The sequence below is a fragment of the Spinacia oleracea genome, chromosome 2 (assembly GCF_020520425.1).
Source record: "Spinacia oleracea cultivar Varoflay chromosome 2, BTI_SOV_V1, whole genome shotgun sequence".
NCBI classification, from domain to species: Eukaryota; Viridiplantae; Streptophyta; class Magnoliopsida; order Caryophyllales; family Amaranthaceae; genus Spinacia; species Spinacia oleracea.
Window position 1 is genome coordinate 113,397,173 of NC_079488.1, and position 248,625 is coordinate 113,645,797.

The window sequence follows — 248,625 nt, forward strand, 5'->3', positions numbered from 1 at the left end:
AATTACAACAACTAGTGCAAAGTAATCGAAAAAACAGAGGGAAAAAATATCTATTTATTGACGATCGAGGGCTACGATTTAATCGACAATTGGGTGGAAATTGAAAGGAGAAGATGGTTAAGCAGGATGCGGGCAATGAAATTGTAGATGATGAAGATCAAATGAGCCCACCAGTGGCGGCGGCGGAGGTGCGGGGTTGATTGGTGGTAGCAGCGATGATGCTCGGCAATGTAAGAAATTCATCCTTGAATTCCGACGACGATAGTTAAAGCTCCAAATTGTAAAAAAAAAAAAAAATTGATCGAATTTAAACAAGAAATACTCAGATTCATGTGCAATGCGAATAAAATTACTCAACATTTTCCTGAAATTATTTGAACAGGAATCCGAAATTTTTCCCCTAATTTGATTTCTTGGGACTTTTGTAAATCTGGTGTTGGCTTGTGCGAATATGGGCTTCGAGTATTTGAAAAAATGATGACAATTCGAAACCCGAAGGTGGAGAATGACATGGATGATTGACGAAGTGGTGAAAATTCATGTGGGGAAGAGTGAAGACAAAGGAAAGAGACAGAGAAATGAGAGAGATAGAGAAACAAGAGGGGAGGAGTAAATTATTTATTTTTAAAAATAAATAATAATTTTGTATTTCCTAAAGTTTATTTTAGTTCTTTTTAAATGCTTTTTTTAATAAAAATAAGAGGTGACCTTATTAGCAAGTAAACGGTCATATGGGTGTAATAAAAGTTAATGGGGTACAAATGTTGGATTATTAGATAATAATCAAAAGGTTGGATTATTAATGGAAAATCGTCGAAAGATTGGATTATTTAAAGTAATTTTTCCAAAAATAAAATGGTGGAGTATCATCTATACATGTATGTATAAATCCATGATTTACTTACATCTTCTTCCTCTTCACAATCTCAATTAATAATTCCACATCCATGAAGAAACGTTTTTCTTCTTCTTTTTCTTCTTCTCTAAAAGTAGCCATGATTCCATGGCTAGCCATGGGACACTTAATACCCTTCTTAGAACTCTCAAAATGCTTAGCCAAGAAGGGTATTACTGTCTTTTACATAACAACTCCTAAAAACATAGCTAGACTTCCCAGAATTCCTGCAAATCTATCATCTTCTATAAACTTGATTAGCATCCATCTTCCTCATCTTGATGGGGTGCCTGATGATGCAGAATCCTCCATGGATGTTGTTAGCACTATGCAACCCCTTTTGAAAAGCAAGTTTGATTTGTTGGAAGATCCGATTTCTGTTTTGTTGGAGGAGGTAAGATTACTTAATTAATTGTTTTTTATGATTGACTTTTGGGATGAAGTTTGATCATTAATTTGGTGCAAAAAATGTACTCCCTCTGTTTGTTATCATGGGTGTGTTCCCTTCGTCCGGTATGGTATGATCTTTCTAGTTTCTGACTTTCTGATATATATGGTCTAATCTGGTCTTACCGTCTTAATGCTTTTAAGTATTTTTCTGGTATAATTTGATCTGATCTGGCCTGGTCTATCCTGATTTTTCTAATTAAGGATAAGGCAAAAAGAACAAAGTCTATTTTTCATGTTTCCTAATTGGGTATCCACAAAAGTACTCGTATTATGTTTTACTTTTATTTCTATTTAAATCATATAATTCTTTCTACTTTTCCAGAAACTTGCCAAAAACACACACTTGCCTTTTTCACCCACCATGGGGACATCAATTTTCTTTTGTTCTTGTTCATTAAACAACCATTAAATTTTACACATTCCCAATACAAGTACATAATAATGATTGATTTTTCTTACACACGCTTGCTTTTTTCTTTATACTCGTGTTTTTCACCAAAGAGAATACGTAATAAGAAACACATAGTATCTATTTTTGTAAAGATAGATACACTTGTTAGATTCCTATGTTAAAAGTACTTTCAAACAAATTATGATTAGCCCCCGAAGATTTCACTGTCGTTCCTGATTGGATTCCTTTTGAATCAGACATTGCTTATCGGCTTCATGAGGTGATGAAGTTCATGCATTCGGTTGATGCAGAAATCGCGTCACAAGATACAATACGCTTTGGTTCCTCTATTGCAGGATGTGATGTTGTGGGTATCAGAACCTCCCCTGAGTTTGAGCCTACATGGCTTAAGCTCCTTGGTAAGCTCTATGAGAAAACTATCCTCCCTATTAGACCTGGTTATTGGACTGGGTAGTCCAATGGATATAGGGTTAGGGTCAAGTTAATAGGGCTTTTATTGGGCAGGGCTCTTATTGGACAGGGCCTTTATTGGACAGGGTCATTATAGGGTCAAACTTATACTACAATTATTTTGAAAATTAAAATAGTAATGATACAAAAAATTACGTGTATAGCTTCGTATTTACTTGTACTTGCACATGGCTCTTTTGTTTTTCATTTTTCATTCCTCGTTTATTGACCCGCCCACTAATGACCCGCTATTGACCCACGACTCGCTTTTGACCCGCCCATTATCGACCCGCTAAAAATGATCCTTTCAATACCCGACCCTCTTTTGACCCGCACCGACCCTGACCCGCCCCGCCCGATTACCAGGTCTAGTTTCCTCTTTCCGGATTATGACGAAGACTTTGACAACGAAGAATGGATAATGATTAAAATATGGTTAGACCGACAAAAAACAGACTCCGTGTTGTATGTTGCACTTGGGAGTGAGTCGATACTAAGTCAGGAAGAACTCGAGGAATTGGCTTTTGGTTTGGAGCTTTCTGGGTTGCCTTTTCTCTTAGTCCTCCGAAACCAACCCGGACTGACTAGAAATGTGGTGGAGTCATAGACCTGTCAAACGGGTCGGTCGGGTCGGGTTGTAAAAAATTATTTTCGGATTCGGGTTGAATCGGGTCGGTCATTTTCGGATTCGGGTTTACAAATGCTTGTTCATGACCCAGAACTTTCGGGTTCGGGTCGACCCAACGGGTTGAGAGATTTTAAAACGCGCATTATATTTTCATTAATTTAGGTGATAAATATACAAAGTATTAGCAGAAATTAACAAATTTTCCTACACAAGTTTATATTTAGTCAAATTCAACTATAAAATGACGTATAAGTATTAAATAAAATCATATTACACACAACAATAGTAAAAACAACGTGCTTATTATGCTTAAATTTTCTCATAATCTCATTTTTTTTAGTATAAATACAATGATTTTCAATCGGTCGGGTCCAAAACGGGTTCGATCAGGTTTTGACCCATTACTTTTCGGGTTGCTCGGGTTCGGATAAAATCGGGTTACGGGTCACAAAATCTTGTTCAGGACCCAGTATTTTCGGCTCGGGTTCGGGTCGGTTTTCGGGCCGGGTCGATTTTTGACAGGTCTAGGTGGAGATGCTTCCAAAAGGGTTTCAAAATCGAACATCTGATCGAGGATTAGTCCACCTAGGCTGGGCCCCGCAAATGAAGATATTAGGCCATTCCTCAACTCGCGGGTTTTTGACTCACTGTGGGTGGAACTCAGTGGTTGAGGGTCTTGGACACGGGTGTGTAATGGTTCTTTTTCCTATTATGGTTCTTTTGAGGGAATACCTTTATAATCATTAATAACGTACAACTTAACTTATAACTCTTTAAAATATTTATCCATATAAAAAAGTTACTTCATTCATTTCTTTTTATTTGCAACATTTAATTTACACGTTTGTCAATGTATAACTTGAACAGTTAATATATTTAATTATAGGTAAGTACAATTATGAAAATTTGGAAAATATATAGTATACCTGATCAAAAGACGGGTCGGGTCGGGTCGGGTCGAGGACATAAAAATCTGCCATTGTGTCGGATCGGGCCATCTTCGGGCCAATTTTGTGTGCCCAAAACCCGCTATTTGTTATTTCAATTTCTTTAAACATTCCCTAATCCCAATCCTAATCACATAATTATAATAGTCCTACACCAATTAAATTAATTAAAATAATCGCCCATATATAAAAAAGGTAAAATAAACCTTCAAATGAAATAAATCAAATAACCCACTTTCTCTCTCCTACTTTTCTATCTCCAGTTGTTTTGTAGCAGAGAGAGTCCACCCAGGTACCCACTGTTGCATTCGCCTTTGCGCCCTCTTCTTCAACAATCAGCACACACAAACTCAGGTACCAATGTTGCTTCACTTTCTCTCTCCTCTTTTTTCTGGGTTCTTCCAAATTTCTCAAAACAATGTATGATTATACTTTTAAGTTTAACAACAATCCTACTAGAAATCAAACTCCCGATATTCTTCCCCTTTTATTGGGTATAGTAATGTCTTGAGTGTTTGTTGATGATTAAACTTCAATGCTGTGTTTTTGGGGGTTTAAGTTTAGGTTTCTCTGTTTTCTTTTTAGAAGCTTGAGGATTTAGTAAGGTGGGTTTTAATGGCGTTTTTAAGCTTTTCTGTGGCTTTACATAAACATACCCTTGGATAATTTCCGAACTTATAGCGTTCTTTTTTGTTCTCGAAATTCTTCTTATTCTTTCGCCATAATTTCCCCCTGTTTTTATTGTTTTTCTTTGCTGCTGGTGGCGGCGACGGAGGTGGCGGTGGTTTCGACGGAGGAGGGGGTGGGGGGAGGGGGGGAGGGTGACAAAAGCTTCATCTGCGTAGATGGGGTTGATTTTGTATTGTGCAAAATTCTTCAGATTTTTCTTTATTTTATTTGAGTGTTTTTGTTTCTTCTTCAACAAAATCCATCAGATTATTTTATTTATTTATTTAATTATTATTATCTGGTTTTTTTTTTAATCATTTGTCACTATAACCCAGGATTATCTTGTCTTAATCATCTTAAAAAGGGATAATCTGTCACAATCCACTTTTTTTTTTTTTTTTTTTTAATAAAAAGATTTTGATTTTTCAATTTTAATTTTTTGGGGGTTTTACAGGTTGAAAAGGATGTGCACAAGACAGAGTATCCTGGGAGCAGTAGGAGTTGAAGCAATCAGAAGTCCCCTGCCCACCTCTACCAAAAGTACTATTTACTACCATTGTTCTTTTCTGGGCCACCTTTTTGTTCTTTTCTTTTATGCTGATGTTTATTTGTGATTTGTGATTTGTATTTTAACTAATTATCATAATTTAACCCATAGGGGAACCTGCTGAGGTTATTATGGAAGGTTCATTTTACGAGATTGATCATTCGAAGCTACCTCCTAGAACCCCGCCCATGCTTCATTGTGTTCGAGCTGTTATGGTAACGAAAAGCTCAAACCCCGGGTTTAAATTTTGTTTCTTTACTGTGATCATTCTGTGGAATGCAGAAAACCATTGGATTTTGATGTGTATTTATGTTTGAGATTTTGTTGAATAGTTTGTGGAAGAAGTTGTGGTCAATTTATACTGGTTTTCACTGTCTTAAACTGTTGTCATGGGTTTTCTGTGGGTATGAACTTATGATTTACCAAAAGAAAGTTTGTTTGCTGTGAAATAATGTGGTTTGGAAGGTTCATTTTATGAGATTGATCATTTGAAGCTACCTCCTAGAACCCCGACCATGCTTCAATGTGTTTGAGTTGTTATGGTAACGAAAAGCTCAACCCCCGGGTTTAAATTTTGTTTCTTTACTGTGATCATTCATGGTTTTGTGGAATAGAAAAAACCGTTGGATTTTGATATGTATTGATTCTTGGGATTTTGTTGTGGAAAAAAAAAGTTGTGATAATTTTATACTGGTTTTCACTTTCTTAAACTGCTGTCATGGATTTTCTTAGGTTCTGAACTTATGATTTGCCAAAAGAAAGTTTGTTTGCTATGAAACAAATTTGTTTGCTGTGAAACAAATGTGGTAATGGATGCAGTTGGTTTTGTGTTTGTTCATTGATGTGCATTTGTTTTTGAGATTTTGTTGTGGAAAAAAAGTTGTGATCAATTTATACTGTTTTCCACTGTCTTAAACTGCTGTCATGGATTTTCTGTGGTTCTGAACTTATGATATGCCAAAAGAAAGTTTGTTTGCTGTGAAACAAATGTGGTAATGTATACAATTGGCTTTGTTGTTTGTTCATTGATCTTTTAAGGTAACTGCGAAAGCTGAGCTGAATGTGACTGTAAGATATCCTAGCGCTCAATCTATAGACGCGTATTTTGGGAATTCAGACCATATAGCTAGTAGATCAGAACTTTACCCTGCATTGGATGAAGAGTTTATAATGGGGCCAACTCTTGCTGTAAAAGTTCTAAGGCGACAAATCCCATCTCAAGGATTCGAGATGCTTAGACACTCCAAATCCTTTTGGTTAATCAAGCCATTGTTGGTAAAAAGTGAATTTGAGGCTAAACATGGTCCATGCTTTCACAAGCTTCAAGCTAGCAGAATACAAGGATGGGGAGTAAAGAAGTTCGCTGCCTATGCTCCAAACCCCACAGAGGTGAATGACCTTGTTGAGGTAAAGAGTTCAACTTTTGAAGAGGAAGAAAAAAGTGCGAAAGAAGTGGCATTCATTGAAGTACCTAAGGCACAAGAAATCATTCAGTACAGCAGGAAGAGAAAGCATGGTAGACCTCCAACTTCTCAAAGCAAGAAGAGTAGACAGATTCCGAAGCAAAAAGCTATTGAGGTTGTTAAGTCTATCAAGGGAAACAACAACAGTAATAAAGAGTTTGTTGATAGATGGCCATTAAAAAGGTAAAATTTGCAAGCACTTGGTTTTAGTCTTAGGCTTTTTTGATCTCTTTGATATTGATATGATGTATGATGTGATGGCATTATTGTGATTGTACTTAAACTTGCGAATAATTTGATCTTAAGATTGTTACTCTTAGATTCTTGAGGAAGGATAAAAATGTTGATGTTTATTGAAGTTGTGATCTTAAGATTGTTACTCTTAGGGTTGGCAGTTAATTTCAGTTGAATGCTTGGGAGGAATTAGGAAATCCGAACTTGAGCTATTAATTTGATCTCGAGTTTTTAGCTATTAGATGCTTGAGGAAGGCAAAAGGTTTATAGTTCTACACTTGTGAAATTTGATCTTAAGATTATTACGCATGCTTGAGAAGGATTAAAATGTTGATGTTTACTGATAATTGTGGTTGTAGGGTGGACTAATCAGGGACAGGGAGGTTTAAGCGGTTAATTTCGTTGAATGCTTTTGAGGAATTAGGAAATATGAACTTATCAAAACTTATTTTAATTATAAATTGTACTTGGCCCTCCCTTATTTTTCCCGAACTTTTCTTATCTGAACTTATCTATATTTAACTTATCTTAACTTCACTTCACTGAACTTATATGAACTTATTTTTCCCGAAATAACTGGAAATAAGGTGACAGAACAGAGACTAAGTTGAAGCTAAATTTGCAGGTACGAGGCAGCTGCAACGGAATTGGTGGAGGTTCTGAAGAAATACGGAGCTGGTTACAGCAACCCAATTTCTCGTTTACAGCTAAGGACAGAAGCCCGGAAAAGAATAGGTGATACCGGTCTGTTGGACCATATGCTCAAGCACCTTGCTGGTCAAGTGGTCCCACATGATGGGAATGATCGCCTTCGTAGGAGGTGTGACTCTGAAGGTAAGATGGAGTACTGGCTTGAGAGTGCTGATCTGGTTGACATAAGGAAGGAGGCTGGGGTTAAAGATCCTTACTGGATACCACCTCCTGGATGGAAGCTTGGAGATAGCACTAGTGATCCTAAGTGTTTGTGTCGTCAAGAAGTCAAGATGCTTAAAGAAGAACTTAGCATCATGAGAAGGTAATTAGTTATTAATTAGTGATTCAAGTTTCTGAATCCTTGAATTTAGAATTGGATAATGAAAAAGATAAGTGATGTTCTTTAAAGAAGAACTTAGCATCATGAGAAGGTAATTAGTGATTAATTGGTGATGATTCAAGTTTCTGAATCCTTGATTGATTTAGAATTGGATAATTAAAAAGATAAGTGCATGATGTTCTTTTTATTTCAATCAAGACTTCCTTTTCTTGGATAATCAGACATATGGCAGAGCTGAAAACTAGTGATTAATTAGTGATTCAAGTTTCTGAATCCTTGATTGATTTAGAATTGGATAATTAATAAGATAAGTTGTGTTCTTTTATCTCAATCAAGACTTCCTTTTTTGGATAATCAGACATATGGCAGAGCTGAAAACTGAAAACAATGACGAACAGCCAATAACAATGGTGATGCCAGTCAGTACCACATCTTCTAGGAGGGTCAGTATGAATTTTGCTATATAGTAATCAAAGTTCTTTCTCCTTTTTTTTGAGAGATAAACTAACATGCTTTTTCTGCATGAAGGAAACCTATGAGGTGCTGATGAAGAAGAAATGTCTTATGGAGGTGCAACTACGTCAGATTTCAAAAGCTTTGATGGAACTGGAGGTATGCGATGTTTGCATTAATTTCTACGATGTTCAATCAAGTGAAAGCTGATATATATGGCATTGATTTGAACATTGGATTCATGTTCAAGCCTATACAATTGCATCACATGTGTTTCTTTACCATGTTTGTATGCGAATATTGATATTTCATAGAGACCTGATCATCATTGGCCCGGCCCAGAAAATAGCGGGCCTGGGCAGAAATTTCAGGCATGTTTTCTGGCCCGGTCCGATTTTAAAATTTTAGGTAAGTTTTTGGCAACTCAAAATTGAAAATTTAGTTATAAATTTATCTAGGCCCGAAATGGTCCAAAAGCCGTCATTTTTGGCCCGACATAGCGGATTTGGGGCAGAGAAATTTTGGCCCGGCCCCACATAATGGGAAGAATATTAAGGCGCCTGAACCCGCCCTGACCCGGTCTGATTTAAAAAAAATTTAGGTGGGTTTTTATTTTAGTTATAACTTTGCCCAGGTCCGAAATGGCCCAAAAGGGCGTCATTTCTGGGCAGAAAATTCGACCCGGCCCGGCCTAATGGCCAGAATATTAAGGTGTGGGCCGACCCGAACCCTCCACGACCTGCATTTTGATTATGTCTAGTATTTCATACAGCATATTGGTTCTTCCTGTGCTTTTGTGCCTTGAATGATATGCTTATTTAGTATTTACCCTTGCATTTATTCTGTTATACATAAATCTACCATCCATATTATGATCATTGTATCAGCACACAAATTCTGCTCAAATATGTTCCATGGCATAGATTTATGCTACTGGTCATTGTATCAGAGCACAAATTCTGCTTGAATATGTTCCATGGCATAGATTTTAAGACGTGGCCCGGCCCGACCTGTATATTTTATCAGGTCTAATATTATTTCATACTTCATATATATTCTGTTATACATAAATATATCTCCATACTATGATCATTGTATCAGAAAACACAAATTCTGCTTGAATATGTTCCACGGCATAGATTTATGCAGTAGCATCATTTCAACATATGCATTGATTTGAACATATGTTCAAGTCACCTTTTGGCTTATGTATCCATACAATTGAATCACATGTTTTCTTTACCATGATTTTACGCGAATATTGATACACAAAAGGCTTATTTACCACTGCATATATGATGATATACATAAATCTATCATCCATTCATCCATACTATGTGATCATTGAATCAGAACACAAATTCTGCATGAATATGTTCCATTCCACTGCATAGATTTATGCAGTAGCATCATTTCATGCAGGAAGACAGTAAACTGCAAGATAACAAATCTGAAGCAGCAGCAGCAAGTCTGCAACTAATCCCATTTCCCTACCAGAGTTTACCAGCAGAAGAAGACACCAAAGAAGACACCAAAGAAGACTTGGAAGAAGAAAGTCAAGGTGAAGAAGCAGAGGAAGAAAGCCGAGCAGCAAGAAGACTGATTGTAAAACTGAAACCATGCAGACGACTTGATGACATCAGCAGCAACACGTTTTTGTCTCGAGAAGCGGATCACTCAGGCTCTCCTCTCTCTTCCACCACTTCATAAACTTATAATATGAACATAATCTTAGTTAGTTAGTTAGTTAGTTATCCCTAATGTAAATGTGGTAACAGGCAGTAAATTCTTGCAAGTTTTGGCCTTAATTAGCTGATTTAGCTAGCATTGTGAATGTCCTTTAACAACTTAACAAGCTTATGTTTGATATAAGTAGGTTAGTAAGGTTGATTAACAGAGTTAAGGGAATTTTGTAAGGTATTCATGACCAGCAGAACTGCAGAAGATATGTTTGTATATATTAGTTGTTTGCCATTGTTGCAATGAATGCCATATAGTAACAGACTCACTTGTTTGACATCAATTTCATGTTACAACTTTATGAAAGTTATATTATTATTACTCCGTACTATGTGACCTTAACGTTTAGTTTAGGTCAAGTATTTGTGTCAAATTCTCGACACTCTGATATGGGTACGTATGAGTTTTTTCGGACAAAAACCCCGGAATTCTTTGAAGAAGAAGGTGAGCCTAACTTTGTTGGTTGCTTCCTCATCTTATAATGTTGATTTATGATCAACTATATACCTTTGTCGGTTTTTGTCTTTGAAAAAATCTGGGATGGTCTCATTAGGCCCGACCCTAAACATGTCCAATGTGGGACACGGGTTTTGTTTCAGATCCAAAAGCCCCCCATCCCCAAGATATAGTAATGCATAAGAGAGTGAAAATTTCAATTCTAGGTTTGTCCATTACTTCTATCAATCTTAAATCCTTACCGTGCTATTCGGATATACATATAGATCACAAATACACATTAACATAATCAATACTCCGGACTTGGTTAATTGCTGTATAGCATCTACTTCGCACATGCTTACTAAATCTACAATAATCCTAATTTTTCATTTTATTGTTTAATTTTGCAGTATCGAGTGTTATTTCAGGTAAAATTTTCTACTACATTACCACACCAATGATTTGACCATGTTAAAAAACCCCATTTCTCCCCTACATTTTTACTCCAACAAGTAGTAAATTCAATTTTGAAACTCCAACCTTTTCCTAGGGTTTTTAGAAGCATACAGTAAAACCCCCATTTCTTCTTCTTCCCATCACTCTCTTCAACACCCCTCTTCAAAAACCGCCCACCTGAAAATGGAGGAAGATCACACCTCCACCACTTAAACCACTCACAACCACCGCCACTATCACCATGGAACCCGAACCCGAATCCGAAAACCCTCCTCAATCTCTCTCCTCGCTGCCCCCTCCTCCACCACCACCACCACCACCTGAACTCCCCGAACAACAACAACCCCCTCTCAAAAAACCCAAAATGTCCTCCACCACCGCAACCTCCGACGAAGAAACAGCCAGAAAACCACCCCGACTCAAACTCCGCAAAGTCGCCATCTTCTTCGCGTATTGCGGCGTAGGATACCAAGGTATGCAGAAAAACCCAGGTGCTAAAACCATCGAAGGCGACCTCGAGGAAGCCCTCTTCTTCGCCGGTGCAGTTTCCGAGGCTGACCGTGGGATATCCAAGCGATTTGACTGGGCCCGTTCTGCTCGCACTGATAAAGGGGTCAGCGCCGTCGGTCAGGTTGTTTCCGGCAGATTCTACGTCGACCCACCTGGGTTTGTTCAACGATTGAACTCCAATCTCCCTCCCCAGATCAGGATTTTCGGGTATAAAAGGGTAACTCCTTCGTTTAATGCTAAAAAGTTTTGTGATAGGCGTAGATATGTGTATTTGTTGCCTGTTTTTGCGCTTGATCCTAGTTGCCATCGTGATAGGGAGAGTGTTCTTGCTAGTTTAGGGTCTGGAAATGAGCTTGTTAAGTGTTTTGGGTGTTCTGAGAGGGGTAGGAAAGTTATAGGTTTGATGGGTAATAAGAGGGATTGGGAGAATACTGGGTTGATTCAGTCAGGCATTTCATCGAACACTGGAGATGCATTGTTGAATTCCGGTGAGAAAGAGGGGATTGAAGGTGATGTTGTATTGGGAAATTGTGATGCTGGTGTTGTAGATTGTGATGTTTTGGTTCAGTCAGGCATTTTGTCGAATACTGGAGATGCATCTTTGGTTAGTGATGAGAAAGAGAAGAATGTGAAAGAAGATTGTAATGTTTCATTAGAGAATACAAATGGTGTTGATGTGAGTATGATGGCTTCGGATAGTGAAGTAAATGCCAGTGAGTTTAAGTATGGGGAAGAAGAAAGAAAGAGGTTTAATAGAATACTGAAGTATTATGAAGGAACCCATAATTTCCACAACTTTACTACCAGAACAAAGGCTGAAGATCCGTCTGCAAAACGATACATTGTGTCATTTGAAGCAAACACTACTCTAACAATTGAAGGGATCGAGTTTGTGAAGTGTGAGGTTGTTGGTCAGAGCTTCATGCTTCATCAGATACGGAAATTGATCGGGATGGCCGTGTCTGTTATGAGGGATTTTGTTCCTGAATCGATCTATGAGAGAGCCTTTGACCAGTAAGAATCCAGAATTGATGAATTCTTTGGCCTTATATTTATCTTTTGATTGAGAAAATTTACGTTCTTTGTGAAATTTCAGGGATTTTCGGATTAATGTGCCTACAGCACCAGAGGTGGGGTTGTACTTGGATGAGTGTTTTTTCACCTCGTATAACAATAAGTGGAACAGCACTCATGAGGAGGTATCAATGAAAGCTTATGCTGAAGAAGCTGAGGAGTTCAAACTGAAGTACATATACTCCCATATAGCCAATACTGAACATAAGGAAGGATCTGTTGCTGTTTGGTTACACTCCCTAAATCACCGTAACTATCCTGATTTCCGCCCTTCTAATGGTGAAGTGGAGAAAGTTGGGAATGATGAAGTGCAGAGAGTTGGGGATGATGAAGTGCAGAAAGTGGGAAATGATGAAGTGCAGAAAGTTGGGGATGATGAAGTGCAGAAAGTTGGGGATGATGTAGTGGAGAAAGTTGGGAATGATGAAGTGCAGAAAGTTGGGGATGGTGAAGTGCTGAAAGTTGGGAATGATGAATTGCAGAAAGTGGGGGATGATGAAGTGAAGGTAGCTGTTGATGCTGAAGTGCCGAGAGCTGCTGGTGATGAAGTGAAGGTGGCTGCTGATGCTGAAGTGTCGAGAGTAGCTGATGATGAAGTGAAGAGAACGGCTGAGGGAGAGACAATGGATGTTCTTCCCTGATTTTGTTTTGAAGGGATATTCTTACTACAGTTTCTGATGTGGTATGAGTAACATTTTCGATTTTTCGGTTCCTATATTGTTTTCTTATATTACAAGATTCCGTATTAGCCTAGTAGGAACGGTTGAAATTGGGGTGGGGGGAGTGTTTTGATCCCCCTCTATTAATCAACCCCACATTATAGATGGAATTGTAACTTTGAGATGATCATGATACTTGTGAGAGTGAATTGTTTTCTGTTCCAGCAAATGAAATGAAGTAGGAGCAGATTCAAGAGGCTATTTTATCATTTTCTCTTATTAAGCTGTCATTGATTATTGCTGTTAAGTGATAGGTGGAGTTTGCTACAAAAAAAATGTGTTGAAGAATATGCAGGTTGAATTTGTGCCATTTCTGTGTCTAATAGGTATGGAATTAACCATCATCTTTTTAGTTGAATTGGAAGTGTTACCGTGACAACTAGATACAGACTGAGTTTGTATTAGTTTCTGGCATATCTATGTCAGTTTTTAAGCACTCTGACTCTGACGTCACGTGGTTCAATTGGAAATTCAATAAGACAGAAGATACATGGTGCCGTACGCTCAAGTGAAGACAAGATTGTCACTTACATGAGATATTTGTAGCCCTCAGTCCCGTTCTTAAGTAAAAGAAGTTGCAGGTTTGAAAACAAGGCTTGTGCAGGTTGTTCTGGCTTAAAGGAATTTGCAGAATCACTGAAGAGATGAACCCTGAAGCTTTAGAGTATGAGTTCTGAGGAGTTTTTTCATGTTCAAACTGCTGAAGGGATGGTGAGTAGAAGGATGCAGTTCAAGAAAGAAAGAAAAGTTATGCTATGTGAAAATCAAATGCTGCATTATTCTTCATTTTTGGGATTGTAGCCCGGGACTCTTCATTTTACCTCAAAAACCCGTGTCGAATCCTTGATATTCGGACATGGGTATGGAGTATGGACACTTGGACAATTCATTTTGATTTTTGGACCAAAACCATGCCATTTTTTCACAAAATATCTGCGTCGGACACTTGGACACGTACCCGTGCCCAATATGGGTATCTGAGTCCACGTAACATAGGCTTGAATTATGTTTACTCCAAAGAAAAACTTAGCTGGAAAGTTAACCAGTCTTACATTTCTGGAGGAAATTCCACAGTTTGTAGAACTTTAAATTCATTAAGGAATTCTGTATTGGAGAACACCAATTAACCACATGAAGTTGATGGGAAAGCTGAAACTCTGAAACTGTTGACAGATACCAGTTTGGTTTCTGAGACTTGTTGAAAATATAGGCTATGGACTATGGTTACAGATACCAGTTTGGTTTCTGAAAAGTATATTCTGAAATTTTTAACCTTCTTCTTTGTTATTTTCACAATTGTTTCTCCTTCTGGTTGTATATCGAAGCAGTGAACTGGACCCGCTCTCATCTTCAATGAACTACAATCGAGGTTTTCTTCAGAAAAGACGGCGAAAGATCTTGGAAGCCTGATAGTTACAGCAAAAGTATGATCCTGATGTATTCAGGTAACACCCATAGTTGATGTTAAACAGTTCGATTTGGCAAAACTCCTATCCTTATTTTTTCTTAAGAAGCATCCAAGAAGAGGATGTTTGATTCCATTTGGTTGGACTCTGTTCTCTTTGCCTTATTCTTATTGTTTATCAGATGAGACTAGAGAAAGCAAAAAATACTCATAGAATAGTCCAGATCATAAACTAGAAAAATCAGACCAGACTAGGTGAAGAGAAGAAAGCCCTTGATTGTCTTTAGCTTTAGTTATTCTCCCTTTGGTATATAGTTGTGTGATTCTATTTCATTATGTGCTTTCAACATATACATATAAAATTGGCTTGTAAATTGTGATCATTGAAATTTGTATTAAGGATACATAGCTAGGTTAAAGACTTATTGAGTATGAGTATGTAATACCTCATAATTTGAGCATGCTCATCTTTATCAATTATCAATGACCCAATTGCTACAATGATCATTGTATATGCACCACATCTTGTGATTTAGTTGATTAGATAGGATTTGCAACGATTTATCAGTTTGGTATTTTTAGAGATGGTCAATGTGCTCCAAAGTCCGAACCAGTTTGGATAAGTATGGGAGAATCACTGTCCGTTAGAGAATCTTTAAGATTTGCAATGATTTATCAATTTGATATTTTTAGAGATGGTCAATATACTCCAAAGTCCGAGCCAGTTTTGACAAGTAAGGGAGAATCACTGTCCGTTAGAGAATCTTCACATTTCACGAAATTGAATCTGATTGATAAAAAAAAAAACTCGATTAAATAAGGAACTATCACTAGACCGAGCAAATTAGGCTTGGAATTCGTCCGATTAACGTTCCAAATTTATCTCAAATTCAAGACAGTTCATTCATTCTAAACCTACTTAAATCAACTCAAACTCGATACACTCTCGCACCCTTACGTTTTTGTTTTTGTAAAGGAAAAATACGCAAAAATTAAGATAATAACTTATATAATTCCGTTGACGTCACCAACTCACCACCACCATCACCACCACAGAAAACCTCATCATCAGAAATGGATATGAATCATATGATCATCTCACCACATGATGGATAATTAGCACACGTAGGGGGCCTAAATCTATAATACATTCACCATTATTAAAAATAAAAATAAAAACAAAATAAAATAAGCGGTCTAAAATCTCCCACGTAAGACTAACAACAAAATCAACCATAATAACTACTACAACGACTACGCATAATATAATCCATACATAAATAATTTTATACATCGTAATTAGCTTTTCCATCTAATCAAAATGCTATCCGCTATCTTTAATTCTTTAGTTAAATATCGCGTTTTTTGTTTCTTTAGTTCACACAGTTTGACTGTCGACGCTATTTATATAATCTATTTTGATTATCAGTTGCGGCTTATACTTAAGAAAAAAAAATAGTTATGCGATGTCTTGTTAATACCATCTCATTGTATAGATTTATAATATCTTCTTTTTATATTTTTTACATATTAATTAGGCTTCATTCGGTTCGATTTATTTTGTCTGCATTTATGTTATCTAAATTTATCCGTACTTGTCTTAACTTATCTTAATTTATCTTAACTTATTTTATCTGAAAGAGATTTATTTTGTTAGAAATAAATGTACTTGTGAGTGAAAATATATGGAAAAAGTTTATTTTACTGAACTTATCTAAACTTATTGAACATAGCCTTAGTATGTCATCAAAAAAAGAACGGAAGAATTCCCTCGTAAAATATAAAAAAGTCGACGAATAAGTTAAACGGAACAGAGGGCGTGTTCGGCGGTAGAGTTTGAGGTGGCGGGTATCGTTTTGTAAGTGTTTGGTAAAGTAGCGATTTAGGTAGCGGTTAAGGTAGCGGTTGGGTAGCTTTTGTCAAACGTTAAAATTAGTAGCGTTTAAAGTAGTGGGTAGCGTTTGACAAATTTATAATAAAATTTTAAATAATATTCTTGCTTTTATTTTATTTTATAATATCAACCGCTACTTTTACCGAACATTTATATTAGTTTCCCGCTACTTTGACAGCTAACCGTTACCCGCTACTATTCATTGGTTACTCGCTACTTTAAGCGCTGACCGCTACTCAACCGCTGACCGCTACCCGCTATCGCTAATTTTACCGAACAGGGCCACAACCTTGATGTGTCAAATATAAAAAAAAAGAAAAAAGGATGAATAGTTAAATACGCCCAAATACAAAAACGTAAATTAAAAAAATCGTAACATTTACCATAACATCCCACTATTCCACCATCACCATCATTATCAACGTGTACTCATTTTCGTTTTCTTTTCTCCATTATTTATTTCATTTATTTATTTATTTAATTAATTGCATTCTTTGTTTTCAGTGTTAACTCACTTAAATTTATGCTATTTTTGAGGTTACCTTTTTCGCAGAATTCTTTTTGTCCTTCCCAAAATATATAAAAATTGTCTGAAATTTTCAATTTTGGATAAACCAATAATCCAATTTCAGGAATAAATGGCGGCGAATCCGAAACCGTTGCAATCGCGGCCGTACGAAGGGGAGGAGGTTCCGATTCCGGTTGACGGAGAAGATTCCGGCGAATCAGACGGCGATGATTCGATGGATGACGACGGCGTTGATGAAGATCAGACGAGGATAGAGAGTGGAGGTGTGGGTCCCAGTAGTAGTAGGAGGACTAACGAGCTCACCTTGTCTTTCGAAGGGGAGGTCTTTGTGTTCCCTGCTATCACCCCTGAAAAGGTCAGTACAGTACACTTCCCAATTTATTTATTTTTTTAAGTATAATTTTATATAGTTTTTGTTATTTATGATTTTAGTATAAAAAAGCATCATATAGTTATATTGCTGTAAAATTTATTAAAAATTTTGATAATCTTAGTAGTTCGAGCAATTATAATTTCACATTTTAAGTGTTTGGAAGTTGAAATCAAAGGTTGATGACAAGACATTGATTTGGTACAATGTGAGGTTTTTGTGGTGGTTTTTAGCTAATTGACGAAGTTTGTTTAAAGTGATTAGGGATAATTTTTGAGGTTAATGATTTTGCTCATTTTTAGCATTTCATTTATACAATGTTTAAAAGGGTTGATACAATTTACCAAAAAAGAAAGAAAAATGATAAAGGGTTGATACAATTTACCAAAGAAGAAAGAAAAATGAAAAAGGGTTGATACAATTTACCAAAGAAGAAAGAAAAATGAAAAAGGGTTGATACAATTTACCAAAAAAGAAAGAAAAATGACAAAGGGTTGATACAAATGCTAAATTTTGGAGTGCTAAAATTTCCTCTGTTTTGTACTACTATAATGTAGAAATTACTCTATGATTTGAGGCACCCTAAGTGTTAGTACGAACTACAGTACCAAATATTTTAATATAGCTAGGTATTATGAAATGTAAACTTCATTTGTACTTTATGGTGCAATGGTTTGTTTTGTTTAGTTAAGTTTGTCTTGTGTGATTTTTGCAATTATGTACGACTCTTCAGATATTAAGAGGTCATTTTGTATGTGGTGCGAAATGTTGGAACTTGTTAATTGTTGAAATTGTGCGCGTACAATGTATGTTTGGTGGAATGTGAATCTGTATGTATAATTATCCTTGATAAGCAATAATTAATATACAAACAATGTGTTGTTGACTTGCAAAATATTAGTATATATTGAGGGATTCCTTTCTTTCTCGTTTTCTATATGTGTTCAGTGTGATGAGTGATATACAGTGCCCAAGTAGTTCTTAGAAATCCTTGTTATTGTTCGGTAGTGATTTTAACATAATCAATGTTATTGTTGTTACTGATTTCAATATGTGCTAGTATGTGTTATCGACTCTCATTCTTATTGATGTTACTTGCATATGGTATGCTGTATTTAAAATATTTTTGATATTAAGTTTGTGTGAGACAGAAGCATGTCTTATTGGAGTTTCAAACTACAGGTTCAAGCAGTGCTCTTACTCCTTGGGGAACGTGATTTTCACGCTGGAGTTCCAACAGCCGAGGTTTCTTGTGGGCAAGATAATCGGGTAATAGTTGCAAAATAAACAAAATAAATATATTTGTATATGTTGCCTTTATGGATGTTTTGAGCTGATTCTGTAATTAATTTGTAGGTCACTGGAAGCCCTGCAAGGAAATCCATTATTTCCCACCGGGTAGCTTCCTTAGTTAGGTTTCGGGAGAAAAGAAAAGAGAGATGTTTTGATAACAAAATCAGGTATACAATACGAAAGGAGGTTGCTGAAAGGTGATTTTTTTTCTTCTAAGTTCCTTTTCCATTCTCATATTTTGATGATTCTATCAGTCAGTTTCCCAGATTGTTACGGCTACTTGTTGCTATAGAGGTTCTATTTTTCTCTGTGCTATTGTGCTGTAGAGGCTGTAGGCAAAAGCTTATGAACTCATTAGTAGTTTTCACACCCTTAAAAACATATATTAGCTTGTACTTTTGGCATAGGGAACTTAGGATTTGAAGTGCAGCAAATAGTTTGAATGGGTGTGTTTGGGTGATCCTACCCTTGATGCTTTAGGCAATTTTTAGCCAACATAACACCAGAAGTACATGCAAAATCATATTCTTTATGTGAAGAAATAAGGCAAAGACATAGGCTGTTGGCTACTTCCTCAAAAGATCTATCTGTTTTTCTTTAGCGGTTATCTCATGAGACTTTAGAGGGAACTACAGTATCTCTGAATCTCTGATATTGTAATAAATGCTATCAGATTCACAGTAAGAACTAGTACAGTCTTGCTTCTGTTTTAGTGATGCAAAATTGGATGAGAAATAAGGGTAAAATCAGAGGAAATGATTACTTGAATGTTTGATACGAAGTATAAGCTTACAGAAGCCCTATATTAGAATTGAACCCGAACTTTAATATCACTTACAAGTGCTTTGTGTAAATGCACCCATGAGAAATCTTGAAACCAGTATTCTGCTATTAAATTTTTATCCTGCTCTGAGCTGCTTACTTTTATCAACTCAAGAGATTGCTTTTTAAAACTAGGGGTTCTTTGCTTTTTTTTTTCCTAGGATGCACCGGAAGAATGGCCAATTCGCATCGTTGAGAGAAGATTCAGCATCATCCAATTTGGAAGCTAAGAAGAATTTACTGGTTGGTGCTGCTTTGGGGCCGGAAACTGTGTGAGTCCATGTTAATTTGATGGTAGCTAAGTATCTGAATTCCTGTCTTTTTCCTTTCTAATTTCCTCGATGATTTTTCAGTTTACACAAGTGCCAGCATTGTGGTGTTAGTGAAAATGATACACCAGCAATGCGACGTGGACCATCTGGTCCAAGGACCTTATGTAATGCTTGCGGACTGATGTGGGCCAACAAGGTGTGAACTCATAGTATAGTATTCAAAATTTTAATGAATTAAACTACATGTTTATTGCTTTAATATGATCATATGTGCATTAAGTTTTGCGTTATGGTTTATAATTGTGCTCATGTAAGAAAGAAGAAATTCATCTGTGTTATGCCTGTGTATAATGGTACCAGCAAGTTTTTCATGCCAAGTTTTTGTTTAGGGTAATACTCTGAAGTACAATATTTTTTTTGCTCTTAGTTTTACTGAATGACACGAAAACGCGTGTTCATAAGGCATTGAAGATCATGGAAGTTATAGTGTATTAGTGTTGCAGAAGTTCATAATTTTTTTATGCTGCTTACTGGACATTGTCAAGAATAACATACAATGATGAAGGATTACCTTTCTGATTAGGTACGACCACAGGATGTATTGCAGATTTGTAGCTGACAATGTAGATAAAACTGGAGGAAAATTGTATTAATTAATAAAACCAAATTCATTAAGATAGCAGTGATGTCGAGCACTTGCATTAAGGTTCTGAGCTATATATAGAGATGACCCTGCAAGTTTATTTTTGTAAATCTTAATACACAACTTTGCCTCTACTGGGGTTATGAGCTGAATTCTGCTGTTCCTGGTCAGACAATATGTGAATTTTGTATGACATACTCTCCTCACATCAAGGACTTATTGGTACTTCAGAGTTGACAATCCATCGAGAGCTTAGACATAGCAAATACTTCGTATATGTTAGTTGAGGATAATTTCTTACTTGTATATTCTTGTTGAAGTGTGGGTTTCTTGCTCATTTAGCTGCTAATATGTGTAGGGAACACTGAGAAATTTAAGTAAAGGAAGAAGAAATTTCATATTGGATCAAGCTGAACCTGTAAGTACCCTTGAGCTATCTTGCATTTCGGACAAATGAATTAGACCTCTTTTTCTAACCATTTTCTCCGTTTGCCACGCATGCCCTAATGAGCCCATGTTAAAAATTCTTCTTGTCGTGACTTCAAATCATTTTGCCTTTATTCTCCTTTTAGTGGACAGATTAGAGATTATTTTTCAACTTTCCTCTACTATTATTTCTTGTTAAGTAGTTGTAATTCATTGGTCCTGCAATCAGGATTCAAGAGTCTCTAAAAGAAACAGCCTTTCTGCAAACACAAGAATTTCATTGCTGTCGTGTTTATTTGCTCATAAATCCTTCTAGGTGGTAGCCATCTTGGTTGAACTGCATTAGATACATACATGCGAAAGGGCACAACATAATGTGTTCTACATGATTAATTTATATTTAATAAAAGTATATATTACTACATATTTGAATTTTCTGTTATCTTGTATTATTTTTCCAATTTTTGTATTGTTCACTATTTTAAATAAAGTTTGATGTAATCCAATCAAAATGTAATACTTGTATACTGGTGATGAGGAGAGGGTTATACTAATTTCTAAGGAGGATTAAGTCCTATGATGATAAAAATAAACCTTTTGTTTTACTTTTGTTAATTGTTCGGGTCGTTGATGACCTATTTGGCTATTTTCCCTCTTTTCCCTGATTTTACAAATTTTTTGTCGAAATTCTGGTCTTTGTTACAAAGTCCTAGAGGCAACATGATGCTTTTAACAGAGACTTCGTTTCACCTTTACGAACTGAACTTTGTTGAACATACTAATACCTTATCTGAACTTAATTGAAGTCAACTTATTGTGTTCCTTCTAAATTGTGACTTGAGCTTAGTTTCCTTTCTGTATTTACGTGAACTCACTAGCAATGAAATCATGAAACAGCTTATTTTTTGAAGGTTAAAAGAACAAGATCTAAGTGTCTAATTAGCTTCACTTTTAACTGCAGGGAACCCCGGTTGATAGTAAACCTTCCATTGTTGAAGAAAATTCACTTGCCAACCCGAGTAAGCTTGTATGTTTCTCTATGCGACTTGTACAGGATGGATAATGGTTTCTTTCCTTATGTGACTCATTTTTACATGTAGAGAACGCCAAAAGGTGATTCCGGTGCTGTAACCATAGCCTATATCAATTCCTTAGTCAAACCCCATAAGGAGGTAATTGATCCCTATGAATTAATCTACATTTGTGCGTGCTTATTGCTTTATATCTGTCCAATTTGCCTCAATCTGTTTGCATACAATCATGCGATGCATTACTTTGGATATTGCGCTAATTTATAGCTTGACATCATCCAGAATTCTCATGGAATAGAAGACGATACTAGCATGCTAACGGAGATAGCTGTGGATTCGTCAGGAAACTTTGACAAAGATGTACTGTATAACTGTATCCTTCAATATCCTTTTAGCTCGAGCAATTCTGGATTTTAACTTTGGCATTCTTGAGTAACTTGCACTTGGTGATTATTTGTTACCAACATAAGTTGGTGGAGAATTCACCTTGTGACTTAGAGGTCACAGGGTCGAGCTCCATTAGCTGCAAAAATGCTTGGGAGTTGGGAGTGGCTCAAGCTGAAGATGGCCGTGGGTCGGGCCGGCACGAGCACAAAGTTGTGGGCTGGGCCTGGGCCGCATTTTTTGGAAAAAGCACGACACGACAAAACACCCTAAATTTAGTAAAAAATAGACTTAGACACGACAGTCTGTGGGCCTGACCCTGTTTTGAACTTTTCTGCCCGGCCCGGTCCGGTCCGATGGAGAGTGGGTCTGGCATGGTCCCGCCCCGAAGCCAATCTGGCCCGACCCACAACCATCTTTAGCTCAAGCTTGACCTGTGTAGCTGAGCTAGCTAACATGTGATAGGTTCAGTAGGGTCTTTCTTCTTACCTAATTATATAAAAACTTAATGATTGTTTACTCATATTTTAAGCGAACATCTGCAGGATACTCTGGCTGAGCTTGATAATAGTTCCGAGACAGACGTGGATATTCCCACCAACAGTGATTAGTAGACATGCATCAAATACTCGTAAAACAGTAGGTAGTCGTAATTGATTATAGTTTGGAGTGATAGAAATCTTTGTAGACCCGATGAGCATGATTTATCTCGATTGACACGTGATTATATTTGTGTTCTTAACAGGTACACATTATTATTACCTCAAAAAATGAGAATGAACTTGAAATCTAGTGTGGAACATCAGGGATTCAAGGGCATCTGCTGATGCTACTTGCAATGTCAATCGACTAGCCTCGATTTTTTAATGTTTGGTTAGCATTAGCTTATTGGAGTGATTGCTTCTATATATATCTGAACTACAGGTCTCCTGAATTACAGGAGTTGTAACTTTATATTGTAGATAATGTTTGTATTATGAGATCAGAAAACCAGTAACGCAGTTTGTATTGTGCTCGGTTTTCTGGAAATACTGGTATATGATAATAATAATAGTAATAATTTTAAGGTTAAATTTCAGAGTGGGATTTCCTTATATGCAGATTGTGTGTTCTTAGATTCCCTTGCAATATGTTGCCTGATGAAGCTTGCAGTGTTTTTCAGATCCAAAATCAGACAGAATCGACTGTTAAGAATTACCAAAATTTATCAGAATTAGTGGCACTTTGTGGTATCCTCCACAGTCCGTCCCAATCCCGGATGAAGGAGGAGGATCGCGGTAGGTCTGTGGCGGCCAGAGTAAAACATAGTCACGTCTTAGGGACATGAACCGAAATTTGAACGGTTCATGTAGGCGACCCAAATCATTCTGGAACTAAGGCTTGGAAGAAGAAGAAGGAGGTTGTGTTTCGTAAGCACTTGCATTTTCGGCTAATCTCAGTAAGCATTCAACTACCTATACTTTTGAGTACTTATCCCCTGTTCTTTAGAGCTGAGCTGAACTGAACTGTCAGATAAGTCCTGAAACTGCAATGAAGCCAAAAGAAATATGGCATAATTTTCACTAGTTCTATATGCAGAGGATGCGTGTAAAAAGTAATACATCATAACCCCTAATACAATCTAATTCGAGTACTTTATTTTAACTAGTTCTATATACAGAGGATTCGTGTGAAAACTGAAAAGTAATACATTATAACCTCGAATCCAATCGAAGAAAGTGATACATTTACATATCTTTCTGACAAATCTGAAGCATGAACAACACAACTGTTATTTGTTATACCTTTAAACCCAGGACTGAAATTCACAGATAAATTCCTAAGAATATGATCATTCTCAAACAAAATTCTTGGGATTTCTTGGAGAAACCTCGGTTTCTTCATTCGCAAAATCTCCTCTTTCGAGCACCCAATCTTCGATCATGACCTGAGAATTCACAGGCTGATCAGTAGGCACAAAATGTCCTGCACCCAAAACTACAGCAAGAGTCAAACTCCCCCATTTCTGCACATAACCAGCAACTTCCCCTTTAACTTTCCACACTTTCCTTTCTTGATCCTCAAACTTGTCAATCCCTTCCCACTTAAGCTTCTTCATCCAAGCTTCAACCGAAACCACCCCGTCTCTGAGGTCCCTTTGCCCCTGATATAATAATAACAATAACAGTATTTATACAAACGATGACAATATATATAGCAGCACTTTTACCTATTCATTTCAGTGGTCCCTTACTTTTTTTTTCCATTTCATTTCATTTTTTTTTTCACTGGTCGACAACGATTAATCATACCTGATATAACAACACTTTGCTCTTCTTCTGCAACAAAAATTCCACCATAAACTTAACACTCTTCATCACATCTTCGTGTAAAACCTCGCTCACTGCATCGCTACATTCCTCCCAAATGATTGTTCTATTCACTTTTAACACTGCTTTCACCTCTGGATTACTCAAGAATCTCTCTACTAAGTAGGACTCATAGGGTGTTTTCCTTGTCATGTCATACAAAGTAGCCAAACCTGTCATTTTTTTAGCTCATTCAGTACTGCATTCCTAGAACACAAATTCTTATTTACAAGTGTTGTACAATAAATGTTGTACACTGGAGTAAAAGTTAACTCAAAATGCTTAAAAGTTACACTTTTATTTCCTCAGTTTCTTAAATTTTACACCATGTTGACTTTACGCGTACCAATACACCATGTTGACTCGTTATTTCTTGAATTATGCATAAGTAAAAATTATAAAAATTTAATATCGATATGAATCTAATAAGATCCTACTCCCTCCGTCCCGGAATACTTGACCTGTTTTCCTTATCGGGCCGTCCCTTAATACTTGACCTGTTTCTAAAAATGGAAAGATTCTAACAATATTATATCATTTCTCACTCCACCCCTATTAACCCACCTACCCCCTACTCCATACAAAAAATAATTAAAAATTCAACCCCTACTCTCCCCCAACCCCACCCCTTTACACATTTTCCACTAACTACATTAAAATAATACCCCACTATCAACTACTACCTATTAAATTAAATAAGTCAATTCAAGTCCCTTAAACTCTGTGCCGGTCAAACCGGGTCGAGTATTCCGGGACAGAGGGAGTACATGATTACATATTTTTTTACATATATATTAGAAAAGATGGTCAAAGATATAACGTGAAAAGTGTAAAAGTCAACATGTTTCGATATTTGTGGAACGGAGGAAGTATATGTAAAAATTATCTATTTTTTGTGATAATTTTTTTTTAATAAAATTATTTATTCAAAAACCACCAATAATTTATAAAATTAATCATTTAACTCTTTTAAATGTTTATCTATCAATTTTATGTTTTATAGTAGTAATATAAAAGTTAATAAAAATGTATTAAAAGTTACAAATATCAGGTAAAAGTTACAATATCTGGATAGAAGTTACAAAGTAGCCAAATGTATTAATTTTTTTTTTTTTACATATATTAGAAAAGATGGTCAAATATACAACATGAATAGTGTAAAAGCCAACATAGTTCGATATTTGTGGAACGGAGGAAGTATATGTAAAAATTGTCTATTATTTTATGATAAAATTTTTCTTTTAATAAAATTATTTATTCAAAATCATCAATAATTTATAAAATTAATCATTTAACTCTTTCAATGTTTATCTATCGTCAATAATTTATTAAGATTTAGGTAAAAGTTAAAAAAAACTGAGTAAAAGTTACAAAGTACCCAAACCTGTCATCTTTTGTAGCTCATTCAGTAGTGCATTCCTAGAATCAGTTGCCTCACTCCACTTCTCCTCCTTAACTAACTTAACTACCTCCCTTTGAGCTTCCTCCAACTTCCTTCTCTGTTTTTCATTCACTAACCCACTATAGTAAGCATTCAACCCATGGGTCATCACTTGGGTTATCGGGTCAGTTAACCCATTCCCAATTGCAACCCCACCTAAATTAACCCGATCAGATTCTTGGACCTCACTGTTTCTCCTTATTATGTAATACCCAATTGCTGGACCATACTTCCCTGCATAACTTTCACCCGTGATGTAAACGGGTCGGGTTCCAAATAGAGCTGGCAATGGGTTGGGTTGGGTCGAAATCAGGTCGACCCATTTATAAACGGGTTGAGATTTTCCCAACCCAACCCGACCTGTTTAATTAAACGGGTTGAGATTTTCAACCCAACCCAACCCAACTATAAACGGGTTGACCTGAAGTTGACCCGCTTAATTTTTTTTCCCACTTTTAAGTGTAAATTGATTTGACTATAGAATTGCGAGGTGATTTTGTTATGGCATATCTCATAGCAAAAAGTAATACTCCAATATGTATTTGACATGAATCAAAACGTCAAATAATTATTCAATGTTGAAGAGAAAATGAGAAATAAAATCTTTCAAATCACATTCTACAGATCTATATTACATACTTGCTTGAACTTAAACGGGTTAGGCGGGTTGTTTTCGGGTTGAAAATTTCAACCTGACCCAACCCATTTAATTAAACGGGTTGGGTTGGGTTGACCCATTTAATTAAACGGGTTGAAAATCTTGACCCAACCTTTTATTATTGGGTTGGGTTCGGGTTGGGTTGGTGGGTTGGGTCAAATTTTGCCAGCTCTAGTTCCAAACAATGGTTTATCCAATGCAATAAATGACTTAATGGCCAAGAAAAGGTGTTTGGCTACACCATGTTGATCTCTTGGAATCTCATTTTGTGAAGCAGCAATGCTGAACCCGGTTCCAATTGGATTATCCAAAAACAAAAGCCCGAAAACCCGGTTCCATGATCCATGGTTTTTCTCTAGCTCAAGTTTATGGTTAACCCGGTACGGGCCGAGTTCGTAGAAGTTACCCACCATGGAAGAACATCCAGGACCTCCTTGGAGCCATATTAGAAGTGGGGTTTTTGAGAGGGGTGAAATAATGGGTTGTTGGGCTTCATAGTAAGTGTAGTAAATTGAGGATTTGGAAGTTGAGTTTACAATCAAGTAACCCGATTTAGTGGGTCTTGATTCGGGTGGAAATGGAGTTGATGATGAAATGATTGTAGGAGTGAGGTTGAGGAGAAGGATACATAATGAGAAGATGAGTGTTTTCATTGAGTTGTATTGGAGATGATATGGTTGTATGATTGGTGATGATTTGAGGATAATGATAGTATAAAGTACTAAAGCATCTTCAAAAGGTTATTGCCCCCACAATTTATTATACACTAGCATAACTTTTATCCAGCTTTTTATAACTTTTTTCTGATTTTGTAATTTTTAATATGCTTTTCTTACTTTTTACTTCCTCTGTTCTTATTTACATGACACAATTGGGTTTTTGAAACTATTCATACAAGCTCGTTTGACTTCGTTTTGTGATTTATATAAATAAGAAAAATATAGTCATGAGGGGTTTTATTAGATTCGTCTCAATAAATATTTTTTAAATATCAACTTTTTATAATTTTTTCCTATCCATAATAGAAGATATTAATGTTTGAAATCGTGTATCGATAAACATGCCTAAATAATTGTGTCATTTAAAAAAGAACAGATGAAGTATATTAAGGGAAAAAGTTGATGGATAAATATTTTAAAGGGTTAAATAGTTACCTTTATACATTAGTTGTGAGTTTGAAAAAAATAATTTTTATTAAAATGAAAAGTTTATCACAAAAAATAGATAACGAGTAACTTTTATTCCCTGGTGTAGAGTGAGCTTCAAAGAGTCAAAGGGGTAAGAGCACTAATGGTGTAGACAAGATTCAATCCCAAATGTTGGGTACCACGCCTTTAAGATTCTACCAACTAAACTAGTTGACATCCACGACTTTCAGCGTTATGAACTATTGAAAAGTCTGTAAAAAAACAATATTGTTGAAGTACATGCTTCCGGGTGCACTGCTTAATTATTTGTGTTACGCTCGCCTTCATTTACGATTATTTAGTTGGATACAGAGTATAGAAAGTTATACGGGGTATTTTTCGTGAATTTACAAAAGTCTATAGTTGAATATGGTTTAAAATTCACTTGGCATGCATTCTAGTCACCTTAAATTAATAACTTTAAAGGAGATAAGTTCATGGTCAATATGATAAGATGAATGCAACTCAGGTGAACCAAACATTACCTTAATTGACACTAATACACAATTTTATGTTTGTCAAATGACTTTCTAATAATGGGAGGAGAAATTTGAACATGCAACATATCGTACGCAAATCATCACTCTTAACCGCTAGGCCAAGACATCATTGACATCCTAAGGAATTGTAGTTACTAAGTACTTCTATATTACTAGTGGCTAGCTGCCTAAGTATTCAATTTCTCATTTAGTTTAAATATAATGGCTCAATAACGAAAGAAATATGATTGATGACAAGGTTTAACTATAGTGGCGATAGTTACTTAGTGGAATTCAACAAAGAGCACCTTTGAGAAAATAAATATTGCAAAGTGTAGTATCACAAGAAATTCCTAATTTGTTCAATTTGTACTCCTTTCAATTCTGATAATGTTTTGAGGACTCAACTTTAATAATATGGTGGGCCAGTTTAAGTTTGTCAAAATTGCTAATTTCATTTTAAAATTACTTGCAAGTCCACAACCAAACTCTTCAACAAGGAAGAAGGACGAGATTGTAACATCCACCATCAATAACTAAATTCAAGTCCACAACCAAACTCTTCAACAAGGAAGAAGGACGAGACTGTAACATTCACCATCTGTAACGAAATGCCACAAGTCCACAACTAAACTCTTGAAAAAGGAAGAAGGACGAGATTGTGACATTCACCATCTGAAACTAAATACCATAAGTCCACAACCAAACTCTTCAACAAGGAAGAAGGACGAGATTGTAACATTCACCATCTGTAACAAAATGCCATAAGTCTACAACAAAACTCTTGAAAAAGGAAGAAGGACGAGATTGTGACATTCACCATCTGAAACTAAATGCCATAAGTCCAAAACCAAACTCTTCAACAAGGAAGAAGGACGAGATTGTAACATTTACCATCTGTAACTAAATGCCATAAGTCCACAACCAACCTCTCCAAAGAGGAAGAGAGACGAGACTGTAACATTCACCATCTGAATGGGAGCTACATCATCTTTCTCATCAATAATTTACTTTACATAGCAGTAAAAGCTAAACTAGAAATACCAAGTATAAAATCTGAGGGAAAAAGTGGTGCCAAATTTTCTTTCTATACAATTTCTCACTACTCTTTCCCTCAATGTGATGAGTGTAGTCTACCAGTTGTTTGTAAAAATTTACAGGAGAACAACAGGTGACTTCAAAATTGTACCTACAAAATTATGGTGCCGCTCGTGGCTTCGAAACTGCTGAACGCAGAATGTTGAAAAGTAGATTTGAGGGCTCGGCAAACAAGACCCTAGTCGGATGTGCGAATCTGAATGCGTTGGTAATTGTGCCACATAATACTAATAATAATAAAATGGTGGGCATCAGGTGAAGTTGTGTAATCAGGCTTGAATGAATTTTCCTCAATCTGCCTCTTTCTTCAGGTTTATACCAAACCTAAATGCAGTTACTCTTCATAGTCGCGGAAATCTTCATAAGGCGAGGTTTCACTTGAAGAATCACTTTCATATATTGCGGTCTCCATAGGAGAAGAAGGAAGTGAATCTTTTTGTTGAATAGAACCTGTCAGAAGACAATAGTTAGTAATGACAACAATGTATTTTTATCATGTATGCTCAGCAGAATGATGTGCTGCAGTTAATTTTAGCAAGACCGGGAATTTAATTTAAAGGCCTATTAGTGTATAACTGTCATTAGCAGTTCTGTAGGTTCTCCACTTTTGTCAGTCTCTCACCATTTACCATAATATGCGAAATATGAAGAGTTGGAAAATAAATAACTAAATACTATATGCTTTCATAACAAATCCATTTTATTTTGACAGTGGTAAAACAATTAAATAAATATATATATATATATATATATATATATATATATATATATATATATATATATATATATATATATATATATATATATATATATGCTCATAATGAAGTATATTATGGCGCGTTCTATTCAACTGATTTTCACTTATTTTTCCTGAACTTATCTTATCTGAGCTTATCTAAACTTATTAGAACTTATCAAAACTTATTTTAGTTATAAATTGTACTTGGTCAACCATTATTTTTCCTGAACTTTTCTTATCAGAACTTAAGTGAACTTATTTTTCCTGAAATTAGTGGAAATAAGGTGAACAGAACAAAGCCTTAGCTTGAAATGAAGTGTTTTTATTCTCAAGGTTCTAAAAATAGATTGTATGAAATGAAAAGAATAAGCCTCAAGCATGTAACAATTCTCCACATATGAGGGTGCATAGCTTTAGAGATGAGTGGACCAACCTTTTCTTGAGCGGAACTTCTTAGTATGTCGCCTAATCAGCTTCTTAGCTTTTGTTATTGTTAGTTGCCTTGCAAAAGGCGAGAACTCTGTATCACTTTCACTCCATTCTCCATTATATTCGTTATCTGCATCGCCCCTCATGGTGCGTAGCACAAATTTTGTTGCTTTCCGACGCTGAGTATTAAATAAGCCCTTTATAGAGGTAACAAAACCATCACCTGCTCCATCTGCAGGAAGCTTCGGAAAGGCCACTGGATACTGGTCAGATTTACCTGTCTGACCACCATCACTGTCACTGAGGTTAAGATCATCAGGGATGCTAGGTCCAGCAATTTCCCTGTGGCTTTGTGCCTTGTCTTTGAACTTTTTTCCCTGCAAAGTGGAGAAACATTAAAATCAATCGTGGCAAAGACAAAGCCCAACTATTTCAAGTTTACAAGTCAGTAGGTTAGCCAGTCAGAAAAGCACCTAGAAATGGGCAATCTTTGAGGGCTGCTCAAGAAGATAGGTTGTACTTCCTCTGTGTCATTAAAACTATTACGGTTTCCTTTTTCTGTTTTTAGACAGATGACCCACATTCCAATACAATACATTACTCCCTCCGTTTTATAATACTTGTAACAGTTGAATGGGAACGTTGTTTTAGGAGGAGAATTGAATATACAAGGCCATGTAACTAAAGATGCAGGTATTGCTGGTGTCTTTCGAGATAATGCAAGCAACTGGATTCTACTACGTAGGTTATAAGAGAAAGAAGAAGGCTGAGAGTGTGTTGATGAGTGAGATTATGGACGGTCTTCAGGTCATTGTTGACAAAGGGTGGCAGAGCATCAATGTGCATTCTGATTCACAGTTGGCGGTACAACAAATCCTTGTAGAACCGCAGGTAAGAGATGCTAATTTCTTACTGCACTTACAATGCAAGGGGCTCATGTCGAAGGTTACTAACATTCAGGTTCAATTCTGCCCGAGAAGCACCAATCTAGTTGCGGACTATATTGTGAAGACCTGTAGGGCGAAGGATATCTACTGTAATAGCTTATTTGTGAACCCTCTAGATTTTATTTTGAGTCCAGATGCAACTGTGTTTGAGTTGATTCAGGAGGATAAACCTCCCTGACTTGTGCTATTCGTTTTTAAAAAGAAAATAGACAGTGGGTCCTTTACTTTTGCTGGTGTGAGGGAGGTGTTCGGGTGGTAGCATTTTTTTTTTAATTATTGTTGCACAATTTACCAATATCTGTGGGGGCCATTGATGAGGGAGAAATAATAAAAATAACTATGGTCCGTTACAAAAAGTAGAAGTGTTGCAACTTGCAGGTATTCAGGAACAGCCGAAAAAAGCAAGTGTTGCAAGTATTTTGGAACGGAGGGAGTATTATTCTTTGCTTACTACATTCCAGTATTCCACTACTTATATTACTTTATTATTTATTCCTAAAACATTCTACTAATTATTTTATTAATTATTTCTTAGAATATTGCACTCTTCTCTCTTACTTTCCAGTCATTATCTAGGTTCTTGTGAAAAGGAAAAGTGTAACCATTAAATTGAAACGGAGGTAGTACGTTTCGTTTAAGCCCGCTAAACATAGAGCAGGCTGAGATGAGTTTCAAAATCATCCTCATGAAGCACGGTAGGACAAGCCCTTATTAGTAGCATGTAAAGCTTGTATAATCCCACATGTTTAGAGGACAACCAGTGACATATATGATGCGACCATTACCAAGAGGGGTTAGAGGGCTTATAACTAAGAAATGGACACAAGCTATATGAGTCTGATGTTACCTGCATTCCAGTCACTGACTTCAAAACTCCCCAAATGATATGTTTCTTTACTCTTGAAAAGAGTCTCCTCCAAGTTCCAGTGAATTCAACACGGTGAAATTGATCCATGAGTAATCTTAAATCACTCACAGCAAATCTTGACCCCTCATAAGTGACCAGTAGCTCAACCTACACATAAATTACGATGCGTCTACTCAGGAGACCTGCAAAATTTTCTTAAGAAAAGTCCCCAAAAAATAAACCAACTGACCTGACTTATCTTTATATTGTGAAATTCCATCAATTTTCGGGGCCTGGATCTTTTATCATCATTACCAGACTTCCCTACCTTCTTTTCTTCATGAGATGCACGACCCTGTTTAATTTGTTTTGGGTCTTTTGCTTTACCTTTAGAAGAGTCATCTTGTTGCTCGCTTACAGCTAGAGAACCACTTTTGGAGTTAGATGTGCTTGAAGAATGAAGTTGTAATATGAGCTCATCAGCAACAGATTCTGCAATGTTTTCTTCCCACGTTTTGTCGAAAGAAGAGGTTCTCCTCAGCTCTGATTTGTTCTGTTTTGATGTCTGTGTATAAAGCCAAGAAATGCCAGTATTTGATTAAACTTGCCATATGTTAAAACACTCGTGAATGTTCTTCCAAGATTAACTTCACCAAGGAATACAAATAAAAATATTTCTCATTACAGAAAATGGACATTTAGATCCAATAACAAGAACTTACCAGGGAGGTGTCAGTATGAGTGCTTCCAGATGTTGAGGGTACTCCAGAGGCACTTATCCTAGAGGAACTTTCAGACTCCTTAGACACAGAAGATACAGAACCTTCCTGTGCAGAGGAACCCTTTTTCACTCGTTTTAAACCAGCAGTAGTCGAAACCTTCCAAACTTCCTGCATGGCATAATCCGATAAGTTGCAATCAGAATGATCTCATCAATATCCAGAGACGGAGACATAATTTTTTATCTTTCCCTCCTTCTGTGCAATAAGTAACACCCATTCTTGTCTAGAAAATATTCCTACATCATTTGTCATATTTCTACAAACTGGTGGATCTACACTGTAACCCGGGGAGTACATTCTAACCGCAAAAATAAAATGAAAATTGTATTGGTAAAGAATTTGGTAACAAATAACATTCGTAGTTATAGTATCACAGACACAAGGGTGCCACTATGAAAAGGGGATTAAAATGAAAAGCTTGCAGGCATTGCGCAGGAGATTAGTGTCCATATAGGCATATACTACTTCAAGCGATTATTTTCACTAACCTATTTTTGGCTTTTTTCAAGAATCAATTATTGTCCTTTGTTTTAATATTATTATTTTAACAAATCAGTTTTTCACTTCAATTGTACTACACCTTTAAAATAAAGTGTCAATCATACTAAGGAAATATAAGTTCCTTCAATTTGGTCAAAGAAAAAAAAAACATCTTTACTTTCACCAAATATGTTTTTTTTTTTGTTAACTGTCATGGTAAATTAAATGCAAAGTATAAAATAAAATATTTACTTACTACTACTTTGTGCTGTCTACAACCAACATAGGATCAAGACCAAAGAGGGAATGTCTTCACCGAAAATCTGAACTTATGTGCCATCAATAACCCAAATTAATTTCCCCTTACTAATCTTGTATGTTTTGAAGGGTTATAAGTGTACATAAAGTGTTGTTTACTACTTTGCTATCGTTTGTAGATGTCTACGTGCTACCCCTAACTTGAAATTACGGGTCCGCCTGAGTGCATATAGACAAATCTTTTAAGAGGGTGTTTGGTGGATGGTATTCAAGTCTCCATCAGCATGAGAGCATTACAGGAGTACAGGAACATAAGTGCTGTAGACTAACCTGCCGCCGCTGTGAATCTTGCTCTTCTTCTGGGAAAAGATACTCCCACATCATTCTGTACATTGTCTCTGTCAAATGTATTTTTAGGGGATAAATCTCTACCTACAACACATAGAACAAGTAAGGTCAGTATTAGAAGGTAAGCACTGTACGGTCAAATATGAAGAATTTGAGATGGATGAAAGTAGCTCTCTCAATAGTAGAAGCATAACATCGGGGATAATATAATGTTAAATATATATATAAGAACACTCGTTTGAAAGCTCAATCAGGCCAGCCAACCTTATACAGGGTTCAAAGATTAAACAGTTTGCTAGCACCACTCTACTGAAAATTGCTGTAGTCCACTTGAACATAAAGGTGATAAAAAGTAGGTCTCTATCTAATGTCCTAAACAAGTCTTCATCTGCCTATATTTACGAATATTTTATCATATATGTATCCTCAGGTCAACCAAGGATGATGCATTAATAGAACATTAAGCCATTATAGTGAATGACAACAGAATGGCAGCAGTTAAGTAGTATTTTGTGTAGATTCCGAGATAACAGTTAATTGGTATTCTGTTAGTGATTCTCTAAAATAAATAGTGCAGTAGTCAAGGCAATACCATGCACAATGTAACAAAAACAATACATGAATTAACGGTACTGGTCGTCAGAGTAATTACTATTAGCTAGATCTGATTGTTCAATGTCATTGGCAACACTTTGCAGCCAAAATAACTACACTTTACAGCCTGAACAAGTTTTTCCAAGTCTACCTTACTTCTTTTATCCCTCAAACCCCCCCTATTCTTGTTCACTTCCAGCTATAATTTATAATTCAGTGCTAGTAGGTACTAGGTATAGATTCAATTTTCTTGTAGACCCCACTGTAATTTTTAACTTCTAGCTCATATCCGTGCCAAGGATATATGGGAATGCAACTAAGCGCTAGGTCCAAAAATCACAAGCAACCAAACGAGGTTGTGGCAATAATGTGTATTAGCCAAGATAATGTTTATCAAAAGTCATAGATATGCCCCTGGGACACTATTCATGCAATGTTTTACATGTAAGAAACACAAAATAAATACTGTACTTCTCTGACAAACCCAGAAAGAACTTAAGAGAACTGTCAAAAGAAGAGAGGATACATTTAAGTACCTGAAAAAGTTGAAGTGTAGAGTTTCCATCCTTGGGAGACCCTTGCTTAGCATCTACTCGAAGCATAACTTTTCTGCAGCATCAACAATAAACAAGTATGCAAAATGTCAATAGACTAGAAACTAGCGATGAGCAAATAAAATCAGCGCCAAAAAAATCCTCCAAAAGAAGATGTGTGAAAAGAGTACATCCAACTGCACTCCATCCTCAGAGAAATAAGAAACTAGAAAAAACAGAACGTCTTGAGTTGCAAAACCCTCAGATTGCAGCATAATTAGCTGAACTTAGTTTTAAGGCCCAACCGCCCAAAAGCCCGAAGGCAAAGAGCTCCGTCTAACTCTAATAAAAGAGGACCAAGAGGTTCAGTAAAATATTTGCTACAAGCTTACATGCATACCCTGATGAAGGACAATGAAGTGCCCACTTGGAGCTTTATGAATTATGATACATCAGATACACACTCAATCAAATCGGTGGTGAATAGTAAGCAACAGAAAATTTTCCATTCTAATCTACTATCAAAACACTGGTTCTTGAACAAGCATCCCTTACTTCCTTAATCTCTTGGGTCATCCAGAACTTAAAATTGATCTTATCCAAAATCATCTAACTTGAACCGAACACGGCAAATCTGTTTGACAAGTCTATTTATAACCATTCAAACCTTTTTCTTGCAAAACAAGCCATTGGTTTAAAACATTGTAGCTTACGGTTGTTAATTCCAATCCTATGGAGGCAGAATCCAGACTCCAAAAGGTTAGGGAAATACTGCTTAGCTCGTAAGCACGATCTTCTGATTTTTTTAATGATCTCAAAAGGTTTATTTTAATAACTTTTTTAGTACCAGTTCATAAGTTCTTTTCTTTATTACCTTTTTATAACTGTTAGGAAAGGGGGGAGTGGTGGATGGGGTTCTTACTACAAGTATCAGGGAAAGAGAAGCTGTAGAAACTTGTGCATCAGAAAATTTGACAGGAACTCAGAGGGTGCAGGTGTTTTATTAAAGGAAGGAAAAACAAAGGAACTTTTAAAAGTTAAGGCTGCAGACAGTATGGTTTGTGAGTGTTGTTTATACTCAGCGAGATTTTTGCACTTAGTCTCAGACTATATTCGTAAAAAAAAAATCAAATGGGTACAGAAAAATGATCTCGTAAATGGTCGATGCTTGAAAATAAGAAATCTTCAAGGCACACGAACCTAGGGTCAACTATAGCAGTACTATCAGGCGCAGAATTATTGACATGGATGGAGCTATAAGTCTTGATCACCTTTTCATGCAATCTAAAGTCAGTTCATTACTAATTCTTTTGCCCTGATTTTGTACTGGTTCACTCAATCACAAGGTTTAAAATCAAAAGAAACAGGCTTGGATGAATATGCGTGAGAAATCTTCACCGGATATTGTACAGAATAATAATTGCAGCAAAGTTGCTTTTAGGGTATTTTGGTATTTACTACCTTAAAAATACACCACTTTTATATTAACTACCTTATGAAAAGTTTATTGTAATTTACAACTTAAAGTATGTTTTTGTTTGGAATCACTACCCTTTACGTTTTGTTCATTTTAAAATTAAGATACTTCTTTCGTTTTTTAATCGTTTTAAGTGATTCAAAACTCATTCTTTTCCTTTTTCTGTAAGGATTTCATAGAAAACGACATTTCAAAACAACCTTTTTGATACTTCACAATTATTTTAAAAGTTCACAATTATTTTTTTAATTCGTTTGATCATTTACAAAATTTCAAAAGCACGATTTCTATGGAATTATTACACATAAAGGTGGATAATGGGCTTTGAATCACTTAAAGCGATTAACAAACTAAAGTGATATTTTAAAATGAAAAACCGTAAAGTGGTAGTGATTTCAAAACAAAAATATACTTTAAGGTGGTAAATAATAATAATATTTTCATAAGGTAGTTACTACAAAAGTGGTGTATTTTTAAGGTAATAAATACCAAAACATCCTTACTTTTATAAAAGGAGTAAAAAATAATTAAATCTGCATGCTTCGTTAGGGAAATCATTCAACCACTTTGCTGCTGAAGGAGTGAAAAAGGACCATAACATTCAGAAATTTGCAGGTCAAGCTAGGTTTGTCTGCTAGCTACAAAAATTTTCTTAAACCTTTTTCTAGTTATATCTCATTTTGTGGTTTGTATAAGGTCTTGATGACCAATAGACCCATCAATTTAACACAACTGATGCAACCCCTCATCAATTTCAGCAGTATCTAAAAAATAGAAATGTCAGACACAGAATGATAGTAAATGTAAGCAAAAATAGACATGGTCCTACGAAGATGCTTACTTTCCCCACTCGGGAGGAGGATTCCAAGCTGATAAAAGCATATCAGACTTTGCATTAGGCAAGCAGTTTTTTACAACTAAATACTTTGTTGTAAATCTAGCCACGCCAACATCTTTGTAGTCCCTGTAAAAGTCATATTTCTGCAAGCAGAAGTAAGAAATTCATCAGAAAGCCTCCAATGACGTTCATGGCGGAACATGTGTGACATACCCCTTCCAACCAGATGCATGCAAAAACATGCCTGGAGATTAGGGAAATCCAGGGCCTGGATTTAAAAGCCGTTTCTTACTTACTATACAAAAGTATTTACTCACCATTTCGTTTATCCCCGCTTCAGCAAATACTTTACCATCAACTAACATGCTCCAAACTACTTCCTTAATTTCCACAAAGATGCCCATGGCATAAGAGGGACTTTTATTCTTCTCCTTTTCCATCAATCTTAACTCAGCTGCTTTTTGCAAGGCAACCCTTAATGATGCTGATGCATCTTTTCTTAACTTGCGCACATTCCCAAGCTCGTTCTTCAGCCTTTGAACCTAGCCAGGAAACCAGACATAATTGAAAAGAAAATAAGTACAGTTAAGAATCATTTGACTATTTCTTACAAGCATATCTTTTGAAATTATATGCTACCACAAAATAGAATAAATCAGTTGGATAGACCGAGAGGTAGACTCTGTAATATTCCATATACTATGAAGGTATAGAGGAAAAAGAGAAAGAGACACATTCCTCCTAGGTTAGGTACCAACATGGCTATTCTTACAGAAAACAAAGACTTAATTCATTTTTGCTGTTCCATTCTTTTTTACTGTTGGGGGGTCAACGAAAGACATGCTTGAAATTATACATCATAACTAAAACAGAAGCATCAATTCAGGAAAAGCTGTTCATTTTATCGTTATCTCTTTTGCAGATAAAATCATGTATGTCAATACAAAGAGTCTTGGCATCAACCAAGTGAATCCTAAATCAAGGAAATGATCCATTAAAATATTCATTTATTCTTTCTTATTCGAACTAGCATTTCAATAATCATCATTCATCCAAGCACCTGAAGTTGTATGTCCGAAAAGTTGGTTTTATAAAAAAAATATAAACCTACAGACCAGGCAAGCACCAACCTTAAACCCGAATCCACGCGGTCTAAAGAACTTTCTATATTTCATTTCAAAGGCCCCTATTTCATTTTCTTCCCCATTCATATATATCCATTACATATAGCATCAATCAATGTCCATCATCTCTACCAAAAAAATTATTGTGAGGAGCACTGCTCCAACCATAATGTTCAGCAGGGGCAGTAGACTTTAATACGAAGTAATAGAAGTATAGGAAATGACAAGATAGGGATAGAAGATATGGGAGTAGAGAAAAGGAGACCATTGAAAGACATCTTCTTGGTCAAATTCACAAGTCACTTAACATTTGAGCACATGACATGGAATGAAATAGGATAGTGGTACAAAATGAGAGAAAGGGAAATCTATTTCTCCATAAAGAGCACACCTAAATGGAGTTGATTATGTTTTACTGAGACTTCTTCGTCATAAGATAAATTAAATACAAAGCTAAATCCAGGGGGTTAAATTTTCAGATTTACTGCATACTTCAACCTAGAATTTTCTCCAAGAAATAAATTTTTACTATCTGGAACTATATTGGTCTCAACTTCAATACAACTGATAACATAAAGGCATTCAACCACTTTCACCCACATTAAGAATTCAGCTGAAATTACATAGTTGTTAATTGATATTTAATGTTGATGTGGTAGCACAAAATAACCAACAATCTAACAATAATATTATTGAGTGCTCCCTCCGTTCCACATTAGGTTATATACTTCTCATCATAGATATCCGAAATGCTTATTAAATTTTTGTTCAAATAAACTCTCTTATCCTTTCTCTCCAACCCCACACTTTTTCTTACTATTTCTCCAGCCAACAATTTTACTTACTTTTTCCCTCTCCAACCCCCATACCTTCTCTAACATATCTCTCTCGAATCCCACATTTTCTCTTAATTTTCTGTCTTTCCGCTAATCTTTATGCCAAATCCAACTACGCAATTTAATAGGACGTAAGAAGTAACATTTAATGTTTATTGGTTTCACTACTTATATTTTGAAACAAAGAAGCTTTAGCTAAAATGCTTTGTATTTTAAACATGGAATAGGTGATGTGCATAGGGGAAGAATTCCTTATTGCACTAAGAAACAGAACATCTAGGTAGCATCAGTAAATAACTTAATATTATAGTAGAGCTAGTTGAAGGTATTTGGTAACGCACCAAAGTGGATTTTCCACCAGATATCATCCACAACTCGCCTTCTTTTTCTGGAACAAGTTTTCCAGAAGTATCATTACCAAGTGATAATTTCACTATGTCATCAAGAAGCATCTTTTGGTCACGCTCTTTATGTTCAAGCTTGATTCTAGCAAGCTCTACTTCTTCAACGCCATCTGGGACCACTTCATCTGCCTCTTCTTCAACATCATCGTCATCTTCAGAAGGAAACGTTAGACTACTCTTCCTGGGCCTGTATCAGAGTAAACCTTATCTAGCAACATTTACAAAGGACATATGTGCGTAAAAATAACACTCTTCACAGATATAAAAAGGTTTGATACATTTTCCATTCTTTCTGCAGACAACCAGATATCCAGGAGTTTCTCCCTGGAGCAACAAACAGTAATCCAAGAAACAAGAAACCATCTAAACAAAGAAACAGCAAACAGTACAGAAAGTAGTTTTTACTGCAGCCATTAGGTCTGTGATGTGAACCCAAATATGGACCAATCTCAACCAGGATTGATAAATAAATAATTAAAGTCAACACAGTAATATATCAAGCCCGCGTATTCTCAAAATTGTTCTCTCTATGTAATCTTTTGACAGATTAAATCAAACAATACCTCATAAGAATTCTCCTCGGTTAAAGGTTTGGGACAAAAGAAATGTGGATCTCCAAAGTCTAACTAATAGAGTGGGTACAGAAAAAGGTGATTTTGGCTGCTGATGAGTGGCCATTGGTTTCTCAAGTATCTGCCTGCAACAACTGGCAACCAGGAGTGGCCATCATTAAATAAATATTTTATTTCCATTTTTTCTGTTAGTATTTCTAAATTTCATTGTATCATGTCAATTGGAAGACACTTAATATTTTGTATTCCTTTCCATTTCCTTCTTCCAAAGACCTGTAACTTAAGGACAACATTTATAGTATGGCCTTGGACCTCGGAAATATGTTAAAATCTAATCCTATCTACCCCAAAAATTCTCCACATCAAACATGCAATCTGAATTTACATATAAGTGATCTGTGTCCCACATAAGAACCAGATTCCCTGTATAATGACATCATCTTCTCAAACCTGCACCATAACCCAGTTAACCAATGGTGAGAGTCGAAACTCAGATACTTCCACAGAGGAGAGAGATAAACATAAGACAAACCCAGATCTTCCAAAGGGCCAACAACCTCATCCGTTCTGCCTTGCTCAACATTGTCGCGGCATTGAAGAAACAAACTACTACAATATCATTTCTCCATAAAATTTTACTTCCCGGGAAGTACGTGATTTAACTTTTGACAAATGCCTCATAACCTATTATTGACTTGTTACTTGTTACAAAGCAAAGGGCCAGTTTCCTTTTAAATCAAGGATCTATTAGAAACAACCTCTTTGGTATTGTAGGGTAGGGCCAACAGAGACGCCTTGCAATGACCTCCTATTTTGTACTCTTCCCAAGCCCCGAGGGAGGCCTTATAATCCATGGGGTAACTGTTCGGTCCTCTTTTAGTAGCATCACAATTTAGAAAAAAATTGCTGGGAAGTCCTTACGTTACCTTTTGAATCAAGAATCTACTTGGAAATAGCCTCTTTGCCCTAGCCCCAGGGGAAACTCTGTAATTAATGGGGTAACTATATGGTATTCTCTTTTAGTAACATCACAATTTTAAATAATTGGTTGGGAAGTCCCAACGTTTACTGGAAAGGTGGGATAAGCACGGATATGCAGCAACTTTCTAATGCAAAGGGATGAAAAGGTGATTTTTCACTTTTTTAAAAAAAGAGATTATTTAGGGCATTTGGACTGATTAATTTGAAAAAAAAGAGAAAATAGTGCCAATTTGGACTGATTAATTTGAAAAATAATTTTCAAGCAACAAGTAGGAAACTATTGCATACTTGGGAGGTCTTGCGAAGAGAAGGTTGGTCAGCACATCTAACATGACTTGGAACTGCCGAGAAGTCATAGTTGCTTTAATGCTTTGTGAATTGAAACTCAGTTCTTTAAGAGGCTTCACCTGCAATAACACCATAGAGAGAGAATGTAAAGCAATCATATGTCTGCATCTTGCCAAGACAGCTGAAATCACATCATAATACTTCCATGTCAACGACAAAGTAGAATAGTTTGGAATACATATGATGTTTTTCATCCAGAAAAAGCATGTACCTTTCCACCTTTTTGCCTAGTATAACGGAAATACATGTTACAGGGCATAAATACTCTTTCCAGTAAAGCACCAGTACGTTTGACTTCAGGAGACCTTCCACGGATTTTTGGAAGCCACTGCAGCCCTGCTCCAGGATCAACATCAGTTGGGGCAACATGAGCCTGTACATGATCCAACAGTGCAGACAACTCCGTACGTTTCCTTGTCATTTCAGGTCCAGACTCGGACATTGGTATGCTTTCTGAACCAAGTGCTTGTTCAATAATCTCAGTATCAACTTCATGGAATGAACGTGCTATGACACGGCCAGCTTTAGCAGCAAGCAGAAATCTACCCTGGTAGAACATAAGGACAAATATCAAAAGGCAATAGCAGAATCCATACCCAACTCCGAGTGTCGAAGATCTTACACGGGTACTTGAGGTAAAATGAAAGTCTAAGTAACAAAGCTGCCAATTGTCATCATAGACTACAATCAAAAGATTTGCTCCAAACTAAATGCAATCAAGAAAACTGACACCTCATCTTTTGTTGGTTACACTGCTATCATGACCTATTAAGATGAAAACAATTTTATTTGGAGAGTTCTCTGCAACCCTCTTCTTTTCTTCACAATCACCCACAGGGCCACAGGCAGCATAATTATACTTTAAATAACAAACCCGCTACGAAACAACGACACCTTAACCCCAATAGGATAGGGTTTGCTGCATGAACCAAATATGTGGACACCAACAAAGATCCTCTTCCTGCATTAACTTCTACCAAGTGCCATATACTCGTGTAAGTGCAGTAAACCCAATTTCTATATATCATTCTTAACTCCCTCCTTCCAAGTCAACTTTCCCCTCCTTCGGCTTCTCCTGAAATCCAAATAATCCCAAATTGCCAACTCTGAACTCTCCACTTTCCTTGCAACAAAACCGGCCCTCCCTACGGCATATTTAAACCAATCACTTGAAAAGAATTGTTGTCACTCTTATTAACAAGAAATCCTTACAGCATATTTAAACCAATCACTTGAAAAGAATTGTTGTCACACTTATTAACAAGAAATCCTTACAGCATATTAAACCAATCACTTGAAAAAAGAAATGTAATACTCCAGGAGCCTGCATTAGCTCAATTAAATAATTGACAATAATTTCTCCAGGAAAATATATCAATAGACCTGATAATCATGTTAGGCATTCCTGTTCCTGTAATTTATGTTTAAGCATCACTGTCATCAACACCAATTCACTTCCTTCGGGGTCAATGAAAAAAAGGGGAAACATGCATGGATTTCTATTGAAGTTACTAGACCTAATTCACATTCAAGCCCCCACTTTAGAATTCAGGAGGTGATATATTATATGATTGTGGCAAAATCACAAACTACTTCTAATTATAAAAAAGGAATTTTTGGTATTTACTACCTTAAAAATACACCACTTTTGTATTTACTATCTTATGAAATTTATATTTTAAATTACTACCTTAAAGTTCCAATTTTTTTGTATTTACTACCACTTTACAGTTTTCTCATTTTAAAATTGAGATATCTCTTTTGTCTCTTACAATGTATAAAAAGCTCAAGGCGCAACAAGGCGATTTGGGGTTCCCAGCGCCTTAGGCGCGCCTCATTGAAGTGAGGCGCCCTAATAAAAAGTAAAAAAAAAAGTGAAAAAATGGTGTGTGCCTTGGTAGGTGCGCCTTTTTTGCACCTTTTTGCGCCTCAAAGTGCGTCTTTTTGCGCCTTAGGTGCGCCTCATCGAAATCGCCTCGCCTAGACAATAAAAGGCGCTGGCTCCAATCGCCTTGCGCCTCAGAGCCTAGGCGCGCCTTAAGCGCGCCTTTTTATACACTGGTCTCTTAATCATTTTAAGTGATTCAAAACTCATTCTTCCCATTTATGTGTAAGGATTCCATAGAGATATTGCTTTTAACATTTTGTAAAAGGTAAAACGTATTAAATATTATTTGTAAAATTTTAAAATATTTATGAATTATCAAACGAATTGTTTTGAAATGTCGTTCTCAATGAAATCCCTATAGAAAAAGGAAAATAATGAACTTTGAATCACTTTAAACAATTAAGAAACGAAAGAGATATCTTAATTTTAAAATGAGAAAATTGTAAAGTGGTAGTAAATAAATAAAAGAATTGGAATTTTAAGGTAGTAATTTAAAATAAAATTTCATAAGTTAGTAAATACAAAAGTGGTGTATTTTTAAGGTAGTAAATACCAAAATTTCCTTATGAAAATAAACTATCTGTAAGCTAAAAAAAATAGAGGGGAGGGGGGAAGCAAAAACTTGAATCTCCTCAGATAGATAAACTTCATGAGCAACTCAAGTGCTTAACCTATCTAACACTAAATACAAGAAAAAAATCAGTCATCACTCGCTAAATAAGAAATATAAAATTACTCCACAGAGGAGGCGTGATACACCGTTGGGGGACAGCGGATTTTCGTCCCCATACCCACCAAAAAAAAAAGTAAAAGAAAAGAAATTGGAAATGATGGCCCACCCCTTAAATGAATGGGTAAAAGTGTTGCTAACTTGCTATATACTGTCATCGGTTATATAAGTATTGCCATTGTTGTATTAAAGTCTGTCATAATCACCCAAAAGAAGGAAATGAAATGAAATAGAAAAAGTAAAGGAACCACTTAAATGAATGGGTAAAAGTGTTACATGTATATTGTCATCGTTTGTATAAATATTGTCATTGTTGTATTAAAATACTGTCATTGTTGTATTAATTACTGTCATTGTTGCCGATACTTAGTACTTTGTTTGACTTTTCAACACATTGAGCGAAAAAACTATTTTACCCCTGGGTATGGGCGAAAATTCCGTTGTCCTGTCCCCCAGCGGTGTATCACGCCTCCTCCACAGACTTTGAAACACATAAAAAGTTTAGAAATGAAGCTTCTTTAGTATTCAATATTATTGTATGTAGCACAAAATTTTAGGTCACAACAACACAGGAATTTAGTGCTAAAAATCTGAAACTTCCACTCAGATTGTTAAGATGCTGAAGGACAGGTTTAGCAATATGGCTCTTCTGAACCATAAAGAGCCACAAAAGCTGGGGTTCCATTATTAAGTATTCAGCATGTTTTGATTTAGTGGGTAATTTAGCTTGTGTTGCCATTTTTCCGAAGCCTGCTCTAGTTGGTCATTTTTTTTTTGTCAGGTTAAGATGGAGTCAAGATGGAAGATGGCCATCAGGGTCCCTCATATCCTGAAGCCTATGCGCATTTCAGCTTTAAAAAATGACAATTCACTCTGGTGATCGCAGAGCTGTATTCAGTTACTTATGGGGTAATGAGATTATTTCAACACCCCCCCTCCCCCAACACACACACACACACAAGAGAAGAAAAATCCACCAACTGCAGTCAATTATCTGAGGAGTAGAGGGAACAAACACTAGCCAACAAAAACAAAATGACACAGACTATGACCAGAAAATCCAAAAATTTGAGACACCTACAATCCATGTGAAAACAAGGTAACAAGCCGACAGGTTGATCTACTAAAATAGCAGTGAAATGTAACACACACACATGTCAGGGAAAGCTGCCTACAAAAGGCTTTACATGCATTGAACCAATGTCTGAAAATGCTCAAGAACTTACATTGGCTTCTTCTGAATGAAGATTAAACTGTGGCTCAACAACATTGATCATAAAATCAATGGTACCCCCCTCTTTTGAGTCAGTTATATTTATACTGTTTCCTGGTGACAAAAAAAAGGAGTATTTGTTATTAAACAAATAAAATGATAAATGGAATAGTCACAAGAGAGGTATATAGCTTTCTTTAATCCTTTCTTTTATGAGCCTTATCGGAAAGGATACATATAAGATATTGCTCAAAATCAGTGCAATTACTATAATTTATTTCGATTGAAAAAATTTAGCTGCATCCAAAAACAGATCAATGGTTACCAAACTAAGAACTGAAAGTAAAGCTACCAACCAATAGATGTAGCGGAAACACGCTCTGTTTTAGCAGAATGAGATGGAGAAGAAAGTGATGCTGAATTTTCCTGCTTTGGGGAGGAGGAATTTCCTCCACCACCAGTAGAAGAGGGATTCAAGGCGTTATCTTGTGGCTTATCCATCTCAGCAAGTCTTTGCTTCTCTTCAAGTAGTTTTCTCTGAGTATATTGTCGAGACGGAGAAGACTTAGACGGGGCAAATGCTTTAGACAGTCCACCAACCCAGGACCAAACAGCATCCCGATTCTCAATATTCCAAAGAAGCTTAAGGCCATAGATAAAGACCCTCTGACAATTATCAGCTATTACCACATTAAAACCATCATCATCAAACTCTGCATGCTCATCACTGTCACTGCTATTTTCAAACTCGGACCTCACATATGTCATCTCAAGATCTTTCCTTCCACCTTCTTGCCAAGCCAGCAAACTCACGGGATCTGCCTTTGGAGATTGTTTTCTTATTGTAAAATAATCAGATGATAAAAGAAAACCATCATCACGAGGCCTTTCCATACAAGCACCCGTGTTGTTGCTTTTTTCATTGACTCCTTTATCCATAGAAGCAGATTGTGAGTTTTTTCTGGTCATCTGAACTACTTTGGAAACACTAGTACAATCTTCTCGATCCAAATATACCTTAGGGACATGCAAATCCAACCCTTGATAAACAAGATCAAGAGGCTCACGCTTACTTTCAAAAGTATACTTTTGTTTCCCCCGACTATTACACATTTCAAATTTTAACTTTGACATCTTAAAAGTGAGTCCCTTGGCAGGATCATCACCATCTAATGGCATGTGCTTTATACAAGTCGGAGTTGCATCAACTCGGAGCATAAACTCTGTCATTACCCTGTCTAGTGACAGATTTCCAGACCTTGGAATTCTTGGCACACCATATCGAGGCCACCTAGAAAAGGTACGCAGTTTATACGGAGGAATATAATTCAAATTCCAGAACTTAACAATCCATGCCAAATCATGAGCACCGAGTTTTATGATCGGATAACCACCTTCCGCCACATAGATTGAGGCACTGGTAGAACTGCCTGGGGTTAGACTGTCCCCAACACTAGATGATTGTGATGGTTTCTCAGAAGGATGTGGTCTCAAAGAGAAATTCCACCGCAGAGAAAGAGAGGTGGATCTAAAGGGATCAAAAACTTTATCGCGAAGTTTCCCTTCATTGGGGAGTGCAAAAAGATAATGATTAAGTGGAGTTCCAGAATCACACTCCCAATCCATAGTAACTTCCAAAGAGAAAGTTGGGGTTTCAATAACAGGAACAGATACACCAGCTGGAAGTTTTAAGCCACGACTTTTCACCAAATTCTCCAGGCTGCTGGTCAAAATCTTGAAGTCCTTAGCAGAAGTACAAATACGACCATCCGACTGATGGATCTCCATGTAACCCGTGAGAATTTCGAGCTTGTCATACTTTTCATAAGGGTCAGTAGTTGCAAGGGCAATCCAACGGGTTTCAGAAAAAAATAGAGACACTTGTCCATGCATATAGTTTCTCACTTCATCCCACCAAGGCAAGCTTTTTTCTTTTTTTGGTGGTGCAGGAGAAGGATTAGGATTCCTAATGCTCAAATTAGCCCTGCGAAGAGCCACTGTAAAGGCATAGCTTATATCAGTAAAGACAGGCTCATGACCTACTCCAAATGAAACATCCCCATTCTGGAAGTGAAGGGGAAGATCTAGATATGTTTTCATTGGTGGTGTCGTCCCACTTGCTGAACGAAGTAAGTCCACTTTTCTCCACTTTCCAACGTACACATCTTGGCGCATCTGAGGCTGAAACGGAGTTGCCTGCAATAAAAAACGGGAGAGCAGATTTACCATGTAATAGAGAAACAAAGCAGTGACTAATTTTCAAACCCCAACCAGAATTTTTTTTCCATAGTACATTATACACAAAAATTGGGGGGGGGGGGGGGGGGGGGGGGGGGGGGGGGGGGGAATGAAAGCCAAAGCACTCAAACATCTATAGTGATTCCCACATAAATACTTTCAGACAAACATTCGTAATCCTCAAATAATCAGGCTAGAAGAAAAGGGATGAGAAGTTCTTCCAACTAATCTGTGATCAACACTCAACGAAATAAACTTAAGATAGACCTTCACCATCCAATGAAATTACAAATACAGAACTCCGTACTGTCGTCACTTCAAAGCTGACAGATGCCTACCAATAACATTATTGTAAGTACAAAAAAGAATTATTTTTCTTGCATTCGTATTATCACTCGGGAAAAAGAAAAGAAAAAGAAAAAAAAAAGCTATATGCATATTCAGTAATTCATACAACCACCCATCCATCCATCTCTCCAAACACTTCCACTAATATGAGACTTAAGACATGAAGCATAATTCAAACAAGAGAAGACTTTTAAAATTTACATGATCTTTATGCATATTAAAACTGAGAGTTAATGATGTCTAACAGCAAGTGAGAGGGGACTTTAAAATGGCCCATGATAGACCCAGCTAAACTCTTTCGAACAGTGATGCACATCATAAAGCTTTTATGGCTTAGATGTAGGAAGTTGCTGTCTTGCTACATCTTGTTAGACAGTAAACGGACACCTGAAGAGGCTAAGACAAGGGGACTCTTTCTCCACTTTCTCGTTTCACTTAGAAAGGACATAATATTAAAGGTTTTCGTCTGCGAATGAGGTTATTGTCTCACACTACTCTAACTTGCAACTTGATCATGACAGTATTTTTTTTCCTTCTCTGCTACGGAAACATCTATTCTCTAATTTTCTTCTTTGCCATTATTGAGTTTAACCATTACCGTTTTCCCTCCCCCCATCCCCCCTTTTCCCGGACAGCCAGCTAACTTCACATTCTTGAATGACAATCAAAAAGTGTTAGGTTAAGACTCTTAAGAGGGAATAAGTTTCGTAAGATATTAGATATAAATCTTGAGAGAAAGAAATTCTTTATTCTTACCTGCTGCGCTAGCACCAAACAACCTTCACATTTGCCGGAAGTTGCAGCAAAAATGGGAAATGTATAATTTCTTATCTGAACAATAAGTGTACCAGTCCTTAAGATCATATTGCTTCCATACAGTCTCGAAAACGGTATATCCTGCTCTTTTGCAACAGGATCAAGTCTCTTGACAACTTCTATCATTCCAGCTTCACCACCATCGATTTTTAACAAGGTAAGATCCAAGTCTGTGGCAGTAATGGAGAGAATAGAAGATCTAGACCTGCTGGGCCTGAAACCTGCCTGGAAGCCTTCCCTGCAGGCTCCAGAGCCCTCAGAGGGCACAAGTCTCTGGCATGCCTTGTAATATGACTGGAATGACTGCTTATAGATATCTTCCTCTAACTTGCGTATGGCACAAGAATCTTGCAAATCAATATCAGCCCCGTTGTAGTTTAACCTTTTTACTAAGGTGGGATCACTAGAATCAGCAGCAGAAGTGCAATGCTCACCATCGGAGATAAGATCTTCTAGAAATTTTAATCGAACAGCTAATTCACAGGCCTCATTCTTCAGAAGCTGGTAATGCTCATCAAGCCAGCCCTGCATTGGCTCCTCTTCAATATCAGCTGTCAACTTACGTATGCAAAACTTGACACTTCCAAATTTTGAAGAACCAGATTTTTTAGCTTTAGAGCTCTCTTTCTTGAACGGAAAAATGTGTTTCTTTTTAGCAGCCATTATAAGTTTCAATGCCCGCAACTGATCCTCAACAGAATCATCAATAGCACGTAATTCCAACCTGTATGGCAAACAAATGTGTACATCAAGGCCTTGAATTACCCAGTCCCAAGTGGTGACTAAGGTTGCATCAGGGCCGTTTGAAGTCTTAGGAATGCGAGAGATTTGCATCCGACTACTTCTGAAGATTCTACAATTGTTAAAACTGAGCATTAGCCCCTCAAGGAGCACTCCAATGCGAGCATTCTCAGAAAAAATTGACTGGACTTTTACCATTGCTTCAACACCATCTCCAGCCTCCGCTGATATACTGAGCATTTCAACATCAACAGCAAAGACAGATTCCTTTTTCTTATGCTGTTTGTCTGCATGCCCAGATTCTGCAAGAACTTCCTTTGCTTGTTCAGATTGGGTCATAACAGGGGGGCCTTCAGAGTGATCATCAGCGGCTTCTTTAAGTTTTTGGTTATGTACTAGTAATTGCAAGTATAACATAAGCTCAAAAAGTGATATGTGCACATCTGGCTCCCATCGAACTGCAATGTCAGTAGCACTGAACAGAGAGCAAATGGCTATCTCCTTAAGACCCGCAGTACGACGTACAAATTTCGCATTTTGCATATCAAGCAATAGTACTTTTGACCCGAGTATATTATCATCTGGGTGTTCCTGGTAGATTGATCTAGCTCTTTCAAGTTCCATTTGTGCAGACTGTTTGTCCTTGTTCAAACACACACTTAGATGTAATATCTCAAGCGATACAGAATACTTTAACTTCTTGCATTTCTCTGAAGCCGTGGAAAAAATATTTGCAGTTCTCTTGGTACCATCATCTGAAACAGTGACCACAAACCGGCCTCCTTGCGATCCATAATTTGCACGTTTTGGGTCTTCTACAATCGTATTTTCCAAGCCAACATCAGTACAAAAATTTACAGAACATCGTTCAAGAGTAAGTTTCAAAAAGCGGGTCCCTTTTCCTGATGATTTTGATGAATGTTTACCCCGGACTTGATTTTTCTTTCCAGCACCAGACAATTTTTTGAAAAGAGCTAACAAGGACAGAGAAGTTACTATAAGTGACTCCACGCGTCTCATGGTGAAATAAATACCCATACCAGTCACATCAACAGTAAGAGCTGATATAAACTTAGAACCGCCTTCTGGAAGTTTATCAATATCTTGTTTGCCCCAGTCTAGACTGACTTTTGCCACATGTACTAAACATCCTGAGTTAGTTTCGACATCAAAAAGACATTCCTTCAAACACTCTTGATACTCATCAGCCAAATGCAAATTTAATTCACCAAGTTCGGCATGTACTGCAGTTCCCTTGCTAGAAATATTATTTGCAAAAACATGTGAAGACTGCGAGCAACCCTATTACAATCATAGAATGAAGTAAAAGCAGTTAGATGATTGGAAATTTCAAGGGAGAGGAACTTGACAAGTCAAAAAATAAAAATAAAAATAAAAATAAAAAACGGAGAGAAAAATACTCAAATGTAAGAGGCAGAGGAGATTTTCTACATATGAAACAGGAAAATAATATACAATACATCAATCTGGCAGTACAAATGAAACATCACACATGCAGGAAGGTTCTTAAGAAAATTGAAAACAAAGACTTAAAAGAAAACAAGTGGTAAACTGTAGAACGGTTGCTCAACTTGGTGTACAAGCTTGTGTAGTTTCAACCTTTGAAAAGTCCGAATAATGCACTGGGAGGGGCAAAAATTAGAGTGGGGCTTTATAAATGAAATATCTGGGTTATAAAAATCAAATAAGCTGGTGTTCATTAAAGTTAGAGAAGAAGACACACATGGATCGAAGATATCCTCAATTTATTCGCGTACTTTTCAAGTAATCATCTATTTCCGGTTATTTTACAAATAAAGCAAAAACATTTAAACTATAATCAATAAAAGAAAAAGAAAAGTGCAAAATAATTTTTAAGACATTGCAGCAGATAGGACAGGCATGTCAAACAAAAGATCCAACATCCAGTTTCACCTGTTATCGAGATTACTAGAAGCGTTAAAATTAAAAAGGAAGAGACATAATAAGTACTTTTTTACATGGTACAGAGACATGGTCTAATTTCTAAAAGAGAAAGCTCATATCAAGTGCTGCTTACATGGTACAGAGGCAAACCACTCATATTATAGAGGATGATGGTCATCTCGGGAGCAGAAACTGTACAAGTCCACATGATACCCTTGGATTCTTTTGACTTTGGTTTATCAACTGATATAGCTTCTTCTTTAAGCACCATCTTTTTCTTCTTGGCAAAGTGCAGGCGGATCCACGGTTCCAATCGACTCAATATCATGTTGCACTGAGTACCCCCGAGCTTCACGTCAATCTCAGCCCTGACAGCTGAAACTGGCTGAAAAAGTGAAACCATTCATTGACATTATTTAAGATAAGCACACAAATATATGAGAGATAAAGCAGCGCAACAGCTTCCCCTAAAATGAAGACAAAACAACAGCTGAAACGAGAGCGCCACTATAATGCTATCTAAAAGAACACACACAAGACAATAAAAGTTCTCATTCTTATTTCTATTTATCATATAAGTGAAACAAAGAGTTTATAAGTGAACTCAAAGCAAATAAAACAGAAAAAGGTAGGCTTTCCACTTCAAAACACCCTCACATAGTCTAAGCCTCCTCTCATAAACATGAAACCCTTAATTGCTTCTCCTCAATCGTCCCATAATCCCATGCACTCATAACTTCTATCAAGCAAAACAGAAGGATAGTCTCAGCAGTAACAAAACTCTGTCACTCAACATATAACTCCTCACTTGCAGTAGCACTAAAATCAAAGACTCGTGTAACAATCGTGAGCTTTCAAATTTGATAATCTATAGTCAATAGGATTCCTTTTTCAATGATATAAAGTTACAAATCATTACATTAGAAAGACACCAAGGGGCTGTAACCCATATGCAAACGAGGGACAAATACAAATATTCTCCACACCATTCGCTCTTTTATAGTATTAAAAAAATACATACAAGTGCAACATACGTTTCATAAAATGTATTCAGTATCTCCTTAAAACAGCAACTTCGATTACTCTGCAGGTTGGCAGGTATCATTTGTTATTTTTCTTTTTCTTTCTGATCTTAGACAAGCTAATGGGATTGGATGATATCAAATAAGGAGGACAAATCTGTAACCCATCTTGGTTTGACAAGGAAAACAACCATAAACTAGGTGAAAGTTATACCAGCCTGTCAGAATTACCTGTAGGGGAATATACACAGAAGAACCAACATTGACCCGCAGTATTTCCAATATAGAAGTACCACTATCTCTCAAAAGCTGAAGTGTCCAAGAAAACAAAGGGAAACAAGAAACGAACTATCAGTACATACCGAGTAGCATTTAATGGCAATTAGTCATGCATGGAAACCTTAACACATTATACCATACATGAATTTCACTGAAATCCAACTGAATATCGAGGCGTGTACTCTCCCCACCATCTTCAACAGACCTTGATTTGACGCTTTTTAATTGAATGCCTTTAATATGATTCTCCAGCGAAAGACCTTGTCCTTGATGTTCAAATCTCACACCCAATTTAGGCAGACTGAAGGATGCCTGAAAAGTACCATATTCTCAACAACATGATATTCAAGTTTATAATATAATACAGAGTAGTGGGTAAAGGAAAACATTTTTGTGGAAATATGATACTATTCAAAGAGGATGGAAATAGAAGAAATTCAAAGAATGATATGGTGAAGAAACATAAAACAGAGGGATCTACAAGGCAAATATACTTCTGAAAGAATAAGAATTAAATGACTATCCACACAAATCGAAATCAGAAAAGGATAAAAGATTATTGGAAGAACTCAAGCTCCAAGAGCATACAGGACCATTAACAATTCAAGCAATATAAAAGAAAAATGACAGCATTCATAAAAAGGTTATTATCTTCTTGTAGGAAGCCTAGAATCTAGAATTTCTAGAATCCCAGTTCAAACAGGAAATGACCAAAAGAATCCAAATAAAATGATTAACAGATAGATTAGTAGATGTTTCCAAACCAAAACCTACCCAGTCCCCATAGTCCAAACTCTAAAGCCCATCTCATATCTCACTTTTACTCAAAAAAAGAATCAGCCACTTCTGGAGCGCGTCTAAGTAGCTCTATTATCTCATTGCAGATCTCGTCCGTTGACCAACACCTTTGACACTCAACCCACAACTTTGTGCTCACTATCAATTCCCAATTACACTAGCAAGGCCACTTTCTGCTGTTGTGAAGTCCTATACAACACTCCAGATAAAAGTTTCTCCTAGAAGTACCTTTATTCTATTATTTACTCAACCGTACGAGGTCTGATAATTCATAATATCATTTGATTCTACGGTGTGAAGGAAAATAAAGTAACAAGCTAAACTATCCACTCCACCATACCTGTTTTTCTTCTTTGATCTATATAACATTATTACCTTCTTCCTGCAATGAACAGGAAAAATAATGAGGCCATTAGGAGACATCCTTTTGCTAGTTAAGGGTAAACCTGATTATCCCTTGACCACCCCAATACTCAGTCTTCGTCGTCATTGTTGTTGTTGCTGATGGAAAATTATATGAACATTGGTGCCTTGACCATTATTATCTTTTCTTTTTTTTATAATGTAAATTGTTAGTCTTGCAAAAATTTACAAACAGAGACCATGCAAGCTGTCTGAAAAATTATAATAGCGTATGACATATCTAATAGAAAAATCAAAAGAATCCAGAAGATATCAACTTTCAATAAGAAATGTTACCATTTGAAGGAGTTCTATACAAGTCTAACATGGAAGTTCTAAAAAAAACATAAGTAGACAAGAGAAATGAAAAGTAAGAGTCTTCCATAAGAGTCGCCATAATCAGATAAGTAAGAACTATGAGATCCAATAATACATTCAGTGCTTGAACTAAAGTTTGAATACTCTTGATCAATAATATGTATTCATTTCAAGAGCCTAAGGATGCATAGATTACCAACAGCTAATATGTAATCTGCTTTTTGCTGCTATGAGGACTGCTTTTCCTCCGTTCTTGTACTTTTCTACTTGATAATTTTTTAAAAAGCAAACTTTATCAAAAACAAGATAATTAACAGCTACCACTGTGTAAAATGTCAGTCACCGACTCAATCAATAAATAAACTTTATCCAAAACAAGATAATTAACGCTACCACTTATGTAAAATGTCAGTCACCAACTCCATCAAAAACAAGATAATCTAAACTACAAGTTAGCCCAATTCCTTTCTATATCTCCAATGGAGTAATTTGGGAAAGCCCCGCCGCGTTAGCTCATAAAGAAGCTAATAAAGTTACTTTATCCCGCAATATGTGGAACCACCATCCTATTCTATTTCCTTGTCTTCTCGGCATAACTTCTTTATCATTTCCTCCTCCCAATGTGATTCGTCGGCTACAGATTGTTCATTAATGACAAAAACTCAACCATCGGAGTCTCTCTTCAATTACCGAAATCCCCAATACCTCTTCCACGTCAATTATGCTATGAATTTTCAGATCCCAGTTTTGAACACACAACCCTATGGCCTATGTCTCAAAATTTATCAACACTAAATAGGTAATTCTACAATTCAAGAGAATGGTTTTTACTCACCCTCTCGGGTACGACTCTAACTCCACAACGGCCAATCACGGCAACCATGTCGTCGGGAACTACATATGGCCTTATTGGGGACCCTTATGCACAATACCACCCCAGGAATTTCCCACATCATAACAATAGAAGTACCTTTCATATGACAGTGGGGGACTCTCAACCACAATCTGTATCCTAGAAATTGGCCTGCAAAAGAAGATTAAACATGGGCTTAGCTTCTAGGTAAACAAAACTCAGTTTTTGAGGTGGGGGAATCCTCTTCAAACCCTAACCCTAGGGTTTTATAGATAACCCTCAACCTCCCACTGGTGGTGTATTCGTCGGCAACGCACCAACTCTCTCCACTTGTTCCTTTGTTGTTATTGTTCCGGCATGGAGGGAGAGGCGGCCACTATTGCTGAGAGATAGTGTTTTTACTCCCATCCCCAACCAACCATTTGGGTTTCTGGGAAGTGCAAGGGTACAGCAACACTTAGTCAATTGTTTTGGCAGTTTTTCTCTCTCAACACTCAGGCACAGAGCCACAACTCACCACATTCCTCTGCCACTTATCATCCCAACTGTGTCAAACACAGTCATGTCACCAGTGAACACAGGCTGACCCACTAACACCGGAATTCTCCCCATCTCAAATTGCGAGTTCGCAGAGTACCTTGCAGATCATTTTACCATCGCCCTGGCCAAGGGGCATGGTCTCGGAGAGAGTTGCTTCTGCTGACGCGCCAGGGACACTTCGTTTCTGTGATACTGATGCTGAGAATGGAAATGTGGGAGATGAAAGGGGGGTACAATCTATGGGTAAAGGAAAAAGGCAAGAAGAAGTTGCGTTGGCCTGACCCTAGCTAGGGATATGGGCGTTGAAGTAGGAGGTGAAGTAACTTCAGGTCCGAGTCCGAATGATGGAGAAGATAATGGAAATGACAACAAAAAAGGCAAGAAACAACTCTCACCAACAGAATGCAAGAGATGTAAAGGCTCCAACTACGACGGGTCTAGTTCTGAGGATGGTTCCAGTGGGTATGGTATGGAGATGCAATTTTCTTCGACGCTGAGCTTGGGAGGAACCCAGGAGGCGGGGGCAGGGCCCTCAGCTTTGAAATAAAGATCATCACCTGGAACTGTAGGGGTATCAACGACCCGGACTCACCAAAAATACCATATGTGTGCTGGTTAATTTCGTTGCATCGTCCTACTTTTTTGTTTTTGCAAGAAACTAAAACATATGTTGACAATGTAGTTGGTTTGCTATGAGTTTGTTTCAGTTTAGTAGCCCCTTTTTTTGTGGACTTGATGCTATAGGGGCTGGTGGTAGGTTACTGGTTTTCGGTTGGAGTTCTTTTGATGTAGAATGTGTGTATAAATCTCCTAATGCAATCCTATGTTATGTCCTAGAGCCTCAAGCTAATGAAATATCAGCAATATTTTTCTATGGGTCGCCTATTGTAGAAAATAGATCCTTAGTTTGGGATGAGCTTGTAAGTGTCCTAAACTACAACCAGAAATGCTTAATTCTTGGGGACCTAAATCAAGTTGAGCATAACTCGGATAAACTAGGGGGATCAGATGTCATTAGGGGGTGGGAAGCTTTTACAAATTGGCGCATTCATGCAAATGTCCTAGATGTTCCTTTTACGGGACCAAGAAATACATGGTCTAATAAACGGGAAGGGAATAGACTAATCCTAGAACGCCTAGACTGAGGTTATATGTCTCATGCTTGGTTTATGGCATACCCAAATAATCGTATTGTTCCAATTTTAGCCTCAAACCACGTTGCTACTCTTTTTGGGTAATTCACCTCATTCCCTTCGTAAATTTAGACAGTAACAAATAGAGAATTGGTGTCTTAAATTTCGGAGATTTCTAATATGATCCAGTCGAATTGGAGGGGGATTATCCTTGGATCCTCTATGTTTACCATGTCTAGAAAACTTGTTACCCTCCGTAACAAGATTAGGAAAGTCGTGTTTGAAAAACAAACAATGATGGGGTATTAAATGGCATGAGTTAAATGACACCCTTACTGCCCATGGTTCAACGTGGAAAATACAGTCCTAGCTGGGAACTATATGGGGAAGGTAGATGATGCATTTCAAGAGGCCACAATTAAGGTTGTTTTTTGGAGACAAAGGATGAAAAAGCATTGGATTGCAACGGGTGATCTTCCTACTACACTATTGTACTCAAGAGTGAAGGTGCGCCAAAATAGGAATGAAGTTCTTGCTCTTAAAAACCAACATGGGGATTGGGAGGAGGGCCAAAATAAGATGCAAGAGTTCATTGTTAACTCTCTAAAACCGGCCTTTAATCCTGCTATTCATAATAATAATAGTTTTGAGACGGATACAGACCTAGTATCGAGGGAAATGCACCTTCCTCAACTGTCCGAAAGAGATTTAGCTCACCTAGCTCGGCCATTTTTGGACAATGATATACGTTCTGCGCTGTTTTCAATTGATAATACCAAATCACCAGGACCACCTGGTTATTTGTCGGCTTTCTTTAAAGAACATTGGGATACAGTAGGGTCATCTGTGTGTGAAGCGGTTCGCAGTTTTCTGACAACGGGGTTCCTTCTAAAAGAATGAAACTACTCGCTACTTTTCATGATCCCGAAGAATGAAATACCGGAAGAGGTAGGACACTTGCGCCCTATTAGCCTCTATAATACATACAGTTTATAAATGTGCTTCGAAGTGGGAAAAAGAATGAAGAAGGTATTTCCTTCCTTTATTTCCCCTTCCACGTATCGGGGAGATTCATGACAGACAATGTTCTTCTCTACCCCGAGCTGATTGACAAGGTCAACAGTAGGAAAAAGGGGAGTACCTCTTTGGCTTCGATTAAAATTGATATGAGCAAGGCTTATGATAGAGTGTATTGGGATTCCCTTCTACGAGTTCTCCGAACGTATGGCTTTCTAGTTTCTAGCCATTGGGTCCACCAGTGCATCTCAACAATATTGTACAGGGTACTCATTAATGGTCAAACTTCGGAACAGATCAAGCCAAATTGTGGCATTCGACAAGGGGATCCCTTATCCCCCTATCTTTTTCTCTTTTGTATGGATATTTTGTCACGTATGCTTCAATTAGGTTCTGACATCGGACAATTTTTCGGGAATTCATCTAACAAGGGGGAGCCCGTACTTTTCACATCTTTTCTTCGAGGGTGCAACTGGAAGGTGGGAAATGGAGTTAAAATTGTTGTCGGCAAGGATCGATGGGTTAAAGGTGACGTATCGGAGTTTAGATCAAACATCACCCTCCAAGAGGCTCGAACTTGGAGGGTTTACCACTTCATTCACCCTAATGGAAGCGGTTGGAATCACGAAAGGATTAAAGCTTGCTTTGAGTTTAAGGATGCCCAGCGGTGCGGGATTGGAACTTCCTAGTTCCTACTGAGGGAGGAGAAGACTTTCTTCACGGGAAGTTTCATAGGTCACGTAAGGGTTACGGTCAAGACAGCCTACGCCATGCTTGTAGATGAAGAGAGGAGTTGAGACCAAGGTATTTGTACTCGATCTTTCTACCCTACATTATGGTCCCTTAACATTTCCCCTGAATGGAAATTTTTCTTATGGAAGCTCTTAAATAATAGTATTGCTACAAAGTTTAATTTAAATCGAAGGGGCTTGCAAGTGTCTTCTACTTGTGACCTATGTGGGGATGGCGATGAGGATCTCCAACATTTATTTCGTTTTGTGATACAGCAAAGCAAACTTGGATGGGTGGGAACTTAGGTATCCACTCAGAAATCGACGACAATATTCTCTTTATGGAATGGATGCTAATTTATATCCAACTTTTCAATAGTCATGATGGAAGCACAACCTTAGGAGTACTTACTTCATAAGTACCTTATGGGGTTTGTGGCCAGGAATAACTACATTTTCCGGGGAAAGGACATTATTGTGGCTTCGATACATAGTTTCATCAAGGGAGGTATGGACCAGCATGGCATTGCCTTCGACCCAAATGCAGGTATCATAAAAACACCCCCTGACTCGGACCCGTAAGTACTGCCGCAACCTTGACAAAAAAAGGGCTAAGAGGGGCATCGGCAATGTTGCAAATAGATAGCTCGTGGAAGAAAACTACAATTGGAGCGGGAATGGGATGGTTTTTGGAAGGTATGCATGAAGGGGATGAAGATGCAAATTACGGAGGGGCTACGTTTGGGCATGCGGAGTCGGCACTACAAGCGGAGGCTACAGCGTGCATTAAAGGAATGCAATGGGCAGCCCATAGGATCATCACTTCACTTACGATTCTTTCGGACTCATACCTTCTTGTGGATATGCTGCGTGAGGAAGACAGGGTGGTTGTTGTGGTAGACGATACAAGAGATTCACTCCAGAGGCAATGAGTTTGATTACCGCGTTGTCACCAAGGTGGAAAGGGCGCGAGTTCATCGGCTCACTTGCTAGCCACTAAGGCGTCGGCTACTCTTACTTTGTTTTCTAATGTTTTTTTAGTTTCTTGTTCCTTAAGCTGATGTCAACAACAACAACAAAAAAAGGTTATCAACTCTATGTATTTATCTTGTATTTTTACATAAATTTGTTTCACTGAATTTACATTGGAAAAGCAAATATGAGACCGAATTCCCAGTTTACAAGCAGTTTCCCAATTATTTTTAATTTCAAAACGTTATTTTTTCTGCCGAATCATTTTGGCAGAGTCACCAGGTTTTGGCTTCAGAAATGTTTCAAAACAGAAACTATGGCCCTAGACAGCTTTTCCGCGCAACATATTGAGTCCTATAGTCCTAGTAACTAATTTTTTTATGGAATTTGACCAGTATCACCAGCATGGCAGCATGCAATACCAAATGATTGATCAGTTTAAACAGTCAGCATTGAAGGCAAGAAACACAAGAATGGGGAGAGAAAATCAAAGGCCCATGAATTAACTTACAAAAGGAAGCTGCACATCATCCAAAAATTCTAACCTTTTCAGGAAATAAAGTTGAGAATTTGGTAATTGACGAATGTGCTTCTTTCTCGGGTGGGCTCTTCACAAGCCTGTTATCATTGGTTGACTCAGTAGCTGTATCAGAAGTGGCAGCAGAAGTTTTATGTTTCTGAAGCAGCTCCTCGTTAAGATTCATTAAGATTTCTCCACATGATACATCCACATCCTTCACAACAATACCAAATTCTCTGTTGCACAAGCACCAAGGAAGCAAAGACCACAAATAAATTTCACAAATTCTTATTTACAATGGGTGTACAATAAATATTGTACACCGAAGTAAAAGTTAACACAAAATGCTTAAAAGTTAAGCTTATATATGTAAAAGTTATCTATTTTTAAGTAATAAATTTTTTCATTTTAGTAAAACTTATTTCTTCAATAATGTATAAAATCAATCATTTAACCTTTCAAAATATTTATCTATTAATTTTTTTTACTAATATAAAAGTTAATCAAAATTAGGTTAAAGTTATAAAAAAAAAGGTTAAAGTTATCTTGGTGTACAATAAATTTATTGTACACCTTGTGCGCGCAAGACCTATTGAATAAATTTTCTAAAAAAGAGTATACAATCACAACAGCAACAAAAAAAATAGTTACAGACAAACACTAAATCCAAGAAGGCCAACGTTTTTCATGTGTGAGAATATTAAGCTACCTACATGATCGACGCTTTAAACTCAAGAGAAAAAAAACGAGTAGGGATTACCAATAGAAACGGCCAGCTACCCACCTAGGGTAGCAACTAAATCTAACCCACATAGATCATCCAGGTCAATGACACAGCAAACTTATATAGGTCATCAAGTTTCATGGTCAAACTCAGCTAAAGGTTTTTAAACTAGACCACGTCCCTATATTGTCAGTGGTTATCTTACCGTCCTTATTGGTCAAAATATTGAAAATAACATCAATAAAACAAGAGCAAAAGGCAAACTTCAACCTTTTAGTTCATGACTACATAAAAAAGCAATAATAAATATCAGGAAATAGTAATTAAACAATCATCGGTGCAACTTCTAGATGGGTGCAACTGTGCAAGTATAAGCAGGATGCAACCGGAGGAGGCGGCCACAAGAAATGAACACCGCCAGAAATGCAATAAGAAAAATTAGAAGATGGAAAAGAGACAAAGCTACCTACCTGCTGTGACCAAATTCACAAGACAGAGACAGCTCTTCGCAGTTAAAGGAAGAAAAAGGCTGCTCCGCCAATGGAATGGATGCCTGACTCGCAACCATATACCCCTCATCAACATGACTTGATATTTCATCATTACTAAACCGTGGTTCTCCCACTTGAGCAATAATAGGTGAAAGGAGCAATTTAATGAAGAGACTTGGCTTAGCGTTGCCCTTTTTAGATATATCCACTCTCAGATCCTTAACTTCCAAGGTTGCCTTGGGTGTCTGCATGTCATGACCACCAATTAAAACAAAATTACAGAATCTCAAGAGTCAAGAAAAAAATCGGTCATACATAAACAAACAGAGACAACAGAATGCAACCATTAGAAACCAGGAAAAAGCAGTGACAAAAATGTTTTTCCAATCAGATAAAGGACGGTCAGTTGTCAGTTGAAGAACTGCTTGTGAACAAAATTTAAACAGGACATGTTTCCTATTTTCCTAATAATGTTCATGGACAGAGACTCTATTAAAGCACCTGCACCTCATAAAGTTTCTATAAGCTAGTAACTGTAGCCTCTAGGAAACCCCTTCTAAATAGCATTTTGTTAAAGAACAATATCAGCACAGAGGTTACACCAAGGGAGCACGTTTTCATAATCAAGTAGCTTGCTGCACCCCTCAGTCACACCAATTCAAAACATTCTGTCAAGGAGACGCATTAGAAGCTGAAAGGCAATTCAATAAAACAATTCTTGCTAACATGCTATGTAAGTCAAACTACCATTCTAAAAGGAAATGCCAGCAGAAGGCTGTCAACAAAAGATTCTGGAACGCCTCATTGCAATGCTTAGAAGAATCAAAATAAGAAATGGCTACCTTTAAAGCCAAATCCGTCACAGAGACTGAGAGAAATCTGGCAATGTTAGCTATAACCATCCATTTTCCCCTGCCAGCAGAACGGGGTTTACGGGTCTTAGTCTTTTGTGTACCCTTAGTTGTCCCTTTGTTTGACTTAGTTTTCCTCGTCACGACTTCTAAGTCACATATCAAAACTTGCAGCTTTGGATCCCTTGACAGAAAACCAACCCCGAGTTTCACCAAGGACTGACGCAAGCTGAGTCTGATTTCACCAATGGACACCGATTCAACAGGACCCTGTAGGTTACAGAATTCATAAGAACTTGAAGAAAAAGAAGAAAAAGAGGTTGCTAATTGGTAACAATAAGAATGGTTCCATATAACTCTAGCCTAAGAAAAAAATAATGCATTGGAATTAAATTTATATTAAGAACTCAGTCACTAATGTGTAATGCAATGTTTCCTATGACATAAAGCAATAATATTGATGGATATCCATGTACAGTAAATGCATCCAACTCCTGAGAGCAACAACAGTTGGATATTACATTCCATGCTCACCTACTATATCATCACAAAGAGCAAAATCAACACAAAATAATATGGAAAGTACCTTTTTAAATTTCACCACCACATCCCTTAAACATTTCCATCCACCCACTCGAAATCTTACAGATGCCCCCACAACACGACTCAAGGCCCAAGCTAACAACCTCGCCACGAATCTAAAAGGCACAAAAGAAAAGTTAGTTGACAAATAAATCCCCTTTTGGGTGTTAAAAAAGTGCATACACATATTCGTATTTAGTTTAACAAGTGAAAATTTCCCTAGTAAGAAATCTATGGAGGCTTTGTCTTGTTCATAAAACAACTTCCACAAAAGTACATGCATAAAGAACACCTTACCCGACTAATATATAACAAATGCTAATTGGTGTGCAAAAGGTGTTTTTTTATTAAAGTTGAACATGGGAAGTTGAACTTACAAAACCCCGTCATAACTTCTTATGCATAAAGGGAACTTGGTTCCTTGGACAACTTGGAGTCCCATGGAAGTTCGGAAACAAAAAATATACTCCGTATATGATTTGGTATCCACGGAGTGTGAAGTTCTCATGTCTGCTTGTATCAAGCAAACAACACCAAGAAAAAATTCATAGGATTCCAATTTTCCATTAGTTTTCTTTTAACACTGTTAGATTCAACGAAATTCTTTCTTTATATTGTTCAAGGTGTGTAAGTGTGTTGCTGATGGAGTATTGTTGACGTACAAAATGAACTATGAACAAAAGTAAGACACCCTCGACACAAAAAGAATCTTATATTATTTTGTCTTCGATAACAAGAACATTGGCTTTATAAAAACATTGTGAAGCAAGAAAAGGGGAATCGGAGACTTTCCTTTTTTGCTTCACGTTTATAGATAGGTATATGGCTTTGGATAGGACAGAGTGGAGGGAGAAAATATACATTGATGACTTCATTTGACTTATACAGCTTTCATGTTTCTGTTTCTTTCTATTTTTTATTTTATTTTTTATTCTTATTTTTATTGTTTATTTTATTTTTAAAATTCTTTTAAATTTTTTTTTTAATTTTCCATGCTATTTTGAAATTTACTTATTTTACTTATTCATTTATTTTAAACTTTACTTATTTTTTATTCTTACAATATTTCTTCTATAATGTATATACATTTTTTCTCTTATCTTACTTTCATTAATTCCACTTTCTCTTCCCTGTTTTTTTTTTTTTTTCCTTTTCACTTCATGCTCCTTTCTGGTTTGATTGGTGACAATGACGATCTCCTACGACGATTCATGTTAGCCGACCCTAAATCATTTTGGGACTAAGGCTTTGTTGTTGTTGTTGTTGTTGTTGTTGTTGTTTATAGATAGGTTATACTCATTTACTTAACAATTCTTGGTCTTGTGTTTACAACAAATAATGAAAAACCCATTAAATTTTAATCTTTAGAACAAATTATTAGGCAAGTATTTTGCAATGCCAAGGTAAGATACATAAATATTTATAAAATAAACTTTTACAAGAAGGTCGCGCAGATAGCAATTATGATTAGAGATCTCCATACGGGAAAAAAAATTATCATATTTCCCAAATTTGATTTCTAAAACACAATTGGACACTGAACTGTGATTATTACAGAGCATTATAATCAATGTATATCACAACTCACAAGTATCATCAATATTCTAATAGAACTAACATTTGTTAACAAGACACTACTTCGTATGCTCCCTTTTGTTTGTCACATTTAGAATCCTCCACTCGAAGAGAGAGAAACTTTAACCATGAGTAATCATCGACTTATAATAAATAAACAAAAAAACATACTCATGTTGTTACTAGTTAGATTCCTCTAGATGTGAAGTTTCAAATAACTAAATTTTATAATTTTTTTATACTTCGTAATATATAGTTGAAATTAGTAATGCTCAAATGTGAGCACCGAAAACAATGTGAAAGGAAAAATGGGACAAATCAAAAGGAACCTGTGGGTATTAACAGATTTCATGGTAATACAACGGTACAACAAGAAATCACTAGAGCCCAACCCAAGGGTAAGATTGAGAATTTCCTAACTAATAGTAACTTATTATCGGGGAGCAATATGATGCTAACAATAAAGTCTAATTTGAACTTCCATAGAATTGAAACATGGAAAAAAAAAATAAGAAGAAAAAGATATCATATAACTAAGCAATTTAGAATCTTATAGAATATGAGTTCCCACCAAATAATAACTTTTCTCCAATCCAATATAACTCATATTGTATTAAAACTTTTTGAAAGTATTATTATGAAAAAAACAAGTTACTACTTAAAAGTTCACTAGGATTAGAAAATCCTTACTTTGATTTGCATGCCGAGGTTGAATATTTCCTAGTAGTAACTCTAGGGAAAATATGATTCAAATATCTTATGGTGTTGGGGGTTACCTTAAATGCACTACCTTAAATACAAGTATTTTACACTATTCCGGATATGATTAAATCCCAATATGTGAGAAACCTTTAAAGCTATGTGAAGGGTCTTGGCGTTAAGAAAATACATCTCTCTCACGGTGTTACAAGTGGTTTCGTGAATCTCTCCCGAAATCTCATGAAGTCAATATAGTGATTTAACGTACGTCACAAGTGAGTATCTCCTTTTTGTGGTGTAGTATTTTCCAAGTAGTGATTAATAGCAAAGGTGGTTTTCTACCCCTTATAGAGTATAGTGCTTGTGTTGGGCTACCATAATTCTTGAGGATAACCTAAACAACATGAAGTTAAATTCCCTTCTCCTTCTAACTTAGAGCATAAACACAACTCCAAAAGGGGAGCAAATGGGAAGGCCACTTATAAACCTGTCAATGAGTTGATCATTGCCGGCCTTTCGGCTTTCGGAAACAACCTCCCTCCAATTCTTATTAGTAAAGGTAAGAAATGCCTACATTCAGCAACTTAAAAGTGATTTGCACCAGGTAATTCTGCCAATTGTTCAAACAAACTCATTGAAGTACATAAACATGCTAACCCAAATCACAAAAACATTCGAATTCTAGCTCGAATGCTGCAAACTAAACCTTAACAAAACCACCCATAAAACAAAAATCAACCAAAATTCCCAACAATAACACACACAAAAAATGATCACTTGCAATTAAAAAGATGGGAAGTTAACTTACATAAAAATAACCCACAAAATGATGGAAACGAACAAAAATCGGAAGAGAAACTTCGCCGGAGAAGTAGACATTGCCGCCGACGGTGCAACAAATAAATCAAATCAAATCAAACCCCATTTTAAATTGTAAAGCAATCAACAAAATGGGAAGAACAATCAAAAGAGGGAAACGGGAAAAAAGTATGGATCAATTGCATCATTGGGTGAGTAAATTGGGGGGAATTGTCCAAAAATTTGATGAAGAAATCGTTGAAAAGCGCGGAGATCGATCGAAAGGGGTTAGTTATAGGAAGAAGAAGAAGAGGGTCTTAATTATGACATTCTGATCCGTGATGTGGGGGAAGGTGATGAAAAATGTTAATTAATTAATTAATTAATATAATTAGGGTGTGGGTGTCTTTTTACTTTCTCTTTTGTGTTCTTTTTGTGTGTATTTGGAATTGTTTAGGCTCTTTTTGAGTTTTGAGATGTTGGGTTTTGAAAGTGCATGATGTGTCTCTTTTTATGAGTTAGAAATTTTAAGAGTTATCTTGATGAACGTGTTTTTAGCAAAATTTTAACGGAGTATATATTTGGTGGTACATGTATTTATGTAGGTGGATTAGGAGGCGGATAGACAATTATTTAGTAATAAAGGAAATTATGCTTTTGACATCATACTGTATGTTACAAAATTTTACTTAATTGTCGCCGTATTTGGTACAAGTACACTTAGTGGAAACGTGGAATGCGAGTGTAAATGTTTCGTGACTATGGTTAAAACACAACTTTATATTTTAGTTACATCGTTATGATAGTTGTATGTGTATGTAAAAAAAACAGGAGGAAAGAAAACCTAGATGGTACTTACATGAGAAACACTAACTTAAATAATCTGATAAGATGATTACAAACTTTGGAGAACTATAATAAAATAAGAAAAGATAGCACGATGAAATCCTAAAAATAGCTCCGTCGTGGCAATATACATCTCCCAATGCCCAAACAAAGAAAACTCCATGTAACCTCTTCACAAGGGGGCAAGACAAACCACGATGTAGGAGAGAAGGCTTCCAAAATATTCTCATGAAACCCAATATTTCAAACCCTCAAACCGAGGGAGGCTACATCGCTGGTAACCAGCGGCACAATTACTCCATACCGGGGGTAAAATGGTAATTTCATCTCATGAGTTGAAAAGTCAAACAAAGTACTACATATGAGCAAAAATGACAGTAATTAGTACAACAATGACAGTATTTTAATACAACAATGACAGTATTTATGCAAACGATGACAAAACTTATATAACACTTGTATACATACTTTTACCCATTCATTTAATATGCAACACTTTTATCCATTCATTTAAATGGTCTCTTTACTTTTTATATTTCATTACAGTTGTATACATAATTTCCTTTTTTTGGGTGATTGTGACAGTATTTTAATACAACAATGACAGTATATATACAACAATGACAATATTTATATTAGAAATGACAGTATATAACAAGTTCACAACACTTTTACACATTTATTTGAAGGTGGACCATGTTTCCATTTTTTTTTATTTTTTAAAGTGGGTATGGGGTGCTTATTTCGCTGGTTACCAGCGATGTAGACAACCTCCCCTCAAACCCCATAGAAAGATATTACAATACATCTAAACTACCAACAAAAAAAAATTAAAAACAAAATGAAACAAATAGAAACTATATACAACTAGTTTTTGGGCTCGAGCGATGCAACGGTTTACCACATTAATAGCATTTGCATTTACTTGTTTTTTCTCAATGATAACATGAAACATGTCATGCCTTTGTGGTAAATGCTTTATTATCTAAACTTGAGGTTGGAGGTTCAAACCTTATGCAAACTATATTTGATACATGGAATGAATGAAACATAAGTAGAGTGTCACATATCACATAAACTTTCTTAGAAACGTCTAAAGATCACTACCTACGATAGAAAACCTCATACAAAGCTGACTAAGGAAGCAAAAAATCGATGCTGGTTAAGGCTCTACTATGGTTGGAAGAAAAATTTTAACTTTAGAAATTAGCTAAATGAAACATCCCTTCATTCACAAAGGAGGAGTTTGACTTAATATGATTGCTAGATAAGAGTTTGTCTAAATTTGATCGCCATATCTGAAATCACATGAGTTATTTGACTTTTTAGTGTCCCATGTGAAATAACTATTATACTTTTACTAATGTGTTAAATTTGTTTAAACATAAAAATTATAATTCATCATATAATTTTTTTTAAAAAGATCATTTTAAACCAAAATATATATATTCCGTACGTAAAATATTTTCATTTGTTTAAGCAATCACGTAGAAGTACACACTTCTAGGCATACATGATCAACTTGAGCCCAACCCGTTAACCCCATCCAACCCGGAAATATCTAGTTTTGGTCCTTTTGGACATATATTTAGGCCCGTTTTCAGACCCAACTCGGTCCAATTTCCAAACTTTTTGGGTGGGGCTTCGGGCAACGTAAAATGATCTGGCCCGAAAGCCCGCTAAATTTAACCCAAACAAAATCGGCCCAAAATTTTGGCCTATCCGGGCCCAATATAATAGACTGATTTTAGGTCCCGACCCGGTCCGAATTTTCTCTCTCCTCAAACTCCAAACCTGTGCTCTGCATCTCCTTCTTCCTCCTCCCGCATTTTCCCCCTCTTAAAACCCTAACAGAAGCAGAGTCTCGTAACTGTAGTTGTATCTATAGTCGCCGCCGCCGCCACCGCCGCCGCCATACGTTGCAGAATTTTTGAAACTCTTCTTGCGATTTCAGCTATGGAGGAGAGAGTGAACAATGGCGCAATTCCTCTTGAGAAAGTTCACAAGTGAGTTTCCGAATATTTTTCTAATAAATTTCCACGAATTTTCTTTATTTTTCATCTGTATGAACTTATAATTATGAGGACTATGAATGAAAAATTACACACTCCGTATTTTGTTTAATTATCTGAAATTTCTGGTCTTGAATTTGAGTATTTTTTGCCGTTTGTGTTGCTTGAATTTGCCAGAGAAGTGCCTCAGCTGATTGCTGTATTGAAAGAAATGAAGGAAGGTTTAGATATAGTTACAAGCAAAATTCAAGCGTTGACAGTTAAGGTGAGTGATTGTTTATATACTCCTCCATCCCTAAATGATTCCCCCCAATGCTTTTATTCACTTAATTAATAATTGTGTATACATATAACCAAGTAAGGTTTGGGACGAACAAATAGAGACATACATTTATGGTATACGGGTCAATCTTTTAGGTAGGCTGATAGATAGGCTTGTTTTGTTTGATATATTTGTTAGTTTTAGCAAATGTTTTAAGTTGTTTGAAGAGCTAAACACACTGCATTTCTTGTAGTTCCATCAATTGTAGCAAACATCTTTCAATTGTGTGTTGAGAAACAAAGCACATTATGCTTCACACGAATCACACCCTTGATTTTATTTAGTTATTTAGAGAGATGAGGATGGACATATATTAATAGAATTTTTCAGTAGGAGATGAAATTACACGATGCCTTCATTCGTTGTAAAGAAAGTTGCCCATAAATGTATTTTAAAATCTCCATACAAGGCGTCAAGGTTATCGTCTCTGATATCTTGGTTTCAATGTATTAGGTAAAGGCAAAACAATATCCCACTGCAGATGGGGTAAGCTATCTTGAGGCAAAGCATCTGCTGCTTGTAAATTATTGTCAATCACTTGTCTATTATCTTCTCCACAAGGCAAAGGGATTATCAATAGATGGGCATCCAGTTGTCCGGAGTCTCGTAGAGATACGATTATTTCTGGAGAAGGTATATCTGCTTATATATTTTTCCTGGTCTTGAGGGTTAAGTGACTCCACTGGAGCAAATCATGAATTTTGTTTGTAAAATTTCTACAGATACGCCCCATAGACAAGAAATGTGGCTATCGATTTGACAGGCTACTAACATCTGCCTCAACCAATGCTGTGAAAGTAGACGTGACTGAAAATGTAGCAGATGCCACTCAGAAATCTGAGGATTTGTTAAAATGCCGTCCTAATCCAGACATGCTTGTTAGCAAAGTTCCTGATATGGACAATGGGGTAAGTACATATATTGCCACCAGCAAGTAGCCTATATTAATTATATGAAAATGAATAGGATGGGATAATTAAGTTTGAACTTTCAGGATCACGATGGTATCTACCGGCCTCTCAAAATTGCTCCTGTTACGATGGAGGCAGACAAGAAGTCTAAACAGGAGAGAGATGCTGAGAGAAAAACGAAGAACGATCTACGAAGAGTTAGGCAAAATGAATATGTTAGAAGTTTAGTGGATGATCTAGAGGGGAGACCTGAAGAGGTCAGTTTTCGTTCGATCGCTTGGTGTGGTTTGTTGGTGTACATTGGGTACTTTTGTGCTGAACTTGCTTTCTTTGTTTTCTGTCACACAACCACAGGTGAGAGAGAGGGTTGGAGCTGAAAGTAAAGATTATTCTAATTTCGCGGCGAAGTGGGCGAAACGTGAACAGCAAGAAGAGGAGATCTTTAATCGTGCTCCCATTACGAAGGCCGAGAAAAAGAAAATGAAACAAATAATGAGATCCAACGGGTATCTTTATTCTATTTAAAAATACTATTCTCAGTAGAGTTATTGCTTCATTGATATATAATGTGTGCTATTATTGAACTTGCTTTCTCTGAATTGTAGGCTACAAGGTTTGACTGATGATTTCCATGATGAGATTAAAGGCTTTGCAATGGAAGATGATGTTGATGAACGAAAGGAAACAGGTTTTGGTACTGCCAGCAGCATGGAAAGAAAACACAAAAAGCGAAAGGCATGTATTTAGTATTCGTATATTTTTAAAGTTAATAGTTTTTTTAGACTCCTTGACACCCTACGTGGCTAAAAGTCCTTATTACTTCTAATTGCAGCTGAAATATGATGCTTGATACCTTCATCTTACATAACATAATTGGTTGTTTAGTTCATAAGGAAAAATATAAGTAGACACACAAATTTGGAAAGCTGTTTGTTCAACAAAAACTCTAGGACAGATCAAATTCCCGCAAAATTTGGAGAAATGGCTTGCATAACTTCACAAGGTGAGTGGATCTGGGTCTACAAACTATAGTTCACCAACCATTTTAGGTACTCGCTACGAAATGCAACTTCTCGAGAAAGAAAGTTTTAGGAAGACACCCATTTAAACTACCACATAAAAGAAAGACAATTTCATCCTAAAAAGTTGTGCACTTCTGTACATTTGAGCAAAACTGTCTCCATGAGGAGACATTAATATAGGTTCAGCTGTTAAGTCTGCTGTTAGGAGAGCAACATGCCTTTTCAAACACAACACCTTCCTACCGTTACCTCTCTTATGGATATTATCTTCTTCTTGGAGCACTATTCCTCACAATTTTTGACATGTATTTGCAAAACTCAGCAAACACCAGCATTTTCCAACTAGAAGATGAAGACTGTGAATACTAAATGACCAACATTACATGTTGGAGTGGAAAGTGAGACCTACATGTGTTTTAAGTGTAAAGTGAGACCACGCAAGTCCATATAACAAACCATAGATGTGCTGCCAGTCGGCACCATGAATGACAGGGAGGAAACCAGGAACAAACACCTACCTATCTACCATCTCATACTTTGGGCTGAGTGCTGTTTTAGAGATGATTAAATTAAATGTTATGCCTTTAGTGTTTGCTGCTTTTTAGTTAGGAACTTCTGGCCTTCAGGAAATTTGTATTCAAATTGAAGAGATACTAGATGGACTTTGCTTTTTCTCTCTTTTATCCCCCAATTACCAATAAATTAAGAGGTGCTCAAGTATAGAATAGATGGGGGAGAGTTATAGATGGAAAGATGTACAGATTTGATGATGGGACAGAGAGATTGGACTGTGGATGATTAGTGAGTTAGCCTACCTTTTGAGAACTGGAGAGAGTGGAGGGTTCAACCTATTTTTGGAAAAATGAGGTTGGAAACAGAGAGTAGATCAGTGGTGACTAAGTTAAGAAGATGGGCAATTGAGTGGTTCTAGAGAGTATTACAGAAGTATGTGATACTGTGACCCTCCAAGGCATCAGGTTTCCTGAACAGAAAATTTGGTTCTGATTCCACTTTGATAGAAATCATAGAACTGAAGCATTTAAAATTTGGTGTTATACCTAAATGGCCGGTTATATGGACTTGTGTGGTAGTAGAAGAGTCTAAACAGGTGCTGTGCCTTTTCTTCTTCTTGTTCACAAAAACGCCAAGGAGCATCCGTTGAACTCCGCTTCTCATCAGATTTACTTTGACTACTATAATGGCATGCCAAAATATACCATAGGAATATCTACCATTCTGCAAGATGTTTAGACCCCGTCTGCATTTTGATCATTTCCGCTCTTGCTAAAGGATTTACCTGAAAGAAAAGTTTACCCAATTTCTAGTGTAAAAATATTCAAATAGAGAATGTCATCTTTGGGTTCTTCTGGGAGTTCCTTACATAAATTTGCAGTTGTATCCTTTTTTTGAGATTACTTTCTAATTAGGATTCCAACTAGGTTTGTTCCTCCCGAGCATACTCTTTATCCACATCTTTTTATCAATTGGATTATTGGACTTCTGCACTTTGTATTCCTTTCATTCCTCAAGAGAAGCCTCTTGTTGATATGATAACACTTCGCTGTTCTGTGTTCACTGTTCAGCAGACACTGCAGTTTTGAGTGGAAACTCGAGATAGTAGCAATTGATGATTCGAATTGATTCGCTAGTCTGCTCATAATCAAAGCGTAGTTGATATTGCTATGCACTTTGAATTCCCAGTCCTAGTTTCTTAAGCACATGTATAATCTCTGTTTGTGACTAGTACATTCTACCTGTAATACTACCAAAACTTTGACTTGATTTAAGTCTATTTTGTTGACATGGAAAGTGATGTAGTAAGAGTAGCCATCATACATGATGCCATATTGCCATGGTATCCAATCAATTTAGAAGGAAAAATAATCAACTTCAGCTACCTTTTATACAAGATTGCCAGAAAATTACTATCCTGGAAGTCTAGAACCACCAATGTTTGGCATACAAGTGTTTACTAAACTTGGAATGGATTGTTTAGATTTATAACCTTGTCATAAACTACAAAATCAAGAAATGATAGATAAGGTGGAAAGATAAAGATGGTATTGTCTGTGAGAAAGTTTGGGGCTTTTTGAGAAACTCACACTGTTAAGATTTCATATCTTCCGCCGTGAGCATAATTTTGGATATAGTACGGTAGCCATGCGAATAGAGGAAAAAAATGGGGTTTCAAGGGGATAACCTTAAAGTCCCCATTCGGGTGGGAAATGATATAATGCTCATCTGTAGTTCCACTTATCAATACCATGAATGACACTGCTAAAATGCTTTGATTTACTAGTTGAACGAACATTGAGATGAAATAACCAGTTGACATGATCACAGACTTTGTTTGTGTCGATCTGATTGTTGGTAAAGAAGTTTTTCCTTTTCTTCTCTGTTTGTTCACCAGTTGACATGATGGTTGGTAAGAAGTTTTTCCTTTTCTTCTTTGTTTGTTCACTGCACATTAGTAACCCACTTGCAAATGGTGTTGCACGAGCTAATTAGGCATAATTGGCTCACTTCTCTGGATATTTTGTCTTTGGAATCAACACTGTCAGTGTTTGATCTGATAAGATTATAAGATACCAAAGCATGGATAATCCTTGCACTTGATCACTGATTGACCAACAAAACCCCCCTGTGTACCCTCGAGAGCTATGAAGTAGAGCCATCAGCTCCGGGTAATTTTGAACTGTGTATGCTAAAGGAGGTGATTTTTGTAACATTTTTTCAGCTGCATTCAAGGGTGACAAATATAATTCTCTAAACACTAAAGAGCAATATGTTACACATAGAGATCGGCAATAAGAAACATACCAGAGTAGTTGTGGTTTTGTTTAACTGATGCATGTTGGTCACTTTTGCACTATGGCCATGCTGGCGAATATCAATTGTAGCTTAAAGAGTAGTACTCCATCACTTCCTAAATAAGTGTCCATAATTCTAAATTGGGCGTTCCCTAATAATAAGTGTCCACTTTTGGACATACACTTTTCCCACTTTTCCATAAATCATGATTGTTTTTTCTTACGCATTCTACATTTTTCCTACTTTTTCTTCCCCACATCCACTTTTATTTGAACTTTATCAATCCTTTGCCCAAAAAAACACTTTCAATCATTGTTTTTCTTACACACTTTTCATTATTTCCCTCAATATGGACACTTATTTAGGAACGGAGAGAGTAGTAAACAATCGTGGCATTCCTATTGTTAAGAAAATTGTTTAAAGACAGCATTTAAAAGTGTGCATGTTCAAATATCAGTACATGAGTATTTTTTTGTTGGCCTGGTCTTTGCGCGCTTCTATATTCTTTGATCTATGATGGAGTTGGATCAAACTGAACTCAGATACTTTCTCCAGGTTTCAGTCTAACATTTCCCTATTTCTTGCAGAAGCTGTTTTGATAAATGACTTTTTACTTGCTGGAGAATGAGACTGATGCAACGGGGGTGTATTAAATGAAGTATCTTTCTGTGTCTCGTTGTCTTGCTATTTATCAATGACCAGTTTGTTGCGTCCGTGAAATTTGTGAGCTTCTTCCCCAATGACGGAAAGGTCTGGAACTTGACTTTAACACAAATCACTGATGGTGAAGCTGATAGGAAATGCTCTTGTTCAGCAGAGAAACATATGATATAAGTTTAGGAAAAGTTTTGCACACTTCTTATGTTTATTTTATACCAGTATGTTGTTAAGCTGTTTTAGGCTTCTTTTGGTGATCCCTACAAATATGTAATCGGATGAAGGTTTTTATGAATGAATTCGGGCATGATCAATTGATTTTTTTTTTCTGTATGTATACATCAAATTAGCCTGATTCTGTTTAATGTTCACCTATGCCTTGTGGGATTGGACCAGTTCCATAGCAAATCGTAAAGAAACACTTGTAAATAGATTTTGGAAAAAGAGGTCAAATTGATTAATGAGGACGATGGTTGTTTTAAATATAGAAAGGTCAATTGTAAAGACTACACAAATCCTTGTGTTCAAGCACTTGGAAGCAATCAATCATGAAAAATACCAGAGTACCTTACTTTGTAAATCCTATGTTCTTATTTACACGATACAATTTTGGACATTATTTACACAAGCTCAGTCGACTTTATTTTGTTGATATATATACTTAAGAAAAAACAAAGTCGTGTGTAATCTTATTGGATCCGCCTCAAAATATCTTTTAAATATCAATTTTGTTAATAATTAAAGATGTTAGTGTTTAAAATCGTGTATTGGCAAGTGTGCCTAAATAATTATTATGTCATTTAAAAAAGAATGAGATAAAGTATTTGTTAAACCACAGATTTACATCATTTACGATTGACATAATGTCCTTTGTGTTGTCCAAAAAACACAATTGTGACGTAAATGATAGATAAAACTACGAAAACTAGGTGTGGCTTTCGGGTCTTTTCTTGTTCTTAATTTCCACGGAGTAGGTCACACGTTGAAGGACACTATTAAAAATGGTTGTGGGCTAGGTTGACTTCGGGTCATGTGTTTGAACAGGTAGGGCCCATGCAAAATCCACTTGTCTCGGACCGGGTCGTATAAGGCCAAAAATTCAAAATGTGACCGGAACCACGTGATCTCATAATATGTCGGCTGTCATGCCTAAATCAAAGTTTACTAAATTAATAAATATATGGTTCTTTATCATGTCTGATCGGGCCTCTAATTGGCCCAGCCCACAGCCTCTTTCGATACTATTCCGCTTAATTTTGGGGTTTGCATTGTTATTTAGTAAAGGTGTGTGTCGGATTGAGGTTAGATCAAGACCCAATTCATTTGGATATGGTCATGTTCGAGTGAAAAGTATTTCATATTATGGAAATAAATCAATTTTCAATTACTTGCATATTTATTTTGGTCAAGCGGATTTCTAATCGTGTCACAAGTATGAATCGAATTTAGGTAAGACGTCTATATTTACTAGTCATATTTATGATTAGGGCCACAAGATTAGACTAATGACTACGATTACTATCTTGCTTTTTGCAACATTCTGTTTTTAATCAGTTACGCAAATTGTGAATAGGACCAGACCATGTGGTCAATAGTTTCCCACCAAATAGCAACTAGCAAGTAGCAACCAAGTTGGCCCAAAAGATTCCATGTTTTGGCAATTTGGCTTGACGATTGTGACAAGTATCTTGAATAATTCCAACCAAAAACAAAATTGTTTCGTTTTTTCCATGGAACTAATGATTTGACAGCAGGTTTACTTTTCAGAAATGTCAAAAGTTCCATGAACTATTGCAAACAATAACAAAAATTAACCATAAAAAAGTTGAGAATAGACACAAATTTTCCAATTTAGCTGCTAAATATCGTAATTGATTCATGGCGATAGTATTTGTGGCGCCTTTTTACTGGAATACACTACAAACTTCGAAATGACGAAATCTTAAAAGAGGAAAATTAAAATTAAAGCAACATTGATAACTAGAGAACTTATGAATTTACGCTAACAATTTGAAGTAACAGTCAGCAAATTCCGATAATAATAATCATCGAAATCGAAATCGAAATACCTAATTTGACGACGACGTCGATTTACCTTTGGTCATCATCTTACGAAACTCCTCGTAGCTAACATTACCATCGCCATCAGCATCAACAGACTGAATCATCTTCGAGCAATCTTCAACAGAGCAACCCTCACCGAGTCGACTCAGAACGAGATGTAGCTCAGCAGCAGAGATCAAGCCATTTTCATCCTGGTCATACATCTTGAACGCGTCATGAAGCTCCTGCGACCCGGATTCATCACCTTCAACTTTGCGAGAGCAGAAATCGGCGAATTCCTCGAGGTTAATGAAGCCATCGCGATCGGTATCCATCTCCTCCATCATCTGCGCAACTTCTTCCGGTGAGGTTTCCGATCCGAGCGCCTTCATAACGCCGATGAGTTCTTCAGCGGAGATTTTTCCGTCGCCGTTGACGTCGAATCGGTCGAAGACTTTCTTGACCTCCGCTGTGTCAGAGAGGTAAACGGAGGAGAGAGAGTGTGATGAGGATTTGTTGCTGTTTTCTTCAGTAGTGGTGGTCGCCATTGTTGAATGCTTGAGGTTGCTGTTTCCTTTCTGGAGATTGAGAGATGTAGAAGGAAGATGAAGAGTTGAGGGAAGTGTATAAATAGGGAGAGAAAAAAAGGGGAAGGAAGTGCGTAAGAGAGAAGCACGAGTTTGCGGTTTAAGGAAGACGCGTGGTATTTAATACGCGCTTTACGCGGTTTCACTTCGTAATTTTAAAGCTGACTTTTTTTATCATTTCTTTTTTTAAAGGAGACTTTTACCTTTTTTTTTGGACCATTTTTAAAAATAAAATAATTCATTAGAGATAGTTCGTACTAAAGATGGCTGTGGCCCGCCTCGGCCCGAGGCCCGACTCGAACCGACACGAAAAAAGTCCGGTCCAGCATAGGCACGAAGTTGTGGACCGTGGGGCTGTGTCGTATTTTTTTTTTTGGAAAAAGTACGATACGACAAAGCAACCGACACGACAAAGCACTAAAGATGGCCCACATCCATCCTTTTTATTATTTTCTTTTTTAAAAGTCACATTACCTTTTATTTTACCATTTTGTAAAACTAATTCATCAGTTCGTACTAAAGATGGTTGTGGGCCAGTCCGACTTGACGCCAGACTTGAACCGACATGAAAAAAAGTTCGGATCGGCCCGGGCACGAAGTCGTGGGCCAAAGGTCGGGCATGGGTCGCATTTTTTTTGGAAAAATCACGACACGACTCGACCCGACACGACAAAGCATGTTAAATTTATTAAAGTTAGGCTTAGGCACGATGAACTGACACGACAAACTATGAGCTTGGGCCTCGTTTTGAACTTTTTAGCCTGGCGCGACACAATGCATAGTGGGCTTGGCTTGGGCCTGACCTGTTTAGGCCCATGGGCTTGGCACGAAGGCCGACCCAGCTCAGCCCATAGGCAACTTTAGTTCGTACGCAAGAAACACTAACCTAAAGATCCAAACGGATGAATTACAAGTTCAGGACTAGGGATGGCAATTCAATCCGACTCCGATCCGAATCCGACCCGATTTGAAGAAAAAACTCCGCTCCGAATCCGAAATAAAATAATCCGATTCCGAATCCGAAAAAATAACTCCGAGTCCGAATGGGAGTCGGATCGGATATGGATCCTGCGTGGCATCCGACCCGACTCCGACCCGACTCCGACCCGCTAGCTTTAACAGTAATAATTTATTTTCCCTTGTAATATATAAAAGCAAACCCTAATTTCCAACTCCCTCATCCTGTCATCCACCGCCTAATCTAACTCTCTCTCCTTCCCACTTCTACAGCCCCCCTCAGAAATTAGAAACTACGGAGTATCAAAGATTCAAAGTAGCCCCTGCTCCATCTCCATAGAAATCATCCAGCATCTCGACCTCCACTAAAAACTCTTTCAAAGGACTCTCTCTCTCTTCTCTACTCCATCTTTCTTATAAATTCGACCACCATCGCCGCCTTCCACCATCGCCGCCTTCCACTAGGAGTTGCGGTTTTCGATTTCAATCGGTCTTCTTGTGATGATTTATGGTTTGAATTAATTGTTAAAGGTATGGTCGATTTAGTTATATATTGGGCTAGATTTATAGGTGTATGGTTACTTCATTAATTCGTTATATGAATCTTTTAATTATTGATTTCTTGTACTCTCTTAATTAGAATTCCAGGATATAGATTTGTAGTTGTTCATTTTTGTAATCAATTTAAGTGTAATTTATTTAACCGATGGGAATAATATATGCAATCAACTTGGATTATTTCTAGTTTTATTTTATATGAGCAAGGTTTAAATTTAAAAATCATATGTACTATGTATTTGTTCATCGTCTTTAACGCATTTCTTTTTTGTTGGAAAATTTTAAGAAAAATGTTGCAGAAGCGTTCAAATTGATTAGGATGGATTCAGATCTCGTCGGAGGTCCGACTGATCGGGTCGGATTCGGACCTTCAAAATGAGTATTCGGATCGGACTCGGGTTTCGGAGTTTCGGACTCGGATTCGGATTCGGATCCATTTTTAGCATCCGATTAGTAAATGGATCGGATTCGGATCTTGCTGCATCCGACCCGAGTCCGATCCATTGCCATCCCTATTCAGGACAAACTAAATAGAGAAAAGAGAGCGTAATGAACGAACACCTATTACTAGCTCTGCCGCGACAACTCACGCGATCTTCTCAGGCCAAACCGAAGAACTTTCATGTAACCCTTGATGAGGGGCAAGCCAAATTGCACCGTAATATAATACACTCTCGGGTCTACTAGATAAAATCGCATACACCTGAAGTCAAGCGTTAACCTAGGTAGTTGAACACTTGAACTGGTTAACGTGGGATAGGTGTTGATTTAGTCGGATTCCTTTTTCTTACCTAATAAATAAATACGTAGTAAATAATAATAAAAGAGACCACCTAACAACCTAAAACTACAAATCCTAAAGGGCTAAAACAAATTAACAAAATAAACTAATTTGGACCATTTTTAATGATATTGACATATTGTACAGTATGATTTTGTATTATTATGGAAAAGTACTTTAAAACAAAAATGCATATAAAGGACTAAAAAAAATTAACAAAATAAACTATATACTCCGTATTTTTTTTGACGGACAAAATAAACTAATTTGGACCATTTTAATGATATTGTACATTATGATTTTGTATTATTATGGAAAAAAATACTTTAAAACAAAAATATTTATTATGGAAAATTTACTTCAAAGATATTTTTTGTACATCAAGTTACACTGTCTTTGTCCCTTTTTATTTGCCGTATTTTCCGTTTTATTCAGTCTCTAAGAGATAGTCCCATTACCATTAAAATTAATGGGACCATAATTTTACTCTCACACAAAATACAATTGTTCCATCATTTTGTCTCTTCTCAATTCCACACAACCAATTCTTAACAAAGCATTATTAATACAAGAGGCAAACAATTAAGAACAAAGGGAGTACTAATAGTAATATTTTAAGTGAGAATATTTTTTTTTTAGAGTCGGGGACAGTTCAGTTGGTAAAAGCTTTCCTCCCGATTTCAGATCATTCTGGGATCGATTCTCATCCTCGCCAGTATGGCTCATTTGCAACAAAAAAATATTAGTGAGTATTTTGGGAATCTTTATACCTAATTCTTACCTAAAAGTAGATTGTTATTGACTTCTAGTATGATATTTTCTACAAGTGTATCCTATTATAATATTCTATAAAGAATACGGAATATGGGGTACGGAGAATCTTACACCAAATGTTTCGACATTGGTATTTTACTATTTTACCATGTATAATTTGATATCAAATGTGGAGTACAACTAAATAGTCTAACAAGTAATAATCAACTAGTATGGGTACGGGATTTCTATAAAATTAAGAGGTAATAAAATATTATATTAGATTTAAATATTTACTCTGTACATTATAATGGTTAATATAAAAGAGAGTAGTTATGAAATTAATAAATCAGGGATATATATATGTATCTACGTCTATATATAAGAGATACTTTTTTTTTAAATGATGCCATACAATTGAAATGTTGGTAGATATATGGCTAAGATAAAATGTAATATTCTAATAGCATAAGTTGTAAATTGTATGGTTTAAGTAACTATTTATTATTATTATTAAATTGATTAAATATATATATATATATATATATATATATATATATATATATATATATATATATATATATATATATATATATATCAAATGCATAACTAAAAAATGACGTTTTCTATATTTGTTAGATTGATTAAAATTTATTTTCAATTTATTTCATAATTTTTGAAGATTTATTTTGAAATAGCCCGTCATTATATATATGTTATTCAAATTTTCATGCTAAAGATATACAACCTTTTTTTTTAGTTTCCTTATTTATTTGTATTCCTATTTCATTCATTTTTCCCTCAAAGAAAATATTCCATTCATTTAATACAAAATTTGCTATTTCCTTGTTTTTTTAAATCGTTATATTTCATTTTATTGCTAGTTCGAATTCTCCTTTTTTTTTTTTTGTCTTGCTTGATTAGTGCTTGATTGAAATTGTACGTGCATTGATTACTTGCTTTTGAGTGTATATAATATTATGATGTGGCAATTGATGTGGCATAGGTGAGAAGTGAGTACTGGGGGTTTGCTCACCTCTCATTAACCATCATTTTGCTTTAATTATATAGATCAGATTTTGATCTAATGGTTAAAATTGAGTGTGTATAATTTTATTGATTGTGAACGATAAGTCTCATATTTAAATCTTCGGTGTTTTATTTGTACTCCCTCCGTCCCGGAATACTTGACCTGTTTTCCTTATTGGGTCGTCCCTTAATACTTGACCTGTTTCTAAAAATGGAAATATTCTAACAATATTATATTATTTCTCACTCCACCCCTATTAACCCACCTACCCCCTACTCCATACAAAAAATAATTAAAAATTCAACCCCTACTCTCCCTCAACCCCACCTCTTAACCCACCTCCCACTAACTATATTAAAATAATACCCACTATCAACTACTACCTATTAAATTAAATAAGTCAATTCAAGTCCCTTAAACTCTGTGCCGGTCAAACCGGGTCGAGTATTCCGGGACGGAGGGAGTAACGTATATTGTCTTGATAACTCAGTCTAATACTTTTACGTGGTCTAATTATGTTAAATTTAAGTGTTATAATAAACCTTTTGTAGTTATGCTTTTGGTGACTTATGTGATTGCGTCACCCATGAAAATGGCTATCGGCATGAAGTCATGAACTACTACTAGTGGAGTAGTGGGTTACTTTATTCGTTTCTCTGTATTTCTTTAACCGGGTCTCCCAAGTTAGATAAATCGATAGGTTAATTAGTTATGAATTAATTAGTGCACTTATTGAAGGCGGTGGGAATTCCTCATGATAGAACCAAGAAATAAATATGCGTAGGTATATTAGTGGTATTTTTTTATTAAGAAGTACTCCCTCCGAACCTAAATGTTATTCCCGTTTAAGGAAAAAGAAACATTATAAGATTAACTATTATTAATGTAGTTTTATGGGGAATTGTTGCTTTTTGATTCCATTTTCACAAGAAAACAAAATAGTTGAACCAATAGAATTTAAGGAATAAAAATGTCAACTCATTAATCCATCCAAACTTAAACCAACCAATGAGACTACAAGGTTTTTTATTGATAAACTAATAGAATTACAAAGTTAAAATTACAACGAAGAGATTAAAGGGGAAATAAAAGAAATGGAAAGATTATTTTGGGACACTAAAAAAGGAAACGGGAATAATATTTAGATTCGGAGGGAGTATTGTGCATGCTTATTTCTCTGTTACAATTTGCTATAACGTATTTGAATACTATGTATTTGAATACTATGTTCTTATCTGGATCATCTGAAGAAAAGCTTTGAGAACTTAATACCTAATTATGGGCACAATATTCCAACTTTGACAAAAAAAAAGAAAGACTAATCATGTACCACATCAAGCTTTGACAAACGCAATAATTTTAAATCAAAAGGTTAATTAGTTATCGGTTGGGTTTTTATCTAATATACATTTGTTGTAGTAGCTTAATTTTTAGATAATTTTTGAATGCTCTGGGCACAAACCTGTTAAAAATCGACTCGATCCAAAAATCGTCTTTGACCCAACCCTAACATACTAGGTCTTGAAAAAGATTTTTTGACCCGTAATCCAATTTTATCCGAATATGATTTTAATTTGAATTATACGCCATTTTATTGTTGAATTTGACTAAATATAAACTTGTGTGGAAAAAATTTGTTAATTTGTGCCCATATTTTGTATATGTATTACCTAAATCAATGAAAGTATAGTACGCGTTTTAAAATCTCTCAGCCCGAACCTAAAAGTGTTATGTCTTGAACAAGAATTTTTATAAACCTGAACCCGAAAATAACCGAACCAGAAATAATTTTTTTACAACCCGATCGACCCGTTTGTCATGTCAAATTATATCATAGAATTTCTGAGTACAGAAAACATCATCCACCTCCACATAGTTTAACTCTTCATTTTGATTTTGACTAATGGTTCAAAAATTTGTTTGGAATAACCCTTCTAAAAAGAGAAAAATACAACGAAAATGAACTGATGATCATATCAGCAAAGAAGATATAAAAACAATACACGTAAACCATTGTTTAACATTTCATGATCCTTCTGCGAAATATAATGAAAAATCATAAATTATTATTTTCTATTTATAAATTATTATTTACGAGTAATTAATAATATTCCGTAAACAAATTTAAATCTCATATGTGCATTGCACGGGTCTCAATAATTAATATAGTTATAGTTGAGAAACTGATTAAGGCTTGAAACAAAGCAATAATGTGATTTAGTTTCAATAACAATAGTCAACAAGTTTTTAGCATCCTCGTTTTTTATAGTTTTCTGCAAGTTCTATCTATATGCAACTCATATTGTATGCATTTGAAATTGTGTAAAAAAAAAAAACAAATACGACAAACAAGATGGAACGGAACTAGTGCTATAACACATTGCCAATTTGAGCTGCCCGCGGTCTTTATTGTGTGAAGCCAATTCAGAGCATACCTGATCCAATAGATAGATTTGAAGGGGTCGTCAAAGTCATTAATTGTGGGATTAGGAGCTGGATCTAGGATAATGGTAATTTTTTTTTATTACTCCGTATATTGATATATGAAATAAATTTACAAATGTACATGACTAAAAGAGAAGAAAGTGTTGAACAAATGTGGACAGAAGTTGCTATGTTTAAGGGACGTGTCTGGGCCGCATATTTTTTCAAAATGCACAAGGCACGACAGTACTAAACTCGGCACGAAAAAGCAAGCTAAATTTAGTAAAATTAGCTTTAGGCACGACGACCGACCAAGCCTGGAACTGTAGGGGAATACAGTTAAATACATATTAAGATGTGCTGAACAATTCCCAAAGCCAGGAAACATGTATAAAGCACAGATTAAGCAAACTTACATTCGAAGCGTGTTTTCCCTAGTTTATCGATTCACGAACACGAACAAAGAACTCCAATTGTCGTTCCTCTATTTGGTTCACCGACACGTTCAGATCCGTCTTGAGATTCGTAGCTTAGACAATGCTCAAGAGTTTGTAGCTTTTGGGAAGAACGATTATGAACGGAGGCTGTAATCCCACGTAATTTTATAAATTTTATTAATATATTTTAACGTATATATATTTATTTATATTTTAATAGAATTTACGAAATTTTGTAATAAATACATAATTAACGTATATTTATTTTATTTAATTACATTTTAAATACTTTAACGGTTTATGAAATCAAAAATAATTTTAGAAATTTTATGTTGAAAAGAATTCGAATTACGAAAACACGTTCGATTGAATTTAGAAAACAATCCTAACTGTTTTGGGATTCAACAAACTTAATTCTAATCCTACCCCAAATTGGTGAAGCCCAAGATTGTTATTCGGATGGAACACTACAAGAGGGGGGTGAATTGTAGTATGGAACTTGCTAGCAATTTTGCGGAATTATAAAGAAACTTTAAGCAAGTAGAGAAACAATGCAAGAGAGATTTTACGAGGAAACTTTCTAGGCCCAACTAGAAAGAAAACCTCGACCCACTAAGGATTTCAACTTAAACTCTTTTCACTATAGGGCAACAACTCAGTTACAAACCTATAAGGAACTCGGGCATTACTTGAGTTCCTCTACGAACTCAAGTTCCCAATAGTTGTACCTCAAACAACTACGCTCTCACTGACTTCCCTAGAAGTCTCTCTTGACTCTTTTGCTTCACTCAAAGCCTCTCCGCTTCTCTCTCATAGACTTCACTCTAAGCCTACCCAAATACAACAGGAACTCACTCAAGTTCCTACCCCATACACATCAGGAACTCACTCAAGTTCCTTTCCAAAACTTATACAAGAATTCACTCAAACCCTTGACAAATTACCCATTACAAGAGCCCACTCAACCCTTGAACAACTCTTAAAATATAGACATCTGATAATTGATTAAACTCTAATATGTAGAAAGTGAATAACTGTAAAGGAACTCGGAACTGCTGGAACTGACTGAAAAACGTGGATGACAAGCTTAAGTCGTATCACCTAATCAAAGATAAACCTAAAATCACTAGCTAGGTAGCAAGGGAAGTCAGGATCGAATCCACGGGGAAACAGTGTTCTTTCTATTACTAAGAATAAAATCTAGACTATTGCGAACAAGAGTTTGGTTGATTTGGATATTAAAACTACGACAATAATTAAACAAGAGAATTCAGATATTAAAAGGTCTAGGGCATAGGTTCACCAATTAACAACAATCTATGATGATAAACAATCGACAATAATCAATAAAACAATTAATTAGACTAGCATGCTCTCTCGAATCGCTACTAATCATAGACTTAGAATTAACGGGCTCTCGCTACATATTAATCCCAATTCTACCTATTGACACAAACCTAAACATCAAATTGCATCTCTCGAATCTTAACTTAATATTGCTTGACTAATACAATTAACCTGCGCAAATCTAATTGCATAGTAAATGAAACCAATCAATAGGAATTAATCGCTGGTTGGATTTCGGCGGCCGATAGGTGTTTTTCCGGCTGTCGAGAGAGAGAGAAACAAAGTTGGGCTGCTGGGGAACGAAAGAGAGAGAGAGAGAGAGAGAGAGAGAGAGAGAGAGAGTAACTGCTGTGAGGAAAAAAAGAAACAAAGATTTAGGGTTTTCATTTTACTCTTTATTTTTATATTTTAATTTTTTTTTTAAAAACGGGTAAACGGATCCGGATCCGGGTAATGACTTAGGACTCGATCCAGATCCGTTTTTAAGCCAAGGATCCAAATCATACCCGGATCCGTCTGGTCCAAAAATTGAGGATCCTGATCCTCTGAAAACGGATCAGGATCCACGAATCCGGGTCGGATCCATTACCCACTGCCATCCCTAGTTGCAAGTATTACAAAACGGAGGAAGTATTACAGAAACATGTTCTGAACAATATGCATACTAATATCTTGTTTGTGTTCAATCAAGAAGGCATAGTATACTATATTTGTTTATGTAATACTCCATCCGTTTCATTTTGTTTGTTACGTTTGGACTTTTGCACGTTTATTAATATATAATAAAGATTTTTTTTTTATAAGAAAAAAATAAACCCAAGCAAAATCTCAATCCACTAATCATTACAGCAACCAATAAGATTGTTTTATTTATCAAAATGAACCAATAATGGAAAAAGACAAAGATTGCTAACATAATATACTTGGAAAATTGTAAAGAAATTTAATGATTTGAAAAAATTGGATCAATTAAAATCAAAAGCTGGCACAAAAAATGGCACTATAATAAGTTTATAAAATGAAAGATTCTCTCACGTAACAAACATTATGAAACACGTTAAAAAGAATACGTAACAAACAAAAAGAAACGGAGTAATTGATTATCATCAGATAATAATATCTCTGGTTCTCTTACCTGATGATAATCTGCACTTGGAATGTAAAAGAACTCAACATATTCAAGAACTTCTGAAAGCCAACAATATGGGAAAGAACTGGACTACTCACTACTACTGAGGAGAGTATTTTGCAACAGAAATCCAGAATGCAACGGATTAAGCTCGTTGATTCAAATATACATTTCTTCTTCACTTCACTACATTGAAAGAAATTAGGGCTGAAAATAGTATCAGAGTCCTAAAATCATACTTCTGATTGTTAAACTAAGTCCTTGTTCCATTCTGATCCAACCTTTCACAGTGAAGGAAATTGATATTTCTCTTCAAGATATCTATCTATACCTAGTATTTAAAAAGGAAAACCATACATGATTAGATGACACGTGTCATCCCCGACTTTCATCAATAAATTTGTTTTTTTTCCTATCAAATTTTCTTTTGTTGTTTGCTATACGAAGTATTTTACCGCTTCAACACCTCTTCATCTCCCGTAATTAACATCATTTTTTCTTTTCATGGCCTTCAAAGGTCGCTAGGATTCCTCATTATTGTCAAGAGCTTTGCTAGAAAACTGAGGCGAGTTGTATAAAACGAGTCCTAACATCAAAATTGCACTTCCAAGGACAAAGTACGCTCCCAGGCTTGAACTTTCAGGGAGATACGGCAATGGGAGGGAAAGAACATAAATGGAAACTGGCACTGCAAATAAAAAAAACAAGCAAAATTTTAGCTCAAGTACTAGAATAGATCTCCTGCACGGATAAACTATAATTATTTGAATAAAAAAAAATTCTCCCTAAAGTTACTACATAATTATTAAATCTTGAACTTACTCATTTAATCATCTAATACGTAGTATGCAATTTTCGCCCTACTACATACGTAGTATTACATAATGTTAAATGCTTGATATGCTAATTTGACCAAAATATTTGACATATTAATATGCTGATTTGAACTAAATAGTGAATAGAAATTTTGCACCTGTCAGTTGTCACTCCCCACGTCTGTAAATAGATTGTGTGAATTGCAGATTTGAATTTGTAAACGGAGAAGAGAAAGAACACGAGAAAGATAGAAGACAACCTGAGACCATAGTAACAAGAGAAGACACAACCGCACTGGAAATTTTCAGTAGATTGAGGACTGATATGTTGAATGCTATGTTGCTGGCCACATATAGAAGGGGAAGCAGCGGAGCTCCGTCACACCCTAAAGCAAGCATCCATAAAGTAGGACAAAATAATGACTTAATTCAGACAAAATAAGTTTTCAGTTAAACTCAGATAAGTTCAGGAAAAACTAGTTAGGTACGCTTAGATAAGTTAAGTTAATATAAGTTCAGACAAAATAAGTCATGGAGCAATAATCCAATGATATAAAAACACTGCAGCAATGGGCATACACGTGAGATTGAGGTGGTGGACTAGTGGTATCGCTTCCCACCTCATATCCCTGTGGTCTAGGGATCAAATCTCATGGGACTCATTTGATTAACCCCCCTCCCCCCCCCCCCCCCCCGAGGTGGGTCCTCTTCATCTTACCTTAAAAAAATAAAAATAAAAATGGGCATACACGTATTAGTTACTGAATTTTGAATCCCCTTCACAATTAAGTTGGCTTTTGTGCCTTGACAGACCCAAAAATAAGAAGGACGAGGTCATTGGTGGATGAAATGTTAATTAATTGTTGATTATGGATATATTACAAGATTAATCAGACATAATTGCAAAAAACAGAGATTATTCTACAACAGATAAATACACTAATTTGAAATTTTGCATAAAATTTTTCATCTTTAGTCAATTGGATACTTTTATCAGGTCATATATTCGATTTTTCCATGAATCGGGGTTGGAGCAGTGCGCTCACAGCCCAGCTGCTTTACCCCGGTGGGCATCAATACCTTACCCAGAGGTTGGAGCCCGCTTTAAAAATAATAATAATAAAAAAAGAAGTAGATAAAGATAATTCCTTACTTCCTTATGTGGATTCATACAAGGAATAGCACATTACAGTTTCAGGATAAAGTGACTGCTGATTACTGACTAGATAGGTCAAGAATCTTGATGAATAAGGGAAGAATTTTTCCAGATAAATGAGAAATGGTCACATTACATCACATCTTTTCTTTTAGCAACTATTTCTAGTTTTTCTTTCCTTCTACTTTCACTAATCTTTACTACTACCTCCCATATGCAGTAACTAATTATATAACCAGCAAAATAAGGCTAAACCAGACGGGTATGATGCATGTGAATTTCAGTGGTTCAGTCAAGAGAACTTGCCTGCGTTATTGGCTCCAATGTTCAGAAAGCAACCGGCTCCACTTTTTAGATACTGAGGCAGTTGATCAAATGGTATACCTTTCAAATTTGATAATAATGGGAGCAAAACAAGGACAAAAAGAGCCTAGGATCCCCAAGAAATAAAATTGTCAATTTCTAAATTTTAACAAACGATTAGGGCAAGGCACTTGAAATTCGTCCAAATAAGTAAGCAATTTGTAACAGAATTACCTGACAGCCAGATCCAAAGGAGTTGACTACGAATATGTCAAGAGACTTTCCCTGCACGCATATAGAATTAGATTTGTGTTTATAAACCAAGAAAAGAACAATTACCGCCCGTTTGGTAGCCGGTAATAAATGGTGGGAATGAGAATAAATCTTAGTGTTATTTGGCAAGAAAATAACATCATGTCCATAGTAATGAAATTTGTCTCAAACTTGGTGTTTTTCTTCATAAATTTGCATTCACCTAATACCACTCCCCCAATGGTAATGGATGGAAATGTAAATTTACAAAGAAAAAGAGATAATTTTGAGTGAACAAGCATTAACACGGGATGGATATTGATTATCCTTACAAATTTACATACAAATTCATTCCCATTAACGCCATTTATGGCTGGCTACCAAACGGGCCGTAAGGGGAAAGGGGGAGAAGAGCATCTAGAAGTGTTCTTTTATCATAAGAACGACGCAGGACAGGAACAGTGTATGAATGGTAACTATACCTTGAGACGCGTTGCAGCATCAACAAATATAAACTCCTGTTCATAAATAAACACTGTGATTTAGTTTGAAGCACAATATTTGCCACATATCTTGTGCAGTAAAAATAACAAAAGAAAAGAAAAGAAAGAAATAATATGACCTTCAAGATAGATGCTGCAGCATGGAAAGCACCTGAAGCAATCATGAGAGCTGGCCACACAAATGCAATCCCAGAAAGGACTTGGTGACCGTCAGACCCGCTACAGCAAAAAAAAAAAAGTGAAAGTACAGGGTTAAGTGACTCAGAAAGTTCCAAATGGTAAAAATATATAGTCCTTTTGAATGCCTGAACACATATAGAAGACTTTAGAATTTCTTTATCACAGACATGAATTCTGTAGTCGTTTAGCATAAGAGAATTCATCAGTGGTTTTCATGGTTCCAATGCCCCCATCTCCACCCCAGGAAAAGTAATAAAAAAGGAAACAGAGAAAATAAAAAAAGAAACAGAGAAAAAGTTCTGGTGTTGAGAATGACATATAGTTAACAACCACGAAAATTTCACATTCCTCTATGAGACACCTTAGCTATTCGCTTACTGTCTTTCCAAACTAAACAACCTCCCCAAATCAAAGGATCAAAAACATCTGTATAACTGGCAAATTGCTTTTTATAGTCAAAATTTCTTGGCGCACAGAATACAGGACGTTACTACATTCAATTTCACTAAGGAAGGTGTGGGCGGTGAGTACTTTTGGGGATCACATGATAGTTTTTTAAACTCTCTTGAGGTGTTGCAGGTCTTGTATGAGAAGTACAGAGTCATGGACCAAAAAGAAGTTAAGCCTGCTCAATTAAAGTACTCTACAAACTATTGTAACTCCAATATCTTCAATATCTTGGGAAGAAAACAATAGTGGTGCAACAAATCAATTAGTTTATGAACTGGAAATATAGTTGAGAGCTTGAACATGCCTAGAAACTGCAACGACGACACCAGCAGCTACAAGTAAGCAGCCAACTATTTGCATAAATGAATAGCGCCTTCCCAAAATGATATAAGAGAGAGACAGTTGCCACACCAGAAAAGTCTGTGAGAGGGCACAACAGAAGGTGATATCAGAGATCAAATCCAGCTGAGATCAAGGTCTTCTGTTTCTTAATACATTCTCAATGATTATTAGGTAAAACTTTGCATTACATATTAATGCCTCTGTTTCAAAGCATTGTCATATCAAATACGTAGTACTTCGTATAATCTAACTCCTAGCAACACGATAATATTTACATATATCACATTTCGTTGACATTGAAATACAAATTTTGCAGCAAGGGGTGGGCATCCAACAATGAAGTTATAGTGCACAACTTCCATAGAGTCATGGCTGATAACTTGAGTTGTATAACTTCATCAGTTGTGCCCAAACAAGGTTCCATTGTGACCTATGTTACGGTGTTACCCAGACTCGGATACCCATATCCGATACGGGTACGTGTCCAAGTGTCCGACACGGCTATTTTGTGAAAAAAATGTATGATTTTGGTCTAAAATGATGTGTCCAAGTGTTGATACCCATGCTCGAGTGTTAAGGATCCGACACGGGTATTGGAGGTAAAATGAAGAGTCCATGTAACATAGATTGTGACAAAAAGAAAAACAGAATAGAGCCAAAGGAAGCAGGAGCGGACTACATTCTTATGCTGGCAGATTTAAGGCACAACTTTTGCAAGACTTAAAGAAATTCTTTCACCACTCACCGGTTGCACCCAAAAGGCTAGTCAGACCATATCTCAATAACATATAGATAGAATATTTAGAAGGTATGCCCTACAAGGCTACAAGATGTGCCATGATTAATATTGCATTTTCCTCTAATGAAACCATTCCATTTCTACAGCTCTAAAAGAACATAATTAAAGGTAAGGGTGAGGGAGACTTGTCATATTAATAAATTTCTCCACTTAGTAAACCAGAAAAGTTTTAGTTTGTATAGTGACTAAACCATACTTAAAAGGTTTAAATAGGTAGATTAACAAGAAAGGGACCGAAGAGACCTCAACCATGTGGTGTCCATGTCCACAGTAAAGTTTTGAATCTGTAATTAAGCATGAAGCGTAAACTACAGATCCTTGGTGTCTTCCAGGGAAATCTATATGTTCGTACGAGCACAAATAAGTAGGCAGTTTCTAGCAGAAACAGTATTCAGTTCTACCTCTCTACTGTCTATAGTCTATACAAATGTCTTTCACTGATAACAGCTCGGAGATGCAGATGCACCTCCTTTTCCCAGCAGATTTCATGATCATTTTATAAAAATTGAAAATCCTTTGCGTAAAATTTCATTGATGAAAACAGTTAAGCTTGATGGGTCATAGGAAAATAAACCAGTACGAGAATGAAGCCATAACATCAATCAAAACCAGATAAAGCGATAAATTATATTAGCACCATCACGAAATTGAACATCTTACAGTATTTAACTTGCAACCTACTCATATACCTGATGCAATATTGGTATCACTGGGCCAGGGATCATAGCTGCAGGAAAAGAAAAAGAAAGGTACTAGTGTAAGTAAAATGGTGTCAAATGTAAGATCCTGAACAAATAAACTAGCCTTGTGTACACAAATACACAGACAAATCTTGAGTCCAGAGACCGAAAGGGAGGAATGCCCATGTCGTTTTCTTTTTTACCATATTACAATACTAAGGAGTGACCAACTTTCTAGATCACATTTCTGAATAGACATAGTGAGAATGGGATGAATATGGTGTAAAAATACTAAAACTCTTAAACAATATTGATATATTTTACTTACTAACCTATTGTCACAATGCTTCTATAGAAGTTTCCACCTGCGGCCAGGTGAAGAGCAAAGGGCTCGAAGTATGCAGCCTTACCCTGATTGTAACGTTCTAGTTTCAAAATTAGAGCTTTGATGTGGAAGACAATTGATTGGGTAAGTTCCACACTTAATTTGAAGTTAGAGGTTATGTAAATGAGAGTATGAGACATGTGATTCACTCCATCTTAATCTAAAAAAGAAATCTTCTGTCTTAAGCAAATGAAGGGGGAAGAAGCCTTCAAATGAAACATAAAATTATAAACATCTCTATTCAATTTTCAAATAAAGGTTTAAAAACTTGTATTGCCACAACTCTACAAGCCTACAAGTAGTTAACTGGTTAGTGAGTCAACCATACCTGCAGATGCCATGCCACCAGCAAGACCAAGTGCTTCAAGAAAACCAATTAGCACAAAACGCCATTTCGGAATAGCCAGCATTTCATTAGTCACTATCCCTGCACGGTGTCGTACGAACAATATAGCAAAGTAAATAGCCACATACCTGTGTTGCATAAATCAGAAACTCAGAACCTATTATAACTCCTAGCTACCGATCAAAGCAAGCAATGCAAGGGTTGCAAGGCTAACAAGGGCATTCGATCAAAATGCAGTTATTGACTAGGGTTTAGGTGTAACATAAAGTAATCAAACTAAAATAACAAGAATCAGAAAAATGCATAAAACCAATAATACTTCAAATTGGGTGGATGCCAACTCCTATTCCATATTAGCTTAGAGTATGTTATATTCACCTGATTTGCACTTATTTTTTTCTTAACTTATCTTATCTGAATTTAACTGAATTTATCTGAACTTATTAAAACTTATCAAGGGCTTATTTAGTTACAATTGTACTACATATTTTTCCTCTGAACTGGAAATAAGGTGAACAGATTAACAGAACATAGCTTTATTTAGTTAAAATCATCGAAGTGGTATAGTTGCCCAAAACCAAAGAGTAAGAAATCTAGCCTACATCGTTGCCTTTGTGCCCTCTCTATGGACCCACAAAAACACAACAACAAAATTTCCAAACAAGCAATCACTACCATCGATGGTCAATTAAATTACATGGGTCATTGAAATCACTCTAAAACTAACCATTAAGCCTTAGTTCTATCATTATTCAAAGTCAATGATTGAAAGTTCACCATAATTAGTCAGTAAAATTGACAATTAAGTGACACAAAATAGCTACGACCCATAAATCCATAATCCAAGATAATACTTGTATGAAATAAGGCAAAAAGAGTAAAAGGAAAGATGAAAAATAGTTACCCAAAAGTGATGAATTGAGCCAAGAAGAAGGGATAATTAATCCTTAATTCTATCATTATTCAAAGTTAATGATTGAAAGTTTGCCATAATTAATCAGTAAAATTGAAAATTAAGTGACACAAAATAGCTACGACCCATGATCCAAAAAATAATCTGAAAACGCAAAAGAGAGTAAAAGGGGAGATGAAAAATAGTTACCCAAAAGTGATGAACTGAGCCAAGAAGAAGGGGTAATTCTGAAGAGGAACGAGAGCAAGCTTGTAAAAAACCCGGTTCGCAACCGCTAAAATGGCGGTAACAGTTGACCAAAACACAATCGATTTCGTGCTGCTAGTTTTTGACGAAACAGGTACAGGTTCATGTTCAGGTTTACCAGAGGCATTGACTCTGAATTTAAACTGGGAATTTGAGCGAGGTTGCGAAAATGGGGGTTTGATTATGGGGCGATTTCTGGGACGATGGTGGTGATTGTGGCGGAGGAGGGGAGAGGAAGTGGGCATTTTAATGGTGATTGTGGAGAGGGAAATTGGGGTTCTACGAGGTGTGGAAATGGAGGGGAGTTTGGAGTGATGGAGTAAGTTTAATTGAAGCGCCATTGAAATGGGGAAATAAGTTTCTGGGTTTGAGAAAGGTTGGAGCTTGGAGGGAAGAGCGGAGGAAGTTGTTTTCAGTTTGAGGTGAGCGACAGAGGTGATCAAAATTCGGGCTGGGTCGGGATTTACCATAAAAAATACATTTGGTGTGGGTTTTGTGGGTTGAAAATGGATTTTGTTGGGTCGGGTTCGGATTTTGGTCTAAAAGTGCATATGTTAAGCTATTCAAGCTCGCACTTTTTTTGACTGGGTCGGGTCGAGGTCAACGGGTCGGGCTACACTGGATCTTGTCAGGTGTGTAACTTTTCTACGTGTCCATTCGATATCATTATCAGTTTTCAGTTTTTTTTTTGTTACGATTTTTTATCTTTGATTTTGAAAATATATACGGAGTATGATTTAGATTGAATCATGAACCAAAATATAACCCTACCTATGATGATATTGATTATGAAAACTGACAATCTAAAAATTGTTACTTTTGTGGTTTTCATATTTTAGTTTTTAGTTTTATAAGAAAACAGAAAATTGAAACAAAACACGATGTTGAGTGGCTTAATATTTTGGGTTATATTATGGAAATGTCACTTGAATGACCAATTTTTTCAATCACCGAGATCGATTGACAATCACTTCATTTGACAGTGACATATCGGATTGTTTAGGGTGACCTTGTTTCTCATAAGGTTAATATAATTAACGTAAAGATGCGTCCACTTAAAGATTAAGATGAATAAAATATTTGCATATGCCAGAGATATTTCGAGAACGAGAATATATTTTGGAAATTTTTGATAACTTTATAGGGGTATTGGGAGTTTGGGGGAATACATTTGTATTAAACCACACTTGACTTTGTATACGTGGTTAGACTTAAACTGTACTCTACGTAAATCGAATTCAATATGACTTGACTAAGCGCAAACTCTTTTAGACTTTTAAAATCTTAGACACACTTGATCTTTAAAGTCTTGACGTATATACCTTTATTTGAAACTCAAAACACTATTCCACGTCCGAATATAAGATAGATGTTGTAAACCAATACTTCGTATAAACTTCAAAAATCCGTATTGACCGATAAGGTTTTAACAAAATGACTTTCTGGCCCGAAAAAAGCCTGGCCCGACCACGAAGTCGCGGCCCGGGTGTAAGCCATACTTTTTTGGGGAAAAAAACACGACAAGACACGCTAGGTATTATGGCCTGATCCTGCCCTACACGAGAGCACATGGGCCTGTTTGAGTTTTAGCCCCGGCTCAGCTCGTTACAACTTAGGGTGAGTTTATCCCCAGACTCACCTCCAATCTTCAGACTCTGTCACATCAGCTTTCTACTAACTTTTTCATTATCTAGACTCACACAAAACTCACCCTATTTTTTACACATTATCCCCAGACTCACCTCAAACTCACCTAACTCCTAAACAATATTTTATGTATATATTTTTTTTGGGTACATTTTCCAAATAATATTGAAATTATGTTTTCTTATATACAAACAAAGTAATTTATAATTCGAGAAAAAAATGAAAAAATAAAATAGAAAATGTTAATTTCGAAATTGACATATATTCCGTACTAATTAGAAACAATAATACAACATATTAAATTAAAAAGATCTAGAACATAAATTTAAAGGCAAATGAAACAAAATAATACATAAATTATCTATAATTTAGTTAGCCGCTCCTCCAAAACGTGACCAAATATGTTCCATCAAGTCATGTTGAAGTTGATGACATTGAGTACGATTACGAATTCGGATATGATTTGCAAAGTATTGTTCCCGGTTTGCATAACCGTTTAAAGTTGCAGAAAAATGAATTAAAAATATAATTAACTTTTTTTTTGGGTGAAATAAAATAAATTAAGTTTGATAATGTGGCATGATTTGATTGGAGGGAGAAAAAAGTGGAGTCTTAAGTGAGTCTTGGATTTTCAAACTCACTTCAAGACTCGAGGTAGTCTTTTATCACATTATCCCAAGACTTAAGCTTGAGACTCATCTTGAGACTCATCTCGAGACTCATCTTAAGACTAGGGATAAACACACCCTTACAAGGGGACTTAGTATGGGCCCGAAGACTGACCCGGCCCACAACCGTGTCGTATTGTGTAGTCTTGTAGCACAAGCGATCTTCAAGCTTCATCTTATTCCTACTCCAAATTTCCCGTACAATTTCGCCCTCAACTCTCTCTTCCTAGTCAGATTCACCAAAAATGGGTCGCGGTGGTGGTGGTCGCGGTGGTGGCGGTGGATCCAGAGGCGGAGGCGGTGGTAGTTTTTCTTCTCTCTCACTCAATTGCCGTCACAGTTCTTTGCTCTTCCTCGTTACAACAATTTTTTGAAAATATGTGTTCAATTTTGAACGTTCATGTGGGAAAATATGATATTGGAGATAATATGTGCGAATTATTTGCATTCTTAATCCTTTTTAAGGTTTTGAGTAGAAATTATCTGTGATTTGATGTATATTGATTTTTTTGGGTTATTTTGATGTTTTATTTTGTTTTCTGTCAGAATCTAGGGTTTTGTTTTTCTGAAAGATATACTGATTTTTGTTCTGCTCTCTCATTTTCTTGATAATTTCTCTGTCCTCTTTGCTGTGTCCTCAATATTGCTACTTGGGTTCAGAACATGATGATTGATGAGTTACAATTGAGAATTGTCATGCATTGTACTCGAATGCTCTGTTTTTTCATCAGTTTTGAACAATTGAAGTCCTACCATCGTTGTCTTGCTAATACTGTGATTTTTACTACTCACTGTATAATATTGTAGAGATAATCTGTCGTTTCTACTGATCTGAATTAATTATGCTATTTGTTCCGGTATCGGAATCTTGGAATGTTGCCAAGCCTAGTAAAGGAGTCAAGCTAGTCCCCTCTGTCTTTCCCTATTATTAATGGGTATTTATAGTGGTTTGTGGAGTATTAGACTATTAGGTAATTTGACCATGAGTGGTTCTCATGGATTTGGGCCTTGGGACTTGGGCCTTTTGTAGTTTGAGCCATGATTCTAGAGTATTCTAGTATTAAGTTGAGCCAAGGGAGCATCGCGTACACTATTACTCGTATTTTTTTGGTGCGATTTGACGAGGGAAATGGGAATAGTGTTTTGTTCACAAGATTAGTTTAGGCTCTTTTAAATCCTATAAGAGAATTGATGTAGCAACATTGATCTTATGATGGTTGATTGCCTGATTTGCATTTGTGTTTGCTACCCCGAGCTACAATTATCTATATATGTGTTAGATTTTATACTATGTACGGAGTAGTTGTTTGGAACATGTAATACAGTCACTTTAAAGAGTGTGTGTCACAAATAAGTTGCCAATTTCCCATGCTACTCAGACTCGATTAGTGGTTCAACCATTAGCCCGTGTCAAGGTTTGAGTGTTTTAACTGTGATGTAAACTTTTGATAAGTGTTCATACTCCTAATTCCATGCTCATGTCAGAGTTAGGGAGTGGATGTGGCACGGGTATTTGAGGGGAAATGATAAGTCTGAGCAAAATAATATAATTGAAATGGATCAACGTTTAGGTTTATGAGCATGACTGCAAACTTCACAGTCATGTGTATGGGTTTGTTTTAAACAATGGGGCACATCCATTTTTCTATGTGAAGGAGGAGTCAGTGAGGTATCAATAGGTGATTATTGGTATGCTTTTGGGGGCTTCATTTTTTGTGCATTTCTCTATTGTTGATTCTTCCTGCTATGATTAATGTTTGATTTGGTATTCTGATTGTGATCAGGTTTCTTTTCTAAAGGCACCTCTTCCAGCAAGTCTTCCAAGTCAGGTAGTAGGATATCTGTCATTTAAAAGCATGCATTTTGTATTAATCGGCCTTGTATATTGGAAAAAATGGATCTTGAGAATGAAAGATTGAAGGATATACATGTCATGTTCATTCTAAAGAGTGCATCACTAACAAATTTAAACGGATCGACGTTATGGTTTGTGTTTTTAGCATGACTGCCCGTAATTGCGTATGTTTTACAGTCATGGCTCATAGGCATGGGTTTGTATCAAAGAAATTTGTGCATCTATTTTTTGTCCATGGTAGTGATAGGTGAAAATTGGTATAAATTGATATTTTGTGCTTTTATTTATCACTGATTCTCCCTGCTTTGCTTAATATTCAATTTGCTATTCTGTTTGTTCTCAGGTTTGTTTTCTAAAAGCAACACTCGTTCAAGCAGGTCTTCTAAGCCAGGTAGGTTACATATCATAGCTTGTTACTTGGACTAGGCAATTCATTTCGGCGTCATGTTATTCCTTTTGCAGTACTTGCCCTTCTGGTTGAATTTGGAAATGAGATATGATCTTGAGGTTGAAAGAGCTAAGGGTTCTCAAAAAACTTGAATGGAAATTAGTTGTTACCCTTGTTGAATATGCTCTGTTTTTTCATTATTTGGTCTTTTTGTTGTTGAAAGTTTCACACATCATTTGGTTCATCATCAATGATTTGTGTCCATCAAAAAATATTTTGTTTATTCTGTGAAATAATTGGACAGATTCGTACAGTTTAGTTCAGAATTGGACTTCGACCATCAATTTCATGTATTAAAGGGCAATAGCAATAAGAGGTTTTTCATGAGGTTTGTTTCATGTTTTTGAGGTTTGTATACAAACCTTACTATTGCTAGCCTAAGCTATTTCAAGAGAGGTTATTAAAAACAAACCTCATTGCATCTAAAAAAGTAAAAGATATAAAAATATATATTTTATTATTATGTGAGTTGAATGATATATGGGTGAGCCCCCATACATGAATTTTTAAATAGGTTTGTCTATTGTTAGTACAAGGTTTGTTAAAAATGGAGTTTGTAAAATAATGATGTTGCATAGAAATAAACCTTGATGAGGTTTGCACTAATGCTATTGCCCTTACTTTTGACTGTTCCATACAAAGTAATACTTAGCCACTCTTTATAAAGAACAACAGTTTGTGATGTGAATTGGTGCCTGATGTTTAGTTTGCTTTGATAATAACGAGTTCCATTTGTCAAGACTTTGCTCAACTGCTTCTAGGGGTGAGGATTTGCTTGATGATTAAAACAGGAGAAAAAGCATTGTGTCATGCATAAGCATAACTAAAACAGTCATAGTTGGTCAGTTGTTGCTTTAGTTATGTGGTGGTAGCAAGATACTCCTATATCAATACTTTTGAATATTGGGTGATTTTCTTTACTGTCAAACTTTCATGTCTTCTATAGAAAAGCTATGATGGAATGAATTTATTATGGTGTACTAATATCATATACCCTTTGGTATGTAATTATGTATGTGTTGCTTGGTTTGATGTAGCTGCAAAAGCCCCGACTCCTGCTACTACTCCTGCTCCTGCCCCTGTACCAGCTGCAAAGGATTCTACAACTGGACTAGGAGCAGCCGTTGCCGATGGTGAGTTAACTAGTCAATTCCCTAGATGGATGTTCTCGTAGTACACGTTTCTTACTCTCTCCGTCCCTATTTGTTTGCCCCATATACTATTTTAGTCTGTCCCTTAAAGATTGCTCCATTTCCTTATATAGAACATGTCCCCACTATTTACTCCACTTGCATACACTCATAAAAGTGTAAAAGACAACGATACCCTTACTTCCTTACAAAATTTTGCCCAAAATCTTAATAAAGCACATTTTGCCAACAGAACAAAGGGAGTACTTGATAAATCAAAGACTGTCAAATTATTCCTGTCGTTTTCTTGAGCAGTGCTGGATAAGATGTAATTTTGCTTAGTTTTTGTGCAGGATTTGGCTGGGGTTTTGGAAGTTCCATGGGCCGTAGGATTAGTGATTTTGTAATGGGTCCCCGGGAATCTGTAGCATATGAAGCTCCAACCGTATATGCTCAAAGTGAGAATACCCTTGGAGGTTCTGACGTCTGCTATGACTCCATGAAGACCTTCAAGGATGTAAGTAACTCACTATCTCTTATAGAGCTTTGGTGGTATACATTTTGCGACAGACCTTATCAACACGAGCCCAGCCGCTTGCCTGACCCGCCCCAAGATTTAGAGGGTTTTGGCAGAAATTTCAGGCCCGTTTTCCAGACCCGGTCTGATTTTTTTTTTTTTTTTACGGGGTTTGGACAACATAAAACTACACGTTATGCTATAAATCTGGATTGGCCCAAAAAGCCCGATAGTTTTAGCCCGAAATAGTGGTTTTGGGCCAAAACCACTATTTCGGGTACCCGTTAACAAGAAATTCTGACCCGTACCTGACCTGTATACCCGTAATTTTAAACGGGTCAGGTACCCGACCCGCGAATTACAGTTTTTTCTTAAAAAAACATCCGGCTAATTTGAAGCGGGTCGGGTATTTTTGTTCACACCCATAGTTTTGGCACACGAATTTGGCCCGGGTTTGGCCCGGCCCGATATAACGGGCTGATTTTTAGGCTGTAGTCCTGCCCGACTTGCCTTTCTATCAGGTCTATTTTGCGCGTATTGCTTTGGAAAGTAAACACTCAACGCTTCCAGGGCGGCTGCGTTAATCTATGTTCTTTTTTCCATCAGCAAATCTTTGTTTCTCTGATTACATCTAAATTTTCTACTTTCAGTGCCTGAACAGCAATGTAAATGACATCAGCAAGTGCCAGTTCTACATGGATATGCTTTATAAGTGTCGTGGGAACTCAGACTCCGCTGCACTCTGAACTCAGAGGACAATGCTGATAAAACCATCAATGATATCTTCGAGTTGGATTGATTTCTGTTAGTATGATCTATTCTAGTTATCCTGCAGCAAACATTATGTTTAAGTGTTTAACCCTATGTCCTTGAATAGTAGGTTGATCTTTTGACTTGAACAATTACTCTAGTGATTTTCTGTAGGTTGAAATATCAGTATAGGAGTACTAACTTTCTAAGCAGCAAGTTGAGCAAATGCTGTCTATTTTGGCTGAGGAGTATTCTTTTCCCTAGTAAAACTTCCTTTAGTTATTTTCTTGTTTTTACTAAGTCATTATTCTCTTCACCTAGTTTTATCTGATTTTGCCTTATTTAATAAGCAATAAGAATAAGGGTAGATAATATCAAAAGTCAATATGTGTCAAAAAATAAAAAACGGAGGACGTATAACTTCAGTTGTGTTATCAACTTGTGACAACTAAGTGCCAGCTTGAATGCACTCACTATCCCTATACATACATATATATGTAAATATGTAAAAAAAAAAAGCATTTTTCTTCGTTGTTATAACCCTTTTTATTGCAACTTATTGCTTTAATCAATGCAGTAACTTATGTTCATAAATATTTTAAAAATTACTCTAAATAAAGTATTAAAAAAAAGTTCAATGCTTATCGAATACACAAAAACTTATATATGATGGTTTTACGTATAAGCCCAACTTCTTGTAAAGTAGGTATACTAATCAAATAATTACTCATTTTGATCAAATACTACTAATTATGTTTAATATCTAGTCAAATAGTTATCCTTTCTCATCAAATAGTTACACATTGTGATCAAATAGTTATATTTCATAATCAAATAATTACACTTTGTAATTGTATAAATAAATTTTAAATTATATAACATCAACGATTTTATGTGTATATCGATCTTACGGAAGACTTTCTCTATACAAAATTGATTCTTTTTTTCTTTTGTTGTTCAAATAGGAGTATACAAAATTGAAAATGACTCGATGGGAATATGGGAATGAGATGATATCAACAGGTTGCGACTTCCAAGACTCATACACGGATCGCAATCCGTGTGCTCCCTCCCAAATACAATATCAACCGTTCAATTTTCACACATCCAACGCTTCAAAATCAACCCATCTCAAAAATTTCAATCTCCCGCCTTGGCGCCTTCTCTCTCGTGTGTATATATAGCTACCCTTATTTTTCATCACAATTCAAACATTCCAAAACATAAACTCCCTCCAAAACTCTTCTCCATTCTCTCTCCTCTGAAAAACCTTCAAAATCCTCCATTAATGGCTCGTACAAAGCAAACAGCCCGTAAATCAACCGGTGGAAAAGCACCAAGGAAGCAGCTAGCAACAAAAGCTGCCCGGAAATCAGCTCCGGCGACCGGAGGAGTGAAGAAGCCTCACCGATTCCGGCCCGGAACTGTGGCGTTGAGGGAGATCAGGAAGTACCAGAAGAGCACTGAGCTTTTGATCCGAAAGCTTCCATTTCAGAGACTGGTGAGAGAAATAGCTCAGGATTTCAAAACCGATCTTCGCTTCCAAAGCTCCGCCGTCGCCGCTCTTCAGGAGGCGGCTGAGGCTTATTTGGTAGGTCTGTTTGAGGATACTAACCTCTGCGCTATTCATGCTAAGAGGGTTACTATTATGCCTAAGGATATCCAGCTTGCGAGGAGGATTCGTGGTGAAAGAGCTTAGTTTTGGTTTTGATTTTGGAATTTGGGGGATTAGGGTTTTGATGAAGATGTGTAGTTAAATTGGATCTTCAGATGTTTGTTTGATGGTCAATTATTATCAATGGAATTACGGATTTCTAAATGTTATGTGAATCTTGTCATCTGTTTTGTTGTTTTGATCATGCGAAATTCAAGAATGGTTTTGATGGTACAAATTTATCTTGAATTTGAGTAAATTGTAGCTTAAAAAATTGAGATTTGTTGGTCTTGAGCTGATGGTTTAATTTCCAAACTAATGGCACATAGCATAACTCGGATTTTTTAGATGTTTTGTTTGTTCTATACGTATATTTTCAATTATTGTCATGCTGGATGATTCGTGGTGAAAGAGCTTAGTTTTGATTTTGGAATTTGGGGGATTAGGGTTTTGTAATGAAGACGTGTAGTTAAATTGGAATTTTCAGATGTTTGTTCTAAGGTCAATTATTATCAATGGGAATTACGGATTTCTAAATGTTGTGTGAATCTTCTCAAACTTTGTCTTTGTCACCTGTTTTGTTGTTTTGATCATGTGAAATTAAAGAACAAGGTTTTGATTGGTATGAATTGATCTTGAATTTGAGTAAATTGTAGCTACAAAGTTGAGATTTGTTGGTCTTGAGCTCATGGTTTAAGTTTCAAACTAATGGCACATAGCATCACTTACAGTTTATGAGGTTTGATTTCTGTAGGAACTTGATCACAAATCACAATGATTAATTACAGTGGACCATAGCAGGAGCCCATTTTGGTTAGAGATCACTTAAATTAGGGAAATAAAACAAATGTATGAACTTTAAAGTGAAACTAAGTGATTATAGACGATATTGTGTTGTTACTTGTTATCTTCTAGCTATGAAAGTGTTGGTTGGTCGTTTATTTAGCGTAGCGGGAATAAAGTCGCTCATACATTGGCTCGCTTTCAAAACCATGGGTGTTTGGCCAAAGGCTATGGGAAGATGATATTCCTCCATGTATTTCAGATATTTTGATTTTGATTTATCAATATAATGAGCTACTCCATAAATGCTTCCCTCAAAAAAAAGAAAAAAAAATGTATGAACTTTAGAGTACGTGTGATTGATTTTTACTAGCGTGACTGTGTGAGGTGATAATTAGATACTTTTATATAAATTATTAATTGTATTAGAGAAACCTTATAGAAAGGAAAAACTATTTCGGGTAGCTCTCAAGTCTCAAGCATTTTTTTTTAAAAGTTCTATGTCACACACTTTGATTTCTACATGTTCATTTGATGATTTCCCATTCGCTGGTGGAGATGATGATGAACCAAGGGTTAGTTGATGTCCACTTGATCTGGATTATTGCAGAGATAAAACTTCTTGGTAAAATATTTCAGTGGTACAGTATACTGTATACACAAGGGCGATCGGTTAAGAGTGTAAAGAGCGCATGAGCTCGCCAAGGAAGCAACTTCATCCTTATTGTTTTTTAATAAGTTTGCTTAATGTTTCTATGTGTTTTTCTTTAAGCTCATGTTTTAAAAAAATAAAAAAAATTAAAGACAATGGATTAAAGTTAAGTTAAAATTTTCAACCTATTTAGTTAAATCCATCAGTTTGACATCCGTTTGGCGTACTTATATATTACAAAAAATCCTCCCTCTGTCTCAAAATGTTTGCCACATTGCATTTATACGAGGTAAACTTTTAAAAGTTTGACCATTAATTCTCATTAACATATAAGAAATATATAGTCATGTAGGACCTTATTAGACTCGGTCTAATAACTTTAGAATATCAACTTTTTAGAAATTCAACACGTTCCGTTCTAGTTGACTTATTTTGTCTGAACTTATATTATCTCAATTTATCTGAACTTAATTGAAAAGAACTTACTTAAGTTTATTTTGACTGAAAATAAGTCAAAATAAGTTGGGTTCGAGAGTTCAAGTCAAGTTGACCCACTTAACCCGATCAAATTGGGCTGTAAACCAGAAGTATTGCCCATGGGCCTTTTCCCATCTTGTATCTATAGTTCCATACTCCATAGAGTTCAAGAAATGTCGAAATTCCTAAAAGTCTAAAAAACCCTAGATTAAGGAATTGGGAAATTCCTCTTCTCTTCCGTTCAATTCATCACTCCGTTCGACAACACTCATTGAATCTTGGTATGATTTTGTTGTTTAATTCATCAATTGATTCGTCTTCTTCTTGCTTTAGCTTAATCTTTAATTCTGTTCTTCATCAATTAATTATTTCTTAGAAATTGTTAATTTGCCCGTCGATTAACGCGAATTCATCTTATTTTTATTTATTTATTTGGATTATGTAATTAATCGAAATCAATCATGCTGCTAATTTCTTTGAGATTCAGTGATTAGTGTTTCATGCATGAATTAGCTTCAAACTTTAGATAATGGCTAGAATTGATGCAGTTCAAAAAAATTGATGATGTGAAGTTTGGTTGTAGATTGTTGTTTTGCATGATTGTTTGGTCCACAATCTGTCGCTGCTGCCACCAGAACCGTTGAAAGATGCCGCCAAAACAGTCGAAAGCCGATATTGCGAAGAAGCAGAAGTTAGTTGAGGATAAGACATTTGGTCTTAAGAACAAGAGCAAGAGTAAGAGTGTCCAGAAATATGTTCACAGCCTCCAATCATCCGTCCAACCTAAAATTGACCCTAAAAAGACTGAAGCTAAGGTCTTTATCTCCTTCATTAGCATTGGATTATAATCTAATGGTCGTTTTGCTAAGATTTTCTCTTTGATTATATTAATTTTGAGTATTTTTCATACCGGTGTCACTGTAAAGTATCGGTTTTTACGTGCTGTTTGTTTGAAACTATAATGTATAGCATACTCTTTCGAGGTGGAATTTGTTGTCACATTGTGTTGACCAGCTATGACTTAACTTTACAAATATTATACCATTAGGGTTTTTCATCTTCTTCCCATTGCTTAATTTAAGCAGTAGCTTATTGGGAATCTTATCATTAACTCTTTTTTTTCTTTTTTTTCTGACATTGATGTATAGAACATGTGGAGTGATAATTGTGGATGAAGGTTCTTTTTTTGAATTCCTGGGACTACAATTTATTGATGGTACTTATGTATATTTTGTGTTGGCATTGAAGATTTATGAGTGATTGAATGTCATACAAAGTCTTAGCTTGACATGGTATTGAATTTTGTGCACTCGTATAGTCATGCTTGTGCTGATTAGTTCATTTGGTGGTTGTCTGATTTGCAGAAAAAGAAGGAAGAAGAGAAGGCTAGGGAGAAAGAGCTGAACGATTTGTTTAAGATTGCTGTTACCCAGCCCAAAGTTCCAGTTGGTAATGACCTTTAATTTTTTAGCTGATGATGGATTTTTACTCTTCAATTAAATTTTCTTAGTTATTATAATTTTGAAGAGGTATTTACCTTGTTAGCTTTTGTGCTTGATCAGGTGTTGATCCAAAGTCTATACTGTGCGAATTTTTTAAGGCAGGGCAGTGTTCAAAAGGTTTTAAATGCAAATTTTCACATGATTTAAATGTGCAGAGGAAAGGAGAGAAGATTGACGTGTACACAGATAAGCGTGGTGATGGTGAGTGATTAAATTTGTTGTTAATTTTTAGCTTTAGTTATGTTTTGAACTAAGCAGGTTATTGTCTCTTGTTTGTTTGTTGATTGACTATTCGTTGGCATTTCCTTCTCTTAGAAGGAACAATGGAGGAATGGGATCTAGAAACCTTGGAAAAAGCTATTGCTGAGAAGAGTAAGGAGTACAATCAGAACAAACCAACCGATATTGTAAGTGTATTTTATTTTGTTCTTTGATTAATTGAGTGTACAATCAGAACAAACCATGGCCTGAATCCAAATAGTGTCGCAGCTATCACCCAGTGGAGTTTATTTCCCCTGTCAACATTATATGGTTGCTATTGCTGACCCATTTCCTATTTACTCAGTAACATTTAGACATTTTATTGCTCACTTAGTAATATAGAGATTTTTAAAGATTTTTTTAATACCTATGTAAGCTGCTCAAGCACTATTAGGATTCAGGCACTATTCCGATGGAGCCAAGGATTCATTTTTTCTTTGGCGGTGGGATGTAATAGACTAAATCAAAATGACTCTTAATACCTCTTCGCTTCCTTTCCATGAAGTTGAAGATGGTCGTCCCGTTGTCGCTTTTCGGTCAATTGGAAACAACCTCTCTGCAATTGCAGGGGTAAGGTTGCGTACGTCCGACCCCCCCTTACCCTGCTTCTTGCGGGAGCCTCTTTGAGGCAATGGGGTAATGATTTGTTGTTGTTGTTGTTGTTGTTGTTGTATTTAAGCTGTTAACTGAAGAGGCCAAAAAAACAGTTTGTTAGAGTAACTAGTGGTATACATAGAGACTTCTAATGAACAATTTTTAAGGTCAAAGGAACCGTTTGTTTGAGTAATTGAGTGTTGATGGGGAAAGCTTTGTAATGAGTGGGTTGGAAGAAAAGAAGTTCTTCGTATTGCTGCAGTGGTGATGAGATTAGCTCTACAGTTAGAAGGTAACTAGATGTGGTTAGTCTTGCCGAATTCCTTTGCTCTCTTCTGTCTTCCCCTTTCTCTACCTTTCCCGCTTCGTGCCTTACAATTGAGCAAATGCTGGTTAATAGTGTTTATGCCTTGCATCAGTGTTCAAGCTGCTAATGTGTTGAGTGGCATAATAGTACAAAAGTTATTATCTTGACAACTAATTGGTTTAAGCTTATATACCATCCCAAGATAAAGCTTTTGGCGAATTTAAGGATTGAGGAATGTTTTCCTACTTTTTCTTTCACATAAAATCAGCTCTATTAGTGCGTCTAGGTAGGTGTACAGATGTATAGTTGACTAGTTGTATTACACTATTAATGTATAAATTTGGACTAACTCATTGCCTTTTAGAAGTTATGTCATATATTTGGTGAAAATTCACCTTAAAAGACATTTTTGTTTACATAAAGATACCAAAAAGCCGACGTTGACCCATCATGTACTTATCTCGTCCCTTCTATTTTATTTATCTCTGCTTCTTTCACCAGCCTTTTCCTCTCATTTTTTCCTAATTCCCTCCCTCCTCAATTCCTTCCCCCAAACATTGAAGAAAGAGATGCAAGAAAACTACCTAGGTTGAATGAAAACGTGAGTTTAGGCTAATCCCAAGTCATTATTTGTACTATTCAACTAGTAATTAATAGGGGTAGGGGGAAGTTAAACCTTTTGTTGGTTATTGATTCAAAGTATTGCAGTTCCAAAAGTTAAGGAAGCCTGGTTTAGCAAAGAGGTCATTAATGCAGCAAAGGAACTGCCATACTTGGACGAGAGGATAGTAGTAACACTTCCATCAAACCGAAGCACATGATTTGGCTCATCTGTTTCAACGTGAAATACAGGTGTCTGTGTAATATATTGCACAGTTTTCAGAGACACCAAAGGCCTACTTTGTGTTGTTACAGACCACAGGAGAGCAGCAGCTGAAGAACGAACACAACTCTGGCAAATATCAAACGAGATATCGGCCCTTCAGAGGGCCGTGGCTTCGACTTTGTCGGGTTTCATGCCAGCAGTGAAGTTGTAGTAGCACTGTAGCAGTACGTGATTCGGGTATCCGAAGACATAGAACTAACAGTATTGAGGTTTGTCTGGTAAGAACTAAGAGTGGAGTTAGGTTCTCCACAAATATGGTAGATGAATTGAGCAGCTTTTGGGATGACAAAAATGAGTTGAATCAATAAAAAGAGCAAACTGGTTATTTCTATGTTGCCAGCGATTCAGTTTATAAATCAATTCCTCTTCAAATGTAAGTGGCAGATTTTTAAGGATATTAGTATTTGTAGTTTTGCCTTAATAAGGTTTAAGGTTGTTGAAATATAGTGGTGTAGGCATGATCATTATCATGGGATAATGGGATATAGTTCCTTATTTCTAGTTAGGTTTGTTTTTATATTTGATTATATATATGATGCTATGTAGTTCGTTGTTCTGATGAATGGATGGAGCAATAACCAGTTTCTACTTGCTGTTCTATTCCCCCTCTTCGCAAAAGTTATAAGTTCAGCAGCTTTCTCAATTTATACTACTTCCTTTCTCTAAAAGATAGCTTGTTTGGACAATTGGACGGCATATATGATAGGGACTAAAATTTATTCTTTCACACATTTCACCCTACCCCTTTCTTTTATTGTAATTTCATCACCCTTTTTTAAAAAAGCTCAATCACAATATAAAATGAAGACAAGAGTAAAGAATGTATGGATTCAAGCATTCAACTATGCGTAAAATAAACTGAAAGCATTATGGAGTATATTCTGCAAGCATCGAGGCTGTTGATAGTAAAAGCTCATAAGTTACCTACTAAATCTGTATTAAATTTCACAGCTTTCAAAGTCAAGTCATTGGAAAAAATTCTTTGTTCCTCATTTTCCTCTTTCCCGCCATGTTCAATTTTCTAGTGTAGGTCTTTAGTCTAATAAGTTGTAAATTTCAGATTAAATGACTAGAGCTGGCACTGGCAGAACTTCGAAAAGTCTTTCTCTACATAGGATGGATAGATTTTGAGACTGCGGAACTCTTGAGCTGTGCTTTCTCTTTGTTCAGTTCCCAGTTTGCTGGACCGGGTTTGATGTGCATTTCAATTGATCTGATGTAGTTTTGATGGAAAAGTCTCTTTATTGCAAGGGTAAAAATAAGTTGTATGACTGCCCTTTAAACCCTGTTCACAATGGGAGCTTCTGTAGAGAGGATTGAGTAATAATGTAGAGAGGATTGATGTTCGTGATGGAAGTTGTTGTATGTGTTAATTTAGACATGTCATGTAGTGTACCCTGTGCTATTTGATCAGACTTTTGTGTACCTTTGACTTTGTTTGTCTCTGTCTCTGTCGAAGTGTTGATGTTTTCCCTAGTGAGCATTCTTATATATTAATGCGACATAATTAATTAATGATTCGAGGATCTATACAGGTGTGTAAACATTTTCTGGATGCAGTGGAGAGAAAACAATATGGTTGGTTCTGGTCATGTCCAAATGGTGGTACGAAATGTATGTACAGGCATGCTCTTCCTCCTGGTTATGTTCTAAAATCTCAAATGAAGGCTCTGCTAGAGGAAGAGGCTGATAAGATGGCCATTGAAGATGAAATCGAGGATCAGGTGATATAATTGTTGCATCTGACTCTGATATCTATGTGGCTTACAAGTTGACTTGAAATGAAGAGGTTTTTCCCTGTACAGTGAATTGCGTATGCTAATATATCCTTTTATTAATTGTAGCGGTCAAAAGTGAAGACTACAACTCCCATGACTACAGAATTGTTTTTACAATGGAAGCAGAAATTGGCGGACGAAAAAGCCGCTAACATGGCTTCTCAGAGCATGGAGAGAGCAAAGAATGATAGAATGAGGTATAATTTTCTGCTTCCCCCCAAATCTTCTCTTTTGGTCCTCCATATTTTCTGTATAGAAGTTATGTAGAACATTATATTATCTCATTTGGTTATCCTTCTTATTTGCAGTGGACGAGAATTATTTATGGCAAATGCTAGCTTGTTTGTCGATGATATTGGGGCATGGGAGGAATATGAAAGGGACGAATCTGAAAATAAGGAGGTTAGGTCCATTTTCATTTTGTATATTACAAATTATCTAATTCCATTAATTGGGACGACATCTGAATATCCTTGGCTCTTTTTTTAATACTCTTTTTTATCCTTCTGCATAAAAGACTTCTTGAATATCTTATTGAAAGATGTCCACTATGTTGTCTGTGATAAACTATGCTTTTAGTAAGATGTTGGGTTGTTGTGCTTGCTGCTTGTTTTTTCTTGGGATTGTTTATGCTTCGCACTCTAATTACTTGCGACGCCTTCCTGTATACTCAGCTGGGTTCTTTTGTTCCAAATTAATTGCGACATCTCTCCTTTTAAGTTCAAACTGCATCAACTTTGACTGCAAATTCTCACAAATATATAAGGAAAAATACAGTCATGTTGATCTTGTTAGTTTTCATTTTGTTGTTTGTTAAAACTTGAAAGTCTATAAACAGTAAATAACTTTGATATTACTTTGGAAGAACTGATTACAGAAAATTTACTATTTTGTAATTCATATGTAATGCTCGCTCATACACCAAAAATTCAAGCTCAAAGACTTGTTATCAGAAGAAAAAAAAAGTTTCCCTCACGCCCACGAGTGGGAAGACAGTTGTTGCACTTTGCTTTGAAGTTTCAAGAATCTCTGATGTTTTACCAGTGGATTTCCTGCTGCATACTTTCTATCGATGTCTAGGTTCTATGTTCATAATGCAAAATAGAGGTCCCAGTGGGCTGAAGGAGTGGTAGTATTGGCTGTTGCAGTTCTGACTGTCTGCCTTGACATCCTTTGGATGTTTCTTTTTGGCCTGTACCAGGCGCAATTTAAGGAGTGGTAGTATTGGCTGTTGCAGTTCTGACTGTCTGCCTTGACATCCTTTGGATGTTTCTTTTTGGCCTGTACCAGGCGCAATTTAGATGGTGGACCATGATACACAATGAACATGGTGCACATTAAGAACACAAGTATATAACCAAAAGAACATTATCTTATATGAAAAGAATGTTTTATACTTTTAATAAAAAAGTGGTGTTTTTTAATGACAAAAACAGTGAATGATATGTGGCATGGTACACAGTGAGCATGGTGCAACTTAAGAACACAATTATATAACTAAACGAACATTATCTTACGTGAAAAGAACATTTTATACTTTCAATAAAAAGTGATTTTTTTATAACAAAAACAGTGGATGATATGTGGCATGTTCTTTTGTCGCAATGTCATGTTCTTTTACATGTACACCTATATATTCTTTTAGGCGCACCATGTTCATTGTGCACCACGGTCCATCATCTAAGAATTGCTTGCCAGGTTGTAAACTTGTGATAATACAACTTTGCTAGTAAAATGGTGATGCTGTTATGGAGTTGGAACTCATTTATAATCTGGAAGTTGAAACCAATATTAAGAACTTTTTGATTTGTGTTTGTCCTATTTCAGGCAAATGGTAAAGCGGACAACGGCAGTTCAGCTCAGAATGATGTCCCGAGCTCCTCTTCAGGTGCAGCGAATAATGATGATGACGAGGACGATGAGCTGGATGACCTTGACGATGACCTGGACGAGGACGAGTTGGAAGAGCTGGAAGCTAGTTTGTCGAAAACATCTATCCAAATAAAAGAGCCAGGTCCCAGTGTGTAAAATTATCAAGACTCATTACAAGTTTGTACCTCAATCACCAATTGGTTTCTTTTGGTTTATGTAGCCTGTCAATTTGCATATGAATGCTTGATATATTATTGTACGAGTAGCTTTTTTACGAGTAATCTTCGGCTTCGTTTTTGTTTCTATGAAGGGATTGTTGCCTTTTCTCCTGCTTCTGTTGTGAAAAGAAGCTGTGAATAAAATGAGGGCAATTTTTTTTGATTTGGCAAAGTTGGGTAATGTCACCCGAGTATTTGAAAAATTAGTCTTGTTAGCTTTTTGAGGATTTAGGTAAAGGCAAAGGGGTTTGAGTTAGATTTTGCTGTTGTGTTTGCAGGTGATGGGCTCGCGGTGGTTGACCCAAATCAACCACTTGTACCTAAATAACCCGAACAGCCCCGATAGTTCTGTAAATTAAACAGCTTGATGGGTCTACAATGCCGGACTTTTTTTGTTTTTGATAGAATTGAACTATTGAAGGTCGAAGTTTATGAACAAGTTTAGAAGTTTAGGGTTTCAGTTTTGGTATGGGGCTGATGCCTTGGAGTGGCATGGGGGTAAACTCTTTATGACCAAATTTGGAGATCTATTCCTTTCTAGAATTCTAGTATACCCATGTGGGTTTGTTTTCATTTTACTTTGTACTTCCTCCATTCCGGAAATATCGCATCATCTGTTTTTTACACTATTCACAGTACGACTTTGGCCATTTTTTGTGATTAGTCACGTGGGGCCATGGTAGATTCGTATCGATATATATTATCTAAATGTATATTACTTTTTTTTATAATTTTACTTGCACACGATTTGAGATATTAAGAGTCAAAGTAACGGTTAGGGGAGTAAAGTCAACTATTGTGCGATATTTTCGGAACGGAGAAAATATTTAAATATATTGTCTTTAATGACAAAAGAAATTATTGTTAGAGATTTTCTATATTACAAGAATTGAAAGTAAATATGGATTATTACAAGAATCTGTAAATATACTAGCGCTAACTAGGTGTCCGGCATTTGCAATCCAATCAACTACTCTATCTGCCACTCTATAAATATGCTCGATCTCCCAAACTTTGAAATGTCGTAGAAAGTATTTGATGTCATTGGCGATTTTATGAAGTTTTTAGAGAGTATTCCAACTTCCTTTGACTGAATTGATGATGTGTAGATTGTTGCCTTCGATGAATTATTTTTTAATAGAGCTCAAGCTATGAAGAAGAATAGTTGTGCCATTGCTATCTCAAATGGTAATTCATACCGTTGCTGAAGAAGATTTACATGATCCGTTGAAATTTAGTTTGTAGGTACCCAAAGGTGGAGAACGGTGGAGTGAGGTGGACGTGTGTGAAGTGACAGGGGAACCCGTAACTTAAAGTGAGTCACTATGCGAGGAAGTCTTTGTCACAATGTACTTAAGTGAGTATCAATACAGAATTTGGAGTACCAATACAGAATACGTTAGTACCAATACAAATTATGTGAATACCAAAAATAACACATGACTTATATTGGTGGTATTTCTAAGCAATTTTGCATTTTGGTACTGACATATTATGTGTTGGTACTCAAGATGATTGTATTTGGATCACTTGTGTCCATGTGGACACAGTCACTTGAGGTTTAGAAACCCTCGTCACTATGCAACCAAAATTGACGATACAACCATTTTTTCTTTCCAAAGAGACCAAATAGTAAACCTGAACTTCCACGGAGACCAAATAGAACACATGAATTTTCCACATAGACCAAATACAATCACTCCTTTCTTTCCATAGAAACCTATGTGAAGTACCTAATGAAAAATGCATAACGAATGGAACAGAAACAAATACCTAATATCTAATTAGTACATTTGACTTGTTTACATTTTAAATTGCACAAACAATAACAAACATTGTATAAAGATTTTGGTTTAAACATGCAAAAGTTAGTAAAGGATGCAACTTTATATGTTTAAGAAATTGGCAAATAAGAGAAAGATGTAACCATGCGCTTCAGACTAAATGCATATTGGCAAGACCAAAAACTGCCAAGTAGTATCAATTAAAGGTGGACAAATAAATAGAACTGTACATTATATTAACAATTTACTAACTCAAAAGTCGATATATTCCAACTTGCCCTCCCAATTACAACTCAATGATAATAACTAAGGAAACAATTTGTTATCTACAGTAACTCTCATTCCTACTACCCAAACCCACCATAAACTGCGGTTCTTAACCAAATCCGAATCCCTCGCTAGCTTCATGAATCGCGAGCAGTAACCTCTCTTGCAGATGTTCTTTTGAAGGATACTCGGGTAGATCCAACTGGTTGAAGCTGTTTGAGATTCAAATAATAGGGTTAGAGTTGAATCCATACAGATCCGATTATATGCAACTCTACATACAACCAGGTCAAAAAAAGGAGGGAAAAAAAAAGGTTTAAAACTACATTTTCAATTTAAAAGCACATCTATGCAGAAGCACATTTTTACGTTTTTAAAGTTTAAAAGCACATACATTTTTTCAAAGAAATTCTTTTTATTTGAGTGATCGTGCTATACTTAACAATATATTCTTTTAAAGTGAAGAGTTCTTTTTCAAATAAAAATGTGCTTTTAAAAGAAAATTTATGTTCTTAAACAATAAAAATGTGCTTTTTGAAGGATTAAAAATGCAAAACGACTCTACCCAATTGAGCACATCATAGAATTGGACAAAAGAGAACACAATTGTCTTGGAGAAATATTACCATGTGTGCGCAGACGGTAAATGGTCCTGACTGCCATATGCTTTGTGAATTTGGAATTTTTGTGCGCCTGAAATGCCTTGAAGGGCACTGAAACCTTCAAGAGGCACCTGCAAGAACAATTGGAAAAAGAAAAAGAAAAAAAGCGGGATCAGACCGCAAACAATTGTGAACAATACATGGTTTAATGAAATAACAAAAGGGATCACCCCCTAGGAGCTAGGTGTAATCTAACTAAACAGGCAATATTAATTATGTAATTATATTTAGGAAAAATTAACAAAGGTCCTAACTATGAGCAACCTTCTCTATAAGGTCTAACCTTTCGAATAACTAATAACTCATAGCAATCCTAAGTATTTGCCTCATTTCATGTGTTTGGTCCTTACCGGTAACCAACCTACTACGATGGGTAAAGATAACACATGGCAAGTTTTTATTGGTCCTTCAAACTATTATTAAAAAAAAAAACTATTATCGATCTTTTCTTTCTCCTTTTCTTCTGTCTCCAAAAACCCATCGCCAGGGTGCACCACCAACATTTGGCCCCAAATACCGAACCGGGGAGAAGCCTACAAGCTTCCATTCTATAGTCTCCAAACATTTGATAAGAGGAACTAGTCACAAATATTGGAATCCAGGAAGTAGCGGTATAACGGCAACCATTTATTCCATTCTATAGTTTATACTTACTACCATGAGAAACTAATTGTATGATATGGTTAATTCCATACATAGATCATATTTCAGCTTCGAATTTCCAAAATCCTAAGATGAAATAATATTCTAAGGAAAACAGCTACATAATCAATAAGACCAATACACAGAACATGAACCATGAAATGTTATTACCATGGTCTGATTTGCTAGAAGAAGTGAAGAGAAAAGATTTATCGTTGGGTGGAAATTGTCAGCATGGGTGTGATTACAGTTGAAGATGGAAAATGATGGAGAAGAGAAAAAAGTAAAAGATAAATGTTTTCACCAGTTTAGCAGGTTTCAAGTCACAAGGGTCTGTTTATAGAAACAATACATTATAGTTGGGATTTTTATGAATTAATTAAAAGGTCGGACTTTTTAGAGAAGGTGGCCCATAGTTGAGACCTTTGTTGTTGAATATTCCTTATATTTATAAAGAAATATTACCTTTGAAGTGCCTGTAACGAACTGCAGTAGGCGTGCCTTATCTTCCTTGCTAAATCCCTGGACAACCTCCCAGAACCATTGGATAACTGGAGATGCAGGACTGTAACCAGAGTATTCGGTATTGGCTCTCATATCCTCCACTGCAACACATCAAATTTGGAGTGTCAGAGACCAAAAAGAAAGATACTAAATACTAAAGAGGATATTTCTTCCGGTAAAAGATGGCAGTACTTACAATCAATATCAGGAAGACCACTTATTAATAATTCAAGTTCTTTATCATTAAAAATGGATATGAGTTCTCGAGCAATCAACTCATTGAAGCCTTCCAAGAAAGCATTAATTTGAGGTCGAATTGCAGTCGTCAATCTGTGCTCCGCAACTAAATCAACATATTGATGTTTATTCTCCTCTGTGACTTTTATGTTTCGTCCACCAGGAATTAACTCATAATCCGTCACCTGTATTTTCCAGCAAAATCTAAACGTTAAGAAAGCTTATTACTTGAGGGGGGAAAAATGTACATGTTCATAGCTGCGATTTACCAGCTATGGAAAACAGGAATACTGTTTTTTGGGATCAATATTTGAAGGGTGTAGATAATTTTGTAAAAAATGTAAAGAGGGATATTAGATATAGAATTACAGTTGTAAATTCTAGGATTAAGTGCTTAGGATAAAACTTGGTTTGAAAGCATATGTAACTAAAAGATTTTTCCTGGTTTTTTGTTGCATTAAGTTTGGTTCTTAGGCTTGTTAGCCTTGCGGTTCTTTTGTTCTCTGGCTGTTTTCAGCGTCCATCCTAGATGGTGTGTGGCCAGTTAACTCTTGGTTGTAAATGGGTGTTTGGATTGCTATAAAATTCTTACTTGCTTACCAAAAAAAACAAAAAGATGTACATGTAGGAAATAAAGAAGATTAGTACCTGTGTCCTTTCATATAATATCAGCTTCTCCTCATCAGCATCGATGCTGAAAGTAAGATCTAGCACTTCGCTTATATCATGCTGCAGAAATATAGAAATGGTAAGAAAGGACACATCTTAAATCACCCTTCCTCCCCCAAAAAAGTAAAATAGGAAAAGGGAATCATCCAAAAAGGTAAAAAGAAATACGAAGGGAAAAGCAACAGAGAACTTTTAAAAAAAACACATGCCAGTTAACCATAATAAGATTCATACCTCAAGCATCCATTTAAGATTCTTGTAGTAATCTGGATCAATGGCTTCTATGTCATGATAAGTAACTTTTACACCAAGGATATGCTTGTAAAATGAGCGAGTGAAGTGAACATCCAAAAGCTGGCCATCGAAAAGTGCTTTGCCAACCTGTAATGTTTCATGTAGATGAGAAGAAGTACAAATTATAGGACTAAAATTTGCAACGATGAAGAAATTATAATACTTACAACTCGCCCGACGAACTTGAAGTACGAGAGATGCTCAGTTTGATACACAGAATTTGGGTTGGGCTGAAAGGTAGAATCATTGCCCACGGTAGTGAACAACAATGCACCTTTATCAAAGATAACACGGGACAATGATTGATACCATTCCCTAGTAAGCCCTCCAGCATCAATACCTTCTTCTCCCTGAAAATGCACAGTCAACCTCCCCTTCAACTCTTGGGTAGACCTCATGCGCAGTTGATTGTATGAATCTTCAAGAATGTATGCTCTTCTCACTGAAATCCTCAAAGGGCTATGATGATGGTCATGTTGATGCTTTATCTTTGATCTGAAGTGAGCACGTTTGTTATCAAAATCAATGAAACGAGGAACCTTTATCATCAAGGAAAAGGACTTTTCAAGCAGCCCAGGGTTCTGCCGAATAAAAGCATTCAGTAGTTTCCGATGCTTCTCAGTGAACTTCACAAAAGCAACACGCTTCTCGTCAACACTTGAGACGGGCCCTAATGTCTGCTGCTTGCTGGCAGAAGTACTTGCATCATCTACTTCTGGAACAGCTGCAACAGTGAAATCCTGACTTGTACCAGGCTGTCCAGGGTAAATTTTCTCACATGTCACAAAGAAAGACTCGATATAGGGTAGGACATTTTGGCTGCCAGCAGGAAGAGGTGGGCTTGCAGTAGAAGGCTTTGATTTGACAACTAAAGATGTAGAAGGGAGTTCAAGGCCAGAATCAGAATACACCTCTATTCTGCCTATACAACTGCTCAGCTCCAGCCATAACGGTTCCAGAACAGTATTGATATCCCTAACAAGAGAAAGGGCAACATTTCGATCCTTTCCAGCAACATTCGGCTGATCTTCTTGCTTCTCGTTCACAGAGGAAACAAGAGAGCTAAGAGCCTGTAACACTCTCAGTATCGCTGCTCCATCAGAAGAAGTAGAATGTAAGAGAGCTCCTTCAGCCTCCCCAAAGGAATGCAACTCTTCCATAGCAGACTGACTTAGTTTTTGCACTGAGTTTGCCAACTCAGTGATGAATAGATGACAATGAGGTGGGGTAAAGGCCACCAACTTCTTCAGGACGTCAGCAGCTAGTGCATAAGCATTATCTGACAAACTGAAAGAAACTACGTGTTAATATTTAAAAGGAAAAGGACACTTGGATGAGCTCAGTGGATATGCAGAGCAAAGAACAGGCAAACAAGTCAGAGATGTTGTAGGAACAAGAAATGCTCTGAACATTCTCCAAACTCCAATTTACTAGAAAACTTGTACACCTAACAGTTTCATAGAGCAACTACGTGCAGCCAAGTGACACAATAATTCTAATTTATTCCATAAAAAATGGAGCAAATAATGTATATTAAAAAATTGAAGATAAACGGAAATTATACCCTTCTGTTGCGAGTAAAGAACATAATAGCCTGAGATCAGCTTGTGGAAGGCTAAGCAACACGGTCTTAGCATCATATGCCTCACTTGAACCAGATACTGACGGTACAATAGATTCATCGACTTTAGAACCTGCATTGGCTTCAGAAGAAGCTGCACCTGAATCAGTAGTTTGCATCTCAGCATCTGTCGTAGGTGCCTCAGAAGAGCCAGATTGCTGCTCTGGAGTAGGTAATCCAGGTTTAATTGAACTAGACTTGCTTCCAGCATTGTCAATTATAACATCCAGTAGACTTAAAAGCTGGCATCAAAAGAAAACATCACAATTAAACAAGGGAAACGCAAAAGAAATACATGAGAATATATTATAGAAACAGATGTGCTGTCAACGCAATATCCTCACCTGTTCTAGGTGTGCATTGCTCCTTAAATAAAGAGGTTGATTCAAAAGACCCAATAACAGTGCAACAGGATGAAACTCGTCATTTGCCTCAGCATTTTCATTTTCAACAACCATCAACGCTTTACCACGCATGTTATCTGCTTTATCAGACACAGAATGAGACTGATGCGGCAGTCTGAGCTCGAGCAGGATCTTGGCAACATAAGGATGATTTCGTGCCAGATAGGTAAGAGTTTCAAGAACTCGCCGAGAAACCAAAGGAGGAACTCCTAAATACCAGATAGAAAAACATACTATTATAATTTATTTATTTAAATTAGGCATTTCCAAATGTGGAACTAGTTTAGAACAAAAGAGGCATGAGTGTATCTTCAGTCACGCCAAACAGGAAATTAGAAGTGTCTACAGATTTAAGTTTCTAAACAAGCATTGGTTTAATTTATGCAGTAAAGCTAACAGCTTAAGGGAATATCATAATGGCTGACAAATCCAAATAAAGACAGACAAGAAAAAGAGAAGGAATATCGACAAATGGTGTCTAAAATTCAGAGCTCCATGCTCCATCACTTAGGATGAGATGCACAACAAGAAACAGAACCAAGCAATGCTCCATTTATAAAACTAAGTTCATTAATAGATAAACAAAGAAGTCTTACCGTCAATGAACTGAGGACGAGAATACATTACATGGCTTTGGCAAGCAAAAAGCCGATATGACGGTTCCGCATCATTTTGCTGATTTCCCTGCTTATGCTCATCAAGCATCAGCATCTCCATCAAAATTTTGACTAATGCAGTCCTGGTCTCGATATGTGCACACAGATTCAAAAGAAGTCTCTGAAAAGAACCTTTGTAGACTTGCTGCAAAGCAAAATGCATTAGAATAGTTCCAGAAGAAAACCAACAAATCAATAAATTCAGCAATCATCAACACAACGTTACACACCTGAACAACACGTATTAACCGAATCATGCCCTTCAGAGCATCGGTATCAACTAAGGGAGCACCATCAGCTTCGAGTAGTTTAGCTCCAACAGAGCGGCGTGAAGAAGCAACAGTTCCAACAGCTCTGTCCAGGCCTGATCCTTCACCTCTTCTAGAAGACTCGCCTCTTCGGCCTCTTGGGTACATACCAAAAAGTGTGCGACTGTGATAACGATGTGCAAACCTTTCACGCAACATGTTTGCCTCGGCAACAAGAGCAGGAGTAAGATTTGCCAGCACAGCATCAGATGATGTTAAAAGAACCTAGCAGATATGGTGAATTTGTTAAGATGAAAACATGACAATCAACACTAAAAATGCTTTTAAAGACAACTGATAGTTAACCTCTTCTCTAAGTTCTGAAGGGAAGGTAGCAATTATTGACACAGTATCCATCTCTACAGGTTGCCCCTCCAGCTCTTGGGATTGATGAATCCTCTGTGCCTGCTGCTGCGCAAGAACTTCTGCTCGAATATCCGGGGGAAGTGCTGCAAGGAATTCAGGATCAATATCTGCAGAGTTCTGCTGCTCAGCATTCGCAGGCTGGGTTCCTTGACCTTGCTGAGCGGACAGAACTTCAGCTCGCAACTCATCTGGAAGAGCATCAAGGAAAGTAGGATCAATTGAACTAGAATCACCATCCCCCACCATTTGCTGCCCACCCACTGGAACACCTTCTTCAGCCTCCTGACTAGGGTTTTCTGCAACTTCACTTAAACTATGAAGTGATGTATCCCTGACACCAACTGGGGTAGTCGACCCAAATGAAACAGTGTTTCTCCTTGTCCGACTTCCAAGTGACTCACCTAAAGGCATTCTGTCAGCAGAGCCTTGCCTGTCTGGTCCATCATCATGACCATCAGCGCTCCCAATTTCAACATCTAAGCTACGAAGACTTTCTCCCAGAGTTGCCCCACTTCCACCACTTTCTTGGCTCACTGCCTCAACATCTCGAACAGCTTCATTATGCTCAAATTGCATATCAACAGACAAAGACTCAGTACCTGACACATTATGTCCTTGAAGAGGCAGGGTTGACCCCAATCTATTTTCAGGATTAGAGCTGTCTATAGTTGCAGAAGATGGTTGGTTATTTGCATTACTCTCAACTGGAGTGTCTACTCTCATACTCGTGTCTGATGGTAGCAGTTCACCAGCGTCAACCTTACCCTCAGGGTCAACACCGGTCTTGTTCTGATCAGAAGGTTTCTCAGTGTCTGGCCTCCTCAGCTGTGACACCAGTAACTCCTCTAAGCCTTGGGGAATGGCAGACGAACTTGAACCACCACCTGGCTCATTATCATCAAGCCACATGTTAAATCTATGACTCTGTCGTCCATTTCGCGCAGAACGAAATATAGTGTCCAGTCGGGATGAAGCAGTTTCCAAATTTCTATCAGAAAATAGTAAATCACTTGTATTTTCTGAAAATAAAAACGTGTTAAAGATCTGATACAATAATTACAGTATGAAACACAACCAAATACGAAGAATATCAAATACAAAACAAATCTACCTGAAGCTCTAGAAGTTGCCAAAGTTGATGAGGGATGTGACTCAACGAGGAGTGGATGTTGAGACGGCACAGTGTTATCACTTCTCCCAAGAAGGTTGTATATGGACGTAGAACGCCCTTGGCGCCTAGAGCCAAACAGCTCAACGGGCATCACTTGCAGAGTTTCATTAGCAAAACTGTGATCTCTACCAAAAACTTCTATGTGATCAAGCACATTAATCCCATTGATACCTTCCTCCAGCCGGAGTATGAGTCCTTCTTCATCATCCTCATCATCCTCATCCTCTTCCTCCAGTACTTCTTCGTCAAACTCATCTTCATCCATCTCCTGGTCGTCCTGGTCAGTATCTGGATGGGGTAGATGGTGATCTTCATCTTCTTCTAAATCATTTTGCTCATCTTCATCCTCGTCGTCTTCATCATCATCTCCATCATCTGCATCATCTCCAGACATCTCATCATCATCATCGTCGTCTAGGTTTTCTTGCCCATCTGGTTGAATTTCAAATCTGATCCCCACACTGTCAATCCCATTCTCAAGACCCCTTCCATCCTCAGGTGTGTCATGCATGTAATCTTCTTCATTCGGAGCAAAACCTCCACCAAGATCTTGATCATGCTCCATATCATCTGTTATTGCCTCAGAGCCACCATACATATGCCCAACACTAAAAGAATCGCCTCGGGCATCAGTGACAGAGTTATCATTCTCTTGAGAAGCAGCTTCCATAGCTTGCACACCCTCACTACTATTGTCAATTCTCTCGAGCAAATTAATATCAGAAGGCTTGGCAGAGTTTCCATTCTTTCCTGCATGTGCATCAGCAGAATGAATATGTTCCTTGGTTACCAATTCTAATGCTTTGATGAGTCCAGTAACAACACTTAATGAGTCACCAACGTCAAGGTCCAGCACTTGTAGGGTTCTAGTCAGTGATCTAACTAGACCAACATCAATGAAAGTAGCAGAAGCTTCTGAAGAGATATTGGAACCAGTTGGGGATCGCGCACCTAGTACATCATTTAGAAGTTCAACAAACGCCAAAATTTCATTGCCTGGTGAAACGAAACCCTCAGACATTTCAACAAAGTAACTGAAAACTGAATTGATCTCTGTGAAAATTCTCTTCCTGGACTCAGCAGAACGAACACAAGCAGCTACCAAAAATTGACCAGCCCTGGTTGCCAGCTTGTGTTTCCAGTCACCATCTAATTTTTTTTCTTTTTTGGGTCTTTTAGAAGAGGGGACAAATTTGTGCAGAATATGGCAAAATAATCCACCAGTGCTGCATCCAGAAGGGCCTCGCTGTACCAAACTCCTGCAGCTACTCAGTTCAACATCCTTCCGCAGTAAGACATGAACAGAAGCAGCATATGTGACAAGAATCTCTGTCAGAAGCTTCAAGATAAATACAATTTTGGCCAGTGAAGCAGAAACATCCTGGTTTTGAGCTTCATTTTCTTCAGATTCACTCGCAAGAGCCTTTCCTTTTCCTTTACTAGCAGCTACATCAATGTCCATGCTAGTTGTTGACTGTGTACCCGAAGCTCCAGGCAAGGAATCATCTTTTACAGGGGGTTCAAACATTACCACTTTATCCAGGAGAAGTTCAATCACATTGATGAAGCTTTGAGGAGGTTTCTTGTGAGCCTTAAAACTCTTGGACTCCTGAAGCTTCCCTTGCCCACCTCCCAACACCATAGGTGAAAGACCACCAGGAGCAGACTTTGTATCAGGACCCAATGGTTTCTCCTTCTCAGATGTTTTTTCCTTTTCTTTCTCCTTGTCCTTAGATTTATCTTTCTCACGATCTTTTAACAAGACAATATACGGCCTGTCACCTACCATCTCAACTTGACAAACAGACTGAGCAGCGCGCATGAACACTACTGGGTCTCTAGATATAACAGATGTCAAATTTACCAAAAAGTTGCGGACGGTAAGCCTTCCACTCGTTTGTCTGTTTGTTGTAGTAACAATATTGTGACGGATCTCAGACTCCATTGCCTGCTGAAGAGTCTGTGGATCTTCAAGAATATGACGGATGATAGTAGATGCAATATTGTCAAACCCAGAGAAAAGACTGCTCGTCGGTAGATTGAGAAGCAAAGGTAGACCCCCAGCATCAAGAAAAGTAACAGCAACAGAATGGGTTCGGGTAAGTGTCGCACATAGCTGGAGAACAGCATGCATCGTATCTGAGGGCAGTTGCTTCCTGATACAATTACAAGCAACCTCAACAAGCCTCTTCTGCTGGTCAAAATCAACACGCTGTTGTGATGGTTCCAGCGGCTTGTTTTGATTATCTTCATTAATAACAACTGATTTCTGCTGGCTGCTTTCAGTGTTTCTCTTCAACAATTCAATAACCTCGGGATTCAGCTTCTGATCAACTTGTAACAAGCGATCAATAGCAAGAAAGGCAGCTGTTACCCATTTCGGAACAAGTGTATCTGTCCCACCAGATGACCCAGCATCCCATTGCCACAATACATCAGAGACGAGCTCTACCAAGCCATTTTTTAGACAAGTTTCTCGGGACACGGCATCTTCATGAAGAATCAAAGCAAGAACGTGAAACAATGCAGACAACATAGGGCTATTACCACGATCAGTTACAGAGTTACAACGCTTTATCTGTTCAATAATAAAGGAAATAACATTAGGTCTGTATTGACCATCGTTCTGGGAGCACATTGTCATGAGCAAGTCTCGGACTGGAAATGCAAGAGAATCCTTTGATTGTAAAAGCTTTACACAAGTCAACAATAGTTCATCAATTGGTGGAAGTTGTGCCATCTCCTCTTCAAATTGCTGACTGCTTTCTTTTGCAGCATCTTCTTTTGATTCTGACCCTGGGTTTCCAAGAGACATAGCAAGTGCACGAGCAAGCTCATCATCTTCTTGGACTTCCTCTTGATGACTGAACAGCCACTCCATTGCCAACTCAACACTGTTGGCTCCAACTTGCCTCAGAGCTTCTTCGGCCCTGGCCCTTGTAAATCCCATATCTACTATTGTTGTGATAGCTGCTTCATTTGGAGGTGGACCTGTTAATCTACTGCTGCTACTATTGCTACTGACATTTTTCACTTCAACTCCAGAATAAATATGCCGAATAATAGAGATAATTGAAGTAATAAATTCGTAGCTGCAATCAACAAACTGTGGGTGGGTCCACACTGGAAGCACAACCTTCAGGACCATAGACTGTAGAACCTTCACAAATGTCTCAGCATCTTGGGGAAATGGAACATTGCTATTAGCTAAAGGCTGCACAAGCAAGTGTTTTGTAAAGGGAGACAGTATATATGATGAGGTCACCAAGTGATCCATTAGCTTGCCGTAGCTAGCAAGAGGTCCATAGAGCCATAAGTGTTCAGACTCTTCCTTTTTCTCATGTTTCAGGTTTCCATCATCAGTCTCCATAGGTGATGCAGGAACAGTGAACAACAATTGGCTCGTAGCTTCAAACGTAGTCAACACTGACTGAACAACACCTTGCCCATACAAGCAATTTAATAGCACAGGATTACAAGAATCATGCCTGTCCATTAAGATACCATCGATGAAATCCACAACCTTGCCAAAGTAGCGGCACTTGCTGGATACTGATGCCTCAGATCCAGAAGGACTCATATGTCCCTCAAAGTTCATGTGTCCCAAGCAGATGGAAGCAAAGGTAGAAACTACAGCTTTAGAAGAAGGTGAAATATTAATGGCATCATCACGCCGCCTAGACGGCTGCAGCATTGACTTGCCCAACTCTTGAAGCAGATGCATAATGTGTAACGCGAGTGATCTGACCATGTCGCAACAAGATGAATAATAAATTTTCTGCTTGTCCTCTTCCTTTCTAAGAGCAATATCAGTATCTGAACCAGCTGATTCACGTGACTGCTGGCTGCTTCCCAGACGAAGGTTTGAACTATCAGAAGTACTTCTCTGAATACCACCTGCACGGCCAAGATCTCTATACAGATTTATAAGATCAAAAAACTGGGACTCTACGCTCCACCCTGACATCCTTCTTCTGAACAGTGGATCAAGCAATTGCCTAAAAGATGTGACTCTCTGTTCCTCAGGCCCAGCAGAACTAGATACCTGCTGTGATTCTGATGCAGAAACAGAACCTGCACCTTCTTGTACTTCAACTTTAGCATCCTCAAGAAGTGCAATCTGCCATAATGTTTCACGATGCACTCTCCCAATATCCTCTAATACATCCTTGTTATCACCACCAAATTCCGTAAGCAATGCAGATATCCACCTAGTTTCTTTTGCAGCAGCAAGAAACAGAAGAAATTCTACAAGAAATAATGAAGAGAAAACCCCATGGTCAAGTTTAGTCTTAGAATCCAACAAAAATGACCCTGCAACCAGACTAAATCCAGTCAAAGCTTTCTTTAAATGATCCCTCAAAAATGAACAGAAAGCACGAGCTAGTGGAGAAGAGTGATGCTGAGTAAACCCCTTGAAAACCATAGTGCTGTGCAAAGCAATAGCCATTCCCTCGGAGGATTGGGCAATACTAGGTCGGAGCAAAAGCTTCAATAAAGCATCAATACCAGACTTCTCAACAAACAACCTACAAGTTTCTGAATTCTCCATTGTCCTGTGAATCAACACCATTACATGAAATACGCTCAAGTTAATGAAATGCTCGTCTGTAATATCCTCCCCAGCTGAATCAGACGGAGTGACTGTACTGGAAGAGCTTTCGCCTCCACTTCCTTTCTCTCCAGAATCCATTTCCATAGAATTACTCTCATTGACCTTCTCGGATGACCCTGACGAACTTCCCTCCCCTAAAGATGAAATTTTGTTGATAATCTCAATAACAATATCAACCCCAGTGTTTCTGAGTGAGGACACATGACGCAGCAGCTCTTCCACGCCATTTGCCAAAGGAACAATTGCTTCATTCATAGCCACAACATATTTCTTGCTTGTGAAAATTTCAAGAAGGAAACGCAATGCAGAAGAGTCTTTTACTGCCTCCAGACCTTTGGTATTAAGGCAAATGGCACCCAAGCCACTAGGCACACAAGTGAGAGCTTTCGAAGAAGGAAGTACGCCAGCAACAACTGAAGATAAAAATGCATCTGGAAGACCCATTTCATGTAAAATAGGGAAACAAGTAGGGTCTTTATGGAGAATTTCGCTCATAACAGTAACAGCAGAGCAATAAATGTCACCTCCAAACTTCCCAACATTACTAAATATCAAAGCCAAAGTGGATGGCAAAGTACTATCATGAGAACTCTGGGAGCTGGAAGTGTTTGTAGGAGCGTAGGTTGCTGATCCAAGAGCCTTCAACAAAGCCCTAATGAGCCTCTTCTGACCGTACACATGATCCTCGGAAGAGCTTGAACCCTCGCCCAAAACCATCCATGTACCATCTGAACCTGCTGTACCAATAACTCTCTGAACCTCTATATGCAGTCTCTGGGCTAAAAGTTCAACCCCTCCCGAATCTTTCAAAAGGGTAACAGCTGCATTACTGTAATCCATAAGCTTCTGAAGTGTTTTGACAGCATAACATACAAGGTGCATATGTGTAGGATCAGAATCCTCCAGAAGAGGTAAAAACGTTGGAACCATTCCTGAGCCACGAATGATGCTTCCTGAACTTGAAGTAGATATGACATGAAGCAAATAGAATTGCAGAAGTGCCTCAATAAAAGCAAGAGATGACGGATCATTAGAATTCTTCAGTGATAAAATTGCCTTTTGAAGTACATTCAGAAGAATCAATCGGTTACCACCAGCAAAATTAATGCTTGAACCACTCAGCATCCTGGCTCGATCATGGGATGACGAATACGCAGCCAATTGAGCTCCCAATGCAAGCATAGCAAGTGTTCTGACAGTTCCAGAAATAACTTCCTCAGAACGAACTATCTTGATTAACTCATTGGTATATTCAGGCTCATTTGCAAAAAAGGACACAAGCTCATCATTCGCATCGTTAGACTGCACAAGCACAATATAGGCAAGAAGACAAATTCTACTATACAATCTGCCTGATCTAAGAGAACGGAAGGCATGAGCATATCTGATTCTTGTAAGCAGCGAGAATCTCTGCTCGATTGGTATATTATACTGCTCAATGCATTGCTTAAGAAGCAAAAGATCATCCTCCTTTCGTAAATGCAGATCTGGCATATGTATCATGGTTGAACTAGAAGACTTTACATCACTACTGCTTTCACCGCTTCTTTGGGGACTAACCCCATGCAATTCAAAGTACAGGGTGGAGCCTAGACGAGTTTGAGACTTTTCATCTTTGTCCTGTACATCTGAGGGAAACAAAGATAATCCCTCTTCTTGACTCTTCTCATTTGCCACAACACATGAATACAAACCCAGGCCCTCTTCCTTGCTCCCCCATCCCTGAGCTAAAGACAATAGGCAACTATTAATAGAGCCAAGTCCAATCATCTTTCCACTTACATGCAACTTTGAGGGAGGTATTTTCACAAGAGAAGAAAGAGTCTCTAACGTGGCCAAAAGAAGTTCGGGGTCTGTTGAGGCGAGCAAGAACTTGAAATGCTGTTCAGAAAAACATTAGAAGTAAACATGATCAGTTGGGACAGAGTCATCTCCATATGCTCGACTGAGACAGAAGACTGCTGATAAATAACATATTTACTCTAAGCCTCAAAGTACCTCTAGACCATCGAATGAACCCTTGTTGTGACAGTTCTCAAGAATGATTTGCATCACCCTCAAGATCTGCAAAACTGCATGCTTTGGAAATGGAGCCTCGTCTTCAGTTATAGCATCGGAGAGGAGGAGGTCATTCCTTTGAGTTATATAGGCCTTGAAGTATGTATCAAAATGATGAAACAGTGGCCTCCAATGATGAAAATTCCCCTAAACAGACAGGAGAAGGTAAGTTGATGTGTGCATGGAACACAGACGTGAAAAAATCCATTCACATAATATCAAGAAAATCACCTTGTTGTACTCCCAACGAAAACCAGACAGCGGAATTGCCAGGTCTTGTAGTGGACTCTGAATTACCTTGTCAATAAATGCTTTGATTTTAGGAGGCTGCACAAAAGGAAAAAAACATTAAACCAAAACAGCCCACTCACTATCAGATTCATTTGACTAAATGAAACGTCCGACTACAAAATGGACACGTCACAGTATCAGTCATAATTGGTAAAAAATCTCTGTCTAGAGACCTAGGCAATCAGCGCAAATGATCCACAATACAAATCCTGACAATCCCTTAATATAACTATGGCACGCAGAAGAAGAGAGCTGATATCTGGCATTGATCATACCGATTTCACGTAAGTAAAACTAAGATAAAACCTTTGCAGAAGAAGAGAGCTGCGGTCATACACACATCTAAAATCTGATCTAGTTTCAATAATCTGATCTAGTTTCAATAATCTGATATAGACAACTATTACACCAGTACGTTTTATGATTATAATAATGTCGAATACAATACACATTAGTATAGCTATCTTGTTTCAGTACTCAATTCGGGCACCAATTTTAATTTGCACGATATGCACATTTGTATAGCTATCTTGTGGGGATACTCAATTACGGCACCAATTTTTATTTGCACAGATTACTAGACTTTGAAGACACCAGTAGAACGATGTTTCCTGTCTTTTGAATGCTAATTCAACATTTAAAGCATGTATCTTCGTACAAGAATGGCATAAAGCAATAAATTTAACAACAAAGTCGAACAAGAACCCACTAAAGGTTTCAAACTTGATTCAAAACCTCCATTAAAGTACTGATTAATCAGCTAATATAACAAAACCTAATCCACAAAAAAATACTACAATTAACTCTAGAATAAACCCTAAAACACGAACAAATACAAAATCCCCTCCCCTACAACACCCCCAAAGAAACCCTAAATCAACAATCAATGCCGAAAAACCCTAGTCCGAAATACAAATCAAAAAATTAAAAACACAAATAAAAATAAAAATAGAACCAAAAACACTGACCGTCTCAGAATCAATTTGAAGAGAAGGACCAAAGGATCCTTCATTAGAGAAGAGCTGCCGAAGCCGCGACGGCAAGCTCGATCTTAACGTAGCCATTTCTGGAGAAATCTCAACCTTTCTGGATTAATTTCTCTATAATCTACATATACCACCAAAGAATTCAACAATAAATCACAATCAAGAGTTCACAAATTTACCATCAAAAGAATCCAAAAAAAAAAACCCTAAAAAATTAACAAAAATCAATAAATAAGAGAGTGAGATAAAGAGTCAAAGTACCAGAGATTTTGACGAAGAAGATGCATACACATCCGACACTTTTCTTTGGTTTTTCGACTATACAGGAGAGAGAAAGAGGGGAGAATGAGAAGAGGCGGAACCCCAAAGCAAAATTTGGAGAAATGAGAAAAAGAAAACTGGTGTTTTAGTTTCTTCCTTTTTCTTTTTCTCTTTCTTTTTCTTTTAATTATTTTATTTGAATTGTATTGTATTTACTATGGGAAAAATGAATGAGAATTTGGTATTTATTGGAGGAGTTAAATCCAAAATGGAAAGAAAATAAAAAAAGAATAGGGTTTGGTGAGGTGACTCGATTTTAATTAATGACTTTTAGGGTTTTTCGAAGTCACGTCATGAAGTTATGTTTGTTTGTTTTCTAGGTGGAAGATTTGAAGATTTACATGTGACTCGATTGTAGTATGATTTTGCGTAAATTCTTACTATTGTATATTGATCTAAGTATATATATCTATTGTATATTGATCTAAGTAGATGACTAGATGGATAACGATTTGAAGAGTTGAAGTGAAACTGTCGAAGTAATTTGAGTTATTGACCTGATGAATGTATGGAGGTTTGTCTATGTTGATCTCAACACATTGTAACTTAGACATTGACGCTTATTGTAATTACTAAAAAGTTTTCGGATGTACGTCTATGGTACAAGGAGATTCCCAACTGAGCAAAAAGTTAAATTTTGAGTGTACAGTGTGTTGATGAATGAAAATTATGTGCAAAAAAAAAACATATGAGAAAAACCTCCTAGTGTAGTTGCTAACCAATTATGGATTTTGTGCGCTTTCATTTTAACATTCCTAACGTATCAAACTAGTAAATTAATGATATTGAATTAATAAGGGAAAAGGTACAAAAGACGGTATTGAAATGGAATGCATTGTACTTCGTATTTACTCTCTTTCTCACCCCCCTGCCGTTGGAATCACGTTAGTGAGAGAGTTTATTTGATTACCTTTTTCATGTATTGTTTTCTCCGGTATTCAGGTGAAGCAAAAGTAATGATGCCAATGATTTCTCTTAAGGTGTAAAAATTATGTTTTGGAGCAAGCAGCTAGACTGGGGATTGAATTCATGAAAACACCCCTCACCAATGGAGTCATGCTTTTACTCACCGTTTATGTCTAATAAGTCAATCATCACACCGAAGTTCTATGAAGGTTGTGCCTATATGAATATTTCCATGAAAAGTATTTTGAAACTATTCTATAATTGTCAAGATATACCCTAACATTACTTAATAAGGTCATCGATAAATGGATCTAGAAAGAGCGATATACGGACTTGCAAGATTGACTAACATATAAACCTATATGGCTATGTATATTTATGTAAGCTCATAGGTTACGTAAACTATTGAACATTTCATTTTTTTTATTTTTTTTTGCAAGGTAAGATGAATAGCCCTACCGAGTCGGAACCCCGCACGGGTCAACCAGCCCGGGTTAGCAGGCTAGATAATTTGAGAATGGAAGGAGTGATAAGCGGAACCCTCCCTCAAAGTGCCTCTAGTGGGGATTGAACCCCCAACCTTTTGGTTGGAAGGTGGAATCCTTTCCACTAGGCCAAGACACACTTGGTTATTGAACATTTCAATAGGCCACCATTTTCTTCTATATGATTGTGCCATGCGTAGCTGCATGGAAAAAATATAAAAACAAAAACATATAGTGAAACCTTGTTAAGTAGATTACAAAGTTAAATATACAAAAATTATTTGGTAGGTTTTTAACGAATATAGATTTTATGCGCCTTTACTATAACATTCCTAAAGTATCGAACCAAATATCAAATTGGTAAATTAACGGTCTTGAACTATTAAAAAGCTACGCATAATATCAAAAGATAATACATTGTACATAGTACTTCGTATTTCCTCTCTTGCTTGTAACTTCCCTTTGTTCATGTGTTGTCGGCTTAATTTTCTAATTGTGTATTATTAATTTATTACCAACGTTATAAATTTAGGATTGTATAAAGACCTACAAAAGTATTTATCCAAAAATAATTCAGTCAGAAGTTGAAAATTTACGAGCTTATGAAAAGTGAATTCCATACCCTCAAAGTTTATGGAAAGGTTTAGAACAAACTGGTATAGTTAGATCAGATTCTCAATTTTGACTTTATTCATGAACGATTTCCTACCATAATGCTAAAAGATTATCAAAATCCACAATACACTTCTTTAACAAAACATTCCATACATAACATCCACGTCATCATATTTTTTCAAAAAAATAAAAATGAGTCACCACAAGCCGCAACGACAAAATTTTAACTTTAACCACAAATTCTCATTAATCTATTAGAAATAATATAGTCATATGAGATATTATTAGATTCAAATCAATGTATATTTTTAAAGTATCACTTGCTTTTTAAATTTTGTATGCATGTAGATTGTAGAATTTGAGATATTTTCTACATTTTAAGCCCCTTATTATAGTCTATGAAAAGTTAAATGTAGCAAACAAAAAGGGACACAGGGAGTATCATCAATGGCAGATCTTCCCTTTGCCTTGGTGGGCAGGCCCGACCCCTTGGACAGAAAATTCCATAGTATATTTTTAGTTATAACTCCCTAAAATTTGTGTATAATTGTATAAATTTCATAATATATTACTCAATTTTTTAACTAACATCCCTCGCAAAATTATTTAAGATCCGTCCTCGTAAAACTGTTTAAGATCCGTCACTGAGTCTTGTATTATACTATCGTTTTTAAAACGGGTCACCTCAATCACTTCCCATCGTGGGCCTAGACCCAAAAGTTAACCTTACTTTGTGAGATTGCCATAGGACAAAAAAACGTTGGCATAACATGGGACAACTATAAGAATGTAGGGGCACATAAAAAAAAGGCATATAATTGTGGACTTGCCACGTAGGTTATAATGAAATAACACGTGGCAAACAACTAGCCCAAATGACTCAAAACTTTAAACCAACCCAAGTATAATAAGAAGGAGAAGTAGGAAGAAAGATCAACAAACATAAATTTGGAAATTACTAGATCGATCTTTGTAATATGAGTGTGAAAAGTAGTTGCCTCTCCTTCTATGTGTCCCTCCAAGAATGTTTTGGCTATTGCAAAGCCTTTGTTGTTGGCCAGGTACATTACATATCTCATTTTTTATTTTATTTTTTGGTTATGAACTGGCTTATTTTCTTTTGCATACTAGGGCGCAATAGATTTATTGTACACCGTGATAATTTTTATCTGGACCTGGTCAAAAAGCGGTTCGGGATCAGGTCGAGGCGTTAAAAATCTTCCCGTTATACCGGGGTGGGCCAAGCTTCGGGCTGATTTTTGTGTCCAAAACCCGCTATTTTAGCCAAAAATAGAAGGCTTTCCGTCCACTTTAGGGGAAACAAATTTATAACTAAAAGGGTAATTTTACGGCCTTTCGAAACCGGCTAAAATTGTAAAAAAAACGGGTGGGGCCCATAAAGTAGGCCTAAGTATGCTGCCCAAAACCCGCTAATTTTTGAGTGGGCCAGCGGGTCGGGCCATGGATAAGCTCTACTTTTATTCATTTCGTTGGTACTCACTTCTGATATGTTTTGATTAACTTTTTATATTATACTGTGTGGGTTTTGTATGTGTGCAGGGTAAAAGATTAATGGCAAGAAACGAGAAGGAAGCAACAACAGCTGATTTACAAACGGCTAAGATGCAAGTGGAAGCGGCAGATGACGCAGATGAGAAGAAAATGCACATTCATAATTCCAACTAAAACTGTACACCTACTTGTACGATAGTCTAAGATTCGAATTTGCAAATTAATTATATTACTCTGAAGTATTATTTTGTACTCGTATCTAATTGAGTTACAAATAGACCTGGTCAAACGGCAGGCCGGGTTGGGTTCGGGCCGGGCCTGGGCATAAAACAGCCCGGTATGTCTGTGCGGGCCAAGATTTGAGTCAAAAATTTGTGCCCAAACCCGTTATTTCGGGCCTAGATACCGGGTTTTCCGGTCCATTTTTGGGTCGGGCCAAATTTATAACAAAAAAAAAAAAAATGTATTTTTGTGTTTCCCGAACCCGCCCAAAAAAATAATTTTTTTTGGGCGGGGTCCGAAAATCGACCAGAAAATTCTGCCAAACCCGCAAAGATTTTGAGCGGGTCGGGCCGGTCTCGTCTTGATCAGGTCTAGTTTCAAATGTGATATATACTTCTTCCGTATTGGAATACTCGTACCGTTTTGAACTTTTGCGTTATTCACATGCATTTTACTTTGACCCTATCTTATTTCTAGTATATAAAAACAAAGTTAGTACTCCGTATATAATGAAGTATATTGTTGGCTTCATTTTATATATATAATTCAAAATATTAATGGTTTATAAGTTTAATAATATGTAGTTAAATATATTGGTGGTCAAAGTTGCGCATTGACAAGCGTGTCTAATAAAAAGATGCGAGTATTCCGTGACGAAGGAAGTAATTGAGTACTCCGTACGTACTATTAAGTATACTAAGGTACAAGTTTACGACCATGTTCAATTTTGTTCATTTGGTACGTTTATGTGAGCACGAATCTTTGTCTCACAAATTATGCAACATTTACATGTCACTTTCATTTTCACAAGAAATGAAAAATAAATGAATTGATATTAATGTTTGGCTTGTATACCATTTTTAAAAAAATAATAATAACTAAAGGTACTATAATAGTACTACTCCGTATATATGAAATGACACATGTCACACGTGTGATATAAATATCGAGACACATAGGATATGGACGTATAGTGTTTGATCGTGAAAACATTTTAAAACTCGAATTAGTATTCCAATAGTCTATTGTAGTAGTATTGGACGAGGCAATTTCCATTGCTCATTTGGTACAAGTTGTTTATTTGGAGTTCTAAGAAACATCATTGGTTTTAAATTGCAATGTATAAGCGATTGTGCCGTATATGATTTATTGATGTGCGATTTAGAGATAAATCTATTGATTAATTAGTAAGGGTTAAGGGTTAATCGAACTATCGGAGTATTACACTAGTTTTTATTGCAAAATTACACAAAAAAAAAACAATTTAAAATTCATGGCAAGAATCATACTCATCTTTCTACACTAATGAGATATATACATATAGTCATATTCTATAAACATGAATTGTTAGACATATATACATATAGTCCTATTACATACACATGAATTGTTAGAGTTATATACATATAGTCCTATTACATACTACCTCCGTTTCAAAAAGTTCTTTACAGTTACTATTTGCACGGACTCCAATGCAATATTTAACTACTAATATATCCAAATTCATATGTGAAAAAATTATAAAAAGTTGATATTCTGAAAGTTAATAACGAGACCAATCTAACAAGATCTTACATGTAACATTTTGATGTATATAATAGTGGAAATTTACGGTCAAAGTTTTCATACTTTGGGCACATTTTCCAAAGCGTAAAGAACTTTCTGAAACGGAGGTAGTACACATGAATTGGGGTCTGGATCCTCTGGAGTTGAAGAAAAACTCTACAAAATAGAGTTGAGAAGATCTTGGTCCTTTATTATATTTAGCGGTTGAGATTTATCCCACTGACTCAAAAAATAAAATAAAAAAAAATAAAAAAAAAAATTAAGAAACAAATTTAATATTGTGCGTGTAAATCATTATCCTTCCTCTCTCAAGAATCACGCCTAATTCTCAAATACAAGTCTCCATATTAATTCCATAAAACTCCAATACTCTTTCACAGTGTTTCATCCTTGTCGGGTCAACTCGTCGGAAACCAATTTCGTACAATCCTATTCCTGTAGTCGACCTTCTGAAAAAGTTGTTCTATTTTTCGAAAAATTATGGTGTATTACCTTGATTATTTATGTAATTGATTGAGGGCTTTTGTTTTTGTTTGGTGTTTTGAACTTGATTGAAAGTTACGAAGTATTTAATTTCATCAATTTTTTTTCCCAATTAAGTTGTTCTATTTTTCGAAAAATTATGGTGTATATAGGGGTTTTTTTTTGTTGGTGTTTTGAACTTGATTGAATGTATATGTTGGTGTTTTGAAATTGATTGAATGTTTTTGTTGGTGTTTTGAACTTGATTGAAGGTATATCTTCTCTCTGTTTTGAGCTTTTGTTTTTGTTGGTGTTTTGAATGATCTATTGATGAGCACTTAGTTTGTTGATTGAGATTAATTAGCTGATTTCTTTCGCCTCCAATTTTGAGTTTCTAAAGTATAAAATACTCCATTGACTGTTTTATTGGTTCAATTTTGGCTAAATTACTTGTCCGAGTATGCTTCAAACTCTTTGGCTTGAAACCACCGATTTCTTATAGGTACAGAAAAAAAAATTGTATGTAGTGAAGAGTAGGCCTGGTTATCGGGCGGGGCGGGTCAGGGTCGGTGCGGGTCAAAAGAGGGTCGGGTATTGAAAGGGTCATTTTTAGAGGGTCGATAATGGGCGGGTTAAAAGCGGGTCGCGGGTCAATAGCGGGTCATTATTGGGCGGGTCAATAAACGAGCAATGAAAAATGAAAAACAAAAGAGCCATGTGCAAGTACAAGTAAATACGAAGCTATGCATGTAATTTTTTTGTATCATTACTATTTTTATTTTCAAAATAATTGTAGTATAAGTTTGACCCTATAATGACCCTGTCCAATAAAGGCCCTGTCCAATAAGAGCCCTGCCCAATAAAAGCCCTATTAACTTGACCCTAACCCTATATCCATTGGACTACCCTGTCCAATAACCAGGTCTAGTGAAGAGAGATGGACGATAGGAGAATGTTTATTATGATAAGATTACTGCAAGGTTGAAGAAATTGAGTTATGGTTTGAGTACTAATCACTATAGTTTTCGAGTTCCTGTATATCCATAACTTTGATTGTTGCTTCAGTTTTTAGGGAAAATAAAAACGTAAAGCTGCTATCATAATACTCAATATTATTTTATTATGTGCAAAGTATCCAAAGTTATTTTATTTTCCCGGTAAACAAAGAAAATTGGTAGGAAACATTTATTAATGATGAAGATTTTGGTGGGAAACATTAAAAACAAAGAACTTCCCCTATAATTTAGGAGAACTACACGCACAATATTCTGTAAATTTGTTTCTTTATTATTTTTTATTTTTTGAGTCAGTGGGATAAATCTCAACCGCTAATTATAATAAAGGACCAAGATCTTCTCAACTCTATTTTGTAGAGTTTTTCTTCAACTCCAGAGGATCCAGACCCCATGAATTGTTAGTTTGTATTTTTGGGTGGGCCTTCAAGCCGAAGATAATCATACATAATCCCTTGGAGAGCGGTAGATCCCTTTGTTTGAGTCAAAAATAGTGTATTGCTTCCTTTGTTGAGTTCAATTCCTTTGACATCTATGGAGTAAAGCCAATAAAGTCCATGAATACCATGCCTTGCAATCGAGTTATCGTTCCCTAATTGCCCCGTTGTAAAGATCGGAGGGGTCGGTTTCTGCTTATTGAACCGTATCTACATACCATACATCACGACACAAACATAAAGTTAGCACGTCATCTACCACATAAGTATGGATAGTGTGCAATGCGTTATATTCACCTGATTTTCACTTATTCAATTATGTATTTATCTTATCTGAACTTATTTTTATTTGTTTTCCTCAAAAAAATAGAACTTATTAAAACTTGTTTAATAAATTGTACTTGGCCAACACTTATTTTTCATGAACTTATCTTATATGAGCGTATTTTTTCCTGAAATAAGTGGAATTAAGGTGAATAGAACATAGCTTAAAGCAAAATAGAGCTGATAAACGATGGTCGGGTTTTGGGCAGAATTTTTCGGCCCGAACGTTTTAAAAATTTTGCGGGCCTTGGGCAACGCAAAACAACAATTTTAGTTATAGATTTAGTCCGGCCCGAATGGCCCGAAAAGATCATCAATTTTGGCCCGAATAAAAGATTTTGGGTACAAAAAATTGGCCCGACCTGAACCAGTTTGGCCCAACATAATGAGCAGATTTTTATGCCCCCAACCCGGTCCGGCCCGTCTTTTGATCAGATCTAAGCGAAAGTCATTTAAATTAGCTAATATTTGGAATGCATTTGTACCTCCATCTCGGAATTGCTGGCAGAGGCTATAGCCACCCTGAGTTTATAGGTTGCATCGGGTGCCACGTCATCCAAATTGAATTTTACTGACCATGTGGTTCCGTTATACCCTCCGTCTAATGGCCTATAGTTTGATCACAAGTATTATTTTTAAGTTGCATGAAAAAAAAAGTTAATTCAAAATAACATTTATTCAGAACTAGAGGGAGTATTATTATTAACCTTGTGACTTGAGCAAAGAACCAATCTTTTGAGTAATCACTTGTATTAACATCATAGACTAAGTCATCCTTCGGATATAATTCAGCATATCTTTCCCACAAACCGTATTGCCTAAATCTGTTCATAATCATAAGAAATCAATTAGATGAAGTTGTTGACATTTTACTGAACTATATATTACCTCTGTTTCATAAAGATCTTTACGGGTATTATTTGTCCAAATATTAAGACAAAAGTAGAAAAGTTGGTTGTATATAATGAAATATAAATAAAGTAAGAGAAATATGTAAAAAGGCGGGTGTGTATAAGAAAAATAATGAATAAAATAAGAGAAAGGTAGTAAATTTTTAATGTCAAAAAATAGAATAAAGCAAAATGTAAAGAAAATTATAAAACAGACTAAAACGGAAAGTGTAAAGATCATTTTGAAATGGAGGTAGTATGTCACTCGTGGCGGTTCTTCATTCTGGTCAAGGTGGACCCGGCTCCACGGGTGAAACATTCTGTAGTTTATTTTTAGTCCCACCCTCTTAAATTTTGAATATAATCGTATAAATTTCATACTGCTACGGATTATATTGCTTAATATTCTATTGGCCCCCTCTCATCAAACAGTTTAAGATCCGCCACTGTATGTAACCATTGGCTCCAAAATTAGAGTTTAAGAAAAGTACGTACCTGTCGGGGTGATTAACGTAAAGTTTATTGACGTATTTCGGGTTAGGATCCGGAATGAAGAATTCTTGGGCCAAACGATCAGGAACACCTATTTCCCATAAGGTCGGTCCGTCCCTTGGTGGCTCAAACACAATCTCACCCACATCTACATTTTGTCCTGAATTTCCAATGAGTAATTTAACGTTAATATCATGTACGTACTCCCTCGGTCCCTCTCACAAGAACTTGTATTTAAAAATTTAATCCTATGATCAATGAAGTCTTGACCTAGTGGTTAAGACTGGGCGTCTATGTACAATAGGTATCAGGTTCGATTACCCCACCCCCAATTTGTAACCTACGTTGCCCTTTATGTGTTATTCGCACCAGATTTTTCTTTTTAATCTTACGAAAAGAACATTGAATCACAACTTTTGCCGAAATACAAACATACTATATATACGACTTTAAATTCCACACGGAGGGAGTTGTATATTTTAGGATATGTTCTCTTCACCTGGGTTGGTCAAATTTTTTTCTAATTTCTAGCCTGATCTGATTCTTCCTGATATGGTCTGGTCTGATATGATTTGTTAATGTTTTATGTAAGTGCTTTTGGCTTTTTCTGATCTGGTATGGTCTGATTCTTCCTAGTCTAGTCTGAATATTTTTTCTGTTTGGTCTGGTTTGAGTCTATTTTTCCCGATATGTCTGATTATTTTGATCAGGTCTAATAAGCAATAAGAATAATGTGAAGAAAACAGAACTGTAATTGCAAATGAAAACGGACACCAATGAAGGGGATAATCAAAGAAAATGTACCTATTGTTATGTCGATAGGTGTAGTGTGTTTGAAGTCTCCAATAAAGCCATCGACCCAACCATGAAGATCGTAGTTTCCAACTCGTACAAACGAAATTGTGAAATTCCCATGCTCATCTGTTCGTGTCCAGAATTGGTAAGTCTGTTGGAGCAGCACATAAGTTTTTTACCACATTTTTCCATGCAAATTGTTACAGATAATAGGCCCGTTTGGTAAATGATTTTTTACTGGATATTTATTTTATAGGTTTTTGGTTTTTATATGGTCAAACAATTAATCACACATGTTTGGTAAATGACTTTTCCATTGGCTAAAAAGCTGATTTTTTCCTTCAAAACTCAAAAGGTAGTAAGAGTAGTGTTTTTACATTGGTGATTGACTTTTTATTTTGGTAATTAAATTTTATATGGAACAGCCAGTTGCCATTCGCCAACAACCAACTTTACCAAACACATGTTTAGAAAATCTACAGTCAAACAACCAACATTAAAAGCCAACACAAACAGTCAACCAAACAAGGCAAGTGACACAACCACCAGCCAACAACCAATTGCCAAACATGCTTATATACTATGCATTTAGTTCCACGTCTTATTTGTGATCTTTAACTAAAGAATAACGATATACGCATTCCTAGAGTTGTAAAGAAAGAAGTAGACTCTGTTTGGTTCGACTTACTTTTGACTTAGTTCAGACAAAATAGTAGAAGCCCACTGTATTATTACCTTGCTATCCCTTTGCCAAGATCCTGCCTCTCCCGGTGGGCCTAGCCCAATAAATGCATTTCTTGCTGGGCCCTTTACTTTACTTTTGTATCTGAAACATTCATTTTGGTTCAACTTATGAGGAAGCCCAACTATATGTAACAACTAACAAGGTTGTACAACTTGTAATTTCTCTATTATATAAACGTCTAATGCGGCGTAAATAGTGATTGATTATTTTACACTTTATTAAAATAAAAATAGTAAAATAAATTAAAACCAAAACACTTTATAGTACAATATAAAAGAAAATCAGTTTAAAAAATATTTAGTATAATCACAAAATAAGAAAAATAAGAAGAAAAAAAATATGAATAAAAAGTAATTAACCAAATAATTAGTATTGTGTGTTCGCTTTTAAATTACAAACATGCATCACGTGCATTAAAAACTATAGATAACGAACATAACGGTGGAATATTTTTTTTAAAAGGTAACGAAAAGAGGGGTTATTAGGAGCCTCTTCTCTCGAGGAGAAAAAAATGGTAAGAAACGTGTTTTACTCTCTAACATTTCTCGTCACTAAATTGGTAACAGAAGAACATTTGAGTTAACTCGTTGTCCTACCAGTGGCACACAAAATGCGCTTAAAATATAAATTGATTTTTTCATTGCCATATGCCAAAAACTAAGTTTGTCACACCTTTGTGTGAGACGAGTACATTTTACTGTGCTCTCGCAGTGGGTTTGCGAAAATTACTTCTCCCATATGCCTATATAAAGTGTATCGATTGTTCCGTCGATCTCTACCAGATTAGATAAATATATACTTCATCCGTCTCTAAAAGATTGCCTCAATTTTCTTTTTGACATGTCCCTTTGAGTTTGCTCTACACCATTTACAGTATGTGGTCCTCACATATTTTCTCTCACATTTTATTACGGAGTATTTAAATTAGCAAAATCACAAAATTACGAGCTCGTGTTAGAGAGAAACGTACTTGTCGTGCACAAAAAATGTTCCAGTAACGTTAACTCGTTCATTCGCTTTGGCGAAATCTTTTGAAGCTGGGAAACTGTATGGCCATTTCTTTACTTCAGACATCATCTTAATCATTCACCAAAAATAAGATGGAGACATAAAAGTGTTAATTGGGTGATTAGGATTAGGATAAATGGTTCTTTTACCACTTATAAGAATCGAAAAAATTGTTTTTTACTACCTAAAACTTAAACTTGTATTTTACCTAAGAAAAAAGTAATTAAAACTTGTTTTTCACCACCTGAAAACCAAAAAAAAATAGACGAACCGTTATTTGGGGGCCATTAATTCAATTTCCCTCAATTTTTTTACACTCCCTCTGCTATTTTCTAACTCCTCCCTCATCTAAATTTGTCAATTTTGTGAATTGATAAGAGGAAAACTATGTGAACTCATGGAAATTAAAAGAAGGAAGCAGCGGAAGTGAAAAGAGTTAAATACATGAAATTATGGAAGAAGAGTAAATATCAGAAATATTACCGTTATTGTAACCCCCACATAACGATTTCATCGATTTTTCCATTTTCAGGTGGTAAAAAACAAGTTTTAATTTCTTTAAAATACAAGATTCAGTTTTTGAGGTAGTAAAAAACAAAATTTCCTTAAGTTTAAGCTAATTATTGCACATTACTTTTATTTATAAGTAGAATTAGAGTGGAAATAAAAAGTTGTACCCTTTCTTTAGCATCATCCCAAAGCAAAGGAAGATCTTGTCCCTTGGTCATATTGTTCATATACATAAACATAGGACCATATATATGGTTCCATGGCTCTCCTTCTGCAAATCTTGGGATTAGATCCTCTCCTGAGTAGTGTGCACTTACAAACATCTGCTCACATGTTCAAATCATTTCATATTACATATTTATATGTTACAAAATAATATTCGCCCAACCATTTTAGGATGTTCAGAAAAAGTTGTCACATTTTCTAAAGCAGGACATAGTAATCAGTTATGATTCAGTTTTCAATTGTATGCATGTTCATTATACGTCCATGTGTTAATGTGTAGCCAGACACAATCTACAATAATCTTAGATGGTCAAAGTATCACTTTTACGCGTCATTTACAAGTGTAACAAATCCACCGATCATATTTTTATGCATGTTTAGGTATGTAAATAAGCAATGAAGATTGAAAAACGATAATAAGAGTGTTTTGGTTAAATCGACAATGAGACAATTTTTTATTTTTACCTTTTTTAATGATTTTCCGACCAAAAAAAAAATTGTTTTCATGAAATGGAAAAGGCTAATTGAGTAATTGGCTTATAAAGATTGAAAATTATAGAGAGAAAAAGAAACAGGATAGTGGGCTTACAGCAAGGGTTGATGGGCCGACATGAGAGGTGAGGAATTGCTTATTGGGCCCACCCGAACGGAATTCATAACTGGGGGTGATTTGCCAGAATCCAGTGGGCGGGTCTTTACAGATCCACCCATGTACCCGAATGTCTTGGCTTTCCTCTGAATACTGGTACTTGTCATCCACCTGCCACAAATGGCAAGGTTAAACCACTCTTAGCACCGACAACTTTTTAAGTACAACCGGTTAAACTGTAAATATAAAATATATTCCAATCGGATTTAGTAAAGGATTTTTAAATTACACAATTAGGATGATGGTAAAATTTAGTTTGTAAAGTGATAATACAATTGTACATTTGAGAAAAGAAGGGGGAAATTAGGGCTAGACGTCTAGTGCGTAGTATTCGCCCTAGAACTGTCAAAAATTGACCCGATATGAAAACTCGACCTGAACCGACCGTATCCGTAACTGACCGAACCCCGAAATATTGTTAAAACAGGAAACCTGTAACCTGATTTGTACCCGACTCGATAAAACTGATAATCGGCTTTGACCTAGTACTGTATGACCCGAACCCGACACCCGAACTGATCATGACCGGACACCCGACCGGATCATGACCTGAACCTGAGATTAACTGCTACAAAGCCTATTCAAACCCGACTATATAAGACCCGAACCCGAAATTAAACCTGTCCTGAATATGATTCGACCCGAACCCGACTTATACCCAAAATGGAAAAAAATCAGACATGACCCGATTGGAAACCAACCCAAGCTGAACCCGAGTGATAAAGTAAGCTGACCCGACCCAATGACCTGGAATAACCAAACCCAGACCCGACCCGATGACCTGTTTTTGACATTTTTGCCCCATTTGATCTTTTCTATTAAACATAGTCTCCCCATTTGTAAATACTAGCCAAATAAATGCTACTGGTTACATTTTCATGTACCAAAATGGCAAAGGCCAGGTTGACTTCTTTTATTTAACAGTATGGCTAATTGGACGATATTTAGGCCCTGTTTTATTCACCTTATTTCCACTTATTTCAGGAAGAATAAGTCCAGATAAGATAAATTCAGAAAAAATAAGTGAAAATCAGGTGAATATAACGCATCCTTAATGTCAAATGTTACCTACCGTACCTCTCCTTTAAATTGTGGCTCGATAGGATTCGTCATTATTACAGCCTCTGGATAAATAAGTTCTTCAACTCTAGACTTGATACGATCCTCGGGTACAGGCATTTCTCTTTGCCTATTATCTGCTATCGCCATGTACTTAAACCTAGTCAAATAATAATTCTATTTTTCAAAATCATTCAAAAAATGTTGCATTTATTATACTAAATCAACAACAATGCATCAGATTTATAAATATCAGACTATAAATAACACTTCATACTAAATCATGTAAACATTGCATCATTATAAGATTGTGCAAGACTCTGTTCTATTGACTTATTTTGACTGAACTTATATTATCTGAATTTATCTGAAATTAACTGAACTTATTTTATTTGGAAAAAACTTATTTTGTCTGAAATAAACTTATTTGTGTGTGAAAATGTCTGAAATAAACTTATTTTTGTTGAATTTATATTAACTGAACTTATTTTGTCTGAAATAAGTCAAAATAAGTCGAACGAAACAAAGCCTAAGTAAAAATCATTATAAGTAAAAATCATAATTCGAGATATAATAATTCATGTGTTCCTTAAATATTGCATCTTTTTTACTTTACGCTTTTCAATACATGACTTTGACTCTTAATATCTAGAATTACGTACAAGTAAAAATCATTGTAAGATTGTAAAAATAATGATACGTACTGGTTTCTTTGAAGTTTGAAAGCAAGCCTAGCATTAGGCATACCGAAAGCAGGCCAAGCTTCCCTCTCAAAGATACCGTAAGCGTAAATCCCTGATACTCCGCGGAGCATCACATACCTAAATCATTCGTATATTTAGAATTGACAAACGTGAAAAATAAAAACTGGAAACATCATTATGGAACGAAGAAAGTGCATGTGTGTTACACACACTGAAAATTAATTTCATACCTTTGATCTACTTCCATTGGAGCAACCGTTTTACCACCCGTAGCAGGATCATATGCTACCTTAAACGACAATTCTATTTGATCTTCTCTATCGATAATTACTCGAAATTCTGTACCAACTATCCTGTTGATTCAAATCGATAAATTAATTACTTGGATACTATACTAAAAGAACTTAACAAAACCCTTAATTTGTGTGAAAATAGCTAAACACGAAAATATTGATCAAAATTAACCAATATTCCATACATAATTTTGTTAGGATGGCGACCCAAGTCTCGCATGAAAAGAATAAAGAAGAGTTGCATTCCTTATAAGTTGCTCACCTAATTCCATTAGAATGAGAGAAGGTGCCCGAAAATAAATCCATGCAGTTTAGCCCCAAACAAGACCATATAATACTAATGTGAGAAGAAAATGCCACGTGACCCAATAAATTGGATGTTACGGGTCAAACAACTGGTATCAGAGCCCAAGGTTCAAGATAAGAAAGTCAGATGCCACGTGTTTTAGTATGAGGTCTGTTGACAAGGTGTCCCAAAACAAATCCGTGCAGATTAGCCCAAAACGAACAATACATACTAATGTGAGAGGAAGGTGGCATGTGGCCCAACAAATAGCCTGTTCTGGGGCCCACTAATTCTAAAGACAATTTGTTTGAAAATGTAAGAACATAGTGCATATATAGAAACCATAGTGCGTTCTGTTCAACTGCGTGTTTAGCGGTCTGAACTCATTCTAATTAATTAACTGATCTAAATGTAATCGATGTATTCAATAAAGTACCTCTGAAAGTTCCCTCTGGTTCCTGGTGTACCAGGTGGGGCCCAAACAACGTCCCAATACCTAAATAAAAGAAAGAAAATAGAAAATTTCTCAAAATATTATACTTAATTATTATTATATCTAACTCATATTTTGATTAAAAAAGATTAAAAAAGAAAAAAAAAAGTACCCTCTATCATCTTCAGGATTTAATGTATCAAGAATGTTATCAATTCCGTTGTATTTGATGCCAGTAACAAATCCAGCAGGTTTGGCTATTGTGGTTTGTAAAATTCCATTGTCCATAATAACCTGCAAGAAACACACAACGATCATTTGAACACGAGATTCGATACTAGATATTTGGTACTTCCTTTGACCCTTAATACTCGACCTGTTTTAACCGGACACGTTTGCCAATGCACAACTTTGACCACCAATTTCTTTAACTACATATTATAAAAACTTATAAAAATATTAATATTTTGAAAATATATATTAAGATGAAGCCAACAATATATTATATACTAACATTTGTTTTCATATACTAGAAATAAAATAGGGTTAACGTGAATTATGTAAATAGTGCAAAAAATTAAAACGGGTCGAGTATTGAGGGACGGAGCCATGAAGGGAGTACAACTCTCCATCACTTTTTAATTTTTCCCCCCTAAAACACATTCTACTAGATTCAAGTCATTTAAGTCGGGTTGAGCTTTTATGCCGTGCCTTTTGGGTTATATCGGGCCAGATAGAAAGCCATATTTCTTTCGGGCATGCGTGACGGGTCAGACTGAAGTGTAGTAAGGTCATGTTCTTTTTGGTTGAATTTCGGGGAAACTTAGTTCAGTTTAACTTAGTAACGTTTAGTTCAATTTAGTTCATGCTAAGATCTGACCCATGAAACAACAAGTGTGAGAGTTCCACATTGATAAAAGAGAAGAAAGTTAATCACTTGATAAAGCCAAGGGGTTACTCCCCTTATTGTCATATGGTTTTAAGGTGGAACCTTATACGGTCTTGTTAAGTGGACTCTCTCTCTTGGTGGCGGGGCGATCCAGACCCATATTTAACAATTCAGTTCAGCTAAACTCAGCTCAAAAGAGCAAAGTCCTAAGATTAGTAACTACAATTAATCACTTCTCATTAACAATAGAATAGGAAACTCATGTAACAACATTTTGGATGTAGCATTGAACTAAAATATGACTAACTTACAAACTTGTCTTGGATGGTTAGTTTAACCGGTGGAAACGATTCCACCGGAGGCGATGGTGGAGACTCGTCTGCAGTTGGGCCGCCGTCAATTGGCCTTGGTTCTGGTGTTTGTGACGGTGTTTGTGACGGTGTTTGTGCCTTAGGCTTCCCATCTGGAGTTTTACTGTCATGCCAAATTGGAAATTGACAAAATATGTAAGAAAAACATTGGATTTAAGAATTACAAGCATTGTCCTTGGCCTCCTTGCATTTCAATAATTTAGTTGAGGGATCATCTTTGAATACAAACAACTTCATTTTATTACTTTCTCCATTCTTTATCTATTTCAACATGAAAGTTTTACGTATTAACTCCGTTTTATAATGAATTTTACAGTTACTAGTTGCACAAACATTAAAATAAAATAGGATGGGTGTGTAAAAAGGTGGTTGAATTTGAATATAATAAAATATGAATAAAGTAAATATGTAAGGTGTGAAAAGGCGGGTCAGAGTAAGGGGAAAATAAAAAAGAGAAAATGAATGGAAAATTGTAAATGTTATGAGGTAAAAGGTGTAAAACGGTAAGATAGTAACATTTCATGTCACAAAACAATAAAAATCATAATGTAAAAGCCATTATAAAACAAATAAAAAATGGAAAGTGCAAAAATCATTCTGAAATGAAGGTAGTATATCTTTAAGAAAAATTTGTCAAAAAATACCTTATAATTGGTTTTTGTGCTGCCTTTTTAAAAAATTGTTGTAATAAACTATCTTTATGTCGTCAATACAACCGTTGGCTGGATTATGAAGTTAACTAAAAAATATTCCAGGTTTGACCGTTAATAGGTGCAGCTAAAGACGACTGTGGGATGGGCCGACTCGAGGCCTGACCCGAGACGTAAAAGCCCAATACGGATATGCAAAAAGCACGGTCCGACATGAAGTCGTGGACCTTGGGCCGTATTTTTTTGGAAAAAATACGACAAGACACAACACGACAAGACACAACACGACAAAACACGCTAAATTCAGGCTTAGGCATGACGGCCCGACACGATGACCCGTGGACTTGGACCATATTTTAAACTATTCATCCCACCCTGACCCGACACAATGGCCCGTGGACTTGGACCATATTTTGAACTATTTAGCCCACCCTGACCCGACACGATGCAGAGTGGGCTTGTCAGCCTGTTCAGGCCCACAGTCCGTGAGCCCGACCCGAAACCCGTCCCACAACCATCTTTAGGTACAGCTCACGTGACATTTCACGGAAAATGGGTAATTAAAGGTTTTAACAACATACAACCACAAACATTTGAAAAAAATACTTACCCATTGGTAAATAATTTAAAACCACAGGCAGCATGAACAGATACACCGGATATATTATTGCATGAGACGATGAAAGGTAACCGTTTGGTCTTAAATGGACCAGAAAAGAACTTAAGATCTCCATTAATGGACAAATTAAGCTTCATATCCTCTTGTTTAACGTCCATTTTAACTTCAACCTCGCTTCGTGTACTCACCTTCAACGTCGTTACACCCTTCGACTTTTGGACGTAATCACGGACGTTGGTTTCCCCGAACGTCGTCTCAACACCCGCCCAACCCGTTTCCATTACCATATTCCCAAAATAAACACCAACCAAACGGTTTTTATTATCTGAATCAAGGAAAAAATCCACGTCGGCAGATAACACTTTCTGCTGATCCGTCAAAACATTAGCGACGCTAAATCTTGAGACTCTGACGCTTTTCACTTGGAAATTCGGCACTTTAGCCTTTTTGAACGACACAAATAAAACTGCAAAGGTGACACCTAAGGAAAGTATGATGATAATGATAATGGCAATGATGGAATATTTTATTATTTCGCTCTTTCGTTGTCTAGGACGGTTTGAACGAAAATCGTACTTGCCGTGAACCGGTGGTCTCGGGAGTTCTTGGGAGGTTGAGTCCATTGGGACCCACCGCGGGAGAGTGTTCGTGATCTACTGATCTATTATATGTTAGTCACTCTCCCTCCGTCGTGTTCTTTCCTTCCTTGGTTTTGTTGGAGGAGGAAATGAATGAAATTGAAAAAAAGGAAAGGAAAATAAAGCACTAAAGTGAAGTTTGTTGCTTGTCTAAGTGTAGTTTATGGTGTTAAAAGGGTGTTTTGCCTAAATTTAGTGTTAATTTTTTTCTTGTTCAAACCAACGGAAGTTTGTTGCTTGTCTAGTGTATTTTATAGTGTTAATAGGGTGTTTTGCCTAAATTTAGTGTTAAATTTTTTCTTGTTCTAACCAAATGATATAAGCTAAATTGAAGGTTGAGATTGATCTCTATCCTTTCATTAGGCCTCCAAAATAGGAAACTATTGTGATTTCAACCATAACTTGTTGGCAAACCATGACCTAGCACAATCCATTATCCGATTAGACACATACTGATCATACCTGATCTGTTACCGATCAATCATTTCTCAAATGGAACTGTTTCACACTAAATTTATTGTGAACCATGACTAAAAAATTAAGTAAACAACTTATTCCTAATTTATTTTGATACTTTTATTAGAATTATTATGAAAAAAATATCAAATTGACATCATTGGTACATATGCTTGAATAATGCGATTTTAAGTCACAATTCACTTTTAAAAACACGAGATTACTATAATTCAAAAAATGATTATTATACCTAAGAAATTTGGTGTTTAATTTATTATAAACACTATATGAACAATAAAGATCCCTATATTATTGTGGATAAAGGATTCAGGTCCACGCAAGAATAATCCAACAAATAACATTTGTATTATATTAATCTTGCCTAGATAAGTAGATAGAAAATGGAATCATAACCAATAATTAAATGGAAATTAGAGACAAAAGGTAGGACCAAATTACACTTCAAAAGGGGCATTGGCAATACAACTAAACAAATGATGTACCCGCATGACGAAGCAAACTAAAGATGTCGAAAACTCAACCCACAAAAATTACCAGAAAAAAATGCAAGAAATCTGCTGTAAAGTGAAAGCACATTCAGAAACAGCAACAACAACAACAACAACACCCAACAGAAAACCACACTAAGGTCACTACTACTAATAATTACAGCCACCCCAAAAGAAAAAAAAGATCCTCTCTAACAACACATTCACAAGTAAATTTGAAACTAAAAAAAGAGCGAAAATACAGAACCGAAAACTTAAACTTAAGAAAATAAAAATGGACTAATCGAAAACAGTTGATAATCTTCGTAATGTAAGAATCTGAGGTCTTACTTACAATGATAATGATTAGGGCTGGCAATTCCGACTCGATGCGATAAACCCGACCTGAAGTTCCTGAGATAAACCCGAACCTGACCTGAACCAAACCCGAATGACCTGAAATCGACCCATTAATCGACCAGAAACCAAACCCGAACCTGACTCATTGACCCGAATTGTCATCCCTAATAATGATGATGCCAAATCTTGGATTCTTCGGAGTTTTTAATGAGAAGAACCGTCATCTGCATCAATGAATGTGGTTGTGGTTGGATCACTAATCTCTTTTATGCTAGGACTACAGAGTTCCTCAATTCTGCTGGTGACTTCCACCATTGAAGGACGGCTATCAGGGTACTGAGCTGCACAGTCTACTGCGAGCTGCAAGAGCTGAACCATCTCTTCCTCTGCGTGTTGGTATCTAAGGAGCTCCAGATCAAACACCTCGGAAGCCCAATCATCCTTAACAATGGACTGTACCCATCTCGGGAGATCAACCCCTTCCTCGTTTAAGAGAGTGTGTGTTGGTACTTTACCCGTTAGGAGCTCCAAGAGCAACACTCCGAAGCTGTAGACATCGGCCTTTTGGGATATTTTGCGTGGCTCGGTAACTTCGGGTGCACGGTAGCCGTTGACACGGGTTGGAGTTGATGACGGGCCCACTAGCTGAGCTAGGCCGAAGTCGGACATACGGGGTTCGTATAGTTTGGTGAGGAGAACGTTGGATGATTTGATGTTTCCGTGAGAGACATTTGAGCCTTTGGAATGGAGGTAAGTAATACCACGAGCAACTCCAAGGGCAATGCTTGATCTCAATTCCCAGTTTAGTGGTGTTCTACCGGCCCCTTTGTTTCCTGTCAAAAAAAACAAAAAAAACAGCAACCATTAGATGAATGACCTTAAGGATTTAGTATAGTAGCAAGCATTCATAATTATTTATTTTCTCTGTTATGTTTTAGTTGCAACATCTATTGTTCATCCCAATTTTTGCAATGCAAGTGGATATGTAGTAAATTATATTCATGCCCCAATTTTTAGATATGATTAGGGGAAAATGTGGGTTATTGAATATAGATGAGGGTAGTTTGGTAAAGTTGTCAAAAATAGGAAAGGTTGCAACTAAAAAGAAACATAACAAAATAGAAACGTTGCAACTAAAAGAGAACGGTGGAAGTATAAAATTATCCCAACCTCTCATAAAATTCCTGTTGCTTACTTCTAAGCATGTAGGAAATCCAATTATGAATCCTTGCTACTAAATGAAATGTGACTAAGTATATGAAGTAAGTGACTATTAAATTATTAAATAATTTCTCATGGAAAAAATAGCGTTTTATTGCAAGATGTCGTTGTAAATCAACACAGAGATGGAAGAATGTTAATAGCAGTATATAAGCACAAAGAGTTTGGTACAGACAGCTCGGAAATTCGGAATAGTACCAATTATTATCATCAGATTGACAATCTCACAAACACTTAAAGAAGTTAAGAAGACAAATACCGGAGAGGGCGGAGACCAACAAACCTTATTGTACAGATGTGGGGTTGATTTTAATGGAAAAACAACAATAGCATACTCACAGGTTAATCAATGTAATAATGGCTACAGTTTTTATATAATTCCAACAAAACAAATCTTTTTTAACATGATTTAAGCAACTATTCGAGCTAACGTAATGCCAAAAGTGTAGCAACGGGACTAATCAGTTTCTTTGACATTGGGCCCTTTATAGAAGTAACTCTTAATTCTCTTTACAGTTTTACACTCATGAAAGGTAAACTTTTTAGTCTTGTTTCCTGCTCATCTACGTAATCCCCACTTACACAAAGACAAAAATGCTATATTTGCTTAAATCCAAGTTTAACAATCTAATAATTTGAGGCCAAGCAAATGTGAGGTAATCAGATAACATGAGGTGGGATTTCAGAATGCATGACCCTACGTCTTTTGGCTAAATTGGAGTAATTTCCCTAGAGATTCAGACATGTCCTTTCATCTACATAGAATTTGGGCATAGTAAAAACTTAATACTCCACATTAAGCACTCATGAAAGGTAAATATTTTAGTCTTCTTTCCTGCTAATCTACGTCCCCACTTACACGAGGACAAAATGTTATACTCCGTCCGTCCCGGAATACTGGACCTGTTTTCCTTATCGGGCCGTCCCTTAATACTTGACCTGTTTCTAAAAATGGAAATATTCTAACAATATTATATTATTTCTCACTCCACCCCTATTAACCCACCTACCCCCTACTCCATACAAAAAATAATTAAAAATTCAACCCCTACTCTCCTCAACCCCACCCCTTTACACATTTCTCACTAACTACATTAAAATAATACCCCACTATCAACTACTACCTATTAAATTAAATAAGTCAATTCAAGTCCCTTAAACTCTATGCCGGTCAAACCGGGTCGAGTATTCCGGGACGGAGGGAGTATTTGCTTAAATCAAAGTTTAACAGCTTAACAATTTGAAGCCAAGCAAATGTGTGCTAATCAGATAACATGAGGTGGGATTTCAGCATGCATTATCCCTAGGTCTTTTGGCTAAATTGGAGCATTTTCGCTAGAGATTCAGACATTTCGTTTTATCTACTTAGAATTTGGGCATAGTGAATCCTTAATACTCTACATTAAGCATGACAATAGCTTAGTTTCCGTTGAAACACCCTAAACATGAACACAAAGACTGGAATGCACAATAAACAATAAACAATGCACAATGTTCACCCCGATGAACATTCAATGAAATACCTAATGAGCATGGAGAATGATTTCAATGTACGCATACAAGTGGAACATTTTATTATATGTTCTTTGGATTTAAACTATATGTTCATTTACTGTATGTTCTTTGCGTATGAACGATATAATCTTTGAATTTGAACTATATGCTCATTTAAAAACAGGGTGCACAATGACTCAATGAGCATTGTAAACTACATTTTGCAAGATTACCTGAAACATATTGAAAAATGCAGGAAATTAAAGAAAATAATTATAAACATAGTTGTAAAAAAGTCTCACCATGCAAAAATGCAGATAAGCTTCCCATAGGCATGTAATCAAAGACAAGAAGCTTCTCATCCCTACTGAAATAGTAAGCTCTAAGAGGCACAAGATTCTCATGCTCCATTGCCCCAACAGCTTCTATCTTCTCTTTGAATTCCACCTCTCCGAGAATCACGTCTTTCAGCCTCTTTACAGCAACCACCGTACCCATCTCAAGAACCGCCTTATAAGCTGTTCCAAACGTACCTTTCCCCAAAACTTCAGCTGATGCTCGCAACAATTCCTCCAAATCAAACATTTTACCACCAATCCCATTTCCAAAAAACACCAGCTTTTTAGTTACACCGCCAACATTCATCTCTTCCGCTTTTGCACTTCCATTCGTGGTGGCCATTGCCACCGCGGAGGCTGAATACCCACCACCATAACCACCATGCTCGACACCCCCAGCAGGCGGCTTATCCTCCGGGATATCGTAACCCAATTGCTTATTGATTGATGCAAGATCAACTGCATCGTTTCTCTTACTTCTTTTCTTACCACATATAAAGACAATAATCATCAAAATCAAAGCAAATGCCACCACAGCTCCAATTACTATTCCGGCTATCGCCCCACCAGATAATCCCTTCTTCCTCCTCCTTTGTTCTCCAGTCAAAATACCAGTACCTGCTCATGACACCAACCATTACCTAGTTAAGTTAAAGTCTTCCAACAAAATGTCTATAAGAGCTACTTTCATAAACACCCTCAAAACTTAAGTTAACAAAGCTAAATACAGCAAATAGTCAACAACAAAAACTAGGCCCAGTTAATAGTTGGTAGTTGATTCATTACTATTATTACTCATAATCCATCACTTAATAAGCTCCAAAGACAACCAACAAGAAACAACCAAAAATAAAGTGGTCTCCAAAATTTTGATTTTGGTTTTACAGCAAAACTGTCAATATCAATAACACAATATGATACCAATCAATCTTAGAATTCACAATAATCAGACTAAATATAGACCAAAATTTGATTTTGGTTTTACAGAAAAACTGTCAATATCAATAACACAAAATGATACCAATCAATCTTAGAATACACAATAATCAGACTAAACATAGTAACTAACACCCAACTAACATAAGCCACAGAGACAATGATGTATACAAGATTCGATCCTAGTCTCGGGTTTGTAAAACATCAGTAATAGTAATACAGTATGGAAGAAAAGCCATTACCTGCAGCAAGGCCAGGGCAAATTTGAAGGGGTTTTCCACAAAGCTTATTACCCTGAAAAGCAGTAACAGGCATTGAGCTAACACTAACAGGAATAGACCCATTTAAATTATTATCAGACACATTAAATTGGTCCAATTTCAGCTTCAATTCTGGCAAAAACCCACTCAGATTATTTTCCTGCAGATACAAAGTCTTCAACCTACTCAAATTCCTCAAAGTACGAGGAACTTCACCACTGAAATTATTGTTTGCCAAATTAAGCCGAACCAAATTCTTCAACCCTGAAAAAAATTCAGGGATTTCACCCCCAAATTTATTATCCTGCAAATAAACGTTCCTCAACTCAGAACATAACCCCAAATCTGAAGGTAGATTTCCTGACAATTCGTTGAACCTAAGGCTGAGAGTTTTGAGGGTTGTTAATTTAGCAAAAACCCCACTTGGTATTTCGCCGGAGAGAGAAAATCCCGGCAAATGGAGACCTAGAACGGCGTCGTTTTTGCACTGTACGCCTGACCAAGAACAGGGGTTAGAATTTGAAGTAGTGTTCCATAAAAGGGTGCGACCACCTACTGCGGAGGAGAGCGAAAGTAATGCAGATCTGCTTGAAGAAAGATCGGACAATGCAGTTGGGATTACAATTATCACCAACAAAAAAACCAAAAAATGTACAGTTATTTTCCTCCTCATTATGAAAAAACTTGAAGGTTTTTTTTGTTTGCTTTTTGGGAAAATTGATAGAGGGGAAATGATGGGGTTTTGTTTAATTTAAATGGGTAGTTTCATAAACAACACCATTGTTGAAGATGAAGATTCTTCAAGGGTTTTAGGGTTTTTTCTAAATTTTTTTAGGAACTTTTTGAAATTTGGGAAGAGTGTAATTAGAAAGAGGATTGGGAAGTGGGTAGCTTAAGATTGAAGATTTTGGGAAAAGGGATTGAAATTGAAATTCATTATAGAAAAGTAAGATAAAATTAAGTGGTTTTAAATTAAGAAAGAAATTAGTTAAGTGAGAGTGAGGAGTGAGCAGGTGAGAAAGGGAGGGGAAGAAGTAAGTAGTAACAGGCTGTGTGTAATAAAAACCCTACCTATTACCTGTTTTTGTGTAGGGGCCCACTTATCTTTGTTGTCCTTTTTTCTTTTTCAATTTTTTTTCTGTCATTTTTCTCTTTCTTTCTCCCATTAGTCCTTTTAGTTTTGGTGTGGTCTTTTTCTTGAAGAGTTTTGAGTCATGGTTGGTCAATTATGTGGCTTTTGTATTATACTACTATCTTAATACAAGAGTCAAAAAAAAAAAAAGTTTATCCTCAAACTCAATCTCGATCTCAAACTTCAAACGGTATGACTATTAGAGCTACAACGAGGATCTTAGAGTGGCTTTCTAAATAGATTTTTAAGTAGCTATCCAATAATAACTATCTTTTGGCCAACATTAGACTCTTGATGGGCTCTTGAGTAACTATTTATGGAGATCTAGTTCAAAGAAACTCTTGCTCAAGACATTTTCAAAAGTTGATTCTTGATGAAAAGTGGGGAGTAACTTTGGTTTAAAAGTTAATTAATTATGGACAATCAAATGGTAAAACAGAGATTATAGAGCTCACTTGAGGAACCAACCAACGCTGGGTGTTTTTAGGAATGAATTGTTGATAGTGTTTTGTAGAGAGAGATAGTGATAGAGAGAGAGGATATCCCTCCACGAGCTTTTTTGAAGATACAATCAATGTACATGCTCTTAGGGCGCGACCGTCTAAAAGATTCGATTCGATTGATCCGATCAATCCGATTAGGAAATCCGATTTATTCTTTTTGAATTGAATTTTGTTGGCGTGACATTAGTTTATTTGGTTTGGAGAAATATCATTTGACAAACCCTCATGAATGATGCCACCGAATGAGTCTTGAGTGAAGTCTGTAATCTACAATTAAACTCACCTCGCGACCTTGTTGAGTTTCTCTCTAGACTTTACTGCAAGTAGAGAATCGTGTAAAGACCAATCTTATTGAATTTCTTTACACTTTATTACAAAGAGTTTTAAATAGAATAAAGTCACCCTAAACATACGACATAAGTAAACCGGACGATAAATAGTAACACCCATTACTAAGTTTCGTTTTGATGGTGATTCATCAAAATAGAATTGTGTTAAGATATGAAGTTATGAATATATGGTTCATTTGTGACTTTGGCATTAAATTGTTTACATAGAATTGCGTGATGGGCAGAATGAATAATGAGGTTTTGAGAGCCAGCATGAAAAGCATTTTCGTTTCCCATCTTTTAGAACAGAAGACCTAATTAAAAACAGCTAGGACAACAAACCTTTTACAAAGGCTGAAATTTTAGTTACACTACTTTGTTTTTTGAACATATTCCTAATTATGGGTCCAGGGTCCAGAGTGAACTTTAAAATTTGAACAACTTGGTTGCCAGAAAGTCAGAAACTTAGGTTCGAATACACAAACTCTCTATGAGCTTCGTTAGCCTTAAAAATTGTTTTCAAATTTGGTTTCGAATTATTTCTTTGTCTTTGTATATATAAACTATACTCTTAACTTAAAACTATAACGAATGAGCCTTAAAATACAATGGGATAAGTAAGTATTTATTCCGTTCACCTTATTCTTATTGTTTATTAGACCAGACCATAAATATCAGATCACACAAAAAAAAAAAAAAATCACTAACAAAAAAACATTAAGATAAGACCAAACCAGGAAAAATCAGACCAGATTATACTAGAAACTAGAATCACTACAGGAATCTGCATCATTAACGACAACCCAATAACGACGGGTCAAAAATCCTGTCGCAAAAGCCTTTTGCAACGTAACGAGACTAACAACAAAATAAAGACGGGAACAATCGTCGCAAATACCTTTTACGACGGGCTAACGACGAGATTTTCCATAATGACGGCCCCTTTTATAACGGGTTCGCAACAGGAAATCCCACCACTGTTGCCTGTAGCGACAGGATTTTCCCTCGTTAATGGTACAATTTCTTGTAGTGAATAATCAGACCAAATCAGGTGAAGATAGCAACGCATTACAACATATACATTAGCTGGTTCTTCAAAATGGCTCTTGAAGTGACTCTCCACTCCCTCTCTCTCCAACCATCTTTCTATAGGACACTATCAAGAGGAAAGGAAAAACAAAAATAATCATCTACCAACTATTTTATTGAGTATCTAAGAAAACATGTTAGCCATTTTGCCTTATGTTTTCATTATCGTTTTTTGGCCATTATGCATGCACCTTGTGTGAGGCTATTATGCAAGCCTAACAATAAAATCCAACTTTTTTTTTTCAACTTTGGGACTAATCACTAATGACATGATCCTAGATATAACCCCATGCAGAAAGAAAGGCATGCAAGAATTTGCTCCTGAATTTCAGCTACCTTCTTCAAGACCCTCATTTTCTTTGGTAGACATCATTCATTAGCTTAAGCAAGCTTGATCGAGGTGGGTCTATTGACTGTTTTGAGTTTTAAAACCAATATTATGCCGAGTAAAATACTTACTCCCTCCGTCCCGGAATACTTGACCTGTTTTTCTTATCGGGTCGTCCCTTAATACTTGACCTGTTTCTAAAAATGGAAATATTCTAACAATATTATATTATTTCTCACTCCACCCCTATTAAATCACCTACCCCCTACTCCATACAAAAAATAATTAAAAATTCAACCCCTACTCTCCCCCAACCCCACATCTTAACACATTTCCCACTAACTACATTAAAATAATATCCCACTATCAACTACTACCTATTAAATTAAATAAGTCAATTCAAGTCCCTTAAACTCTGTGCCGGTCAAACCGAGTCGAGTATTCCTAAGCATTCGGTAAATTACTGACTGCTTAGGTGGTCGGTAAATTAGTAAATTGCCGACCGCTTTGGCAGTCGGTAATTTTAATTAAAAAAATAAAAAAAAAATCAAAACCATCTAACTGGAAAGAAAACCAGCCAATGGTTTTGATTTCTTCCAAACAAAATAATTTGAGTTTGCGTGATATGCCTTTCCAAACCCACTGGCATGAAGGCACAACCCAATGCCATATATACATAATTTGTTGATTAGTCCCTAATTCTCCACTAAAGCAGAGTATGAGTGAAGACATATCTGCTTTAAATTTGCTGAATATTCTGATTTACACTAACCAATGTCATCTTCAATATTTTAAAACTAACTTACTAGAACGAAGAAAAAGGGTATGAATTAATTACCAACATACACATATAGAAATAAAATAACAATTTTATAAAGAGGGTGCTTAAATAAATCCAATCCAAAAAAATAGAGTTATATATCTCAATAAAATTAAATTAATTACAAGGATGCAAAAAAATTAACCACCCAAAAATTAAGACTAATATTAAGAATAATCTTAAAAAATCCAGATCTGCAACTAAAACATAAAAATCATGTACAAAAACCTCTAGACTTGGATTTTTCACTAAAAAACATCAATCTTTGATTCTTTATCAGAAACCCAAATCTTTTTCACCATAAAACATCAATCGTGATCCTCCATTCTTTGACTAAAACCTAAAAACCAACCTTTTCCGGTGATTATTTGTCGGCGATGGAAATGCAAGTGCGGTGATGAGCGAAATGAACCAAACATATCTAAAACAAAAGAAAAACAATCAAATATTCAAATGCAACAAAAATTAAATTTAAATCCGGAAAATCTTTTATTTGTTCGAATTTTTTTCACCTTGAATCCGAAAAAAGGAAAGAGACGAGTGGAGAAGAACGAGATCGAAGGCAAGAGAAGGAATCAAAGGCAAGTGAGAACAAATTAAGAAAAAACCATATTACCAAAAAAAAACATCAAATCTCTCTTGTTCCTTGAAATTATAGACCTCAAATCTAGAAGAAGAAGAGTAGAGAATATGAGATATTCAATATGAGAGGAGAGAAGGAAGAGGAACGGCTGAGAGGAGAGGGAGAAGGGTAAGGTTTCCTTTTATATGGGCTAGGTTTTAGGATGAGAAAGCCCAAAGTGGCCTGTTTATTTTTATTTTCGTAAAAAAATTTTAGCGACCGCGCCCTTAAAACGGTCGGTAAATAATTTTTTAGCGACTGTTAGGTTGGTCGGTAAATTACTTTTTACCGACTATCTTAAGTGCGGTCGGTAAATTTATTTTTTAGCAACTGTTCCAACAGTCGGTAAATGATATTTTAACGACTATCTAGTCTGCGGTCGGTAAATTACTTTTCACCGACTGCTTTGGCGGTTGGTAAAATGTTGAATTTATTTTGGAAAAAGTCAGGTTTTTACCGACTGCTATTTAGTCGGAACACATGGGGGAGAAGTCGCTAATTTATCGACTGTTATATAGGCGGTCGGTAAATGTAAAAAATAACGACCGCTTCCAAAGTGGTCGGTAAATTAACGACCGCTTCCTTAGTGGTCGGTAAATTTTGTTTTACCAACTCTTGCTTGAAAAATTACCTCCAAGTACTTTAACTAACTAAGGCCCTGTTCTGTTCACCTTATTTCCACTTATTTCAGGAAAAATAAGTTCAGATAAGTTCAGTTAAGTTCAGATAAGATAAGTTCAGGAAAAATAAGGGTTGGCCAAGTACAATTTATAACTAAAATAAGTTTTGATAAGTTCTAATAAGTTCAGATAAGTTCAGTTAAGTTCAGATAAGATAAGTTCAGGAAAAATAAGTTGAAATCAGGTGAATAGAACGCAGCCTAAATAGTAAATAGCTAATATCCCAAAATTATAATGTTGTTACGACTAAACTTTCTTTAGAAGCTTTTCATTACCTTAAACTCCAGCTAAATTGGAATAGAGAATATAAATATCTGCCTACTACTATGCTTAACTGTTTCGTCAAAACATGAACTTTTCAATTTTCAACCAATCCTTACAATGAAAGCAACTTTAATAGCAAATTTTGTAGAATGATGCAAGCCCACCATTATCTTTTATTCAATCAACTTTTAGTCTAACTTTATTTCATAAGCAAGATCAAGAGTGCAAGACTAGATTTTGCTAGAGATGCTTACATAAAAGTGGATTTCGTAAGCAAAATAACTCGAATACTAAATTAAATTCCAATGGTGTACTCTTGATTTCTTTATCATTTAGAGAGTACCATTGGAAGACCGAAATAAAACAATCCAAGTTGGTAAAATTGACGGGGAAGTCACTTTATAACTTAGAGATAAAGATAGTTGTGGGCTGGGTCGGCCCAAAGCCCGACTCAACCCGGTACGAAAAAAGCACGGCCTGACACGAGCACGAAAAAAACACGGCCCGACATAGGCACGAAGTCGTGGGCCGGGCCTGGGCATTAATTTTTTGAAAAAAGCACGACACGACTCGACCCGGTACGACAAAGCACGCTAAATTTAGTGAAATTAGCCTTAAGCACGACGGGCCGGCCCAGCCCGGCACGAAAACCCGTGGGCTTGGGCCTTTTTAACTTTTCGGCCCGGCACAAAACAACGGCCCGGCTAGGCCCACAGACCGTGGGCTCGACCGAAGACCGACACGGCCCGATCCACATCCATCTTTACTTAGAGATGGCAGGGTTGATCCGCATTAACGACAACTCAAACTAGGTTGACTAACGTGTAAAGACCGAAAAATGATCAAGTTGAATAGGCGATGTTCTATTCTATCCCCTCGATAATTCTATTTCTCGAGGAACATAATAAGACACTTACCCTATTTGTGGTAAATAGAATTTCACACCCGTGTTTTTGGTAAGCGAATAGATCCCGGGAATTTTTCATGGCACCCAAACATCTAAACCGACCACGTACATAAGTGTTTTTGGCAAGCGAATAGGATCCCGGGCTTTTTTCATGTAAGCCAAACATCTAAACCGACCACATATATAATACAATGGCAAGACGATGAAGAAAGAGTTAACGCAATAAACGTCAAGAAACTCAAATCACAAGCCTATATTTCGAAAGCTCCTACATAATTTGGTCTTTCCAAGGATTGAAAATATTGTCAACTTATTTCTAGTACTGGTCATCTGTGTCGTTAATATATAGATTGGCAAGTAGTAATTACCGACCATAAACCATACACAAACAAATTGCTACAAAAACCACCTAATTTTCAAAATATTCTGACCTTTCACAAATAAAAACACAAATGTAGCCATCTTCAACAGTCACATTCATGAAGACAACATGAAGTCACCTATGGTTCTGATAAATGTAGTAATCACATTACAAAAGATTACGTGAAACGAAATCCACAAACTTTTTATGTAGTTTCTGATAAACATAGGAGAATATGGCAAAAAACAGAGCCACGAGAGGAAGATAAAAAACCTGAGGTTGCAGAAATGTGTGACTCAGAAAAATAGATAGAGTATAAGAAATTAAACATTCTGCAATCCGCAAAAGATTACATACCATAATAATTCTCAGAAAAATAGTTACAACAAACAATAGAAATTCCAAGCTTCGGTCCCAAAAAAAACCACAAGCTCCTAAACCCTCTCCATCTCTCTCGACCAAATCAAATCAAATCATACACCACACTAAATAGTTTTTTTTTTTGACCAAACAGAAAGAAAAACAAAGAGACAACAGGAGACTATGTAGGACTACAATCTCAAAACTTATCTTAGAAGCACTTTCGGTGAACGATTGATGGGCCGGACTCATCATACTCTCCCTTCGAGATCCACATCTGCAAAAACACGAAACACAATTTGAGTTTAGCTTTCATATTAATCACTACTAGAACAACACAACATTCACAGTTTAGCTTTCATATTAAACACTACTCGAACAACGCAACTTGAGTTTTAGCTTTTATATTAAACACTACTCGAACAACACAATTTGAGTTTTAGCTTTTATATTCAACACTACTCGAACAACACAATTTGAGCTTAGCTTTCATATTAACAGCATGTTTTTCAAGTGTTGGAAATGGAATCAAACAACTAATTCCGTTACCTATTGTTTGGTATGAGAGATGGATAACACATTTTGTTTGCGCAGGGTAACCATTACTACCAATTTGTTACCATTGTTAACCTTGTGGTAACAAAGTGTTTATCCTCCTCAATCTCTAATTTGATACAAGAGATTGATTTCCTTGATTATACCAAACAACAAATAATGGTAACACTTAACAGTACCACAATCAATTTCCTTTCCTAAATTCATGCCAAACAAGCTCTAAAATACTCGAACAACACAACATTAATTTAAACAAAAGCAGTACCTGTTGGAAGGTGCTGAGCGATGCAAGGATAGAACCTCCTATCCAGACACTGTACTTCCTCTCGGGTGGTGCAACGACCTTGATCTTCATGCTACTGGGAGCAAGAGCTGTGATCTCCTTGCTCATACGGTCAGCAATACCAGGGAACATAGTTGTACCACCACTGAGCACGATGTTACCGTAAAGATCCTTCCTGATATCCACATCACACTTCATGATCGAGTTGTAGGTTGTCTCGTGAATACCAGCAGCTTCCATACCAATCAATGATGGCTGGAAGAGGACCTCAGGGCAACGGAATCTCTCTCCTCCAATGGTAATAACCTGACCATCGGGAAGCTCGTAGTTCTTCTCGATTGCAGAGCTGCTCTTTGAGGTCTCTGATTCCGTCTCGAAGTCAAGAGCAACGTAGGCGAGCTTTTCCTTGATGTCACGGACAATTTCCCGTTCTGCTGATGTTGTGAACATGTAACCTCTCTCGGTAAGGATCTTCATGAGGTAATCAGTTAGATCACGACCAGCAAGATCCAAACGGAGGATGGCATGGGGAAGGGCGTAACCCTCGTAGATGGGGACAGTGTGACTCACACCATCACCAGAATCGAGCACGATACCTGTTCAAAGAACACAAATGAGATTGATATATGAACAAATTATATGAAAAAATTAGAGAACCATGATTAAGTAATAGATCAATAGGTACAAACCTGTGGTACGACCACTGGCGTACAGAGAAAGAACGGCCTGGATGGCAACATACATAGCGGGCACATTAAAGGTCTCAAACATGATTTGGGTCATCTTCTCTCTGTTAGCCTTAGGGTTCAATGGTGCCTCAGTCAACAACACTGGGTGCTCTTCTGGGGCAACACGAAGTTCGTTGTAGAAAGTGTGATGCCAAATCTTCTCCATATCATCCCAGTTGCTCACAATACCATGCTCAATTGGGTACTTCAAGGTCAAAATACCTCTCTTCGACTGAGCTTCGTCACCAACATACGCGTCCTTCTGTCCCATACCAACCATGACACCAGTGTGTCTTGGACGACCAACAATACTTGGGAAGACGGCCCTTGGAGCATCATCTCCGGCAAATCCAGCCTTAACAAAACCAAAATTACAATCACATTTAGCTTTTATACAAACCACATATACTGACAAATATCGAGTAGAGCAAAGGTAGCAATCTTACCTTGACCATACCAGTTCCATTGTCACAGACAAGGGGTTGGATCTCCTCTGCATCAGCCATCTCAGTTTATACTACATAGACACATATCACACAATCAATACATGCCATTACAACAGAAACCATATCTGACCGACCTCATGATAATTGAAAGCAAGATAATAACTAGTTGCACAATAACTGATCAACCAAACAAATACAATGCACAACACTTAGCCCAATATGACTTGATCATGAACATCATAAAGTAGTAAACAGAAGATTTGAAACTTCTACGCAAACAAGGAGTTGGAATAAATGCCAATCGGAGTTTCTCAACTCGAAAATTATCTATTAACGCCTCAGTATTTTTCAATCGTACAACAGTTCAGCCACCGAGCAATTTTCCTCACTAGACTGATTTGAAATAAGCTAAAGAACCTCTTTAGAATCTCCAGATATAATTAACAGAAGGTGCGAATTAAAAGATCTCTTTCTTGCTTTACTATCAGCGGCGCATTTCTTATTTTAAAAACAACATTGGCAGCAATCTGATCTAGACATATTCATCAAAATTTATAACTATTCCTCATTTTTTATGTAAGCATCAATTTCTTAATTAGAATAGCTCATCTTATTATCATCGTCACTCCAAAAACTACTTCAAGCAAAACGATCCAAAACATTTCATCGATAATTTCAAATCGCGAAAGAGTAAATCATTCGAGCATCTCCAAATGCCAGAAATCTAGCAAACATACAAAACAATCGCCAAATCAAAGATCAATTGCATAAACCCTAACATTATGATGACAATCGTAGAAAATCGTAAATCAAGCAAAAAAAAAATCACAAAACCGACAGATTTCAGCAGATCGAGCTCGTTAAATCGCAATCAGTTCAAGTCAACTGAACTAAATCTATAGATCGGACCATTAAAAACACTATGATTCAGAAAATCAAGCAGAATAACATCATATCAGCTACAATGAGCAACAAATTCGAAAATTAAACACCAAGAAGATCCACAAAAATCTGAACAAAACATCAAATTGAATCTACAAAAAACGAAAAAACGATGATCCAGAATTCAAAGTGCGAGGGCTTTTTAGCGCATACCTTGAAGAACGGAGCGAGCTGGAGGCTGCGAGAGGAGAGAGATTTAAGAGAGAGAAAGCGAAAGGGGGAATTTTAGAGAGAGAAAGTGGAGAATTAAGAGAGAGAGGCGATTGAATGAGTGTCTTTGCTATCCTTTATGTTAAGGAGAGGGGGAGAGCTGTGAAATGAAATGCAAATGAAATGTAAATGCGGGTTTTAATTTAATTTATTTATTTTATTTCAAATATTTTTAAAAATATTTCGAGGTTTTTTTCCAAGAAAATAAAATAATTAAAAATAGAGGAAATATTTGGGGGAAAATGAGGACAATGATTTATTTCCAGCTCACATGATGTCACTTCCACGTGGTCACCTTTTGCTTTCTTTTTTCTTTTTCCATTTTTCCTTTCTTAATTTTTTTTTTTTTTTAAAAATATTATTGAAAAACATTCTGTATTTTTACTTTTTTTTGCAAAAAAAATAAAATAAAGACAGATATCGGATTTAAATTTTTGGATAGGCATTAGTTACATATTAGGAATGCTAAAAACTAGAGTCGGTGCAACCGTGAAAGTAAAAACTAAGGTCTCTTCCGCATAAAGAACACACAAAGTAGTCTGTAGTTTGCAGTTTTTATACATCCTAATTAGTTTACAAAATGAACAATGATAGTTAGGAGTATAACTCAAGTTAATGACTATCCCTAAATCACTGTGGCTTTTAATTTCATATAACCAAAAGCTGAAAATCGATCGTGATATCAAATGGGTGTAAGATCATCTCCAATGGGGAACTCAAATAGATTATTAAAATGATAAAAAAATATTACAGAAAAATACCCTGTAGAACGAGTTATAAAAATGACAACAATTCTCATTTTTTATAACTCTTCTCAAAAGGTGTTTTCCTCTATGAAGGAAAGTTTGTTAACGAAAAATCAGAAAAGAAAATTTATTCATTAATGAAAATTGCTTTTTAAGAGTCACATGCACTATTGGATTATTTGAGTCTCAAAAGGTAAAATAAGGACTCATTATTGTAAAAAAAAACAATTATGAAAGGTTTTTGAGCCCCAAGTGAAAGCTCACTGGTAAGAGATGGTGGTGCTCAAATAGATCTAATTAGAAATACAAACTTTTATATAAGGCGGTTTTACACAAAAGATCACTTTGGTGTCATATAAGTTAAGGAATGAAATCAACTAATTAATCACTATAACTAATTAGTTAAGTATCAAAACCAATTAGTTAAACAATGAAACTAATTAATAAAACACTATAAAAAATTAGTTAAGCAATGAAGCCAGTTAGTTAAGTAATCATAGTAGTCTTTCCGATAAGGCAGTTTCACACAAAAGTTACCGTTAAAACCATTGTTCAAACCATCCAATAAACTACGGAATATTATTCATGATTTGGGGTTCTTTTGAATTAGACATAATTATTTTTAAAAAATAATATTTTAAAGAAAATTGACAGAATGTTGTTGAGTATTCATGTGCCAGAAAATATTGAGAGAATGTGGAAGCACGTTGTGTTGGGGATGGAGGTCTTGAAGTTATTATTTTGCCACTCCTTTTTTTTAGTTGGGTATTCATGTTTCTTTCTTTTTGAGGAAATTTCTTGGACAACTTTTTTATTGTACTAAATCAAGATCAACCCTCTAATTATAAGTTGAAAAGTTAAGAGTATATACACCTTTTCTCTAGAAATTATTGTCGTGTATATTGTTTTTTTTGATGATTTAAAAAAATTGTTACGATTGTTAAATAAACACTGTCTATATATACGATTATACTCACTTCATTCGAATATGGGAGATAAGGAAAATCCATCAAGCAAGTCCCATGAGATTTGATCTCTAGACAACAGGGGTTGGTGGGAAGCGATACCACTACTCTACCACCTCAATTGATCTCTTGTGCGGTTATACTTGCATTGCACCTATATGTTAAACAATGGATACTACTCCGTATAAAACAACTGTAATATTTTTTTGTTCATTTACAAAATAGCTTGGTACCAATGGGATGTTGACGTAAGGAAGTCTCTAACAATACCCGAGCTTGTCCTTGTTGGACGCTAACATGTTGTATCATTGGTACAAAGTTATTATGTTATTGGTATATATTTGTATTTTATTGGTACTACTATTACACAACTGATCACTACCAAAAAAGAGTTTTGCTTTATTGGTACTAGCAAAACCTTTATTAGTGGTATCATTACCAATAACAAAATAATTTGTACCAATAAAACATGTTGGTGTCATAATTGGACAAGTCCGAATCTTGATTTAGAAAACCCCCGTTTATATGTAATAAATAATATGGCTCATACCCAAATCCTCAACCCCGTGTCATAATTGGACAAGCTCATTGTCCTTCTGGCTCGTTTGCAAAAATAAAACAAAATAACAGTTTGTTAAGACCCGAAATATTACTCCGTATTTCATAGTAATGTTTAAATTGTTTATGAAGTTTTTATAAGTTTGATTTGCTTAATAATTAGATTTGGCAAATTTCTTTTACATTAGGTTAATCTAACTTAAGAAAAAAGGCGTCCAATATTGTTTTTATTAATTAAGGGGCAATTTCCATGCCACCTTTATGAAATTAAGTTGCTAACATGCATGTATTATGTATAGTTTTAATTGCATAAGCTTATAATGAAGAATAATAAGAAATCTATACCTAGGATAATCATACATGATTAGATGACACGTGTCACCTTCTTCTTTCATCCATGATTTTTTTTTGTTAGATGACACGTGTCACCTTCTTCTTTCATCCATGATTTTTTTTTGTTAGATGACACGTGTCACCTCCGATTTTTAATTTATTTTTTCAATTTTTCATGTTGTTGTTTGTTGTTATACGAAACATTTCACAACTTCAATACATCTTCCACTTCATCTTCCTCATCCAACATCAATTCAACATTGAATTCATATTCAACCTCTACTACTTCAATTCATCTCCCTCTTTAACACTTAATATTAATTCACCATATAATTTAAATATTTTTTCAACTTAGAAATTTGACCACCTCTATGGCTCTATATAAATCATATACTCTAACTAAAATCACAAGCCCTCAATAAAATTAACACTTTAAAACCGACTTAACAAACACTTTATAATTGCTCATTCTTTGAACGGGCTCCAGTGCTAGTTACTTTAATTAGTCGATCTTATTTTATAACTTCACCTTAATATAATTTTTAATACTCTGTATATTTCTTTTTCTTTAGCAAATGAGTCATATGGACATTTCACATTTCCACCTTGCTATTAATAGTTATAATAAATGAAAATGACAAATTACCATGTCCACCGTATTCATATATGCTCTAAATTCAAGTTCACGCGTCATCAATGTCACACTATCTGAAACCATTCTAAACTATAAAATCAATGTTTAGAAGGAAGAGCACTAAATACATATTGTCAAGAATATCAACTTAACAAGGGTGTTACTTAGGCTCCGTTTGGTAGGGCGTAAAACGTTTTTATGGAAAACGAATTTCCTTTTTTTAATCATTTTACGTTGTTTGGTTGGGTAAGGGATGTAAAACAATTTTCCATTAATCTCTCAAAGATGGAAAACTCTTTTCCATTTGAAAGGAAGGGAAACCAATTTTCCTTCTTTCCTCTTTACCTCCCTCTCCTTTCTTCCCCTCAATCTTCACCATTTTCTCCCATTTTCCTTTAAGTTACCAAACAAAGGAAAACTAGTTTGGAATTGTGTTTTCCCTTGAAAACTATTTTCCATGGAAAATCATTTTACAATGAAAATGTTTTACGCCTTACCAAACGGAGCCTTAATGCAGAAAAGATTTTCTTTATGCAGAAAACAAAATTACTAAAAGATCCCTAATTAATTAATAAAAAATATTTTAAAAAATACTATCAATTAAATAGCTCCGCTTAGTCCCGACAATTGCAGCTTGAGGGGGCGAGGGGTTTAGCAGTCCAGTAGCTTAGTTCTTTAGATTTTATTTGCTTTAGCTTGTTTATTTTCGTTTTTTTTTTCTTTATGGAAGCCCTGCTTCCCCTCCTACACCAAATAATAATAATAGAGTAAAGTAATTATCTCAAAAAAAAAAAAAGTAATTAGGGGATGCCGACATGCCGTCCTCACACAGATACAAATATATTAATCCAAACTATTTCACCACTTTTTATTTAATAATTTTTTTTTATTAATTAGGGATATTATGGTAATTTTAATTCCTGCATAAAGAAAATCTTTTCTGCATTTAGAAGCTATGTTAAAGAATACAAACTCTTGTTTAGGGCGGGTGTAGAACAAAAATTGTAAAATGAACATATAGTTAATTCAAAATGTTTAAAAGTTATCCTGGTATAATATAAAATTTTTAATGTGTAATTTTTAATCAAATAGTTATAATTTTTAATGTGTAAGTTTTAATCAAATAGTTATAATTTTTTAATGCAGACGTAAACAGTTACCCGTAAATCAAACCAGTGTCGTAAGAAACCTATTCTAATTTTTATTTTTTTCCTTTTGAAAAGTATAGAATGTCAAGAATCAAGATTCTACATAAAGGAAAAAGAATCTCAAATTGTTCAATCAACAAAATAACAACTGGACTAATAGTGTAGGGTCTACCTCAGATAGGTTGGCAATAAATCGGCACCGGCCATGAGCTTGGTTCTTTCGTTGCTTTTCTCTTATTGCTTGCTTAGTTTGCATAATTTGTTTTCAACGAATTTTCTGAGTTTTCATTGAATTTATTCTTTCATTAAACAACCATAAATCTTTCTAGCTTTGAAACAATTACTTTTTGGAGATTAATATTGTCTTGACCTTATTAAATATGGAGTACAACACCATAGTACAAATAGTAAATCTAGATATGACTAGACTAGAAATCGAAAATTCGATAATTTAAGTGCTTGATTGGTTGATACGGAAAATAAATTTCCAAATAATTTGTATTTTACGGAAATTATAACCCCACATCAAATTCCTAGGTATTATCGGAAATTTGCAAATCATGGGAAAGTAAAGTGGGCTATTAATTTCCCATGCTTTGAGGGAAATTGAATTTGTTATTCAACATTTTCACAACTCTCATCTCCAGATTCTCATCCATTTCTAAACCCCATTTTTCAGGCTAACCAAACAAGCAATAAGACTCGAAAATCAGACATGTTATGCTTGAAATGGACACCAATTTTAGACTTTTTCTATATTTTTAAACAAAACAAAACAAACCAAATGGTTCATGGCCTTATATGAAAGCCTATTATTGAATTGATCATAACATAGCAATCTTTTTTAAACATTTTAGAGGAGAAAATTAATCATATTACGCACACACACTTTTAAACAAATAGCCAATCCTGTTGAAATTTGTTTGTAATGGGTTTGAGATTGAACTTGGTAGGGATGACTCGTGTTCGATCCCCCGCAACAACAATTGGGAGGGTACTGGAACCTATCCACCCATAACTCGCCCCGAATCCGGATTAACCCATAAGGGTGAACTGGGTGCTAACACCAAAAACAATTAGACGGTGAACGGTGGTTCATATGGGTTTTGGAACACCTTTTAAGTACATTCTATTCACCCGATTTTCACTTATTCTTTATAAACTTCTCTTATCTGAACTTATATGCACTTATCTGAAATTATTAGAACTTCTCAAAACTTATTTTAGTTATAAATTGTACGGAGTATTTGGTTAACCCTTATATTTTCCTAAACTTATCTGAACTTAATTTTCCTGAAATTAGTGAAAATAGGGTGAACAAAACAGAGCCTTACTCATTCTTTTTTGTTGTGGTGAATGAGTCACAACGGGCAAATCGAAATATAAATGGTATATTTATACACAAACTCTCAACCTTAACCACTAGATCGAGATCTCGTTGGTTGAACACCCGTACTCTTATCAGTGCTCACCTTATCTAATAAACTGTCAATTTAAGAAACAGGAGTTTTGTTAGACTCATTGTCAAAGCTTACAGCATATCACTGGACTTAAAGAGGGTAGGGTGGTAGTGGCTAGGATTATTTGAAAGTCAAGTTAATTTATAAAAACAGGTAAGAGTTAAACAGTGGCTCATATTATTTGAAAGGTAAGCAAAGCAAACTCCCATTATTGTTGTTTTCTAAACTTGGACACAAATTTATGGCTTGTCTCCTAAGGGAAGAAAAAACCCACTCATTTTACTCTACTACTAGGAAATTTGATCCTAACATTATTTTTGTTACGTATTGCTAAAGTTACTACCTATTTTTACGTGATTTTTACTTTCAATGTCATTGTATTTGCCCATTCTATTTGGTAGTGTTCCTATTTTGGGGTTTCCCTTGCGTTTTGTTCTTTCCGCTCTGAATAAATGAATCGATTTGATTTTTGAACTATTTATACAGAGTAATGTTTTTTTTGGTGTTAGCACCCGGTTCACCCTTAGGGCTAATCCGTATTTAAGGCGAGTTTTGGGTGGATAGGTTTTAGTCCCCTCCCAATTGTTGTTACGGGGATCGAGCACGGGTCCTCCCCACCAATTCAGCCCCAATCAACACTGAACCAACAGACAATTGGTTATACTGAGTAATATACAGTCATACAATATACAATCATACAGAAGGGTTGCATAGTCAGTTACATAGGCTGAAAATTAAAGTTAGGCGTGACCAAGCCCGAAGGTGACCCGTTTAAGTTTTTTTTCTTCTTTTAAGTGTAAATTGACTTGACTATATGATTGGAGCCTTGCGTATGTATTTGACATGAATCAAAACGTCAAATGATTATTCAATGTTGAAGGAAAAACATGAGAAATAAAATATTTTCAAATAACATTCAACATACTTGCTTGAACTTAAACGGGTTAGACATGTTGAAAATTTTAACCTGACCCATTTAAGTTTAATTAAACGGGTTGATAATCTTGACCCAACCCTTTATTATTGGATTTGGTGGGTTGTGTTAGCTTTTATCAGCTCTAACTCGGGCCCCACATAAAGTAAAAAAAAAAAAGAACAAGGCCTCTAACTTTCCGGAGACGACCCTAGACGTAACCGTTAGTTGGGTTGGCGAGCGGATTGGTGTGTCTTGGTCCTTCACAAGCACATTGTTGGTCCGCAGGATCACAAAAGCAAGAGGCATTGCGTGGTATATATATTGTACACAAATAGTTTGGACGTAGCCTATATCAATGAGGACCGCTCAATTTTAAGCTAAAAAGGAAACCTTGAAAACTCGAAAGGGGTAAGTGGGTAACCCGTTGGAAAAGTGTTGTGTCGTATGATATGTACCATTTACCCTGTTTCTAGAATAACCTTATTGTCTTGGCGCATTCGAAGAGGGTTAATCAACTGAAGTTGACGTGAGTGGTTAAGGGTCTCCATTCATTGAAGGCGGTGGAAACTACTCGTAGTAGAACCAATAATAAAAAAAAATACAAAGAGGACGTAATTCCCCTCCGCCCCGTGCACACCTCTATCAAAAATCTTAACCTGTATTAAAAATCTGTTATTTTCACATTATTCTTATTACTTGTTAGATCATCGGAAAAACAGATCAGATCAGACCAAAAAAACATAGTAGTCACATAAAACATTTAGGCCAGACCATACTATGGAGTAGAAGAATCGGACCAAAATAGGTGAACAGAACACCCTAAGTCGTGTAGGCTACATGTTTTGAACTGTCTTGAGTCTCACAAGTCATAACAAAAACTCCGTACGAAATATTAATCCTCGAACAATGCCTCAACAAAAATTACACCCACAAACTAGCAAAACACCATTTTAACAACAGAGTAAAATCCAAGAAAATGATTCCAAGGACAATGAGACATCACAAACATGAAATAAGAAAGATGCTAATCTCTATTTGTCTATTTCAAAGAAATCACCTAATCATCTACTTCAAAATATTCTCTCCATAAACCGTAACACATTCCATTTTGCCTCTTAGTTTCGATGTATTTAATTGGCTGTATCAATAATTACTTGCTCAAAATCACCTGAATCTTCATAAACAAAAAGGGTCTCACTACATTTTTCTTCTTGGTTCTTTGTGTTATGGCTCTTCTCTAAGAACTCTATTGTGTATGGATGAGGCGCAGGTTATGACCTAGTAACTTAAGCCGGCCCCATTTCCTTCTTCCTATATTCCGAGACTGCGGAGCCCGAGCCCGGCACGGGCACGAAAAAAGCACATTCCTGAAGTCGCGGGCCGGGCTAGGCCTCATTTTTTGAAAAAGGCACAACAAGAGACAAAGCGCATTAAATTTACTAAAATTGGGCTTAGACACAACAATCCAACCCGACCCAGCCCGGCTGAACCTTTTGATCTGGCCCGATGCAGAGTTGCTGGGCATGGGCCGGGCCATTTAGGCCCACTCGACCCAGCACACAGCCATCTTTAGTTGGCTTGGACCCAAGACCATTATAGACTTGGTTAACTAACATGTACTAGCTCACGGATAATGGTTAACTAATACGGAGTACTCACGTATTAATTAGTGTTCCTTCCAGCACAACTAAAAGGGACACCGATACAATATGCAACACGAAAACTCACAAACAAGGACTAATTCAACAAGGAGGCTAACACAACCCTAAAACCCGTCATTGCAAAATTTACCAAACTCCTACTAAAGCAAATTTAACAAACTCTCAACAAATTACAAACCAAATATCATTAAATCGCAGTTACAACCATCCAAACACCAATAAAAACTCAGTGCCTTACATTCTACAAAATCCACGGTACCTAAGCTTCATTTCATTATAAACGAAACTATAATTATACAAGACTTAAACAGTTCACCAACCTGGTATGTTCCTAGAGGCAGGGGGGGGGGGGGGGGGGGGGGTGACTAACAGTTTTGGAAACATAACTTAGAAACACTTACGATGTACGATTGATGGGCCAGACTCATCATATTCGCCCTTGGAGATCCACATCTGAAAAAGAAAAACGAATAATTAATACTACTTCGTATATAAATTCCATTATCATTGTTCCTTTTTATAAGAACACAGTAGGATTTACTTTATATCTCTATTCTATAAGGGAACTCTTGAAGTCATTAACGTAAATGACATTTTGGTGTCCCTCTATAGAATAGTCTAAAATGTCCCTAAAATAACTTATTATATGGATAAATTAGACATAATTGCCACCATTGACAAATTAAATACAATAAAAATATGGAAAACCCATTAATCGGTCCATGATTTACGTCCAAAACTCGATCAACTTACTCTTTAATTACTTTTTGATTTATTTTCTATTTACTTTCGCACGCATCGCGTGCATAAAAGACTAGTACTGAATAACTGAAGTACAATTTCTCAAAAGGACCAAAAAGTGCATTGAATTGTGATACGGATAGAAGAATACCTGTTGGAACGTGCTAAGTGATGCAAGGATAGATCCTCCTATCCAGACACTGTATTTCCTCTCGGGTGGAGCAACAACCTTGATCTTCATGCTATTAGGAGCAAGAGCAGTAATTTCTTTGCTCATACGATCAGCAATACCAGGAAACATAGTTGAACCACCACTGAGCACAATGTTACCATAAAGGTCTTTCCTGATATCCACATCACACTTCATGATAGAATTGTAGGTTGTTTCATGGATTCCAGAAGATTCCATTCCAACCAGTGAAGGCTGGAACAGGACTTCTGGACAACGGAACCTCTCAGCACCAATCGTGATCACTTGCCCGTCGGGTAGCTCGTAGTTCTTCTCTATCACGGAACTGCTCTTGGCTGTTTCCGCCTCCTGCTCGTAATCGAGAGCAACGTAGGCTAGCTTTTCTTTAATATCACGGACAATTTCCCGTTCGGCTGATGTCGTGAACATGTAACCTCTCTCGGTTAGGATTTTCATGAGATAGTCTGTGAGATCACGACCGGCAAGATCCAGACGGAGGATTGCGTGGGGAAGAGCGTAACCCTCGTAGATTGGAACAGTGTGACTCACACCGTCACCGGAATCGAGCACAATACCTGTTACGAAGACGGGAGAAATTTCAGGAAACAAGAAGAAAATAAAAATGACAAAGAAAACAAAAAAAGAAAGGAAAAGTGCAAAATGCATACTGTCAGAAAGTATGAACATTTGAATTTCTGAAAAATGGCTGTAAAAGAATGTCAGCAGAAACCAGTAATACAGATGGCTTCAAGTTTACACCGTATAAAATTTTAGTGACATTTTTGCTTCTAAAAGATTCATATAAAGCAAAGTTGATGTTGCATGGTTCACTAAGAACTTAGAAGTATACAAAAGTTATACGAAATGTATTGAAGGTTTATGGCATTGGTCATTTGGTTGCCACGTGATTTTATTAAAAAGAAGTCAAGAAGTGTATATGGCAGTAAGGCTCCATTCAATGTAGATTTGTCAACATATAGGAATAGGCAAAAGAATGGGAACATAGTCAATTTAGCAAGAGTTTAAAGTGGGAACATTCTGAAACCAGGACAAGAAACCTTCATGAAGTTCCGTACAACGTATGTTTTTAGCAAAATGGAATCACCAGATAAAAAGATATAATACGAAAAAAGTGATAACTTGTGTGAGATTAAACCAATACCAACCTGTAGTACGACCACTAGCATACAACGAGAGAACGGCCTGAATGGCAACATACATAGCAGGAACATTGAATGTCTCAAACATAATCTGAGTCATCTTCTCCCTATTAGCCTTGGGGTTCAGTGGGGCCTCAGTTAGCAAGACAGGGTGCTCTTCTGGGGCAACACGAAGTTCGTTGTAGAAAGTGTGATGCCAAATCTTCTCCATATCATCCCAGTTGCTCACAATACCGTGCTCAATTGGGTACTTCAACGTCAAAATACCTCTCTTGGATTGAGCTTCGTCTCCAACGTATGCATCCTTTTGACCCATACCAACCATGACACCAGTGTGCCTCGGACGACCAACGATACTGGGGAAGACTGCCCTTGGTGCATCATCTCCTGCAAACCCAGCCTATCAAGGAAAGTAGATCATATTACTTCACTAGTTAGAACCCGTACAATGTACGGTTTCATTAGAAAAAAAATGAACAATTAGTTTATTCAAATGTTACATTAATATGGTAATTTCAAAGTGGACATTAGTTAATAATTTTGATTGTCAATGTCAACAACTAAGAAAATGAGTTGTATTTAGATGCAATAAATAAAAGGGAGTTACCTTGTAATTTAATATACATTAGGAGAAAAAAAGTTGCGCTTTAGTATAAATATAGATATAGATTGTTGGTCTTGAAATTTCTGAAAGAAGCTTAATAGGGAAGTATTACAAAATAAAACTTACCTTAACCATCCCGGTTCCATTATCGCAGACAAGGGGTTGAATATCCTCTCCGTCAGCCATCCTTCTTTATACTATACAGAAAATCACAAATAGTTTAAATCAACAGGTTTAGAATACAAAAAATTGCTATTAAGATTTTGAAAATCCAGAAGTGACCAAGTGACAATCATATACAAAAATTTATCAAGTTGCAATCTCTTACCCCACACTGCCGCTTATTTTATCCTTAAAACTTCAGTGACCTATTTATACTGCTTCAGATGTAACCAGTATGATTCATTTTTTCTAAAAAGATAAACCCAATTGGCATTTGAAAGTAACACTAGATAATACCTTTTTATTATTTTATCCAACTTTCTAAAACCATAAATAGACTGGATCCAATCAGTAAATAAAAAACCCAAATCAACACCCTTAAGTTAAAAAGACAAGAGAATATCTACGAACGACGAATGTCAGACAAGCAACATGTGATAGGAACACAATCTCAATCTATTTTCCAAGTGTTTATTTAATCAGATATGCTTAAAATATCAGAAAATTTAGAAACAACTATTTTTTATTTTCACATGGAGAAAAAACAAATCTGCAACTAACTTATATATATATATATATATTTTTTAGATGCAAGCTAGGAACGATATATTAATAAATCAAAGTTTTACAAAAAGATAGCCCCTCTACGGAGGTCTATCTAACTTATATTTGAGAACTCCCAAATGAAACTCAAAGCAAATAGAAAATCTGTAGATGGTTGAGTTCTCATGAAGGGGTAACAAATATTAATACTTCGTACTTAAAATCAAATGTTTCCTTAACATTTGCATCATCTATAATTATAAAAGCTTGCATTTTCTCGTGTCAACATTTCATATAAAACTCCCGATGAAAAATACTCTTCTTTCCATGATCTAGATTTGCAACAAAGTAAAATACTCGTAGTACGGAGTACAACTTTCAACTTATGAAATCTATAATGTTAACATTAATCACACCATAGAAAAGCCAAGCTACACAACTGGCAAACTCAGAAACCTTCAATTATTGCAACACCAACAACAGTACACCTCAAGAGTCAAAAGTAACCTGACAAGTATTTACACTAACCATAAGGTTGTTGGTAGTGCCCCCACCTCCCAACCATGAGCTTTAACTCCTCCTCAACTCCAAATTCATGGTTAGGAAAAACAGTCTGTGGTGGTTTCTTTTGACCTTTATTCATAATTTCCAGCATTGGGCCATTTACCCTATCACAAGATCCAAATGGGGTAGGAGACCGGCTCCATGATTATTGCACCAAAAGGAGCGAGAAAAAACGAACGTATTTAAACTACTTAACAGACTCCCTAATAGCAGAACTGTTCCTGTATAACAAACTGAATGATATATTCCAACGTGCTGGTTTTCCCGTTTATGACATTCTTGTTAGGCACGACCCCTTTCTAGATTGAGCCGCCTAGGCTCTGGGACGCAAGACACTCGACACCTCATTTGCATGTACTTCAAACTATACTATATCCTACACTCATAAAAAAAAATCCAAGTGTACACTGGAGAAGTGGATATTCTAATACTACTCAAGTGTATCTAATTCTCCACCTCGATCTGTTACCACAAGTCTACCAATACACCGCAAATCATACACCATTTCCCATGTTCTAGTGCATAGCTTGGAGGAGTGAATAAAGTGAATTGGTATAGGACTAGAATAATACAATTTCCTCCGTTCTTTTTTAAATGACACAATTATTTAGGCACGTTTGCCAATGCACAATTTCAAAAATTAACATTTTTCATTACGGATAAGAAAAATTTATAAAAATTTGATATTTTGAAAGTATTTATTGAGATGAATCTAATAAGACTCCAAACGACTATGTTTTTTCTTAAGCATAAATCACAAAATGAAATCAAATGATCATGTGTGAATAGTGCCAAAAACCCAATTGTGTCATATAAATAAGAACAGAGGAGGTAGAAGGCAACCAAATTTTCGAGTCTCCAAGAAAACAAATTACTCCCTCTGATACAAGTAATAAGTCCTCCAAGTTTTTCAAGGTCGAACTTCAACCTTTAATTTCTCCCAACATACCAAAAGATTACGAAAGCATTATACTCGAATAAGAATATAAGAACCATATTACTTCGTATAAATTAACAGTCAAAGCTAATTCTTAAAACCCGTGGCTCGTTATAGCTTAGGAAGGTGTACAACACTAAAATCCAACCTACCAACTATCAGCCAGAAAGCTACCTGTTACAAAAACTTCGTCTAAGTGCCGGTCAACATGTAACTCTTGAATAAAATACGGAAGGACTAACGATTTACTACTGTGTAGAGCTAAGGGCAGCTGCGCAACGCAACGCGACACAACCACACACGATACACCTTTGGACCTCCCAAACCCCACCATATATGAGATTCTCTAGCTTGTTTTGGTTAATTCCAAATTCCAATTACATGCAAACTACTATTCTAACTCACTCCATCCTAAATCATCCAAATAACAAGTACAGCACAAGCCAACCATCTCCAACCTACTCTCTAACCTAAAACCCTCATTTTTCTTTCCTTTAAAAAAAACACAGTTCGCCTTTTAATTTTGGTTACTAAGCTGAAATCATCACTCAAATAAAGCACAGAATCAAGAAAACAAATCACTAGATCGGAACAACAAATTAATTCTACAAAAATAAAAGTTAATTCAAACTCATGCACGAAAATCGAAGAAAATTCAAATAAAATGAACACACAAATTCAAAATTTAAATTGATGCAAACAGAAATGTAATTAGACATGTTAGAAGATGATAATTGAAAGATTCAGTAATAGAAAGGGAGATTTCACCTTGAGAGGAGTTCAAAGGAGATGCCCTGCTAATTGAAGAAACAGAGGAGAGAGAAAGTGAAAGAGGAAGAAGAAGAAGAAGGAAAAAGGAAGAGGAGAGAGTGACAGCGAGATTGGCGGAATATATTGATGTTGTTGTGTTGTCGCTTTTTTTTTCAAATGTTTTTTCAAGAGAGAATCAATTCAATTTTGCATAATTAGTGTTAGGGAACCCTAATCAGTAATCACCCTTCATTAAATGTTGACGTATTTTCTCGATATCACTATCAGTTTGCAGTTTTTGGTATTTTGTACTAAAAGTCATGTGATTTTGATTGAATCATTAACTAAAAAATAGTCATAGTAATCATATTAATTTTGAAAACTGGCAACGAAAAACTGGAAACTATTTTTTGTGCTTTCATATTTTGGTTTTTAGTTTTGTAAAAAAACGAACACTAGAAACTAAAAACGATACTGAACGGGGCCTTAATAACCATCAACAAAGTTGTCCGTTCTTGCAATCTTGCCCTATGTGCTAGCATATGGGCTTGACGGACAAAAGATCTACTAACTTTAAGGATAAGAACAAAAGAAATTAAAGTTCTCCATCCATTGTCTCTTTTGATGTAAGATGTTGTGAACTTATTATAAATCGATAAAACCGTGAGAAGAAAGAGCCTGTTTTCTAAATTAGACACGTAATAAATGTTAGAAGGTTGAAATGACATCATCAAGAGTTAGCCACATCCTAATTTGTTTTGTGTCCCATGATTAGAAGCTAAGCTCTCCTTTTTGTCTTAATTCTTCGTTTAAACATTAATGAAATCATCATTAGAAATAATTAGGTTAAGATTGTGTAGCATTTTGATCCTTACACGGAAATGTACCTAGGTTAAGATCTTATAGCATTCTGAATAGAGCATAAATTTTCAATGACATAGCTCTATAGAAGAGAGATTACTCCGTATATGTTTTCAAATCATGTTTCATGCATAAAAAAGTTTGAGGAGGAACATTTTATTTCATACTAGATTAGATCCCGTGCACGCACAGATTTTAATTATTTTTTCTCATAAAATATTTAAATGAATATCTCCCAAACTACTGCATAGTTATAACATTTTTAACATACTCGTTTAAATTTGTTCATCTAATATGCATATTTAAAATGCTAATATGGTAATTTGACTAAAATATTGAGTGATATGTTTTCCATTATTAATATAACGATTTGACTAAAATATTACCAATTTAGAATAATTATTATTACGTCGTATCTATTATTGCCATAATTTATAAAATAAATTTTATTTCATACATAAATTGTTTATAAAAAAGTAGAGAATAAAAATAAAATAAAACAGATACACTTTTTTTGAAAAGTGATTTTTTTGGCGGGAAAAAATCGCATCAGGAAATGACACGTGTCATTCCTGGTGTCTGTTTTAATATATAGTAATAGATTGTAGGATGGTTTAGAAGAGGGTATGAGATTATAGTCTGATTTCTAGTGTGAAAAACTTACATGTGCACAATATGTATAAAGATTCCACACTTCCATAGTGATTTAATTACGGAGAACATGGCTATTTTATACGGAGTACGAAATATGAGGCTATTGAGTAACAATTATTTCCATAAATAAATTAAGGACAAAAGTGGAAAAAAGGAGAGAAAAAGCAATAAAAAAAACACCCATCTACCTATTGTCAAATCAGATTAAAATTAAGAATCTATTTAGATAATTTATTTCACATTCTCGACTTAATTGCACATTTAACTTCATAGTGTAACTACTAGGATAGAAGGATCACATTCAACATTCCTATTCCAATCGAATCAAATTAAAGATACTTTGTAATTTAAAAGTATACTCTATTTAAGTATCATAGATTCTCCTCTTCCTCCTACAAACATCAATAATAGGGATTCCTTAATTTGCTAACAAATAACCAAAAAATTGAAAACTAAAGTAATTATTTGTCCTATATATCCCTCTTTTTCCCTTTAACACAATAGAGCTAATACAATGATCTATTTCCCACAAAATTGTGTATAAAGTGTAATATATACATGGATTAACAATGAATTAAAACTAATTAGTAAAGAATTAGACGACATCATCAACGGGAGCTTCAAGACGAATGTAGTCATACAAAATGCCTCTCCATGGGCTAAGACCCCAAGCTTGTGTCAAGAAAATGGTATTATTACCCAACAAAAATTTGTCACCGGGTATGCTCACATTGTAAAGCCAATACAACCCATGGATGCCATGCCTAGCAATCGTATTGTCGTACCCTATTAGTCCACTCGTAAATAATGGAGGTTTTTCATGTCGATCATTAATCCTTACCTGTAATGTAAGATGCATGTTGGAATAGTACGTTAGTGCATTAAGAATGCAGAATTTTATTGGAGGTTTGGATAAAAAAAGACACGATATTCTCAGGATAGAACATAACCTGATCATCATGAGCCCGGCCCGCTGGCCCTGTCCGAAAAATGGTGGGTTTTGGACAGAACTTTTTGGCCCATTTTTGGGCCGGGCTATGCCTCGATTTTTTAAATTTTGGTCAGGTTTTGGGCAACTCAAAATTGGAATTTTAGTTATAAAATCGGCCCAAAAATGCCCCAAAAGCCCTCTATTTTGGCTTGAAATAGCGGGGTTTTGGGCAGAACCATTCGGCCTGAAGTTTGGCCCAGCCCGACCTAATGGGCAGATTTTTTTGACATGGCCCAAACCAAACCCAGCCGGAACGCCTTTGATAAGGTCTATTAAGAAATAAGAACATGTTGTAGATTATATACCTGTAATTCTGAACTAGTTGCTGATGCTAGTGCTATTCTCAAGTAATAGGTTCCCGAGGGGTCGAGTTTGTCGAGTTGGAATTTGATCTGCCATGTCGTTCCTTGATACGTGTTGTTTACATTCCTGAAAGTTGTTTAGTTAGGCTATAAACAATCTACAAAAACAAAAAAGGGTATTTCTTCCGGTCTAGTTCCAAACAATGAGTACTCAATATATCAATGCAATTTCAGACTACTAACCTAAGATTAGTGCATGATTAGCAAATACTAATTACGTCCTAGGCAACAAGTATGGAACAATAATAATGATCAGATAATAGAGAGTAAGAAGGGAAATTTCACCTAGTAACTTGAGCAAAGAACCAATCTTTCTGATAGTCGCTCACATTTACAGTATAAACCAAATCTTCGTCAGGGTACAAATCAGTATACCTTTCCCATAAACCATACTGCCGATACCTGTTGAGAACAAGATCAGGTTCTATGTCAAATCATAACTCCCATTTTTACGGAGAAATTTTGAACAACGAATATGAACATGAAAATGAATAACGCAAGTGTAAAAGGCTATACACTGAAACATTTTCAACAGTTTTAAGGAAAGATAAATGGTTTTGAACTTTTGATAGTCCATGGAAAACTAACTTGTCACGCGTAAGATAGAGCGGATTGACAAGCTTTGGATCAGGATCAGGAACGAAGAATTCTCCAGCAGAACGGTCTGGAATGCCTATCTCCCACAATATAGGTCCGTCTCTTGGATGATCGTACACAAGGTCACCCATATCCATAGAACTACCTGCTGGTTTCCAAGTAAATAATACTTGCATCAGCTTTTAACCACCTTAAAACATACATACTACTCCCTTCGTCCCATATTTATAGTCCCGTTTCCAAATCGGGGAATTATAGTCGTGTTTCTATTTTTGACCATTAAGTTTCCCACTTTCCATGTACTTTATTAATTAAAAATGCATTGAAAACCTCCCCCATGTACTATATTCTATTTTCTCATACAAATCAAATAATCAATCATCAATGTACTATATTCCACTTTCTCATATACTATATTCCACTTTTCTTAAAACCAGTGTTTTTAGTCAAACGATACTATAAAAATAGGACGGAGGAAGTATATGACATTAATAGGTTGGTGATATATACCTGCTGATATATTAAGTGTGTCATTGTATCTGTAATCTCCAATGAAGCCGGGGATCAAAGCATAGAGATTATAGTTCCCAGGTCGTATATTTTCAATGGTGAAATGACCCCCGTCATCTGTTCTAGTCCAGAATTGATATCCCTAAAAAAAGATGTTATATATTATTGGTAGAAGTAACAAGTTGATGCAACAGGAAATATTTGAATGTCATAGCAACGGAAAAAAAAAACTTGAATTACCTTGCTTTCTCTTTGCCAAGATCCAACTTCTCCTGGAGCTGCAAGCCCAACATACGCTTTGCGTGCTGATGTATTTGTTTTCAGATACCTTGCATAAAAGAACAAAAACAGTAAGGTTTTGTTCTGAACAACCTTATTTCTACTTATTTCAGGAAAAATAAGTTCAGGAAAAATAAGGGCTACCTAACTACAATTTATATAACTACAATAAGTTTTGATATGTTCGGATAAGTTCAGGAAAAGTAAGTGAAAATCAGGTAAATAGAACGCTTTCTTAGAGTGAAATTGAGATTCATATCCGGACGTGGCATAGTTATTGACATAAACAAAGAATCAAAGCAGTAAATTTTCACAATGTTGGGTTCACCAACCTGTCATAGACGAGTAAGCTACCGTTAACACTGCCTCGCTGGTCAGATGATGGGAAATCATCCGATACTGCAAAGCTGTAAGGCCAACGTTTTGCTTCAACACTCAACTGCAATCAAGTTTGTAAACATATTACTATTATAGGTCTATAGCGAAGAATTGGCAAAATTTCTATTTGCTTGATTCAGTAGCTGAAAAACCTGTTCTTTTGCATCCTCCCATAATTGGCGCGAGTCACCCTCACTTGTCATAGAATTAGCATACACAAAAAGAGGTCCTAAAACTTTTTTCCACGGCTCTCCATCTTCAAACGTTGCCATAAGTTCTTCACCTGAGTAGTGAGTACTCAGGAGTACCTGATTTTATCACCACATAATGGCATAAACGCGCAAGTTAGAGGTCATACAACAATCAGGCAATGCACAAAACTAGACAATTGGAGTCATATAACCATATATTGTTCAACTTACAGAGAGGGAAGTCGGGCCAACATGTGATGTAAGATATTGTTTGGTAGGTCCGGCAGATCGAAACTCGTTGTTAGGAATGATTTGCCAAAGTCCAGTGGCGGGTTTGCTGCATATCCACCCATGTACTTGGATGTCTTTGGCTTCACCAGAGTATTGGTATTTGTCATCGACCTACACATTAGCAAACCAGATGCCATCAGGACTTGACGTACATAGGTGTTGTTTGGTTGGCATACAAAAACATGAGAAGTTAGAATTCCTAGGAATTGCAAAGTTTGTGAGTTGTTTGGTTGACAAAATTTTGATAAAATACGGGAAGAGAAACTTCGTAGGAATTTCAACTTCCCACAAAAAGGAGGAATTATCTTACCTAGTCCCCCTAGGTAAGTAGAAATTCCCATGGGAAGTTACTTCCCACATTATTAACCAAACAACTTTAGGAAGTTTCCATGAATTTAATTCAGGAAGTCATTTCCTATGAATTTGTGTTTCATGTGAAATTATACTTCCTATGTGAGCCAAACGACACCTTAGTTGAAGTCCATATATCGGCTAATAGGAGGTGCAAGGGGAGTAAGACGCAAACGAGTAGCTATTTCAGGTTTCTATTACAATCCTCCCATGAAACTTTCACCCCATATATAGCAAGTTAGTAACATTGGTCTACAGATGATGCATCAGTTGCAAACATTAGAACATTGGCCGCCGTAGCACCTTTGCTTATGAAAAGGAGATGGTTAAGCAATTTTTTGATCCTAGGATAAACATTCAAAGAACCATGTGTAGCTGCTAATTAAGAACACTTAACTCTTAAAGATTACAATTAACTCTTAACATGCAGCGGAACTTAATCTTACCAACCACGTTCCTGGACCTATGGGTTATGGGCCCACAAAACATACTTAATATAAACCTTGAAGAAATCATCCTCTAATATAGAATAATCCTTCAATATAAACCTTGATTTCACATACACAATTTAATCTCACAAGAGAATTCAACCTTAATTCATAAAATACAATTTACAATCCTCTAAGCACAATCATTCTCCATTGAATCCAACTCGAGTTTTCCACTCATTTTCCTATGTTTTTTTTCCTATGTCTTTTCTTTGTTAAGCAGGTTGTGTGGAATATTAGAAGAAAATAGACAGGATAAGATAAGAAGGTACCTCTCCTTTAAACTCTGGCTCAATTGGGTTGGTGAGTAAAACAGCTTCAGGGTAAGCTAAAACTTCGCTTCTCTCAGGTGAACGATCATCCGGGAGAGGCAATTGTCTTTGCCGGTCATCTGCCATAGCCATGTAGTTAAACCTGCCCACCCAATTGATCAAAATGTTAGTTCTAAGTTCAAAAGGTTTGACATGTCACAGTAAAGATATATCAATCATTAGTTAGTAAAAACTCGGCTCTTCATTTTCTATCTATACTTCCTAGGAATTATCCAAATTCCTAAATTCATGCTATAGTAGTACAATGAAGAGGCATTCATATGATTACGGGCTTACTGCTCGGTATTAATAAGCGAAGGAAAACTAATTGTCTTTTCTCCTTTCTTCCATGACATATATATGATCACAAATTAGGTCAAACATCTGACATTCAGGAAGCAGAAGTGCCCATTAAGAGAACACCCTTTCCTTTACTTCTCAACTACAGTAGATCATACTAAAAAGTCATAGGCAGAAATGTTATGTAATTCAAAATTGCAGCAGAAACATATCAGCAAATTAGCAGAATGTAAGGAAGCACAGTGAATTATGTTACATGCATTTTGAGATATAAAGTGTGTTATAATGAACATGTCTTACCATAGTTTGTTGAGCTTGAATGCAAGCCGAGTATTTGCTAGAGTAAAACCCGGAAAATCTTTTGGGCGTTCATAGATAGCATAAGCGTAGAAACCAGAGGAACCTCGAAGCATAACAAACCTACACACAGATTTTTCATAGTTTAACATAAAGGAAAAAGTTTAAAATACTCGATTCCATACCAAAAAACTTGTTTTCCACACATTTGAAATTCACAAAATCAAAGAAGCATGCATAAAACACAAACTAATATTAAAAGGGGGTAAGATAATAAAATTTCGTGTCCATAAATAATATAAAATACAATATACATGGGGTAATGATAATGATGAATGACATGATATTATGAAACAGACGAAAACATAAAGTGTAAAGATCATTTTGAAACGGATGTAGTAAGAAGACTAAATGTTATCATAGAGGAAAAAGACTTTGCAAAGAACATGAGGTGTTGTTGTTTAGAAGGAAGGACCTTTTGTCAATGTTCAAAGGGGGAAGTTTGCCATAGAAGGATGAGTTCCATGTTCTTGTAAAGGAGACCTCTACTTGCTCATCTGTCTCTACTATGACCTTAAAATCTGTACATGGAAGCCTACACAAATTTTGATCAGCATATGGAATATTAGCAATAAAATGATCTGAAATCATAATGTCAGAAACAACCAAACAAAGTCTGTGAATTGTTATTATATTGAACACACTACAAGAAAACAATTCAGCCACCGCGAAATCTGGTATTGTAACTTGTAAGCAAGTAAGTGATAAGTAGTTCAGTACCTATCCAGGTTTCCCTTTTTTCTTGTAACTCCTTCTCCTTTCCAGACAACATCCCAATACCTGTATATTACAGTAAGATTTAATTAGTCACTCAAGTTTATATACGTTGGTAGTTTGGTACTGCTTCAGAAGTAAAAAGGTCCAATACAAGAAACATAGGACTGAAACACATGCAATTTATTGAAACAAATCAAGTTCCGAAACTCGAAAGCAACAAAGTTAGTAGTATCGAAACTCGAAAGCAACATTGTTATTTTAAACTTAAGAAAAAGTAACTTCAACAAACTCTACAGTAAAATTTTGTAAAATTTGCATGTCATGACTCATGTGTCACCTCTTGTGTTTCCACTTCTACTTTCTTCTTTTGTCACACACAACAAAAAATCATGAGTTCTTTCTCTTCCTCTTTCCCTTGTATTTTCCCCTTCTTCCCTAACCTTTCCACTTTCCCAAACAATTGGTTTCATCAATTTGGACTCTATTCTCTTCGACTTATTTTTATTGCTTATTAGATCAGACTAGAAAAATCAGACCATATTAGACCAGACCAAACCAAAAAAGGAAAAAGAAAAAATCACTCGCGTAACACATTCAGACCAGGCGAAGAGAACAAAGCCAAATCGCCTCCTAATTTCACTTCATGGGTTTTCAACAAACTCCAAACTCAACCTTTTCTGATATGTCTTTAGACAAACTAAGAAGATTATCAAAATGAAAAAAAATGTTGTACTTCTTACTAGTTAAGTTTTAAAAAGACAAATAAGTTCAGATGAATCACGATAATACTAATTAGTGAACAACTTAGAATTCGTAGATTCACCAATGAATAAAAACAAACACCTAATATGCAATAATTTATAGGGCCAAAACAATAAATTATACTCCAATTTGAAAAGGATTATCAAATTAGAAATAGATTGAAAAAATGAAGGAGAAAAGGGATACCCTCTGTCGGATTCATCGTTGAGCTGCTCGAGCAAATTAGCGATGCCATTGTAATGAATTTTGATGACACTTCCCTCTGGATTCAATACCGTCACTTGTATTATGCCGTTGTCCAACACTATCTGTTTGCCAAAATATTGTTGTTAAATGTTGTAAGAGAACAATTAGGGAGTAGTAAAAGTGAACGCAGAAAAATTAGGGGTTAATTGGGGTCTAGTGTGGGTTAATTAGATGTTAATGGGTTGATTTTCGAGTCAATTACGGTTATTTAGTGTATTAAGTTTTGAAACTCGAAAGATATTTAGTGAATTTTTGAAACTCGAAAGGTATTTGGTGAATTTTTGAAACTCGATTTATTTTTGCGTTATCAAATGGAAAAGATCACATTGGAACCTAAAACTTAAGTAAGGCAGTTTTCTGTATAAGACCAAGTTCTTACCAAATACTCTGTTAGTTACGGAGTATGATATTTAATCAAATTATATTCTATTATTATTAATTATATCAAATAGTTATTTTTTATTGTTGACATCAGCGGCGATCTTAGAGCATGAGCAGTGGTAAGTTTCTAAGGACTCACAACACCCTCTCTTCTCTTTGTGGGTAACCTCGTTATTGTAGATAATGCCCCATAGCATCCCATGGTATGAGGTTGTAGTGACTGCTGGCCAGCTGGGTCACTGACAACCTCGGCCCACGAGCCATCATCCAACTAAAATTTGACATTTGTCACCCACTTGCTTGATTTTTCTGCCCAACTCCTCCCATTTCAGCTTATTTAATTGAAAAATGTAGGAGAGATAATTGTGATGATGCTCACCAAGTCACCATCGTAGAACAATATAAGAGGTAGTGGAATGTAATGCGGAGGATGATATAAAAGAGGGATAAATTTATTATGTTTTTGAACCATCTCAGTATCTCACCATTGTTATTTGTTCATGCTCTTATGCATGTAGTGGTCTCGTAGGAGACATACTCACAGTAAAAAGTAAAAAAGAGATAGGGTATTGATTAATCCGTACGTAGTTATCTTGATAAAGAAGTTGCACCCTTGGTGATGGTCCTTGTATATCCTCTGAACTTTCGTATACTTTTTGGTCGATTGTTGAATTTCTGTAAAAATAAAGCATAGAAGTAAATGTATTGATAGGCCAGTATTAATTAACCGATCAAATTAAATTTTAGGGATTAAAATTAAATTAAGGGATATCTTTAATTCTTCATGTTTTTCTCATAATCAAACAATAGTTACCGAGATTCATAATTCATAATTTATAGTAATTCAACAAATTAATGAATGTGAAAACAAATACGTACTCCTTAGTAGCTTTTGTAAATTGAAGTGAAAAACGTCTAAAATGCAATTGTATTAAAATACAAAATGGACTTGTAAAAATCGTGCAACCTAATGTGTGAGCGCAATCCTATTTAATAGAGCTAGGCATGAACCAGGACGACACACAGAATATACAAAATTGACATGACATGACATGAGAAGCCACTGATGGGGCCATGAGCCCATGACCTATGCATGAACATCATTTTTAAAATTTCGCATGAGTCCGATATGAGTACGACGGGCCTGCCCGTACGCCAACATCCTTATTTATAACCAATTAACCTAAACATCTTAAAATTAGATAGAACACCCGACACGACACATAGGATAAGTCGTGCATGCGCCCCCATTTATGGAAAAGAGGTATGAGCCCGACACGACTTTTCCTTAGCCCGTTCCCGACACGTTGGGGGCACGAGACCCGGTCCAATTCTACTACTTAAGGGACTCTTACTAGAGCTATTACTAACTATTCCACTAACTAGGGCCAACATATCGCTCGACATGGCCCAACACAAAAAAAAAAAAAAAAAGTTACAACATGACACATTGCTGGTGGCTTGTCGTTGAGCGGGCCTATCTAGGCCAAGACCAGGGGTAGATCTTAGTTAGATTTGGGGTGGGCCCAGCCCCATAGCCGAAAATTTTATAGTGTATTTTCAGTTACGGCCCCTTTTAAAATATGTGTATAATTATATAATTACACAGTATATATTGCTATTTTTTTTTCTACTGGGCCCCCTCGTAAAACTGCTCAAGATCGATCCGCCACTGGCCAAGGCACACAGGCTTGGCACGAGGTACGACCAGACTCTGCCCACAACCATCTTTATAACCAATTTAAGTAAAAATATTGTTCAAGAGGAAAGGGAAAAGTTACCTATTTGTCAATTGCATAGAAGATGATGATGAGGTGATGTAATTGGCATGAAGAACTTCCAAGAGATTAACCAAAATCAAAATTACGAGGCACAATTGAGCTCCTTGCATGATCATCAGCATATTTTAAAAGTGTGCTGATCAGGGGATTATTGATCTGTTAATTAAGAACAGGATAACTTGATAAAATAGCTAACATAATTGATTTATTTTGAGCTAGACATTATTACAACATGAAAAAAGAGTGTAAAATGTAACATGAATACATGCAATATATTACGGAGTATAAAGATTGTGAATGGAATTATGGAAAGATATATGATAAGGCATGTTTCACAAGTTAAAGTAATAAATTAGTAGATATGTATATGGTAAATTTTATTATATGGTTTTAATTTTTGATTTGATTCTTTAACTAGGAAAATAAATAAATTGTCCAAGTAATTATTGTTTATTGGAGATTTTAATGTCATTTTATTCATATTGCTTGTATTTATCAATAGGATTTGGGAAATATAATTTATGGTAATACGTATAATTGTTTCTTTTTTCCTGGTGTGAATGAATCATAAACGCAATACAAATTACTATGCACAAGTGATACATAGACTTATATTTAAATTTATAATGCATGGTTGAATTTATGCGGATTCTTTCTAATTAACAATTAAGTACTCTGTAATTCTGTATTATAGTACTCGTAGTACGAGCAAATTAATTTAGTGTTACACTCAAATAAATAATAAAATTTGACTTTAAATATAGTGTTCCGTGTTAATGTATTTACCCAAAGAGACTACTACGAAGTACGAACACAAACGTTCATGAAAACAACATTGATGACCTAATTAAGTTGGAAAATAGTAGGAAAACAATTGGAAGAACTATACACTTCAAGTCTTCAACTTGGGAATTTGAGGACAACGAATAAAGGTAAAGAATCATATGGTGTACAAACGAAAGGTGACAAACATTCAAACATATGTATACTCCTTTCGTCCCATATTACTTTTACTTTTTACACTTATTATAGCACACAGTTTTACGAGATAAATTTGTTGTTTTATTATCAAATATTTCGAGTAATTTATTATTTGTTGAAAAGTATATTTGAAATGATATTGTGAGTTACTCCGTATTATTTTATTGAGAAGTAGATGTGACAAAAGATAATGAACATTTTTTTTTTAATTGAGTGGAAAACTCTAACTTAGGTGAGAACAATAGAGCATGACAAAGCTAGGCTTACTATTTGCTCCTTAGACGAGAATCGAACCAATTAAGGTTTACGGATACCTAGTTGTTACTTATAATTAGAGAGACTAGTAAAGTAATAGTGTTAAATGTTCAAACGTTTACTCCTATTAAATACGGAGTAATAAGTAGCAAGGGAGGATTTCATTGAACTTTATGTGACCCTTTCAATTTGTTTTCTTTCACATGCCTAGGGAGTAGGCACCTTACTTAGCTTAGTGTGCGCATAAAATTTTTGTTATATTTATTATTTTTTTTGTTTTGGTGTAAATATTTATATAATTTTTTAACGGCGACATTAATAGTTTTATGCGTATGGCAGTCTCATAAGAGATCGACCCTTTACTTTTTCATAAAGAAACTTCAATTGCTACTACAAAGCTTACAATTAAGCTTGGCATAGTGCAAAGGAGATCACTTTCAATCTAAAGTTTTACAAAGTTTTGATAATTAAGTAATTAAGAGCTTAGAGGGGTGAGAATGGAGAACTTACATGAAGAAGGTAATGGACATGTAACATATTCCAATGGGCTTCAACTTGATGATTATTGTAGACTCTCCACCTTCTCTTCCTACTAATTCCAAATTAGAAACGACCCATGTACATATAATTATATATATAATTTCCAAATTTAATTAATTAAGAAATTCCTAATATATAATTATATATATTACACAAATAATAACAACAACGCTGTCTTTCTTTCTCAAACAGTGTCAACTAAAAAAGAACAGAGGAAGCAGTAAAATTACCTGAGGATAGGAGAAGAAGCAATGGTATGCATGGAGGAGAAAAATGGGATTTATAGGAAATTGATCAATTTGATAGTGGACTGTTTGGTAACCAAATATATATAAGTATAAAAATAGAAGTTTGGGTTGGGAAGATCGATCGAATTGAAGAAGGCTTCACCTTGAATTAAAGCATTCTTCTTACTACTAAATATTCTTCCTTGTCACTATATTTTTCACCTTTTCTTCAAGTTTACTCTTTCACTTTAATTTCTCCCTCTAACTAGCTCTTAACATGCTGCTGTTGTGATAGAGATAGAGAGCTAACTTTAGGTGTGTTTCAGACTTTCAGTTGGTCCATGACTTTCTTGGCCAATATAAACATTCACAATATAACAAGGGTCCAACTGCTTTTGTTATATTGTCCATTACAATATAACATAGGGGTAATTGTTAAGAAATATAACTCACATGTGAATCGGGACTAGTTGTCTTACACAGAGAATATAGGTGATTAAAATTCGGGCCGGACCGAGCTTTAACACTAAAAATTATGCCCAGTAAACGGGCTTTTCGGGTTGGGCTCGGGTTTTGGTCTAAAAATGCATATTTTAGGCTATCCAAATTGTATTTTTGGGACCAATTGTCTGTTGGTTCAGTGGTGATTGAGGCTGAACTTGGTAGGGAGAACCCGTGTTCGATCCCCAGCAACAACAATTGGGAGGGGACTGGAACCTATTCACTCAGAACTCGCCCCGAATCCGGATTAGCCCTAAGGGTGAACCGGATGGTACACCCAAAAAAAAAAAATTGTATTTTTGGGTCGGGCTACGAGGGCTGGGCTATAGTTGATCAGGTCTAATAAGAAAGAAGGAGATAACATATAATATTAGTGAACTACTCTAACTATCACCAATTGATTTTAAGATGAAACCATGTCATTTTAAAAAATTTAAATAAAATTATTGTCCAATTAAAAAAAACAAAACATCCATGGACTATTGGTTGGGCTTTGATTTTTTATAGATTGGGCTTTAATTGCAATTTACACATTTATTATCAAAAAATGAGCTTGAGATGTACATATTATGTTTTGTGCCTATATATGTAGCATTTTTATTGGTTTCAGTTCAAGATTTTGGACACTAGATATTGCATACGATGTTTATAGGGTACTTGGTATTAACTAAAGTTAAGCAATACGTCACATAGTCCGAAAAAATTGAGTATTGTACATCAGGTCTTGACTTAATGGTTAATACTCCGTATCGCAGTATGTGCACGATAAATCTCATATTCGAACTCCCGTCCTTATCAATAATGTGTGCTTCCTTTGTGGCTCATTTGCAAAAACAAATCAATAAATAAATTCTAAGGACAAAAAAGGTGTTATGGAATTTTCTAACCCCGTGATTTGGTTTTATCATTTTTCTTCAATAAAATAAAATGTGATAAACTGATCATAGTGCAGAAAATAAGACGTTGTCACGGGCACAATACCAGTATAAAATTCAGCTATCATAACTTTAATCTCATTTGGTCTCTTACTCTCTTATGATCCATAGTTTCACATTCCACTTGTCATCTTTTTATTCGCTGAGACTCAAACCAAAAATAACAATAATACGAAGTACAAAGTATATGACGAGATTTTAATATACGTTACATAGCATATGCTTAGATAGTGATCGAGACACTTGTTCGAATTATCACACTCATTTGAAAAAATACGAAATGTGGTATAGACGAGATTCGATCTCAATTCTTGGACGACAAGCTGAAGGTGAAACAAAAGATAGAGCATTGAGTATTTGAGTATATAATTGGAAGGAATTTGAGTATGGTAAAATGTCACTGATGTAAAATCTAATTAGTTGAATTAGTCACTGATTAAATTATGGAGCATGAGTTTGGTGACCATTAAGTTTCATTGTGGCAGGCCCATAATGCCTTTGTGGTAGACTAATTTGTCAAATGTTGTATTTTTTGTCAATGAAACGGTTTATAGTTACAACTAATTTACCTACAATTTTGTCAAAGAACAAAGGATTTAATTTTTTGAGCGTGAATGAGCTATAAAGGCAATACAAATGGAGTGGGAGAATTTGAACATGAGACATATCATACACATTTAAATATCATAAATCATCCACTTTATTATTCATTTATGCTAGTAAAACAATATGATACATCAATTTAATACTTTACAATAAGGAAATGAAAAAAAAAAGAAAGGAATATGATAAATCAATTAAATACAAGTACCTGAGACATATCGTACACTTTTGGGTATCATAATTCATAAATCATCCACTTTATTATTCATTTATGTTAGTAAAAGTGTAAAACAATATGATACATCAATTTAATACTTTACAATGAGGAAATGTAAAAAAGAATATGATAAATCAATTAAGTACAAGTATTTTGTAATACGAAGTAATAAGGAACCGAAAGATAATACAACAATTAAGCCTCCGTCTCAAAATGATTAGGGTCAGCTAACATGAACCATAATAAGGAACTGAAAAATAATAGTGGAAATTAATACAATTGGTTATTAGATTGCATTTGTAGTAGGAGGGCCTTCAAGACGTAGATAATCATACAATATTCCTTGGAATGGGCTTTGGTTCCTTGGTTGAGTTAAAAATAGAGTATTATCTCCTTTAACGAGCTTCGAACCTTGTACGTCGACGTGATAAAGCCAGTGTAACCCATGACAACCATGTCTTGCAATTGAGTTATCCCTCCCTATTAGTCCTGTTGTAAATATGGGCCTATTTGCATTTGGATCGTTTATTCGTACCTATATAGCATATACCGGTCTTTTAAGAAAAAATAATCATTTAAATTATGAAAAAGACGATAGGCATAGAGAAAATTTTATTGTTTAAATCAAACACTTTCATTTTCGGCTTCAAAGCCCGAATTTTAACCAACAGTAAAATCATTCACCAAACGTATTTTTGGTCAAAATTTACCGATTATGGTTTTTGGTTCGATTTGCATTTGGATCGTTCATCAGTACTATAACAGTTACGGTCTTTTAAGCAACATAATCAGTTAAACTATGAAAAAGTTGATAGGCATAGATAAAATTTTATTGTTTAAATCAAACACTTTTATTTTCGGCTTCAAAGCCCGAATTTTAACCACAGTAAAATTATTTACCAAACGTATTTTTTATCAAGTTTACCAAAAACGTATTTTTGGTTCGACTTACATTTCGAATGTCCATCCGTACCTAATATAACATTTATCGGTCTTTTAAGCAAAATAATCATTTGAATTATGAAAAAGCCAATAGACATAGAGAAAATTTTAATGTTTAAATCAAACACTACCATTTTCGGCTTAAAAGCCCAAATTTTAACCAACAATAACATCATTTGCCAAAAGTATTTTTGGACAAAATTTACCAATAACATATTTTTTGTTTGACCATATTTACAAGACATAAAAGGGGACGATAACCCATTTACAAAAACTTATATAAGGTGGTTTTAAGCGGTCTTATGTATAACACCAACTTCTTACCAAATAATAATTATTTTTAATCAGATAGTTACTCAATGTGATCAAATAGTTATATTTTACGGAGTACTATTATTAGTTGTACTTGATAATCAAATAGTTATATTTTTTAATGTTGACATCAACAGTCTTATGCATATGACGGTCTCATAGGGGTCATAATCCAAGTCATTTGCCAAAAAAGAAAATACAAAAGGAGCTTAAAATTTTACCTGTACTTCAGCAAGGGTTGCAGAAGCAATTGCCAACCTCAGTTTGTAGTTGCCCTTCTGATCAACCTCATCCAATTTGAATTTGACTTGCCAAGTTGTTCCTACATATCCTTTATCTGTATTCCTGTTTGATAAATAAGCTAGGCTTTCTTAGTGGATCATACACTTTCTGAAAAAAAGTTTGTTACTAGGTATCTGAACTCATTCATCCCCAAATTTACAATCAAAGTTGAGTATGGCGTACCTAGGAACTTGAGCAAAGAACCAATCCTTTCGGTAATCACTAACACCGATGGTGTATACTAAATCTTCATTAGGGTATACTTCTGCGTACCTCTCCCACAATCCGTATTGCCTAAACCTGTTAAAGATTATGGAAATTGTTATAACAGAATCAAGAAAGACAATAAAGAACATAAATAAAGAACACAAAGATTTAACGTGGTTAACTATCAATGTGTTAGCTACGTCCACAGGCAAAGGAGAGGAAAAGTTTATTGATCTTTAGGCATACAGATTTCAGACCGATTCAAGGCATATTGTAACACAGATAGTTGTCAACTTGTCATATATGAGCAATATGTTACATCAATTTTGACCGTGTTTTTCAGACGATTTTGTCTTAGGCTGTTTTGAACTGTATAAGAAATTTGCTAACCTGTCAGGATGGTTCACATAAAGTTGATTGACATAATTCGGATTAGGGTCAGGAGCGTAGAATTCTGCAGCAGTACGATCAGGAATTCCGATTTCCCACAAGGTTGGTCCATCTCGAGGAGGCTCATACACCAACTCACCCATTTGTGCATCACATCCTGTTATGAGTTCAACAATTGTAAGGCTAAGTTGTATTCGACTTATTTTGTCCTAAACTTATGTTATTAGAAAGAAAAACTTATTTTGTCTGAAAAAAACTTATTTTTGTGTGAAAATGTATGAAAAAAACATATTTTTGTCGAGCAAAACAGGGCTAAGTTAAAAAAAAAAATGTTGTTTTTGATGAGCTGATATAGCATAAGAAACACTCGATTCATGATAGTTTAAACCTGCAGTTATGGTAATGACCGCATCACATTTGTAGTCTCCAATGACACCGGGAACATAGGCATAGAGATTATAGTCTCCTTCTCGTATGCCATTGATGGAAAATAGGCCGTTTTCATCTGCTGTTGTCCAGAACTGATAACCCTGGAAAATACAGAAGTACATATGACAGTTCAATCAAGGTACATTTGGATTATTTACCAAGAAAAATGGTGAGAAATATATGTCAGATCAAAGAGTTGTAAATTTTATGCTGGTAAATGGTAACAAATTTTTACCTTGATTTCGGTTTGCCATGATCCAGGTGCACCTGGTGGGGCTAGTCCAACATACGCTCCACTTCCTGGTATATGATCGTCACAAACACACCTAAACAAATGAATATGAACCAGAGAATCATAGTGAATTCTAAAACATTGAGTGTGGAAATTGGAAAACTATATTATTATACAAGATTAATGTGTTTATAAACAAACCTGTCTCGGATTAGTAATCTGCCACTGACTTTACCCCGTTGATCAGGTTTTGGAAAATCTTCTGAAGCCGGAAAACTATAGGGCCAGTTTTCAGTTTCTACTACCAACTGAAAATGATAAAACAGAAAAATTGTCAGAAACTTATGAATATGATGTTCATTACTGATGAAAATTGTCAGAAACTGATGAAAATTGTCAGAAACTGATGAAATTGAGAAAACAGAAAAGTTGTCAGAAACTGATGTTCATTACTGATTAATAAGGATTCAGAAAAAAAATCAAACAAAGCATTATTGTAGAGGTTAACCTGTTTTTTAGCATCTTCCCAAAGCGAATGAAAATCAACATCCTTCGGACAAGAATTACAGTAGATGAAAACAGGCCCGAAAACCCGTTTCCACGGCTCCCCATCACCGAATTTCGGCACCAGAGCATCCCCTGCATAATGGCCACTGTAAAACACCTGCAATCAAAATATGCATATATCATCTCAGTATATATGCTATGCCTTTCAAGTCTTTTGGGTTACAACTAGCTGTATTGTATGTTCACTTTACCGATAGTGATGTGGGTCCCACGTGGGACGTAAGGTTTTGTTTGACGGGCCCACCAGACCGATACTCGTAGCTAGGTGTGATTTGCCAAAACCCTGTAGGCTGGTCAGTGCAAATCCAACCATGGACTTGGATGTCTTTGTTATCACATGAATACTGGTATTTGTCATCAACCTATATATTTATATAACAACCCATTTATTGACCAAAATTGTTTTACTAGTCTGAAAATACATAAACATTTAAGCATAACCATAATTCATCAAATATGAAAAGTACGGAGGAGTACCACAAATTAGAAGGTGCACCCAGTTGTATTGTATGTAGCTATACAAGCAACCGGGTTTAAAGCACATTTTTACCATTTTAACACACATTTTTCAATTTAAAAGCAAATTTTTGCGGTTTAAAAGCACATTTTTACCGTTTAAAAGCACATATATTTTTTCAGAATTATGTTGTGGTTCGTATTTAACGATATGTTTTTTTTTAAGCGGGTGTGCTTTTTTGTCTGTAAAAATGTGCATCTAACGGGTAAATATGTGCTTTTAAACAATAAAAATGTGTTTTTTGAAAGATTAAAATTACAAAAAGACTATAATGTAGCTTCTACTAGTGAACCGAGTGTACCTTCTACCAATTGGAGTAATACATACCTCTCCTTTGAGGTTTGGTTCTACAGGATTCGTAAGCAAAACAGCTTCCGCATAGGCTAGAGGTTGGCACCGTCCAGGCATCCTATCATCCGGTAAAGGCATATACCTTTGCCTATTATCAGCAACAGCCATGTAATGAAACCTAATACACAAACAAAACACAATGTGATTTATATATGTTACTTAAGAAGTTAGAACCCGTCTATTTGAATTGGTTTGCCGTACAAAATCAGTTTCCTTAATCCTCATACCATTGTTTGTTGAGCTTAAATGTGATCCTAGTTTCTCCCATGCTGAAGCCAGGCCAATCATTCATGTGCTCATAGATTGCATAGGTGTAGAAACCAGATGAACCGCGCAACATAATGAACCTGAAATCATATGACATTTATCCTGAATCAGTTTGGGATTTTGGGAAACATCAGACATCAGTTTACAGCATACTACCTCTAGATTTGGTTGTCAGAAATCAGAAAACATCAGACATCAACCTCTAGATTTAGTTGTCAGAAATCAGAAAACATGTTACTGTTACAGCATACTACCTCTAGGTTTAGTTGTCAGAAATCAGAAAACATCAGACTGTTACAGCATACTACCTCTAGATTTAGTTGTCATAAATCAGAAATCATCAAACATAAGTGTTACAGCAACCTCTAGATTTAGTTGTCAGAATGCTAGTTTCAAATTACATTTCAATGTGACAACTAATTCCGGACAGATTAAGGAGTACTAATAATTACAGAAAATAGAAGGATTGATCTGAAGAAATGACCTTTTATCAATGTTCAAGGGGACTAGCTTTCCCTTGAGTGAAGGATCCCACTGTCTACTAAAGGAAACTTCCACCTGATCATCATTTGACATTATCACCTGAAAATTTGATGCTTTTATCCTGCATTTAATTAACACAAACCCTTTGTCAAACATGTAATGAAAAAATAGCCTTAAATGTGAAAAACAAAGATGAAGTCGAGAAGAACAAACGTGTCAAATGTCCCTGGTGTAGTATCATCATTCCAAACAAGATCCCAGTATCTGCATACATAGCACAGTTAACTGTTAACATATCATAAAACGAGCAAAGATCCTTCATAAGGGTCTAACCTGGTTTTCTTTCCTTATAAAAATAAAAATAAAAATAAAAAACGAGCAAAGAAGGAAGGTTTTCGAATGCTATGTAAGTGTTTCGTTCACTAAATCATTCGAAACATTGAGTAAATTAAGAAAAAATATGGATTGTACAAAGCTGATTGATTGACTGCAATGTTAGCTTACCCTCTATTGTCCTCAACATTTCGAGATTCAAGCAAATTGTCAATGCCATTATAAGCTATTCCAGTGACAATTCCTCCTGGTTTCGATATTGTAACTCGAGCAATGCCATTGTCCAACACCACCTGCAAGTTACATTATCTTAGGATCTCCAACTTAAATCCATGCAAAAATACAAGCTCATTTACGCTACATTCTCTTCACCTTGTTCTTATTGCTTGTTAGATCTAAACAGACCAGAAAAGACAAAAAAACACTTACAGGAACCATTCATACCAAACCCGACTAGATTATACCAGAAACTAGAAAAATCATATTAGACCAGGTAAAGAGAGCAGAGCCTAACTATAGAGTAAACTTATCTTAAAGCCAAATTAAGTTTCCAAAAATTCCTTAATACTCATGTTTTAACTCATACAACTTGGTGAACTTGAACCTCTATTTTTCCAAGGTAGCCAATTTAGCATTTCTGATGCTAGCTATTTATACTAATCTCGATAATTCAAATTTAGTTGTTACATTACTAGTTCGATTTATACTATACTAATACGTATTACAGTAGCAATTACTTGTAGAAGGAGGGATAATTTAGCTATGAGCATAGACAATTATTAGGTGCACTCGAGAGCACCTGTTCTTAGGTCATACACAAATATACAATACAAATAAAAAAGTACATTGATATTCCCTAGACAACAAACAAACAAACAAACAAACATTCTAAACCACTAATAAAACAAACATTCTAATTAAACCACTAACAAAACATTAGGGATATATATTCATTAAATAAATTAAATAAAACTTTGTAAAATGAAATTTAAGACAACCGACACTTACATAACGATCAAGAATTTGAAGTTGAACAGCTTGATGAGTAGGAGCATCTGGACCTGGTTCAACTCCTCCACCATTCCCACAACACCCACACATCCACGATTTTGCTTTCGAAGAAGATGACGACATTCTAATTCTTGAATTTGCTCAATGTAACTTGAATTATGGCAGATAATAATTATGATCTTCTTAATTGGTAATTATCCCATATATATAGTATATGTATAAATTAGGCAGCCGCCTTACATATGGTTTTATAAATATGAACTAGAATTAAAGCATAAATTTCCCTCAAAATTTAAGAATTAAAGCATCAATAAATTAATCAAACTCTTGACTTTGTCGTCACTCGCTTGATGGGTGGATGGATGTTCTTGTTAAAAGGACGTGCAAACCAAGATTTTGCATAAATTAATGATTTTTAGATTTTGATTTGGGGGGATTTGGGGTTTGGGAAATGTTTTTTTTAAAAAAAAGGTTGAGAGTTGAGTAATTAGTGTTTGATGTGGATTACATAAGTTTTGATCTAGATCGAGTTTAACTAACTAACTATAACCTATTTTTGGAGGTGGTTTGAGATTTGAGGAGAGGGGATTTCAATTAATACTCCCTTCGTACCAAAATTATTGTTCTGCTTTTCTAAACGAGTGTCCTAAAATTATAGTCTTATTTTCTTATTTGAACATGCATGTTATCCTCACTTGGGGGACCACAAAACAAAAAGAAAATGTACTTTATTCCTTTTACATTACTATTTTCTATTCCCCATGTACTTTATTCATTTTTATATGTACTATATTCTACTTTTTCAACATCAATGTACTATATTTCAATTTCCCACCCACTATATTCCACTTTTCTTAAAATTCGTGTTTTTAGTCAAAGAGGACGATAATTTTGGGACGGAGGGAGTAGATTCTATGGTTTATATTTTTGGTGATTATATTGTTTTTTTTAATATATGAACTATATATATAACGAAAAAAAAACAATAAACAAGTCAATTCCTTTGAAAGGACAAACCTAATTAATCATTTTAGATTAAAGAATTTGGTAACTATATTGTGATTCTCACCAAGCAATGTTTGGCTTATTGGATAAGATTTCACCTTCTAAACAAGGTCGGTGGTTCAATCCCATTAGAGGCTTTTTGAAGGAGGATTTCTCTTACCATCAAGGAGATTTTTTGAAGACATCGATTTCTAGGGTTCCAAAAATTTTGCAGAGAAAAACAATTTTTTTTTGAATTTGGAGTTAGAAGAAAACGGAAAATCAAGTTGATCTGGATCAAATCTCTTAGAAAGGAAGATGAAGGCTTAGAAGAAACTGGGGAGGAGAACACGAAGCATCCTTCATCCTCTTTGTTAATACTACTATTACTATTAAAGGGCAATCAGATAATTTGACCCTCTTTGTTACTACTATTAAAGGGCAATCAGATAATTTGGCCCTCTTTGTTACTACTATTAAAGGGCAACCAAATGATTTCGCCCTCTTTGTTACTACTATTAAAGGGCAACTAAATAATTTCGCCCTCTTTGTTACTACTAATAGAAGGCAATTAAATAATTTTACCTTGCTTGTTCATATCAACGAGGATACAACACCGCCCTGTTTGATTCCTTCTACTAGGGCGATTTTATTATCGCCTTCCTTTTGACGATAAAATAGTCTTCCTTGCTTCTAATTCTTGTAGTGTACGTAACAACTAACCTAAAATTTTGTCAGAGAATAAAGATTCAATTTTTTATTTTTATTTTGGTGCGAATGAGCCCGCGAGTAATACAAATTACAAATGGCGTGGGGTATTTGAACCTGAGACCTATCGTACATTTTTGGGTATCATACTAAATCATTCACTTTATTATTCATTTATGTTAGCTAGTAAAACAATATGATATATCAAATTAATACTTTACAATAAGGAAATGAAAAAAAATATATACAATAAATCAATTAAATACAAGTACTTCGTCATACAAAGTGATAAGGATCCGAAAGATAATACAACAATTAAGCCTCAGTCCCACAATGATAAGGTCGGCTAACATGAATCATTATAAGAAACCGTTTGCGGAATATGGAGTGAGAGAAATAAAAGGTAAGGAACTGAAAGATAATAGTGGAAAATAATACAACTTGTGTATTATTTAGATTGCATTTGGAGTAGGAGGGCATTCAAGACGTAGATAATCATACAATATTCCTTAGAATGGGCTTTGGTTCCTTGGTTGAGTTAAAAATAGAGTATTATCTCCTTTAACGAACTTCGAACCCTGTATCTCGGCGTCATAAAGCCAGTGTAATCCATGGCTACCATGTCTTGCAATTGAGTTATCCCTCCCTATTAGTCCAGTTGTAAATATGGGCCGATTTGCATTTGGATCGTTCATCCGTACCTATATAACATTTACCGGTCTTTTAAGCAAAAATAATCATTTAAATTATAGTTTCATTTTCGGCTTAAAAGCCCAATTTTCAAACCACAATAATAAAATCATTTACAAAACGTATTTTTGGTCAAAGTTTACCAAAAACGTATGTTTGATTTTGACCACAATAACAAACCAAAAAGGGGGGCCGATAAGCGATAAACCATTTACAAAAACTTATGGAGTAAGGCGTTAAGGCGGTCTTATGTATAAGACCAACTTCTTACCCAATAATTTAAAGTATATTTTTTTAATCAAATAGGTATATTCTACTACTCTGTGTTAGTAATTATACTCCAATCAAATAGTCATAGTTTTTAGTCAAATAGTTATCTTCTTTAATGCTGACATCAACAGTCTTATGCATATGGTTGTCTCATAGGAGCTTAAAAATTTACCTGTACTTCAGCAAGGGTTGCAGTACGATCAGGAATTCCAATTTCCCACAAGGTTGGTCCATCTCGAGGAGGCTCATACACCATCAACTCACCCATTTGTGCATCACATCCTGACATTAGTTCAACAATTTGTAAGTTTTTTTAAAAATGTTCTTTCTTTTTCACGACAGTAAAATTCTAGCAATATTATTACTCAATCAATGATTTATCTGCTACAATAAGAGGCAGGATCTCGGGGGGACAATCCTCCATCCAAATTAAGACCTCCTCAAACATGAGGAAAGCCTTTGCCATAGAGTGGGGCCACTACATTACAGGTTCTTTTAGCAAAGCAGAAACTGCACTGAACAAAAGAGGAAGCAAAACAACAAATATCATTAAACAGAATTTGGGAAGTTGAGTATTCCCTGCCCTTAGCCTGCAGCAGTTTAACCAGCACCAAAACATAATGTGATTTATATGTTAATTAAAAAGTTAAAACCCGTCTATTTGATTGGTTTGTCGTACAAAATCAGTTTCCTGAATCATCATACCATTGTTTGTTGAGCTTAAATGTGATCCTAGTTTCACCCATGCTGAATCCAAGCCAATCATTCAAGTGCTCACAGATTGCATAGGTGTAGAAACCAGATGAACCGCGCAACATAATAAACCTGAAAACAATCATTTATCATGAATCAGCTTGGATTTGGGAAACATCAGACAACAGTGTGGCAGCATACTACCTCTAGTTGTTAGAAATCAGAAAACATCAGACATCAACCTCTAGATTTAGTTGCCAGAAATCAGAAAACTACAGACATCAGTGTTACAGCATAGTAGCATACTACCTCTAGTTGTCACAAATCAGAAAACATCGGACATCAACCTCCAGATTTATTTGTCAGAAATCAGAAAACATCAGACATAAGTGTTACAGCAAACTCTAGATTAAGTTGTCAGAAAATAGAAGGATTGATCTGAAGAAATGACCTTTTATCAATGTTCAAGGGGACTAACTTTCCCTTGAGTGAAGAATTCCACTGTCAACTAAAGGAAACTTCCACCTGATCATCATTTGACATTATCACCTGAAAATTTGATGTTTTTATCCTGCATTTAATTAACACAAACCCTTTGTCAAAGATGTAAAAACATATCCAAAAACAGCAACTATTTGATAAACAAAGAAAGATGAAGGCGAGAAGAACAAACGTGGTAAATGTCCCTGGTGTAGTATCATCATTCCAAACAAGATCCCAATATCGGCATTCATAACACAGTTAACTGTTAACATATCATAAAACAAGCAAATATAAGGAAGGTTTTTGCATACTATGGATTGTACAAAGCTGATTAACTGCAATGCTTTACCCTCTATTGTCCTCAACATATCGAGATTCAAGAAGATTGTCAATGCCATTATAAGCTATTCCAGTGACAATTCCTCCTGGTTTTGATATTGTCACTCGAGCAATGCCATTGTCCAATACTACCTGTAAGTACATTATCTTAGGATCTCCAACTTAAATCCATGAAAAAAATACAAGCTCATTTAGACATTTACGCTATGTTTTCTTCACCTCATTCTTATTGCTTATCAGACTAGATATACCATAAAAAACAAAAAAATAACACTCACAGAAAACATCCAGCAGACTAGACCAAAAACTAGAAGAATCAGACCATAACAGGTGAAGAGAACAAAGCCTAACTATCAAGTAAACTTATCTTAAAGCCAAATTAAGTTTCTAAAGAATTCCTTATTGCTCATGTTTTAACTCATACAACTTAGTGAACTTGAACCTCTATTTCCAAGGTAGGTAGCCAACTAAGCATTCCTAATGCTAGCTAGTTATACTAATCTCGATAATTCAAATTTAGTTGTTACATTACCAGTTTGATTTGTACTATACTAATTCGTATTACAATGGCAATTGTTGGGTGCCAAAATGGACCTATCCATTTTAGCCCAAAGTAACCACATCCCACATAAGTCCAATATAATGAAAGGACTATAAAAGTGCCTCATATGCACAAATAAGCCCACTTACACTATGGGCCCAAATACTACTACTATTATAAATACTTTCATTGGAGGTAAGAGAAGGAGAGGTCAAAACTCTTACAAAAGACCCATTCTTCCTACATACTCTCTCCCATACATACTCTCAAATACATTGTTTATACACTAACTTGGGCGTCGGAGGCTCCGCCTCGGGTTAAACCCCGAGGGCCCGGAGTTAATCTTGCAGGACCGCACACGACCCGGAGTCCAGACTCGGAACAAGGCCGAGACGCTCACGTCACCATCGAGGTAACCATAAATACCCCGAACAACAATTATTTGTAGACAAAGGGATTATTTAGCTATGGGTATAGTGCAATGGTTAAATGTTCTCATTGCTAAGAGGCCATCTAAAACTAACGACATAACAAATTATTAGGTGCACTTAAGAGTACGCGTGTCTGTATAAATATACAATCCAAATTAAAAAGTATATTGATATTCTCTAGACAACAAACATTCTAAATCACCAATAAAACATTAGGGATATTCATTAAATAAAATAAATAAAACTTTGTAAAATGAAATTTAAGGCACCGACACTTACATAACGATCAAGAACTTGAAGTTGAACAGCTTGATGAGTAGGAACATCCAGGATTTCGATTTCGAAGACGATGACGACATTCTTTCTTCTTCTTCTTCTTCAATTCCTCACAAACAAGATTCTTTAATTTGCTCATTGTAATTTGAATTATGGCAGATAATTATGATCTTATTAATTGATAATTATCCCATATATATATATACAGTACGGAGTATATGTATAAATTAGTTTCTGTGTGTTTATGTGTGTGTGGTGCAACTTTCTTCAAAAAAAAATGTGTGTGGTGCAACAAATTTAAAGTAGGAGAGAGAAACCCACCTCAACAAACAATAACAAACACTATTTCTCATACACCACTGGCAATGATAGCTACCCCTTTCTAGTAAGAGAAACTCCCATTTTTTTAGAGAGAGAATTTCAAATTAATAATACATAATAACCCCATTAAAATCAATATTTAGCTTGCATTTGTGTAAATTGCACTAGTTATCTAGTTTCCTCTTCCTAAAATCAGATCAGTTTTTATTTTTTTTATTTTTAATTTCTGCACCAACAAAATAAAATAACCAATAATTAAAAAACCATGAGGATTAGGAATAGAAAGGTGCCTTTACCACTTTCCCTTCTTTCTCCGGTACCTCTATCAGATCCCCACCTTTACAGCCGGTCACCGGTCATGCCAGTGCAAGATGTCGCAACTTATTTAGCCGAGCCGCCGCCGCTGCCGCCGCCGCCGTCTTCCGATCATTTTACAACTCCTCCGTCGTGGCCTTCTTCCGATCTACACCAACACCGCCGTCTTGACAACACTAACGTTGGTGCTACTGTAAGTTATTTCTCATGGTGGGAGAAATTGCACCACTCCGTACTATTCTTTCTACCTGTAATGATTACTTTTTCTATATATTTGTGGTGTAATAATACGTAGTAAATCATTTTTAATTAACCACGCTCGTTAATTATTTTAATTTTATGCCAGCGATTTGAAGATGTTGAAGGAGTACAAATTTCAAGTACAGCTCCAATACTTCACCAAGTCAGGTAAAGATTTTCAAAAATTTCCTTTCATTTGATCTTCAATTATATGCAAGAGCCAAGAGCCAAGTTTTTTTTAAAAAAAAAAAGTATTTACAACTTATTTTATTTTTACTTTTCTATATTGTCATATACTTTTGATCAATTCTTTGTAAATTAAAAAGTGTATAAAAACATTGAATTATATACAATTATACATAATTTTATACGAGTATTTCGATGTTAGAAAGTGGAGTAGAGAGTAAATTTACGAGTATTTTGGCAAGAGTGACCATACCTTCCCATCTAATCTCATCTAGTCCTTTTAAATTTTCTTTTATTTGTTATCTACCAAAAAAAAAAAAAACAATGAGATTATTATTGTACTTCACCAATGAGGTGGATGTTAGCATGGGGACGATGGTGGTCCCCATCAACAGCGATCATTTTCTCTCTCCTCCACATACATATTTTTGCACCCACTTTTTTTTAAAAAAAAAAAACTTTGTGACACCCATTTTCTCTCTCCTCTACATACATATTTTTGCACCCACTTTCTTCTTTGTCTCTAAATTCCATAGGTTATCTGTTTTTCTCTTATTGCCAATGTAATTGAAAAAGAAAAGGGTAGGTGCAGAAACCATGAAAATGGTTAATTCTCTGTAAAAATAAGAAAATGAAAGAGGAAAGTACGAAAAAGAAAGAGGGTGTGGACCTTCTTGTAACAGGTGGAAGTGTTTGGGTGGACAAAATTAACTCCTTTGTTTATTTTTACATTTAATTCTGATTTTTTTTTTTTTTAATGATGGTGAGTGTATGACTCGGATTTATTTTGAATGTTTCTTTAAAATTTGTGTCCTAAGTTGCTTTCAAATTTATATTTTATGGATATCTTTTTAGCTTTAATTTGTTTTTTTTTGTTTAAGCAAAAAGAAATTAGTGAGAATTTTAAAGTTGGTCAAATATGATGCTAAAAAAAAAGAAAATATTAAAAAATTATGCTTTTAACCGTTTCTCGTTTCCTAATATTTGAGAATTTCCCGTTTTCCCGTATTCCTTTCCGTTTCACGTTTCCGTGCAACCTTGTGTATTACCATTATTTTCTACCTTTGTAGTTTTTGCTCTTTAATGTCTGTGGTTGTTGATTTATGGGATTTTCCGGTTTTTGGCAGCCCTACAACAAGAGCAGCAGGTGCATCAGAGAATAATAATAATGGTCGACTTCTATTTCTCTCGAATAATAAAGGTAATTATTACATTTTATTCATCATCATAATATATGGTCGACTTGTTTTCAATTCGTTTCGATTTTTCGGTTGATGTTGAATTTTTTTGGAATTATTGTTGTTGTTGGGGGTGTGAAATGCAATGTGATTAGATCGAGTAGGAAGGTGGTGCGATGGAGATAAAGCGATTCCACTGAAGAAGAGGAGAGGGTTCGGGTTCGGGTTCGGGTTCAATAATACTACCTTTGCTGAGAACTCGTCTACAATAATAACAACCGATGAAGATGACGACGACACAACGACTACATCGACAATAACCGAGATGATAATAATGAAGTGTAATGACATAAATGATGATGCAGATGAAAAACAAGACGCAGTAGTAGTAGCACCACCACCACCACCAGGCCCAGCAGCAGCAGCAGCAGCGAGTGTGAAGAAGGGAAATGGCAAAAGGGGCAACACTATACTAGAAGGGTCAAGGTGTAGCCGTGTGAACGGTAGAGGGTGGAGATGTTGTCAACCGACACTTGTGGGTTATTCCCTTTGCGAGCATCACTTAGGGAAAGGAAGACTACGGAGCATGAGTAGTGCTAGTGCAAAATCACGGTCCTCTAAGAATAAGAAGAAGAGTCACTCCACTACTACTGAGTTCGCGATAGGCCGGGATGAAGAGAGGAGTAATCATACAGTAGATGATGTAAGGGAGAAGAAGAAACTTGAACGAATGAACTCGTTTGGCAATAAAAGGGTGAAACTTGGTGTTGTCAAAGCTCGATCTCTAAGCAGTTTGTTGGGTCAGACGAATAATCATGCAAGTATGCAGCAACATGAAAATATTAGCAACTTGGATTATCAGTGAGAAATCATCACCCATTCTTGAGGTTAGAGTTTGATTATGAAACTTCATATGACTACCATAAATGGAACTTGAGTGGAACAAAAGAAAACAATTTCGGAGGTAGTATAAATGGAACTTGAGTGCAAATAAATTATTCGTTAAAACGCGTGAAAAATAACAAACGTAAAAACAAAAAGAGAGGAAGAGAGTAGATAAATAGACAATTGTCGATATACCATTCGTCCATTCTCCATGGTTCGTGGAGTCTTGTATTACAGGGGTGGAACATAGGCCCATTCGGAGCCACCGCAACTCCAAGTTTTGATATTTTTTGAAAAAATTAGTATAAAAATATTAACATTTTTTTAAATAGGTACATTTTTTCACTTGGCCCCCCTATCCTCTTAAAGATGTAAAAATAAGGTTTTTGGTTCCGCTTCGGCCCTCGACGCCTCTATTATCTATAAAAGATTGTACATGCAACACATGTACTCCGTATATCGATAAACGTAAAAGACGTGTGTCCAGTGACAGTGTCACGTGCAACCTTTACATGTTGTGTGGACTCTACACGTTGGAGATTGAGTTTTTAGTATGTAACCATTTTTTATTTATTACTTTAGTCATTGGAGAGCATGGAATCATTTGCAATTTGGAAATGATGATCCTAGAGGTTGTGGTCTTGTACGTGGAGTTGCCTTCTCAACTTTTCTTTCTTTTTTTTTAGCAATGTATAACTTGTTCTTCTTCCAACGGAATTTTGAATACATGAGGATATTTTAGCATTGTTAATTCAAAAGGTTTCTTGAACATTACTTATAAATGGTTATTGTCAAGAATAATCAAATTTTGGTAAGTTGTCAAGTGATAAAAAATACATTTCGCAACCACTTTTATCGTTGCTAAAAATGCATTCTCTTATAAAATCGTCAATTGACTTGACGATTTTTCTTAATGTAAAATCTCTACCTCCATCAACGGTTTGTTGGCAAATTGGATTTGTTTTTACAAACTTGTGCAGGCGTGGACGGTAGATTGAGAATTTTATGAAAATGGCATATTTCGATAATTTTGACATCTTTTAACATTCAAGCAAGAAAAACGTTAGAAAATTGTGTTTACCGTTCATATAGTTTCCTAGTTTCATCCCTTAAATTCAAACTTTATACGGAGTAAAAGATTCATACTAGTAGACAAGCAATAATTTTCTTATGAGACCGCTATATACGTAAGATCGCTGATGTCAATATAAATATTTGATTCAAAGCTATATCTATTTGATTATAAAGGTAGTATCTGATTAAAATGTTCAACTATTTGTTATGAAGTTGGTTAGTCTTATAATAAAACCGTCATATATAAGTTTTTGTATAATACATCTGAGTCATCTGATAATCATAACATAACACATTTCATCAAATTAATCCTAATACAAATCATATATATCACTGTGGTATGTGACATAAACTACATACTTAATTACTTACATCTTGTTCATATAAATCAAAGAAATTAACCCTCATAACTTCAACTTCGATAAGAATTTGGTGGCCCTTCTAATCGAATGTAGTCATACATAATGCCTACAAAAGGAGAACCACCTTTTGCTTGAGTCAAATAAATTGTATTATCACCTTCAACAAGCTTACTTCCTTGTATGTTTGCAGTGTAAAGCCTGTAAAGCCCATGAATTCCATGTCTTGCAATTGCATTATCTTTCCCTATTAGTCCTGTTGTAAATATTGGAGGTTCTGCTTTTGGATTGTTTACTCGAACCTAAACAATTTTTTACCCCAAGTAATTAATACAAGTTAATTTTTCTTCATTTGAACGTTATTAAGGCTCTGTTTTATTGGACTTATTTTGACTGAATTTATATTATCTGAACTTATCTGAATTTTGTCTGAAATAAGTCAAAATAAGTCGAACAGAACAGAGCCTAAGTTAAATGATTGTGTTGCTAGTTACCTGTAATTCTGCCTGGTTTGCGGTTGCAAGTGCCAATCTGAGTTTATAAACTCCATCTTGGTACACTTGTTCTAGGTTGAACTTGATTTGCCATGTAGTTCCTTGGTATGTATTTCCTTTCTTCCTGCGCGATTTTGGAGAACAACTTTTGTTAGTGAGTATTTAGTGATGTAGTCCTAGAAACGAGGTCATATGAGAGTGATGGATATATAGCTCAGTTGGTTAGAGTTTTCATCCCGATTCCAAGTGATCATGGGATCGATTCTTCTCCCCTCCCTTGTGGCTCATTCACACCCAAAAAAAAGAAACGAGATCATATGTTTTGCATTACGGCTCATTTTGTTAATTTGATTCGGAATTTGGTATACAAGACCGTGTTGTAATAAGGGTTTTTTCCACTAGTGGATGCAACTATCATTTTGTTACAATTTTGCCTATTTGAAAGTTTGTTCTGTTCAACTAATTTTAACTAAAATGGACGGGTTGTTATTTATTGAAACTGGTTTTTACTGATCAAAACAGATTATTAATAATTAGAAATGGTTTTTATTTCCCGAAGCTTATTTTACTGATTCACTAGTGTTTTTCGAACTAGTTTTTTCGAAAGAAAATGTTGATAAAATGACCACTAAAAGAAGATTGGTTAAGGAAGATACTAACAAACAACATAATGATCAACAATGTAGTAAAGTTATGTTCTCTTACCCTTATTGCCTAATAGATCAAACAACCAGACCAGAAAAAGCAAAAAAACACTCACAAAAAACATTCAGATCAGAGCGTACCATACCAAAAACTAGAAAAATCAGAACATATCAGGTGAAAAGAACAAAGTTCTTAAAGTATGATGCCTTAGATTACCTGGTAACTTGAGCAAAGAACCAATCTTTCTCATAATCACTTTCACCAATTGTATAGACCAAATCTTCATTAGGATATAATTCTGCATATCTTTCCCATAGACCATATTGCCTAAATCTGTTCAAAATCAAAAAAATCACAACCTTAAGCTTATGAAACTAAACATAATGCAAAAAAGCTTAAGATTTTTGCAATTTTGTTGATTATTGAAAGCTAACCTATCAGGATGATCAAGAAAGAGTTTGTTGACATATTTAGGGTTAGGATCAGGGATGTAAAACCCTCTAGCTGTTCGATCAGGAATGCCGATTTCCCATAATATTGGTCCATCACTTGGAGGTTCATACACAAGCTCCCCCATATCAATCTCACAACCTGTTCACTTTTAAGTTGTAAGATTCTTTTTTTGAGTTTATAGTAAATGCAGTTGAGTAGTACTCCCTCTGTTCCAGATTAGTTTTGACACTTATACGGCACATAGTTTTAGAAGATACGTTTTTGTTTGATTATCAAATATTATTTTATTGGAAAATTAGTTGTGAAAAAGAGATAGTGGCCGAATATTAAACTATTGTAAAGTGGATGAAAATGGAAAGTGTAAAACTAATCTGGTACATAAGGAATAACATTATTGTGTAATGTAACTACTAATGGTCGATGCATAAGGACCGGAATTTTGTGTTAATTTCCATGTACAGAGGGAGATTTTTGAAGACCTGGAGTTACAGAAACATCGGTGTCACAAACATAGTCACCTATGAAGCCAGGAACCCAAGCATACAAGTTGTAATCACTAGCTCTGATACCATTTATGAAGAAATAACCATCTTCATCTGTTGTTGTCCAAAATTGGTAGCCCTGTTGATTTTTACATAACGTTACAACATATAAGAAATATAAAGCTCGGTTATTTTTGATAAGTTTGAACTATGAATTAATTTAGGGTGCATTATTCACCTGATTTTCACTTACTTTTCCTGAACTTATCTGAACTTATTAAAAGTTATAAGAACTTATTTTCTTTATAAATTGCACTTGGATAACCCTTATTTTTCCCGAATTTAACTTATCTAAACTTATCTGAACTTTTAACTAAACTTATTTTTCATGAAATAAGTGAAAATAAGGTGAACAAAACAGAAAACGAATCACCTTGCCTTCCAGTTGCCAAGATTTTGATTCATTAGGAGAAGCTAAGCCTATATATGCTCCATTTGCTGGGTTATAATCATCATCAAAGTACCTGTCATGAACTAACAGTCTACCAGAGAGGTTACCCCTTTGTTCAGATGTTGGATAATCTTCAGAATTCGGAAATGAATATGGCCAACTTTCTGTTTCAATCACTACCTGCATAAAATTTATATAACAATATATACTTCATGATTGACATAATTAAATCTACTTTGAAAAATAAATTATTCTAAAAATTTACTGGTAAAATTTTAGTAATTAACCTGGACTTTAGCATCATCCCACAACCATTGGCAATCAACTTCTTTAGGTACACAATTGACGTACGTAAAAACCGGGCCGAAAACCCTTTTCCATGCCTCACCTTGTGCAAATTTAGCTACCATGTGCTCCCCAGCATAATGTGCACTCATGAACATCTGAATTTAGATCAATGTTTTAGCATATTGTATGTAGATTGACCACATATAAGTCTGACGAGATTCGCGCGTCCTATAATCAATTGGTGGAGTATCCCACCAATCTTATATCTTTTCAAGAAAGTACCATATATTTTTAGGATTGGGACAACACGTGTTACATATGCATGTACTATCACTTATATGACCAGGCAACGGGACAGTCTAATCTTATTTCTTGCCCGATGAGTCTAAAATGGAAAAACCAATCTTTTTTTAGGGGCTTTACTTCTTATCCATACTAGCATATTAAACGGGTCGAGTTTGCCCTCAGGCTAACGGGCCCACAACTATTATCACTTCGCCCATATCCCACCAGCTAACGTTTACGGGGCCGTGCTTAGCCTGTTCAAATTTTATTTTATTTTTCAAAATCATTGTTCAAAGTTTCAAACCCACTATTTACACTGGTCGGATGGACCGGGCTTAACAGGTCATCCTGCCATGGAGAATTCTACTGAAAATATATCACTCAGTTTAAAAAAGTTAATATTTTTTGGTACATTATATTTTGGTATGTAATTTACTTACAGCAAGGTTGATTGGGCCAACATGAGAGGTAAGATTCTGCTTGAAAGGCCCACCAGTTCTGAACTCATCACTGGGCGTTATTTGCCAGAATCCGGTAGGTGGATCTGTGCATATCCATCCATGGACTTGGAGATCCTTGTCTTCACATGAATATTGGTATTTGTCATCCACCTAGTCCATTAAGTAAACAACTAATCAAATGTTCCCTAAATAAAAAAATAAAAACAAAACAAAACAAAAAAAAAAACTATGATTTTCGATCAGTTTTAACCCGGTCCAATAAATTTAGATAAGTCCAGTTCAGATAAATTTATATCATATATTGTCAGGTCAATCAGGTACGGGGTAAGTTTTTTTTAGAGAACGTGACCACTTTATAGTAACATCGAATTTGAATGGTACAAGTCTTCTCGTCTTGTCTTCACGCGTATAAAAAAAGTTAATGTTTATTACTTCCTCCGTCCCGGAATACTCGACCCGTTTTGACCGGCACAGAGTTTAAGGGACTTGAATTGACTTATTTAATTTAATAGGTAGTAGTTGATAGTGGGGTATTATTTTAATGTAGTCAGTGGAAAATGTGTAAAGGGGTGGGGTTGGGGGAGAGTAGGGGTTGAATTTTTAATTTTTTTTTATATGGATTAGGGGGTAGGTGGGTTAATAGGGGTGGAGTGAGAAATAATATAATATTGTTAGAATATTTCCATTTTTAGAAACAGGTCAAGTATTAAGGGACGGCCCGATAAGGAAAACAGGTCAAGTATTCCGGGACAGAGGGAGTATAATGCTACCAAAATACAATGCTCGAATGTGTATATGTCAAATATCTCTGATTAATGTTTATAGTTCATTACACGCATAGTGGTCGGAGTACAACTCGGGCGAAAAGGGGATGAAACATGGAAGAAAAAACATACCTCTCCTTTAAATTCTTCTTCAATTGGGTTAGTAAGAAGCACTGCTTCAGGGAAATCTAGGGCTTGACACCTTTCTGGTAACCTGTCATCTGGAAGTGGCATTTTTCTTTGCCTGTCATCGGCTACTGCCATATATTGAAACCTGTTTATTAACATTGTCAACAACCACACTACTGACATTAAATATGGGTTTGCTCCGCCTAAATTTAATTGTTTCTTTAATTTGTTATTATCCTTGTAACTCAGGATTCACCATAGTTTCACGAATTTACTATTTTTAGCAGTTGTGATATCCTATTACTTCTCATCTATCCGTTCTCCCGTCTCAAATCTACTTTAGTGATACCCTGTAGTGTGTTTGGAAAGGTGACAAAATTTTCCGATCATTCTAAAAAGAGTACACGTGAATATTAGTTTTTTTTTCCGAAAGGTAAAATTAATTCATTACGTAAATATTAATATTTTTGAATAAAGTGAGTAGAGGAGTAAAAAAAATGATCACTTGCCACTTTTTATTAAGCTTGAAAACCATCCTTGTTTGAGGAAGATTAAATCCAGGCCATTCCTTTAACTTCTCAAAAATACCATACGAGTAGAAACCTGATGAGCCTTGGAGCATTATGAACCTAAAAAGTTCATGAAACACATTATTTTCGTATGAAGTACACTCATACGTCGTAACGTAAAAAAATGGGGTACGGCTCTAACTATAACAAAATTACGGAAATTGATTTTGGCACACCAAAAATTGATTTTAACACACCACTTTGTGAGTAAAGCATGGAAAACTGTGTCTCACAATGGTGTGACAAAATCAAATTTTTAGTGTGCTAAAATCATATCTCCAAAATCACGCGCCATTTAGTATTATTTATACTTTCATTTTATGTGCACAACATTATTAGTTTTTACATACTACAATTACATTGTACCAATAAAAGCATGGTAATTAAGGAGGAAGGGGTACCTTCTATCAATGTTCAATGGCACAAGTTTGGCTTTAGATGTGGGGTTCCATATTCTTGTGAAAGACACTTCCACCATTTCTTCATCCTCTACTACAACTTGAAAGTTGGTTCCTTTGACTCTGCACAGTATTATTAATTTTCTCAATATAGTCTAGTAATACAAATTCTTGTAAAAGAATGTTCTGACAGTTTATTAATTGTCAAACCATATGAATCAATATTGTTATTCTACTACGTATTATATTAGATATGGTATGACAGTTAATTAAGTGTCAGACAGTCTGATAGAAGACTAGTTGGATAAAAAGACGATAAGTAAATACATAGTTTCAAGTAAGCCTACCTATCATAGTATCCGGTTGTTCCTGTAGATCCAGGATCACTCCAATTAAGGTCCCAATACCTGCGTACATGTACGTATCGATCTGTCTCAATTACAACACTTACATTTTCATGTTGTGGATCTTGTTTAATTAGGTTATTTCGATCTGTATTTTCAAAATATCAATAACTATCTAATAATGTTTGTTAGTATGATTTTACTAGTACCATGTACACAAGGACTACCTCGGCACCACACAAGTCTACATATATGACGTAAGCTAGCAATAATGGCTCTTCATAGAGGACTTCTAGAAGCTAAACGACTCAATATCAGCAATATCTATATTAAAGGTGACAACCTCTTAGTTATCAATGCAGTTAAAGGTATTTGGAAAACTCCATGAAAACTTCAAACTATTATCAACAACATAAAAGGTATTTTTCAACACTTCAGTTCAGTTAATATTCAACACGTCTATAGAGCAGCTAACAGAGGGGCAAATTGAATTAGGTCGTTTTGTGATAGATTCAATGTGTATTTCAGCCCTGTAATAGTCAACAGTTAGGTTCGATTCTATACGATGCTTACTTAGAAGTTACCCTTGTGTTTATGGAGACAATTAGAAAGAAAGTACGTGTTAACTTTAATTTAGTATTTACCCTCGGTTGTCTTCTTCATTTGTTTCTTCAAGCAAATTCTCTATACCATTGAACTTGATCTTTGTCACGATTCCATCTGGTTTCGATATGGTCATTTCGAGTATTCCATTGTCAATGATAACCTACAAGTTAAGATCATGTTAATGTTTGTAATGCATATAATTAAAATATATGTTACTTAATCAATGAACCAAAAGAAGGAAAGTAAGTAGATTTACATAATGGTCTTGGATAGTAAGTTGTACTGCCTGCAAGAATGACATGGTTGCAACTTTTTGTACCTATAACAAAAAAAAAAAAAAAAACACAAAAAACACGAAAAAGGTTAAAAAAAACGAATTAATACGTAAAATTTTGACCTAGTGGTTAAGATCGAAGATTTGTATGTGATAAGTCACATATTTGAAACCGGCGCCCCCATTTGCCCATTCGCACCCGCAAAATATTGCTTTTTTTTAATATCTTAGAAGAAAAAAAATTTAAAGAAGGTATAAATGTGTACCTTCAACTTAGTTTTTGTATATAGAAAAATCAAAACAAAAAATCATTTAACATCTACAAAAAGAAATTTGAATCTAACTATTAAATTTATAATAAATTAAATCAAATAAATGTTTTTTTCATCAAACTCTAATCGTACCTTAGAATTTAGTTTACTCAAAAAAAGAATGTACTATATCAAAAAAAAGAAGAACGAAGAAATATTGGTGTATATATAAGGCATGAAATTGGCTAATGGGTAAATTTTTGGAATTAAATTAAAGAAAAAGTGTTTGAGTTTTGACTTTTTTGTTTTATTTATTCATTTATTTAATTAATCTCTTTACTTAGTCGCAACCATTTAATTTTGGTGATAATGGATAAAAAGAAGATAGCCATGTTTTGAAGGAAGAGCAACAGTGGTTAATCATGTATTCACGTATAGTTTATGTTACCACTTATAGATCGAGTATGACAACAATAATACTTATTTAACTTTAACTTTAACTTTTTTTTACTAGAATAAACACCAGGAGTAACACATGTTATTTATTTGTTTAAAATTTTTCCGTCGAAAATATTTTTCCTATAAAAGGTCTCCACTTTAGTAATATTTTGACAAACAAATTGTCACATGTAAATGATGTAATGAATTATTTAGAAACGTGCTACGTAACGGTACCACTAGGCATACCCAATGTATTGAGTAAATCCGTTATCAGATAAATTATACACATTCCGTCAAAATTTAATTGTCACAACCTTACGACGATAATAATAATGCAAGATAATAAAAGTTAAAGTGACTCAGCTATATCAAAGTTGTCATTGATTAGAGAAAGTAGGAATAATAATTTTTTGCCTCAAAATATTTGATTCCCCAAATCTTGATCACATGTACAAGTAGGTTTTTTAAACATGCACGTAGCTGATCATGACATCAACTAACTAATTGTTGGTAAAAGAAGAGATGAAATTCTTATTCACGAGTCACTAATTGAGAAATTTAAAGGAATATGGACAAGGGGCACCATCCCATAGAACACAAGTGCATAGGTAAAACCGTACAAGAATATCGATAACTAGTTAAATCTTTATATTTGTGATTTATCTTTTGAATTTAAATATCGAATATAAATAAATACTTTCTCCGTCTTTTAATACTCGCAACGTTTGGACTTTTGCCACTATTCATATAATCTACTTTGACTATTCTTAGTGCTTTTTATATAAGATAAAACATAGTCATGTGAGATCTTGTTAGATTCGTCTCAATGTGTATTTTCAAAATATCAACTTTTATAATTTTTGCATAAAGAGAATTTAAGATATAAATGATCAAAGTTGTGCATTGGCATGCGTAAAACTAACAAACGTTGCGAGTATTAAAAGACGGAGGAAATACTACTCTCCCTGTTCCTAATTAATTGTCTTTTTAACAAACTTCATGCGTTCTTAAAATAAACTACCACTTAGGTACTCTGGATTTAAATTATGGACTAAAACATTGATAATACGAAGTATGAAATTATGTATGTTTCAATAGAAATTTAGGTGAATAGTAAAATGAGAATTTTCAACAATTATAAAGTTAAATTAATCTCTATAATTGATGATTTTGGTGATAGGATGTAGAAAATATCTCATTTTACTTTTCATGAAAGATTATGAAAATGTTAAAACGACAATTATTTAGAAACTGCTAAGAAAGTATGATATATCCCTTAATTACCGGTGTTGCAAGTATAAATTAATGAACATGACAATAAAAAAAGAAAAATGATACCATAGTATGACCATTAGGAAATAATTTTAGTTAGAATATGTTTTATTACCCAAAAAAACTCAACAAGGCACCTTTTTGTTAGTCCAAAAATGATATCATCAACACTATATCGAGTGGTGTCTTGTAATCCTTAAGAGCATCAAGTTAGCTCATACTATAAGACTATAGAGTATACGCAACGTTAACGTTAGATTCTATTTCTTCACCTAATTACTAAAGGCACCCACCTTTCTTCTCCTAACTTCATGGTCCCCTTGTAAAACCAACCCGAACTAGAGTTGGGTTAAGATGGCCCGATCTAGGCTGGACCGAGCTAGTGGCCACCTCTAAGTTAAGGTGGTTGTGGGCAGGGTCGAACTTCAAGCACAATCCGTGGGGGTAAATGGGCCTGGTCCAAGCCAAACCCATTTGTATCGGGCCAAATCGGGCCGAAAATTTAAAATTGGGGCCAATTAGGCCCACGGGCCTTCATGCCTAAACATAATTTTACTAAACTCATTATGCTTTGTCATGCTAGCCTATCCCATGGCCCACGACTTCATGACGGGCCGGGCCTCGGGGCCAGCCCACCCAACAACCACTTATACCTCTCTATGTAGGAGAAAAAATATGAAGCGGGACATACACTTTGTTCCCTTCATCTTGTCTGATTTAATTTTTCTAGTTTCTGGCTTTGTCTAAATGTTTTCTGTGAAACAATTAGAATAAGGTGAATAGAACAGAGCTATGAATGTTAAGTAAAAAAACGAGGACGTAAACTTAAAAAGAATCGAGTTGGAATTAACCAAGAGTAACCTCATCATGTATTACATATTGTGCACCAAAGAACTTATATGACACATAGAATCATACTTCTTATCATAGATGACAAACAATGTAGACAATCTTGTCTCGAAAAGGAAGTGAAGTTTTATCATGTGAGCACTTCACATATATTTACTGCCACCAAATATACAAACCTCATTTGCTCAACAACAACTAGTTTACTCAAGGCCTCGAATATTCAGTCAAATCTGAGCTCAATTCACTACTACTTTGGGTTATACACATTACACAGCCTCAAAATAAATACAGAACGCGCTACTTGTAAGTATGACAGTGCTTAGTAAATATGGCTGTGGGATGAGCCGGGCATGGGCCCTACTTTGATCTTTTCAGCCCGACCCAGTCCGATGCAGAGTGGGGCCCGGCCCGTGGTATCTGGACGCCCGGCCCACGACCATCTTTACTGCTTAGTGACCAACGCTGTCAGATTTCTTCTGGTAGATAAAGGATCCTAGAATAAACGCAATCCCTGTAATCGCGATTGTAATTAGCAGGTGTCTTTTTGGGAATGCTGGTGCTGGCGGGTCTCTTCTACGTGGTCGTGGTTGTCTCTCGGCAGCCGGCCTAGAATCCCTGACAGGTTGCAAAGTATAAGGAATCAATAAAACAATTCTTCATTTGTAAAAACGTGTAAACAAACCAAATGGCAAACTATAAGAGCATTATTCACTTGTAAAAACGCGTAAACAAACCAAATGGTAAACTATAAGAGCATTCTTTACTTGTAAAAACGCGTAAACAAACCAAATGGTAGATTATACCAGCCTCAAAGAATGATAAATGATAGACATCAAAGACAAGTTGAAAACTTTAGCTGACGATAGTAAGAGCAGCTGCTGCATCACATTCTCAAACATTTATCTGTGCCTGTGCCAAAGTTCTTTTTCTATTTTAGTTTATGACCAGGTGTCGTTTTTGGTTTCCAGTTTTTTGTTTTTTACAAAACTAAAAACCAAAATATGAAAAGTAGTTTCCAGTTTTCAAATCAATCTGGTTAGTATAAGTATGCTTATTTTTTAGTTCAGGAACTAATCTCAATAATATGACTTGCTAAACAAAAAGAACAAAAAACTGGAAACTAACAGTGATACCGAACGAGCCCTTAGGGAAGGCATAAAGGCAAGTACTAGACGCATACAACAAAAGAGGGATTTACACCTACATGGCTACATGGTATGTGTAGAGTGTAGAGTGTAGAAATTACAACGTTGCTATTTTATAGCGGACTAACTCAACAAATTTATCCCACTTTTGAGTTACTATTGTAATTTGCACTAAAGAACTTCCACTTTGCAGTTTCAGCCGTCTATGTTAATGACTTCTTCATTTTATCTCAACTCTCAAGTACCCGTGTCAGATTCTTAACACTCCTTCCCTTTCCCAAACCTAATTACTGAGCATGTTGCACGATATGTTAATGTAAACAAGTCTGAATCCTGACAAGTGCACCGATAAAGGGAGCTCGTCTAGGGAGAAAGTTCATCAGCACGAGGGCATCATAAAAAAATAAGGTCATCAGAATCCCACAACAACACACAACTTCAACTCTACAATCCATAGGATGTTAGACTAACAAGCAGCAACCTAGAACGTAATAACAGCATGAGGGCAGATATGACAATTACTAAAATATACACTGAGAGTCAGAGATTAACAATTAAATAATGACACGTCTTTTACATACTAGTAGTCAAGTGTGATCAAAGTTAGTAAAGAAAGGGTGTAAAAAGTTAAAATGATGCATCTATTGAGAAGCAAGCATGAACTCCCAAGTGTGGCATAGTGAGACCCACATAAAATTACCTATGAAGTGCTACTAAGAAAATCTTGCATTTTTACCTAGAAGTTCCCACGGGAGATTCGGCAACACCATTGCAGGTTGTTTCATGGACATAACGATCACGTAGCCTAATATACCTGGCACAGCGATAACAATGTTCTGTCCGGTTTCCACATACATCCTGAAAATTGAGAATTTTGACATAAAACATTTATTTAGCAACAAAAGCATTAAATTCAAACATTATATTGATTTTCAAATTTAGCGTACCTGATGCTCGGATAGATCAATGGAAGGCAAAGGAAATTCGCAGTATTCACATGTTACAATCCTTTGTGGACAGTTTTCACCCTTATGCACATCCAAAATATCACGCTCCATTGTTTCACTGCACAGAGAACAAGCTACCTGTTCCATGGAAGGTAGTCCACTATAAATCAAAGGCACAAATAATAGAACATGTTACAAAACACAAAAACAGTAAACAGCTAAAAGTAGATAAAAGAAGAGAGAAATAAAACAAACTTCTTTAATTCACAAACACAGATTCATTTTGCTCTCAAACATAAATACACTTCACTCTTTCTTGCTAAAGTTGAGCAGAATTTTCAAGCGTATTAACTCACAGGAAAAGTAATATTCAGGCTAATAGCCTTCATGCAATACGATTTGCCCCACAAAGGTGAGAGAGAAAGAGCTTCTAGAAGACTCCCACGAAAACATAAAGGCCTCTTATCATCCTCATCACGTGTTACAGGACACTAGCTTTCGGCCTTTCACGTATTACTAATGCAAATATCTAGTCAACCTCTTTCAAGCAAACACCAAAACATATAAAGATTACTAACAACAAACTTCCCAGGAAAACAGAAATCAAAATTACAGGAGAAAAATCTACACGCTCAATTTTTTCTCCCCTTAAGATTAGAAGTTCAGCTGCTCTGCCCCGTAAAAAAGCTTCTCCGGCTCGATTTAGTTTGTTCCATATTCTATCTCCTCTGACCATATAGGTCTACACATTGCTAATTCGTGTTCGCTTGCGGGTTTTTTTTTTCCCGTTTCAATGCATCTATTCTGGATGTTTTCTTTTCTAGAACCAGAAGAAACTACTTTAAGAAATAGTAGTTAGAAACCTTTCCTTTTGTAGAATATGTAACTCTTAGGGCATGCTTGGATTGGGTGTAATAAAAGTCAAACCACCTTAATAAAAGGACAATGAAGGTGAATTGAGGTGGTTGCAAGGAGGGTGGTGTGGTGGTATTGTGATGAGAAGTTGTGGTAGTGGTGGTGTTGTGAGGAGAAGGGAGGAAAGGGAAGTTATTACCCCAAATGAGGGTAATAATCACCCTAGTGGGATGGTGGGTAACTATTCTCCCCATAATGAGGGTATTTGTTCCCCCTTTCCTTTTATTTTCTTCTTGCCAACACTAGCTTGTTCTCTTTGCCACCACTTTATCCCCTCATCATCACCTTCAATTACCTTATTTTTTTTTAGTTTGACTTTTATTAACCCCTTAATGCATTACCCTCAATCCAAGCATGCCCTTAATGTGGTTCTGATCTAGTTGCACAGCTTGCACTATTGTTGACCAAAAGACCTGTCTATATAATGTACTTATCTTTTGTACTAGAAATTATAGGCAATTAGGTTGAATTATCCATTTCAATCAAACGCAAAAGAAAAGTACATTATAAAGATAGGTTCAAGTGCAATGAAGCATAACTGGTAAAATTGTATGGAGGGACACAGATTTTGAACTAGGTCTACAAATGCTTCAAGAATATGCAACTAAGGGTCTAAATTTTTTTTGTCATGGCCATGGTACATGGTGGAGACACAATTGTGTCATTTTCACTTAAAAGAAGCCAATACGATATTACGGTGTATTCAGTAAGATTATACAATTCCTTACGCCACTTTACCCATTAAAAGGCATCGCATATACTCCGTAATACTTAAAGATGTTATTTTGTAAAGTCACCCGTAAACGGCTCCTTATAAGGAAATGGGCATTAAAGACATCTAACGATGGCCAACATTTCAAAATGAGAAACTAAGATAAAGAAATACTTGAAGCACCCAGACATATATGACTATGCGTCTATGTCTATGTGAATATTAATCTTTATAACTTCATTCAGTAATTATAAAAATAAAAATCTATGGTTTAATCATCAAGACACTGTCACAATAAAGAAATAATCCTTCACCTTATGGCCTAATCAGCTAATCTTATGATAGATAAGAGTGCAAAAAAGGGTTCATTCTTTTTGAGATACAATTTCTCAAGCGCCCAGAAGATTGTAGCGCTCCACAGCTCACAATGCAACATCGACTAAAAACATCAAAGCACATAGAAAACATGCATAACCATCTCCAAAGACTTAGAACCTTTCATCTGAATATCTCATCTAAGAAACACTAATAAATACTCCCTCCGTTCCTAAATAAGTGTCACGTTTCCATTTTTGGCGTTCCCTTATAAGTGTCACATTTCTATTTTTGAACATGTACTTTTTCCACTTTTCCATACACTTTTCACACTTTTTCATACACTTTTCCCACTTTTCTATAAATCATAATTACTTTTACTTACACATTCTACACTTTTCCACTTTTCAATCCCCACATACACTTTTATTTGTACTTTATTCAATTAAACAATTATCTACTTTATCCTTTCCCCAAAAAAACATTCCCAATAATTAACTCTTACACACTTTACAATTTTATTAATTACCGTGCCCGAGCCCAAATGTGACACTTATTTAGGAACGGAGGGAGTACAAAGTACTTCACCATTAGCCGTGGTGTAACAACTTCAATCCACCAATTAGTTGGAACGTTACAACTATAACAAAAACAGCAGTACAACAAAATCAAGCTATCTATAACGCTTCGTCTTTAAGAGTTACCCATGGACATGAGTAACAAAATAATCAATGAGTTCCAAAACATAACCACCTTTATATATTTTCTTTAAACCCCTAAAAGTTCTCCACAGAAAATTGTCCATTAGGTCCATGGGATTACTAAAAAAATATCAAAAACTTGAACTCCATCCCTTTCCATCTCAAGCAGAAGCTGCTTGTCTAGAATCCTCCAGAAAACTCTTTCTAATAAAAATGTAACTCTAATTAGTCACTAACTACCAACATTGTGCCATTCCAAGTTTAGATATACTACCCCTCACTCCCAATCAGACTAAAAACAGAAACACTTGCCTCACTTTAATATACTTCATCCTGCAAACATATCAGTAATGACTAGTACTTGACTTTTCCATCAGATAAATAGGGATAAGCAATTAGTCACTATTCAAATGTATGACCATGAGTCCATAAAAAATATAAACCCCGTTGCCTTAAACAAGCTTCCTATCAAGTCATGAAGAAATGATATACAGCTAACACGAGCCACTACGCCCTATAATAGGACCTTAAAACTTGAGCTCAAACCTCACTGAATTTGTTCTTCTACGAATTCAAGTGAGCGTATTGTAATGCGAGCACTTAAATGAGAATGATTTAGGGGAAGCACAATTCAGTTCACTTGTTTAAAGAAGCTTTTTTCCCGGCAGAAACACATGCTTGGCAAGTTAAATGTATGCAATCTATAATACTCAGAAGTCAATAACCATAACCAATACCAAAGAAAAGCATTGAGTGAGCAAGTGATCGCAATAGCGTTAATAAAGAAAAAGGCATCTCTTTCAAATATAAATCTTTGACATAAATCACTTACAGGAGCATGGGTGTTATAATAATGTTCCTCAGCATGCTTTCTTGGGACCATATCACCACAAACTTTACATTTTTCCAGATTCCGAGCGCAGTGAGCAGTATGCAAATCGATATTCCCGGAAGGGATAGCTCTATCACTGAAAACAAACATAACATGCAATTTTGTATTCGTCACAATACCGATCTTTGCATTACCAATCACATACTAAACCATATTTACTCTCATTTTAATCAACTATCAAAACACTACCACATACTTTCTCTTCAATTCAACACAAGATCATCACTTTTCCACTAGAAATTATGCATAATCAAAACACTACCACATACTTTCTCTTCAGTTCAACACAAGATCATCATTTTCCCACTAGAAATTATGCATAATCAAAACACTACCACATACTTTATCTTCAATTCAACACAAGATCATGACTTTTCCACTAGATATTATGCATAATAACAAAATTTCCCGAATTCCCAAATGCCATAATCTACAAATCTAGCTAACAATACTTATCACCCAGAAGAAAAAAAAATCAAATTTCCCAAAAACAGTTTTTAGTGATCAAATTCATCCCTATATTACCCAAACACAAACTAAAAGCAAAATTAATAGAAAATTACCAGTGGGTGCAGATGGTAGTAACTTCCTCAGATGCCATATCCATATTTTCTCAATCTAAGATCAAAAAACAATATCCCTTGATCAATGTAAACATATACCTGCCGACAGAAAAATTAAAATGGGTGAGGGACAAAATTATTGACAACAAATTAATCCCAATAAAAAAAAATCTAACCAAATGTTTATGAAATTTAAGACATGAAAATCGACAATCTAATTAGGTTTGTTGATCAGACATACCTGCGAACTCAACAATTTAGAAGAGAGAGAAAACAAGAAAGAAAGGAAGAGCTGTTTGATTGTTGTAAGGGCGAGTCCAACCTTGTAATTTGTGCCTAATCTTGGTTGTTGCAAAAAATTCCTACTACTTTACTTAATTTGCAGTTAATCATTGACGCGCTTGGTGCAATTGTGTGGCGAACGCTCTCTTTGTAGGTAGGTGTACCGTACTGTATAAATAACCTTGTGGTCCTTGTAAAGATGGATGTGGGTCGGGCCGGCCCGATCCGACCCGGCACAAAAAAAGCCCGGCACGAGCATGAAGTCGTAAGTCGGGAGTCGGGCCTGGTCCTTGATTTTTTGGAAAAGCACGACAAGGCACGGCAGTGGCACGACTCGACCCGCCACGACAAGCACGTAAAATTAGCCTTAGGCACGACGGCCCGGCACGAAAGCCCGTGGGCTCGTGCCCGGCATGGGCCTTGTTTTAAACTTTTCGGCCCGGCACGATACAACGTGGGTCTAGATTGGGCCCGACCTGGTTAGGCCCACGTCCCGTGGGCTCGGCACGAAGCCCGGTCCGGCCCACGACCATCTTTAGGTCCTTACTCACATTAGGTACAGTTTTTTTTTTAAAAAGGGAATAGGAAAATTATAATAAATCGCCATACGGCATCTACAACAATAACTAGCCCTAAATAACATACTTCGTATAATCTAAAACATCAATGTGAAATTCTTGATTCAATTTACTAGTATGCACGCTTCGGAACCGCTTCTTTGATATGGTAGTATTCAAACCATACCATAATTGACTTTCGACAACTCAATATCTTTAATGTATGATGTTAGCAATTGAAACTTGTTCTTCATCTTGACGTTCTTGATCTTCAACCAGTAATATTCTTCTCTAACACACATGGATCTACGAAATAACCTAAGAAACAAATTTCCTCGAAGGAAAAAAACAGCCTTGTTTTTCAAGGGAGGAAAGGTCCTCGCACAAGGAAGAAGCATTATTATAACCTAAAGACAAACAAAATTAAAGGAATGACCAACAAAATAACAAAGATTGGGGCTTTCCATTGATAAAATCGATGGAAGTCCCTTCAAAATTCACTAGAGGAGGCTACGGTTTGAGAGGGATAGAGAGGATTAGGTACAGTTTTATTGACATGGTTTTTACTTATTATATTAATTAATTTTCCATCAAAAAGAAAAAATCACTTATACTATCTTATCTTATAAATTCTTAAGTTATCAAATTTATCTGAACCAAAATAAGTGAAAATGAAGTGAACATAGTGTTTGTTTTGTTTGATTTATCTTGACTTATTTCACACAAAATAAGTTCATATAAATTCAGATAAGATGAGTTCAGATAATCTACGTTCAAATCATTTAAGCAATATAAGTTCATAAAAAATAAGTTTTTTTAAAAATATTTTTACATATAAAATAAGTTTATTTAGATAAAATAAGTTAAGATAAGTTCATATAAGATAAATACAAATAATATAAGTTTAGACAAAACAAATCGAATAGCATAGAGACCTAACAGAGCCTTGGCATTATGTGGTCAACATGTCAACTCTATGTCATACGTGTCGTCTCTGTCGTGTATCTAGGACCTCTAGGTGCATAACGTTTACTAGTGCAAGGTTGAACCCTGCTTTTTCCCCATACCCCCCTTGTTCTACGAGTTTATACCATGTGCAACATCTACGCAAGCTAAGGGTGCGGTTTGTTCACTTATTTTCTCGAACTTATTATAATTTAACTATCTTAATTTATTTGGACTTATCAAAACTTATTTTAGTTACAAATTGTGTTTATGTAGCCCTTATTTTTCCTAAACTTATTTTATTTAACTTATACTTCGTATGAACTTAACTGAACTTATCTTAACATATTTTCCCAAATTAAGTGGAAATAAGATGAATATAACAGGGTCCAATTCTAGTGGATTTGGAGTCTACCCAATGGCATTGTATCGCATTAGTGTATTGTGCTCATGACCCTCATAAGTCAATCCTCTTAGGAAGGATTAATAATCTCTCATGAATTATGGATCGTGTAGTGGTGTGTCAACACCTTGATTAAATTAGGTCACACAATTTTGTTTCATATGTGGTCATCAACAACTCGTTCATAGTTCTACATGAGGAATGCTTTGTTAGTGTGTTACATATTGCTTACATTATCGTCTAGTCTCGTTGAGGAAATATATTTCACATGCTTTATAAACATAATATCAACCCTTCTTACTTTTTTCATCTACATGTTGTCATTAGGTTGAGAACTCAACGATGGGGATCGAACCAAAGTGGTAGATTGGTGAACATTTTAGATTGTTGCTCTTGATAGTGTATAAAAGGGGATGACAACTTCACCTTTAAACATGCTTAATAGGTGGTTTTACGCGAAATTTTGTTTACTTTGGAGAAAATTTTGTAAAATACGGTTTTTATCAAACATTATCTGGAAGCAATTTGATAAGGGTGATTGCTGGAAATTGTTGCATATATATGCGTATCGGAATGGCGAGGGAAGCAATAAAAACATAGGAGAGAATAGTAAAGATATATAACATAAGCTAGTTAATTTGATGATCCGTGCAATAGGAGAAAAAGTTGAAAAAACATGTAAAGGACAAGGGGATGTAGAAAATAAGGAGAGTGATAAAACAAAACCGAGTAATTGATTGATTAGTAGCTTTTTTTTTGAAAAAAAATACGGAGTATGGAAATTGATTAGTAGTTCTTGTGTCAAATACTCGTGTTTTCCATGAAATAGAAAACATTTTAAGAAACGAAAAGGGTACTCCTTATATTTTATACCCATACTTATTCTTGTTTCAAGAGATTCTTATTTTAAATGTATTATAACTATATTTTAATAAATTTTCGCCCTATCCATCAGAAGTGAAATAAAAATAAAATAGAAATTAATTTTATTCATAAAAAAAAAACAAAATCACAGTTTTCCACCCAATGTCTTCATCACCCCAAACCCCAAAATAAAACCTAAGCCTCTAAACTCTCTGCACACAAAGCGACCTTCCCTTCTCCACTTCTCCTGCCTTCAACCTCTCTACTTCGATCTTCCTCACTCTCTCTCCTCCAACCTCCCTGTCTCCGCCGTCAACGGCGGCTATTCCGCTTGCAAACACCTCTACTCCGGTAAGCTTTTTTCCTACACTACTCTTGATTTTCAGTCATAAAGTTTGCATCTATTTCTGGGTTTTCTTCTTAATTTATGATCTTTTCTGGGTTTTTTCTTCTTCTAAATTTCTGATCTTTCCTTCAATTTTGATTTGCAGTCGGTGATCAGCAAATACTTTCTGGGTGAAGATAAAGTTAAATCAGAGCTGCCATTCTTTTTTCAATCTTTTGTCCCCTCCTTTTTTCATGTCTTCTTCAATTAACTTTTCAAATTCTATCTTAATTTTCGATTCTCATACTTATACGGAGTAGTACTGTCACTCCAATTTTCTCACATGGATAATTCTAAGGTATATTTTTTCAGCTATCCTTTTGCTTTAATGTTTATGCCTTTAATTTTATTTTATTTATGAATTTTAACGATGGGTTTATTGATTGTTGCATATTTTCAATTGTAGAAGTTGATTTTATCACTTCATTGCCACATTGCTTTTGTTATTCGATGTATAATTGATTCAATTGAAACAGGAGCCTTTTTGTTTTTTGTTTTGACTTGTGAATTGATGTTTGTGTGATATCTGATGTTCGGATAGGTGAGATTGTATGGAGGACTTCAATTGTTGCATATTTTCTAGTGTAGAAGTTGATTTTATCAATTCATTGCCACATAACTTTTGTTATTCATAGTATAATTGATCCAATTGAAGTAGGAACCCCTTTGTTTTTGGACTTGTGAATCGAAGTTGTGTGTTATATGTGATGTTCGGATAGGTGAGATTGTACGGAGGACTTAAATAAATATGTAGGGTTTTTATTGGTTTAGTATTGTTTATGAATTTGATTGTTGAGTTGGCTGGTCGGTCGTGTGAGAGATGGAAGACTTTGAGTTTGTTAGTCATCTTTTAGTCCTTGTCTAACGGATCATCTCTTTGAATTGACAGTTTTTTTAAGGTAAAATTAGTTCATTAATAAAATAGTCATACAACATTCACAATAGAAATCAAAACTAACAAATACAAAACAATTTGGATCAAACGAAATTCTAATCCCACAAACCACGATCGTTGTGGATGAGATCTGACAATGATGAATATCCTCTTTCATATCGCTGTTTGATACAACCTTCAACGAGGGGGTTATGGTTACCCGTGTTGGGGATGAAGTGGGTTCAGCGGTTCAGCCTTTTACAGTGAATGATGTTCTTCTAGCTTTCGTAATTAAGGATGTAGAAAGTTTGGGTTGCTAACATGTGGAAAGATGGTTCCGTTGGCAATATGTTGGTGCATTTGGAAAGAATGTAAACACCGGTTTTTTGAGGGTATAGTTTCCTGTCGTCAGAGTTCAAATTTTTCTCTTTTGAGGGTTTTGTATAGCTGGAGTCAATTTCTAGCTCGTGAACAACCTGTTTGATTTTCAGATAAATTGCTTCATAGTTCATACAGCTTCCGGTCGTCAGGGTTTCAAGTTCCTTTTTATGTGGCTTTTGTATAGCGTGAGTCAAGTTTTAATCTGTGATCAATGCTACATGTTTGATTTTCTAGATAAATTTCCTCATGTAGTTTGAGGGCACAAGCGTTTTATTTTTCTTTTCCCTTAGCCCGCCTTTTGTATATGGTGATTGGTGAACCCCTTGATCTCTTTCTTGTATAATTCATTATTTCTATTTACCAAACAAGTTAAAACTACAAATCGAAGGCCTATTTGGTGTGTGAAGTAAAGTGGTCAAAGCTTTTTTTTGACCTAGTAATTTTATCTTTTTTTTTTTTTTTTTGCATCTCTATGATTTCGCTGAAGTGTTACAATAGTTAATGAACATCTGATTATATGAAGTAATGCTATATATGATGCGACTGCTCTCTTGCTATGTTTCGAATTTCAGTTTAATATTGGTGCTCCCTTTTGGGTCCAAATTGAGCACCTAGCTGACTTATATTATTTATTCTTCTTCTTATGAGGCTAATTCATGCTCCACAGATATTGTTTGGATCAATTACCGAAGAGGATTTAAGGTCGGTACAAAGTAAGCCGTCCGGGAATTCTAAAATACCTTTTTGCACAGAAGAACTCCAGTTCGGTTCATTATCTTTGGTGTCAGGAGCATTATTGAGCGGTGGAAATGGAGAAATTGGAAAGAAACTAACTTCTGTGAAATCATCTGATTCAGTTAAGAAAGATGATGGTTCGCCACATTTAAAAAATACCGTGCTTGGATCTGGAATTGTCGCAAAAGAAAATGGAAGCATCCATTCTTCTGAACATGTTCATCCACTGGCTAATGGCGTGAAACAAGTCAAAGATGAAAGTCCTGATCTTGCTTCTGCATCCCTCACAAAGAGTGGTGGAACTGTTTCTTCACAACAATTCTCAAGTCCACCTCAAGTTGGTCAAGACATTAAGTTAAAGGAGAGATATTCAAATGGTGTTCATGACGCATCACAGAAGTTTGTGCCTTTGAAAGATGATCTGAAAAAAGGTTCTAACGGTAGCGTTGCTTCTACTAGTGACTTGCTTCCCAGGGGCTTGATCAATCCAGGAAATTTATGTTTCCTTAATGCGACTTTGCAAGCACTTCTATCCTGCTCCCCTTTTCTGAAACTCTTGCAGGAACTTAGAACTCGTGACATTCCTAAGGTATGACTTTACTGGTTGTATGTAAATTTATATATTACTCCTCGTCCCTTAATATTCGCCTTGGTTTGACCGGCACAGAGTTATAGGTAATTTAATTGACATAATTTATTAGGTGGTAGTTGATAGTGGGGTATTTTTATTAATATAATTAGTGGAAAATGTGTCAAATAAAGGGGTAGAGATGGGGTGAGATTGAATTTTTTAATGTTTTTTAGTAAGTAAGAGTACAAGTGGGTCCATGGTTAAGTGAGAGAAATGGTATAATATTGGTAAAAGTATGCCATTTACAGATACTTGAGTATTAAGGGATGGCTTTATAAGGAAAACGAGACGAGTATTAAGGGACGGAGGGAGTAGACCATACCATAAAAATCAGATCACACCAGAAAAAGCAAAAAGCACTACCAGAAAACAATCAGATCGGACCAAACCAGGAATGCCTAACTCGTGTCCGTTCTTGTATCTAGGTTGAATATCCAACAATGATTGCATTCGTGGAGTTTGTATCAGAGTTTGACATGCCTAATGGCTTGAGTTCAAAGATGAGAGATCTGAGTGTTCTTGAGACTGGCAGGCCTTTTTGTCCTGCTATGTTTGAAGGGGTGGTGAAAAAGTTTACTCCAGACGTGCCAAGTGGGTTCTCCGGCAGAACGAGGTGAATATTTTTGTTTCTCTTGTTTTCAACTTCTTTTGATTTTTTTTATTCCTGCTTGATATCTTGGATTTTTTACTCCATTAGTTGTCCAATTCATTTGGGTTCAGGATAGGCTAGTTTTTCTCTTTGCACGGTACTGTCACGAGCTCCTGTGGCACAAAGGTTTCATGACTAAAGAAGCTTCTACCTCTGCATGCCAACTTGATATCACTCACCCTTTCTACCTTTCTTCTCCATCGCATTAACGCTTTTGTTCGAACAATTCCTAAACTAAATCATACTTCACATTTGTTCATTCAATTTGACAAGCTTTTGGCGCACACCCTCTGCAAGTTCTTGAGATATGTGTGCCAAAGCCCAAGTGAAAGATAAAATTGAGCCATAGGAAGTATGATTTTCTACTCCTTTGGCCTAAATTCAAGTTTCTATACTCTATACATATATTGGATTACCATGTATCTTAAAATGACGAGTTTGAACATCACAAGGCATAGAGCCATTTGAACTTCCCCTTCTGACTGGTTTTTGATCTTAGAAAAAAAGGGATGTAGAGTTGAATGTGGTCTATAGATGCTTCCTTTTACTTATTTATCCCCCCAAACAATGTTAAAACCACCTTTCTATAGCTAATCCATTGCCTTGTATGTATCTTTTCTAGAGCCAATTTAGCATCTTCTGTTTTGGAAATCAGTTTTGGCAGAATCAAATCCACCCCTTTCGTGTTCGCCTGTTAGCTTGTTGATTAGATTCAAGGAATGTGAGCTCTAATAGTTTAGCTATCCAAGATCATTTTTTTCCTTTTTGGGCTTGGCGACGAGTCTCTGTTTGTTCACTTGTTGTCTCCTGTTGAGAATTTTCTTAGTGATGATTATGGTTTCAATTAGGTGGCAACAATATGTTAAAGAGCTCTTTCCAATTTTCCATACAGGCAAGAAGATGCTCAAGAGTTCTTGAGCTTTGTCATGGACCGAATGCATGATGAATTACTCAAACTTGGAGGGCAAGTTTCTGGCACAGCTTCAGGGAACTCATCATGGGTATCATCATCTGAAGATGATGAATGGGAAACTGTTGGTCCTAAAAATAAATCTGCAGTGACAAGAACCCAAAGCTTTGTTCCATCAGAACTAAGTGCAATTTTTGGCGGACAATTGAATAGTGTTGTGAAGGCAAAGGGTATGTTTGGGTCACATTCATGCAAATTCTTAGATTTTCTACTTTACTGTTTTGTACTAAACCACTGATCATTGTTGTGTTTCCCTTAACTGCCACCCCCGTTTTCTGTGTTTGTTTAGATTTTTGTTAAAAGTAGTTTGTGGGTGGTGGTTTGGAGGTTATGCATTACAGCAGATTATAGTGCTATCCAAAAGAAAAATTAGGATTGTTGTGTTCTTGTAATTCTTGTCTACGTACATATGGTTTTTACTTCTTCCAAGTAGTTCATTTGAGATTGTGCGAGTTGTAATACCTAAGACCACTCGTGTGAAAATTGTGTCTGTGCCACTTTTTTCCCTCAAACACCAGCTTCAAGTATCCAGGCTATCAACCAGCTTGCTGGAATGTTGTAACCTCGTCTTGCCAGTTTGATTTCTTGCCTTTTGCAGTTAAGAAATGATATGCTGTTTTTTTTTCTTTTTTCTTGTTCTTTTTCTTTTTTCTGGTTGATGATGAACCGAGTAATTTAAAACGTGGAGAGGTTTGAATGGTGGAGCATAATCTTTGCTTCACTTGGTGTGAAGATATTTACACCATTTGCAAAGTTTAAGATGTACAGCTGAAATCAGGACTCAGAAGTAGAATGAACGGAAGGCAGATTTACCATTAACCAACACTATGAAGTTGCTGGTTCCCTCTGCAATCTGTTATTGCATGGGAAATTTTCTCAGTTGACATGGATCAGGGTCACATAATACGGTTGGTGCCTGTTCGTACTTCGATTTAGTACGATTCGTACTAATACGAGTACGAAATCGATCTAATTCGACAAAATAATTGAGTGGATCGATTTCTAGTCTTCTTCGCCGAATCGCCATTGTTGATCCAATCTCGAGTTTCTGCAGTTGTGAAATAGAGGAGGGAGAAAGAAAGAGGAAGGTGAGTTTCTGCAACTGTGCGTGAAAATGGAGGGAGAAAGAAAGAGGAAGGTACTTCGAAAATGGAGGAGAGAGAAAGAAAGAGGAAGGTGAAGAGAATGAGGAAGAAAGAAAAGGGTTGGTGAAGAGAATGAGGATGACAGCTAACCTATTTCCAAATTCCAAGGCTGGTTTTTATTTATTTACTATTTTCATTATTTTGGAGGGAATCTTTACTATTCTTCTTTTTATTTATTTACTATTTTCAGTAGTAATCTTTGCTATTCCTCAGTAGTCAGTTTCATTTTTTTAGTTTCACGAGAAATTAATTGTACTTAGTTTATTTTTTTTATTATTATTATTATTAAACTTAAATATGTACTTTTGAGTTTTGATTAAACTTAAATACGAAATATCTAATATCGTATTATATTATCGAAAACCGTATTTAAAATTACTCAAAACGTATTTGTAATACGACCACTTCTCGTATTCCGTATTCGTATTGCGTTTTCGTACTAAATCGTACTACGTATTATGTGACCCTGACATGGATTACCGTTTTTACCTAGACAATTTTGGTAGTAAATGTTGTGGAATAGTTCTAGTTTTTCTTATTTCTAATTTTTTTATAAGCTATAGTAGAGTGACTCTGAGTGTCCTGCTGTAAAGATTCTGTAGTTGTTAATTTCTGTTGAACCTGCATCTGCTAAAATCTCTCACTGGCAATTGCTTTTCTACAGGTTCTGAATTCTGTTAATTGTTTTCTCTTTGTAATTATGGATTAGCTGAGAGCCTGAGATGCATGATTACTTTTTTTGGCATTAATTATGGTTTTCTGTGTGTCTGCTAAGCAGGAAACAAAGCCTCTGCTACGGTTCAGCCATATCTCCTGCTTCATCTTGATATTTTTCCTGAGGCTGTCCGCACAATAGAGGATGCACTTCGCCTGTTTTGTTTACCAGAGACACTCGAAGGTTACAAAGCGGCAAACACTGGGAAGGTACATAAACAGGCTTCTTATTCCATTTCACTGTTACCTGATTCGCTAGTATGAGACTGGGTACGGGTACACAATTCACTACCTAATTTGCTGAGTTATACCAAAATTGTGCCATTTTCATATTATAATTCGCCTTTTTGGTTCGTGGTTCGTAGAGTGATTAGAGAATTAGGTAACAGTGTTCCAGTTCAATGATCTTAAGCTCGTTTGTCCAGATGACGTGTTTGATGTTCATTGTGTTCTGTGAATATCTGTATGAATTTTCCTCTCTTGGGCGGTCATTTCACGGACATGTGGTAGTCTGCTTCTCTCCTATATCCTAGCATGTATGGAAGGCACTGATGCCATGTCATTTATAAGTTATCATGACAATTTCTGCAATTCACATCCTCCCGCTATTCCATTATTGATAATTGCGATGTCAGTTAGCTTTTTATGCACATGATGCTTGCATGGATTTTAGAATGCATGTAAGCCAACATTAAGAAATCAATATTTCTTATCGTAGAATGACTACATCTTCTTTTCTTTTGAATGTACAACCCTTGCCAAGTTGCCAATGGTTAACTATTGTTAGAATATGTATATAATCATGATTGATTATAATTGATTGACTAAATATCTTGTAATCACGATTATATACATATTCTAACAAATATCCTTCCAAGATTTCATAAATTAGTTAGCTAATCCCAATTTTTTTTTGATAATCAAATACGTTTTGTACAAAGTCAAAGATACTTCTATGAGGAATTCCTTGTATATGGTTAGCAAAATGCCATCATATAAGTTATTCAATATCAGGTTATGCGTAGCAAATAGATAGTTTGCTTTATAATTTTAAAAAATAAATTAATTAGAGGGTATAAAGGGTAGTTCCATTATTGACGACGGCTCAAGCTTTCGGCGTTCCTCTATATGATAGAGATTATGTTTGTCTGATTGTCTGTGTCTTGAGTAGGTTATACATATACTTCTACTTCCCTTTTCTTTATAATTAAAAAAGTATAGCTCATATTTTATGCCAGATCCTAATTCTTGTTTGCATAAAATTCTTATTATTGCCTGTTAAATGGGAGATTTGGAAAACTACGCAATTAATATTGGATACTTGCACCCCTAGATCATTTTTAGATGTATGGTTATTGCAGTGAGAAGAACGAATCAGTCTGAAATTGGAAGCATATTCCTCAAGTTGTTTTAAATAAATAAACTGGCTAAGTTGGCTCTAGTTCTTGGCTTAAGTTATTAAATATTTTAAGGAGTAAGGATATCATGGTGAAGGTGGCAGCGGTTATTTACCTTAGTTTTCCTAGTTTCCTTTTGAAAAAGTCTACTAAGTTTTCCCTATAAGTCTTTATTGCCTTTAATTTTTTATGTACCACATCATCATAGATGTCTAGAGCCTTAATCGCTTTAGAGTGATTGTTTGAACACAATGCACGCCATGTAACCCTTGGGTTAGTGGGTAGCATTTATGCTACTTTGATTTGTGTGCTTATGTTGGACATGAATACTTCTAAGTATTACATGTGACTATTTTATTAAAAACGAATATGTTAACAGAAATGTCAAGTGTCCATACCCATCGTTTTGTGGACTCCAAAAGGGAATTTGAACTGAATTATAGAGTCTAAGTGACATAGGATGACATAATATCGATGCATGGTAAGTATGATAGTTTTTTGAGAGGAACTGTAGGAGGAACTGAGGAAGTCTTGTTATTCTGTGGGTTGTGTTTGGAATGGAATGACATAAATGTTTGAATTGGCGTTTGAATCTCTGTGGGATAGAGTTGTCTATATTGCTTTCCTTTATAGTGTTTTTCTAGATTTTCTGCGTTTGACATACTGTAGACTCAATTTCTGTAGGTTTTTCCTTGTTTCAACAGAAAATAAAATCCCTTAAAAATAGGAGGAAAGTATGGAAGATCTTTTCCTGAATATGCAGCTTGTAGTGTCTGAAAGTTGATGTTTGTGTGACCATAGATTGTAAAAAAGTCAATGATATTTTTTAATCTGTAAAAAGTTGAGATTGTTACTTCTATGGTTACCGTTGTTTGTTGGGTGAATTTGGGGTCCTTTTTGTACACAGTAATGTGTCCAAGGTGCTGCCTGTTTAGCTCGTGTGAATCTGTTATTTTACTGTGAGTCTGCGACATCATTTTTTTCCATATGAGGTTGTCTGAACTTGAATATGTTTATCTGATCACCATGCTTCTTTCGCGGTTGAACTAAGTTGCGCACTTAGGCTCCGTTTGTTTTGCCGGAAAACACCTTTTTCGGAAAATTATTTTTCCATTTTCCTTTGTTTGTTTTGTTAAGGGTGGAAAACAATTTTTCCATAGATGGAATACAACTTTCTCTAGGGGAAAACCAACTTTCTTTTTGAAAAGAAGGAATGCCACATTTTCCACTATAATCCCTGCATTTCCTTTTCTCTCATCTCATTTCCACTTCTATGTTTTTTTTCTTTATAATTTTTCTTGTAAGAAAACAAACAAAGGAAAACTATTTTCCCTTGAAAATTGTTTTCAATTGAAAATCATTTTCCTTTGAAAATGTTTTCCGTTGAAACAAACGGAGCCTTATGGAAAACCAATTCAAAGCCTCCTGCTTTTGGAGTGTACATGAAACTGTACTTTCTTTTGTTAGTGGGTTTAATTCTTTCCCTCCTGTCCCCAGTCAGTTACCGAGCCTGGTCATGTTGTTTGTAACGATGTGGCTATTCGAGTTCGTAGAAATGCAATTACATGTTTCATATTGCTTACGTAATTCCATTTAAATTGTAGAATACTGATTGAATAATGCTCACTTACTCAATGATAATTCAGGCTGGAGTTGTATCAGCTAGCAAGTCCGTCAAAATACAAACCCTGTCAAAGATTATGATATTGCACTTGATGCGCTTCAGCTATGGGAGTCAAGGAAGTACCAAATTGCACAAGCCCGTCCATTTTCCTCTTGAGCTTGTGCTAAGCTCACAGCTCCTTATGTCACCTACCAGTGAGGTAAACTTGATCAATTCATCTCTCAATTCGAGGAATTAACCCCTCCCCTCTTTACTACCCTTAAATTATGATATTGCACTTGATGTGCATTTTCCTCTTGAGCTTGTGTTAAGCTCACAGCTCCTTGTGTCACCTACAAGTGAGGTAAACTTGATTAATTCATCTCTCAATTTGAGTTCCTAATCACTCATCTAATTACCCTACATGATCCCCTTCCCTCTTTATTGCCCTTAAAGTTGTGGCTGAAAAACGAGTGCCTTCGACGAAACCTATCATTGAGAATGCTGATTTCCACTTAATTTCGGATTCTCCAGTGGTTAACTTAACAGTCTAAACACTTGATTATTCTTAACAAGGTTTAAAGCACTTGGTGAATGTAGATAACTGATTCATGAACGTTGAGCTAAAAATTCTCGAGTATCCTTGTCTCACTTGGACTTCAAATTCTCCTCGTGTATATTACCCCCTCGAGATTTTTGCACTTATGTGAAAACATGCCGTAACTTGCATTCTAACATACTGGTGTTAATGCACGCGATGCGTGCGTGAAATTTGTGTGAAAAACTGTAATTCTACTAAATCATGTGATCTTAATTTAATTATCTTCTACCTATTCAGTATTTTCACCATTTAGTGCTTCTTTGAGCAATTTATATGTTAAGTGAATTTAGGCAACGTATTTATTAAGTTATTTATTAATCCTTTGGTACAATTTTCATTTCCCAACTCCTTCAGTGGGAGCTAGCAAAGTGTTATTTTTGTGACAATGAATTAATATCATTCTTAAGAGCAAGGCCCTATTCTTTTGAGCTGAACTGAACTGAATTGAATGCTCTTGAATTGAGTCAGCCCGAAATGCTGATTTTGTTTACTTTTCGTGTTATTGTTTACAGGGTAGGAAATATAAACTCGTGGCTACAATCACTCACCATGGGAGGGACCCCTCGAAGGGGCATTATACAGCTGATGCCCGTTATCCTGATGGGCAATGGCTACGATTTGATGATGCATCTGTAACTGCAGTACCTACCAACAAGGTTTTACATGACCAAGCTTACGTACTTTTCTACAAGCAAGTATAGAACCACAAAAAGTTCAAAGAAATCTTCTTGTGTGGAATGTCAAGGTGTTTACGCTGTTGAGGTTAGATTTAGAAATCTTTTCTTCCCGTGCTTTTGTTTGGTGTTTACCTCCATGCCACGAAGAGCATGTTAGGTACTAATTTACATGAAAAGTAATTTATGAAATCTCAATGTCCCGGTACTCCGGTAGTGATAGGTTCGTAGGGGAATTGCTTATGGTGGAGGGTTGGGTTGCAACAATTGATCTAGCATACTCGAATAGAGTCGTGTTCTTATGTATCATGTGGAAAATGTTACTTTTGTAAGTTCTCTGGTTATTTTTTATTTTTATGAGAAGTTCTGGTAGGCTAAAAGATGTCTTTAACTTCATTGCTACTTAATAATACTTCCTTTTTACTTCTTTTTGGATTGATATAGAGCTGATCAACATAAGCCCGCCCGGCCCGAAACTTAGCGGGGTTTAGGCAGAATATTTAGGCCCTGTTTCTGGGCCCGACCCGGTCTGAATTTCAAACATTTTTACCGGGTTTTGTTCAACGTAAAACTATACTTTTGGTTACAAACTTGGCCTGGCCGAAAATGGCCTGGAAAGACTGCTATTTTGCCTGAAATAGCAGGTTTTGGGTGTACAAAGTTGGCCCGAAACTTGGCCCACCTTGGCATAATGGACGGATTTTATAGGCCTTGACCCGAACCCGAGCCAGCCAGTATGCCTTTTGATCAGGTCAAGATCGATAGCACTGAGTCAGCGTCCTATTCGCGTGAACCGTTGTTATTTATGAACGCTTCCAACCGTAGCAGATGATGGGAAACGTCTCTCATGTTTAGGGTCTAAATCCTGTTCTGTTCACCTTATTTCCACTTATTTCAGGAAAAATAAGTTCAGATAAGATAATTTCAGGAAAAATAAGGGTTGATCAAGTACAATTTATAACTAAAATAAGTTTTGTTAAGTTCTAATAAGTTCAGATAAGATAAGTTCAGAAAAAATAAGTGGAAATCAGGTGAATAAAACGCAACCTAAATAAGTTGGAGGGGATAATAACATCATATGTTAGACTGTACGGCGGGAAACGCCTCTCGTGTTTAGGGCCTAAACAAGTTCGAAGGTTGTACCACAAACTACGTTAAGTGCGATGCCAATTTGTTCACGGTTCAATTTTGAAATTTTGATCACATTGACCTATTTTTTTCTTCGTTTTTCACTACATAATCATACATAAATTAATAAGGTTAGCTAATAACACAAATACTCCTGGTAATTGCAGACCCTAACAGAAACCAAGCTAAACCGAACATTATGTCACGGACGGGCCTTTTGACAGCCCGCATGGCGCCTGAATTTCCGAGGCTTGATCCAGGCCAGCCTACCCCATTTGCGCAACAAGCATTGAACATCACAATAGTAGAGAAAACAACACGTAATGATACTAACCTGCATCAAGATACATGCACCAGTAAGGCATACATGCTCATGGGAGTTGCCTTATATGGGACACGCTGGGCCTTAACATCGGGAAAATGTCAACACGTGACAATTAGCTCTTACAAACAAAACATTAGAAAACCAAATAAAAGTAACGGTTTCTCTTGTTGGCCCTTGAACGTTTGACCAATTTTGTAGGTACTTCGATTCAAGCATGTAAAAGCATACATATGTTTCTTGTATTGTCTTTTGCACGTAGAGTGAAAGCTTGGCTAAAAACATTTGAGATGATCCCTCTAATAATCCTTGGAGCTTGAAAGACAAAGCAAACATGAAGCAAAGTAACATCATGTAGAAATGAGACTCGAAATCTCCCCTCAAAACAGAAGAACTACACACTTGGTACTCTGGTAACATACTATGAACCCCTAAAAATTGTGAGGAGCGATCAAATCTTGGATATTTTTAACGCAGTGAGAACAAAACTCATCACAAACCTAAACTGAGACTAACAAAAGTTAATCCCAATAACCTCCGATTACCCAAATCGGAAACAACACCCGATTCCCGTGAAAACCAAACCTTCCTCCATACTCCTACACTTATAAGAGTCACAAACAAACCTATTAAAAGACCCCCATAAACTCTGTCCTTCAACACACAACCACTAACGAGGTTATCTAAGCCTTGGGATGACTACAATAAGAAATCAGCTTCTCCATTTTAACCTACTTCGTTGGGGAAGGTTACATTATATCCCAAATCTTAACTTGTTTTATACTTCGTATTATGGAGTTAATTGTACAACACTTTAGGCGTAGATACTAGAGAAAACCATAATTCCATAAAGAATGGCGTAAATGTAAAATGTAGTAGAGAGAACCACAAAAGTGATTGGGCAAAAGCTCAACTTAGCAATTACTATTTAGTATTTACTACCCTGGTCTTGACCCAAACTGAGAGTTTGGCCCATGTAGCTTTAGATGAAAACCCAGATTTCGTAAGCCCCAAAGAAGGATTGCATTAGACCATTATTCTCAATTCCCACATCTACAAATATTTGGTGTAAAGGGTAGACCTGATCAACGACCCGGCCCGAAAAAGTACGGGTATGGCAGCCTCAAATATGCATTTTTAGACCATAACCCGTTTCGGCCCGGAAAAGCCCAAAAAACCCGTTTCAGTCCGAAAAGTCCGCACCAAATTTTTCGTTTGTGCCTGAATTTTTGTGTTAAACCTGGTGCGGCCCGAAGTTTGATCACCTTTAGTAAATGGAGTCACAAATTGCAGCTCTAGACGTGCTTTGATTCCAGATTTTATTACCAGTTTTTTTATTACTTTTTTCTTAATTTTTTAAACCTTGATTAATTATATTAGTTGTCTTTACACTTTAAAATTATCTTTATTTCTTATCTTAAGATAGTGCACCGATGCTAGTAAAAAAATCCTTAAAACCCTACACATTTCTCCCTTTATTCATTTATTCACAATCATTGATCTAAGAAATGAACCATTTATTTCTTTTCGAAAATGAATAGATCCGAACCCGATCGCCCCTCTAGCTCACCTAGCATAAAAAAAACTCAATTACAAAACTTCTTACTATGCTCCACATTCTCTAAAAGGATAAAGACATAAAGTTGATTTTCTTATCCTCATTTGTATATAATAATGTCACATTACTCACATACCACAAAATCAAATAACTCCAAACAAGAAACCTTTTTCAAAAAGATTAGCATAGTACTAGAAAACCTAGTAAACAAATTAAATGCTAATTCAAATCAAAGAAATTAAACAATTGCTAATTCCACATTGATGAGATCATGAAATTAATTTATGCCATTCTTCTTGGATTTGAAAACGACTTTCTCTATCATTAGCTTGATCATTGACACTTGTCCTTGCTTTATTCCCCAAATAATTAGGACTAATCAAACCATAATTATTTAATTATTTATCCTTAATCTTAAGTCATGTTTGTCTTAAAAGTAAACCTACCAAAATAGAAAAACCCTATTCGTACAATTTAAATGGAATCTATTGGTTCACTAAACAAGTTCACATGGGGCTTGACCAATTGGGAACTTCCTTGCCAAACGGCTCCTAAACACTAGAATTTATGTTTAATTTTATATTAGTAAGTTAAACACTACTAGAATTTATGTTAATTATTTAATTTTATATTAGTAAGTTCTTTGGGAAGTGTGCCCTTGATCCATCCTTTATGTACAAGTATGAAATAAACTTAGGAATTAGGAGTAGAAATCTCGGACTATTTGATAGGAGTATTTGCAAATGGATTCTTTCTATGTATTAAACTAATTAATTAATGGTTTAATTAATAGAAGGTTCTTGGATTACATTTGAAGTTATCTAAAGTTATTGGTACTTAGTCATCTTGTTTACAATGAAACATGGTATGAGGATAATGAGGTTGATTGTCACTCTATTCGAATGTGAATATGTGATGTGATACAGAAATGCATAATTTATTCTTGTTTATGTTCCTATGATGATTCGATCAATTGACATAACCTAATTAAATAATTTAACTAATATCTCATGTTCAATTCTTCTCATAATGGTTTGTATGGTTGTCAGATTAGTAGATAAACTCTAAGTTGTAAATGTGATTTTTATGTTAAGTAGGAGAATGAATTTTGTACAAGCTTTTAATTTTCAACTACCAGTACATGTAATGATGTAATATGAACAAAAGTGTCTACCTGCCAGACATAATTGTTGACGCGTTATAATAATAAAAAGAATCAACCGTCGGTGGGTAATTTAAAAGAAGATTTGAAAGTTCCAGTTATTTTATTTTATGCCTGCCACCCGTTAAGAAAAATTATACACCTTATTATATTCGGAAAAAGTTTCTGTAATTGCGCACAACGTTGTGATATACTAGATAGAGCAAAAACATAGTAAAATAGGTCTAAAATAGAAAGCATATACTTCGTATCTTGTTTCCATTTTATGATACCAAAGCAACTTGTATTCATTAAAATCAATTAACCTTATAATCATGGAATATTATAATAGATTTGTTCCTACTAATGGTGTTGCTTTACCATTAGCAAATTAAATAATGTATAATCAATTATTTTTTCCATTAAGATAGCCCGATTTAGTACTTAGTTTTATGGAACAATGCTAATCTTATTGGACATTGAAAGACTTTCAAAATTAGGGCAATAATGGAAGTTAGGCCGTAAAAGCAAGGGAGCCTATTAGCCAAATCGAAAGAGGCTTTGGCTATGTTGCTCACACTCTTTTTGGGTCATAGAATCAGACACTCTTCATCAGTGGCGTATTCAGTATTTTCGTGTAAGGTATGCAAAATATTACAACTAAGAACATGCGATGTGTTTTTTATTTATAGTTTTATTAAAATTAATAAAAAGAATACTCCAATATTTATATCACGTTCTTTCATCACAATAACATGCGAATGGTTCATTCGGTATGTTGAAATGCCTTCTATTCAATTTATTTTCAATTATTTTTCGAACTGTACTTATTTAAACTTATTTTTGCTGTAAATTGAACTTACTTCCCTAAATGAACTTATTTGACCTAGTTTTTCTGAAATAAGTGGAAACAAGGTGAACAAAATAGGATATCGACATAAACTACGAAGATAGTATAAAATGAACTTATTGGGTAAATCGGTATTTACCTAGTACGGATACCAATTACACGCTACGTATATATGTATCTTTCTGGGTGCAACTAATAAGAATCTTTACCAATGATGTCTTGAATTATTGGTTAAGAGTGATATGATGGCCTGTGTACAACAGTCCTCTGTTCAATCCATTCTTCCCCATTAGCAATTTGTATTATCTCGTGGCATACTCGTAACCAAAATACATACTTCGTGTAATAGGAATCCATGTGTTGTAAAACTTGCATCATCTAAAGAAGTTTGCGAAAAATCTACCATAATACGAAGTATTACATAGCTACAATGGCTAAAAAATGTTAAACAAACATTGATTCTCTTAAACGTACACCCTACAAAATCTATTACATCACTCTTAAATCTTATAGTGCCCATTACTCTCTTAATTAACAATGTTGTTCAATGGCCATAAGAAAAAGAAATTTATTAAGTTCTAATTTCTAATCTGGTCTGGTATGATCTGGTCTGGTCTGAATGTTTTATGTGAGTTATTTTTTATTTTTTTATTATTATTATTTGGTCTAGTATGATTTTATTTATTTATTTGCCTCATTGGTACGGAGTACTAAGGATACCACAACATCGAATTGTATTTTAATATCTTAAATTGATTTTCTTCTTTCAAAAAACAATCAAGTTAGGATATGAATTTAGCTAGGATATACCATTGTCTTTTAATAGCTTAAATTGATTTTTAGTTGTTGCGATCATCTTGTTATATGGATCATATATTCATATATACCATCTTAAATTGTTCAAATGAATTTGTTTTATTTTCTTTAGTAACAACTAGCTGATCGAGATCTACATTATAAAATTGGTATGAAAAGATATGAAAACACTACTTATAAGGAGAACAAAGATGCTAATCTTAGCACTTAAAAGTGTTTTCCTAGCTAGATATTAACCCTAACATCCATGGAAGACAAGGCAAATATAGATAGATTCTTCTCCATGATCCTTGAACAATATTATAAAGATGAGATGGTAGTCTAATGAATACAAAAACATTAAAAAGTAAATAATTATGTATTGGTCGGAGTAACTTTAATGTAGGTCCCTGACTATACATCTTTTTCTCTAAAGAAAAGTCAAGGAATCTTTTCTGCTGGCTCAACAGAAATGAGAGAGGTCATTATAGTACTTTTAAAAAAACCCTTCAATCTTACCAGGAGTAGCAATCCTAGGGCCAACAACTGTTAGGAGACAAGTCCCGTTTAAGAGTTTGGATCTTCAAAACATACTGTTTTTTTTTAATTAAAAAACATATTTAATATAGACGAGAGAGGATATATCAGTAATATTTACACACAAGATAAACTATTGTTGCACGACACTTTATGTCTTATCATGGGATTACGAAAAGAGATAACATTTTTGGAATAATTATATTCCTACAAATGGTTTGAATAATGTATATAAGACGTTGCGCGTCTGTCCATTAAGTTTGCTAATTATAGTCTGTAAAATGCTAATAAAGTCGTTATCGCGCCAACTTGCATCTTTAAATGAGTAGATTGCAACTTAAACATTGTTTAGCATTTCTTTGGTACTGATTTATTGCAAGTTGCTAATAGTTTAAACCTTAATCACTGTTTTATATGACAAGATTAGCACTAATTAAGTAGGGTGCATGCTTGTTTAATCATTTGTAAGCATGCATGTGAGAAGAGGCATTGGACAGTTCCCACTTTAAGTTAATGTTGGAGAAAAGTGGAAAGAGATTAATTATCCAAACAAAATTTGCCAATTGGCCATCAAATTTTGGCTGTTTTTTTAATTTTCTAATTATGGAAACCTTAATATCCTGAAAAAGGAAATCTTCCCTTGTAATTTGCTCTCAAATTATGCCTTTTTTAAGTACTGACACGTTCACTAGTTAACCTTTAAGTGTTGTCTGTTTTATACCTGAGAAAAGTGTCGGCCAACGTATTATTTATTTTATTTTCAAGTACAATTTATTTATTTTCAATAATAATTTATTTATTTTCAAGTACAATTTATTTATTGTCAAGTAATAATTTATTTATTTTCAAGTATTTTTCGGAAAAATAGAAGTGTACTGTTGTGTAAGTAATGTAACTTCGGAACTTGGGGCAGGTGAGTTCAAAGAATAAGTTTTGCTTTGGTTTCCAACTTTGGGAAGTTATGTTTGGTATTTTGTACTAATTATTTCCATTTTAGGATATTATTGGAACTAATTTTTCATTGGTTACCTAGCCTAATTTCTAATGAATTGCATGGAAATGATAAACTATTGTTTAATTATGTTTTAGAATTGAACGATACATTTTTTTAAAGAAATTTGAATTCAGATTTGGAATTTCAGTTATCTGGCATCAATTATAGAAAAACGACAAGGAGCTAGCAAAGATAATGTAAAAAAAGGGCGACCAATGAGGTGAAGTTGAATTGGTAGTAGTGCTAGCTGTCGCCCGATCTCGAGGTCTGGGGATTGAGGCTGATGGGATGGAATGAGGGGTAGGAAAGACATTAACTGTTTTACCTTACCGACTACCCAACAAACAGGTAAACTGAACTCGACACGTACCTATTAAAAAGATAATGTAAACAAAGGCACAATAATTACTTTTGTAATAATGCATTACATTATTATTAGGAGGATCGATCATACATATCAAATGATACCTAGTACCTACTTATACATCACAAACTCTTTTCACAACTTGCCTTTGATATATATTCATTGAATCAACCTATACCAACCTTAAAAAAATGTACGTGTACTAAATTAATCTATGTATCAACCTTATTAATTACCTTAACAAGTTTTTTGTTGTTGTTGTTGTTGTTGTTGTTGTTGTTGTTGTTGTTGTGGTGAAGACCATATCAAGTTTAATTTGTTCAAGCACAAATAATGAGATCCTCAACACTCGTAGAGATGAGTATTATTATGGAGATCTGATTACTCTAATCCATTCCCTTTGAACATATGAATGAAAATACGAGGTACTCGATCATTATCTATCCATCAATAAATGTATTTTATGGAGTATTTATGTTTTATAATAAATTATAGTAACTAGTATAATTTATAAAATATGATATAATAAAAAACATTTAACCTAGCTAGCTAGCTAGCTTGTTACAAATTATTTTCCTAACAATTGTTGTCAATCTTTTCCCTTTTTTTTATATACTTTGTAGTTAATTTTTTTTATTGAATATAAGTACGGATTGTACATAATTGCGTGACAATTTTTCTTTTTTAAAAGTATTCCATTAGCCAACATGTCTACTCGATATACGATTAAGTGTGCATGTGGCGGATGAAAGTAGTATCAGTACCTGCCTTACAATCTAGCTTGTATGTCAAACCTTTTAAGAACCTTCTCGATATAGTTCATTTGAACCGAGATGTGGGTGAAGGCGTAAAGCTCCATTCAATTTGAACTCGATCCATTAACATCTGTAGACTGTAGTGATCACTCGATCACGTGACTAAAAGAATGTCAACTCCTAAGCAATAAACATCGATCATCATTCCCAATTTGTTCTTGTATACAACCATTACCAATTAACTTTAGGCTTGAATTTATTTGAGAGTTTGGTTCTAGTGAAGTTCTTGTCAGAATTCCATCTTGAACCTAGTCTATAAGCACTTTGAAAACCTTGACTCGAGTTAAAATCAGTTGATATTTAATTTTTTTTTTTAAGATGATGAACA

General features: G+C 35.8%; 23 protein-coding genes, 1 long non-coding RNA gene and 2 pseudogenes across 46 annotated transcripts; 11 read left to right on the forward strand and 15 right to left on the reverse strand.

Moving 5' to 3' along the window:
• Nucleotides 1–947: 947 nt before the first annotated feature.
• LOC110783220 (UDP-glycosyltransferase 91C1-like) lies at nt 948–4,448 on the forward strand (annotated as a pseudogene).
• On the forward strand, nt 2,049–10,249 carry LOC110794029 (protein DYAD). 3 transcript variants are annotated; one of them, XM_056837913.1, is made up of 8 exons: nt 2,049–2,155; nt 4,906–4,991; nt 5,110–5,213; nt 6,037–6,644; nt 7,321–7,710; nt 8,087–8,171; nt 8,257–8,340; nt 9,604–10,249. In XM_056837913.1, exons 2-8 carry the CDS (start codon nt 4,916–4,918, stop codon nt 9,889–9,891), a joined length of 1,635 nt encoding a protein of 544 aa, XP_056693891.1. In that variant the 5' UTR covers nt 2,049–2,155; nt 4,906–4,915; the 3' UTR covers nt 9,892–10,249. The 3 variants fall into 3 exon arrangements, with proteins under 3 accessions (XP_056693891.1, XP_056693890.1, XP_056693892.1); XM_056837912.1 differs by lacking the exon at nt 2,049–2,155 and adding an exon at nt 3,610–4,136; XM_056837914.1 differs by lacking the exon at nt 2,049–2,155 and adding an exon at nt 4,317–4,387.
• Nucleotides 10,250–10,830: 581 nt separating this feature from the next.
• LOC110793949 (uncharacterized) lies at nt 10,831–13,319 on the forward strand. The gene is made up of 2 exons (XM_021998916.2): nt 10,831–12,339; nt 12,422–13,319. Exons 1-2 carry the CDS (start codon nt 11,057–11,059, stop codon nt 13,038–13,040), a joined length of 1,902 nt encoding a protein of 633 aa, XP_021854608.1. The 5' UTR covers nt 10,831–11,056; the 3' UTR covers nt 13,041–13,319.
• A 3,515-nt stretch (nt 13,320–16,834) lies between these two features.
• LOC110793706 (GATA transcription factor 19) lies at nt 16,835–23,287 on the forward strand. 8 transcript variants are annotated; one of them, XR_008928541.1, is made up of 11 exons: nt 16,836–17,301; nt 18,499–18,585; nt 18,673–18,806; nt 19,593–19,703; nt 19,785–19,899; nt 20,705–20,764; nt 21,734–21,799; nt 21,873–21,944; nt 22,086–22,176; nt 22,733–22,833; nt 22,933–23,287. XR_008928541.1 is itself a non-coding variant. In XM_021998769.2 (11 exons), exons 1-10 carry the CDS (start codon nt 17,056–17,058, stop codon nt 22,796–22,798), a joined length of 1,005 nt encoding a protein of 334 aa, XP_021854461.1. In that variant the 5' UTR covers nt 16,836–17,055; the 3' UTR covers nt 22,799–22,826; nt 22,933–23,287. The 8 variants fall into 8 exon arrangements, 5 of the variants coding, with proteins under 5 accessions (XP_056693894.1, XP_021854461.1, XP_056693893.1 ...); XR_008928540.1 differs by having other exon boundaries at nt 22,733–22,830; XR_008928539.1 differs by having other exon boundaries at nt 22,733–22,826.
• Nucleotides 23,288–23,769: 482 nt separating this feature from the next.
• LOC110793625 (serine carboxypeptidase-like 50) lies at nt 23,770–27,339 on the reverse strand. The gene is made up of 4 exons (XM_021998549.2): nt 26,809–27,339; nt 25,920–26,245; nt 24,479–24,708; nt 23,770–24,330 (listed from the first exon to the last, which is right to left on the reverse strand). Exons 1-4 carry the CDS (start codon nt 27,285–27,287, stop codon nt 24,025–24,027), a joined length of 1,341 nt encoding a protein of 446 aa, XP_021854241.1. The 5' UTR covers nt 27,288–27,339; the 3' UTR covers nt 23,770–24,024.
• A 1,819-nt stretch (nt 27,340–29,158) lies between these two features.
• On the reverse strand, nt 29,159–66,495 carry LOC110793545 (protein SABRE). Its single transcript, XM_021998459.2, has 23 exons — nt 66,151–66,495; nt 63,073–63,184; nt 62,478–62,756; nt 61,615–61,880; nt 60,446–60,656; nt 53,278–53,448; nt 53,089–53,166; nt 51,969–52,220; nt 49,109–51,211; nt 46,123–47,962; nt 45,780–45,880; nt 42,147–42,482; nt 41,876–41,994; nt 39,972–40,221; nt 37,988–38,212; nt 37,674–37,813; nt 35,359–35,431; nt 34,211–34,312; nt 33,083–33,250; nt 32,611–32,925; nt 32,361–32,528; nt 30,571–30,943; nt 29,159–29,848 (listed from the first exon to the last, which is right to left on the reverse strand). The coding sequence occupies exons 1-23, from the start codon at nt 66,219–66,221 to the stop codon at nt 29,733–29,735; spliced, it is 7,869 nt and encodes a 2,622-aa protein (XP_021854151.1). The 5' UTR covers nt 66,222–66,495; the 3' UTR covers nt 29,159–29,732.
• A 2,258-nt stretch (nt 66,496–68,753) lies between these two features.
• On the forward strand, nt 68,754–75,035 carry LOC110793460 (uncharacterized). Its single transcript, XM_021998366.2, has 8 exons — nt 68,754–68,992; nt 69,176–69,263; nt 69,774–69,953; nt 70,043–70,228; nt 70,315–70,488; nt 70,586–70,737; nt 70,837–70,966; nt 74,652–75,035. The coding sequence occupies exons 1-8, from the start codon at nt 68,943–68,945 to the stop codon at nt 74,661–74,663; spliced, it is 972 nt and encodes a 323-aa protein (XP_021854058.1). The 5' UTR covers nt 68,754–68,942; the 3' UTR covers nt 74,664–75,035.
• A 1,511-nt stretch (nt 75,036–76,546) lies between these two features.
• LOC110790115 (calcium-binding allergen Ole e 8) lies at nt 76,547–77,441 on the reverse strand. The gene has a single exon (XM_021995174.2). It carries the CDS (start codon nt 77,310–77,312, stop codon nt 76,791–76,793), a length of 522 nt encoding a protein of 173 aa, XP_021850866.1. The 5' UTR covers nt 77,313–77,441; the 3' UTR covers nt 76,547–76,790.
• A 9,455-nt stretch (nt 77,442–86,896) lies between these two features.
• On the reverse strand, nt 86,897–94,601 carry LOC110793374 (protein CLT2, chloroplastic). The gene is made up of 10 exons (XM_021998275.2): nt 94,081–94,601; nt 92,961–93,106; nt 92,257–92,294; nt 90,731–90,846; nt 89,916–90,015; nt 89,776–89,811; nt 89,276–89,326; nt 89,045–89,168; nt 87,843–87,968; nt 86,897–87,455 (listed from the first exon to the last, which is right to left on the reverse strand). The coding sequence occupies exons 1-10, from the start codon at nt 94,476–94,478 to the stop codon at nt 87,289–87,291; spliced, it is 1,302 nt and encodes a 433-aa protein (XP_021853967.2). The 5' UTR covers nt 94,479–94,601; the 3' UTR covers nt 86,897–87,288.
• A 2,001-nt stretch (nt 94,602–96,602) lies between these two features.
• LOC110793159 (uncharacterized) lies at nt 96,603–101,434 on the forward strand. 4 transcript variants are annotated; one of them, XM_021998033.2, is made up of 6 exons: nt 96,604–96,755; nt 98,237–98,281; nt 98,651–98,698; nt 99,793–99,888; nt 100,239–100,402; nt 101,053–101,434. In XM_021998033.2, the coding sequence occupies exons 1-6, from the start codon at nt 96,698–96,700 to the stop codon at nt 101,146–101,148; spliced, it is 507 nt and encodes a 168-aa protein (XP_021853725.2). In that variant the 5' UTR covers nt 96,604–96,697; the 3' UTR covers nt 101,149–101,434. The 4 variants fall into 4 exon arrangements, with proteins under 4 accessions (XP_056693895.1, XP_021853725.2, XP_056693896.1 ...); XM_021998095.2 differs by having other exon boundaries at nt 96,625–96,752; XM_056837917.1 differs by lacking the exon at nt 98,651–98,698 and having other exon boundaries at nt 96,603–96,755.
• Nucleotides 101,435–102,348: 914 nt separating this feature from the next.
• On the forward strand, nt 102,349–102,976 carry LOC110793293 (histone H3.2). Its single transcript, XM_021998182.2, has one exon. The coding sequence runs from the start codon at nt 102,441–102,443 to the stop codon at nt 102,849–102,851; it is 411 nt and encodes a 136-aa protein (XP_021853874.1). The 5' UTR covers nt 102,349–102,440; the 3' UTR covers nt 102,852–102,976.
• A 1,866-nt stretch (nt 102,977–104,842) lies between these two features.
• Nucleotides 104,843–112,890, forward strand: LOC110793026 (zinc finger CCCH domain-containing protein 11). Of its 2 annotated transcripts, XM_021997943.2 has the most exons (10): nt 104,843–104,999; nt 105,302–105,533; nt 106,083–106,167; nt 106,281–106,421; nt 106,536–106,627; nt 109,804–109,992; nt 110,113–110,243; nt 110,355–110,448; nt 111,874–112,095; nt 112,415–112,890. In XM_021997943.2, the coding sequence occupies exons 2-9, from the start codon at nt 105,366–105,368 to the stop codon at nt 112,072–112,074; spliced, it is 1,101 nt and encodes a 366-aa protein (XP_021853635.1). In that variant the 5' UTR covers nt 104,843–104,999; nt 105,302–105,365; the 3' UTR covers nt 112,075–112,095; nt 112,415–112,890. The 2 variants fall into 2 exon arrangements, with proteins under 2 accessions (XP_021853635.1, XP_021853580.1); XM_021997888.2 differs by lacking the exon at nt 112,415–112,890 and having other exon boundaries at nt 111,874–112,223.
• Nucleotides 112,891–114,046: 1,156 nt separating this feature from the next.
• Nucleotides 114,047–130,093, reverse strand: LOC110792883 (E3 ubiquitin-protein ligase UPL2). Of its 2 annotated transcripts, none has more exons than XM_021997733.2 (17): nt 129,933–130,093; nt 129,654–129,792; nt 128,626–128,721; nt 128,335–128,541; nt 121,662–128,217; nt 120,491–121,569; nt 120,107–120,409; nt 119,817–120,021; nt 119,161–119,429; nt 118,760–119,058; nt 117,363–118,482; nt 117,136–117,282; nt 116,881–116,961; nt 116,192–116,417; nt 115,957–116,096; nt 114,814–114,920; nt 114,047–114,399 (listed from the first exon to the last, which is right to left on the reverse strand). In XM_021997733.2, the coding sequence occupies exons 2-17, from the start codon at nt 129,747–129,749 to the stop codon at nt 114,297–114,299; spliced, it is 11,034 nt and encodes a 3,677-aa protein (XP_021853425.2). In that variant the 5' UTR covers nt 129,750–129,792; nt 129,933–130,093; the 3' UTR covers nt 114,047–114,296. The 2 variants fall into 2 exon arrangements, with proteins under 2 accessions (XP_021853425.2, XP_021853483.2); XM_021997791.2 differs by having other exon boundaries at nt 129,654–129,751; nt 129,933–130,090.
• A 2,778-nt stretch (nt 130,094–132,871) lies between these two features.
• On the forward strand, nt 132,872–133,762 carry LOC110789306 (uncharacterized). Its single transcript, XM_021994273.2, has 2 exons — nt 132,872–133,059; nt 133,559–133,762. Exons 1-2 carry the CDS (start codon nt 132,976–132,978, stop codon nt 133,682–133,684), a joined length of 210 nt encoding a protein of 69 aa, XP_021849965.1. The 5' UTR covers nt 132,872–132,975; the 3' UTR covers nt 133,685–133,762.
• Nucleotides 133,763–136,931: 3,169 nt separating this feature from the next.
• On the reverse strand, nt 136,932–149,018 carry LOC110788445 (rhamnogalacturonate lyase B-like). The gene is made up of 16 exons (XM_056835625.1): nt 148,144–149,018; nt 146,824–146,986; nt 145,796–145,917; nt 145,627–145,686; nt 144,842–144,964; nt 144,612–144,728; nt 143,926–144,067; nt 142,789–142,959; nt 142,142–142,297; nt 141,427–141,533; nt 140,447–140,537; nt 139,721–139,862; nt 138,920–139,076; nt 138,242–138,358; nt 138,020–138,143; nt 136,932–137,420 (listed from the first exon to the last, which is right to left on the reverse strand). The coding sequence occupies exons 1-16, from the start codon at nt 148,773–148,775 to the stop codon at nt 137,175–137,177; spliced, it is 2,670 nt and encodes an 889-aa protein (XP_056691603.1). The 5' UTR covers nt 148,776–149,018; the 3' UTR covers nt 136,932–137,174.
• A 779-nt stretch (nt 149,019–149,797) lies between these two features.
• Nucleotides 149,798–155,395, reverse strand: LOC110792791 (probable inactive receptor kinase At1g48480). Its single transcript, XM_021997643.2, has 3 exons — nt 154,326–155,395; nt 153,112–153,765; nt 149,798–150,927 (listed from the first exon to the last, which is right to left on the reverse strand). Exons 1-3 carry the CDS (start codon nt 155,014–155,016, stop codon nt 150,299–150,301), a joined length of 1,974 nt encoding a protein of 657 aa, XP_021853335.1. The 5' UTR covers nt 155,017–155,395; the 3' UTR covers nt 149,798–150,298.
• Nucleotides 155,396–161,683: 6,288 nt separating this feature from the next.
• On the reverse strand, nt 161,684–165,017 carry LOC110792705 (actin-7). Its single transcript, XM_021997557.2, has 5 exons — nt 164,846–165,017; nt 163,751–163,821; nt 163,266–163,659; nt 162,559–163,172; nt 161,684–162,015 (listed from the first exon to the last, which is right to left on the reverse strand). Exons 2-5 carry the CDS (start codon nt 163,808–163,810, stop codon nt 161,950–161,952), a joined length of 1,134 nt encoding a protein of 377 aa, XP_021853249.1. The 5' UTR covers nt 163,811–163,821; nt 164,846–165,017; the 3' UTR covers nt 161,684–161,949.
• Nucleotides 165,018–173,493: 8,476 nt separating this feature from the next.
• Nucleotides 173,494–179,200, reverse strand: LOC110792619 (actin-7). 2 transcript variants are annotated; one of them, XM_021997467.2, is made up of 5 exons: nt 178,993–179,200; nt 176,145–176,215; nt 175,421–175,814; nt 174,216–174,829; nt 173,494–173,776 (listed from the first exon to the last, which is right to left on the reverse strand). In XM_021997467.2, the coding sequence occupies exons 2-5, from the start codon at nt 176,202–176,204 to the stop codon at nt 173,711–173,713; spliced, it is 1,134 nt and encodes a 377-aa protein (XP_021853159.1). In that variant the 5' UTR covers nt 176,205–176,215; nt 178,993–179,200; the 3' UTR covers nt 173,494–173,710. The 2 variants fall into 2 exon arrangements, with proteins under 2 accessions (XP_021853159.1, XP_056693897.1); XM_056837919.1 differs by lacking the exon at nt 178,993–179,200 and adding an exon at nt 176,347–176,482.
• A 1,613-nt stretch (nt 179,201–180,813) lies between these two features.
• On the reverse strand, nt 180,814–192,108 carry LOC110792379 (probable rhamnogalacturonate lyase B). 5 transcript variants are annotated; one of them, XM_056837921.1, is made up of 18 exons: nt 191,789–192,108; nt 191,529–191,607; nt 189,783–189,918; nt 188,586–188,676; nt 187,561–187,682; nt 186,616–186,675; nt 186,311–186,430; nt 185,839–185,958; nt 185,200–185,341; nt 184,029–184,199; nt 183,759–183,914; nt 183,561–183,667; nt 183,190–183,277; nt 182,950–183,091; nt 182,431–182,587; nt 182,128–182,244; nt 181,786–181,909; nt 180,814–181,330 (listed from the first exon to the last, which is right to left on the reverse strand). In XM_056837921.1, exons 3-18 carry the CDS (start codon nt 189,902–189,904, stop codon nt 181,085–181,087), a joined length of 2,085 nt encoding a protein of 694 aa, XP_056693899.1. In that variant the 5' UTR covers nt 189,905–189,918; nt 191,529–191,607; nt 191,789–192,108; the 3' UTR covers nt 180,814–181,084. The 5 variants fall into 5 exon arrangements, with proteins under 5 accessions (XP_056693899.1, XP_056693900.1, XP_021852898.2 ...); XM_056837922.1 differs by having other exon boundaries at nt 191,529–191,610; XM_021997206.2 differs by having other exon boundaries at nt 189,783–189,938; nt 191,789–192,107.
• A 1,942-nt stretch (nt 192,109–194,050) lies between these two features.
• Nucleotides 194,051–200,924, reverse strand: LOC110791917 (rhamnogalacturonate lyase B). The gene is made up of 15 exons (XM_021996714.2): nt 200,362–200,924; nt 199,525–199,646; nt 199,234–199,284; nt 199,022–199,141; nt 198,498–198,617; nt 198,247–198,388; nt 197,594–197,764; nt 197,344–197,499; nt 197,037–197,143; nt 196,839–196,929; nt 196,563–196,704; nt 196,175–196,331; nt 195,761–195,877; nt 195,517–195,640; nt 194,051–194,576 (listed from the first exon to the last, which is right to left on the reverse strand). Exons 1-15 carry the CDS (start codon nt 200,485–200,487, stop codon nt 194,328–194,330), a joined length of 1,995 nt encoding a protein of 664 aa, XP_021852406.1. The 5' UTR covers nt 200,488–200,924; the 3' UTR covers nt 194,051–194,327.
• Nucleotides 200,925–202,287: 1,363 nt separating this feature from the next.
• On the reverse strand, nt 202,288–204,140 carry LOC110792287 (uncharacterized; annotated as a pseudogene).
• Nucleotides 204,141–204,381: 241 nt separating this feature from the next.
• LOC130468127 (uncharacterized) lies at nt 204,382–205,923 on the reverse strand. The gene is made up of 3 exons (XR_008928543.1): nt 205,783–205,923; nt 204,542–204,663; nt 204,382–204,454 (listed from the first exon to the last, which is right to left on the reverse strand). It is a non-coding gene; the product is annotated as an uncharacterized lncRNA (long non-coding RNA).
• A 442-nt stretch (nt 205,924–206,365) lies between these two features.
• Nucleotides 206,366–209,719, forward strand: LOC110792117 (uncharacterized). Its single transcript, XM_021996955.2, has 4 exons — nt 206,366–206,608; nt 206,762–206,823; nt 207,969–208,042; nt 208,175–209,719. The coding sequence occupies exons 1-4, from the start codon at nt 206,366–206,368 to the stop codon at nt 208,882–208,884; spliced, it is 1,089 nt and encodes a 362-aa protein (XP_021852647.2). The 3' UTR covers nt 208,885–209,719.
• Nucleotides 209,720–210,160: 441 nt separating this feature from the next.
• On the reverse strand, nt 210,161–217,506 carry LOC110791996 (probable rhamnogalacturonate lyase B). Of its 3 annotated transcripts, none has more exons than XM_021996869.2 (15): nt 217,385–217,506; nt 216,963–217,025; nt 216,745–216,866; nt 216,104–216,163; nt 215,760–215,879; nt 215,299–215,418; nt 214,793–214,934; nt 213,876–214,046; nt 213,150–213,305; nt 212,845–213,042; nt 212,448–212,550; nt 211,911–212,067; nt 211,693–211,809; nt 210,832–210,955; nt 210,161–210,639 (listed from the first exon to the last, which is right to left on the reverse strand). In XM_021996869.2, the coding sequence occupies exons 2-15, from the start codon at nt 217,005–217,007 to the stop codon at nt 210,391–210,393; spliced, it is 1,884 nt and encodes a 627-aa protein (XP_021852561.1). In that variant the 5' UTR covers nt 217,008–217,025; nt 217,385–217,506; the 3' UTR covers nt 210,161–210,390. The 3 variants fall into 3 exon arrangements, with proteins under 3 accessions (XP_021852561.1, XP_021852504.1, XP_056693901.1); XM_021996812.2 differs by having other exon boundaries at nt 212,409–212,550; nt 217,385–217,493; XM_056837923.1 differs by lacking the exon at nt 217,385–217,506 and adding an exon at nt 217,247–217,297 and having other exon boundaries at nt 212,409–212,550.
• Nucleotides 217,507–219,896: 2,390 nt separating this feature from the next.
• Nucleotides 219,897–226,374, reverse strand: LOC110792199 (uncharacterized). The gene is made up of 6 exons (XM_021997042.2): nt 226,225–226,374; nt 225,984–226,082; nt 225,361–225,496; nt 221,886–222,023; nt 221,675–221,796; nt 219,897–220,408 (listed from the first exon to the last, which is right to left on the reverse strand). Exons 2-6 carry the CDS (start codon nt 226,025–226,027, stop codon nt 220,243–220,245), a joined length of 606 nt encoding a protein of 201 aa, XP_021852734.1. The 5' UTR covers nt 226,028–226,082; nt 226,225–226,374; the 3' UTR covers nt 219,897–220,242.
• Nucleotides 226,375–229,196: 2,822 nt separating this feature from the next.
• LOC110791843 (ubiquitin carboxyl-terminal hydrolase 24) lies at nt 229,197–240,220 on the forward strand. Of its 2 annotated transcripts, none has more exons than XM_021996638.2 (8): nt 229,197–229,385; nt 229,526–229,717; nt 231,342–231,998; nt 232,466–232,653; nt 233,582–233,829; nt 235,583–235,728; nt 238,562–238,738; nt 239,632–240,220. In XM_021996638.2, exons 2-8 carry the CDS (start codon nt 229,703–229,705, stop codon nt 239,818–239,820), a joined length of 1,620 nt encoding a protein of 539 aa, XP_021852330.1. In that variant the 5' UTR covers nt 229,197–229,385; nt 229,526–229,702; the 3' UTR covers nt 239,821–240,220. The 2 variants fall into 2 exon arrangements, with proteins under 2 accessions (XP_021852330.1, XP_056693902.1); XM_056837924.1 differs by having other exon boundaries at nt 229,198–229,427.
• Nucleotides 240,221–248,625: the final 8,405 nt, after the last annotated feature.

Coding starts and splice junctions, on each gene's coding strand:
- LOC110792379 (XM_056837921.1), bottom strand. CDS start 189,904: ATGCTGATGATCATGCAAGGAGCTCAATTGTGCCTCGTAATTTTGATT. Junction 188,677..189,782: donor TCTATGCAATTGACAAATAG/GTAACTTTTCCC, acceptor TTATTTTTACAG/AAATTCAACAATCGACCAAA. Junction 183,278..183,560: donor AGCTTACTCGTCTATGACAG/GTTGGTGAACCC, acceptor CTTTTATGCAAG/GTATCTGAAAACAAATACAT.
- LOC110793293 (XM_021998182.2), top strand. CDS start 102,441: ATGGCTCGTACAAAGCAAACAGCCCGTAAATCAACCGGTGGAAAAGCA.
- LOC110793460 (XM_021998366.2), top strand. CDS start 68,943: ATGGAGGAGAGAGTGAACAATGGCGCAATTCCTCTTGAGAAAGTTCAC. Junction 69,954..70,042: donor TACGATTATTTCTGGAGAAG/GTATATCTGCTT, acceptor AAATTTCTACAG/ATACGCCCCATAGACAAGAA. Junction 70,229..70,314: donor TTCCTGATATGGACAATGGG/GTAAGTACATAT, acceptor TTGAACTTTCAG/GATCACGATGGTATCTACCG.
- LOC110793159 (XM_021998033.2), top strand. CDS start 96,698: ATGGGTCGCGGTGGTGGTGGTCGCGGTGGTGGCGGTGGATCCAGAGGC. Junction 98,282..98,650: donor CAGCAAGTCTTCCAAGTCAG/GTAGTAGGATAT, acceptor GTTTGTTCTCAG/GTTTGTTTTCTAAAAGCAAC. Junction 99,889..100,238: donor AGGAGCAGCCGTTGCCGATG/GTGAGTTAACTA, acceptor GTTTTTGTGCAG/GATTTGGCTGGGGTTTTGGA.
- LOC110793374 (XM_021998275.2), bottom strand. CDS start 94,478: ATGGCGCTTCAATTAAACTTACTCCATCACTCCAAACTCCCCTCCATT. Junction 89,812..89,915: donor CTGCAGCATCTATCTTGAAG/GTCATATTATTT, acceptor ATTTATGAACAG/GAGTTTATATTTGTTGATGC. Junction 87,969..89,044: donor CATTGGAGCCAATAACGCAG/GCAAGTTCTCTT, acceptor TGCTTGCTTTAG/GGTGTGACGGAGCTCCGCTG.
- LOC110791996 (XM_021996812.2), bottom strand. CDS start 217,007: ATGTCATTCTTGCAGGCAGTACAACTTACTATCCAAGACCATTAT. Junction 213,306..213,875: donor TTGGCCCAATCAACCTTGCT/GTAAGTAAATTA, acceptor ATCTAAATTCAG/ATGTTCATGAGTGCACATTA. Junction 212,068..212,408: donor CGATGTTTCTGTAACTCCAG/GTCTTCAAAAAT, acceptor AAAAGTGAACAG/GTTGTGAGATTGATATGGGG.
- LOC110792705 (XM_021997557.2), bottom strand. CDS start 163,810: ATGGCTGATGCAGAGGAGATCCAACCCCTTGTCTGTGACAATGGAACT. Junction 163,660..163,750: donor ATGGAACTGGTATGGTCAAG/GTAAGATTGCTA, acceptor GGTTTTGTTAAG/GCTGGATTTGCCGGAGATGA. Junction 163,173..163,265: donor CGCCAGTGGTCGTACCACAG/GTTTGTACCTAT, acceptor TTCTTTGAACAG/GTATCGTGCTCGATTCTGGT.
- LOC110791843 (XM_021996638.2), top strand. Junction 235,729..238,561: donor AAGCGGCAAACACTGGGAAG/GTACATAAACAG, acceptor ATGATAATTCAG/GCTGGAGTTGTATCAGCTAG. Junction 238,739..239,631: donor TTATGTCACCTACCAGTGAG/GTAAACTTGATC, acceptor TATTGTTTACAG/GGTAGGAAATATAAACTCGT.
- LOC110792117 (XM_021996955.2), top strand. CDS start 206,366: ATGAGGATTAGGAATAGAAAGGTGCCTTTACCACTTTCCCTTCTTTCT. Junction 206,824..207,968: donor CCAATACTTCACCAAGTCAG/GTAAAGATTTTC, acceptor GGTTTTTGGCAG/CCCTACAACAAGAGCAGCAG. Junction 208,043..208,174: donor ATTTCTCTCGAATAATAAAG/GTAATTATTACA, acceptor CAATGTGATTAG/ATCGAGTAGGAAGGTGGTGC.
- LOC110793545 (XM_021998459.2), bottom strand. CDS start 66,221: ATGTCTACTTCTCCGGCGAAGTTTCTCTTCCGATTTTTGTTCGTTTCC. Junction 53,449..60,445: donor CAACTTTATTTCCTGAAAAG/GTTAGAATTTTT, acceptor GGTACTTTTCAG/GCATCCTTCAGTCTGCCTAA. Junction 42,483..45,779: donor TTCATTCAGAAGAAGCCAAT/GTAAGTTCTTGA, acceptor ATGTTCTACCAG/GGTAGATTTCTGCTTGCTGC.
- LOC110793706 (XM_056837915.1), top strand. CDS start 17,056: ATGGCGGCGAATCCGAAACCGTTGCAATCGCGGCCGTACGAAGGGGAG. Junction 19,704..19,784: donor GCTTTGGGGCCGGAAACTGT/GTGAGTCCATGT, acceptor ATGATTTTTCAG/TTTACACAAGTGCCAGCATT. Junction 19,900..20,704: donor GACTGATGTGGGCCAACAAG/GTGTGAACTCAT, acceptor TAATATGTGTAG/GGAACACTGAGAAATTTAAG.
- LOC110791917 (XM_021996714.2), bottom strand. CDS start 200,487: ATGTCGTCATCTTCTTCGAAAGCAAAATCGTGGATGTGTGGGTGTTGT. Junction 199,647..200,361: donor TTCAAATTCTTGATCGTTAT/GTAAGTGTCGGT, acceptor TGTAACTTGCAG/GTGGTGTTGGACAATGGCAT. Junction 198,389..198,497: donor TTTAAGCTCAACAAACAATG/GTATGAGGATTA, acceptor TTTGTGTATTAG/GTTTCATTACATGGCTGTTG.
- LOC110792791 (XM_021997643.2), bottom strand. CDS start 155,016: ATGAGGAGGAAAATAACTGTACATTTTTTGGTTTTTTTGTTGGTGATA. Junction 153,766..154,325: donor TTGCCCTGGCCTTGCTGCAG/GTAATGGCTTTT, acceptor TGTCATGAGCAG/GTACTGGTATTTTGACTGGA. Junction 150,928..153,111: donor CTTATCTGCATTTTTGCATG/GTGAGACTTTTT, acceptor TTTTTTTGACAG/GAAACAAAGGGGCCGGTAGA.
- LOC110794029 (XM_056837913.1), top strand. CDS start 4,916: ATGTGCACAAGACAGAGTATCCTGGGAGCAGTAGGAGTTGAAGCAATC. Junction 4,992..5,109: donor CCTGCCCACCTCTACCAAAA/GTACTATTTACT, acceptor TTTAACCCATAG/GGGAACCTGCTGAGGTTATT. Junction 8,172..8,256: donor GTACCACATCTTCTAGGAGG/GTCAGTATGAAT, acceptor TTCTGCATGAAG/GAAACCTATGAGGTGCTGAT.
- LOC110789306 (XM_021994273.2), top strand. CDS start 132,976: ATGAGTGTGAAAAGTAGTTGCCTCTCCTTCTATGTGTCCCTCCAAGAA. Junction 133,060..133,558: donor AAGCCTTTGTTGTTGGCCAG/GTACATTACATA, acceptor GTATGTGTGCAG/GGTAAAAGATTAATGGCAAG.
- LOC110793949 (XM_021998916.2), top strand. CDS start 11,057: ATGGAACCCGAACCCGAATCCGAAAACCCTCCTCAATCTCTCTCCTCG. Junction 12,340..12,421: donor TATGAGAGAGCCTTTGACCA/GTAAGAATCCAG, acceptor GTGAAATTTCAG/GGATTTTCGGATTAATGTGC.
- LOC110792619 (XM_021997467.2), bottom strand. CDS start 176,204: ATGGCTGACGGAGAGGATATTCAACCCCTTGTCTGCGATAATGGAACC. Junction 174,830..175,420: donor TGCTAGTGGTCGTACTACAG/GTTGGTATTGGT, acceptor TCTTCGTAACAG/GTATTGTGCTCGATTCCGGT. Junction 173,777..174,215: donor CACTTAGCACGTTCCAACAG/GTATTCTTCTAT, acceptor TTTCTTTTTCAG/ATGTGGATCTCCAAGGGCGA.
- LOC110793026 (XM_021997943.2), top strand. CDS start 105,366: ATGCCGCCAAAACAGTCGAAAGCCGATATTGCGAAGAAGCAGAAGTTA. Junction 106,168..106,280: donor CCAGCCCAAAGTTCCAGTTG/GTAATGACCTTT, acceptor GTGCTTGATCAG/GTGTTGATCCAAAGTCTATA. Junction 106,422..106,535: donor CACAGATAAGCGTGGTGATG/GTGAGTGATTAA, acceptor TCCTTCTCTTAG/AAGGAACAATGGAGGAATGG.
- LOC110792199 (XM_021997042.2), bottom strand. CDS start 226,027: ATGGATATGGCATCTGAGGAAGTTACTACCATCTGCACCCACTG. Junction 225,497..225,983: donor ACTACCATCTGCACCCACTG/GTAATTTTCTAT, acceptor GTTTGTTTTCAG/TGATAGAGCTATCCCTTCCG. Junction 221,797..221,885: donor TTGATCTATCCGAGCATCAG/GTACGCTAAATT, acceptor CTCAATTTTCAG/GATGTATGTGGAAACCGGAC.
- LOC110790115 (XM_021995174.2), bottom strand. CDS start 77,312: ATGGCGACCACCACTACTGAAGAAAACAGCAACAAATCCTCATCACAC.
- LOC110793625 (XM_021998549.2), bottom strand. CDS start 27,287: ATGAAAACACTCATCTTCTCATTATGTATCCTTCTCCTCAACCTCACT. Junction 24,709..25,919: donor TGAGCTACAAAAGATGACAG/GTTTGGGTACTT, acceptor AAAAAATGACAG/GTTTGGCTACTTTGTATGAC. Junction 24,331..24,478: donor GCAAAGTGTTGTTATATCAG/GTATGATTAATC, acceptor TTATTATATCAG/GGGCAAAGGGACCTCAGAGA.
- LOC110792883 (XM_021997733.2), bottom strand. CDS start 129,749: ATGGCTACGTTAAGATCGAGCTTGCCGTCGCGGCTTCGGCAGCTCTTC. Junction 116,418..116,880: donor TATTATATGAAAGGACACAG/GTACTAATCTTC, acceptor TGGAAAATACAG/GTGACGGATTATGAGTTAAT. Junction 116,097..116,191: donor TGGTCTTCCTGATATTGATT/GTAAGTACTGCC, acceptor GATGTGTTGCAG/TGGAGGATATGAGAGCCAAT.
- LOC110788445 (XM_056835625.1), bottom strand. CDS start 148,775: ATGGACTCAACCTCCCAAGAACTCCCGAGACCACCGGTTCACGGCAAG. Junction 145,918..146,823: donor TAACCATCCAAGACAAGTTT/GTAAGTTAGTCA, acceptor TGTTTCTTGCAG/GTTATTATGGACAATGGAAT. Junction 138,359..138,919: donor TACGTTAATCACCCCGACAG/GTACGTACTTTT, acceptor GATTATGAACAG/ATTTAGGCAATACGGTTTGT.